This window comes from Gigantopelta aegis, chromosome 10 (genome assembly GCF_016097555.1).
Source record: "Gigantopelta aegis isolate Gae_Host chromosome 10, Gae_host_genome, whole genome shotgun sequence".
Classification (NCBI taxonomy): domain Eukaryota; kingdom Metazoa; phylum Mollusca; class Gastropoda; order Neomphalida; family Peltospiridae; genus Gigantopelta; species Gigantopelta aegis.
The window spans coordinates 2,999,809-3,288,166 of NC_054708.1; the positions used below are offsets into that span (position 1 = coordinate 2,999,809).

General features: G+C 37.2%; 7 protein-coding genes across 14 annotated transcripts in view; 3 read left to right on the top strand and 4 right to left on the bottom strand.

The window, feature by feature from the left end:
- LOC121384422 (roquin-1-like) overlaps positions 1-1,766 on the top strand; it is a 46,284-nt gene extending 44,518 nt beyond the window's left edge. Inside the window, exon 19 of the mRNA XM_041514814.1 lies at positions 1-1,766. This exon is cut by the window's left edge and continues 1,981 nt beyond it. The gene's annotated coding sequence lies outside the window, so the exon portion shown is untranslated.
- A 2,448-nt stretch (positions 1,767-4,214) lies between these two features.
- LOC121383146 (probable RNA-binding protein 18) lies at positions 4,215-33,141 on the bottom strand. Of its 5 annotated transcripts, none has more exons than XM_041512973.1 (7): positions 32,877-33,137; positions 27,688-27,738; positions 10,450-10,552; positions 9,737-9,863; positions 9,001-9,087; positions 8,455-8,510; positions 4,215-5,622 (listed from the first exon to the last, which is right to left on the bottom strand). In XM_041512973.1, exons 2-7 carry the CDS (start codon positions 27,692-27,694, stop codon positions 5,379-5,381), a joined length of 624 nt encoding a protein of 207 aa, XP_041368907.1. In that variant the 5' UTR covers positions 27,695-27,738; positions 32,877-33,137; the 3' UTR covers positions 4,215-5,378. The 5 variants fall into 5 exon arrangements, with proteins under 5 accessions (XP_041368907.1, XP_041368906.1, XP_041368908.1 ...); XM_041512972.1 differs by having other exon boundaries at positions 4,215-5,625; positions 32,877-33,127; XM_041512974.1 differs by lacking the exon at positions 27,688-27,738 and having other exon boundaries at positions 4,215-5,625; positions 32,877-33,127.
- Positions 33,142-37,397: 4,256 nt separating this feature from the next.
- LOC121383355 (formin-binding protein 1-like) lies at positions 37,398-120,097 on the top strand. Of its 3 annotated transcripts, none has more exons than XM_041513334.1 (15): positions 37,398-37,531; positions 48,062-48,177; positions 75,552-75,602; positions 78,027-78,174; positions 80,033-80,095; positions 81,357-81,461; positions 82,148-82,180; positions 86,887-87,015; positions 87,549-87,695; positions 89,253-89,465; positions 102,243-102,358; positions 103,919-104,051; positions 110,529-110,668; positions 111,388-111,473; positions 112,300-120,097. In XM_041513334.1, exons 1-15 carry the CDS (start codon positions 37,508-37,510, stop codon positions 112,461-112,463), a joined length of 1,668 nt encoding a protein of 555 aa, XP_041369268.1. In that variant the 5' UTR covers positions 37,398-37,507; the 3' UTR covers positions 112,464-120,097. The 3 variants fall into 3 exon arrangements, with proteins under 3 accessions (XP_041369268.1, XP_041369269.1, XP_041369270.1); XM_041513335.1 differs by having other exon boundaries at positions 102,246-102,358; XM_041513336.1 differs by lacking the exon at positions 82,148-82,180.
- On the bottom strand, positions 57,894-59,476 carry LOC121383356. The gene has a single exon (XM_041513337.1). It carries the CDS (start codon positions 59,317-59,319, stop codon positions 58,408-58,410), a length of 912 nt encoding a protein of 303 aa, XP_041369271.1. The 5' UTR covers positions 59,320-59,476; the 3' UTR covers positions 57,894-58,407.
- Positions 120,098-130,561: 10,464 nt separating the features above from the next.
- On the bottom strand, positions 130,562-145,215 carry LOC121383295 (calcium-binding mitochondrial carrier protein SCaMC-2-like). Of its 2 annotated transcripts, XM_041513219.1 has the most exons (10): positions 144,868-145,204; positions 141,300-141,426; positions 140,519-140,606; positions 139,300-139,411; positions 137,372-137,530; positions 136,695-136,847; positions 134,939-135,049; positions 133,502-133,669; positions 132,837-132,981; positions 130,562-131,313 (listed from the first exon to the last, which is right to left on the bottom strand). In XM_041513219.1, the coding sequence occupies exons 1-10, from the start codon at positions 145,036-145,038 to the stop codon at positions 131,132-131,134; spliced, it is 1,416 nt and encodes a 471-aa protein (XP_041369153.1). In that variant the 5' UTR covers positions 145,039-145,204; the 3' UTR covers positions 130,562-131,131. The 2 variants fall into 2 exon arrangements, with proteins under 2 accessions (XP_041369153.1, XP_041369154.1); XM_041513220.1 differs by lacking the exon at positions 133,502-133,669 and having other exon boundaries at positions 144,868-145,215.
- A 10,740-nt stretch (positions 145,216-155,955) lies between these two features.
- On the top strand, positions 155,956-237,133 carry LOC121383456 (multiple epidermal growth factor-like domains protein 8). Its single transcript, XM_041513510.1, has 35 exons — positions 155,956-156,475; positions 157,708-157,871; positions 159,464-160,613; positions 179,362-179,513; positions 181,254-181,406; positions 182,804-182,996; positions 185,614-185,786; positions 187,437-187,658; positions 188,566-188,784; positions 190,017-190,259; positions 191,261-191,364; positions 191,889-192,157; positions 195,508-195,730; positions 198,567-198,796; positions 200,119-200,260; positions 201,760-201,985; positions 204,533-204,707; positions 205,535-205,719; positions 206,838-207,136; positions 208,086-208,233; positions 208,531-208,720; positions 210,255-210,418; positions 214,368-214,518; positions 215,451-215,715; positions 217,593-217,710; positions 218,025-218,226; positions 220,973-221,199; positions 222,242-222,512; positions 223,090-223,270; positions 224,211-224,400; positions 228,463-228,612; positions 229,498-229,625; positions 230,086-230,209; positions 231,387-231,606; positions 234,447-237,133. Exons 1-35 carry the CDS (start codon positions 156,292-156,294, stop codon positions 235,427-235,429), a joined length of 8,418 nt encoding a protein of 2,805 aa, XP_041369444.1. The 5' UTR covers positions 155,956-156,291; the 3' UTR covers positions 235,430-237,133.
- Positions 237,134-255,677: 18,544 nt separating this feature from the next.
- LOC121383053 (heparan sulfate 2-O-sulfotransferase 1-like) overlaps positions 255,678-288,358 on the bottom strand; it is a 128,775-nt gene continuing 96,094 nt past the window's right edge. The window contains exons 4-8 of the mRNA XM_041512813.1: positions 286,543-286,628; positions 266,817-266,955; positions 265,603-265,700; positions 261,239-261,396; positions 255,678-256,375 (exon numbers count right to left, since the gene is read on the bottom strand). Of these exons, the coding sequence (XP_041368747.1) occupies positions 256,155-256,375; positions 261,239-261,396; positions 265,603-265,700; positions 266,817-266,955; positions 286,543-286,628 (702 nt within the window). The 3' untranslated portion in view covers positions 255,678-256,154. The remainder of the gene's footprint in view (positions 256,376-261,238; positions 261,397-265,602; positions 265,701-266,816; positions 266,956-286,542; positions 286,629-288,358) is intronic.

Consider the following 288,358-nt stretch of genomic DNA (forward strand, 5'->3'; position numbering starts at 1 on the left):
AATAATCATAGAAGTGTAATGACATAATTTTGGGAAGCGATGTCATAACATGATGTTGCTTAGACTGCATTTGAAATATGACGTCATTTCATAGTCTCCTTCTTCTAGTTGTAGCTGAAACATTTTGATTTGGGTCTTGTTATTCATAAAGAAAACAACAATAATAATATGGATAATCAAGAAATTATTACACTAGCATGTAGGTCGTACTGAGTTTACAAAACTCGTGTCAGGATTCTCGCTCAGGCAAGACAAAAGTCTTGACACTCATTTCCTAAAATCAGTACGACACACAAGCTCGTATAATAATCTGTATTTATTATAAAGTTAACTTTTAATTGGCTTTCATTGGTAAGGATGGTGTTAACGTGCGAAGTGATTAAAACCATGGACCACTTACTGTTGGTGTAATTCTGCAGGGTATGTATTTGATTTAATTACATGTGTTCTCGTTCACTGGGTCTCTTGGTAACTGTCGGTGTGCCCATCACACTGGTGTGTAACAACTACAGCTTTATGATGTATTTGACTCGTTACACAGGGTCTTTAATATTGGTTAACTGGCATGCAGTTTTGTGTATGTTCTAGATGCCGATAGCCTGTCCACTGTATAATGTGACGAGAATTGAGGAGCCGATTTTAATTTGCACTGGTTCACATAATTAATATCTGCTGTGAGTCATGACATTCTGTTTTTTTAATATCGCGGTAGGTAAACATCACAGACAGTTCCATGCATTTGGGTTCACAACGGTCCTTATTGACAGTTGCAGGTTAAACCACCTGAGACTGGCAGAATGTTTTAGTTCTGTGGCTTGTACTATGGAATAGTTGTAGCAGTTGATGTACTACCATGTTGTACTCAAGTCTGTTATGTATGTAGTCCATCAAATAGGCACCGTCTTTTGAGTGGGAATTTTTAGTTTATTCATTTCATTTTCTTTAATGTGTATTTATAATTTTCAATTAACGTTACAAATTTGTACTGAACCATTCTCATTTTTTGTAATATTTACAAATGTGAACAAATTTAATTTGGACCTACAACTATCAATTATTATTAAAAAGTGGTATTTTTAATTCTTTAAAAACATTAGTCGGAGATTAAACAAATGCATACATAATGCAATAATAGCTTGCATATAATTTTACTGAATGTAGAAGAAACTGCATAATACATTGGACTGTCATTAAACATTTAAGAATTTTACATAATTTTGTCACAAGATTTGCATCTTTGATTTCATATTTTACTGCGAGTACTCCATGTACATACCAAATGGTGATGCATTCTAGTCTGCACACACAACGCTTGCTTTTACCATGTTATCACTGAAGCACATATTCCACCCGTTCACATGTTTGTTTAAACTTTCAGTTACTAGTTTTGTTTATGAGCTGCACAAATCCAATATATAGTTGTTTTCTTTCTAAAAAGAAATATGCCCAACTTTCTATTTGTAAACTGTTATTGATAACTTGGTTGAATTTGTTTTTGGTCTCGCAGAAGTAGCAGTATCGGAGTGGTTAGATGTGTGTAGTATTAAAAACAGGCTCTGGTAGTAATAAACAACATGTCGAGTGCTTTAGAAATGTGTTTGTGTTTTCTTGTTGACTGGGATGCATTTACTTGAAGACAAGTTCTGTCCATTGTGGTACAGGCAGTAACGTTGAGACTTGTTTGTTTGAAAAGTATAAACTATGTTTATGTACATGTATGTATTCAAGACATTAATTTCTTGCTATTAAATTAATAGTAATTAAAATATTAGTTGCGTTTTTTGTTGTATCTAATCAAATTGGTTTAATTTCAGTTTGTATTGTTTAAGGATATCACTAGAGCACATGATTTATTAATCATTGGCTACTGGATGTCAAATTGGTTTAATTTCAGTTTGTATTGTTTAAGGATATCACTAGAGCACATGGTTTATTAATCATTGGCTACTGGATGTCAAACATTTGGTAATTTTAACATTGTCTAAAGAGGAAATCTACATTTTTCAATCGGTGGTAAAAGATTTTTTATATTTGCACTGTCTTAGACAGGATGACGCATACCACGGCCTTTGATATACTGTCGGTCATGGCACACTGTCTGGAACAAGAAATGCGTCCACTGACAGGGATCCATCCTAAACTTCTCAACACGTGTATTATGACCATAATGTTTGTTTATACAGTGAAACCTCGCTAAACCAGACACCCATGGTACCGAATAAAATGTCCAGTATTCAGAGGTGTCTGGTTTGCAGGGTTTTCTTGATGATATCTCTAACAGGTGATTTTCCTACACACAAGTTTTCACTTGGTGACCTTAATGTTGGCTTAAATAAACATTCAAAAGTTTTAATGATTTTGAGTCAATCATCCGTGCGATAGTTCAACACGACAATGTTTCACTGGACATTCCCACATCTTGAAAATAAATGTTTTTAAAATGAAAACAAATGTAAGCAATTTGAAGACTGTGAATTAAATTCATTGTTCTGTCGATCTCGGGAGCAAATTATGAGATATGTTTGTCGAGGAACTTTTGTGACGGGCTTTCGGTCACATTCGTAATTTAAAAACATCTAACCCAAATCTTAACTCTGCCTATTTACAATAAAGCTTCAAATAAACACAACTCCTATGTGTGTACTATATTCTTCAAAGAAATTGCCAAAATTGTAAGGTATATTAGCTGTGGGGAATGGTTGTATGATAATCATAAAAGAAAAAGAAATGTTTTATTTAATGACTCATTCAACACATTTTATTTACAGTTTTATGGTTAAGGACCACAGATATTGAGAGGAAACCCGCTTTTGCCATTTCATGGGCTATTTTCGATGAGCAGCAAGGGATCTTTTCTATGCACCATCCCATAGACAGGATAGCACATGCCACAGCCTTTGATATACCACTCGTCGTGCACTGGCTGGAATGGGAATCGATCCTAGACAGACTGCACATACAGCAAGTGCTACGATATAATGATGAATTAATTGGGCAAACATTACAACCGGTAGTTCAGTATTACAGTAGGTTTTATGAACACCAAAGATCTTGAAGGATGATTGGGGTCAGAAGTGAAATCTGAATGATAAAAATGACTCGAAACAAAACAGTATCAACTGTATGGTGAACAGAATGAAAAAGATTGACAGAAATAATGTTCCAGTGATTAATGGACCTTTCTGGAAATTGTCAAAATCGAAAATGACGCCCCACACGTGTACTGGGCAACAGTGATGCATGTACAAACTATGGAATGTGTTGATAAACCGACCTGAACGTTCTTTACTAGGATGTCTGGTCTTTATAGTTGATATTCATTTTTCATGTTCCCCTACTCTTTTTTTTTTTGCAGAGTATAGTTACTTAAATATCAAAGCTGTCAACTGATCTTTAATTGCTTAATTGTTATTTGCCAGCTGTGCCCTGCTACATGTAACGGCGATGACCGTCTGTCAGCAAACCCGAGTATATGCATATTGCGCTAGCAGAGTTTGCCGTCTGGTAAGCTGGCCAAAGTGATATTCCGAGCAAGTAGTGGCGCTATAATCATTGATAACGGTTTGAATGTCCGCTTTTTTACAGTTTACACTAAAGGAACACTTTGGGACTGACTGGGTTTTTTCTCATTCCAACCAGTACACCACAAGTGGTTAAAGACCATGGTATGTGCTTTCCTGTCTGTGGGGAAAGTGCAAATAAAAGATTATTTGCTGCTAATGAAAAAATGTAGCGGGTTTCCTTTGATGACTGTCATAATTACCAAATGTTTTTTATCCAATAGCCGATGATTAATTAATGTGATCTAGTGGTGTCGTTAAACAAAACAAACTTTTAACATACTCCAGATACCCAACAGAGAAAAGATGAAAACAATACATGAATGATTTCACAAAAAGAATTATGCTGGTAGAAAAATTCACTCATTGATGAGCTTGGGCATTCCTGAATACAAACCGGCCTCCGTGGCGTCATGGTAGGCCATCGGTCTACAGGCTGTTAGGTACTGGGTTCGGATCCCAGTCGAGGTATGGGATTTTAATCCAGATACCGACTCCAAACCCCGAGTGCTCCGCAAGGCTCATTGGGTAGGTGTAAACCACTTGCACCGACCAGTGATCCATAACTGGTTCAACAATGGCCATGGTTTGTGCTATCCTGTGTACAGCAAAAAGTAGCATTCAGCTTGAACATCAAAAACCAAACCAATATAATAAAATTAAAAACAATTTATTAACATGGAATAAACCAGCTATGCTTGAAATGCATAAAGTTGACATGTATTACTCCTGTACTTTGTTCACGTGTCTGCCAACCAGAAAACTGCCATGGGATTATAATGCCATCTGAAACCTTCCTGTCTCTATTTGATGTAACATTACTCTTCAAAGCACATCAAAGTTTTCTGGATTTGTTTATCCCATTGTCATATTTTTTTTTATCTCTGGTTAACTCGCTTTTAATTTGTTTTTGAAAACAAAACAACTAAATGCTCAAGTTGCCCAATTAAGGACTGGTTGATTTCAATAACACAATTATTACTTAAATGCTAACAATTTTTAGGTGATTTTATGCCAGTTTAAAAAAAAAAAATTGTGCACAAAACTTGCATGGTCACTGGAGAACCCAGATCCTAGCTTTGAGTTACCAGTTAAAGTTAAATTAAATTTATGTCCCGAGTGAAATATGAAAATTATATCGACAAGGCCATTGGTTTGTAAGTGTCAAATGATCCAATAGTATCGTTTGTTACACCAATACAGAATATTTCTCACAGAAAATATGAAAAATATTTTCCCCATTATGAGTGTCTGCTGGGGGTAATAATTGGAGTTATCAATGGTAAGACCAGGTACCTGCAATCCAGTTTGCAATAATTCACTCAAATTATATTTGGGCATAACGTGAACTTTTAAAAAGCACGTTCTGGTCCTACATTCTGACACTGGATGTCAGGACAGCTCCAACGACGCACTCATCCACGACACGCTCATCCACGTACACTTGAAAGGCATCCAGAGCCAAGTAATTTATAGACCTGTAATGTAATTCATACACATGTACTCAAGGCACCATCGTATCGGACATAAAGCCTATGAAGATGTGATTTCTTCACATCCAGAGATGTCGGCTCCTTCCTACATTTACTGTAAAAAGTCATCTTTGAAACAGTAATACTTTAAACAAAACGATGCTTCAAACACAACATCTGCACAGATTTAACCAGCAATTATGAGAACTTAAAAACTGACCCAAATTTTGGGACAACCTGCTTCTAATAAATTGTAATAAGTTTTGGATATACAAAGATTTACTGAAATCTTGGATTTTCTGTAATTTGGGTTTTTTCTTCTCACAGATCTTTTGTTTGTTTTAAGTCATTTCCTCCTCTTGTTTCTGTACGGCTCACTGTTCTGTGGTCTTCTACCCAGATGACTGTTTCTCAGAGTTGACTGACTGTTTTTCAGAGTTAACGTTCTTTGCTTTCTTACAACTTCCACATTTGCCATGCTCAGTTTGCTGCTTCCCGGCGGTGCTGTTGGCTTGGTGGAAATCTCAAATTCTTCTTTTTTATTTTCCATCATTTTCAGTCTTGCCTCAATGATTTTGATTTTAGCTTCACTGCTGTAAAAAAAAAAAAAACCAGGAACAATATTTAACATTGATACATGAATAAATAAAATTCTAATGGATATTTCAGTAGAGTGATGACTGGCTTGAAAATTGTTATATGGATGGGGGGGGGGGGGGGGGGTATTATATTACACTACTAAAATAGCTGTTTGTGATGATTATACAAAAAAATCCTAAAAAAACAATGATTGACAATATCACTAATATTTTTATGAAGATCAAATACATTTTTGACATCAATTGTTAGTGGTATAAAATTAATGTTCCTCATATCTGTAAACAACATACTTTCAATGTTTAAGCATAAAAAAGCTGAGTAAACACACCCATTCATGCTGACTAATTTTGATTTGATTTAACTGACCACACTTTAAAAGAATCACTCACAGTCCTGCCTCATAGATGAACTCTACATATTCATTTATTTATTCATTTACTTTTACTATACTTGACCGATATATAAAATTATTACATAACGAAAATATATCTCAATTCTTATTGGTCAAAAGCCAGTCAGATGACCTTCCATAAATAGTGTTATTAATCACTTACCAGTAATAGGTAGCAAACGGCCTACGTCATATGCATCTTAGCGGGCCTATACCACCAGAAGAGGGCCGCAAATGGAGAATTACATATAAGCGCATGGGCTATACAAGGCTTTTACTTCCGGTATAATTTTTCTAGCACACGTTACCTCAGGAAGATTATACCGCTTTGTTGTGAGATTTTCTAATAAAGGTAAGTTTACTTGTTATGATATAAACTGTTTTTGTAAATAATATATTTTAATTTATTTCCGAAGCGAATGTATTGTAAATTACGAATTCTGATGAAGTACATTTAACAATTATAACCGAATTGGACGTATTATCGTATACAACTGTTGTCATAAAATGAAAGTTGCCTCCCTTACGTAAAGAAATGGCAGACGACAACACCAAGTTTATTCAACATACTGAGTGAAATTTGTTACGCAAAAGCAGAACGAAAGTAGAATCCCTTCCCGTATATATCGTCAAAAACAGTGAGATCAGGAGAACAAATGTTAGATGTTTTGGCTAACAATATACTACGATGCGAAATGTTATCGGAATTTGGGGATAACCCAGACGACGGAATTGAAATTTCTGGGAATGGCCATCAACAATTCAGAAAATGATACCGAAGATAGCGGCTTGTGTCAAGCAGGCGTATCGCGATTTCATGACGTTACAGACAAGTTTTTAGAAGATACTGCAAACAAAAACACGATCTACAAGACTAAGTCTGATGTGAAAAGTTTCACTGACTGGTTGAAAAGCAAGTAGTTGAGAAACACGGAAAACTTCCCACCAACTGATGAGCTTGATACTCTGCTAGCCAGATTTTACTTACGTACGTTTAACTAACACATGTTTATAGTTAATTTATTCAATATGAATATATTTTCATATCTTAAAAAAAAATATATATAAAAAATATATATATATATATTTTTTTTTTTTTTAAATATTATTATTATGTTTTGTTTGTTTATTGATTTAGTTTTAGCTTTTTTTGTGGCACACATCTTTCAGTAAATTCCAGTGAACAGATGATAGAAGAAACTTTTTAGGGTACCAAAGATGTGGTAAACATCCTATAAATGATCTCTGTTCCAAAGTTTGTTTTGTTTCATTTCTTACATCTATACTACTTCAAGCATTGTTAACCAGTGAAAAATGTCATTTTTATCATTCCAGTAAAAGGTGATTAATAAATATGTCATTAAATGGGTGTTTTCACATTGTCCTTGTTATAGGTCCTCGGACAGTTGCCTCAGGCCAATACAGCCTGCCTCGGGCCAATACAGCTGTCCTTGGACATATAACAAGGCCAATATGAAAAGACCCATTTAATAACATAATAATATTGCCCTGAGATGATCCCACTAGTCCGATCAAAAGTGATATTGCCCTGGAAGATTTAACCAATGAAAAAAAGATGAGACAAAATTCTATCCAATTAATGAATAGGTAACGTAATGCAACGTCAACTGCTAATTCTATTGTAATATAAACAACCACAAACTTGTGACAAAAGGCTTTGCTGTGCTTCAATAAAATATAACATCTTTATTCATACTGATTTAATTCCGCAAATATGACAAAGACAAGGCCAGTAATCGTCAAATTGTGTAAGGAATATCTCGCAGATTTAGAAATGTACATGATACATTAAAATGCATTTGGAGGTAATCGGTAACTGTTCAGTTTAAATGTATGTTCAGATTTATTGTATTTTGTTTTTTATTTTGTTATTAATATGATTTTGACACTCTTGCTTGTCATATTATCTCTAACTTAATTTTTTTCTTTTTAATATTTCAACTGTTTATTTTCACATTCCTCTGCTTGTCATACGACGACATAGGATTATGTGACGTTATTAAATCTCATCAGTTTGAACTCAGTGCTGGAAATTATAAGAATTAGCATATTTCGATTCTGATAAATAACGCAGTAATGTAGGAGTTTATGGATTTTATTATGTAATAAAATAATTACTGACCTTATTTCGGGCAATATCAGGTTTTATGGACTGAAAAAAACTGATATTGACCAAGGCCAATGGCTGAGATCAATATCAATTTCTTCAGTCCGTAAAACCTGATACTGCACTCAATGATGGTCAATAATTGATAAGTATATACTGTGAATGTTTAAAACATACATTCACAGAAGACTATTTGGTTGTCACTGATTTGATGTTGATGATGCTGACAAATCTAAATATTACTGATGTTACTCAACTTAATGCCAGTATATCTAGTTTGTAAATCCGGTATAACAAACTTACCTTAAGTTACTACATGCCTCATTTGTTACAGATGTACTCTTGCAAAAAGCTAGTTCCTATACAAATAGAATTCAAACATTTTAAATATAAATCTTTAGGGGGAGGGGTGTAAATAAAAATTAATATGCTATTATACATATTTTTTTTACTACTCTTTTTAAAACAAAAATTGAAATTTATGTTTTTATTATTTTTTATGGTCATACAGCTTAAGTGAATCATTTGATGAATTCAACTGACAATGTAATGTACATGGTAAAAAACCTGGACATTAATCAGAAACTTTAAAAATGGTAAAAAAATAAAAAAATTTTTTATTGTAATCTTATGAAATTTTCCAATATTTGAAATGGGATATCATTCCCTCTATTTTTGTTAAATTGGTCAATCTAGCAATGCTGAATGAACTCAGCACATTACTTCTTCTAGGCTCCTAACTTACAAGTCATCTGACCACAAGATTTCCATTAATGTATCTGCACATCTCATTCAACAATCATTTAAATCTGGATACATGATGACAACAATAAATTTATGATCACATACCGGTTTCTGTGCGCGAGCCCAGCGGACAACCAGTCTCTGGGACAGTGCTAACTTTCCATCCAGTCCTTTGATGGCTCTCTCTGCAACCTAGATGTGCAATAAACACATACTGATTAATCAACAACAAAAACTTAACACGAAAAGAAAGGAATATTTGTTTAGCAAAACGTTGGCACATTTTATTAATTTTTAAACTATGGCTGTTTAACATGAGTTATTTCAATATTTGGTCGAGAGAGAGGAAACCTACTGCTGCCACATGGGCTACTTCTACCAATTAAGCAGCCAGTTATTCTCAATTAAGAAAATCTTGAGCCTATAGGAACTTTCTGTTCTTTATCCTTAACATATAGAAACTGTCTGTTCTTTATCCTTAACACATAGGCACTCTCTGTTCTTTATCCTTAACATATAGGAACTCTCTGTTCTTTATTCTTAACATATACACTCTCTGTTCTTTATCCTTAAAATATAGGAACTCTCTGTTTTTTATCTTTAACCTTTTTGTTCTTTATGTTTAACATATAGAAACGTTTCTGTTCTTTATCTTTAACCTATAGGAACCTTTTTGTTCTTTATGTTTAACATATAGAAACGTTTCTGTTCTTTATCTTTAACCTATAGGAACCTTTTTGTTCTTTATGTTTAACATATAGAAACGTTTCTGTTCTTTATCTTTAACCTATAGGAACCTTTTTGTTCTTTACACGTTACCTGTCAGTGTCACTGGATTTACCTGTTTTTTGTTGAAACTGACAAAACAATAACCCCTCGGTTTGCCAACATCAGGTCCTTCCTTGTGGTAGAGAAAGTCAAACTTCTTCAAGTCACCAAACTTCTGAACTAACTTCAAGAGAGTGAACCTGTTATTTAAATATTAGTTCATTAATTAAATACATTAGCTAAAGACGTTCACAAATAAACCCACTCATCCCCCAACCACTGCAGAACCACCTTTAATAAAAGAATGAATTATATAATGTAAACATACTCATGGGCATACATGCTCCCATTTTGGGTGGGGATGTGGACAAGCTTATTTTTGCTTGCATTAAATGAAAATACCCAAATCTGGAATTATTTATTGAAATATTCATATCTGTATTACTACCAAACACCTACAGAGGGTTCAACATTAATCACTACATATCTGTATGGATTACAATTATAAGTGTGAAAAGTTGCTCCAACCCTGAGGGAGGCGCAGCTGACTAAACCCTCCCCCCAACCCCATCCCCCACCCACCTCGTACGTTTAGGAACAACACTGATTTCCTACATCAAAATGGACAACTAACACATAAACGTGTACACTACTTTATTTATTTTTCAGTCTACTTGTTCATCTTATTTTGAAGTAAACCGTTTAGAAATCTTTCTGAACTGACAGAAATACTGTGTATGGACGAGCCTGTAAGAATGTTGTTAGGACGTATATTGAGCGACTCACTCTGTGATCCGTGAGTCAAGGTTACCAATCCACAAGCGATAGTCCGACTCGTCACCCAGTTCCTGTGACACAGGCACGGGAATGGAGCAGCCAGGCTCCTGCACTGTGAAAACAAAACATGGCCGTCACAGTAAAACACACTATAGCTATGTCAAAACAATGTGCAGGTATCAGCGTATGCCAGTGCAATAAAACGTACATTACACTCAACAACAATATAATATTCATATAGCAATGAAAACTGGGCACTGACCTGTAAGCTGAGCACCATACAGTGGCCATATATGCAATGGATCTCGGCCCCTTTCCACGAAGCGATCTTAGGGCTAAGATCACCTTAGGTGCATAGCTACCTTATGCACTTAAGGTGATCTTAGGGCTAAGATCACTTTGTGGAACGAGGCCCTGATCATATAGGCCTACCCATCAACTGACCCATGGCATTTGCTAACAACTGCCGGTAGTAGGGGAGTATAGTAGGTGGAAGGAAGGAAATGTTTTATTTAACAATGCACTCGATGAATTTTATTTACGGTTATATGGCGTCAGACATATGGTTAAGGACCACACAGATATTGACAGAGGAAACCTGCTGTCCCACTTCATGAGCTACTCTTTTTTCGATTAGCAGCAATGGATCTTTTATATGCACCATCCCACAGACAGGATATTACATACCACAGCCTTTGAATGAAGAAAATCTAAATGGAATCATATTTCTTGATTTTAAAAAAGCTTTTGATGTTGTGGACCATTCAATTCTGATGCAAAAGTTAAACATTTATGGCTGCAAAGGGAATTCTCTTAACTTGTTCCAATCTTATTTAAATAACAGAACACAGCAAGTCACTATAGGAATGGCAACATCAAAACGTAAGTCCATTATTTATGGTGTTCCACAGGGTTCAATACTAGGACCTCTTCTCTTTATACTGTACATAAATGATCTTCCACTATACATTGAACATTGTAACACCAGTATGTATGCAGATGTTTCAACAATGTTGATGTCTGGGAAACTGTTACTCAAATTCAAGATAAACTACAGCAAGATCTGAATAGTGTAGAAAAATGGTGTTCCTATAATAAAATGTTCATAAACACAAAAAAGACCAAATATATGACTATAGGAACAAGACAAAAAGTTACAATCCAAAATAATATTTATCTTATATTCAGAACGTCTGCAACACACTGATTGTAAAAACCTTTTAGGAATCAAAGTTGATAATAATTTAAAATGGACAAATCAGGCTAAACGCGTGTTCCTTGATCTCTAAACAACTGTATTTTTTATTGAAAATTATTACGTATTAAAATTTAGATGCAAGAAAACTTTTCTACAATGGGTATATTTTACCATTCATTGATTACTGCTGTGTAATTTGGGGAAACTGTAATGAGGATGGATTAGAACGTTTATTAAAACTGCAAATGAGAGCTGCAAGGATGATATTAGATGTAGATCCTATTACTCCATCTGCCCCACTATTTAAATAGTTAAAATGGATGACAATGGAAATAAGAATCCACTATCACAAATGTTTACAAATTTATAAATGCCTATGCAATGAAGGCCCAAACTATCTGTCATACTTATTAATATATGTTGGAGAAAACAATCCCTACAACCTTCGAAATGTAGAGCATAGAAATCTATTAATTCCAAAACCTAAAATGTCTTTATTTAAACATGCTTTCAGTTACTCTGGACCAGTACTTTGGAATTCCAATTACCTAAAGCTATCTGATCATCGCCAAATACTGCTGTTTTTAAATACAGACACAAGAAATATTTTCAAAAATAATACCATTTGTACATATATCTGTTTATTGTCATATATGTATTTTCTATTTGTTTATAAATGTATGTATTGTAATTCTGTATCGTTTGTACCTGGGGGCCTCAAGGAAGATTAGCTTTTGCTCACTGTGTTACCCTCACTAAATAAAGAATTTATTATTATTATTATTATTATCATACTATTATTTGTTACACCAGTTGTGGAGTACTGGCTGGAATGAGAAATAACCCAAAGGGTCCACTAACGGGGATCGATCCTAGATCGACCGCGCATCAATCGAACGCTTTAACACTGGGCTACGTCCCACCCCGTATAGTAGGTGGTTACAAGTGCCTCTTAACAATGCCAGAAGTAACTACTGAACACTCTGAAGTGGTCAGACTAAGCCCACAGCTAAAGCAGGTGTGTGTAAGGATAGCCACAAGAGACAAGCACATGTTGCTGTTGGAGAGACAAGGATTGGGCTGTGGAGTTGGACAGCGAAAGAAGTTGAAAGATAGGATCAGCTGTTAAAATGGCAAGAAAGAGGATGGAATTCACAGGAGAGAAAAGAAAGGGGGCAGTGGGATAACAACCCCCAAAACCTACATGTAGTTTTACTGGCAATCACAACAGTGTTATCAAAACGAGTTCCCAGGGCTTATGCTGTTGGTAGCCAAATTAGCCACTGGCTAATTTTTACACAAAATGGCTAATAAAATTTGCAAGTGGCTAAAATTTTGGTTAACAAACGGTTACATAATCTGTCCGACATCTCAAACATAATAATACTACCAAATATTCAATTAGCGTAATAGCCATCTCGCAACCGGTAACAAGAAACGGTGTCATGCAGAATACAGCGTAGGCCTTATAATGTTTGCTTATTTTAATAATCACGGTTATTAATTTTAACGGCATGCATTCAACATGTATGACAGCAATGTCTGGAAGATCTGTAACTTGATATTTTTACTTTGTAAAATCTTTGAACCAAAGTAATAAAAACAGACCGACAATGCGTGTCAATTTGAATACACATGCCAGTTCAGGGCCGAACGAAAGACATGTAGGCCGTCTCAAGGGCTGAGTTCAGCCAGACCGAACGAAAACAAAACATTCGCTAGAATGGTTTGTGCGCTTCACGTTAAACCCAGTTAAATGTACACTGAATAAAATTAGTTTACAATAATCATATTTGTTAGATAATTTTAGATATAAATTTGTAAGACTGTGAGGTGACATTTAATAAGTTAGCTGGATTTTAAAAAGATCGTAAATTTTAATTTGATTAAAGGTTGGGTTTTTTTTAGCCAAGGTATTTTGTAAGCATAAATCGCAACAAGCATTTAACACGACGCTGAAATCAACAGCAACAAAATGGCACAAATTATGTCACTTTAAAAAAAAAAGAAAAAAAAAAGAAATTCAAACTAACATAAAGATTGCTATTTAAAGAAATAATGAGCTCTATAAAAAAAAGAAAAAGAAAAAAAAAGCTCACAAAATTTTATTTGGGAAAAAAGGAAGAAAGAAAAAACAACACCCTCCATAAACATCCACCAACCCCCATATTTCTGTATGTTTGTTAATTTAATGTCATAGGCCTTAGAAGTGGGGGTGGGTGTATGGGTACTAGCTTTAAACTCTGAAGATATTGCATAACCCCATTCCAACCCCACCCCCGCTGAAAAATCTAAGTAATATATTAACTGCCCCTACCCCCATTGAGGTTTTGTTATTCCTATTTATTCCAGTTTGTACACAATTAGCTGAAAAAGATACATTTTCATATTCATATATAAATACTCTATACAGTACTGCGTAAAACAAATTTGGCTAAAACATTTTCAATATGGCTAATAAAAATTCCATTTGGCTAATATTTTGGCTACAGGTATTTTTGATCCAGGGTGAGCCCTAAGTTCCCATCACTGCATCACAGGTCAGATCTTACAGAGATTGCCAAAACAAAATACTGCTTCTAATTTTCAAGGGAATAGTTTTAACTCTGAAATATACTGGTATATAACTTTGTTTTAATATTATTGTTAATTTTTTATTCATATTTAAACATGTGTTTATTCATATGTGTTAGTCAATACACCAAGGACAAGCCATTTAATAAAACATTTTTATCCTATAACTGACCCATGATATCCATGTCATAAACCCATGTGATAATGTAGTGTATCCTACAACTGACCCATGATATCCATGTCATAAACCCATGTGATAATGTAGTGTATTAACTCAGTTAATAATGGTATGCAAATTTAAACGTATATGTACATTTTTAAGGTCTAGGTAATAATGTGTTGCTGTGAATGGGTCATTTGTTTACAAGCCAACAAGACCTGTATACCCAAGTGTAAAGTTTTCATAAGATTTAGTTAAAATTTGTGACGTCAAACTAATTTGTGTTGATTGTGATGACGTCATATTACCAATGGAGGCAACTTTAGTACTGTAATTTACAAAATATCAAATAAAAGTGTTATTTTAGAAGTGTAATAGGATAAATAGAATTCGCTACTCGTGTTTTTTTAATACGTAAAATATCAACCTCGTCTAGTTAATCACTATTTGTCTCGGAAGAGCCTCAACAAATACTGATTAACATAGACTTGGATGATACTTTCCATATTAAAAAACACTTGCGACGAATCCTCTTTATATAAATCGATGACAAAAACATTGAACTATTTGAGCAAGCCAGTATGTGCAGTAGTATTCTTCCAGCACACCTGTTAACCTTACAGACACAGAGTGAGGCTAACACTGACAAGGTGTTGACAAAACAATAAAGCTGACACTAAAACAATAAAACTATCATCTCACGAGACCAGACACTGCAAATTCCTGACAGAAACAAAAAAGGTAACAATGAAACTATAATATCACGAGACGAGAGACTGTACATACCTGACAGGAACTAGAATGTTACCTTGCTGCAGTACGTCAGGTCATACAAACCCCAAGGAGAGGAATATACACTGTTTAATGAGCCGTACGTCAAACAATTGTCACACGTCACAAAGTCATGTTAGAATTAAGATTCAAGCATGCTATCATGGGCACACCAACCTACTGCTCGTACATATTAGACCAACAAGTTCTATATGACCTGACATATGACAACAAAATTGGGTCAAACAAAAAGTTAAAGTTTGTTTTGTTTAACAACACTACTAGAGCACACTGATTTATGAATCATCGGATATTGGATGTCAAACATTTGGTAATTTTGACATGGTGTCTTAGAGGAAACCCGCTATATTTTTCCATTAGCAGCAAGGTATATTTTATAAGCACATACCACAGCCTTTGATATACCAGTTGTGCATTGGCTGGAATGAAAAATGGGCCCACCAATGGGGGTCGATCCTAGACTGACTGTGCATTAAGTGAGCGCTTTACTACTGGGATATATCCTGCCCCGATTTCAGAAGAGTTACAAACTTTACTGTCTGAATGTTTTAGATGAATTAACAGAAATAGTTTTGCTTCCGTTTGTTTTCATGTACATGTACCAGTCATACAGAACTGGTTGATGTATACTAAAAGGCAAAAGTTATTGTGACATGGGTTGTTTGGAGTAATAAATTTGTGAATGGATTTATGGATGTAAACCAGAGAAAATGTGCATGAAACAGCTCAAAGAAATGCAACCAACCAGTTGTTGCAGCGATTGCATGCTTTGTGTAAGAAACATGGAATATTCGGAAAAATCCTGTCCAGTGTTCACCATAAAAGGCCAGACATTCAGTCACAAATCATTGCCACTCTGTGCAGCCTTCAGTAGTCCAGAAGTCAGAAAAACACCATAAGTGAACTGTTTGGTGCAATTTCATCATGCCACACCTCAGTGAAAATGACAGATGGCGAATCATAGGGATGCTTGAATCTGGGACCTCGAAGCATGACATCGCACGTCAATTCAATGTCCAGAGAAACACCATATAGCACTTATGGCAATGATATTAACAAAACAACCAGGTCAGGGAACGTCTCCGTAGTGGCCAACCACCCGTGACAAGCCCTCACCAAGACACATGGATCCGAACCACGCATCTGTGAAACAGGTTCCAGCCAGCAACCCTCACAGTCTTTAGTGGCCTCAATCAGACAATGGTACCAGGCCTGTATCAATACTCAAGGTGAACACACTCGCTACTGACTGTGTGAACTTCGCTCTGGACCCCCTCTAGTGATGTGGCTCATCTGCATATGGCAGGTGCGCCCTTTTCATGGACTATTGCTTGTTTCCATACCTTCGGACATTTCTCTTTCCATGTTATAATGTTTCATACACGGCAGTAAAAACTTATCATCAAATATTCTTTGTCTTTTGTGTCACAATAACTTTTGCCTTTGAGTATAATATTGTAAAGCCGTACACTAACTCTGACATGGTTGGATCCAGTACTGGAACATGAACCTAGTACCCACAGGGCTTAAATCTGCTCCATCACTGAGACACATTCACACATGTATCATAAACATGCATCTCAAAGTTTATACTACTTATGTCATAACAGAGCATTGTTTTAAATATGACATCTTGTTTTCAAGGTCAGCCAGTTTGTGGCTGAATCAAAATCAGTCATAAGACACACCAATGTAGATTTTGATACCAAATACTAATTCATGTTTAAAACATTACCCATCATCCTAACAACAAATTCATGTATGAAACATCACCCACTATCCTGACCACCAATTCATGTTTAAAACATTACCCACTATCCTGATGACCAATTCATGTCTAAAACATTACCCACTATCCTGACGACCCAATTCATGTCTGACACACTACCCACTATCCTGACGACCAATTCATGTCTAAAACATTACCCACTATTCTGACGACCCAATTCATGTCTGACACACTACCCACTATCCTGACGACCAATTCATGTCTAAAACATTACCCACTATCCTGACGACCAATTCATGTCTAAAACATTACCCACTATCCTGACGACCCAATTCATGTCTGACGACCAATTCATGTCTAAAACATTACCCACTATCCTGACGACCCAATTCATGTCTGACACACTACCCGCTATCCTGACAACCAATTCATGTCTAAAACATTACCCACTATCCTGACGACCAATTCATGTCTGAAATATTACCCACTGTCCTGACGACCAATTCGTGTCTAAAATATTACCCACTATCCTGACAACCAATTCATGTCTAAAACATTACCCACTATCCTGACAACCAATTCATGTCTAAAATACTACTCACTATCCTGACGACCAATACACGTCTAAAACATTACCCACTATCCTGACGACCAACCAATAAAGGTTGTCCTGACCCAAAATAATCACACCCAAATTAAGTACAAACAAGCTGACCTCAAAATATTTCACCACAAAACCACTGAAATGTTAATTTGATTAAAATAACTTGAAATGCATTTCTGAATATTGACAACTCTAAAGCAGTTGTCAATGACAGTACTGAACTAAAACGACCTGCCTGCACTCAGTGAGATCTAAAGCCCTGTCTGGTGTAGTGAGATCTAAAGCCCTGTCTGGTGTAGTGAGATCTAAAGCCCTGTCTGGTGTAGTGAGATCTACAGCCCTGTCTGGTATAGTGAGATCTAAAGCCCTGTCTGGTATAGTGAGATCTAAAGCCCTTCTGGTGTAGTGAGATCTAAAGCCCTTCTGGTGTAGTGAGATCTAAAGCCCTGTCTGGTGTAGTGAGATCTAAAGCCCTGTCTGGTGTAGTGAGATCTAAAGCCCTGTCTGGTGTAGTGAGATCTAAAGCCCTGTCTGGTGTAGTGAGATCTACAGCCCTGTCTGGTATAGTGAGATCTAAAGCCCTGTCTGGTATAGTGAGATCTAAAGCCCTTCTGGTATAGTGAGATCTAAAGCCCTTCTGGTGTAGTGAGATCTAAAGCCCTGTCTGGTGTAGTGAGATCTAAAGCCCTGTCTGGTGTAGTGAGATCTAAAGCCCTGTCTGGTATAGTGAGATCTAAAGCCCTGTCTGGTATAGTGAGATCTAAATCCCCATCTGGTGTAGTGAGATCTAAAGCCATGTCTGGTGTAGTGAGATCTAAAGCCCTTCTGGTAGAGTGAGATCAAAAGCCCTGTCTGGTGTAGTGAGGTCTACAGCCCTGTCTGATGTAGTGAGATCAAAAGCCCTTCTGGTATAGTGAGATCTAAAGCCGTCTGGTATAGTGAAATCTAAAGCCGTCTGGTGTAGTGAGATCTACAGCCCTGTCTGGTGTAGTGATATCTACAGCCCTGTCTGGTGTAGTGAGATCTAAAGCCCTGTCTGGTGTAGTGAGATCTACAGCCCTGTCTGGTATAGTGAGATCTAAAGCCCTTCTGGTATAGTGAGATCTAAAGTCCTGTCTGGTATACAGGGGTTTCCCTAGAGCGATAAGCCGACACGGCCCATGCTCCCTTAGCCAGCCAAGTAAGCGCCTTCATGTTTGGTAAGCGCCTTAACTGCAGGACCGTGTCAGCTTAATTTGTAACATGTATACAAAACAATGGAGCTGTGATCCGTAACATCATTCACCACACATTATCACACTTCCATTTGGTATCTCTGCAATTCTTTAGATGTTCACTTTGAGGTCCATTGATCGCACCGTTTTAGTTGTCGGCGGGCTTGTGCTGGTCACGTGGTACAGGTGATCGGCTACTACTAATCCGCCAGATAACTGCTTGTTGTAATAATGTTTGTGTGCTTTGGAATTATGCATCAAGACAAATCAAAGAAAATACCTATTAATTGAATAAACATCTTTGAAGGTGAAATTCTTGAGTAAAACATGTCACCATTAATCCTGGTATATATTTACCATATCGAAACCGTAACTACGTTGTTATTTGCTCAAATGAACGGTCACGGATCGACCAAAACAAATGGCTAATAAAATTTGCAAGTGGCTAAAATTTTGGCTGAGCCATTTTCTATTTTCTGATGTGAACAAAGGGTTACATAATCTATTCGACACCTCAAACATAATAATACCAAATATTCAATTAGCATAATAGCGATCTCGCGACCGGTAACGAGAAACGGTGTTATCCAGAATACAGCGTACATGTATGCCTTATGATGTTTGCTAATTTTAATAATCAAGGTTATTAATTTTAACGGCATGCATTCGACATGTATGACAGCAATGTGATGTGATTCAATGTCTGGAAGATATGTAACTTGCTATTTTAATTTTGTAGTCTTTGAACCAAAGTAATAAAAACAAACCGATAATGCATGTCAATTTGAATACACATGCCAGGGCCGAACGACATGTCGGCTATCCCAAGGGCTGAGTTCAGCCAGACCGAGCGGAAACAAAACATTCGCTACACTGTTTTGTGCGCTTCACGTTAAACCAAATGGACACGACGGACACCAATCAAGTAGTTCGCGAATGTTAGGAAGAACGTTCGTTGGCTGAACTGAGGAAAGCTCTCAGCATAATATACGTCACGCTTCAGAGTCAGCAGACACCCACGTGTCAAGAGATATCGTTGCGGACATGAACAATACGATTACACAGGAGTAAATCTTGATGTAAATGTGTAGAAAAACAATAGTTGTTTGCATCAATGAATACCTAACTGCAGTTTCGTTATTTCCTTCGTCTTTGTTAATTTTGTACCTATGGTCGAGAGCACGCACTGAGATCGCGATCGCGGGAAATGTACATGCAGTATTTATACAAATTGCAGTTAAACGTACACTGAATTAGTTTACAATAATCATATTTGTTAGATAATGCTAGATATATATTTGTTAAACTGTGAGATGACATTTAATAAGTTAACTGGATTTTGTTTTTTAAAGTAAAATTTTATTTTATTAACGTTTTGGTTTTTTTTTTATAAATGGAATATACTGTGAAGTCAGCATTCTTAGCTTAGGTATTTTACAAGCAGAAATCACAACAAGCATTTAACACGACACTGAAATCAACAACAACAACATGACGCAAATTATGAAGTTGTTGGGGGTGGGGAATTGATGGGGTTTTTAGAAAAAAAAGTCCCCCCCCCCCCCCCCAAAACAACCCTAACATGATTTGATGGATTGAAGACAAACACTTAACTGTTTTCAACTCACTACCCCACTTCTTTTGGCTTAATTTTTGTGTTATAATGATGCTAAATATGTAAGCGCCTTAAAAAAATCCTGGGGAAAGGCCTGGTATAGTGAGATTTAAAGCCCTGTCTGGTATAGTGAGATTTAAAGCCCTGTCTGGTATAGTGAGATTTAAAGCCCTGTCTGGTATAGTGAGATCTAAAGCCCTGTCTGGTATAGTGAGATCTAAAGTCCTTCCTGGTAGTTGTTTTACCCGGACTATGCCACTCAAGCTCCTAAAAGATCTCACAATGTTTAGGTAGACATTTAAAGGGTATTTCATATGATACATCCATTCCTCCCTCCCGCTTTCCATTCTTCCCCTCTTGGTCTGACAGTCCATTCTGTTTGTCCACTGGATCACATACATGTATGTCCAATATGTTAGTCCACTGGATTACGCAATATGTCCATTACGATAGTCCAGTGGATCATATAATCGACCTGATAGCCCAATATATATTATAAGTCCAATGGATCAAGTAATCAGCTCGACAGTCCATCCAGTATGCTAGTCCATATGATCCACAAACTGGCTCTATAATCCAACAGATCAAGTATTAACAGCGTAGTGTGGTAGTACTCTTGATCAAGTAATTAGCTGAACAGTGCTTACATTAGTTTGCAACATAACTCGATGTTGTTATTCATTTTAGAGCATTCCTTTAATTTTAAGTGCATATATTCCATCTTCCATATCATAATGTTCAATTCTTGTACTTACTAGTAGGGCCTCAACAAGTCCAAAATATTGGACTCGAGTACTCGGGGGTCAAACTCGAAACGTGAGTACTCAAACTTACACGAGATGATAACGAGACTAAGGAATAAACTCGAAACGTGAGTACTCAAACTTACACGAGATGATAACGAGACTAAGGAATAAACTCGAAACGCGAGTACTCAAAACTTACACGAGATGATAACGAGACTAAGGAATAAACTGGAAACTTGAGTACTCAAACTTACACGAGATGATAACGAGACTAAGGAATAAACTCTAAACGCGAGTACTCAAACTTACACGAGATGATAACGAGACTAAGGAATAAACTCTAAACGCGAGTACTCAAACTTACACGAGATGATAATGAGACTAAGGAATAAAGTAAAATAGCATTATGCACCTTAATTCCAGCTGAGCGCTGAACATGGATGCCAAATTATGCCATTGTATTGCGTTCCACACTTTAGATCATAGACCAATAATGTAACTGGTTGCAAGCATATGGCAAAATAACAAACAAAAATATAATTCAATGAGTGCTTTTCCTTTGACTGGTACTCTAAGTCCTATGAACGGACTCAAGTCTAGCTAGACTCTGCCCATGCCTATGAACGGACTCAAGTCTAGCTAGACTCTGCCCATGCCTATGAACGGACTCAAGTCTAGCTAGACTCTGCCCATGCCTATGAACGGACTCAAGTCTAGCTAGACTCTGCCCATGCCTATGAACGGACTCAAGTCTAGCTAGACTCTGCCCATGCCTATGAACGGACTCAAGTCTAGCTAGACTCTGCCCATGCCTATGAACGGACTCAAGTCTAGCTAGACTCTGCCCATGCCTATGAACGGACTCAAGTCTAGCTAGACTCTGCCCATGCCTATGAACGGACTCAAGTCTAGCTAGACTCTGCCCATGCCTATGAACGGACTCAAGTCTAGCTAGACTCTGCCCATGCCTATGAACGGACTCAAGTCTAGCTAGACTCTGCCCATGCCTATGAACGGACTCAAGTCTAGCTAGACTCTGCCCATGCCTATGAACGGACTCAAGTCTAGCTAGACTCGGCCCATGCCCATGTTCAAACATTTGGTAATTCTGACACGAAGCTATCAGAGGAAACTTGCTACATTTTTCCCTAATGCAGCAAGGGATTTTTTATGTGCATTTTCCCACAGACAGGAAAGCCTTGGACTAGTTGTGGTGCACTGGTTGCAATGAGAAAAACCCCAATCAGTTGAATGGATCCACTGAGGCTGCGACGCAAGGAACTCAAGTGAGTACTCAATCAACTGAGCTAACTCCTGTCCTCTCATATTACTGGTAATACTTCAAATGATTAAGTACATAGGAATGAATTAAAACAATGTTTTATAGAAAGCACGTAAAACATGATTACATGTTTACTTGTCAGGCAATATAAAACATACACCCAAAAAATAACACATATGCTGCCATTTCTAGATATTATTTTATTAAATATTAAATTTGAAGCTAAATTTCAGTAAAAGCCATGTCTGCCTTCTCTTTAAACATTTTGGATACAGTGAATATGCTAGAATGCTTTCAGCATATAGTGGTAGAACAATTAAATCAAGAATATGCGTATAAAATGCAAACATCTTACCACAAATCATTACCATAAAATTATGTAACCAACAGGTATTAGAAACATGAATGAGTCACATGTTAAACACACAAGTGTTACTTAATCAACCATAATGTTTGTTTAACTGGAAACAGAAAACATCTAAATGCATTTTACTTGCTTGTGGTATCTAATATTAATCAATATTAACATACAAGTACTTTAACAGATATACCCAGTGGCAAATACAAGATTGTCTACAGGGTGGTAACAAACAAACAAATAACAAAATAAAAACCAACTGCATAGCTGTCTAATGAAGTGGATAGAGTAGGGTGGAAATACGTTCCTAGGACCACACCCATATTTACCACTGTTACCTATACACAAAGAAGAAACCTTTTGGTATCAGTTTTAAAAGAACAAAAGATTTAATTAATTGTTCATCTCATAAAGTAATATTTTTTTACTTCCATTTTATTCTTAAAATTATATAATGGAAAGAACGAATGCATAACGACAATCCAGCATTAAAATGTATGACCTATTAGGTGTCAAACATTCTGCAAACATAGAAATTATGCTTAGAGTTTTACTAATGAAAAACTAAATCACCTCCACTACAAGTTATACCACTGATATTAATGTTCGAATAACAAGAACAGTCGGAATTTGAATAGCTGTGACTACATGAACTATGCTGGTCCAGCAGTGAAACGCCATGCTATGATGCTAGGTCCCGTGTGTTGTTCCGTCTTCCTAAGAATGCTGGATGGGAATGGCTTTTTCCATTTTTCCCTCAAGGGCTGGAAGAGGAGCATCGATGGACAGCAGGCCGTCGTGACTCAGTTTCGACACGAGTGACTCTGGATTCACCTGGTCCGGGAGAAGATACTGCCGATGGTATTCACGGAAACTCGACTTGTTATCTCCCTTTTCTTCGTGCTTCGCGTGAACGGAAAGCAGTTTGCCATCGGTCTTGACGAGAATCTCTTCCGGTTTGAACTGTCGCACATCAAACTGAAGACGGAACTTTCTGCCATTTCCGTCCTGGACGATGGGGTTGTCTAGAAGATAGTTCTCGCGCAGTCTCCACGAGTCGGGGTTCGAGTCGGACGGCATGATGTGCTGCATGTGGGAGAACATCCGGTTCATCTCCTCCGACATCCGCTTCATCTCTCTGTCCATCACACGCAGAGAATTGTGGGGGTCGTAGGAAATGTTCGACAGATTGTTGGAATCGCGCGACCACCAGTCGAGATCGCGGCTTCCAGAGTTAAGGTTCATGTCTCGCATCTCTCTGTCCATCATGCGCAGCTGGCGTTCCGGGTTAAACGTATCCATGTCCCAGCCTTGTCTCGACCACGACAACGGCGTATTCCACGAAATGGGCACGTGACGAACTAGAGACATGCTTCAAACAGCTTGTTAAAAGAATTTTTTTTTTTAATTCTGAAGGTCTCCTTTGAAAACAAATTATAAGTCTTTTCTCTTCTTTTTTTTACTGTTCAGCACAATTTACAACAATTTTAATCCTGATTAAATATATTGTTCAAATAAAAATATTTTAAAAGAAAAACAAATTGTTAACTTGATAACTACTGCAGAAGCACACTAAGCTACTAGATACTAATATTATAATATTCTCAACACATAGAAACCGTGTCTACTTGTATTTCTACTGGTCTACTTGTATTTATACTCGCTGTAACCAGGTTTGGCTTGTTTGCCTCTAAACATCTTCCACTGAGTCATCCCATAAAATGAAATCTTCATCTATCAAGAATTAGCTGCTGTATCTCACTAGAGGCCCTCATTAGTAAATGGCAATTCTCTTGGCTATGAAGAACTTGTCTAAAACTATAGATCTTTCCCACTGTCCTGGACACACAGCCCAGATAGCTGGTGTGGGTGCCCAGAACAGCATGCTTGAACCTTAATTGAATATAAGCACGAAAATAGGTTGAAATGAAATACAGATCTTGGAAATGTTAATATTAAATAATAAATGCTATATTAAAGCTGTATCTCCAGTTTCCATAACTAAACTTCTTCAGAGGTTTTTTTTTCTTAAAATTATTCTAAATTAAAATACACGAATATTTATTTGCTTTCCATATACATAAATCATATGTATGAATATATGAAGCAGTCACTAACCTACTTAAACAGTGGGTACCATTGACGTCTCAAACTGTATTCACCTAACAACAAAAACACGAATACGATATTTACGGAAATACTATTCTAAATTTTTCAGCTATGATACGTGAAACAAATTAGATTGCAATCAGTAAAAAATCAACAATGTGGAGGTAAAACAAATCTATTCAAGTAAACAAAGGTGAAGCAACCTCCAGTAAACAGGAAAGATTGCAACGTTTCTAACTGCGTTTAGGCGCATGTGTTTGCAAAAAGTACCGTACTGCACATGTACGGGTCGTCATTTTCCATTTTCTAAGGCCACTACATGAACGGAAATATGTTTCTTAACTATGCACAGTTGACAAACACTTTCTTTGTTTGTCAATATGGATAGGCATTACATTCTTACCAGTAAATAGTTTGTAAAATATCTCTCTTTTTCAAAGAATTGATTCTTAATTCACATAATTTATACACTCAAAATTATTTACAATTGTTATGAATGGATTGTGAATACTATTCACTACAGTAGAGACACACAAATGTAGCATACTTTTTGTAGATCGAATATAATAACTGAAAACAAATTCTAATAATTATAATAACAGGGGGCTTAAAAATTGTAAAAATTAAATGATTTGGCCATGTTGATCTGGCACATGTGAGGTCAAGTGACACGCACCAAATGTTAATTTATCTTCCTCCAATTTAAGTCAATTTCTATGAGTCAAATGAACCCGACATCGGTAATTTTAAGGAATAAACAAAAACGACTTATTAAAATTAATGGTTTTAGGGGTTTGTAAAGTTTTGTACATAATACTTATTTGTTTCAACTTTATTGTTATAGAAATGTTCTAGAACTGTGAAGAAAAACCTCACAAATGAAAAACAAACAGACGACAACAAATCGGATGTTGATTGTGCAAACTGTGCATGAGAAAACAAACTGAACGGAGTTGGAAGCATAACACAGTTAGAGACATTGACGATATATTAAGTTGAAGCTGGAAATTACTGTATGATGAATATGACAAGAACATGTATTTTACAGCAGAGTTAAAGTTAAAAAGTTCACTTTGTTTAACGACACCACTAGAGCATACTGATTTATTAATCATCAGCTATATTTAGATATCAAACATTTGGTAATGTTGACATATATAGTCTTAGAGAAGAAACCTGCTATCATTAGCAATAAGGGATATTTTATATGCACCATCCCACGGACAGAATAGCACATATCACACAGTGTTCGAAGTAAGCACTTGTCCATTTTTCCTGATAAGTAAAAATCTACTCTGACAAGCAAAATGTACCGTAATGGTTGTCGAGTGGACAAGTAAAATGTTCAGTCCAGTTTCATTATGAGCAAGAATACAGCCCTTGTACAATAAAACAAAACATTTGACAAGTGAAAATATTACTGGACAAGTAAAATGTTCAGTCCAGTTTCATTATGAGCAAGAATACAGCCCTTGTACAATAAAACAAAACATTTGACAAGTGAAAATATTACTGGACAAGTAAAATGTTCAGTCCAGTTTCATTATGAGCAAGAATACAGCCCTTGTACAATAAAACAAAACATTTGACATGTGAAAATATTACTGGACAAGTAGATTTTGCAATGTACTTGTCCGGTGGACAAATGAAAAATTCAGCTTATTTCTATCACTGCCACGTTCTTTGATATACCAGTCATGGTGCACTGGCTAGAATGAGAAATAGCCCATTGGGCCCACCAACTGGGATTGATCCTAGACTGACCATACATCAGGCGACTGCTTTACTACTGGGCTATGCCATGCCCCTTTACAGAAGAGAGTTGGAAATGTGTTGTATTTTCAGTTGGAAATCCCATTGAAGGCCTCCGTGTATTGTGGTGAAAGTAACATGAAAGTACATCCCTGATCACCTACAAAGTACTAGTACATCTACATGCATGTTAGTTTACTGGCCAGGCAGAAAAACTTGTCAGACCTGCTCACAAGGCATGGTCAAAATGCTTTCTTCTTAACAACAGGCAGTAAACAAATAATTTTGTTATTAGACATCAAAGTATTAAAACAGGACGGAGCATGCAGTTATTTCTAGCATGGTCATTTAAATCTCAAAAGACAGTGTGTGTGTGTGTATGCGCGCATGTGTGTGTGTGTGTGTGTGTGTACGTGTTTGTACGTCTCTCTCTCTCTCCATATATCTCTTGCTCTCTGTGTGTGTGTCTCTCTCCCTCTCCCTCTGTTATGTACACCAGTTTGTGTGAGAGATAAAACAAAAAGAGATTGAGGAGACAGAGGAGGAGGGAAATGTTTTATTTAACAAAGCACTCAACACATTTTATTTACGGTTATATGGTGTCAGACATATGTCCAAGGACCACAAAGATATTGAGAGAGGAAACCTGCTGTCATCACTTCATCATGGGCTACTCTTTTCAAGTTTTAGCCAAAAAAAATTTTTTAAGTTAACCTTTTGACAAAATTAAATATTCTTATCATTACAGTATGCATTTTTCAACCATAACCCTAAACATAACCCATTTTCTTTCTCAGAGAGCTCCCCCACCCACCCCATTCCCCTGTTGACTGGTTGCATTCAATTCCATAACGCCATATCCCAAAATGTCTTTCTGACAGAAACACTACAAAGGAATAGTTTTAACTCGGAGATATACTAGATCGATTGCGCATCAGGCGAGCACTGTACCACTGACCTATGTCCCGTCCCTGAGAGAGGGAGAAAGAGAGGAGAGAGACAGAGATCAAACAAAGAGTAAGTGAGGAGAGACAGACAGACAAAGACAGAGAAAGATAGAGAGACAGAGAGAGAAGTGCAGGGTTCATAGCCAAACAAATTCAAAGACTTTTACCTGCCATTTTCAAAGACTTTTACAAGCATCATGACAGATCAAACCTTGTAACTGGAAAATATCAAGTGCATGCAGCTGTAAAAGATATCATCCTTGCTTTGGCTATGATTTGTGAGAATGTAAAGACTTTTATTACAATTCAAAGACTTTCAAATATCTAAAAATATGGGTTTTTTCAAATTAAGACTTTCAAGGAATTTAAAGACTGCTACAAACCCTGGGAGTGACAAAAAGAGAGAGGATAAAGACACAGACAGACAGACAGACAGACAGAGAGAGACAGAGACAGAGAGAGAGAGAGAGAGAGAGACAGAGAGAGAGAGAGAGACAGAGAGAGAGAGAGAGAGAGAGTGAGTGAGAGAGACCAAGAGGCCCACCAATGAGGATCAATCCAAGACTCACAACATGTAAATATCTGCTCTGAAACTGAGATTTATTTTCATTGAAATAAAGGTATAAAAATACTAACATAAACCCCATATCTTACATAACTATTTTTTAATTCAAATGACCTTACTATTTGAATTACATCACTTTGCAAGAAATCACTGTGTTACCAATTACTACGGTAATAACAACAGTTGAGTGTTTTAAGAAATCTCTTATTGTTATTGTTAACAATCATGCTACTTAACAACCCTACTGTATTCCATAAACAATATCTATGATGATCATTTCATTTTTACTGAATAAAAATTTAAAATAAATGAGTTTACTGGAACCACCTAAGTTAGAAGTATATAAAAATAACAGACGTTTCATCAGTAAAAAGAGAACATCTTCAGGAGAAGAAATAAAACAAAATGGTTGGCAAGTAAGCTAGTAAGGCATAAAATAGATAAACAAAGCTCAGAAATTAAACTGAATAAAAGAATGAATGTTTAATGACACCCAAACACAAAAATACATCGGCTATTGGGTATTAAACAATGGTCCATAATTTTAACTGAAGCAGATGTTCTTTTTAAATGGGATATAAATATAAGGGGATATCCATAAAGAATGTATGCACAAAATATAAATATAAGGGGATATCCATAAAGAATGTAACATGCACAAAACATAAATAATATAAGTGTATATCCATAAAGAATGTATGCACAAAATATAAATATAAGTGGATATCCATCAAGAATGTATGCACAAAATATAAATATTATAAGTATATAATCATAAAGCATGTATGCACAAAATATAAATATACGTGGATATCCATAGAGAATGTATGCACAAAATATAAATATAAGTGTATATTCATAAAGAATGTATGCACAAAATATAAATATAAGTGTATATTCATAAAGAATGTATGCACAAAATATAAATATAAGTGTATATTCATAAAGAATGTATAAACAAAATATGTGATTTTCTACTCAGCCCCCACCCTTAGCTCGAAATTCCTCCCACTCTCCTCCGCTCCCTGTCTTAGTCAGAACTCTGGCTTGAAGTTTTCTGATGAAAGCATGCCAAAAATTACTCACCCCCACACGTGTGTGTGTGTGTGCGTGTGCTCATGTGTGTGCATGTTAAATCTGTTCAGAATTTTCTTATTAATAGTAAGCGTTTCGAGATCAATTAACCATTCTGTTTGCTATTTATTCTTTGTTTCTTCTACACCTTCCTCACTTCTATCCCCCCCACCCCAACTATCCGTGTTATCTTTATTGTAATATTGTTCTAGCCATCTTGATGTATAACATGTATATTTGTTAAATGTACGGAGAGGCCTTAATATAGGCACTTGCCTGTTGCCAAATTCCAAATTTGATCTGCGAATAAATATTGTTTAAACCAACTCCAAGCTATAATTTGTGAGTCCAAATCCATGTATGGTTCAGACATGTCCACCCTGGGCACAACCTCTGACATTGTTAGTCATTGAGTCCAGGGCAGAAGGTGATGGGGCGGTGTACACATTTGTATCATTCATGAATTAATTTGTCTCCTGGGACATCATTCTCAGGCATCTGCAAATTGAAAATCTGTGTGACTCATTAATCAGTTACACAGAAATAAATCCACGTAACCCTTATGCGTAACCCGGCGTTATAGCCAAGTAAATGGTGCTCTAAATTTTGTGAGAACATAGGTTAGGCAAATTAGATTTGTGCGAGCAACATGCGAAGGAAACAATCGTTCTCGCAAAATTTTCAATAGGCCTGATTCTCTGTGATTTCACAATTACCACAAGCCAGTGCACATATGTCCCACAACTAAACTTATCCACTCAAATGGGACATACTGTCACAATTACCACAAGCCATTGCGCATATGTCCCACAACTAAACTTATCCACTCAAATGGGACATACTGTCATAATTACCACAAGCCATTGCGCATACCGAGTATGTCCCACAACTAAACTTATTCACTCGAATGGGACATACTGTCACAATTACCACAAGCCACTGTGCATATGTCCCACAACTAAACTTATCCACTCGAATGGCACATACTGTCTGTTAAAGGGATATTCCTGAGTTTGCTGCATTGTAAGATGTTTCCCGAAAAATAAAATATTTCTACGATTCAATGTGTTTCTGGTCATCTTAATATTTGTAAGCACCCAAACCAGGCATTGAAATAAGTCGATAACGGTCGTTCAGGTTACCAGGAGGTTACCACATGTAAGAAAAGTCTAGAACGGTGTTTCGTTCTCGACAAAAATGTCAACAACGGTAACTTCGTTTCCGAAACCAGGCAATGCATTCTGGGCTTCCGCGTTTCATTTTCTGGTAAGGAATTGCATCGATGTGCAATTGCAAACAATAATAGTCATTCCGCATTTAAGCAGCGTCCATTAGATGAATTTACGTCCACGTTTTGTTTTCTTGTACAAATTTGTACCGATGTTTGTGCGCACTTGTGCAATTGCAAAGCAATTTTGGCAATCCCTGTTTAAGCAGTGCCCACTAGATAAATTTACTTTCAGATTTCGTTAGTCGTACCGATAACAGTAATTCAGTTCTAACTATAGGTTACCAGGCAAAATTTTGTGGTAACCTGTAAATGGTTTACCAGACACAATGCTTATTTTGATGCCTGCAAACTGGATTTTGTCTTCCAATAATTACAAAAAGTACAAAAAAAATTATTTTAGGAAATAAAATGAAATTTTACACTACAAATAGTAGCATGATCAGAAACACGTTTAATATACATCCACTAATATTTTATGCAGAAAAATATATTTGATATGTAAGTACAATCATTAAAAAGTATGTTAGTCAATAACATCTTAAAAATTGCAGCAAACTCAGGAATGTCCCTTTAAAGCTGGATTAATTTTCTGTAAGAGTGAGCACATCCAAACATCATTTTGAGATCTATATCTTTGTGCTCTGTCTCTTTCAGTCGATGGATCCATTCAACTGATAGGTTTTTTCTCGTTCCAACCAATACACCACAACTGGTCACTCAAAGGCTGTGGTATGTGCTGTCCTGTGTGTGAAAGTGCATATAATATATTATATATATATATATATATATATATATATATATATATATATATATGTTATTACCAGAGTGTTTTTCAGTATCGTCAATATCATATATTAGGAATAAAAATTGTATTATGCGAGCCTCTGGCGAGCATAATACATTATTTTTATTCTTTCCTAATATATGATATTGACGATACCGAAATACACGAGGGTAATAATCTCTTTATCATATAAGCTCAAGCTTAATACGTGTTTTTGTAAACTGTACATGCAACTTTAATTTCAGTCCGCCATTACTAGATATTCAAATGACGTAAGAATATGTGGTGCGGTGTATTTTTGAATGGAAATGGAAGTCAAACTCGAATGACGTCATTCTGGATGTCCTTACATCAAAATAAAGTTATGCCTAACGTTTTTTGTTTTCTGAACGCTAGGCAGCTTTCAGTGTCAAATTGCCATTGAAATGTTTTTATTTGATGACTATGAATGCATACGTCAATTATGGAGTGTCACCCAAGAACGTTTGCTTAAAGGTCAATAAACCTAGTGCCAAGACCTCGACTAATTTACATCTAACTTGCTATGATATATATATATATATATATATAGGTATCAGGTCGTTTCGCCCTTATTCCCGATCGCCCTGTGTCGTTTCGCCCTCTTTACAGGGTCGTTGCAAATCAGATATAGGTTATCCATTTGTAACCCTTTATCAACCATAAACACCATTTATATGTATATGTTATTATGTGCAATATTTTAAAGAACCCCTCCCCTCACACCATCCCAGTTCCTACGGGCCTGAAGTATTTTGTGCTTTTTTAAAACGATTTTGTAAGAATATACTCGTTTTGGGTACAAACTAAGAGTTCCACTTAGAAAATCACATACAGATCTATGTAATCCTTATTACGTTCAACGGTTGTTAGATTAAGTCATATCCTTTCACCCCTCTTGTAGAATATTCCATAAAAAGTCAAAATGGCAGCCGGCACAAAATTACATGCTTTTTGCCCTATGCGATCTCAGCGAAGTCGATACAGGTGACATGGTTATCATCTAGTATGTGGAATCCGTGTCATTGTAATTGTTTTTTCAAGATTTCTGTCTGGACAAAATATGGGTAAAATCTAACGAAAAATAAAGGTAGGAGCAATTTATTGTAGTTGTCAACATTTTGTTTCGGACTTTACGTTTAAGTCTACAACCTTGTTGCCTGTTAGGTGACTATTACGACAAAATTATGGGTAAAATTATTTTTTATATACCTAATTTTGCATACTAATACCACCACCAATACAATAGGGGCGAAACGACTTGTAATGGAGGACGAAACGACTCGGGGCGAACGGGAATAAGGGCGAAATGACTCGGGGTCGAATAGGAATAAAGGCGAAATGACCCGGATTCATATATATATATATATATATATATATATATATATATATATATATATATATATATATATATAAAAAGATCCCTTGACGCTAGTGGGAAAAATGTAGCGTTACCTCTGATGACTATGTTTCAGAATTACCAAATGTTTGACATCCAATAGCCGATGATTAATAAATCAAGGTGCTCTAGTCACTAGTGGTGTGGTAATTGCTACTTTCTCCAATTTGTTTATCTTCTATTTTTTATTTTCCTATAGGCCTACAAGTTAAATATATGTACAAATGCAAACTTGACCATTAATTTTAATTACCATTAATTTTAATTATCATTAAATAAACTTACTTGCAACGACATCCGACTAGTATTTGTTCGAACAAACTTCCAAATTCAGTCCAAAAAATTAAAATAATAATTTACAAAATACAAGTTGAACATTTTCTTCACACCAAAGGGAGATAACGCACATAACAAGCAGGATTGAGTTCAGCCAGACAGTGCAAAAAACAATGTTCGCTCACTGTTCTGGTTTATTCGCTTCACGTAATTCAACTATGGTTCGCGAACGTTAGCATTGCTTGCGGTCGCTGAACACAGAGCAGGTTGTATCACCAATCGGGGAGTTTCAAATAATATTGGAGAATCCGTAATTGGCCGAGTTGTTCCGAAAGTCTCACTCGAAACACCACGAATCAAACTGTGAATGCGAGTCGAGTGCGAATAATGTTTACATCCTCATATACCATTGGCGTTTCGAGCATGTCCGTCCCGGGGCCTGTCTCTGGATAGCTAGACCCCGCTTCCTATTTCTTCTTAGAGTGGGGCGGTCAATCTTCCAGTGCTGCTAGGAAGTGCTGTAGAGACTAAACGCGAACAACCGTGGCGTTCTGCAGAATGGCCGTCATACGAGTCACGAAAAATACAAGTCAACATAGTCAGACGGAGAAATGACGTGGATGCAAGGAATCTCGCTAAAAAAGAATCCAACCTGGTGGTGCAGACTGTCGAAACGAGAAGCGTTCCAGCGTTCAATCAGTTCCAATGGCCGCATACATCCCAGTAAAACACTTCACTTCGTTGATAAAAACAACAAAAGTGAAGGATCCCCAAGTCGAGCCGCGAAAGCACCTGCAGTGTGCACAAACATGTCTTACCGTGACGAGCTGCAGACTGGGAATGATACCAATCAGTCATTTCTTTCCATATATGAATTGTACAGACATGAACAATAATATAAATAGCAAGAAAAGAAAAACAAGACATGTTACAATGGTTACAATATCCTAGCACAATTATAAAACATTTCCTTCCTTCCTTATACTAGTAACAATATTTAACAAGTGACAATGTCATTAGATAGGAGGTCCAGCAAACTGATAGGGTCTCCATGAGTACTAAGTACTCGGGTACGGGTTGGGTCTAACAAGATTCGAGTCCGTTCACAGGACACGAGTACCCGTGTAAGGAAGAGCACTCTCATTTAATTAAAAAAAAAAAAAAATCACGTTATTTTAACATGTGCTTGCAGCCGGTTACATTATAGGGCTATAAGGCATGGAGGGAAAACAAAAGTCGAATGTACGTCATTTTGCCATATACTTGCTGCCGATTACATTATAGGGATATGAAGGAAGGAAATGTTTTATTAAACGACGCACTCAACACATTTTATTTACGGTTATATGGCGTCAGACATATGGTTAAGGACCACAAAGATATTGAGAGAGGAAACACGCTTTCGCCACCACATGGGCTACTCTTTTCGATTAGCAGCAAGGGATCTTTTATATGCACCACCCCACAGACAGGATAGTACACATCACGGCCTTTGTTACATCAGTTGTAGAGCACTGGCTGGAACAAAAAATAGCCCAATGGGTCCACCGACGGGGATCGATCCTAGACCGACCGCGCATCAAGCGAACGCTTTACCACTGGGTTACGTCTCGCCCCCCATAGGGATATAAGACATGGCGGGAAAACAAGTCGAATATGTGAAATGCAATACAATGGCATGATTTGGCATCCATATTCTACCCTGGAATTTTACTTTATGCCTTAGTCTCATTATATTCTAGTGTAAGTGTCGGGTACTCGAATTCCGGGTCGAGTTTGATCTTCGAGTACTCGAGTCCAACATTTTGGACTCGTGAAGACCCTAGCAACTGAAAGTAGAAGATGTCTTTGTTCAAACATCTCATAGCTAATTGACTGGGGCAATATGTGCTGGGAAGCGTTGGGATCTAGGCTAGCTCAGTCGGAATGGCATCTATAGTGGGATCTAGGCTAGCTCAGTCGGCATGGCATCTATCTCAGTGGAATTAGTCTCTGCTTGGGTGTTCTCCCGTTCCAACTAGTGCCCAACGACTGGCATATCAAATTAGGTCGTGGTGTGTAGGTCTATATATTCTTATTTTCTGTCTGTTAAAATATATAGCCCTGGGCCTATAAAAGATGCCTTGCTGCAGGTCAATAATTACAAAATGTATGACATCCAATAGCCGATTATTACCAAATAAATGTGCTCTGGTGGTGTCTTTAAAACTTTCTAGGGGCGTACGGTAGCCCAGTGCTAAAAAGCTCGCTTGATGCGCGGTTGGTTTGGGATCGATTCTCGTTTGTGGGCCTATTGGTCTAATTCTCGTTCCAGCCAGTCCACGGAGACTGATATATCAAAGGCAGTGGAATGTGTTATCCTGTATGTGGAATGGCACATATAAAATATCCTTGCTGCTAATGGAAAAAAAATGTAGTGGGTCAAAATTACCATTCCCAGTCTGAAGCTCCACGCGGTAAGACGTGTTTGTTTCGTTTGTGCACACTGCACGTGCTTTCGAATGCTCGACTTGGGGGTCCTTCATTTCGTTGTTTTTGTCAGCGAAAAGAAGTTTTCTACTGGGATGTATGCGGCCATTGGAACTGATTGAACGCTGGAACGCTTCTCGTTTCGACAGCCTGCACCACCAGGTTGGATTCTTTTTTAGCGAGATTCCTTGCTTCCACGTCATTTCTCCGTCTGGCTGTCGACTGTTTTTTTTTTTTCGTGTCTCGTATGACGACCATTCTGCAGAACGCCACGGTTGTTCGCGTTTAGTTTCTACATGTCCGAGCCTGTCCTAGCAGCATTGGAAGATTGACCGCCCCACTCTAAGAAGAAATAGGAAGCGGCCCCTACTACTCTTTTTCTAAACTTTACCTTGCTTTATAGTGATACCATCTCGTACCCTCCGGAGTCGGGCCCGTCCGCACCACTATACCAAACCATGACGACTGGACTATACCCTAGTCTGATACTCTCTCTCGTTCAGACGGATCCGGCTTCTCGAGATCTGTATTTCAGCACAGCACTACACCTTCAACGTCTATCGACTGTTAATCTAGGGGTTTTCTTGACGGGATGCAACCCATCTCGTCCCTTTAAACTGTGCACCCAAACGGCCTTAACGAGGCCACTCGCGTGGACATATCGATCGGACTTTAAACTTTTAGATCTGCGTTCAAAATTTTATGTCGAAATTACTTCTTTTTTAAAAATATTATTAAATAGTCCGATCCTCTCTTCTTTCTCTTATTTAATTTTGGACTGTCCTTCTAAAATGCTCCAAATTATATAAATATTCGACCGAGCAGTCTATTCTTTTTCTTTTTGGCTTGTAACCTTTTTATTTTTTTTATTTATTCTATTAACGTTTTTACTAATTGCTATTTTCAAAATTCTGCCCATTTTCACCTCCCCCCCCCCCCCCCCCCCCACTCCATCCCGAGTCAGGCCACCGATCTTATCGGAGGTCGGACTCGGGATGGGCGTGTTCGAAACCCTAGTGGTATATGGGCACGTTAAACTAGTTATCATCATCATCATCATCAAAATTACCAAATGTTTGACATCCAATAGCCGGTGATTGATAAATCAATGTGCTTTAGTGGTGTCGTTAAACAAAAACAAAAACAAACTTTAAAACTTTTACTGACTGAGCTTGATCCCGCCTCCCCAGCCATGTTGGCATCAGAGGTAATGAAAAGGCAGATTCAGCTTCCAAGTCTGCTTTGGATTTTAAATTTAATATCAACAAATGTATCTTTTCGACTTGGCAATGTGATTGGGACGGTGCAGTTGCGAACAAGCTTCATGTTATCAAGCCAGTCTTGGGGAGTGGCAGTCCTCCTATAGACAGTGCAGGAAGGATGAAATTGTCTTGTGTCGTGCTCGCATCGGTCATACTTACTTGACCCATTAATTTTTCTTAAAGAAAGATCCTCCACCTCAGTGTGAGCACTGTCAGTGTCTTCTGACTGTGCGACACATTTTGGTGGAGTGTCAGCATTTGTCAGCAACTCGAAAATATTTATTTGGACAAAGAAATGTGATGGAATCATTTCGATTCCATCCAGAAATTATTTTAGAATTTTTACGTGATACTGAATTTTATTCTAAATTTCAATTATATGTATCTGTGATATTTGTATTTTAACACAGTCCTTTACACTGTGTTTTTATTTACCTGTTGAATTTTTATATTGATGTTGATCATCGCTTTGTTTTTCCATTACCATAGTTTGACACCCAATAGCCGATGTATTTTTCGTGCTGGGGTGTCGTTAAACATTCATTCATTTGATCCCGCCTCATGATCCGTAATCACCCGAGATGTTCCGAAGTTTAATGTCGGTCGGGTTTTTTTTTCACCGAGACATATCGATCGACAAATCGGATCCTAGTTTATATTATTAAGAATCTAAAATACTTGATTGAATTAAAATTATATTTATTTCTAAATACATGAATAAATATTTAATGGAAACTCATAAAATTATATTCATTATCTTTCTGCATGCAAATCTCGTAATCCCGGAAGTCCGCGTGATTCAGCGTCGGCCATTATTGATCAACGAGAGAAGGAAATAAGAGATATTTAAGTATCAAAGAGTAATTTTATTTATCGGCTTGTGTCTTGTTGAATTGCACCTATGCAGTCATGAGCTGGGGATTAGAGTTGTGGGTAAGGCAAATCACCATGATGTAAAAATTACGCGTTTGCACACGATCATTGATAGAAGATTATTTTGTTATGACAGGTCGGATTTCTAGTTCTAATTCTACTGTCTGCAACTGAAATATAAATGAAATTGATAAAATTCGCAGCACAGCTAACTTAATACAGCCACTTTTAGGGAGTAGAGTATGCACGAGAATAAAACACAGGTTTCTTCCTGTTCTAAGTAGGTTAAATTTGATGATAATAGTTTGGTAGGAATTTATGGACTTTAAAAAACTTACTTTTGAAAGAAACAAAACAGGAATGATTATTTATGAACTATGTTCTTTTAGTAGTGGCCCTTATGCTATTATACTGTGGTTAGTAAATATTAGTTTCCAATGTTCTTGTAGCCTGAGTACTCTGGTTTTTGATAGCTAAATGGACATTTTGGTGGTCATGAACACTTTGCCTTCAGACACGTCTCTATAGTGAAAAAGTAGGATATCTGTCTACCAAAGAGTAGGCAAAGCGTGGCTAGCGCTGACACTCGCCACATTCTTCAATTGCAAAATTTATTTTAATTTGGTGAAAACAATTGGTGAAATAATTCATATTTTGCTCGTTTTGAATTTTTTAAAGATAATTTTGCAACAAATATTCATCACCCAGAGCTAGCCCTTAAAAGATTCCCACTGTCTTACAACAATAATCCTATGTTGATATTTAAATACTGTTACATTGATCATTCTCAAGAACTTTCACTGATAATCAATATTTCACATACTTACTAATACACACACTATGATAATGTACAGGAAGAAGCCTCACAACATCTATATATATATAGAAATAGATCATATGCAAAACCAGACTTGCACGAACCACACGTGCACAAAATCATAATTTTTACAATTTTCAGAGGCCTGCAGTTTATTGCTCACCATAGATTTTCAAACAATAAGCATTGAATGTAACTCATTCATAGTGCGCTCGCGAACAGTTTATAGAATAGATCTTCCCATGACCTATCGAAATAGCATAGTCCCTAGTTATATAAATTAGGGGCATGGTAACACATAGGTTACAACACATTTATGAAGTTGACTATTATCATTCGTTAAGTTTTGCATTCATCTCACTGTTCTTGTACTGATACTACTATGTGTAATTTATATTTACACAGCACACCATTGATCAAACTAGCTGGTGGTAACATGTAGTAACCTCCTCGACTTATTTCATGAACATGCTACAAGGACAATACCTTACAAAACACCATAACTCAAAACTCAAGTTGTCAGTCTAATTTCTGGCCTCAATTTTGGCAAATAAGAGGACAAGGCCAATTGGCTTAGACCGATTCAGACATCGACTAGGGCTAGCTCTGGCACTTGCCAGATTCGAGAATTTTGAAAGCAGTTGGCAAATTTTAATTTAGTTTGGTGAAAAAATTTCATGTAATAATTGACATTTTAAAGAAAATAACTGACAATTTCTGCAATTTTTGAGGTTTTACTAGGCAAGCTGGCGAAATGTTTTGCTCACCGAGAGCTAGCCCTGATCGACATAAGCATTGTGTCTGGTAACTCATTAACAGGTTACCACAAAATATAGCCTGGTTACCACAACTATATGAAAGTTAGAGTTGAATTCCTGTTACTACTACTTTTAACGCAGACATTCTGAAATTGTATCGATGCACGCAAACATCGGAACAAGAAACGAAATCCGGAAGTAAATTTATCTAGTGGGCTTTAATTGCTTAAACGCAGATTGCCGAAATTGCTTGCAATTGCACAAGTACGCACGAACATCGGTGCAATTTCGTATGAGAAGACGAAACGCGGAAGTAAATTCATCTAGTGGATGCTGCTTAAACGCAAAATGACTATAATTGCTTGCAGTTGCACAAGTGCACACGAACATCGATGCAATTCCTTACAAGAAAATGAAGTGTGGTAGTCCGGAATGCATTGCCTGATTTACATTCGGAAACGAAACTACGTTGAAATTTTTGTCAAGAACGAAACACCGTTCTCGACTTTTCTTACATGTGGTAACCTGAACTACCGTTCTCGACTTATTTCAATGCCTGCCGATGAAGATTTTTGGAGTAATTGTGACCTGAATGAAGTGCAACAAATGTTCATTCCAAATAAATAAGTGTCAACGGTTTCATGTTTTTTAATGAAACAACTTTCCAGAGTTGTATTCTAGTACAAATGCAACATAATGTGTGGGGAGTTTGGCCGCAGGCCTGTAATGTGGCCGATTGTTTTTGTAAATCGTTCTAGTACAAATGCAACATAAGGTATGGGGAGTTTTATCGCAGGCCTGTAATTTGGCCAATTGTTTCTGTAAATTGTTCCAGTACAAATGCAACATACGGTATGGGAAGTTTGACCGCAGGCCTGTAATGTGGCTGATTGTTTCTGTAAATTGTTCCTACATAGGCAGATAGTGTTTTCCCAGGGAGAGGGTGCAGTATTTTAAAAGGGCATGTCCGCTATTCAAAAGTACATTAACTTGTATTATATAATTTTCGCCTGAAATACAAAGTCAACTAAGTTATTACATACATGTTATGTTTATCAGACCTTCGGATTTCATGGTAACAATCTGTTTCCAATACCACATTTGTAGCATGTCAGAAAAATCACGGAACCAAAATTTAGGGGTGAAGAAATAGTATTTAAATTCAAATACAATTTTGTAGAAACTACTTTCACTAAGTCTGAAGGTGACAATCAAATAGGTCCCATTATTTCCTGTGGTTTCATTATGGGAGGAAATGATGTAGGCGTAAACCATTATTTTTATTCAGCTGTCAAAATCACCATAGCATGCTTATAATGGAGAGACCGTGTCAAAAATTAACTTTATATTCAGTTTGAAAATGTGTCTCTTTGCACAGATTTTTGTGATAATTTAAATCAATGGTATTAAAAATGACTTGTTTTCACGGAACCTAAAACCAGTTTCCGATGGGTTCCCATGATCACAAGGCACAGAACCGAAAAAGCGTTTCCCGTGAAATGTGTAATCCTATGGCCTGCCTAATCTAGCCAGCGAAAATGTATGTTTTCTTTGCCGAACGTTTGCTCAAGTCACCAAGTTATTAGCAGTAGTGAGAAGTCAAAAACAAAATCACCTGGACATAAGCTCGCTTGGCACCTTGTTGGACTATGTTTTTACTTTGGCGCCAAACTTTACATCTATGCATGTTTCACTGTTTGCAGTGACCAGTGAAGTGTTGTTAATTCTCAGCCATATTCATTTCAATAATGCCAGAAAATACTAATTGTTACTTTCATTTGAACATAATGACACATTATCAACTACTTAATTAAATCACATTTTTAATTAAACATACAATTGTTTTGTTTATATTTTATTACTGGAAGTAGTAGTATTTTATATCCAAATATTACGATTAGTGTGTAATTCAGAATTTTTTCAAATCAACTGATAAATATTCACTTTGCCTACTTATTATTAAACTTCTCCCCTTTCTTCTGGGAAGAGAGAAGTCACTTCTACTTTTTCTATTCTAGATTATAAATAGTTAGATTGTACTAGTCAGTCACTGAACCTAGGTCAGTTTTTGCTTTCATTTTTTTTTTGCTTTTTTTTTTAACCATTCAAATCGTAATTTTTTTGTAATTTACATATTTTAGGATTCCATCTTTTACTAAACTTCTGACCCAAAATCTGGAATTCACCAAAGAAAAACAAAAATTGATTCCTTGTACATGCCAGAAAAAATTAGGATACAGTGTATCTTTGCCTATTAGTTGATATAGAGGGGATGATTTTCCATTTCAGATTTTGCCACATTCCGTTTCAGATTTTTGTAAATTCTGGGTTTTTTCCGTTTTTGTGTTCAATTAGTGTCATGTTTTATTGTTATAAACCATATACATTTGTTTTATTGTTCCAGCTCTGAGCTGGTTTGCTATTGCTATTTTTTAAAATACCTGTTAAAAATTTTTTTGAAACAAACTTAAAAAAAAAAAAGAAGTGTATAAACTGCACCACTTGGTTCCCACCTTCATCCGTAAATAAACAGCGGTTAAAACAAAGCCACAAACTTAATTACGGTTAATTATTGTTTGTATTTAATAATAATAAAGAGACCCATTCTCCCATAAATTCAAACAATAAATAATTGTTGATTGTGTGGCTTTCAGTTTCATTTCATCTGATGGATTATAGGTAAGTTTCATTTATAAACAAAACACACCATTGACAAACCCCGATATTTTCATGAAAATATGAACTAAAAATTTGGTAATGCATTGTTCATAATCTTACATTAGTTGCCAAAAAATATGTATAAATAAATAAATACATGATAACATTTTATTAGTTCCAGAATGATTAAAAAACGTGAACAAAAACAAAAAAGAACAAAAAAGGGCACATGTCACTCGATTACACATGTATGCTTCTCTGTAACCTAACTAGCGTGCTGTGTGCACAAATTACATATTCAAACGAGGTCGGGTCAATCTTGATATAGGCCAGTGGTAGTGAACCGAAACTAAGCACTGTTCTGTCAATCGTTTTAAAGTTTCGACATTATTTTATAACTTAAAAAAAATCTATATATTTGCCTAGAATTATATATTCAGAGCCGGTTTAAGGATCAGCGGAGCCTGTAGCACAAATAATAGCTGGGGCCCAATTCCCAAGATATATATTTTGCAACCACCTCGGGGAGAGGTGAAAAATTACCTGGGGAAAATGTACACAATGCCTCACCGTGGGACCCACTGAACTGCACGGTCTGTAGCACGTGCTACATGTGTTACAATAATAAACCGGTGAGAAGAAAAGTAAAATGCTATTTTTGTGTGCATTTTAGAAAACAATCAGTTCAGAAATAAATAACGTGTAGTAAATTCCGTAACATGAAAAAAGGCGTTCCCCGTGGGATGGACTATCAATGTGAAATGTTTCCATACAGATTAACGAATATGCCCGAAGTTTTACGAAATTAGTTTTTCCAACGAAAGCATTGTGTAAATTGGCTATGCTCACGAATCGTAATTATTAGTAAAGTATTATTGAAAAATGTCGAAATTGAACGTACTAGAAATCTTATATATTCAACATTCTAAAATTGTATTAGTACATGCTTATTTTTATGTTTCAAGTTAAATTTCACTGTGTAAAGTGACACGGGTAAACAGTCACATGTTTTGTTGCAAGCTTATGGCAATTAAAAGTAACTTCCGAGAATTAACGGTTCTGAAAATATTTAGGCATACAGTGAAAGTTTGCATACCAAAACACTGTGTATATTATCAATATTGAATCTTAAAACTACCAAAAATATTTATTATGGTGCTTGAACCAGAAATATCGTTTGAAGGTTATTTTTTAAAAATCGCAAATTCCGTTTCAGTTACTAAATTCTGCGATTCCGTCCGTTTTTCAGTGATCACGGAAAATCATCCCCTCTATATCTTTATTTTCAATAAATGAGAATCATGAATAGCTAATATATGCAATATTTGAACAGAAGAGAATTTTTTAAAGAACTTTAGCTTTGCACGTTAGTATCCCATTTCCAATAAAATCTTGTTGCTTCAAAAGAGAATATGTCCTCGGTGAACAGTGAAAATTATTTCACTGTTACTAGTGAACAGTGAAAACATTTTGACTGTTACCTTTTAGCAGTGTAAAGGAGGGTAAATCAGTTGTGGAAAGTAAAGTGAACTTGGCAATACCAAGGCTCAAACTTAGATTACGGGAACCCATTTAAGATATTACCATATTGATACCATATAAAGTTTTGTTTTGTTTAAAGATAACACTAGAGCACATTGATTTATTAATCATGAGCCATTTGATGTCAGACATTTAGTCATTTTGACTTATAGTCTAAGAAAGGAAACCCACTACATTTTTCCATTAGTAGCAAGGGATCTTTTATATGCACCATCCCATAAACAGGATAGCACATACCACAGCCTTTGATATACCAGTCGTGGTGCACTGGCTGGAGTGAGAAATAGCTGAATGGATCCCAGACTGACCACACATTAAGCGAACACTTTACCACTGGGCTACGTCCCACCCTTGATACCATATAAATTCATATGCTAAGGGGAGCTAAAATTATACTGTCTTTGACAGATTGTATTGTGGTATGGCAACTGTCAGTCTGTCTGTCTGTACGTCCATCTTTCTTAGCATATCTTTCTTATCAATTCATGTAGGATTATCAAACCTTGCATGCAGTACAATATGGAATGGTGGTTTGTTGCATACCATAACTACAGTCCTCAAAGTAACTGTTTTTTTACTGTGGTATTTCTGATCCGATTGTTTTCTAAATTGCACACAAAAATAGTGTTTGTTTATGTTTTTTACAACACTTTTACCTTTTTTTCTTACATCAAATCAGTCTGAAGTTATTTACAAAAAACAACATTCATGGAGGCTGGGAAGGACTATAGGACACCATGACCTACTTTTCACGAATTACTGCACATTAAATGTAAAGGAAATCCGTGTCCGGGCCATACCTTCCTTATCAATTCATAGAAGAATATAAAACCTTGCATGCAGGTACAATTTCAGATGGCAATGTGTTGCATACTATAACTAGGTCACCTCGACATTATATTTACAAAATTTAAATAATTTTAATGGTCTTATTATTATTTTTTGTTCTAAGTATTATTATTATTATTTTCTGTTTAAGGTCTCACTACACAGATGTCATCTGCCGTTGAAACCCATGTTAAATTGCCCAACTTCAAACAAAGATTGCCAATAGAGTGGGTTCTCGTTGGCACTAACAACATACACCATTGTGAACATACATTATATAAGCATTTATTTTCACTCCAAAATTGAGAACATTTCCTTCTCAGTTTTTTGCTATATGACCGCATCTGGCTGTAGTACATGTCTGAACAGGTGGTTCATTAACCGATTCACTCCGGTTGTCTCTTGCGCTATATACCCATGTCCCAAAAGGTCGATGCACAATATTACAAAATAACATGGGCAAAATACAGCCAGAAGGCTTATTATTAAACATACATATTGTTTTAATTCTTCACCATTTCCTGGAAGTGAATATGTGAACCATAACGTGTCACAATTAGGAACTATAGTGGATTGTGATCAATGAACTCTCACCTGGAAGTGATCTGTGTAGTGAGACCTAAACCGTCGGAGGCAGATCCATGACATGGGGCGACCAGGGGACCTGTTGTTCCCCCTGAATATATTTGAGTGCCTTTTAATTTTATCCCCGTCCTTGTGTCTGTCTGTCCATCTGTCTGTGTGTGCCTTGAGATACTAATGGAAATTTTGTATATAACTTTATCATATATTATTACAGATCAAATTTGACTTTCATGATGATTTATCCTCTTTTTTTTACAGTTATGGCCCTTGAACTTAAGGGATATGAAAATTTGTTGGGCCCAGTAAGGGACATATATTGTTGTTTTGTTTTGTTTAGGGTTTTTTTGTGTTTATTTTTTGGGGGGTATTCTTATTTTCATTGGGTTGCCCTTTTCATGAGTTGAGATCCATGTGCCGTTTTCCCCAAAGCCTCCCCCCATATACATTTCATGGATCTGTCTCTGGCCATTGTACAGATTAATTTATTATCACTGTAAGTATATAATTACTAATATATATACAAGTGGCAGTGTGTCAAACAAAATTTTGTCATAAATCAAAATCGTCAAAACTGTCAGTTACATAGCATGCATTGTTATATGAATTAAACTGTAATAAAAACAAAATTATTAATCAAAACTAAAAACCGTGTTAATGTTTTAAAATCCAGAGGCCACGATGGCAAGTGAATTAAAAACAGTCTAGAATCCCTGATTACATTCCACAATATCAAAGTTTGTTTTTAAACAATTTATAGTAATGTAATAATAATAAAGCTGTTTTAACAGTTTCCCATCATTCTGACCACTTATCCTTTTGATTTGTACTGCTGACTGCCGCCTTTGTACTCTTACTAATGCCGCATTTGGTAAGGGTCTCTTTACGCCCCAGGCCAGCTGACTACCATACACACATCATGATAAATATTGTGTACAAAAATGAATTCCATAAATACAAGTTTAATGGAGGTTGCGCAATATGTTACATTACAAAAGTAGCTATATGTACTATGTCCATGTGTATATAGCCTCTGCTAACAACTCCTGCTATTAGGAAAATTTCCATAGCAAAAAAATAAACATGCTGAGGAATAAAATTTTTTTAATATAGTCCACAGCAAAAAAAGTGCTGGTGAGAAGTAAAACCCCTACAGCATTGCTGATTGCTGATTGCCATGGGCAATTGCAGGGGTTGCACCGTTGGCTAAAGAGTCCTGGCTAACTACATGGTTGTCATATATTTGGAGGAAACCTCAACACCCTATCTAAACTTGCCCATCCATAGCACTGCTTACATCTAGTAATAATAATAATAATAATACCTACCTACCTACCTACCTACCTACTCACTCACAGTTTTTTTTACCATAAAATCTTAAACCTTTTTCTTTCTTTTTTGGTAATCTACCATGAGTCATTGAGAATTTTGTAAATGTAACACAGGAAATATTCTAATGTAAAAAGCTCTTGTTTGTATTCGTTAGAAATATAACTAAAACTTCAGCAAGTTGAGTCCATATCCCATGGTCTCCTATGAATTTTAAGTGACCTGTGTTGCTCTTTGCGAGTTGCCCTGATTCCAGATGAATAACACTTTAGGTCATAAACTGCAAAAAATGTAAACATGGATTGCATTTAAATTTTTAATCCATATTAAAAGTACCATGTTGTTGGAGTTATGTCCTTGTCCCATCATGATTTCTCGCTCCAGCCAGTGCACCACGACTGGTATATCAAAGGCTGTGGTATGTGTTGTCCTATCTGAGGGATGGTGCATATAAAAGATCCCTTGCTGCTAATTGAAAAGAGTAGCCCCTGAAGTAGTGACAGTGGGTTTCCTCTGAATATCTGTGTGGTCCTTAACCATATGTCCGATGCCATATAACCGTAAATAAAATGTGTTGAGTGCGTCGTTAAATAAAACCTTTCCTTCCTTCCTTGTTCCATCACAAGGCGAGACGCAGCCCAGTGGTAAAGCACTCGCTTGATGTGCGGTCAGTGTGGAATTGATCACCCTCAGTTGGTCCATTGGGTTATTTCTCATTCCAGCCAATGCACCATGACTGGTATATCAAAGGAAGTGGTATGTGCAATCCTGTTTGGGATGATGCATATAAAAGATTTCTTGCTGCTAATGAACATTTTTAGCAGGTTTCCTCTCTAAGACTATATGTCAAAGTTACCAAATGCTTGACATCCAATAGCCCATGATTAATAAATCAATGTGCTCTAGTGGTGTCATTAAACAAAATAAACTTTTCATCCCATCAACCCCAAGCTCTTAACTTTTGTGTATATATGTATGACTTGATAAATGTGACATTCATATATCGGACTTTGCCGTGAAAATAATTGAAGGAAGTAATCAGTTGATTCCCAAACTTTTATTATGGGAACCCATTTAAGATATTAACATATTGATGCCATATAAATTCACATGCAAAGGAGAGCCAAAAGTTACGCACCTTGAACTAGTTATGATGCGTGAGAGTGATGGCTGCCCTTAGATGGCAAGGTCTGCATATATATGTATTTGTGGGTATGGGGTTTTTGTTTTTATTTTTTTGCGGGGGGGGGGGGGGGGGGGTCATTTTTGGGAGTGGATGGGAAATAGTGTAATTAAAAATATGTTTTATCAAATGAAGTGTATTAAACCCCAAAGTGTAAACGACAGTCAAATAAGTGTTGTACATACCTGTCCATGTTAATCTCTAGATACCATACATACATGTTCAAGAAATTTCAACCTTTATTCCTTGTGATACATTTAGCTACATGTCCGTAGGTCCAGTAGGCTTATTGGCCAGTTTCATTAGGACCTGTGCCAAGTGTTACCTGTAATTACGCTACGGATATTGAATGACAGCACACCTGAGGCACGGTGGCGTGGTCCGGTGTGGTTCGCTTCTCGAGACCGGCCTGCAGGCTCTTGTGATTACCTAGATGTGGATCTTGTAAGCAGCCAGCCAGCAAACATTGGCTGTGCTCGGCTAATTACACAGGCCATGTGCCCACATCCCAGGTAGTGGGACGGTCGTGGACACTTTGTTCCAGTAGCTATGCAGCAGTTACAGGAAGCTGTAAGAGCCGGAATAATGAAGGATCAACAGAATTTTACTCTGTCCGAGCTCAAAGCCAATTTGACTGGAACTCCAGTATCCAAATGGGTATCTCTTTTCATATGATTTGATTTTGTTTGGGGGTGGGGGTACTGGGGAGGGGCACAGGACACATCTTTATACTGTATGTATTTTTATATCTCTTGGGGTTTTTTTTCCAGGACCATTTAAATTAACTTTTTTTTCTTCTTTTTTTGTGGGGTGGGGCTAAGAGGTCCATGGGTCAGGAAACTTTAATTTGTATTGCCCATTTATTTCAATTTATTATTTATTTATTTTTCCAGGACCAGTATGACAATGTTGGTCAACACACAGAAAAAGGAATATATTTTTGTGAGAAATTCACTCACTTTCTGAAGGAACGCTGCACTATAGAACAGGAGTACGCTCGCAGTCTCAAGTGAGTCAGTTGATGTTGTTTTATGTCCATCCCTGAAACTACTGCGTTATGGTATTGGGTAGCCATCAGTATGTCAATATAGTTTGTCTGGAGAATTTTTTCAGTGCTGTATAAAACAAAATAATTACATATATAATAATTATATATATATAATTGTCACTGCGACCTACTTTACATGCATCATTTTAAATGCAAATTTCATGAAATATTTTTTTTAATAAGGTCGTTACAAGTTACTTTTAAAAGTGGTTTAGTTTTCACACATCACTGATCACGAAGTGTTTTCTTGGGGGTTTTGTCCAGAAACCGACCATCACATTGTGCGAGGTACATAGTGTTATAATTAGGTCACTTACACTCATTTCACTTTTTCTTGAAACTTTGATTATTTTTGTAAGTTGCCATGTCATGTGCATTAAAGGCATACTGTCACAGATTTAAGGACCTTATTTCTCTAAAAATGGATAATAAATAAAAATTACATTAATTGTTGGAAATCAAATCTAGCTATCGCATCACCTTAACTGAACCATGATCGAGTGAAATCCATGTCATCCCTCTCGACAAGTTTAGTTTATGAATTATGGACCATTGCCAAAATTCAATTATTTTTACAAAATGTCATTAATAAATGGAGTATGGTGGTTATGAAGATGGTTGAATAAAGTACATATAGGGAGAAATCAAATTATTTTTGTTCAGGTAATACTTTGTTAGACCATTAAATAGGTCAGTGGTCTGTGACAATATGCCTTTAAAGTGATCAAGTAAAGTACTTTTCAGGTTATTTATAGGCATACTTTGTTGGTCAACATCTCTTCTAGTATACCTTTTAAGATAATGTTTTTCAAAAGCAGGCCATATGCTGCTAGGCAACACTTGGTGTGTGTGTGTATTTTAGGTGTGTGTCGCAGTCTGTCAGAGACCTGTTTATTGCATGTGTTGCCATGGATGGTGGGGGTGGTATACAATTTGCCCGTCTGTTGAGTTTCCAAAACAAACAGATTGGCTGCATGATGAGGTTTTTTTTTCAAACATCATGTGTTTAACTATTTTACCCATTTTGTTATAGATATGGATTCTTTTTCATGTAATATAGTGTGTGGCGATTATAAAAAAAATATGTAATATATTGTGTGGCAATTTGTTCCCTGCCAACTTGAAGGGTATATAGTGATCAATAGCGCACAATGGCCCACTTGTTCCCTGGTTATTGATCGCCACACACAGTCAAGTACTTCCTCAGTGGCCGTTCATTGTCTTTAGAAACCAATACTGGTACAGCATAATTTATGATGTCACATCTAAATGACTAATGTTCACTAATTTTACTCATTAAACAGCTTCCTAGTTAGTGTATGGTGTGTGTTATTTTATATATATATATATATATATATATATATATATATATATATATATATATATATTCAGGCCTTTCCCCAGGATTTTTTTAAGGCGCTTACATATATAGCATCATTATAAAAAAAAAATCAAGCCAAAAGAAGTGGGGTAGTAGGTTGAAAACAGTTAAGTGTTTGCCTTCAATCCATCAAATCATGTTGGGGTTGTTTTTGTGGGTTTTTTTTTTTTTGGGGGGGGGGGGGGGGGTTAAATCTTTTTAAAAAAAAACCCCATCAATTCCCCACCCCCAACAATTTCATAATTTGCGCCATGTTGTTGCTGTTGATTTCAGCGTCGTGTTAAATGCTTGTCACCTCACAGTTTAACAAATACATATCTAGCATTATCTAACAAACATGATTATTGTAAACTAATTCAGTGTACGTTTAACTGCAATTTGTATAAATACTGCATGTTCATTTCCTGCGATCGCGATCTCAGTGCGTGCTCTCGACCATAGCTACAAAATTAACAAAGACAAAGGAAATAACGAAACTGCAGTTAGGTATTCATTGATGCAAACAACTATTGTTTTTCTACACATTTACATCAAGATTTACTTCCATGTAATCGTATTGTTCATGTCCGCAACGATGTCTCTTGACACGTGGGTGTCAGCTGACTCTGAAGCGTGACGTATATTACGCCGAGCTTTCCTCAGTTCAGCCAACGAACGTTCTTCCTAACGTTCGCGAACTATTTGATTGGTGTCCGTAGTGTCCATTTGGTTTAACGTGAAGCGCACACACCAGTGTAGCGAACGTTTTGTTTTCGCTCGGTCTGGCTGAACTCGGCCCTTGGGATAGCCGACATGTCTTTCGGCCCTAAACTGGCATGCGTATTCAAATTGACAAGCAGTGTCGGTTTGGTTCAAAGACTTTACAAAATTAAAATAATGGTGACATCTTTTACTCAAGAATTTCACCTTCAGAGATGTTTATTCAATTAATAGGTATTTTCTTTGATTTGTCTTGATGCGTAATTCCCAAGCATACATACACTATTACAACAAGCAGTTATCTGTACCACGTGACCAGCACAGGCCCGCCGACAGTTAAAACGGTGCGATCAATGGACCTCAAAGTGAACATCTAAAGAATTGCAGAGATACCAAATGGAAGTGTGATAATGTGTGGTGAATGACGTTACGGATCACAGCTCCATTGTTTTGTATACATGTTACAAATTAAGCCGACACGGTCCTGCAGTTAAGGCGCTTACCAGACATGAAGGCGCTTACTTGGCTGGCTAAGGGAGCACGGGCCGTGTCGGCTTATCGCTCTAGGGAAACCCCTGATATATATATATATATATATATATATATATATATATATATATATATATATATATATATATATATATATATATATATATATATATATATATAATGAAGGTAAACCATTTTCGTTTTTGCAGTTAATTTATTTATCTACATCACTCAGCTGGTGTGCATTTTAAATTCCAATTTTGTCATTCTTGCGTCTGTTGTTACTTTGTAAAACAATAAATACACTGTGTCATTGTTTGGACCTGCTCAAAGAACAATAAAGTGTACAATGGTCAACATTGCAATCAAGGAAATAAACCCCTGACTGACTCAACCAGCACATTGAATAACCATTCACAATCAGTTTTATTGTGTATACTCACGAGTATATACAGAGGTTGCAGATGTAACAGGATTGTGTGTACCTCACGAGTATATACAGAGGTTGCAGATGTAAATGGATTGTGTGTACTCACGAGTATATACAGATGTTGCAGATGTAACAGGATTGTGTGTACTCACGAGTATATACAGAGGTTGCAGATGTAAATGGATTGTGTGTACTCACGAGTATATACAGAGGTTGCAGATGTAACAGGATTGTGTGTACTCACGAGTATATACAGATGTTGCAGATGTAACAGGATTGTGTGTACTCACGAGTATATACAGAGGTTGCAGATGTAAATGGATTGTGTGTACTCACGAGTATATACAGAGGTTGCAGATGTAACAGGATTGTGTGTACTCACGAGTATATACAGATGTTGCAGATGTAACAGGATTGTGTGTACTCACGAGTATATACAGCGGTTGCAGATGTAAATGGATTGTGTGTACTCACGAGTATATACAGAGGTTGCAGATGTAACAGGATTGTGTGTACTCACGAGTATATACAGAGGTTGCAGATGTAACAGGATTGTGTGTACTCACAGTATATACAGCGGTTGCAGATGTAACAGGATTGTGTGTACTCACGAGTATATACAGAGGTTGCAGATGTAACAGGATTGTGTGTACTCACGAGTATATACAGCGGTTGCAGATGTAACAGGATTGTGTGTACTCACGAGTATATACAGAGGTTGCAGATGTAACATGATTGTGTCTACTCACGAGTATATACAGAGGTTGCAGATGTAACAGGATTGTGTGTACTCACGAGTATATACAGAGGTTGCAGATGTAAATGGATTGTGTGTACCTCACGAGTATATACAGAGGTTGCAGATGTAAATGGATTGTGTGTACTCACGAGTATATACAGCGGTTGCAGATGTAAATGGATTGTGTGTACTCACGAGTATATACAGAGGTTGCAGATATAACAGGATTGTGTGTACTCACGAGTATATACAGCGGTTGCAGATGTAAATGGATTGTGTGTACTCACGAGTATATACAGAGGTTGAAAATGTAACAGGATTGTTTGCATCCACAAACCACAGTCTTTGGGTTGGAAACATACGATTATGAGATGGAATTCCAAAGTTGAATTTTTATTAAATTTTAAAATTAAAATTTGTATTTAACATTGAACATTTGAAGATTTATCTTCTGGAGTTTTGCTGGATTATTATGAAACTTGGTACAATGATCCTTTAGGCAGTCTTCACAGATAGAAAGATATCTGTGTAGTGTAAATTTTGCTCGAACACATATTAAAAGATCATTTAAACCACCTCGGGAAGATTTTTACCTGAATCATTGATTATCATAATCATAACACCATACCATCTTTTATCAATTTGTCACACCATAAATGTGTCAATCAGCCAGTCTGTACCGATTATATAATAAAGGTAAAATTAAAATTGTTCCAATTAACTCACCCTAGTTACTTACATTATTAAGCCTTTGACACAATAATAAATTTGTCCAGCAATGAATAAATACATATCAATACAGAGCTTTAATAATTTTGTTTAGCTAATTGAAATTTGAATTTTATTAACAATTATTGGACCAAATTCGCCAAATTAAATTGCTAATATTTAATTTTTGGGATCCATCCTAAAACTTGTATTTATGTTTTAATTATTTGACAAATAAAGTAAAAATCTTTTCTTTTTTTTAATTCTCAGTTCTAGTGACATTAAATGTTTTATGTATGATATGTTAAACTATTATGACTTGATCATTGCTTGTAATGTTTTAAGAAAATTGAGCCCATAAATATTGTAAATGAACAGTATATAAACAATTTAGTAATGAGTGATGTGCTTGACTGCAGCCTCACCCCCACCACCACCACCATCATCACCACCATCATCACCACCACCACCACCACCACCACCAGTGGACTGAACCAGTGCTTCGTGACTGATAGATCAGAGGCTGTGGAATGCCATGGTGTCTGGGATAAACATAATATACAATTGCTTGTTTGGCCAAATGGTATTTAGAGTAACCTGGCTGTGCAATGAAAGTGGGTTTTTTCTTTGATTCTCCAGATTAAGTGTGGCAGTTATATTGTTATGCGATCGGTATTCACTGACATTGGGTTGTCATCAGACATTCATTTCCTGTCAATAGTAAAATAATGGTCTGTTGTGACCAGGCCATGGGTATTAACACCTGTCGTTTGCTGACAAGGTGCAGCTACACATCTTTGCACACCTGAGCACAGGAGAATGTATTAACATTGGTGTCGCACCGGGTGAAGCTTACGTTTGAGATGAGAGTGTTGATTCAGCCATCTCGACAGGTGGGCTTTGTTTGGAAGACACACAGGGCTTGTGCCAGGTCACTCATAATGAGACACAGGCCTTGTGCCCAGGCAGTAGTAATATGATACTGTTTGTAATGTAGACATGACTTGTATGAGGTCAATGTAATGAGATATAGGACTTGTGCCAGATCATTCTAATGAGATAACGGTCTTGTGCTTGGCCAATAGTAATGTGATGCTGTTTGTAATATAGACAAGGCATGTGCCAGGTCACTGCTGATGTGATACTGTTTGTAATGTAGTCACGACTTGTGCCAGGTCACTGGTGATGTGATGCTGTTAGTAATATAGACACGAAATGTGCCAGGTCACTGGTGATGTGATACTGTTTGTCATGTAGTCACGACTTGTGCCAGGTCACTGGTGATGTGATACTGTTTGTAATATAGACACGACATGTGTCAGGTCACTAGTGATGTGATACTGTTTGTAATATAGACACAACATGTGTCAGGTCACTAGTGATGTGATACTGTTTGTAATATACACGACATGTGTCAGGTCACTAGTGATGTGATATTGTTTGTAATATACACATGTGCCAGGTCACTAGTGATGTGATACTGTTTGTAATATACATAACATGTGCCAGATCACTAGTGATGTGATACTGTTTGTAATATACACAACTTGTTCCAGGTCACTGCTGATGTGATACTGCTTGTAATGTAGTCACGACTTGTGCCAGGTCACTGGTGATGTGATGCTGTTAGTAATATAGACACGAAATGTGTCAGGTCACTAGTGATGTGATACTGTTTGTAATATACACAACTTGTTCCAGGTCACTGCTGATGTGATACTGTTTGTAATGTAGTCACGACTTGTGCCAGGTCACTGGTGATGTGATACTGTTTGTCATGTAGTCACGACTTGTGTCAGGTCACTGGTGATGTGATACTGTTTGTAATATAGACACAACATGTGTCAGGTCACTAGTGATGTGATACTGTTTGTAATATACACGACATGTGTCAGGTCACTAGTGATGTGATACTGTTTGTAATATACATGACGTGTCAGGTCACTAGTGATGTGATACTGTTTGTAATATACACAACTTGTTCCAGGTCACTGCTGATGTGATACTGTTTGTAATGTAGTCACGACTTGTGCCAGGTCACTGCTGATGTGATACTGTTTGTAATGTAGTCACGCCCTGTGCCAGGTCACTGGTGATGTGATACTGTTTGTAATAAGCATGGGTTTTCTGCTGGGTCACTGGTGACCTGATACTTGCCTGCTGCATACATGAAAGTTGACACTAATTAATAATTAATTTGACAGATGTTTTGATGGTGAATCATGTACACACTGGAGACAGTTACATGTTTTACTGTTACATTTAACCACCATACATTAAACAATGTTTTTATAAAACTGTAAAAATTAATTTTTAAAAATTGTTAGTAACCAGAATTTATTACAGATACTTAAATTGTAAATAATTAAATATGATTAACTTTAACAGTTTTAAAAATGTGTAGGTTTTTGTCACTTTTTCTGCTAAGGTGAGGGTGTTTTGGCTTGGTTTATATTCTAATTTTAAAAAAGTTCAACATAGCAGACACGATGGAGCAGTGTGCTGGGAGGGCTTTAGCACCCTAAGTAATTCTGAATCAAAAATATTAGAAACTTTGCTTTGCACCCTCGATCTCAGTCAGCCCCCCAATGTCATCTTGCTTCCGCCGTGCCTGCATAGGTTTTGTCCAAGTGAAGTTTTAGGTAGGAGACTGACCGTAAAACCAGTAAATAGTTGCTAGCTTTACTAATAGTAATACTGATTTGTCCGTCCATCAACTTTTCCTTTGACGTCTGTCTTCTCATAGAGTTTTGAGTTGGTTGTTCTGAAATTTGGTGCAACGATGTTCTGAAATACTTTCTACTAACTAATAGATCTGGTGGAATTTTTTTTTTTTTTTAATTGATCTGGTGGAAAAATTTTTTTTTTAATTTTTAAATTGAAAATTTAAGTCTTAAGTTTAACACATGGATGTTCTAAGATTGTCTGTACAAATTAATAAATTAGTGTCTACTAGCGATAAAATTTATCTTTCTGGTCTGATAGGCCTCTTGTTTAATTGTGTGGGGGGGGGGGGGGGGGGTTGGTGCAGAATTGTGCATATATGTTTTTTAAATACATGTATTGGTATATATATTACACATGAATGTCACTTCACAAGTTACTCCACAGCTTCAGTACTGGATTTACATGCTCTTTGTAAGATCTGTTTTTACACTTAGTTATTTCAGTGAAATGTCTGGGATATTTTCAGCATTTTATGTTTTTCACCTCAAGGTGTGTACATATTTTGTATTCAGCCACTTGACTTCCTTCTTATTGTTGGCCGATAGCCATCTATTGTGTAAGTCACACTGCAGTGGGAATGCCAGCTGTGTGCTGTGTGATATCTGTGGGATGTACACAACTGTGTATACACCAACACACTGGACACAACTGACCTGGAGACTATTCATATATATACTACAACTTATCATACACAAGCACATTTACAGTGTACAACTTATCATACACAAGCACACTAACAGTGCAGCCCTACAGATTATACATGTATACATGTACAACTTATCATACACAAGCACACTGTATAACTTATCACACACAAGCACACTTACACTGTACAACTTATCACACACAAGCACACTTACACTGTACAACTTATCACACACAAGCACACTTACACTGTACAACTTATCACACACAAGCACACTTACACTGTACAGCTGATCACACACAAGCACACTTACACTCCAACTTATCACACACAAGCACACTTACAGTGTACAACTTATCACACACAAGCACACTTAAGTGCAGCCCTACAGATTATACATGTACAACTTATCACACACAAGCACACTAACACTGTACAACTTATCACACACAAGCACACTAACACTGTACAACTTATCATACACAAGCACACTAACACTGTACAACTTATCATACACAAGCACACTAACACTGTACAACTTATCACACACAAGCACACTAACACTGTACAACTTATCACACACAAGCACACTAACACTGTACAACTTATCATACACAAGCACACTAACACTGTACAACTTATCATATACAAGCACACTTACACTGTACAACTTATCACACACAAGCACACTTACACTGTACAACTTATCACACACAAGCACACTAACACTGTACAACTTATCATACACAAGCACACTTACACTGTACAACTTATCACACACAAGCACACTTACACTGTACAACTTATCATACACAAGCACACTAACACTGTACAACTTATCATACACAAGCACACTTACACTGTACAACTTATCACACACAAGCACACTTACACTGTACAACTTATCACACACAAGCACACTTACAGTGTACAACTTATCACACACAAGCAGTTACACTGTACAACTTATCACACACAAGCACACTTACACTACAACTTATCACACACAAGCACACTTAGAGTGTACAACTTATCACACACGAGCACACTTACAGTGTACAACTTGTCACACACGAGCACACTTACAGTGTACAACAACTTATCACACACAAACACACTTACAGTGCCGCCATGCTGATAATGGAGCACTGTACCACTGAATTGTATCCTGATCGGTCCTGTTCAGTGATATGTCAGTGAGCCTGTTATCAGTCTACACGCTGACCTTAGCACTGGGTTCACGTCCAGGCACTGGGTTCACGTCCCGGCACTGGGTTCACGTCCCGGCACTGGGTTCACGTCCAGGCACTGGGTTCACGTCCAGGCACTGGGTTCACGTCCCGGCACTGGGTTCCACCCATAATCGGTGTTGATGGTTCAATGGGGACCTGAAGGCCAGTGATGATCCAATGATCAATGATAATCGAAAACTGATCCATTTGGCAATTACGATGGTCCATTGTAAAAAATCCATATATTATATATAATCGATTGTGTCAGGAAAATGTTAACTGTAATAGTTCCTCTATTTTAGATACGGTCTAGAATTCATGAAAATGTGCTGGGGTTTGGGCATGTTTTCACATGGACATAAAGGAAAAAGATACAAAATAGTTAATAAGTTGAAGCGTAATATTGCTTTACTTAGGTCAGGTCATAGGGCTTAACGTGCACTTTCAGAGCAAGCTGTTGTAGTGCACACCTGTCGTGGGCACAGGTGTTGGCTTATGCTCTTCCATCCAGGACAGGGATGTTTTACTTTTAAATATGGATTTCAGAACAGGTACGAGTAGTTATAATACTAGTATTAATATTATTAGCTATTTATTTGTGGTAAAAACACTAAGTCAACACAAAATAATTTTAATTGCTGTATTTTTCCAAAAATAATATTTTAATATAACATGATCAGTGCTCTCCAACAAATTTCCGAGAAAAACAGTTGGTCTATTGTTGGAGATTTGTCGTTGAGAGAACTCAGTACATTCCTGGTAAATTTCAAAGTAAAACAGTTTGGTCTACTTAGCATTGTTGGAGTTTTGTTGTCGAGAAAACTGTGTACATTCCTGGTCTAACAATAGCATAAACATTTCATTGATTATATAACCAAAACAATACATTTTGTAAAGTATACTGTGAAAAGACTTACAGATCTTGCTTCTCTCTCTCACTAAAATGTAAACACAAATAGTGCATTTATTCTGTAACAAAACCGATATTCACAAAACTGCACTGCACACAAACATTGGTCTTGTTTTCTTCAAATGAGGAGTATCTCCGTCTTTGCTATAGCTTTTTGTATTCCTTTTTATTTAATCTGTCTTGATGTACAAGTTTATCCCTCTATTTCTTTTTAATGCGTCTTGATATACTTATCCCTCTGTGTGCCCCTGTACAGGGATCGCATATGGCTGCATGGTACACGGGATGGAGTTGTTACTGTTGGAGTGTGACTCTACGTAGGACGGGAACCGGTGGCAGTGGAACTTGCCGGGCCAGGGCATGCCGTTGCGCTGCTGCGTGTAGGTGCTGATGCAGGCGCGGTACACCTCCTGACAGAGCTCGCGGCACGGCACCACGAAGGGAACCTCCTGCCTGGTCTGACGCGTGCAGTACGGCATGTATGTGCCGCACAGGAAGAAGCTGAGGTGGTCGGAGCAGCCAGACGCGATGAGCGGCTTGTACTGCCGCAGCTCCTTCTCCATCTCCCGCACCGACGACTGCAGGAACATGTTGGGCACCGAGCCGAATGTGTACGGAGCCTTGTTGTTGGCACATATCGACAGGGTGTTCTTCTGGCAGATCACGTACTGCAGGCGACGCTTCTTCTTCCGCTCCTTGGCCGGAGGTATGCAACGGCGGGATCTCTCCGAGAGCAGGTTGGGGCATCGGAAACCGTAGTTGACCCACGGGCGACCTTGGCGTCTGAGGTCGACTGCACACGCGTTCTTGGCCCTTCGACATGTCTCCTTGCATGGGATCTGCACGTCCGACGAGCCTGGGGTACACTTGGGTAGGTACATCCCACACAAGAGGAGCCTCAGGTTGGGAGAACAGCCAATGTCCATGTATGGCCACCAGGGCTGCAAGGCCCAGTAGACTTCATTCTGGTTCTGGTGGCCGTATTGGTTGGGCATCCGCGTCATGTTGTACCCAACCAGACCCTTACACATCGGAACTTCAACCGGTTCACATTGGTGGGTGTCTTCGGCTGCAATGACACGTCTTACGTTTAACAGTCCTCCACAGATGATCAACGTCACCGAAAACACTACACCGTTCATGGTGCCATGCAATAAGCTGTCCCTTTCTTATATGTATCCACACCAGTTTGTTGCTGGTTATGTCTGAAAATTAACGTCTTGTGTTTATTTGTTACCAGACCAGTGTCTTGGCTGACTGTGTGTCCTAAACTGACTGGCTGTGTTTTATTATTCAGACTGGTGAAAATTGAACCCATGTGTCTGGCCTAGTGCTTTGGTAATCAAAGCTGACTTGCTGTTTTAGTTGCTTCCATTCGTCACAGTGGGGTAAAAGGAGCTGAGGCGTGCAGTGTGGTCACTTACTGCATATTGCATGCTGCCGGCTGAGGCGGCCTTCTCAGCAGATGGTGTGCTCGGGTCACTGCTGTGTACCTGACAGGATATCAGTGGTGCTAATTGACCAGCTAATACAGGACATGTGTTTTAAGTTGTACACCCCATCATCACATGCCCCAAGTAGCAGGCAGACCTGAAAAAAACATAGACTTGTGTCGGTTCTTTTCACTAGTAAGACAGTGTTGGTACAGTGAAACCCGCTTAACTGCATACCCTAATTGCCCAATAAAAAAAATGTTAATATCCGGGCTATGCTAAAAGCCGGGCCGTAATAAATTCAAGGGAAGTAACTCTTGTAAACAAACCCGACAATTTTATTACGAAGTTACAAGTACATATGCATGTATAAAGAAAAACAAAACATCAATAAAACGTTTGTACATGTAATAAACAATGTATTTTACAACTACATGGGGTTAATATATTGCTTGCACGTTTACTACTTGCTAAAAAAGTCATTTATTTTCTTCTGGCTGACTGAATTTCTAACAGTTTCCTGAATGTGTTTCAAATGCATAAAAAATGTCACAGTTCAGCGCACCATGACACTCCAAATATCGTCTCAGTGCCTTTACTCCCATCAGTGCACCGGATGCAGTAAGCACAGGTTCGTCATCGTCATCGTCATCATCATCATCATTGCTATCTTCTGGCACTTCAAGCTCACACGGTTTAGCCTGCAAAACATCGGCACAAATCTCCTCGTCGGCTCGCATTCCAAAACATTGAAGGTTATTGTCAACGGTCACATACGTGTCAAACTCTAATTGGTCGATTCCGTCTGGCGGTGTAATGTCACTCGACGTTGTTTCTTCATTTCCACTGTTAAAATAAGCTGACTGGAATCCGGCTTTCCGATAACAGTTCACTAATGTTGCTTTTTTCACTTGACCCCATGATTTGTTCAGCATATGTATTGCATCTAAAACCGTGATTTTCTTTACAAACGTATTGGTCTTTTTGTCTTGACCACTGTCAACTTCCGTCACAATGCGATTCACGATCTGTTGTCTGTAGAAATACTTCAGGTTGCGAATGATCCCTTGGTCACACGGCTGGATGCATGATGTAGTGTTGGGAGGCAGAAAAATAAGTTTCAATTTTTTTAGCTTTGCATCAGCATCTTCTGGGTGCGCAGAACAGTTGTCGACAATTAAGACAATTTTTCTCTTTTCTTTTCGCATGTCTTTGTCCAAATCACAACACCACTGTCTAAATAAGACCCCCGTCATCCATGCATTTGCGTTGCTTTGATAATTAACAGGAATGTCTGTTACTCCACGAAAACAGCGTGGGTTTTTACTTTTCCCTATCGCCATTAAGCGTCTTTTATCTGTCCCAGACATGTTACAGGCGACGAGCTGTAATTCTTTCTTTCTGTTTTTTCCCACCACTTAATTTTTCACTTTTGTAAGTTAAGGTGCCCTCTGGAATTTCTCGGAAATATATTCCAGTCTCATCGGCATTGTACACATCGTCTGGACTGTACCCTTCAAGCAATTTTGGAAGTTGTTCTTTCACCCAATTGTCTGCGGCTGGCAAATCTGCATCTTTTTTCTCTCCATGAGCTTTTTTGTAAACTATGCAGTTTCTTTCCTTCTATCTGCATAGCCACCCATTTGTTGGTTTGAAATCAGCTTTATTCAGCGTTTCAGCCAGTTTCTTTGCTTTTTCTTCCAAAATTGGTCCTGAAAGTGGAACATCGTGACTGCGAGCTTCTGTAAACCATGTTTTTAAAGCTGTTTCTACATCGGCATCTTTTCCGGTACGACGTCTTTTTCTGTCCGGATTTTCATTCCGTTCCCACTGCAAACAGATTTTGGATTTCTTTGCCGCTATGCGTGAAACCTGGGACTGAAATTCCCAAACGTCTAGCAATGTCAGATTGAGAAACATTTTTATCAAGCTCTTCGATAACACCTATTTTTTGGGAGAGAGACAAATCAGTTCGTTTTCGTTTCACACTCATTTTCGTAATGAATGCATTGCGTGCGTTGGGTCTAACACGTTCATTACACAGACTGCGCAACCGATATGATAGGTCTACTCATTATGTAAGTGTTGTTTGTTAAGTAATAAATATCTAATTTAAACAAGACACTTGAGCAGATAGGGAGATAACGATATCTATCGCATATGTTAGTTTCCCTCCTCACAATAAAGGTTTTAATTAATCGAGAGTGATCGCTTCCGCTACAGGTGTAAACAGTCATGCCTGCTATTATACTTGCGGCAATGTATTCAGCATGATCACGGTGCGGTCTTGGCTTAAAACAATACAACTTGTTATTCAAGGCCAGTTGGCAGATAAGCCACCAGTTAATCAATTAACTGTGTTTGGCACGTGGAATTCAGTGTTTTTGCTATGACAATAAGCGGGATATGTTAATAACAGGTAGTCGATTATCCAGGTGTTTTTGTACAAGCGGCTATGTAAACGGAACGGTGCAGGGACTTCCTATGTTTATAGCAGGTCTATTCTATTAAGCGGTATGCAAATAAGTGGGTTGCACTGTATCAAGTGTATGGCTTATCCGACAGCAGCTATATTTACTTATATGCAATGCTCGAAATTAATTTTTTTGATTGGGAGGCAATCTTTGCTTTTCAAATTTTAATTGGGAGGTAAATGTTTGAATTTGAGAAGCAGTTCTAGAGCACAGGTATTGCTGTTATTTTACACTTATTTTATTAAATCTATACAAAATAAAGAGTCCAAACAAATTATGTACCTGGTTTATAGGTTTATTACCCTGAGACAGTGACAGATTATTGAATGTCAGTATCACTCTCAGACTCACTCTCTCCTTCAGCTTTCTTTCTCTTCAACTTTTGAGCCCCTTCATCATCCACATTTCTTTTAGTTTGGTAACTGCCTCTTCTGTTTTTCTTTTCCATCCATTTTGTGAGTGCTGGTTCAACATCAAACTGGTTCAAGTCTGGACTATCTGCACTTATTCTGACAAGAGCAGAGATCCTCGAATTTCCCAAACTACTCCTATCAACAGTGACAACTCTGTTCATAGTGGAAAACATTCTTTCCACAACAGCATTTGATATTGGCAAGACTGAAAGGAGCTTAATAAGATGGATAATGACAGGGTACATTTTGGCTAATTCTTGACTAGTAAGAATTTGCTGCCACACTTCAGTGACAGAGCAGGTAGACACAACCTGGTGTTTGAATTGTTTAGTAATGGCCATTTTCAAGTTTTGAAATTGATCCAGTGCATCAATTTCAGTTTCAGGTTCATCAAAATTTGGAAGCAAAAGCAGCTGGAAATGATTGAATAGTGATAAAACACTGTTGTTGCCAAACATTGCCAAAGCTGTTGAGCATGATGGCCATGCCTGTATATTCAAGATTTCTGAAGCATTTCTAATAACAGTACCTTGCATATCTCCACTGAAAAATCTTTCTTTGACACATTTCTTAGCAAGACTAATAATTTCCAAAACATTTACAGGTTCGTGTTTTGCTCCGCTTAATTCTACACCTTTCTCGATGAAATTGGTCTTGAACTCCAGCAGATAGGGTGTAGACACCTGCCTTTTCATTCGGTTTTCCTCATCGGGTGATTTCATAGTAGTACCACCTTGATCATCATTAACACTGCCTTCTGTATTTTGACTGTCTTTAATCTCACCTGTCATTCTGTCTAATCTGTCATACAGATTATCTATAGCTATTACTGTCTGTGATAAATTCAGTTCTTGTTTCTGCAAAATTAGAGACAGTGTGTTGAAGGGTGAAAGTAAGTCAAGAAATAAGTGCATGTAATACACAAAGTGGTGGGATTTCATTAACCTGATGTAACTTTTGTATTTTGCTTTGTCAGCTAGTTTGGATTTTGATACTGGATCCTCTATCAGTTGTTCTAAATGAGTGACATAAACTGAGTAACACTGTTGGACTTTTTTTAATGCACTTAACTTGTGCCCAACCCAGCGGGTACCATAACATTTTGAAGGTTTGGCTGCATTAGAATCCATCATTAAACTGAGTTCCCTCAGCTCCCTCAGCTTTTTTGGAGAGTTTTGGTACATCTTATACAAAAAATCTAGAATTTCCTGGATCTGTTGGAGAGAGAATAAAAACATAATTAATCATAAAACAAAATAAATCAAGTATGTAAATGTCATATACTGTGTTACACGATACTGTATAAATCAGTATAAATTTATATATATATAATGGGTAACAATTGGTGTAATTTTGGTAAATTGTTAAATTATTTATTATGCAGTATTTGAATTTCATGGAGACAATGTTGGACAAACTTTCTTATTCTTTAAAAATAATTCCTGATATTTAAAGAAAAAGAATGTTTAACAATACCTCAGCACATTTTTTAACTAGAAACTATTTTCTGTTTTATAAACTAACAGTCTAGATTTTAAGAGAAAACCCAATTTTGCCATATAGCCTACTGCTAACATGTGATCCTTTATATCCAGACAAGACAGCACACACCAAAGCCTTTGATTTACCAGTTGTGTGGGAGTGGCTAGAATTGGAAAAAACTCAAGAACTTGGGCATACACTCTACCACTGAGAAAGATCCCACCCCTTTTCATATTTCAGTGACACGGAATGAAGGAAACATTTTTCAATCACCTTATCAAAGTATGTGCCTTTCAGTGAATCTTTAAGTGCCAGTTCAAGCCTATGTTTGTAACAGTGAATCCCTACAAGCCAGGGAATTCCAGCTTCTCTCAGTTTTGCAACGACAACATTCCTTACGCCAAGGTTTACTGAGGCACCATCGCATCCAAGACCAACACATTTTGATTTCCAGTTGGTGAGACCAGTTCGCTGTAAAGCCGACTCCAATGCCGTAATCACTCCAGCGGCATCACTGGATGGAGCACTTTCAAGACTGAAATGATAATTATATGTGGCACCATGAGGCTTTATGCATATAAAATAATTTGAGGGTACTTAAAAAAAACCCACACAAAAAACAGATCACAAATGCCCTAATTACCAGGTAGTTTGGATTTGAATTGCTAACTGCATTTTATACATTTCGAAACACTAATTCCAAGTAAAAATTATAAAAATATATCTTAATTTCTAAAGTTTTAGTCTACATAAATTTACCTTCCATACCCTGTGACAAAAACCCTGACAAAGTAAACTATTATACATATCATGCGATTTAATATTTGATGTCGGCATAAACAGTAAACTAGTATTTTCTTTTCATCATATATACTACTCAAAAGAATTTAAGGGTCAGACGATATTTTCGACATTATTTTCTGAATGTCAATTATATTAGCTAGACCATAATGTCACGCATGGTATTGTTCCATTTTGACGAAAGTGGGTCTAAGCAACCCATAAATGAATTAAAATCCACTGTCATTGACACTGTCAACTAGTTCTAATGGCAAAAACATGCTTACATTTGCACGTAAATTAGGGCGAAAGCGAAAGGTCTGCTAAGTGCCCATAACTTGCTTTTTCACAAAGCGCTTCATTTGCACGCTTTGCACGTGTATTCCGTGTTCCCAATGCTGAATTTCCGTATAATTGGAGCTTGCGTTCGTGTACGGTGCACACTCCAAATTCGACAATGGTACGACTTCAACTGACTATCGAAGATCGAGGAAGGGCTATTGCTTGGCTTCAGGATGGCAATACGCAAAGAAATGTTGCTCTGAGACTTGGTGTCAGTCAGAGTGTCGTTGGCCGACTGGCAACGGTACCAAGCAACGAATTCTGTTCGAAATCATCCACGTTCGGGAAGACCCCGAAGCACTACAAATAGAGAGGACCGCTACATCACCAATATGGCTCTACGTCAACGCACAACCACTGCACGCCGATTACGTGACAATCTGCTGACTGCGACTGGAACTCGAGTGTCTGATCAAACCATACGCAATCGTCTGAGAGCCAATAATCTACGCTGCCGTCGCCAGGCTGTTCGACCACCACTCCTACCACGTCACAGAACGGCCAGACGTCACTGGTGCACGCTTCATCTGCGGTGGCAACGTGTTCAGTGGGGTCGAGTGATGTTCACTGATGAGTCCAGGTTTAGTCTCCAGTTCAACGACGGTCGGGTTCGTGTCTACAGACGTCCTGGGGAGCGCTTCGCTGACGTTAACGTTAGACAACGTCACCGGTTCGGTGGTGTCAGCGTCATGGTGTGGGGCGGCATCTCTATCCACCACAGGACCCCCCTCTATGTGGTGGATGGCAATCTGAATGGAATCCGCTATCTGAATGAGATTATCCGGCCGTTGGTTTTCCCAGGCCTTCAGCAGATTGGCGGCGGGGCAGTTCTGCAGGATGACAATGCCAGACCCCACCGCGCCAGGATGGTAATGGACTTTCTCAGACAACAAGGTATCGCCAGGATGGATTGGCCAGCATATTCGCCTGACTTGGCCCCAATAGAGAACGCCTGGGACGAATTACGCAGGAGAGTTCGGAATAACCATGCCCCTCCGGCCAACCTTCATGATCTGGGTCAACTTCTTATGGCAGAGTGGCAGGCCATTCCCCAAGAGTTCTTCAGACGTCTGATCAACAGCATGAGGCAACGATGTGTCGAGTGTATTCGCGCCAGGGGTGGATTCACACACTATTAAACGAATGTTCTAATGTGTAAAATCCATGTTTGACAACCTTCAACTTTGACAGCATGTCATGTGACTTTCTTGTATACAGTGATGTTTATTTGTGGGGTTTTGTAAATATGGAACCATAAATTAAATTTTTGGTGTAGTTTACATCATCAATCTAATACACTCTGAAACTTATTTGGTTATAAATTTTTGACCCTTAAATTCTTTTGAGTAGTATATTATATTTACACATTCATACCAAGTATTATTTAATATGTTAACTAAATGATCTATTTTCTTCACATTTACTGATAGAAATATTATATTAAACATGAAATAAAATTTTATTATAAACTAACGATGCAAGCAAAACACATACTGTTTTGTCCTAACTATATACAAACAAAGCCAAGTAAACAAATTATATTAGATTGGTCTGAGCATGTTAAAATTCCCCTCCAGCCCTCAATTTGTGTAAGGCTGTGTATAACACCCGTACTATTAATCAATACATAGCCCAGAACAATTTGTGTAAGGCTGTGTATAACACCCGTACTATTAATCAATACATAGCCCAGAACAATTTGTGTAAGGCTGTGTATAACACCCGTACTATTAATCCATACATAGCCCAGAACAATTTGTGTAAGGCTGTGTATAACACCCATACTATTAATCAATACATAGCCCAGAACAATTTGTGTAAGGCTGTGTATAACACCCGTACTATTAATCAATACATAGCCCAGAACAATTTGTGTAAGGCTGTGTATAACACCCGTACTATTAATCAATACATAGCCCAGAACAATTTGTGTAAGGCTGTGTATAACGCCCTTACTATTAATCAATACATAGCCCAGAACAATTTGTGTAAGGCTGTGTATAACGCCCGTACTATTAATCAATACATAGCCCAGAACAATTTGTGTAAGGCTGTGTATAACGCCCGTACTATTAATCAATACATAGCCCAGAACAATTTGTGTAAGGCTGTGTATAACGCCCGTACTATTAATCAATACATAGCCCAGAACAATTTGTGTAAGGCTGTGTATAACACCCGTACTATTAATCAATACATAGCCCAGAACAATTTGTGTAAGGCTGTGTATAACACCCGTACTATTAATCAATACATAGCCCAGATCAATTTGTGTAAGGCTGTGTATAACGCCCTTACTATTAATCAATACATAGCCCAGAACAATTTGTGTAAGGCTGTGTATAACACCCGTACTATTAATCAATACATAGCCCAGATCAATTTGTGTAAGGCTGTGTATAACACCCGTACTATTAATCAATACATAGCCCAGAACAATTTGTGTAAGGCTGTGTATAACACCCGTACTATTAATCAATACATAGCCCAGAACAATTTGTGTAAGGCTGTGTATAACACCCGTACTATTAATCAATACATAGCCCAGAACAATTTGTGTAAGGCTGTGTATAACGCCCGCCCAGAACAATTTGTGTAAGGCTGTGTATAACACCCGTACTATTAATCAATACATAGCCCAGAACAATTTGTGTAAGGCTGTGTATAACACCCTTACTATTAATCAATACATATCCCAGAACAATTTGTGTAAGGCTGTGTATAACACCCGTACTATTAATCAATACATAGCCCAGAACAATTTGTGTAAGGCTGTGTATAACACCCTTACTATTAATCAATACATAGCCCAGAACATTTTTTTTTCATTTTTTTTTTTTTTTTAATGGAGGTAAAAATGGACTTAGCTAATATTATTTTACTTGGCCTAATGTCCTCAGTTGGTTTCATTGAACAACCTACCTTAAGAATTTTATTTTCGTGATTCCATTCTCCATGAATAATATGAAAACACTTTCTCTCTCTGTGGTACTGCTGTCTGTGGATCCATCAATTAAAACGCTGAAGTAATCAGAATTGGCCAAACATTTATTAAGGTCATTCATTGCCACTTCCTCTATGCAGTCCACAAAATCACCGCAAGCTTTGTCGTAAGAATACCCCTGACCAAGTTGAACTCCATGTATTTTTTGCAGCTCCAAAATATTAGGAAATAAAGAAAAGGGTAACTCTTCCTTGGCAATGAAAAATGCTGTTCTCAACAATTTCCGGACTTGGTCCAAGTTAGTTTTGTCTTGAATTTTAAAAGCAGACTTTATGTTATATGACGAAGAAGATGCAGCTTCAACCTGTGAACTGGTGTGTAACTTTACGGCAAGCAAATGTTGATCAGATGCGCCATATTTTTTTAACCATGTCCAATTTAATATTGTTAGTACCGTCAACGTATTTAGCACTATAGTTTCGCAACCCACAAATTCTTCTTTTCATCAATTTACAAATTTTGCATGAAATAATCGTCACAGAACCTTTTTCGTCGCATTCAAATTCTAACCAGTTTGCGTGTGTACTTGCCCATTTCTCGACGGTAGCTTTTTTGGCCACCGCGGCCATGATTGTAATAAGTTCTAAAGTAGCTTGGTCGATGGTAGTCTCTAAAATTGTAGTCGTTTTTGAAAGTCGCGACACTCGGAACTTCTCGGCTGATTCCATCGATAAATAAGCGTAAGTTCAACCAGTAGTTGTTTCCTAATGTTGGCTAGACTAGTTTTTACGCTACATGTTAAACCGAATGACCAGTCCGAGAACCAGTCCACATAGCTCAGGACGTTTGCATTACTCGCTGTCGCTGAACTTGGATTTGAAAAACCGTAATCGGCCGATGTGATCCGAATGAGTTTCGAGAATGTTGTTGGTAGATAATTCTCCCATTATTGGTGTGCGCACCAATGTAACATGGCCGCGTCTACGATGTCGATACAAATATAGCAATGTTTTAAATATTTTAAGTTCTTCATTTGAAATGCGGAAAACGCGCGACAAACGCGAATTCTGGGATATACCGGAAACAAATTTTAGAAACCAGATGGAAAGCAAAACCTGCTTGTGAAACGTTTTTTTGGAAAGCATTTTGTGCGCTTTGAGCGGCAATTGCCGCCTGCCAAATTCGAGCCTTGTTATATGTGTGTTTTAATAAATCATCACCAGCAGAGATTTTAATGATACCTGACTTTTTCTCAAATTGGTTTTAGTTATAACAAATGATGATTTTTAAAATATAAATAATGCTGTTAAATGTTTTCAAAAAGCTCCATGCTCATATTTTCAACCTTACCCAGATTTGCACTAAACATCAGTGATATCACAGATTTACCGTACTTTATGTTTTTGAAGCTATCTTAGAACTAAGATATCATAAATTGTCATAGTTTATGGCATGTGTCGTAGTGACATTAGAGCCCACAATGGTATTATGATATCTAGTGCTAAGATAGCTTCGAAAATCTGTATCCTGAATATGATTTAGCAAAAGAAGATATGTTACATGTGTTGTTACCAATTGTATTCCCTACACCTTGAGGTGACCCAAGTTTATGTGTGGTAACCTCACAACAATTGTCATACTCTGACCTCCAGCCTTCAGCCACCCAGAGAGTAGGTCACAGTGATGTGGGACAAACATGTGTTTTCACACCACTTCCAGTTTTAAAGTTGATGTACACCCATTATGTATTATTTGTTATAACAACAAAACTTACCACATAACTATTGTATTTTTCATACTACTTACTGGTTGTTGTTTTTATCATGTTAGAGAGAAACAAGGATTATTATTGACAGATGACTAGCTATTGGTCAACTTGTTTTTATGTCGTAACTGTACTTCTCATAAAGACTCTTTTTTTTACATTCATTGAATAAATTTAGTTTTATTTTTATTTTTATGTACAACACTCAATAACTGATGTTTTCTTTGTGCTGTGGTGTCATTCATTCACCATAAATAGATAAACTAAATGTTTCACTTAAAAATATGCACTTTTGTTTGTTGTTAATACATAGAGAATAACTGGATACTGCCTTACGGTATTGGCTTTATCCTGCACCGGTTACAATGGCAAATGCCATGAATCTGACAGGTGGCATAGGCCATTCAACCTGAGCAGTTCTTTAATTTATGCCTTTTCGCCTACACCAGAACAAAACAGTCAAAAATGGTCTTCAAACAGGTTTTTTAAAATGAAAACAATGAATAACAAAAGAGTAAGTAACTTTGAACAATACGACAGTCTTTTGTTGATCATAACTAGTGTAAAAAATAATTCCATCCCACAAAGCTATATTTTTGGGCGGTGATCAAACAAATATAAATGTATTCAGTCATCATATCTTGATAATACATACAGTGATTACAGGATAAATATACATGTATAGTTTTACTAAAGCAAAATTATAATTGCATAAAATATATAGAAGTGGTGGTTTAAATGAATATACAGCATTCTACTATTTCTGCAGGGGTAGCCCAGAGGTAAAGAGCTCGCCTAATATGCAGTCCGTTTAGGAATGATCCCTATTGGGCTATTTCTCACTCTAGCCAGTGCACCACGACTGTTACACCAAAGACTGGTATGTGCTATCCTGCATATAAAAGATCCCTTACTACTAATGGAAAAATGTAGCGGGTTTCCTTTCTAAGACTGTCAAAAAATTATCAAATAAATCAATGTGCTCAAGTGGTGGTGTTAAACAAAACAAACTTTAAAATAGAACAAGCTAAAATTGTCCAGCAAATAGCATATGGTAAATTGTTTAATGAAGATTTGAAGTGATCGAAGACATGCTTGAAACTAGTTTACTAGTCACGTGAGCTAGACAGATACACATATTTTGTTGTTGTAGATTAGTCATAGGTGTCTGATGACAGATTGGCAGTCGCTGACAAGATTGTTTTTTATGCACTAGGCAGATCTATAAGCAGAAATACCTGTGGTTTATATGTATATATACTGAACAAAGTAAGAAACTTCCGCTAACTTTGCTTGAACATAACTTGATGAAAACAAACCGGGGGAATAATTGTTATATATGCGTTTAAAGAGTGTTCCATGATTCATCGTTTGGTGCAAAAATCATGGCCATAGGTTAACAGAAACTGGGAGAAATTTTGACCAAGTGTGGTAGGGGTTAAAAAAAAACCCACCCACTTAATAACGGGTATGACCACCTCTTGAATTGACCACTGCAGTGCATCGCAGGTGCATAGAATTAACTAAAGTGTTAATTTCTGCCTGTGGAATATTGTTCCATTCCTGAATGAGCGCTTGACGAAGTTCGTTGACGTTAGCGGGTGGGTTGGGACGACGCCTCAATCGTCTGTCCAGACTATCCCAGACATGCTCGATGGGGTTGAGATCAGGACTTTTAGCGGGCCAGTCATCAATGAAATCAATGTTATTTGTCCTAAGAAAATTTACAGTGTCTCTAGCTGTATGAGAGGTGGCATTATCATGCTGAAAAATCGAGATGTTGGCGTTGTTATGGAACAGAGGAATGATGTGATGAGCGAGAATGTCATCGCGGTAACGTTGAGCATTTAAATTGCCATCAATGACGATTAGTGGTGAACGAAAACCATGGGCAATGGCTGCCCAGACCATGACACAACCCCCACCCCGAAATGATATCGTTCAAGAACACAACAGTCAGCATAGCGTTCATTTCTTCTACGGTAGATGCGCACCCTGCCATCTCCACGTTGTAAAGAAAATCTGGATTCATCCGAAAAAAGAACGGTATTCCAGCGTCGCTGTATCCAACGTGCCCAATTAAGACGATTTAGACGATGATGTTGCGTTAAAACGCATCCGACGTAAGGACGTCGTGCATGTAAACCGTTCTCCCGCAGACGATTACGAACAGTTTGCCCACTGATTCGGTTATTATGAAGACCAGGTGTGTTAGCAGCAGTGGCAGTTTGGAATCGATTGCGCAAATGCGTGTTCATGATATAGTGGTCTTGACCATGCGTTGTAACACGCGGACGTCCACGACGTGGCAAGTCGTTGGTGCTTCCTGTCGTCCGAAATCTTATGCCAAGATTTCGTATCGCTCGACAAGAACTCCCAACATGCCTTGCAGCGTCTTCTGTCGATATACTAGCATCAAGCATGCTAATCGAATGTTCGCGTAAATTATTGGGTATTCTTGGCATACTAAAAATGCTACAATGTAAAAAACATTATTTTTTTTTACAAATTTTGAAGTGTTTTCGTTCACTTGACAACAATGTCAGTAAGACAAGTAAAACAAATTGACCGAATACTACACGGGACATGTCGAACCATGCATGCACGTTCAAATTGAATTTCACGTCGACGATTAACAGTGCAAAAATAATCGATAAAATTCATGAATCCTGATAATATAGCTCAAGGCTAATACCTATATAATTTCATTACACAATGAATTCTTTAACACAACAAATACTATATGTACAAATCGGAAGTTTCTTTTTTTGTTCAGTATATATAAAACAGGAACGTGATTTATCCATTGGAATAGTGTGGGAATTTGCTGTAGTGTACAGTAAACTGTCTATGTGTAGTGTATAGTAGCTATAGTATGCAAAGAATAGAATGAATGAATGAATGAATGTTTAACAACACCCCAGCACGAAAAATACATCGGTTATTGTGTGTCAAACTCTGCAAGGAATAGAGTATTCAGTGTTAATTAAATTACCACTGAGGACAACCTTTATATATAATATAAATTCTTTAGTTGTAATACAAATCATAAAAATGGCACCCAGTGATTTAGTTCTTTAAGGCATTATTTATTTATTATTATTGGGGGTTTTTTAAATAAAAAATTGGGGGTACTGTAGGGGGTGGAGAGGAAGGGGAGAATGGGTGACAGGTTTTATTTGTTTTTGTTGTTTTTTGGGAGGAGGGTGTTGGAGGCTTTGTCTCTTTTTTCTATTTTTTTCTATTGTTGCATTTTTTTGGTGGATTTTTTGTTGTTTTTTTAGAAGGGGGGATGGGGGTGTAGGAGGGTGTGTGTTTCCAATTTAACAAACCTGTAGATATTTCTAATATCATACCTAGTGTTAAAGCAGTGAGTGTCTGATGACAGCAGATGTTTTCTGACTGCATGGCCTGGAGGCAGATTTACCACATTTGATCTAAATCATCAGTCACACTTGACCTACTTTGTGTATGTGAAAATATCTGTTGACACGATTGTTGGTGAGGTGTACACAATGTGTATTTACTGCTATCTATTTTAATAAAACATGGGACCAGAATTTTGTTGTAATCACATGGTAATGAAAGTTAAAGTTTGTTTTGTTTAATGACACCACTAGAGCACATTGATTTATCAATCATCAACTATTGGATGTCAGATATTTGGTAAATCTGACATATATAGTTTTAGAGAGAAAACCTGCTACAGTTTTCCATTAATAGCAAGGGATCTTTTATATGCATCATCCCATACAGGACAGCACATACCATGGCCCTTGATATACTAGTTACAGTGTTCTGGTTGTGACGGTAAAAACCCAGTCGGAGAATGGACAACTTATTTGAAGAAGGATCTGAACAATAAAATTCTCTGAGCAGTTATGTTTGACATGAATGGTGTGTAGTGAAACCCATCACGTTACTGCATATACCTAGTATTGATCTAGCTGCAAGTTAGTCACAGTGCCGATGAAAACACTAATGGTTTTCACCACACATTTTAAAGGAGTAACCTCAGCTGACACTGTTTTAATACATTTCCTGCAGAGATACAGTGAAACCTGTAATAAACGGCCACCTATATTAGCAACAGTAGGTGGATTGTTAGGACAAGTGATTGCTTTACACAGGTTAATTTGCACTACATGAACTGATGGGAAGGTTAGTAAGAGAATGTCCTAAGCCAGGTTGCTGCTTTATTGTGGTCGCTGTTTAGTTGGTTTGACTATAGTGTTCAGAAAAACACAAGTATCAGTAAACTAGAGACTGTACTCAGCTGTTGTATGACCTTCAGAACACATGGTATTACCTTCAGTACACATGGAACAAGTAGAAAACCGGTTAAACTGAGTATGACAGACACATTTATAGCAAACAATTGGTTTATTAAAAAGTCAAATACTAGTTTGATATTGTCTGAATTTTAACACTTATCATTGGTACACAAAACTAATATGTATAACAAGACTTTCAGGATATAACTTGTAACAATAACACGCAATTAGCCATTCATAATAAAACATGTATAACATTAACACGCAATTAGCCATTCATAATATAACATGTATAACAGTAACACGCAATTAGCCATTCATAATATAACATGTATAACATTAACACGCAATTAGCCATTCATAATAAAACATGTATAACATTAACACGCAATTAGCCATTCATAATAAAACATGTATAACAATAACACGCAATTAGCCATTCATAATAAAACATGTATAACATTAACACGCAATTAGCCATTCATAATAAAACATGTATAACATTAACACGCAATTAGCCATTCATAATAAAACATGTATAACAATAACACGCAATTAGCCATTCATAATAAAACATGTATAACATTAACACGCAATTAGCCATTCATAATAAAACATGTATAACAGTAACACACAATTAGCCATTCATAATAAAACATGTATAACATTAACACGCAATTAGCCATTCATAATAAAACATGTATAACATTAACACGCAATTAACACACAATAACAGCCATTCATAATGTATAACATTACACGCAATTAGCCATTCATAATAAAACATGTATAACAATAACACGCATTAATTCACATGTATAACAAACACGCAATTAGCCATTCATAATAAAACATGTATAACATGCAATTATTCATAATAAAACATGTATAACAATAACACGCAATTAGCCATTCATAATAAAACATGTATAACATTAACACGCAATTAGCCATTCATAATAAAACATGTATAACAGTAACACGCAATTAGCCATTCATAATAAAACATGTATAACAGTAACACGCAATTAGCCATTCATAATAAAACATGTATAACAGTAACACGCAATTAGCCATTCATAATAAAACATGTATAACAGTAACACGCAATTAGCCATTCATAATAAAACATGTATAACATTAACACACAATCAGCCATTCTGATTATAATGCATATAATGTTCAGAATTTGTTTTTCAGGATTTCCAACTTTTAGCAGTTTTAGAAAATGTTTCTGTCTTTTTAGACTTTATGAAAACGTCATAATTTACTGTGTATATTTTAACAATCCTGTCAAGTTTTCTACATTTTCTTCTTTGGACATATTTTGTTGCCATGATATTTGAAGTGGGCTTGTGACAAACTATAAATTAGCTATTGTCTATTGAGAATTTAGTGTATTTGGTTGTCGAGGAATACTGTGTTGATATACTTTTAAAACTCCTTTCTTTCTTTTTTTCCTTGTAGGAGATTAGTGAAAAATTTTCAACCAAAAAAGAAAGAAGAAAATGAGTACCAGTAAGTTAAACAAATGCAGTAATTTTTACTGTTTTTTGTTTGTTTTTGTTTTGTTTTGTTTTTTGTTTCTTTTTAAAGTCAAGGGCACGAAGAAACATGTATTATATTGACACAACGTGTTATTTGTCATAGCCCCATTACAACGTGTGTTTAGAGAGTTACTGTCATACAGTTCACAAAACAAACACTGGATGTTACCAGGGTTAAGCATCGTGCTCCTACTCCACTACTTGATTTATGTACTTCGTTCCCTGGGCGAGAGATTCCACTGTTACGGTATGTCCGTCATTCATCATCAGCTGCTTTCAAGTAATCGCTTTATGGATGGCTACTCCTGGGCTGTGATATACTAATTGAATGAAAAGCAAGCTGTGACAACTAATTGATTGCATTTCACTTCCTTCCTAGCCCCAGGTTACCTGTAAACATTATTGGCTATCAATTTGGGGGGATACTTTATTCTGTAAGATTTTTTTATAGAACCTTAACTGGCATCGATGGTTTAGTGGTAAGGTACAGGGTTCACATCCCAGTAGCGGCTACTACCCAGAATGAGTTCTAATGGCCCAATGAGGAAGTGCATGGTCTACTTGGATTTCTCTTACATAAATCACTAATTGTCAATGTAACGCCTGCAGTAAAAAAAATATCTGTGGCAAAAAACATGCTGAGGAAAAAAAATTGAATATAGTCCACACCGAAAAAATTTGCCATAGACAGTTACAGGAGTTGTTGATGGAGCTGGAGCGGAATTGGGTGGGGTCCAAGGATGAAAATCATATCATATCTTAATTAGGATGGGGGTTTGTGTGGGTGTGGCAACCCTCCCAGTATAAAATACTCACTATGCCAGTGCTGTTACAACTAACGATTAACCCACTGACCTGGACAGACAGCCTATATATCTGAGGTGTGTATCCAAGACCAACAACTAGCCATTAACTGACTGTCCTTAATTGGATATAAGCACGAAAATGTGTGTAGAAGATGACTGAATTTTTTTAAGCATGAATATCCAGTTAAAAATAAATGAAAATCTGCAACCAAAGTTTTTCATGCAGTGGGTTAACTAAGGTATTGGAAATATGTTTTTTGCAAATTTCAGGCCTCGGGTGTTATTGGCAAGTTTAAGTGAAATAACAGATAACACATATTTTGTCGTGGTTTTACAAATAATACATAGATCTGGGGTTTTTTAGAAGCCAGTAATTTTAAGTGAATTATGCTTTACATTGAGGATTGTTACAACGCAGCTGTCTTAACACTGACAGAAATATATGATTAACAGTTGTGAAACAACCAGTTTATTTGGCCTCAACATTTGTCCACACAGTTAATGGTTTACTCTGTGCGACCACGGAGTGTAGCAGGGTGAAAAGACATTTTTCAGCATAGTTATGTTGATAAAGTAGGTGTGTACAAAACTAATTGGCTCCAACTCAAAGGCCAACCTTAAACAAGCTTTGTTTGCTGTAATCCATATGACACACTTAATTATTTATACTCTTTCTTTCTTTCTTTCTGTTTTTTTAACATTCTTAAAGTTGAAATTGTGGATTAACTTACAAGACATTTTTAGAATGATTATTAAACTTTTTTGGGGTGAGTAATCTGGGGTCAAGTATTTATATATAGGTAGTTGTAAATGATTTCACTAATAATGCTAGGGATATTTTGTTCAGCATCACATTTTTATTAGCTTGTCTAGTTTCAGAGACCTCTACACAATTGTTTAACATTAAATAGTAGTTGCTAATCAGTATTCAAACTGGATAGTCCCTAGGTTTAATAGTAACTATTTATGTGGGACTGTTTTGAACTTATAAGATATTAAATGGGCTTCCATTTTGCCTTATGTTTATGTCCTGAGTGAAATAAAAATTTAAGTTGTCATGAGCTTTTGTGAGTGAAAATGAAAATTATTTCTCAAACTGATAGTGAGTTTAATATCCTACATGTATCACCCATAATCAGTTTTAATTTATATCACTGAATTCATTTGTTTGACGTTCCAGTAGGGTTATAGTGCACCAGTTGATGATGTCATCGTGTGACATCAAAGTATTGCATTCCACTTGACGGTCTAATGGGATATAACACTTTGATATGAACCAAGATATATTTAGCCATATCAGGGTTTCTGCCAGAGGATACAAAGAGTAAAATTACGTTCCCCAAAAATCGTGGAAATTAATGGATACATTTTAATAATTTTTTTAAAGATTATATTAGGAGAACCGCTGTTTTAAGTTTTTCGAAGTACATGAAAACCAGTGTCCAATTTCAAAAGATTTCAAACTGATAATTACTTAGTAGAGTCACTTATGATCTGTTTTGTTTCTATTCTGTACCCTCAAATTAATTTCTGACAGGAACCCTGCATATATAGGTAATAAGTGTATTTATTGAGCGATTAACTTGCAGGTTTTCGTGGGCGAAGGCGTTTGTGGACATGATAAAAGAGCTGCATGACTTGGCGGGCCAGCATGAAGTGATAGCCGAGAATCTCCAGGGGACGGTCTCCAAGGAGCTGCATGTCCTCATCTCAGAGTTGAAGCAGGAGAGAAGAAAGGTTTCACACAAAGTCTTACGTACAACCCTGGGCCCATATTTTCAAAGCTATCTAGGTGCTACAAAATCGTAAATCGATCGTAGGCTATGATGTCACTAAAGTACATGCCATAGTGACGTCATGGGTTTCGATAGTTTTATGATTTCATAGTGCTAAGATAGCTTTAAATAATCGACAATGCCGTGGAGATAGACACCGTGTTTTCAATTTATTTACACCATTTATTTTGTCATGGAACTTTATTAATGTAATACTGACAAATTAAACTCCTCTCTTACACATTTACCATCAAACTGCTGTATGGAATCAGTGATAGAAATAAGATAATTTTTCACTAGTTCACCGGACAAGTACATCTAGAAATCTACTTGTCCGACAATATTTTCACTTGTCCAATTTAATCATGTTTTATTTAAGTACAAGGATGATGTTTTTGATTGATCAAAATGAAACTGCATTGTACATTTTGACTTGGTCTATTGGACACCCACTGAGGTACATTTTGTTTGTACGAGCAGATTTTTACTTGTCAAGACAAACAGACAAGTGCTTATTTCGAATGATGGGGAATGCCATTTTATGTGGCCATTTTCTTAATTGCTATTGTTGTATGTAGAATAAACGTGTATATGTGTGATTACAACTTCACAAACATTCACACAACAAAACAAGTTACGTCCTATCAATTGATACTGAATATTTCGAGGGGCTGGACGTTACCCATTGGTAAAGCAATCACCTGATGCATGGTCGATCTAGGATCGATCCCTGTCGGTGGACCCATTGGGCTGTTTCTCATTCCAGCCAGTGCTCTACAACTGGTATATCTAAGGCCGTGGTATGGCCTATCGTGTCTGTGGGATGGTGTATATAAAAGATTCCTTGCTAGAAATGAAAACAAATGTAGCAGTTTTCTTCACTAAGCCTATATATTAAAATTACCAAATGGTTGACATCCAATACCCGATGATTAATAAAGCAATGTGCTCTAGTGGTGTTAAACAAAACAAACTTTAACTTTTTAACTTTACTCTGTATTTTGGGTACAACTGTGCACACATTTTAAGTGGATGGTAGGGCTGGGGAGGCTGAATTCATTAGGATGGTTTATTCCAGTATATTGGGTTACTGTGTTAGTCAGCAAGTGGAAGTTATCAAGTATTCAGAATTTGATACCACCCACAACTGATACACACGTGTGTACTTCATACTTCAGTGAAATGTAAATATAACACTCGGTCGGTTCACAGGTACGATCTACTGATACATGTGTGTACTTGGGTTAGGGTTAGAGTTTGCTGTTATGTGGTCCCTTATAGTAACACTTTATGCAGGTTACTGGATAGCTTTGTTATACACTAAAGTACTAATCAAAATTATACCCAACCTGAGCTTTAGATTGCACCAAACTCAAGACGATAAACGTACCTAAAATATGTGTCCAAAGTAATCACACACCAATTAAATTCAAAATGCTGGTCTCAGAACAGTTTACCTCAAAACCACTGAAATATTGATCTTTAATTTGTTTTATAATAACATGAAATGCATTTCTGAATACTCACAACTCTAGAATTTAGACATTTTCAAATTATTTGTAATAAACTGGGTGTTCCGGACAGGCCAAAAAGGAGACCTGTATATGAAATGTCCCTTAATATACAATTTTAAAACACTTTTAAACAGCTTTCAAATCCCAACAATTGATTGTCATTTGTTTACAATCATTATTATGTACTGTATGTTAGTCATAAGTATATTGTCAGCGAAAGTTTTCTCCCTCGTTTTATTGGCCACGTGTGGCACATAGTGATAATAAACCCACTAATTGGTAATCAGCATTTCATCTATTTTACAGCACCTAGCCGAAGGTTCCAAACTGCAAGAGCAGTTACAGAGGTCTACTAATTTATTAGAGAGGGTAAGTTAGCAGTAATTAACAATATATTTGACAGTTTATTTTATAATGTCACCTATGTTTTAGTTTCTTAGTTTGTTATTTTCTCAGACAAACTCAAACTTGAATGTAACAATACTATTTTCTGAAAACAGAAACAATATTCAGAATACCAACCTAAGTGTAGGTGTTTATGCCATTTCATTAAAGACATTTGTTCTGATCAAAGAGTGGAAGATGTATCTTTGTCAGTGGTGCTGTGATTCACAGGATTGATCAATCACCATGGACTTGTGTGACCCCAATCTGTGCTCCATCACTAGTACACCAAAGGCCGTAATATGTACTGTCCTTTCTCTTGGGAAGTTCAGTTCAAAGGTTCCTTGCTGCTCGTTGGAAGGAGTAGCCTGTGGGGGCGCAGCAGAAGCAGAACTCTATTAACATGTTCATATACCACTAGAGTAATGGGCAAGTCTGTCCCAAGTCCAGTCTCTGGCAGGGCAAATGGCCTGACTTCGGACAGAACAGGGTTTCTGCCAGAGGGTAAAACGGGTATGACGCCATACCAAAATATTTTGGCAGATTGTTTTGTTTAAATTAACCTTTTGACAAAATTAATTACTCTTTATCATTACTCCATGATATTCTTAACCCTAGCCCAAAACGTAACCCATTTTCTTTCTGGGGAAGGACCCCCCCCATACCCCCCATACTGTCATTGAATTAAATTCCATAGCACCATCCCCAAAAATTTCTTTCTGGCAGAAACACTGCAGAAGGGTATTTATTTGAATGGCACAATTTGATATTACTCAAAATCACGGCTAGCTCTGGGTGATCACACTTTCCAACAAAATAACAATTATTACACAAATTGTTTTCGCCAAGTTAAAATAAAATTCGCCAATTGTTCCTAAAATCCGCAGTTGGTGAATTTGGCGAGTGACAGAGCTAGCCCTAAAAATGAGGTGGTTGGACCTTTTAGATTATGGATTATTATTTACATAAATATTTTTATGGTGCATAATTTAACTCTCACATTTCAAAAACTTGGCTGTCAAAAATAGCATATATTACACACCAAATAACCTTAGTTTTAAATTGTGCTGAAGTGTCATCATTTAGCAAATCTTTCTTTCTTTCTCTTTTTATCATAACGACAAGTTATACATCTAATTTGTTTTGTCAGTGGGTGGGGGGTGGGGGGGTTCTGTAAAGAAAGAAAGCTGGATTAAGATATTGTTATGTGACATTTAGACATACAAGGTTATGTTTGTTATTGCAGTCAAAGCGACAGTATGAAAGAGCCTTCAAAGAGTCAGAAAAAGCCTTGGATAACTACCGTAAAGCAGATGCTGATATTAATCTATCACGGGCCGAAGTGGAAAAAGTAATGTTGTTTTTATTAAAGATTATCTTTTGTGGCTTGAATATTTTATAAAGTTTGAGCTCTTCACAAATCACTTGCCACATACAATTAAAATACATTTTGTTTCCAGGGGACAATATTTCAAAATCTTAGGTAACCGGAAGTTTTCCGGTTAGTTCATGTGAGTTTTACTTAGGTAACTGATTATTCGGTTACTTAAATGTAGTTCTAGTTCATTACTGATATATGGTACTTTTAATTTTAGAATGTAATTGTTCCCCATGTTCTTGTGATTTAAAAGTTGCGTAACCGACATGCGAACAGAAGAACGGTTCTCGTGAACTATTGTGCCCTGGTTTCTGATTATTTTTCTCATGTGATTCACGGCCACAGGGGGAGACGTTCAGTTCAAGTTCTCAAGTAGTTGAACCAGTTTAAATTAAAGTTTCTTTTTACATTTCTTCTATGGTGCTTGTTTGTGAATTGTTACGGTTAACTCTGGCAACTGTTGATAATACTGTTTCAGGGCTTTTTACTGAATATTCCATGAGAATCGCAATGAAAATTATTCATGGTTTCAGACACTTCATATGATACATTTTACTTGTTAATTAGTATTTTGCCTTTACTATTAGAGTGCTGAGTGTTTTTATGTGGAAGGGTATATGTTAATTTTGTGATAATGATTGTCAATTGATTCTCTTCAGGATCTTTGCATGTTAAAACAGAAAGCTGAAAAAGTAAGGACTTGTATGTCAACAACACACATTTAAAATTCAAAGACTTCACCCCAGCGTTGAATTTCACTTTCCCAATAATCATATTCTCCAGTCTAATAATACACACGCTTTATGTTCATTTTTAATTTGCTAAGAAATATGTAAAGGAAAGAAAATCATGTGATTTGTACTCTGGCTTAAGTATAAAAATGCTGCTTTTTTGTTTAAACAGTATTTATTACCATCACGTATGCAGTTTTGGGATCGGCCGATAGGTGTAAGCCGATACTATGGAATCTCCCTACATTTTGCAAATGCAAATGTTTTGTGAACAGTCTAGGTGACAAAATTAATAAAATGTATATTTATAAACAAAGACAAAATGAAGTGAACAAAAGAAGAGAGATAGATAAAGTGAGCGACTGAGTGTGGGTGTAAGATAGTTACATTATTTAGAAATAGAAGAAAGTAAAAACTGCAAATAGTTGAAAATCGTTTTGAAATGTTTATTATTTATGATGAGGTCCTGGACAGAATTGAACATGCTGGTATTTTCTTAGTTATTAAAATTCTGTTCTCCAAATAATAGTGTTACAGTTGAGATTCAAATGATTAGACAAGTGTGTATTACGAACCACACCATGTAGAGGACAGTAAGTGTGTATTACGAACCACACCATGTAGAGGACAGTAAGTGTGTATTACGAACCACACCATGTAGAGGACAGTAAGTGTGTATTACGAACCACACCATGTAGAGGACAGTAAGTGTGTATTACGAACCACACCATGTAGAGGACAGTAAGTGTGTATTACGAACCACACCATGTAGAGGACAGTAAGTGTGTATTACGAACCACACCATGTAGAGGACAGTAAGCGGTTATTACGAACCACACCATGTAGAGGACAGTAAGCATGTATTACGAACCACACCATGTAGAGGACAGTAAGTGTGTATTACACCATGTAGAGGACAGTAAGTGTGTATTACACCATGTAGAGGACAGTAAGTGTGTATTACGAACCACACCATGTAGAGGACAGTAAGCGTGTATTACGAACCACACCATGTAGAGGACAGTAAGCGTGTATTACGAACCACACTGTGTAGAGGACAGTAAGCATGTATTACGAACCACACCATGTAGAGGACAGTAAGCACGTATTACGAACCACACCATGTAGAGGGCAGTAAGTGTGTATTACGAACCACACCATGTAGAGGACAGTAAGCGTGTATTACGAACCATACCATGTAGAGGACAGTAAGCGTGTATTACGAACCACACCATGTAGAGGACAGTAAGCGTGTATTACGAACCACACCATGTAGAGGACAGTAAGCATGTATGACACCATGTAGAGGACAGTAGGCGTGTATGACACCATGTAGAGGACAGTAGGCGTGTATGACACCATGTAGAGGACAGTAGGCGTGTATGACACCATGTAGAGGACAGTAAGCGTGTATTACACTATGTAGAGGACAGTAAGTGTGTATGACAGTAAGCGTGTATTACACCATGTAGAGGACAGTAAGTGTATGACAGTAAGCGTGTATTACACCATGTAGAGCACAGTAAGTGTGTATGACAGTAAGTGTGTATTACACCATGTAGAGGACAGTAAGTGTGTATGACAGTAAGTGTATTACACCATGTAGAGGACAGTAAGTGTGTAGAACAGTAAGCATGTATGACAGTAAGCGTGTATGACAGTAAGTGTCATGAAATAGGAAAAACAATAGTAAGAAAAAAGTGGTCTCATGTATTTAAGTGATAATAATTAATTACTCTTGGATTTAAAAAAAATTAATATTGGAAGCTTCTTGATCAGTAATTTTATTTATTTATTTATTATTTTGTAGGATATCATACATCAGGAATTTTTCTGTCTGAAAAAAAGAAAAATTACATATACCGTATATCTTCACCTATAAGTCGAATTTTTTTCACCCAAAAATTATTTTATAACTTGGGGGTCGACTTATAAGAGGGTAAAAAAATTTCATCAAAAAATATTACTGTTTTGGGGATTATTTTACAAGTTTTATTGTTGAAGTATGCCATGTATTTATACTCAAATATGTTAATTTGACACATTTATTTTTTATAACCTAATTTTGGGGGCATTAGAACGGTTTTGGTTATGCGAAAAGGCGTGCGATCTTACTCACATGCCAAGACAACAGTCCACTTAGTTAAATTAAGTCATCACTAATAGCAAAAATGTAAACAATACTAACTACCTGTTGCCTGAGTTTATTTTGAAATCTGGTCATTTGCATTAATGGTTGTTCAAACAATGTTTTGTCGGTGATTAACTTCATGAATATTACTGAGCTTTCCCTTGTTCTCATATGCTGAAAATAAGAAATATTTCAATATTTATATACTAGGCGGCAATAAAAACGCAATCTCGGAAATGATCATGGTTTATTTTATTATGCGAGATCCCACAAAAATGAAATTGATACCACCAGTGAGACCAACCACTGGCCCATCTGACTGGCACTGTCAGCCGCCAACAGTGAATCGCGCATAACGTCTCTGGCAATGTCAACGTCATGGGGGTCAGTATTTCGTGTGACCTCCATGTGCTGCGATGCACGCCTGCAGCCTCCTAGGCATGGACATGCACAGGCGCCTCACCACACGTCGTGGGATGGCTGCCCAGTGATGCTGCAATGCCTGCTGCAGCTCAGCGAAGTTCTGTGGTGGATTCGGTTGGTTTTGAACACGACGTCCCAGCTCGTCCCACATGTGCTCTATTGGGTTCATGTCCGGGGAAACTGCTGGCCAGTCCAACACAGTGACATGGTGGGCACGAAGAAACGCCTGTGTACGCCTGGCAGTGTGCGGCCGAGCGTTGTCTTGCTGGAAGACCAGCCTGTTTCCGCCATGCCGTCTCATCAATGGGAGGAGGACCGGCCGCAGGATGTTGTCGACGTAGTGTTGCGCATTAAGGTTTCCCTGTACCACCACGAGTTCGGACCGGAAGTCAGCATTGATGGCGCCCCAAACCATGACTCCGCCGCCCCCGTAGCGGTCCCTCTCCAGAACACAGGCCTGCGCGACACGTTCTCCACGACGGCGGTAAATGCAACGACGTCTGTCCGTGACACTCGGGTTAAATCTCGATTCATCCGAGAAGATGACATCTCGCCATCTCCTGGGTCGCAAATGCCCACCATTCCTGGCCCATAAGAGTCTTGCTTGACGATGTCTGTGCACGAGGATAAGGCCACGGTAGGGTCGGTGGCAATGCAGTCGTGCTGCGGCAAGACGTCTCCGGACAGTTCGGGCGCTGATGAGTCGTCCCCTGGTTCCCACTTCAGTCCTGGCAGTGCTTGCGGCTGTCAAAAACCGATTGCGCAGGTGCCGCAACCGTATGTTCCGGTCCTGTCTATTGGTCGTTACGCGTGGTGTGCCCGAACGACGGCGGTCATTGACGGTCCCTGTTGTCTGATATCGGTTGAGGAGCCGATTAATGGTTGACGGGTGCACGTGGAACCATTGTGCTACCCGCAATTGCGAGTTTCCGGCATTCAACAAGCCAATGGCTTGATTCCGATCGGCGTTGTTCAACCGAGGCATCGTGTAGGAGTGAGATACTCATTGCCACCTGCGTGTTCTGAGTGTGCCCGGGTATCAGGAAATGCACGTGCAAAGTGTTATTTCGCCAAGTGGTTGCGTGTGCGCGTTGTTCCCCTTATGTTGGGAACAGGCCGGAAGTCGACCTTTACATGCTGCTGAAATAATGTGTACCACTGTACCATGTACATTGACGAATAGCGTCAACGAAGTCCAACCGGAACATATATTATTTTGACAAAAGGAAATTGCGTTATTAATGACGGCTAGTATAAGTTGTTTTTCATGGGTCGACTTATAAACGTGTCAATAAAAAAAAATGGTTTTCAGGGCTTGAAATTAGGGACTCGACTTATAGCCGAGATCGAGTTACAGGCGAAGATATACGGTAATACTAATATAAAAAAGAAGTTCCTTATTATCCGTACCACCCTGATGCCAACATCTGCATTACTTAGCTTTATGACCCTATTTCCTCAATACTTCCAGTTGTACTGTGTATGCTTTTTGCTATGATGAGCAGTCATCATTACTTTATTGTAGGCAGCTAAAAATGTTAAGCACCTTCGTAAACAAGTAATGCAGTCAGAACTAATGTTGATGTTAACATAGGTTGTGGAATTTGTAAAGTTTCACAATACCTTGGAAAGTCCTTCAATTTTATGTTTTATGTGGAAGTTTTTTTTAATTTTACAGTAATGTCTTTGAATTTAAAAAAGAAGGTGAAAAAAAAAGAAGACATACTGTTTTCTTGATTTTTCATAAAATTTGAAAATTGACTTAACATTTAATCAAGTAGGGATGGCACAATCACAAGGCGTTTATGATGTTTTAATTAATTTTTAATTTTATTTTGCATTATTTACTTTGTTTGACACAACTATTAAAAATAGAAGTCGTGTTTAATGTTTTTTTGTCTTGATTCATTCACTACAGTACCAAGTCATCATGATGTTAGCAACAGTGTATACATCATGTTCTTTTGTTTAGTTGTTAATTTTATTTTTTGTTTCATGTACTTTGTGTTTGACATCACTGTTTTAAACTGGTATTTTTTCCCTTGTGTCTGATAGCACTGTTTAAAATCAAGGCCTTGTTGATGATTGCATTGTGTTGCTTCGTTCGTTGCAGTACCGGGTTATCATGAACAGCAAGGCGACACAGTGTGAGGAATGTAAAAACGATTATGCATCCCAGCTACAGAACACGAACCTGTTCCAGCGCGAGTATTACACCAGCCTTATGCCAAAAGTGTTTCAGGTGACTCTCTCTCTCTCACACAATTCATACAAGAATTGTTTGTAAATTTTCTTCTCCTAGATAGTTGTCTTTCTTGACTTATGTCCTCTGCCTGTCCGGTCCATATTAGTTTAGTCTCTACCCTTTGACCAGTCCAGCTTAGGTGACCCTACCAGGAGCTGATGCTCCAGCTGGCATAGCTCTCCAAGTCATTGAAACATGTAAGCTACCTCACCACGTCAAGGAATGGACCATGTGAAGCCCAGCCCAACAAAAACGATCTCACTTTTACATGAGAATGTAGTACAAGATACTGTAGGCAGCTTTTAATAGATGTTCATTTGTGTTGGTTTTACATAAGAATATAGTACAAAATACTGTAGGCAGCTTTTAATAGATGTTCATTTGTGTTGGTTTTACATGAGAATATAGTACAAAATACTGTAGGCAGCTTTTAATAGATGTTCATTTGTGTTGGTTTTACATGAGAATATAGTACAAAATACTGTAGGCAGCTTTTAATAGATGTTCATTTGTGTTGGTTTTTCTTTCAGGATTTGCAAGACATAGATGAAAAACGAATTAACAAGATCCAAGAGTTTATAGGACAATGTGCCAATACTGAGCATAATGTGATACCCATTATCAACACGTGTATAGAGGGCATGAATAAAGCTGCTAATTCTATCAATGCCAAAGAGGTAAAAGGGTGGTTCGCAACTCCGGGTGTGGGTGGGATTTGGTAAGGGGAATATCTTCAGAGACTTGGATAGCATTTGTATTTACACTGACGGTTCACTCTGAAAATAGTTTTGCTTTTAACCAATTCAGTTTAGTTCTGAGTGTTTCTTGGCTTTTTAAGTGCGCATATAATAAAAGTTAATAACACCCCAGGTCATTGTTTGATGGTCCACTGCAGGACACTTTGAAGTAAATATGACAGGTCTATAGCCAACACATATTTTAGTCCTTTTTTAAATTAATATCCATGTTTTTAAAAACAAGGAACATTGCTTATTGCATTTAAAGAAAAAGTGTGAATAACGCCTCGGGTCATTGTTTGATGGTCTGCTATAGGACATTTTGAAGTAGTTATGACATGTCTACAGCCAGCACATATTTAAGACTTTAATTAACAACCATTTTTTTAAAATAAGGAACATTGCTAAGTGCATTTAAAGAAAAAGTGTGAATAATGCCTCAGGTCATTGTTTGATGGTCTGCTATAGGACATTTTGAAGTAGTTATGACATGTCTACAGCCAGCACATATTTAAGACTTTAATTAACATCCATTTTTTAAAATAAGGAACATTGCTAAGTGCATTTAAAGAAAAAGTGTGAATAACGCCTCGGGTCATTGTTTGATGGTCTGCTATAGGACATTTTGAAGTAGTTATGACATGTCTACAGCCAGCACATATTTAAGACTTTAATTAACATCCATTTTTTAAAATAAGGAACATTGCTAAGTGCATTTAAAGAAAAAGTGTGAATAACGCCTCGGGTCATTGTTTGATCATCTACTGCAGGGCATTTTGAAGTAATCATAAATAGAAATAATTATAAATACACTCGTCGGAAATATATTATGTCAAAATACTTGTTTAGGCCAAATATTCTAAAGGTTCACAAATTATTTAACAGTAAAAGTTTGCCAGTATTAAGAAATCTATGTCAATTGTAAGAATTATCTTTAAAACTATCTCTTAAATTTTACAATGTGTTGCAGAAAACTACTATATCCTTCAAGTGTTATATCGTTTTTTGGGGTCTGACAAATATTCTCTTGATCATGTCATGTAACATGGCCAATGAAGTAATAAAGTGTCTGTTGTTGTTGTTACAGCCACCACATATTTTATACTTTTTTCAGTTACATTTGTTTTTTGCACAGAATGTGCTAAAGCACAAAAATGTGAAGTCTCATTGACCAACTTCGATACAATCGTTAATACTTACGTAACAGCAGGTTTTAATAACACAATAATTACACCTATAGTCCTTCCCACAGAGAACGCCTTTCTTCATTGTATAGAATTTACTACAAGTTATTTATTTCTGAGCCGATTGTTTTCTAAATTGCAATAAAAAATAGTTGGGTTATTTTATTTCCAAAACAGTTTTAAGTCTTAAGTCGGACTAAACTGAAATTATTTACAAAAAAACATTTTTGTAAGAGGATGGGACAGACTACAGGTGAACATTAATCATTCCTGTCTTCTTTAAAACTTAACAGTGCTTGTTTTTGTCTTCCAGGATTCAAAATTAGTAATAGCGAGGTATAAGTCTGGCTACTCGATACCCGAGGACATTCCATTTGAAGACCTAAGTGTTGCTCAGACTAACGAGAACAATCACACGGCTCCCAAACAGAAAACACCGGCAGATAAAAACACAATCAAGTCAGCCACCCTATCCGGCAGACAGAAAACGAGAAAAGGCATATTCGGAATTTTTAGCGGATCCAAAGTAAGTATTAATAGACATTATTACCCCACTAGGCACTCGTAACCGGGGAAATAAAAAACATAATTTGTCAGTGAGAAAATAATTATGTATTGGTGTAATGTAGAATATCATTGGGCAGTTTGGCGCTTACAAACCAGTGATTTTGTTGGTAGTAAATATGATGTCATCACAAGTTGGTAAACATAAACAAATGATGTCACATAATTTTAAAGAGCTTGCATTTACGCCTCTCAGTTTTCATTGTTAAAGTTGTAATAAAATCTTATTTTAATACAGTTCATTACATACATTCTGAACAGAATTAATAGAACTGTTTTCTTCTCTTTTGTTAATTATCTGTGAATATGAATAAAATACCAAGTTACAGCAATACTCGGAACAGTATGTAAAGTGGTTTACGCCATTTCTATATACATCCATGTATGGATATTGACCAGAAAGTCGAGAGAAAAAATAGCTCAGGTGATAAATAAAATAATATCGGTACCAGTTATTATTAAATTTATGTCCCTCGTGAAATAACAAACTCGGTACCAGTTATTATTAAATTTATGTCCCTCGTGAAATTATTTTTATTTGGCACTTGCCCAAGCTCATGACAAGTTAAAAAAGTTTCACACGGAACATAAATTTGATAATAACCGGTAACTTGTTTATTATCCTCTATATAAATTTATTATGTAGCATTTTTAATTGATAATTATATAAAGAATAGTGTGGATTTTGTTGTGCCTGCAAAGTATGGTATTTCCTTAGTGGGTTACCTGTTCTTGACTGAGAAATATTTTGTTTCTGTGCAGTAATTTACATACTGGGCTGTGCACCAAGAAATGACTCTATTTATTTCAAGTCCTTGGGGAACAAGGATTGGGTGAAGAATGCACTAGTCCATTCATCAAATGCGAGTGAAAATTCTGACAGACCAGTTGAACAATATGACCACCATTCTTTTTTTTTCCCGACCAAATGCATATAAACCATTTACTTTCCACTGAATCCACAATTTCACACATAATTTTAACTGCTCTGAATGTTGACTAGTGTGGGTTTTTTGTGGGGTTTTTGGTTACTTATTAGTGTTTATCCATTTTTAAATTGGTATCGCTATAAAGCAAACAAAAGTTGCAAATAAAGAAAACAGATATTTTGGTTTTACTGGATGATTACTTGAAATGAAGTTTGTAATATATATATATATATATATATATATATATATATATATAATATGTTGAATGCCATCAGCCGAGTAGAAATATGGGTGGACACGGTCATACCAGTGTTCTATTGGGTTTCATCCGCTTGGTTTGTGATTTGTCTTCAAACAAGAACAAGTTATTTGTTCCAGAAATTCAAACGTGAAATGTTTTGAAACGGTGAACGTTTGTATCAAACTGCAGTATTGTATGAATGTAATTTATAAACACATTATTTATGATTTCCATATTCTGCATACTGTGCAGTGTTTAATACACTGGTGTACCAGAAGTACAGCTTATATAAGTTTCAAAACAAACCACTACTAGGCAGGCTGGAAATTAAACAGCGACATGTGAATACCACAAACTGTTGATGGAAAACAAATAGGACAGTTGTCGTGTTGTGTTTGATTACATGTTTACACATTGTTTAGTTCACTTCTACACAACAAATATGAAGATGTTTTTTATTTGTCTGGTTAATAATAAGCAACCAGGTATGTTAATCATTCAGAAATATTATCATCATTCATATAAATTTAAATTTTGTCATTAAAATTGTTTGTTACTTTTCATTTGTCTGTCTGTCCATGTCTGTCCGTGTATGTCTGTCTGTCCATGTCTGTCTTCTTGTCTGTCCATGTCTGTCTGTCTGCCTGTCTGCTTGTCTGTCTGTTTTACTGTGCTCTTTGTTACATTCTGTGTTACGATTGTCGCACAATATGTTCAATAAGATCACTACACCCACAGTAACCCCAGCTCTCAAACCTTGCATAATTCTATTTCATTGAGACACTTTCTACCACCCAAGCAGGCATGTTTCCAAAATGTTAACAAGTGTCCTGACCTGGATAAGACAACAACTGTTCTAGTGAGCTGAAATGGTCACTCGCGCCACTTGGTTTTCTCACTGACGAGATATTTCATTTCAAACACAACTGACAACTCACAGGTCACGCGCGCCACTTGGTTTTCTCACTGACAAGTTATATTTCATTTCAAACACAACTGACAACTCACGGGTCACTTGCGCCACTTGGTTTTCTCACTGACGAGATATATTTCATTTCAAACACAACTGACAACTCACAGTGCTCAGAAAAAACCCTGGCTAGGGACTTTTGAAGCTATCTTAGTGCTACGAAATGGTAAAACATAGATTATGACATCGTTGTAGCACACACCATGGTGACGTCAAAGCCTACGATGGTTTTATGATTTCATAGCACTGAGAAAGCTTCGAAAGCATGGGCCCAGGCTAGTAGAAATATCAAATCCAAGTGAAAAAGACACCAAAAGAAACACTGCAGAGACACCTTAGCTGCAATTGAAGGACATGTAGCTTCGCATATTTGTTGTATAAAAATATACTGTAATGGTGTCGGTTTTAAAAATATACTGTAATGGTGTCGGTTTTAAAAATATTCTGTAATGGTGTCGGTTTTAAAAATATACTGTAATGGAGTCGGTTTTAAAAATATACTGTAATGGTGTCGCTTTTAAAAATATTCTGTAATGGTGTCAGTTTTAAAAATATTCTGTAATAGTGTCGGTTTAGTCATTTTCTTCTTGGATGTTTACTGTGTTAAGTTCATACAGTGCAGTGGATTTGCAGTACTTGTACAGTGTTCGACAAATGTTTGAGAAAATCACCAGCCCTATGTAATACAGTTGATAATTTCCACTAGCCCAGACCAAACATTCACTAGCCGGGACCGAGGGCTGGTGTCCTATGTATTATAGTAAGACAGTTGATAATTTCCACTAGCCCAGACCAAACATTCACTAGCTGGGACCGAGGGCTGGTGTCCTATGTATTATAGTAAGACAGTTGATAATTTCCACTAGCCCAGACCAAACATTCACCAGCCGGGACCAAGGGCTGGTGTCTATGTATTATAGTAAGACAGTTGATAATTTCCACTAGCCCAGACCAAACATTCACCAGCCGGGACCGAGGGCTGGTGTCTATGTATTATAGTAAGACAGTTGATAATTTCCACTAGCCCAGACCAAACATTCACCAGCCGGGACCGAGGGCTGGTGTCTATGTATTATAGTAATACAGTTGATAATTTCCACTAGCGCAGACCAAACATTCACTAGCCGGGACCGAGGGCTGGTGTCTATGTATTATAGTAAGACAGTTGATAATTTCCACTAGCGCAGACCAAACATTCACTAGCCGGGACCGAGGGCTGGTGTCCTATGTATTATAGTAATACAGTTGATAATTTCCTCTAGCCCAGACCAAACATTCACTAGCCGGGACCGAGGGCTGGTGTCCTATGTATTATAGTAATACAGTTGATAATTTCCACTAGTGCAGACCAAACATTCACTAGTCGGGACCGAGGGCTGGTGTCCTATGTATTATAGTAATACAGTTGATAATTTCCACTAGCCCAGACCACACATTCACTAGCCGGGACCGAGGGCTGGTGTCCTATGTATTATAGTAATACAGTTGATAATTTCCACTAGCCCAGACCAAACATTCACTAGCCGGGACCGAGGGCTGGTGTCCTATGTATTATAGTAATACAGTTGATAATCTCCACTAGCCCAGTCCAAACATTCACTAGCTGGGACCGAGGGCTGGTGTCTATGTATTATAGTAATACAGTTGATAATCTCCACTAGCCCAGACCAAACATTCACTAGCTGGGACCGAGGGCTGGTGCATTTGTTGAACCCTGACTTGTATCAGAATGGGCCTCTTAGCTCAGAACAGGGGAGATAATAAAACAGGTGGCACGTCACTCGTCAGGGTCCAAGAAACTCGGACAATAGCTGTATTTTTTCATTGCTTTTTCATGCTTTGTTATACCATGATCATAACGGACATAAACCTTATCGGCTCTGTACATGACGTTCCTATACAGCACGGTTCTGCACAGGATGATTTATAGTATACGCTGCAGTGAACGGTTATCAGTCGTTACCAGTTGACGTTTGTCTACGCGTGTACTGAGATATGGGGAGGGGGAGGGGGAGGGAGTCAGTAAAGTCAGTAATAATAAAGAAAATATATGTATATTGTGGATAATAGTATTAAAAAATATATATAGTGATGACGGCTCTGTACAGGACGTTCCTACACAAGGCTGTCTAGTATTTTATATACTAAGATATGGTGGAAAACACATTAACAGTAAAGGGAATAGATATATATTTTGTATCGTTCCTACACAGGGCGGTCTAGTATTTTATATACTTAGATATGGTGGAAAACACATTAACAGTAAAGGGAATAAATATATATTTTGTATATAAAGAAAATATATGTATATTTTGGATAATACTCGGAAAAAAAAAAGAAGATATATTTAACGTGTGCGTGTGCGTATTAAAAAAAGATATATAATGATGACGGCTCTGTACAGGACGTTCCTACACAGCACGGTTCTGCACAGGACGGTCTATAGTATACACTGCAGTGAATGGTTACCAGTTGTTGTTTGTCTACACGTGTACTGAGATATGAGGGTGGAAGTCGGTAATAATAAAGAAAATATATGTATATTGTGGATAAGAATCAATAAATTGTATATATGCGTTATGCTTCAAATTCCGTTCACTTTGTTTTCTCGTGCACGGTTCGCGCAATCAACATCCGATTTGTTGTCATCGGCATGTCGTTCATTTATGAGGTTTTTCTTCACAGTTCAGGAACATTTTTATAAACAATAAAGTTGAGAAAAGTAAGTATCTAAATACAAAACTTTACAAACCCCTAAAACCATTAATTTTACTAAGTCGTTTTTGTTTATTCCTTAAAATTACCGATATCGGATCCACATGACTCGTAGAAATTGACTTAAAATGGAGAAAGACGAATTAACTTTTGATGCGTGTCACATGACCTCGCACGTGCCAGATCAACAAGGCCAAAGAATTTAATTTTTATGATTTTTAGGACCCCTGTTGTTAGAATTTGTTTTCAATTATTATATTCGATCTGCAAAAGGTATGCTACATTTTTGTGCCTCTATTGTAGTGAATTGTATTCATAATACATTCATAACAGTTGTAAATAATTTTGAGTATATAAATTTTGTTAATTTAGAAACAATTCATTAAAAAATGACATCAAGTTTGAGTGATGTGTGTTGATAAAATGCAGACCGGACCAGAACGCTTGACAAATTGAATTTTTCCTTTTAAAAAAATTGAATAAATTAAGTGTTTGGCAACTGTGCATAATTAAGAAACATATATTTGTTCATGTAGTTGTCTTAAAATTGGAAAATGATGAACTGCACATGCGCATTACGATACTTTTTGCAAACGCATGCACCTGAACACAGTTAGAAACGTCACACTTTTTCCTGTTTACTGTAGGGTGTTTCACTTTTGTTTACTAGAATGGATTTGTTTTACATCTAAATTGTTAATTTTGTACGTTAAATGATTAAAATCTATTTTGTTTCACGTATCGTAGCTGAAAAATGTAGAATAATATTTCCATAAATATCATATTCGTGTTTTTGTTGTTAGGTGAACGCAGTTTGGAACATCGATGGTATAATGTGTGCGTGTGTAGTATTAAAATATATATATATATATAGTGATGACGGCTCTATACAGGACGTTCCTACACAGGGCAGTCTAGTATTTTATATACTTAGATATGGTGGAAAAGACATTAACAGTAAAAGTAATAAATATATATTTTGTATAATAATCGATGCGTTCGTGTTGACACTCTATAAAAACGTGTGCATGGGTACACTTTGCTGCATAAAAACTCAACTTTGCCACCCAAATTTTTTTTTATGTACTTTTCCCAATTAGACATTAAGAAAAATGCAACAAAACACATTCTGATATTTAAAATATTACTTTACTGTTAAAACAAACTGATACGTAATTTCAAGTCACTCAGTTGGTCACTTATAACCTGAAGCCAGACAGAGATAAACCAGGTTTCTGGGACCCTGTCGATCGTCGCGCCATCTGGAATAGAGTTATCTTCACCTGTTTCAGCTAAGACGCTTATTACTCTCCTTCAATTCTGTTTTGATGTGGATGTCCTGTTTAAATTTTTTAAATTCATTTATGTGCTTTGTTATTTGTGTTGTAATGTGTTTTATGGTTTTGTGTGTTTTATTCATGTTATTTGTGATGTAATGTCTTCTATGTATGTGTTTATTTTTCCCTATTTGTTTCTGTATTATGTTTTGCAAATTAAGTGGATCTCTCTCCACCCGCCCGCCCCCGCCCGCCCCCCATCCACTTATTGTGTGTTGTTAAATTCCATGTTTTGTTGTGTGTTAAGTGTTGTGTTTCATTGTGTATTAGGCCAGGTTACATTGTTTAATTTAAGGTTTAATACGTTCTGTTGTTACATTACTTGTTTAGTGGTGTCGAATTTCATATTCTGTTTCATGTAGTTTTATTGTGTTGACGTTGATATTGTTAGGGTTTCATGTTTTATTTTGGGATTGCAAGGTTTTATGTCTTTTTAGTGTTTTACTTTTCATAATCATTGTGTTATGATTCATGTTTATCTGATATAGTTAATATTCATAATCATTGTGTTAAGATTCATGTTTATCTGACTTATTGTCCGAACCAAATTGTTAACAACTACAAAAAATTACTCTCCTGCCTTTAATTGCCATTAGATTTCCTCCAGAGTTTGTCCAGAAACAAATCGCAAAAAAACCATTACAAATATACAGATTCTACACACGAGACTGCAACAATGTTGCCGATATTGTCTTTCCTGAGATTGCATAGGGAAAAATACATGCAGTTTTCTGCCATCTGCCATGTTGCTTGTTTATGGAATACTCTTCAAGAGGGGTGAAAGCCTCCAAAGTATGTGACACAATTAATATGAAATCAATGATCTCTAGTGGTATCGTTAAAATAATAATAATAATAATAAAAAATAATAATAAATAATATGACGTCATCACATTTGTTTTTATATCATAACATATTATGACGTTGTTAGATTAAGTCCTATCCTTTCACCCCTCTTGAAGAATATTCCATAAAAAGTCAAAATGGCAGCTGACACAAAATTACATGCTTTTTGCCCTATGCGCTCTCAGCGAAGTCGATATAGGTGACATAGTTATCATCGGGTATGTGGAATCTGTGTCATTGTAATGGGTTTTTTCAAGATTTCTGTCTGGACAAACTTTTGAGGAAATCTAACTGCAATTAAAGGTAGGAGAGTAATTTTTCGTAGTTGTTAACAATTTGGTTCGGACAATAGTTAATATTCATAATCATTGTGTTAGGATTCATGTTTATCTGACATAGTTAATATTCATAATCATTGTGTTAAGGTTCATGTTTATCTGACTTAGTTAATATTCATCAATTGTTCATTTATCTTTCATCTTTCTTTCTCTCGCAATCATCGGGCATCAGAAACATTCGCAGGTCTGTGGAATATCACGATGTAATCATATATATATATATGTGTGTGTGTTTTAACTTTGTAAGTCTTCCTTAACAAAAACAATTTCCTTTGAAAAATTCTTCTAACTCCAACTGACTGGTGACTTCTTCTGTAGTTTGTAGTGTGATGGGAACTAGTAATCGTCCACTACCTTGTAACACTGGAGAACACTGTACGCACTAAACGGTCGTTACGTTGCATGAAGAGGGAAAAACACTCGCCCATGTTCGCACTCACTGTATAGAAGTGAAATGCACTTTCCATCGAGACTTAACAATAACAAGAATTGAGATGGTTTATACAGAATACGTTTATTTAGTTAATGTTGTCATTGGCTGAGTATCAGTGATAAACGTGATATTACCTGACAGGTCACCAATAACTGATTGCAAAAACAAGGGCATAATGATCCATAGTACAGATGTTTCATTTTGTACTAACATTTTGCTTTGTCTGTTGAGTTTGAGACGTAGCTCACTGACCAGTCTCTGTCTCAAGTACCATGGGTCGTAGGATAAAATCCCCGAAATAACACTGTTTGATGTTTTTCCTGTTTGAAGCCGAGCTCCATGACGTGTGCTGTTCTGTCTGTGTGTATAAACATTCCCTGCTTCCATCTCTAGGGGCTGGACGTAGCCCAGTGGTAAAGTGCTCGCTTGATGCGCCGTCGGTTTGAGATCGATCCCCATGGGTGGGCCCATTGGGCTATTTCTCGTTCCAGCCAGTGTACCACGACTGGTATATCAAAGACTGTGGTATGTGCTATCCTGTCTGTGGGACGGTGCATATAAAAGATCCCTTGCTACTAATGGACATATTGTAGTGGGTTTCCTCTCTATGACGGTGTCATAATGACCATATATTTGACATCCAATAGCCAATGATTAATAAATCAATGTGCTCTAGTGGTGTTGTTAAACAAAAACAAACTTTTGCTTCCATCTCCGATACAGTGAACGATGAAGTCAGAGTTTTTACCTGTGATAGATGTATCTAAACCTTGATTTGATAGGACTGTTATAGTAGTGTAATCACCCATTACTGTGGTGAACAACCTGCCTGTTGATATCAGGCACCATCATTTCGGCTTCGTATACAATAAATATAGCATATCCATATGGCATATTTTTTTATATGTTGTACTTGACTAATTGTACTCTTTCATGTTTTAAAAATTAAACGTAATATTTTGCCTGCAATTGTAAAACATGAAAACATACCAACATTTCTAAACGACATTGTCTGCTTAATATGGAACCCAGAACTATTTTAATAGGGGTGGAGGTAAGCAGACCTCTTTTTTTAAGTTTTCAAAACAGTAATAATGGCTGTTTTTTAAATTGAATGACATCAGTATTAGAATGACATCACTTTGCATCTCCCTACAAGTTTCACATTCACAACACTGGAAAACTTTCAATGCAAAATTGCTAATGAAATATTTTGTTTGCTAATTACTAACATAAACATGGTTGAATTATTGTGATTTAAAAATAGTACTATTTACAAATCATTGAGTGAAATTATTGTAAAATAAGTTATATTTATTTTGTATCAAGCTAAAAAAACTAATACATTTTTTTTTTTTTCACATTAAACACCACATAGCTTGTGAATAATAAGAAAAATCTCCAAAAAGGAAAAAGAAAGAAAAAGTTCTTTAATAACATCTCTGCACATTTTTAAGCTTTGGCTACTGTATTTGGAGTCTTAACAAGAAAACTCATAACAAAACACCAGCAAGGATCTGGTATTTAGACTTTCCCATACTATAGACAAGACAGTACATACCAGAGCACTGGTTGGATTTTGATTTTGAGATATTTTATTGACCAGAAAAAAAATCAAAAGGATTGCACAACAGGCAGAACCTATATAAGTGCTCTCCTAAACAAGATGGACATCAGATAATAATCAATATTCATAATCATATAAAAAACATAATAACATAATGTCCAATGGCATAAAGTATTTAACATAATTAATATATAGTAATAAAAGGTAGAGAGTAGATAGAATAGAAATGGGATAGTCAAGAACAATTATGATAGTGATGATCCTATTGTTGGAGCTAAACCTTATATGGGGCAGTAAAAATCAGAATAATAAGTTGGTTCAACTCGAATCTCTTACTTTCAGCTATATATTTATCGACTGCTTTAAAAATGAAATCGTTTTCTTCAATTGGTAGGTTTATTGAGTCGGATAATAGTAGATCAATGTGTAAGATATCAAGGTAATTCCTTAAGTATGCAAATAAATCACTGGTTGTGAAAGGGAAAAACCACAGTTCAACACACTTTTACTGAGCTAGATTCCATCTGATTCTAGCCGTAAATGAACTCGAGATGGCCATGTGGTTATGTGTAAACAGTAGCCTGCTCTGCAGTTAAACCATACCTTGACCAATAACCCCCACTGTCACCTTCGTGAAGTGTTGAGGAAGACTTATAAAGAGTTTCAGTTCATCACCGTTGTTTGTACATTGTTGTTCTGGCATTTAGTATTTAAATGTTTTTATTGTTTTACTTTTCTCCAAGATCATTGGACTCTTGGTACGTAGATTGTTTTTTGAGAATTCTTCAGTTGATTGGAAGCTTGCAGTGGTGCATTACATCCCGCTAGCTCCAGGAGCTCGGGGCCTTTTAGTTCAGTGCCCGTTTTAGTTCCGCTTTGTGCATTTTGTTTCACGTGTCTGTAGTAGGTTTTTGTTTAACCCTTTTTTCCCGGAGTGTGCAGTATGAGAAGTCAAATCGTTTGTGAGGCGTTATTTGTTGTGATAAAAGATCTATTGTTTTGAGTGTTTCATATTCTCCTCATTGAGGACAAATAGAGCATCAGTCAAAGTTATGTCCTGCTTGGATCATATTCACGATTAATTTGAAGGTTATGATTGATTATAGTGCAGTCAGCAGGGTTGAAAGTGGTTGAACCTCCTGCCGGACATTTGATCCAGCAATCTATAAATTCTGCTGGGGCTAAATCATATCCTGCCAGACCAAACATGATCATACAGTATAAACGCAAAATAATTGACAAAACGGCAGGCAAAAAAATCTCCCGGCCACTGGTGATGTTAACCAACAAAAACTAGTTCGGGTGGCAGTAGTTTGACCACTGGTCAGTGTTGACCCACATCTGCTTTACAACCTTTTCACTGAGTAACCATACCTCTTTAACAATAAAAAATGTCCAAGTGCATCAGGCATCTCGTAAATATCTATCTTAACGTGAGATCTAAATATACTGTCCGACTTGTGTCTGGGTTTAAACATAGCTTTATAGTATTTAAACTTCACTTTCTTCATATGGAATGCACCGTGTAGTGTGGTTAAAGAGTTGTGTCCCTCATTTCATGCATGTTTGTTGAATTTTACTTTCCTCTTCACATAGTACAACCAGCGTATAGATTACTGCACCTCGGTCATGGTTCGAATGTGTTCAACATTCTGTCGTAGTTTTGTAGTCCATTTTCTTCTAGACTCTTAGTGGTTAAGCCAACCTACAGGTTCTTCTCAACTAGGTTTGTAAATGGTACTTTATAATCGTGGATAACTTTGCATGGCATGATGTTGATTTAAAAGAATTAAAAGTATGATGTTTTGTAGTGATGTATAGTTGAACTGTTTTAATGTTGATGTCGTTTGAACACTGTATAGTATCATAAGGGTAATGCTAGACTCAGACTACCAACTGCCAGCACAAAGTTGGCCAACTTTCTGCTGTCACGACTTTTACGACTGTCCAGTTGCTAGTCTGAGCGCTTTTACAACTCAATATCCAGCATATATCCCATTAGTTGTTAATCTTAGTGCATCCGTCATATGTCGGGAGTTGGGGAAATTACAAGGCAACCATTGACTTGGTCAATTTTGTTTTAACAGTGACAGTCTGAGCCTGGCAATTCATGCTTTTCAGGAAATTGTGTATGTGTCTTATTACTTCCTCTCTCTTAAGATGCAGCCTGAAAACAAGTTGTAGACTTACTGACATAATTGTACTTCACAAAATTCTTACACACTTCATATTTGGTGTAAAACAGAACTTTTACCAAGATAGACGATGAATATTTTTTCATATTCCGTCATCTTATTTCCAAATATAAAATTCTTGAATCTCATTAATGTTGGCAGCACACAAAAAGTATCAGTCATAGGAAGGATTGTTTGAAAGCGAAATGTGTTTAACGTACATTAGTTGGCCTGTCCTACAGTAAATAAACACCATTTCTTATTGATTGTCTCACTTGATTATCAGTACTTAATAATACATAAATGTGTTTAATGTACATTAGTTGGCATGTCCTACAGTAAATAAACACCATTTCTTATTGATTGTCTCACTTGATAAACATTACTTAATAATACATAAATGTGTTTAATGTACATTAGTTGGCCTGTCCTACAGTAAATAAACACCATTTCTTATTGATTGTCTCACTTGATAATCTTTACTTAATAATACATAAATGTGTTTAATGTACATTAGTTGGCCTGTCCTACACACCATTTCTTATTGATTGTCTCGCTTGATAATCAGCTACAAAAGTAATTATTACTTAATAATACATAAATGTGTTTAACGTACATTAGTTGGCCTGTCCTACAGTAAATACACACCATTTCTTATTGATTGTCTCACTTGATAATCATTACTTAATAATACATAAATGTGTTTAATGTACATTAGTTGGCCTGTCCTACAGTAAATAAACACCATTTCTTATTGATTGTCTCACTTGATAATCATTACTTAATAATACATAAATGTGTTTAACATACATTAGTTGGCCTGTCCTACAGTAAATAAACACCATTTCTTATTGGTTGTCTCACTTGATAATCAGCTACAAAAGTAATTATTACTTAATAATACATAAATGTGAAATCTTTCTCAATCACAATATCAGTATTCTTTCAATTCTTAGGCCTTGATATTTTCTTTTATCACTGGTCAATTTTGATTACTACCTTATTCAAATTACTTAATTTTGATTGCCTGTGATTATTTGACTTGATTTTAATTGGATGTGATTATTTGATTTGATTTTGATTGGCTATGATTACTTGACTTGATTTTGATTGGCTGTGATTACATGACTTGATTTTGATTGGCTGTGATTATTTGACTTGATTTTGATTTTGTTGTTATTCGTTTCAGCAGACTGATAATCAGAATGAAGATTTTAGTGATCTCCCTCCGAATCAGCGGCGGCGAAAGTTACAGTCGAAGATTGATAATATAAAGAGAGATATGGCAAAGGAACAGGCAGAAAGGTTGGTACTAGCACAATATGGGTTTGTTTGTGAAAGAAGTTACAGTCGAAGATTGATAATATAAAGAAAGATATGGCTAGGGAACATGCACAGTATGGGTTTGTTTAGAAGTTGCAGTCTTAATTGTCCTAAAAGTAAGCAAAGTTTTCTTTGAAATCTTTACATGATATGAATGTAAGCATGTTTTTTTATTATTATTATAACAGGCCTATGAAAATGTATATAATGGTTGTTTCATTTGTACATTACTCAGGCAAATGTAATAATCTATTTTTCATTCCTGTTGTAAATTTAGGACATCATTTACCTGTACATAATGGGTTATGTGAAAAGGAAACAGGATACTTGAATTTAGTTTTGCATAACCCAAAAATGGTTTTTGCAAATATTCATTTGTCAGAAGCCTGATATTATGGAACTGTCTGTAACAAGACGTGACGGGTTACAATTAGAACTGCTGAGTTAGTTTTCTTTGTCTGTATGACAAGTGCTGACTTGCTGTTTTCTCTGTCTGTATGACAAGTGCTGACTTGCTGTTTTCTCTGTGTATGACAAGTGCCGACTTGCTGTTTTCTCTGTGTGTATGAGATGGGCCGACTTGCTGTTTTCTTTGTCTGTATGAGAAGTGCTGACTTGCTGTTTTCTCTGTGTGTATGAGAAGTGCAGACTTGCTGTTTACTCTGTGTGTATGAGAAGGGCTGACTTGCTGTTTTCTCTGTCTGTATGAGAAGTGCCGACTTGCTGTTTTCTCTGTGTCTATGAGAAGTGCCGACTTGCTGTTTTCTCTTTGTGTATGAGAAGTGCCGACTTGCTGTTTTCTCTGTGTGTATGACAAGTGCCGACTTGCTGTTTTCTCTGTGTGTATGAGATGGGCTGACTTGCTGTTTTCTTTGTCTGTATGAGAAGTGCTGACTTGCTGTTTTCTCTGTCTGTATGAGAAGTGCAGACTTGCTGTTTTCTCTGTGTGTATGAGAAGGGCCGACTTGCTGTTTTCTCTGTGTGTATGAGAAGGGCCGACTTGCTGTTTTCTCTGTGTGTATGAGAAGGGCTGACTTGCTGTTTTCTTTGTCTGTATGAGAAGTGCCGACTTGCTGTTTTCTCTGTGTGTATGACAAGTGCCGACTTGCTGTTTTCTCTGTGTGTATGAGATGGGCTGACTTGCTGTTTTCTTTGTCTGTATGAGAAGTGCTGACTTGCTGTTTTCTCTGTCTGTATGAGAAGTGCAGACTTGCTGTTTTCTCTGTGTGTATGAGAAGGGCCGACTTGCTGTTTTCTCTGTGTGTATGAGAAGGGCCGACTTGCTGTTTTCTCTGTGTGTATGAGAAGGGCCGACTTGCTGTTTTCTCTGTCTGTATGAGAAGGGCCGACTTGCTGTTTTCTCTGTCTGTATGAGAAGGGCCGACTTGCTGTTTTCTCTGTGTATGAGAAGGGCCGACTTGCTGTTTTCTCTGTGTGTATGAGAAGGGCCGACTTGCTGTTTTCTCTGTGTGTATTAGAAGTGCCGACTTGCTGTTTTCTCTGTTTGTATGAGAAGTGCTGACTTAGTGTTTTCTTTTTCAGAGAGGGCATGCTGAAGATGCGAGATGTTTACGCCAGTAACACGGCCTTAGGCGATCCCAGTTCACTAGATAAAAAGATTGAAGAAAATGCTCAAAAAATTGATACCTTGCGTCACGAACTACAAAAATTTGAGGTAGTTTTACAGTGGTTTTGATTTTTGTCTTTTTAAAATTGTAAAAGCAGCTTCAGATTTACTGTTGATGTGTAGACTTGCTGATGTAGTGGTCTCCTACATACATACATACATACATACATACATACATACATGCAAACATACCTGTACATGCACACAATCTTATTTATACAGTACAAAAACGTAACTTATTCCAGTAGACCGGAGAAATAAGAGTCTGCTGTTGTGTTTAATGTATGCATTACAAACACTTCAGTGGACTGCTGTAGACCGGAGAAATAAGAGTCTGCTGTTGTGTTTAATGTACGCATTACAAACACTTCAGTGGACTGCTGTAGACCGGAGAAATAAGAGTCTGCTGTTGTGTTTAATGTACGCATTACAAACACTTCAGTGGACTGCTGTAGACTTGAGAAATAAGAGTCTGCTGTTGTGTTTTATGTACGCATTACAAACACTTCAGTGGACTGCTGTAGACCGGAGAAATAAGAGTCTGCTGTTGTGTTTTATGTACGCATTACAAACACTTCAGTGGACTGCTGTAGACCGGAGAAATAAGAGTCTGCTGTTGTGTTTAATGTACGCATTATAAACACTTCAGTGGACTGGTGTAGACCGGAGAAATAAGAGTCTGCTGTTGTGTTTTATGTACGCATTACAAACACTTCAGTGGACTGCTGTAGACTGGAGAAACTGGAGAAATAAGAGTCTGCTGTTGTGTTTTATGTACGCATTACAAACACTTCAGTGGACTGCTGTAGACCGGAGAAATGAGTCTGCTGTTGTGTTTAATGTACGCATTACAAACACTCCAGTGGACTGCTGTAGACCAGAGAAATGAGTCTGCTGTTGTGTTTAATGTACGCATTACAAACACTCCAGTGGACTGCTGTAGACCGGAGAAATAAGAGTCTGCTGTGTTTAATGTACGCATTACAAACACTCCAGTGGACTGCTGTAGACCGGAGAAATAAGAGTCTGCTGTTGTGTTTAATGTACGCATTACAAACACTCCAGTGGACTGCTGTAGACCGGAGAAATAAGAGTCTGCTGTTGTGTTTAATGTACGCATTACAAACACTTAAATGGACTGCTGTAGACCGGAGAAATAAGAGTCTGCTGTTGTGTTTAATGTACGCATTACAAACACTCCAATGGACTGCTGTAGACCGGAGAAATAAGAGTAGACCGGAGAAATAAGAGTCTGCTGTTGTGTTTTATGTATGCATTACAAACACTCCAATGAACTGCTGTAGACCGGAGAAATAAGAGTCTGCTGTTGTGTTTAATGTACGCATTACAAACACTTCAGTGGACTGCTGTAGACCGGAGAAATAAGAGTCTGCTGTTGTGTTTAATGTACGCATTACAAACACTTCAGTGGACTGCTGTAGACCGGAGAAATAAGAGTCTGCTGTTGTGTTTAATGTACACATTACAAACACTTCAGTGGACTGCTGTAGACCGGAGAAATAAGAGTCTGCTGTTGTGTTTAATGTACGCATTACAAACACTCCAATGGACTGCTGTAGACCGGAGAAATAAGAGTCTGCTGTTGTGTTTTATGTATGCATTACAAACACTCCAATGGACTGCTGTAGACCGGAGAAATAAGAGTAGACCGGAGAAATAAGAGTCTGCTGTTGTGTTTAATGCACGCATTACAAACACTTCAGTGGACTGCTGTAGACCAGAGAAATAAGAGTCCGCTGTTGTGTTTAATGTACGCATTACAAACACTTCAGTGGACTGCTGTAGACCGGAGAAATAAGAGTAGACTGGAGAAATAAGAGTCTGCTGTTGTGTTTAATGTACGCATTACAAACACTTCAGTGGACTGCTGTAGACCGGAGAAATAAGAGTCCGCTGTTGTGTTTTATGTACGCATTACAAACACTCCAGTGGACTGCTGTAGACCGGAGAAATAAGAGTAGACCGGAGAAATAAGAGTCTGCTGTTGTGTTTTATGTACGCATTACAAACACTCCAGTGGACTGCTGTAGACCGGAAATAAGAGTAGACCGGAGAAATAAGAGTCTGCTGTTGTGTTTAATGTACGCATTACAAACACTTCAGTGGACTGCTGTAGACCGGAGAAATAAGAGTCTAAGAGTCTGCTGTTGTGTTTAATGTACGCATTACAAACACTCCAGTGGACTGCTGTAGACCGGAGAAATAAGAGTCTGCTGTTGTGTTTAATGTACGCATTACAAACACTTCAGTGGACTGCTGTAGACCGGAGAAATAAGAGTCTGCTGTTGTGTTTAATGTACGCATTACAAACACTCCAGTGGACTGCTGTAGACCGGAGAAATAAGAGTCTGCTGTTGTGTTTAATGTACACATTACAAACACTTCAGTGGACTGCTGTAGACCGGAGAAATAAGAGTAGACCGGAGAAATAAGAGTCTGCTGTTGTGTTTAATGCACGCATTACAAACACTTCAGTGGACTGCTGTAGACCAGAGAAATAAGAGTCCGCTGTTGTGTTTAATGTATGCATTACAAACACTTCAGTGGACTGCTGTAGACCGGAGAAATAAGAGTCTGCTGTTGTGTTTAATGTACGCATTACAAACACTTCAGTGGACTGCTGTAGACCGGAGAAATAAGAGTCTGCTGTTGTGTTTAATGTACGCATTACAAACACTTCAGTGGACTGCTGTAGACCGGAGAAATAAGAGTAGACCGGAGAAATAAGAGTCTGCTGTTGTGTTTAATGTACGCATTACAAACACTTCAGTGGACTGCTGTAGACCGGAGAAATAAGAGTCCGCTGTTGTGTTTAATGTACGCATTACAAACACTCCAGTGGACTGCTGTAGACCGGAGAAATAAGAGTAGACCGGAGAAATAAGAGTCTGCTGTTGTGTTTTATGTATGCATTACAAACACTCCAATGGACTGCTGTAGACCGGAGAAATAAGAGTAGACCGGAGAAATAAGAGTCTGCTGTTGTGTTTTATGTATGCATTACAAACACTCCAGTGGACTGCTGTAGACCGGAGAAATAAGAGTCTGCTGTTGTGTTTAATGTACGCATTACAAACACTCCAGTGGACTGCTGTAGACCGGAGAAATAAGAGTCTGCTGTTGTGTTTAATGTACGCATTACAAACACTCCAATGGACTGCTGTAGACCGGAGAAATAAGAGTCTGCTGTTGTGTTTTATGTATGCATTACAAACACTCCAATGGACTGCTGTAGACCGGAGAAATAAGAGTCTAAGAGTCTGTGTGTGTTTAATGTACGCATTACAAACACTTCAGTGGACTGCTGTAGACCAGAGAAATAAGAGTCTGCTGTTGTGTTTAATGTACGCATTACAAACACTTCAGTGGACTGCTGTAGACCGGAGAAATAAGAGTCTGCTGTTGTGTTTAATGTACGCATTACAAACACTTCAGTGGACTGCTGTAGACCGGAGAAATAAGAGTCCGCTGTTGTGTTTTATGTACGCATTACAAACACTCCAGTGGACTGCTGTAGACCGGAGAAATAAGAGTAGACCGGAGAAATAAGAGTCTGCTGTTGTGTTTAATGTACGCATTACAAACACTTCAGTGGACTGCTGTAGACCGGAGAAATAAGAGTCCGCTGTTGTGTTTAATGTACGCATTACAAACACTTCAGTGGACTGCTGTAGACCGGAGAAATAAGAGTAGACCGGAGAAATAAGAGTATGCTGTTGTGTTTAATGCACGCATTACAAACACTTCAGTGGACTGCTGTAGACCGGAGAAATAAGAGTCTGCTGCTGTGTTTAATGTACGCATTACAAACACTCCAATGAACTGCTGTAGACCGGAGAAATAAGAGTCCGCTGTTGTGTTTTATGTACGCATTACAAACACTCCAGTGGACTGCTGTAGACCGGAGAAATAAGAGTAGACCGGAGAAATAAGAGTCTGCTGTTGTGTTTAATGTACGCATTACAAACACTTCAGTGGACTGCTGTAGACCGGAGAAATAAGAGTCCGCTGTTGTGTTTAATGTACGCATTACAAACACTTCAGTGGACTGCTGTAGACCGGAGAAATAAGAGTAGACCGGAGAAATAAGAGTCTGCTGTTGTGTTTTATGTATGCATTACAAACACTCCAATGGACTGCAGTAGACCAGAGAAATAAGAGTAGACCGGAGAAATAAGAGTCTGCTGTTGTGTTTTATGTACGCATTACAAACACTCCAGTGGACTGCTGTAGACCGGAGAAATAAGAGTCTGCTGTTGTGTTTAATGTACGCATTACAAACACTCCAGTGGACTGCTGTAGACCGGAGAAATAAGAGTCTGCTGTTGTGTTTAATGTACGCATTACAAACACTTAAGTGGACTGCTGTAGACCGGAGAAATAAGAGTCTGCTGTTGTGTTTAATGTACGCATTACAAACACTCCAGTGGACTGCTGTAGACCGGAGAAATAAGAGTCTGTTGTTGTGTTTTATGTATGCATTACAAACACTCCAATGGACTGCTGTAGACCGGAGAAATAAGAGTAGACCGGAGAAATAAGAGTCTGCTGTTGTGTTTTATGTATGCATTACAAACACTCCAATGAACTGCTGTAGACCGGAGAAATAAGAGTCTGCTGTTGTGTTTAATGTACGCATTACAAACACTTCAGTGGACTGCTGTAGACCGGAGAAATAAGAGTCTGCTGTTGTGTTTAATGTACGCATTACAAACACTTCAGTGGACTGCTGTAGTCCGGAGAAATAAGAGTCTGCTGTTGTGTTTAATGTACACATTACAAACACTTCAGTGGACTGCTGTAGACCGGAGAAATAAGAGTCTGCTGTTGTGTTTAATGTACGCATTACAAACACTCCAATGGACTGCTGTAGACCGGAGAAATAAGAGTAGACCGGAGAAATAAGAGTCTGCTGTTGTGTTTTATGTATGCATTACAAACACTCCAATGGACTGCTGTAGACCGGAGAAATAAGAGTAGATCGGAGAAATAAGAGTCTGCTGTTGTGTTTTATGTATGCATTACAAACACTCCAATGAACTGCTGTAGACCGGAGAAATAAGAGTCTGCTGTTGTGTTTAATGTACGCATTACAAACACTTCAGTGGACTGCTGTAGACCGGAGAAATAAGAGTCTGCTGTTGTGTTTAATGTACGCATTACAAACACTCCAATGGACTGCTGTAGACCGGAGAAATAAGAGTAGACCGGAGAAATAAGAGTCTGCTGTTGTGTTTAATGCACGCATTACAAACACTTCAGTGGACTGCTGTAGTCCAGAGAAATAAGAGTAGACCGGAGAAATAAGAGTCTGCTGTTGTGTTTAATGTACGCATTACAAACACTTCAGTGGACTGCTGTAGACCGGAGAAATAAGAGTCTGCTGTTGTGTTTAATGTCCGCATTGCAAACACTTCAGTGGACTGCTGTAGACCGGAGAAATAAGAGTCTGCTGTTGTGTTTAATGTACGCATTACAAACACTTCAGTGGACTGCTGTAGACCGGAGAAATAAGAGTCTGCTGTTGTGTTTAATGTACGCATTACAAACACTTCATTGGACTGCTGTAGACCGGAGAAATAAGCCTGTTGTGTTGTTGTGTTGCAGTCATACACACACAATCACATACAAACACAGTGTGCTACTTTGCAAATCTGTAGAGCCCACCACCAACCCAGCAAGCCCTGCCCTACGCCTCCAGTAGAACAGAAGATACACTAAATGTTTTGCATGAAACCATGGAAAAGATCGCTATTCAAAACTGTGGTTTCCCAGGATTTTGAGATATATGTTGACTGTCATTTTGAAGAATCAATGTAATTTGTACAAATAATTTTTACAAGCCATACAGGCTCGTATGCTAGCCAAGCTAGAGAGTCCTACATGATTTTTGCAAGCCTCTGGCTCCCGGAATCTCATCAAAATCACACATTGAAACACTTCAACGCACTCCTGTATACCGGAGAAATAAGACTTGTATGTTGTTGTGTTTGAATCATACAGTTGGTGGTCTCATTGGGCTATTTCTCGTTCCAGCCAATGCATCACGACTGGTTTATCAAAGGCTGTAGTATGTACTACCCTGTCTGTGGGATGGTGCATATAAAAGATCCTTTGCTGCTAATCGGAAAGAGAAGCCCATGAAGTGGCGACAGCAGGTTTCCTCTCTCATTATCTGTGTGGTCCTTAACCATATGTCTGACGCCATATAACCTTAAATAAAAATGTGTTGAGTGTGTTGTTAAATAAAACATTTCTTTCTTTGAATCATACACACAATCACATACAAACACTTCAATGTACTCCAAAGTACCGGAGAAATAAGACTTGTATGTTGTTTTGTTTCAGTCACACACAATCACATTCAACACTTCAATGTACTCTTGCATAAGCTTATTGTGTTGTTGTGTTGCGGTCATACACAATCACATATACACAGTACAAACAATTTCAACTTACTCCTGTACAGCAGATAAATAAGCCTATTATGTTGTTGTGTTGCAGTCGTTCCTGGTGGAGTGTGACGGCAAACACCGGCGACACAGTGCGTCAGACGACTCGCTGTCACAGAGCGTCTCCGAGGGCAGTGTCCACCAGCAGGACCCCGAGCAGAAGCCGCCGATCAACACATCCAACATGTATCAGTGAGTTTGACACATCTACACTCGTCGGGGCTAGCTCCGCCACTCGACAAAGTCATCAGTGGCAAATTTTAAACACAACTGGCAATTTTTTATTTTAATTTGGCGAAAGAATTTCATGGAATGATTGATATTTTGTTGAAAATATTTGTCTTTGTGCAATACTCGGCATTTAATAGATAATTTGGTAAAACATTTTACATAGCCAGAGCTAATCCTGCTTGTTACCACTCGCATAGAACAGAATTGGTGCAAAATTACCTTACCCTGTCTACAAAATTAACTTACCCTGTCTACAAAATTACCTTACCCTGTCTACAAAATTAACTTACCCTCTACAAAATTACCCTAGACATGTGTTTTACTGTTTCTCATAAAGCTATATAATATATATGCTTTTTATTTATTTAATGGGTTTTTGTTGTCTGTTCTAATTGAGTAAAAATTAAATAGTAGGTTAATTGTGAATAGTAAGGTATCAATGCAAAATTTAAAAAAAACAGGATTTAAAAAAATATTATTATTACTTAATTATACTGGCTTATCTTAGTGTCCTGTTTCTCTTCACTGGTATTGGTATCTGTTTTAGATTTAAATGTTAGGTTGCAACCACCCTCTGTGACAAAGAGCAAACCACACTGAGAATCCTCAAAGCCATAAAAAGCGAGTATTTTACAGTAGATCACCTGTATTTAACAGGTTTGTTTTAACATTGCTTTCAGAGCTGTCGAAGGAGATTTTACGGACGGAGATGAATTTGACAACTATTCTGTGATCGGAACGTGTCGAGCTTTGTATCCATTTGACGGTGAGTTTGTTGTTACATTCCAGTATCTTAGAGATTACTATTATAATCAAGCGTTGTATCCATTTGACAGTGAGTTCGTTGTTACATGCCAGTATCTTAGAGATTACTATCATAATAAGCTTTGTATCCATTTGACCGTCAGTTTGTTGTTACATTCCAGTATCTTAGTGATTACTATTATAATCAAGCTTTGTATCCATTTGACGGTCAGTTTGTTGTTACATTCCAGTATCTTAGAGATTACTATTATAATCAAGCTTTGTATCCATTTGACAGTGAGTTCGTTGTTATGATCCAGTATCTTAGAGATTACTATTATAATCAAGCTTTGTATCCATTTGACGGTCAGTTTGTTGTTACATTCCAGTATCTTAGAGATTACTATTATAATCAAGCTTTGTATCCATTTGACGGTGATTTCGTTGTTATGATCCAGTATCTTAGAGATTACTATTATAATCAAGCTTTGTATCCATTTGACGGTGAGTTCGTTGTTACAGTCCAGTATCTTAGTGATTACTATTATAATCAAGCTTTGTATCCATTTGACGGTGAGTTTGTTGTTACTTTCCAGTATCTTAGAGATTACTATTACAATCGAGCTTTGTATCCATTTGACGGTTAGTTCGTTGTTACTTTCCAGTATCTTAGAGATTACTATAATCAAGCTTTATATGGATTGGTGTTTGGTTAAACATCCCACATTTTCTTTTACCTAAATAATGCACTCACATGCACCTATTTAAAAAGGATATATTTTTGTTGCACTTATGAATAATCTGTGTTGCTGCTAATCAGTTTGGAGTTGTTTCGCGTTTTGTTGCAGGGAGCAGCGAGGGTTCGATCCTGATGAATGAGAACGAGGAGATGTACGTGTTGGAGCAGGACCAGGGGGACGGGTGGACTCGCGTGCGGCGGGACGACGGCTCCGAGGGATTTGTTCCCACCTCATACGTTTCCGTGCACCTGTACGAGTCGGACCAGGTGTGATCGGGAGGACGACTCTGCCCGACGCTCAGCTCGACACTCACCGCTTCATGGCCAGCTCCCGCTAACACAGGCAACAAACAGCTGCGGTGCTTGTCACGGCAAACAGTTAGTCAAAACTTTGATGTCTTTGCAAGAAAAAACAACATAGATCCAAGACAACCCAGGACCAGTTCTGGGGTTTTTTTTGTTTTTTTTGTTTACAATTGTTTTTACAGTTGTGTTTTTTAAGTTTTTGGGGGGGTTTTTGCTCATAGCAAAATATTTTGTTGTCGGACACAAGTTCTGTTGAGGAGTAGACTTGCTTCCAGTAGGGACTTTGCGGTATTGCAATGTAAATAATCATGCCTTTTCGTGTTTGCTTCCCGTGTCGTCGAATGTGGGAAGTAAATGGAGTGATTAATGACTAACTGTGTGTGGTGGTTACAATTAATGGAAACAATCAGGTGGCTTTTTACCAGAACTGGGGAAAAGGAAATTCTCTTTCGATTATTGCGTGTCTGGCAAAGCAGTTCCCGCAGTTACGGGGCCAACGTGTGCTTATATTCTCCATAACACTGCAGTGGACTGGAGCTGGAATTGTGCTGCCACTGGACAGTAGATGAGAGGTTGGAGCTTACGGAACTGGTGTTTGACGTGCTGCTGTGTTTGCGGAACCAGGTTCATGGTGGCATTAACATAGCATAAATCATAATTACTGCAATTTTAACTTGAATATCAACAACACACGATGAGCTGATTTATGGAAATTGAACCCCCACAATGGTCAAATGTATAATAGTTTTTAATGAGCAAAATTTGTATAGATGCAGTTTGCCCCTGAATTGTGCAAGATGATTGAAATACACACAGGTGTGTCGGTGATTCGTTTGTGGAACTTGTACTCTCATTTAATCCTTCAGTAAAATCTACTTAAGCACGATTAAGAGGAAAACCGAACCAACCGCAGAGGTTGTTGGCTGTGTGAGAGAGTGTGTATTCAGAATGATCTTCGTGCAGATGTTTTAATGTATTCATTTTAATTTCACACGTTTTAAGGCATAAACTGCAAATGTTGCTGATGAAGAAATTTTAATGTGGTATCTCTGCATCACATTTAAGCATGTAAAAAAAAAATGTTTTTATACCTGCTTTTACTCCTCACAATGTGCTGTTTACTGCAGGTGAATTTGTCTTTGTGACGCTATTAGATGGTACGTTTTTAGCAAATCGATGCTTTGGCTTTTTAAATGTTCGTCGTTTGAAATATTTGAATATTAGTCATCTCCAAGAGACTTTGTGTTGAGCATGTGCACAGCCTTCTTGCCTACAGCTTTGTGTGTCAGGTCACCTGACTGATACTCTTGCATTACTGGATCACTGCAACCAGCCCCAAACACCGGTCTACGCAATACATGTATAAATTCATTCATTCATTATAAAATTGTTAAACATCATTGTAGGATGTAAGTTTGTTTACTTTTAGATCTATGAGTATTTAAAATTTGGGTAAACTGTTTGTGGGTTTTACAGAAAACAAATTACAGGTAACACCGGTTCATCTTGCTAACCGGTTTCTGCCAGAGGATACGAAGGGTAAAATTATATATCCTAGAGTCTTGGAAAATAAATGTATATTGGGGTTTTTTTAGGTTTAGAAATATTATAGTAAGAGAACTTCTGTTTAAAATCTGTCAAAGTACATGAAACACGGTGTCCAATTAAAAAACAAAACCCAGAACCATCTAGTAGGGCTGCTATAGACCAGTTTGGTTTTTATTACGTACCCTCAAATTATTTATATATAAAAACTAACTCTTTGACAAATAATCCCATTTCATCTTGCTAACATGTTAAAACCATGTACCGGTATATGATGTGTGAATATTTTTGTGCAAATAAAACATGAGTTCCACAAAACTCAATTGTATGAGAGCCAAGCATCTGAAACTCATTCTCGTCATTGTCAGAGGAGTAGCTTTGAGTTCCATTGGTGTAAAGAAGGGAAAATTGAGAAACGATTTTGATAATGAAAATGATTAATCACTTGTACGTATGAGAAGAATGTAGAGCATGGACCGAGATAAACGTGTTGAAATGAGAGTAAACAAACAGCAGTGTATTGCATTCATTATGCCGGGTGTTGGGGGAACACGTTTTCACGGAGGTAGGGCTCATCCTGAGTTCACATGTAATCAAAGATCAAGGTACTCGCTGCATGGCCAAGTTTGTAACCAGTTTTAATATCTATTCATTAATCTAACATGTAAAATATCTATGGTATAGGAAAGTCATACAACCAGTTATTTTATATAAAAAAAAAAAAAATTAAATTCTAAATACGGGTAGTATTATGAATTTTATTTTTTTAATTTTCAAAACAGTATTTAGTAGCAACTAGATGGAATTTTTAAAATGTATTTTCAGTGCCAAGAATAAAGATAATTAAGGGCCAGTAAACTTTGTGGTAATTCTGTTATTGTATCATATTGATTTAGCAAATTTTTATCACAGGTTACTTATAAGCATTGTTTCAGTAAAATTTGACTGGTTTATTTATGAAAATTATGCATGGTGTCTGTGGGATGGTGCATATAAAAGTTCCCTTGCTGCTAATGGAAAATGTAGGGGGTTTCCTCTCTAAGACTATGTCACAATGACCAAATGTTTGACACCCAATAGCTGATAATTAATAAATTAACGTGCTCTAGTGGTGGCGTTAAACAAAACAGACTAACATTTATGAAAATTACCAAACCACATTCAGCCAGTAATAAAATTGTCATTTGTTCATTCTTACATTGCCGTGTTCTGATGTAATTTTAAAAACATTGACACCTTGAATTAATATGTTCGTTTACCGTAGTTACAAGACAACAACCTGAAAACCATTACTGGCCCTTAATTACTTTTGTTGAGTATAAAATCCTAAATAGCACTTTATAGTTTTATCCTCCCACTCCCTTCCCCAGTCCTAACGAAGAAATTCTGTCTGTACTAATACCAACATTCATAGGAACTCAAATATACCACATATAGTTTTTATCTTGTGTGCATAGTTGTTGCCCTTTGTGTAATTCCTTTGTAAATTTGTACATGATTGATTTTTACGAGCCGTGATCATTCCCTGTTTTATGTTTCGTTGCTATTTAAGGTGTTACCCGTTTTAGTGTTACCATAGAGAGTGTTACTTTACGTTGACACAGCTGTACAACCAGTTGAAAATTATTTAAATTTATCCATACTTTTTGATGATTGGTTATCCATTTTGATTGACATCTTGCCGATGACGTGATTATGCCTGTTTTGTTAAACGTTCTCATCCTGTGTTCCCATACGTATGCAATTTATGTTTGGAGTGTCAGCTCACCAGATGATATTTTTGAGTTTATTCATATTTTAAAATTACAGACCAACCTATTTTATTGTTGTTGTTACTATGTTAAGAACTAATTATTAAAATGAAATATTTAATTGCTCTCAGAATATTGGGGAAATACTGCCCAACTTTATAGTGTAAATTTGCATTTCCTATGACGGTTGTATTCTCTCTATTCAATGATGTTACTGCTGTCCAGTTGTTGGTGAAGATTACCGGGGTACATTCTGTATAGGATCTTCATCAACTGACGCTGTTTTATTGGTGACCAACAACCCTTTTATCATTCAGTTCAAAATCACTAATGTCAAGAGAGAAAAGAACAGCTGTTGTATAACACTATTGATTCATGATTATCATGTTTGATATTTTACTTTATTATATACATAGGCATGAAATATATACCAGTATTCAATTATCTGCAGAACTAGTGAAAATCATATCCAAAATAACAATTAAAAATCATATGTTCTTTGTCCTGATCTAAAATAGTTTTGTTAGTTTAGTCTGATCATGAAGATCCAATTATATATACGAGACACAAACTGTTAAGTGTTAAAAGTTTAGTATGCAGTAGGACATGGCCAGTCATTTAATGTTTTATTTCATATATATAAAAAAGACTTTACAAAGAGTGCAATGTACATTTTCTGCACTTAATCTTGTGAAGGTTGGCAGAGAGGTAGGAGTAACATATCACAAACGGCCTCGGTTAGTCGCTTGTCAGGAGCTTGTATGTCTGTCCATCATTTACCATGTGTGTGCAAGGCTGATCTAGTTGTGTATCATTTTTGTTACTTGTTATATTTTACTTTGTGACAAAAAGTTTGTCGAATGAACCAGAGATATACATAGTTTGATTATTTTCAACTTTTAATGATATTAACCATAGAGGAACAGTCCTATTGGGACTGTGGTAGTTCGGTTTGGTTTATTTTCTTTAATTCTCAAACGTCACAAAGTATATTACTGATCAGTATGTATGTACCGGTATATGACACAAATTGCAGTTACGCTGATAGTGTATAAAGTTTGATGATCTTACCCACCTGGCAAGACAAAATCTGTTTAACTGATAAACAAATATATCGGTAGATACGGCAGCGTAAAGGATGAATCAAAATGACTGTGTATATTTTGAACCTAATTTATTTACTAACCATTGTGATTACATGTTTGTTTGATCATTTTGTTAAAGTGCACATGCCTGTGCTTAAAATTGCATGGTTGTAAAACGTAACATGTCAACTGTTGTAAAGTCATAAAATCAGGAATTAATCAAAACTGCTTCATTTTTAATTGTACCTTCCATACAACATATCCTACCTAAAGGATTTTTGAACATAGTTTTGAAGAATTTATTTTTATTTTGTATTTACTCTTAAATATTCTCCACATTTTGGCAGTCAGAAAATCATTTCTTATGTATAGACAACACTCAATGTTATAGATCTCTTTAAAGAAGAAAAGGATAAATATGTCTTTGAAATGGTTTGAAAACCGTAGCATGGTAGAGCATTATTATCATGTCAGAATGCAATTCACTGAAAGTTGGATCTGTAGTCAAACAAACATTTAACATAAATTTAATATTTAGCTGCAGTTGTTTGATTAAGGTTAGATCAAGCATATGTTTGGGGTTTTAAAAATCTTTTTGAATAACTATAAATATAGCTGATTTTTATAGATATGTAAAATAGTGTTACCCTGATAGATGATGTATTTTGGTGTCTCTGAACCATGTAGTTGAAGATGATATGTTTCAATATTTCTGGTCATAGTAACCAGGGTTTAAGGCATCCGTCACCAAAACAGACCTGTCGTCATTTAAGCTAGCCTGCTGCTTATTTTATCTTAAGCATTTGCTTGCATACATTCACATTTCACCCGGATCACCTCGGAAGATTTTCATAACTAATGTCACTTTTAACATGTAAAACACATCTCCCTTTTTCATCAGTAGAATAAATACATCGGTCAGGTGAAATATACCAATTACAATTTTCTAAGGAATTTTAACTTGTTTTATAATTTGTTTAACTAGCTCATAAACACTAAAATTTGACAAAAGATTTCGTGACCAAAATCACCAACTAGATTTTGTTGTGTAGTTTAAATCATGAGTAAGATAGATTTTATCATTAGCAACAGTTAGAGAAACTTCACTCTAGCTGTGATTGTAAACAAAAATGTGTTCCCTGTAAATGTAGATGAAATTTGAGAAATCACTGAGTGTTACCCACTTGCTAAGTGTTTTTCTTTATTCCCAGTCAAGAAGTGCATAGAGCATGTAATAATTGCTTGTAGTCAGCACAAGTCTTCCTTGGACATGTACTTTTAAAAACTGATGTGCTAGTCTTACTGTGTATCATTTCAGTGTGTTATCTCCATATATCGTGTACTTAGTTTTAACTCATTGTTTGTTGACCTCAACGTCAGTCATCGTTTACTGGACATTGATGCTGTTACTGGTGCAGTCACACTGTTATGTGATAAACGTGGCAATAATAGACGTATTACATAGGTATACCCATATTCACAAAACATCGTAAGTCTAGTTTTACACGTAAACATAAATCTACGACTGAAGAGCTATTCATGAAACAATGTAAATGTAAGTTACGTGTAAAGTTGGGCGTAAATATAAGAGTGCCTCCGGTTACAACTAACGCTGCACGTAAGTCATATACATACAATAAATCAAGCACGATCGCCGTTATTTACTATTATTTGCAGAAAATGGCAGCATTTCCAATAATTGAAGTAGTTTGCCATCGCAAACGCCCATGGATTAACACATTTTTGGGGTGATTGAATGGATGTTAATTATTTTTTTTTAAGAATGTCCTAAAGTTCATACCAAAACGCAGATCCTCACCAATATCAAAATGCCATGGTTCACCGTCCGCGATGTTATTGTCAGCAGACAACAAACGAAATTTAGTTTGTACATTTGTTAGTTACCCGGTAGCCATCATTTCTAACGTTTTTCTTTTAATCTCTCCGGTGAGAGTTACAATCGTAGATTTACGTCCAACTAAGTTACATTTACGTTTTACAACCGTCTTTGAGAATAAGGTACTTCTTGCATATAAACGTAAATCTACGGTAGATGCAAGTGGTAGTTGTAGATGTAACTTTACACCTTTTTGTGAATATGGGTCCAGGTTTACGCACTTCCGCAGTCTTTAACCCTTTCTTTTATTGCTAACGCAGACATTCATTTTGTCTTGATGCATGATAGTATTAATGATTTCAAAATGCTAATTTAATCTAACGTAATGTACTATAATATAATGACATTTGTACCAGTTGAATATAAACATAAAATTACTTGTTCTTGACTTAATTTGACTTAAATGTACAATTACACTCAATAAAGTGAGTTTTTTTTGTTTTTTAATGTGTTTTTTCATCCTAGGTAAAACCTGTAGTAAACATACAAGATATAATAAATAACATCTTCATTAGAAAGTGAACTATAGAAATGTCCATGTTAAACTTTAAAAAAAGTTAAATTGAGAGTGAGGCTTGTTTGAATTTATTGTTTTTATGCAAGGTTTATAGTAGTTACAAACCATGAATTTAAAATGCGAGGTACATTTTTTACAGGTTTTATTTTAAACATACCGGTCGTACTGTTGTAAAGAAGTTTGCAATGGGATGAGCTTTATTGGTCCGGCCCTTTTACTGCTTATATCTTTTAACTCACATTTTTAGAACGGTTGTTTACCTTTTATATCAAACTTCAAACTGCCGGGTATGTTGTTATTGACAACGTTCAGATTATTATTCAAATTTTACTATTTATTATGTATTAAACATTAACTTACTAACTTGGACACTGTAATGTAAAGTTTTGTTAATTTAAAAAAGAAAGAGGAAGAACAAAACGTTTATATGTAAATATTGCAGGTTTTGTATCGTGTTTTTAGATAAACTTGTCAGCTATATATATGTGGTAAGACGTTTTATTTATGACAAAATGCCTCCCAACGGGTAGGGTCGATGTTACGTGTTTACTATGTGCTGCTAGTTACTGTCTGTATGTTAATGTAACTACTACTGTCCGTGTGTTATATAACTACCACATTGTACAACTCTACGGCAGTCGATGGAATGAGTCGGCCAATGTTTTAAACAGTATTTCATGTGGAATGAGTGGATTTGAGGTGACCGTTCATCAAATGATCATGTACAAAGCTAATGTAATTAAAGCTTGTATGTATACAGTATCATCTTACACATGTATTATTAAAAGTTTTTTTTTAAATCATTATGTGTGGGTTTTTCCTTATTGATGACCAACATTGTAAGAAAGAAATGAATGAATGTTTAACGACACCACAGCACAAAAATATACATCGGCTATTCACCCCAGCAAAACAATACACATCGGCTGTTCACCCCAGCACAAAAATACACATCGGCTGTTCACCCCAGCATAAAAATACACATTGGCTGTTCACCCAGCAAAACGATACACATCGGCTATTTACCCCAGCCAGCACAAAAATACACCGGCTATTCACCCCAGCCAGCACAAAAATACACCGGCTATTCACCCCAGCCAGCATAAAAATAAACGTCGGCTATTTACCCCAGCCAGCACAAAAATACACGTCGGTTATTCACCACAGCATAAAATATACATCGGCTATTCACCCTAGCACAAAAATACACATCAGCTATTCCCCTAGCAAAACGATACACATCGGCTATTCACACCAGCACAAAAATGCACATCGGCTATTCATACCAGCACAAAATACACATTGGCTATTGGGCGTCAGAAAAGGTAGGTAAGAATGGCAGGGTTTTAATTGGTTATTTGGCACAACTTAAGAAATATATATGCTCTTGCTGTATTCCAATTGACTGTCAACATGTACACACCACCACCTATAATTGGTTATGGTTTTTGTTTTGCACATTAAAGATCCTTGTTCAGGCCACATCGTTCATATACAGACTCATCAAACGTTGCACAGAAGTAAGAGTTGGGAGGACCATGTTGTGTATCACAACTAGCTTATTACAAACTACTTTTTATGGGTTACAGCACATTGAAGGAAATCCTTGTCCGAATTGTATCATCCTTATCAATTCATATATGATCATGAAACCTTGCATGCAAGGAAACTTGGATTAGTTGTGGATTAGTTGTGGCACCTCGGAGAGCACTCGACTGAGCTAGACCCCCCCTCCCTTTCTGATCAAAGCACCTCAGACGAGCACTCTACTAACCGACCTAGATCCTGCCCCTTTCTGTTCTTGCAATGCACAAGACTAACAAATGAATGGTGAAGGAGTGAGAGTCGACACCTACTCCTCTCCACCCAAACAGTAGTGCAGAACAAACATTCACATCTCCCCAGGTAACCACAGTATTGTTCAACTTGGTAATTGGCAAAGTTTGATCAATAAAAATTGACACAGGTGCCTCTGAAAGTTCACAACCAATTGCAATTTTAAAAATATGAATACATGGCTCTTAAAAAAAAAAGGAAAAGAGATATGGTTCCAAATTATGCCTCATAAAATCTTTTTTCAGATCACCTCACAACTTTAGACATAATTTGTAAAAATGTGCAAGTTTTTCATTGTAAAGAAAACCAGGAGACAACAATAGTAGTAAGTTTATTATTGGGAATGGAATAGAAATATACCAATATGCTTATATGAACAATACACATATGTATATGATGTACAGGGCTGACAGTGAAGATACTAGGACCGAGTACATTGAGCAAAATGACAAAACATAAGCTGGCTGTGAACAAATTGTACATACATCTGTGCGTCTGGGACTTAACCCTTTCTCCCCTTTCTCTCCAACAAACAATCCAAGTGGGATAATACAGTTCAGTGTTGAAATATGTGAGGCAAACTGGAAAATACTCTGGGTAAATGAAGGAGGGACGATGTCTGGTTTAATACCATTGCATCATGATCAATATCCTGAGACCCCAAGGTTTTCTAAATTTGTTTTTTGCTGGAGTTTTTTTTCTCTCAATGGTAAATTAAACACTACAGTACAATTTCTAATTGATGGTTAAACTGCAATTCTAGGTTCAATTTTGGTTTGTGAGACCATCAACTTAACTCTTGAATAGCTTGTTAATGATTCAGTTTTGATCTCCTACTGAAAATCTGTTTTGAAGTGAATCATTGTGCACATGAAATGGTTTCTCGAGTTATCAACAGTGCATTGTAAAGCAAGTTTATTGGAGCATACTTCAAAGTGTAAGCTGCTTTTAAGCTAAGTACTAAGGAGAAAGTGAAGCTAAATGTACATCGTGTCCAAGCTTCCAGTTCGTTGGTACATATGCAAGTAAAACATCTGCTAGTAAACGTGAATAGGTTTCCTATTCAATAACATTTGTAATATCACAAGAACTTACAATATAATGTGTCAAAAACACAAGAATCTCTTTCCCTCATGTTTTGGGGTTTTCATTTCAACTTTTTTATTATGAAAAAGACAAAAAAGGCAAAGTCATGATATTTGGTAACGATAGCACATGGATTCAAATTGAATAATTATGTAATAGTATTATTATACAGTGGACCACCGGCCTGTTTTGTTTGATGGACATGCTGCATTTGGGTCTTTACGTTTCCATATAATTGCTAAATAATTATGACCAACAAATTCAAATACAATAACATTAAAATAATAATAATAATAATTACAAAATGCATAAACAGGCAAAGGTTTCTAATAAGGTGAGTACAATGAATTAAAAGAAGAAGTTTTTATAATAATAAAAAGCAAATTGATATAGCAAAACAAGTCGTCTAGTTTCAAATATATACATACAAGAGAATTAGGCCATTACTAGACCTCACTTGGTCAACACAACCAATGGAAGGAATATCAGAAACAAGAAATTAATTTATGAACATAATCATAAAAGTATTTGATGACAATTTGCGTAATGTTGTTAGTAAGGGAAATACAAAGAACTTTTGTAAATTATGTTCCAAAGACATGCAATTAATAGAGTAACAATTTGTGAATATTCAAAAGAAGTTAAATTTCCCTTTAGAAAAACAAAAATCAGGGATAGAAGAAAAAAATATTATGCTAGTGTATACAGTTGCTAGTTTGCCTAACATTTAACAACTGATGTGCATAAAATTTAATATTTAACAATTTCAAAGTACATGAATTCAACAAAGACAGATCAAGAAATTTTGTTCCCCATGAAACTGAGAGCAAAAACAAAAATTGAAATTAAATTTAAAAAACAAGCATAAAGAAAAAAAAAAAATTAATATGAAACCAGCATGAAAAAACAAAAGGTACGGAATTAAAAAAGTAAACATTTAAAGCACTAATTGGTAACTAATGACAAAAAACATGTCCATACAGACTTCATGTGTTGATGAACTCTGGCATCATGTGTTAATACAAACATATGTTGATTAACTTAAACATCTTGTGTCGATACAGACATCATGTGCTGATACATCATGTGCCAATACAGACATCATGTGTCGGTGAACTTAAACATCTTGTGCTGATACAGACATCATGTGTCTGTGTACGTAAATAGTACTTAAACATCTTGTGCTGATACAGACATCATGTCTCTGTGTACGTAAACATCTTGATGGTCATCTAAGGCCATTCATTAGCTCCTAATCACGCAACTAAAATAAAATGCTGATCACTTCTTGTTATAAAAAAAAGTCCTTACTGCCAATCAGTGGGAGTAACCCATGTGCAGCTGTAGGTTTCTTTTCTAACATGTATTAACTATGATTGTACAGACTAGAAATATCGCTAACTAATATGGTATCGTATTAATAGACATGATAGTTAATAAACAACACTATCCAATATATACACTGAGTGTGCGTGGAGGTCCCAGCAAGATTGCTGCTTGACTGGCGTGCGACTTATGTATAATAAGCCTCATTCTCAAGTCACCGACTGTTCCCTGTATGAACAGCATATTATTACTGAAACTGCCTGAAAGCTGAACTGCATGTCTAGAACAGTGTTAGAACTGTAAGTGGATACCGTATATCTTCGCCTGCAAGTCGATCTCGGCTATAAGTCGAGTCCCTAATTTCAAGCCCTGAAAACGTATTTTTTTATTGACCCGTTTATAAGTCGACCCATGAAAAACTACTTATAAATATTGAAATATTTCTTATTTTCAGCACATGAGAACAATAATATTTGAACAAAAGAAAATTATTTTACAAACTTCGGTTTTCACGTTTTGTACATCGCAATATGATCAGACTATTCCAATCAAACTATCATTATTACATAGCATCAAAACGAAATATTCCCTTAGTAGAGAGTGAAAGCTGTTTGACTGTTACTGTATAGTACTGTACAGATGGTTTTGTGCACAGACAACAACTTTATTTATAAACACTGACAACAGATCACTACGATAAAACTGAAAGTATCACGTTTTGCCGCCATATTAATTACATGTAAGGAGGATAACTCTGGAAAGTACACTGGTTTTTGTACCAAATGATGTGTGTCCCTATTGCTCTAGATAAGTGAACTGCAGAGATCAGTCTATTTTAAGGGAAAGCTCAGTAATATTCATGAAGTTAATCACCGCCAAAACATTGTTTGAACAACCATTAATGCCAGTGACCAGATTTCAAAATAAACTCAGGCAACAGGTAGTTTTTAACTAAGTGGACTGTTATCTTGGCATGTGAGTGAGATCGTACGCCTTTTCGCATAACCAAAACCGTTCTAATGCCAAAAAAAATAGGTTATAAAAAATAAATGTGTCAAATTAACATATTTGAGTATAAATACATGGCATACTTCAACAATAAAACTTGTAAAATAATCCCCAAAACAGTAATATTTTTTGGTGAATTTTTTTTACCCTCTTATAAGTCGACCCCCCAAGTTATAAAATAATTTTTGGGTGAACAAAATTCGACTTATAGGCGAAGATATACGGTATATGGATGAAAATTAATCAACATTACTTCCCTATCTGCTTGTGATAGGTAAATGGGTTTTTTAAAACCACAAGAATGGATGCAACACTGGAGATTATATTACGATAGTAACCTGATCACACGTATTAAAAAAAGAAAGACAAGAAAAAGATGGAATATGTTAAGAATGCATAGCTTGAGAACTGACAACACCTTTATATACACGAGATATTCACACAAATATTATAACTAAAATCAAAATTATAGCACAGTCAATTTAAAACATCCTTAAATTTTCAACAATTAATCGAATAAATATTACAGAATCACATCAGTTAGTTATACATATTCACCTAATTTTACTGGATACAAACACTTGGACCATTTTCCAGAAATGTCCAATATGACCCATATTAGCATGATGTGACATTTTGTACAGAGACGTTCAATTTGACATTCACTTGGTGCTTTACACAATAAATCATTGAACAGCGACCTGAATAGCTCTAGAGTGAAGATATCTCGTACTCCATTTATACAATGTGTATGTATCTACACACAAACAAGTTGGCTGAAAATCTGTCTCGTTTGTGGACACTGATGGTCGTATGTTACATGACATTGTTAGGTTTAAACCAGATTTAACCTGTGGGTAGTTCTCTATTCTTATGTACAATTTAACTGGAGGCATATTACCTGTATGGGGATTTTAAAAATAAAATTTAAAGGACAAAGCAATGTTTGAAAAAATAATGTTTAAAAATTAAATTAATGCCAACTCTCGTCACAGTATTTAAGTATTCCCATTCTTATACACAGAAAACAAGACCATAATTATAATAATAATAATAATAATAATAAAATAAACAAAATAAAATTGTGTAAATTCCTTATAAAACAAATCCCAATAATATTGTACATGTACATGATGAGATTTATCGAAGCACAAAAAAGATAAAAACTGTCCAGCTGAAAAGATTCAGTGCATCCAAGATGTTACAAGCACAAAACAGAAAGCGATCCAAAGGAATTCTCTGGCAATAGTGTTCTTCTTGTACACGACAATAACACTGAAGGATTTAAGGTTGGGTAGGTTGTGGAGAGCACCATTATCAAGTTTGACAGTGAGTAAAACCCGAGACTCGCCGTCTGTCTAGCTGTGAACTGAAGGTTAGGCGATATGACTAACAACATAGCCATCACTGACGACATTCAATCACTGTGCAACACACACCCAGATCGAATTTCTTTACCTCACTCTGAGTCATAACATTTAAAAAACAAAACATCACACATCCCAGTAATTCAGTAATGACAATTATTTTTTTAGTAGCATTTTAGCATTTTTATCAACAATATTAAACTAGTTAGAGCAATTCACGTTCAAAATGTACATTTTTTTTAAAGTACAAAGTAAGAAAATATCAACTGATAACATCCATTACATTGAGATCAGACTGTCGGCTGTAACAATAAACAATATGGAGGAAATAAACATGACACAAACAGCAGCCATGAAACATAGAGTAGCCATGAAGCAAGCACAGCAAGAAAGACACCGTGGCCATGTTTTATATTGTAACATCTGAATTTAGCAATGCAGGATTCAGTTAAGAACAGGTACTGTAGTCGCAGTATAAGAATATTTGTCATATCGATGTATAAGTCACAAATTGTACAAAATCGTGCAGCGAAAATATTTTACACTAAATTTGTGATTGTTATACATCGATAAATTCACCAAAAAACTGCAAACAATTCTTATGAATACAAACAACACAACTTATTTTGTTAAAAATACACACAAAAGTTTCTAAAGTCCTTTCCATGATAAGTTGTATGTAATAACGTCATTTTCCAAGGTTTCTCGAAGGATAACGTTTGTTTTTTAAGCAATGTCGTCCAATAAGAACAGAGTAAATTGTGTAACGGCGGGAAATTTGTAATCATACTAAATATAAAACATGTGCTACTTAACTTAGCTATAATAAATTACTAACTTAAAATATCACTGAATGTTCTTTCCTTCCAAAACCATGCAACTCAATTTAAAACATAATGATTAATAACATTTTACTAACTATAAATGACTACACATCCAAGAACTTTTGCATACTGGAATATCTATGGTGGCAGTTGTTTTTGTTTTTTTTATCTCATGTGGTTGGTAATGGCACATTCAATGTGAGTTACGCAATGTTAACAATTTCAACACTTCTGGCCATTCATAAACTGTCTTGACAATAATGATTTAGCAGTGATTACTGAAGTTCAGCTTCTTTGAAAAACGTCAATCAGTATAAAAAGTTGTCCATTAAACTGCAGATGGCTAATTTAGCTACATACATGGTCAAATTGGTCGGTTAAAGAGAGAAGACCCCCAAAAAGGTGATATTGTAAATTGTAAGTCATAATCCTTGTACAATACTGACACAAATTTGTTTGATTACTGAAAAAAAAAAAAAATTGGCAGTTGTTAATGCTCTAAAAATATCAAATATGTTGTACAAATAATACAATTATATTAAGTAGAAATTCATAATAGAATAATGCCTGTAGGAAATTCAGAAAAGGTTTATGTCAAATACAAGAGAAAACTTTGTAGCAGCAGTGATGGTTTATATATATATATATGCGTGTGTGCCCCCCCCCCCCCCCCCCCCCCCCCACACACACCCACTTTCTGGCACCTTCCTACACCCGTGTATTACATGTCATATGTCATGCTTTGAGATTACGGACATCTTCCAACAGACAAAATCAAAGCTATGTAAATTTTACTAGCTATAAATTAAGCCTAGATGATGCACTTACAGTAAACTTGAATCTAGCCTGTTCTAACTCACTGCATGTCTTTTCTGCATAGTTGTTGGTTTTCCCCGTGTCATAGCTGAAGTACGTCCAGTCAAGAAAAACATGATGCGACAAACATGCATTTAAAGAAGAAAAAAACACACGGCTTGAAGCAATAACCCTTCAACCATACCCATAAAAGGATATATTCTCGATCAATAAGAGTCGTGTGTACAGATTGAAGGGTCAGATAGTTGAGACACAAACACTTATTTACAAATACTGCTGTTATAAGTAGGTATTTCCAGTACCACATTTACTGTGCACCAGTAAGACACCCAGCTGGTGACCTCGATTCACAATTAAACCCCCGTGTTTCATTCCCACGTTTTGTACTGATCCCGACACAATCCTACTAACAGAATATCTAGCTGATATGCAAATTAGCTTGTAATTATTCAACATTATTCCTTCCTCAATGTTTTTGTGCAAATTATGTACAAAAGTTACATTGCACTAAGATGAGTCTTGTAATAAATGGCACTTTAGGCAGTCCGTAAAGCTGTAATATGTTAACCTATTGGTTTGTGCGTGTTTACTTGTTCACTGACATAGAGATTAACGTAGGATAAACTAGTCGCATAAGTAATAAGCAGGGCTAGCTCTGGCACTCACCAAATTCGCCAATTGCAAATTTTAAAAACAATTGCTGAATTTTATTTTAATTTATGAAAATAATTTTATGCAATAATTGCTATTTTGATAGGAAATATCTGGGCTTTTACAACTTTAAAGTCTCATAATAAATAATTTGGCGAAACATGCTCACCTAAAGCTAGCCCTGAATAAGCTGGTGAACACCAACACCAATCAATGTAGCAGAGGTGGGAACTGGTGAATTGTAAAAATGAGGAAATCTAGAGGGGTCCCGGAAATTCTTGAAATACTATGTTAAAATCTGTGCCATCGGACACATTTTGGAGGAAAGGATGATTAAAATATGAGGAAACACAATGTTTCATGAGAGGAAAACAGCTGATCGGAGGAGAATTCCCAGCCCTGATGTAGGTCTGACCACTAGGGCTGCTTCGACTCTTAGTCTGCAGGCCTCTTATTAGGCAGGGGTGCAGGAATGAGTTTTGGAGGTCGAAAAACACCCGCTGATCAAACAAATTTTCTTTTTTTGTAATGACTCAACCATTTAGAAACTTCGCTCGCCATAATCTACAGCCCTCCCTGCGTAAATGTCTGCACAAATGCCTCGTTAATCGCTTTAAACATATCACCATTAACTAGTGTGTAGTTATTTCTAGTCCATTTTGTTTTAAACAGAATTCTCAGTTATTATTAAAGGTATTACCTAATAATTTGAGAAACATGTTTCAAATTACTCTTTTCTGAAAAGCCTTCTTGCCACAAAAAACCACTAATTTACAGTTGTAAATGTCAACAAATAATATAAAACAATATCACTTTAACCTTTTAGTGCTAATAAGTTGATTTAATTAATTTATTTATTATACATCCAATAATTAGAAGCCCCTATGTTCCTCAATGAAAAAAACCAAACCCATTCATTTGCAATACAAAAGTAAAACATTAATGTTGCCTAAATGATATATGATTCTTAATTTAGTCTTATTTAAAAGTATACCAAATTGGCTTAATTATGATCATTAAATAATGGTGAATGTTTACTGAACATTCTGTCAAGGAGTGTCACACAATTAATGTACTTAAGGCGGTTATCTAGATAAGTAACCAGAAATTATATTGATCTAGTAACATAAAATATGAAACTTTTGTGTCTAAACCAGTAGTAAAGTCCAAATTTTTGCGTTACTAAGTGAATAAATGTGTTAGATACACAGATCTGCTGTTGATGTACCACAGCTCGAAAGAGACCAGCACCCCAATGATCTTCTCCACACGATGTACCCACTTAATCTGTCATGTTGCTCTACTTCACGCTGCAGGCTGTCGTTTGCCAAACTGTCAAATGCCAATTAAATATGAAAATTTAGTAAATACATTTCAAAATTAGTTTGCCATTTTTAGACGAAACACCAGGGCTCCCCTGACCACTGTCAAATTAGCCAACTGCTATGTTGTATACAAAGTAGCTACTACATCTAGTCTTTGGCTAATCAAATTTTCTTTAAATAAACCACTTTTTAATAATTTTCAAAGAATAACGTAACTGAGAATTGGCTGGCTGACTAACTGAAATTTCAATTTGGCAAATGATTTTTTGAATCAAAATCGTTATATTTATTTCAGTCTAGCTTAAACCCTGGAGCTGTCAAGGACCATCATATCGTGCTTGAACCATGGAGCTGTCAAGGACCATCACATCGCACTTGAACCCTGGAGCTGTCAAGGACCATCACATCGCGCTTGAACCCTGGAGCTGTCAAGGACCATCACATCGCACTTGAACCCTGGAGCTGTCAAGGACCATCACATCGCGCTTGAACCCTAGAGCTGTCAAGGACTATCACATCGCGCTTGCACCTTCAGTGGATGCAAGTCAAATGGTTGACCGACTGACTGAGACCATCATACTGATATTTCACAACTCCAAGCTGGATGGACTCCAGGATACCCACTACATCTACCGTCAAACTCGGGTACCAATGCAGATCAACAAACACCAAGTATCACAGCCTATAGAACTGTAAGCATCAGATCAACAAGCACTGCGTATCACAGCCTATAGAACTGTAAGCATCAGTTCAACAAACACTGCGTATCACAGCCTATAGAACTGTAAGCATCAGTTCAACAAACACTGCATATCACAGCCTATAGAACTGTAAGCATCAGCTGAACAAGCATTCTGAGAGTACTGCTAAAGCCATACATGTCCCCTGTAACAGTACATCAGAAAGCAAAAGACAAAATTTCATCTCAATATCTTCAGGCATTACAAAATAAAAGTCTGGAAAACTAATTTTCAAATTCAAGTTCAAGGGCTATAACTCTGTCAAAAAAATGGGTAAATTGTCATGAAAGTCAAACTTGATCTGTAACAGTACATCATAAAGCTATACAAAAACTTTCAGCTCAATATCTTGAGGTATTGGGAAAAAACCCATCTGGAAAACTATATGTTGGACAGTCAGACGGACAGACAGACACAAGAACGGATATGAAATCTAGAGTCCCCTCCGGTCAGACTGGTAGTGGACTAAAACACTATGTATCACAGCCTATAGAACTGTCAGCATCAGTCATTAAGGCAACTGCCACATCATGATTAAAAGTCGTAAATAAAAAAAATAGTGATAGTACTAATAATAATACACCTAATCTTGTAACAAATAAACTGCACTATTTGACTATACCTAGGCTAAACTAACAATTTAAATAATAAATCTGCTTATTTGCTTCAAATAACTGCTCGAGTGCAACAACTACGATACTATCCTGAAGCCGTGCTGCGACAATAACAGGCTGCCGTCAGTAATGTTAATTTCAGCTGCGTGCAAGTCGTCACGGTAACAGATCTTCAAATGCTCCAGGCAGTGAAATGAGAGTAGTAGTTGAAAATGTAACAAATATGTCTAGTTGAAAGTGTGTGTGGCTAGGACGGGTGTACACCTAGAGTCTTGCGCGCCCGTTCGTACACGACGTAGCTGATGCTGACGGCCGGCGCCACCTTGAGGAAGTTTGGCGCGAGACCGCGGTACAGGCCGCGCGGCCCCTCCGTCTTCAGTATGTGTCGGAACAGGCTCGTCATGCTGTCTGATGGACCCGTGGTCGTCGCTGAAACAAACAACAGGCAAACACTTCAAACATTTTATTTATATGTTTGTAAACCACTGCTACAGATGGCACCAAAGCTGAGGCGATAAAGGGCGTGTCCAAAATAATCAAGCCCAAATTAAGTACAAACTTGCTGACCTCAAAAAATTTCACCTCTAAATCAATGGAAGGTTAAGCTGTAATTAGATTAAAATAAGATGAAATGTGTTTCTGAACATGTACAACTCTTTACAAGCTATTATTGTGATTAATGCACTACAAAAAGACCTTGCAGTGGTCATATAGACAGAAAACCCTACTGTTCCCAACTTAGTGTGATCTAAAGCCCTGTAAACAGTACAGTGACCAAACAACAACTGACTGCTACCTTCTGTGATGGTTTTTACTGTTGCTCAAATAATATTTGATTTATTTTTTTAAATAAACATTTTCTGCATGTCTGGGTCTACTTCAAGCATATTCTGGTATAAACATTGAATGGCAATGTCGTGTCACATCACTGCATTTGCTTTGCCACTCACTAATATTGCTATAAATAGGACACTGTCAGGGATGTAAACAGAAATAAAGTTTAAAAGTTGGAAGTCAAGCACAGCAAGAAAAACTAAATCCATATATATCCAAATTCCATGTTCTTTCTATCCATGTCCAATTGAACTTGTTTTTCACTATGCTGTCAATCACTTTCACCCAATTTTCACCCTCCCAGTTCACTAACTTGGCTATTTTTATAGTTTGTAACACATGGAAAGTATAAAAGCCATTGCGCAATGAAAACTTTCTTTGAAACAGTAACTCTTGCAAAAATTAAAAACCACTTAAATGACTTCTGTTCCAATTTTCTCCCATTTGGACATAAAATAAATAGTGGTGAGAATTACAACCCGATGATGAAGGTGGCAGGAAGCCGTCAAAAAGTTTGGAGAAAAATGTCACAAAAGTGATTTATGTTTAAACTTTTCTCTTTTTGGGATTTCTATAGTTTTTTAAAAACAACGTCAGCTATTTCTGCAACAGCTAATTTCTAGTATGATAATAGTAAAACAATTACGATTATTGGCAAACAAAATTATGGCTAAAGGCTGAAGTTTGTGTTTTACACCATTAAAAAAAATAATACTAAAAAATTTAAAAAAAAAAAATCTTTGCAATCATGCCAATTATACAACAGTATCGATGGAAGACAGAGGGTTCTGCATCCTCATCCCACCAAATCTTTTAACTGGATCTTTTCTGATCTCAATCATGGTCCAATTGATCACACAAAATTTTTTAAACTGCAAATTTGCAGAAAATTTACACCCCTGTAGTCCCCATTATCTTGATTATATTTGAATATCTTCTACTTATTTTGAGCAGCATAGTTTGATTAAATCTCATTTTGTCTCAGATTATTAAAAAAAACAATCACCTTGACAACTTTTGTTTTCAAATTCCTCATTTTGTGAAGAGATTGTTTAAAATACATTATAAACGACCAAACTGGTTTTGTTACGTTATTGTTCTGATCACTGGCAATGTACCTTGAGCCTGTAGCTTGGTTCTGACGAGGGCGAGAGGGTACGTCGTCAGCTGACCGCACGTACTGCTGATCGTTCCGCACGCCAGCAGGACAAACACGCCGGGGTCCTGGTTTTTGTATTTAGCCGAGTACGATTTCTTCAGAGTCTGTAACACAAAACCATTATTTACACAAACATGTCTCAACAGCCAGACCCAGATTCTAGAATAAGAATCACAGTGACAAAACATTAAATTATTATTCAAACACAATAAGCAATTCAACCCTTCTATAAAAAAATTAATAATTATTAAAGTTCTTATAATTATATGGGAATTTCTTTATCAGTCAATTTCTAAAGAAAGAAATATTTAAAAAACACCTCAACCCATTTTAAACAATGACTATTTTTTAAGTATAACATGATATTTCAGATTCAAATACATAACTTCGAATTTGGATCAACTTGACTTAATCTATTCAACTGAATCAAAACTCATTTTAAAATATTACATAGCATTCCCAGTGCATATTGTATGTGAATTAAACTGACTGCCTCTGCCGATTGATTGAGGACATAATTGACTTGGGTATGCTCTTCTTTTTGAGGAATGTGTGTATAGTTCCAAGCCAACTACAATATTTTTATTTCATAATAAGGAAAACATGTTGTTTCATGTGAATCACCTCATAAACTGCCAGATCAATTCCGGCATACGGAATGATTCCAATGAGGTTTGGTATGTAACCCTTGTAGAATGCCTTCATGCCTTCTTGTTGAAAGATCTTTGCGGAACAGTCGAAAATTCCATTGTACTGGCCAGTCTTTCGCAGTGCTAGCCTCGTTTTAAGTACCTGTTAGAATCCAAATAAATTAAAGTTACCTATTAACTGAAATGTATTTACGCGTGGAACATGCTGTGAAATGATCGGCAATCCAAATAAACATATTCGTATTCATCACAAAGCTTTTCTCATTCGTACACACCTTCAACACAGCCATTTAATTAATACTTCGTCTTTTTTTCAATTAGTAAGAAACTGAAAATACAGAACAACTAAAATTTGACTATCAAATTTATTAGTCGACTAGTCAAAATAATGAGTTAAGCAACAATCAATTAAAGCTGACCTCTGACCTGCATGATCAAAATAATACCTCACATTTAACATGAGCTAACTGTTAACAGACTTTGTTAAAGGAAATTACAGTGTATGGCTACAATAAACAAATGACATGCTCAACAAGTGGTAAATACCTACATCGGCAAAGGAAAGGAATATTTCGGTAATAACACCTCAGACATTTTAACCTAGTTATTGAGTGTCTAATATAGGGTTATTTCTACACTTGGTCCATAAAGAGAGGGAAACTGCTGTTGCATTGTAGACTATTAGTACTGGGAAGCAGCAATGGATCTTTAACTGAATTTTCCCATAAAAAGGACAGTACATACTACAGCCTTTGTTGTACCAGTGATGGAGCACAGGCTGGGACCAGACGATCAATACTAGCTTACATCCTGACCTCATTTAAAAGACAAAGTTAAAACATTTGGAGTTTTAAGATTTGTGGTTGTTACTGTCTATTTGAATCCCACAAATGTCTTCTTTTTTCACCAAAGGCGTTAGCATGTGAATTTTCAGACAAATGATGAACCTCACAATATTTTTAACACCAGTCTCTACTACATGACGCAAACATTCAACTCCATCAGATAGACTGATTAACAAAAGTAACAGTGTGTTGTAGAACCTCACAACATTTTTAACACCAGTCTCTACTACATGACGCAAACATTCAACTCCATCAGATAGACTGATTAACAAAAGTAACAGTGTGTTGTAGAGCCTCACAACATTTTTAACACCAGTCTCTACTACACGACGCAAACACTGAAACATTCACCTCCATCAGATAGGACTGGTTAACAAAAGTAACAGTGTGTTGTAGAACCTCACAACATTTTTAACACCAGTCTCTACTACACCACGCAAACAATGAAACATTCACCTCCATCACATAGGATTGATTAACAAAAGTAACAGTGTGCTGTAGAACTCCACAACATTTTTGTTTTTAGTCTCTACTACACAATGCAAAATTAATGTTGAAACATTCACCTCCATTGGGTAGATGGTTGTCTGTGCGATGGCCCCAGCCGCTGACCCTGATATCAACCTCTCCCACACCTTCACCTCCCGGTCCTCACCCTGCCTGATCAGACCCTTGATCTGAGAACAGAAACACAATAATGTATGAAACATTGCTAAAACAAACAAGTATAGTATGTGAATAAACAACCACAATATGGTTCTATGGGTGGTCATTTGAAGAGAATTAAATTGAGCTTTTCTTTCCAATATTGATATATACATACAGTAAAACCACTCAAAATTAGACGCTGTGTAAATCCAAATTTCTTCAATACTTTTTAAGTATCATTACAGAACATCTGACACCCAATAGCCGATATGTTTTTTTGTGCTGGGGTGTCGTTAAACATTCATTCATTCATTCATTCATTCATTCATTCATTCATTTATTCATTCCAGAACATAACCTCTTTAAACTGGATATCCATTAAAACTGGACTTTCTTGTTTGTCCAGTGTGTGTTTTGTTTTAGATCTAGATTTCGCTGTATAACAGAGTATGACAAATATTTTTAAAAGTCACTAGCCACAGGGCTAGTGGGCTTGTGAAAACCACTAGCCCACCAAGATAAAGCACTAGCCCAAATTCCTGATCAATTATAGTTGGATTTTTATATAATTTTTGTAACATACCACATTTTTGAGTATAACAGTAAAATAAAACAAACACTTAAATCATGTTGTAACTTTCAGTTTTTTGTTGTGTTGTACGTTTGGTTTTTTGTCAAGTGTGATCGATTGTCATTGTTCCATTTTCGCTTTTGCCCTCCCTCCGGGGAAAAATAATTGAGCAAATTCATGGTTGATATCTAAAACCACTATCAAAATAATTAAATTTAAATGAGGGTACAACAGTGTGACACACGGTAATAGATGGTTCAGTGTATTCGGTAGTGGGTTATACATTTAGGGCCCTACTATTTATGTCGCCAGGAACGGTGATGCCAATTGCTCAAATACAGGGCATTATCCTGTGTCAGACTGTTATCAAAAGAATATAACGGCGACATCTAATCCGTACCATCTTGTATCGGCAGCTGTGACGCATTATCCAGACCGCTACAGAGTCATTGCATGTGTGGTTACCATTAAAGTAAATTGTTTTCCTGATTGCCGATAACCACAAGTCAGCGAAGTGTTAAATTAGAAAACATTAGGTAAATAAAACAAACTGAAATTCAAAGCAGGACTGGGGTTTACTCGATTGAGATTAACCTGTCGTCACGATTGGTGATTTCCAAGTTCTTGGCCTAAAGCATATGTGTGAGATTAACTACCATGTGACGTGTCTAACCAATCAAAACATGCATGTCATTAGACTTATTTCCTGTGCCAGAAACTTGAAAGGGAAAAATAAACAATGCATGCTGTAACTGTGGCGATGAAGAGATAGCATGTTACTGCAGTTTGCAGACCTAGTTCAAGTGGATTATTATTATATACTGATTGCGTTGTTGATATTATTCGATGACAAATATCACAATCAAATTTATTAAACGAAATTTCAGCCGAGAGAAAAAACCAAAAAAACCCAAACAAACACGATCGAGCGATAAGGAGGGAGGTGGAAACCACTAGTCCACAGGGCTAGTGGTTTTTCGTTTCTTAATAGCCCGAACTTAAAAACCACTAGCCACGGGCGTCGGGCTAGCGGATTTGTCGAACTGTGTATTAGATGAATATTAACAACTTGGTATCTCTGTGATAAGGTCAGCAGCAATTACCTGTTCGTAAGCCATGAACTTGAGGGCCGATTCGGGAGCAATCTTGATGACATTGATGAAGTTTCCACGCCATAGAGATTTCACCCCACCCTCTCTCAACATGTTCCTGAAGCCAGATACTATTGTCAGGTTCTTTCTTGAGGTACTGTGAACCTAAAGAAGAAAAATCAGGAATTACACCACTATTATTGGCTTCAACGAACATGTCACCATAAGTCATTGTAATAACATTTTACAAACATTAGCTAAAATGAATATAATTATAGCTACATATTAATAAAAACTAATTTATATAGCAAATTATAGGAAACAATAAAACCGGACTAATTGGTTGAATAAAGTCTGTTTTGTGACAGATTAAATGTATGTAGTGTCAGGACGATCCCACTGAATCTCCAGGAGAAAAACATCACGAGAAAAGTTGACCTACAACGGACAGGCTGAACAGTTCCACTGATGAACAATATAAAAAGCTAAATTTTTCAGACATCTTCATCCCTTCACGTACATTAGTTCATTACCTTAGAAATGAGTGAAAAATAATTAATCACATGTAGTCATATAACAATGAAAAAGATACACCCTCAACGGTTAAAAATTGAAAGTCCCACCATTGTTGGTTTACTTTTTCTACCCTATAAGACAGCACCACTGTTTCTTGTAATCCACCTTTATACCTGGAAGAGGATTTTCAGTCGATCCAGAGGAGCAGTTGCAGTTCTTGATACAGCCCCGGCTGCTCCACCGGCCACAAGGTGGCGCCACCACATCCCTGTTTTGAGTTCTGTCTCAGTAAAGTCATCGGGAATGAGGCTGTTTTCACCAATATCAATTATCTGTACACAAAAACATAAAATAACAGTAAATGGTACGTATTGAGGTAACTTCCAAAGTATTGCAAAAATAACGTTACGGCATGAATGAAGATTGTTATCCAAATTGACTTTGAATATTATTTTTACATTTTTATTTGTAGAATTACTAACAAGGACAAATAAAACAAACAACAGACAATTATATACATGTAAATATTATTTTTAAATCCAAAATGAACTTTCCTTTGCCATTATAATGGGCATGACTGATGTAATCATAGACATTGATGAGTATGACCTGTATATGTAATGTATATATAACCCAGCCCACAATAAAATGTAAACAATTTAACACCAGATAAGATGATTAGTCCAACTTGCTAGGCAGCAAAAGACATATAAATATTTTATTTATTATTTTTTAATGATACAACTAATTCAGTGAGCACAGGGCTCGACCTTAGCGTTAGCCCGTGATGTTTTGGCTACAAATTTCTCACCACCTTTTATGTGCGTTCTCTCTGCTGCTAGGAGTTGCTGTAACTGTTAATTGCTCCTCGTCTGACCCACAAGTGGTGATTGTGTAATGTTATTTAGTGAAATAAAGGAGTATATTTGCCAGTGGTAGGATATGTTTAACATACCGAACTAATACAAATAATTTGATGTACCGTATATCTTCGCCTGTAAGTCGATCTCGGCTATAAGTCGAGTCCCTAATTTCAAGCCCTGAAAACGTATTTTTTTATTGACCCGTTTATAAGTCGACCCATGAAAAACTACTTATAAATATTGAAATATTTCTTATTTTCAGCACATGAGAACAATAATATTTGAACAAAAGAAAATTATTTTACAAACTTCGGTTTTCACGTTTTGTACATCGCTATATGATCAGACTATTCCAATCAAACTATCATTATTACATAGCATCAAAACGAAATATTCCCTTAGTAGAGAGTGAAAGCTGTTTGACTGTTACTGTATAGTACTGTACAGATGGTTTTGTGCACAGACAACAACTTTATTTATAAACACTGACAACAGATCACTACGATAAAACTGAAAGTATCACGTTTTGCCGCCATATTAATACATGTAAGGAGGATAACTCTGGAAAGTACACTGGTTTTTGTACCAAATGATGTGTGTCCCTATTGCTCTAGATAAGTGAACTGCAGAGATCAGTCTATTTTAAGGGAAAGCTCAGTAATATTCATGAAGTTAATCATCGCCAAAACATTGTTTGAACAACCATTAATGCCAGTGACCAGATTTCAAAATAAACTCAGGCAACAGGTAGTTTTTAACTAAGTGGACTGTTATCTTGGCATGCGAGTGAGATCGTACGCCTTTTCGCATAACCAAAACCGTTCTAATGCCAAAAAAAATAGGTTATAAAAAATAAATGTGTCAAATTAACATATTTGAGTATAAATACATGGCATACTTCAACAATAAAACTTGTAAAATAATCCCCAAAACAGTAATATTTTTTGGTGAAATTTTTTTACCCTCTTATAAGTCGACCCCCCAAGTTATAAAATAATTTTTGGGTGAAAAAAATTCGACTTATAGGCGAAGATATATGGTAATTCAGTGGTCAGATATACAAGATTCGAACGGGTCATGGAAGTCCTGGAATTTTCATTTGGGTCATGAGTTATCTATTCGTAGTAATTTATGACAGGCAACAAGTTAAAAGTGAAGTGACTGGGGTATTTCATTCGTAAAACAGGACGACAATCAGTGTTTGTATGAAGCATACGACAAGTTAAATGAGAACTAACCGAGGAGTGGCGCCAGTAGTGGAGGATGTCCCTCAGACTCTGACCCGGGGTCAGCAAAAGAAACTCACGCCATTCGTTCCAGTCAATCTTCAGTGTCCCATCTTTGTCCATTCTGAAAGTGACACAAACCATCCAAACAGACATCCAACAGCCAATGATTAATAGATCAATGTGCTCTAGTGGTGTCGTTAAACTACACAAACTTTAACTTTCATTAAAACAGTCTACAGATTAGACCTTTGGATTTAGCTAAAACACATTAATTAATCATCGGCTATTAGATGTCAAACAACTGGTAATTCTGACACGTAGTCATCAGAAGAAACCCGCTATATTTTTCCTAATGCAGCAAGGGATCTTTACATGCACTTTCCCACAGACAGAAAGTACATACCATGGCCTTTGACCAGTGCACTGGTTGAATAAAAAAAATCCCCAAAAGTTGAATGGATCCACCGAAGTGGTTTGATCCTGCGATGTAAGCACCTCAAATGAGTACTCAACCGACTGAGCTAAATCCCGCCCCATTTGAATTGAGTTACTGGTATATTAGCTAATATGAGGCTATGTGCTTATAAAACTTTTAGAAATAGGAGTCTAGACTCAGACTTTAACAAAGTCTCAGACTTACACATCATGGCAATGGCACACATATTACACAGGTGGTATCATTAGAGATTTGAGTCTACACTCTGTTTTATAAGCTGTCCATCTGAAATTCTTTACATTTTTAAAACAGACTTTTCTTCGATTATATATGAACTACATAACAGTACAAATTAAAATGACATATACATACAGCAGATGAATTATCAACAATCATTAATTATAAAAATGCTAAATAAAACAAAACTTGTATTATTTAGGCATTATTCACAATTACTAAGTGTACAAAGAGTATTCACTTTTGCAACATATTCCCTGCCCAAAACAAGGGTACATCAAATTTGATTTGATAAAAACCATAACTGATCAAAAGTTAAGGGGTGTTGTTCTTGTTTAATTATAAAAATGTGTTGAGTGCGTCGTTAAATAAAACCCTTCTTTCTTTTTTTTTTTTAATTAAGCTTTTGTGGAAAACAAAGTACCATTCTCGACACTTAACATGTGCTATCATTTAAATCCTTTGCCCTCCAACAAATGGGTGGTGTGGAGTTACGTATTTAGCTATGTCAATACAACCTGTGGACACATTCCCCAGACCGTGCGGTGACCTCACCGATTGAGCAGTCGTTCTGCTTCCTTCCGGTCTATGTGAACTCCTAGTTTTCTAAACGATTCCTGGATTTCAGACGCATCAATTGTTCCTGTAACAACAAACAACTTAGTAAATACAGAGCAGATTTTTTTTTCACTCTATATTTCCATTTCGACACTTTGTTGGTTAAGCCCTATCAAAGGATAGCACAGATTTAGGTCTCACTAATTTAGGTCTCACTAATTTAGGTCTCACTAATTTGGGCACAAGTTTCTTGTCCACTTTGAGGAAGTCGTGCAGCAAAATCTTTTGAACACAGTGATGTTAATATTAACAGTTGCAGATATATTCAGAAATACATTTCAAGTTATTTTAATCTTAAAATGCCAGTGTTTTTTTAGGTGTAATTACTTTGAGGTACTTAATTTGGGCATGATTTTTGACGAGCATGACAAGTATTTTCTTCAGTTTATAACAAAAATGAGGGTGCCAAGGTAAAACTGGTTGCAAACATATTTGGCTACTAAAAATCAAGATACAAAACATTTTCAAATTGTTTCATCAAACTGCCTATTCTGTTACAAATAGGTTTTTTCCCAATTAAGGATACATATACAACGTAAGATGTATGGGATGGGCTTGGTGGCAAACAACGTAGGGCACAGATGTATTTTTCTTGTTGCAGACATGTCCCATTTCCGGGGCACAACATCAAGAAAGGACGGCAAGCATGGCATTTGCCGTCTGTGCTGTGGTAAAATATAAACACTGTAAACCTCTGGATCGGGATCGTAACACTCACCATCTTGGTTGGTGTCAATCTTCTTAAAGTAAAGTCTTAGCTCCTGTTCGTGGTCCGTGACGTATTTCACAAACTCGGAGAAGTCGATCTGCCCATCCTTGTCCTTGTCATACTGGCTGAAAAACTTCTGTAAAACAAGACAGCCTATCTGTAATCAGAACACCCGTTTAGCATTAGAACCCAATGTCTTCTGTAAAACAAGACAGCCTATCTGTAATCAGAACACCCGTTTAGCATTAGAACCCAATGTCTTCTGTAAAACAAGACAGCCTATCTGTAATCAGAACACCCGTTTAGCATTAGAACCCAATGTCTACTGTAAAACAAGACAGCCTATCTGTAATCAGAACACCCGTTTAGCATTAGAACCCAATGTCTACTGTAAAACAAGACAGCCTATCTGTAATCAGAACACCCGTTTAGCATTAGAACCCAATGTCTACTGTAAAACAAGACAGCCTATCTGTAATCAGAACACCCGTTTAGCATTAGAACCCAATGTCTTCTGTAAAACAAGACAGCCTATCTGTAGTCAGAACACCCGTTTAGCAATAGAACCCTATGTCTTCTGTAAAACAAGACAGCCTATCTGTAATCAGAACACCCGTTTAGCATTAGAACCCAATGTCTTCTGTAAAACAAGACAGCCTATCTGTAGTCAGAACACCCGTTTAGCAATAGAACCCAATGTCTACTGTAAAACAAGACAGCCTATCTGTAGTCAGAACACCCGTTTAGCATTAGAACCCTGTCTTCTGTAAAACAAGACAGCCTATCTGTAGTCAGAAGACCCGTTTAGCAATAGAACCCTATGTCTTCTGTAAAACAAGACAGCCTATCTGTAGTCAGAACACCCGTTTAGCAATAGAACCCAATGTCTTCTGTAAAACAAGACAGCCTATCTGTAGTCAGAAGACCCGTTTAGCAATAGAACCCTATGTCTTCTGTAAAACAAGACAGCCTATCTGTAATCAGAACACCCGTTTAGCAATAGAACCCAATGTCTTCTGTAAAACAAGACAGCCTATCTGTAATCAGAACACCCGTTTAGCAATAGAACCCAATGTCTACTGTAAAACAAGACAGCCTATCTGTAGTCAGAACACCCGTTTAGCAATAGAACCCTATGTCTTCTGTAAAACAAGACAGCCTATCTGTAATCAGAACACCCGTTTAGCAATAGAACCCAATGTCTTCTGTAAAACAAGACAGCCTATCTGTAGTCAGAACACCCGTTTAGCATTAGAACCCAATGTCTTCTGTAAAACAAGACAGCCTATCTGTAGTCAGAACACCCGTTTAGCAATAGAACCCTATGTCTTCTGTAAAACAAGACAGCCTATCTGTAATCAGAACACCCGTTTAGCAATAGAACCCAATGTCTACTGTAAAACAAGACAGCCTATCTGTAGTCAGAACACCCGTTTAGCAATAGAACCCTATGTCTTCTGTAAAACAAGACAGCCTATCTGTAATCAGAACACCCGTTTAGCAATAGAACCCAATGTCTTCTGTAAAACAAGACAGCCTATCTGTAGTCAGAACACCCGTTTAGCATTAGAACCCAATGTCTTCTGTAAAACAAGACAGCCTATCTGTAGTCAGAACACCCGTTTAGCATTAGAACCCAATGTCTTCTGTAAAACAAGACAGCCTAATCAGAACACCCGTTTAGCAATAGAACCCTATGTCTTCTGTAAAACAAGACAGCCTATCTGTAATCAGAACACCCGTTTAGCAATAGAAACCTGATAAAAAGCAAATAATATACAATCAAGTAAAGAAATGCACAATTTACAAACTGAAATAGATTTTTGAGTTTCTAAACTTGAACATAATGAAATAAATTTAGATTATATAACAAATAGCTATTGTAATGTGCAGAATGGCCAGTCATGGGAAGCATAGAAGATTTTAAAAAATTATTGTGGGGTGTGTGTGGGATAAGAACCTAATTTCTTAACACCGTGAAAATGGAGATGCTTTGCTTTTATTAGTCACATTACCTTGTATTTTCGGTCAAACACAGTACCAACAAGAAATGTTTTATTTAACGATGCACCACTCAACACATTTTATTTATGGTTATATGGTGTCGGACATATGGTTAAGGACCACTCAGATATTGACAGAGGAAACCCGCTGTTGCCACTTCATGGGCAGTGTTCGAGATTAACGGTATCCCGATATCCTGGGGATACCAGAATTTAAGTTTGGATACCAGACTTCAAGAACCCAGTATCCCACCGGAATACCATATAAAACTAAATTCTCTGGTGGGATACCAGATTTTGAAATGTTAGTATCCAACTGGGATACTGCCCAAAATTTTTAATCTCGAACACTGATGGGCTACTCTTTCCGATTAGCAGCAAGGGATCTTTTATATGCACCATCCCACAGACAGGGTAGTACATACCACAGCCTTTGATATGTCAGTCCTGGCGCACTGGTTGGAATGAGAAATAGCCCAATGGGCCCATCGACAGGGATCGATCCCAGACCAACCATGCATCGAGCGAGCACTTTACCACTGGGCTACACCCCACCCCTCAGTACGAACAGAATCATGACATAATAAATAAAAAGTAATAATACAAAAAAAATAATAATAATAAAAAGAAAACAAAAAAAAAATATAAAATAAATAATATAATAAAATAATAGTAAAAATACAAAAAAAAAATATCCTTATTTGCTCATTCTAAGGCAAACATGCAGCTAAGTGTGCAGACCGTATACACAAACATTGCTCTATGCCTCCACAAGAAGATATAGTTTGGCTTTGATGTGCATAGGGACATCAGGTTTCTTTTTATAGTGTAGTTTCATGTCATGATTTGACTTGAGAATAATCAAACTAAAGGTCTGTGGAATCAATTTTTTTTAGACATGTACAGTAGCTGGCGATCTGATTGTTCTTCTACCCTCCACCCCCCCCCCCCCCCACCCCTCCACCTCCTCAACAGGATATAAACTAGCAATGCAAACATTAGCACAGGTGGTTCTGTAAACAGGTCCTGTTAACCAGTCAGGTTTTTTCTGGACTATGTATGCCTCATTACACATGTGCATACTAGAGCTTATTATGACATTAACATTTATTAATTTATTTTTGTTTGCCGTGAAATATAAACAGGACAGGGCTAGGTGACACTCAAACTAACAAGGTGCCCTTGTTTTGTGATAAAGTTTAGAATGTTTAGTGTAGGCATTTTGGAAGATGTTTTGCAGGCTCACCTAAAATCAAAAGTAGGAATACATTTTTTACTTGTTATTGATAATACAAATGTAAATGTAAGCATTGAAGGATGTAAGCACGAGTCAAATGGTTGACTTGACTGACGAGTGACAGTAAAAGAGATTTAAAGAATACAGACCATTTCATTATTTTATTATAAAGTTAACCCGTTAAAGTTATTATAAAGCAGTAGGTTAATGCATGGTTCATTTAATAAGTTTGGGACATAGATAGCTAAGGACGAATTGAAATAACTCAGGAGATATATGTGTCTAGCCTCAGCCAGTGGTCCGAAACGTCAGGCTGTGTTTTATTATTAAGCCGAACCTTCGCATGATCGGGGATTTGCGGTATATTCTTGTCACCAAGAGCCCGCGTAAGGTCGTCAATGTCGATTCTCCCATCCTGGTTCAAGTCTAGCGTCTTGAACAGTTCGTGCAGCTTCTTGCTTTCTTCCGCAGACATCGCATGTCCTTCAGTAACCTTAGCTGCAGACATAGTTCAGTCAATGGTGTCAACTATGTTGATGTTTCATAAACTAGCAGCCATTACTTTCCAGGAGAGAATCACAGCTTTCGTTTCTATTGGTTGAAAATCGCTGTGAACGTTGATGACCGACATAGTGCGTTTGCGGTTATAATGCTATTGGGGGAGGGTGCATGGGTGTATATAGGTGGGTTCGATGGGTTCGACCGAACACACCCCCCCCCCCCGAAATCGCTTTTTTTTTAAATTTAATATATCTGACATTGATATCTGACATTATTATATTTACTCAACATAGAAATATATGCCCAATATCTCTGCAATCTATTTTGGAACCCCCCTTTTAAAAATCCTATGTATTGGAACCCCCCTTTTCAAAATCCTATGTACGCCCATGGGGTGTACCCGCTATCTAACCTTAATGGCCGTGTAGGAAGCTAATACGACAGTGCAACGATACCCTGTCGCGAACACTGATAATGTCTCAAGTTCTCTTTTTATGAGTCGCAAGTGCTCTTATAAATGTTGCCATTACTACCCATTAAAAAACAAAACAAAAACCTGGTTCGGCCCTTGGAGTCGTATTTCTCCTCAATGACAGTCTTCTATAAATTCACAATACAGTTAGTTTTACTGTAAACTCTTTTTTAATGAAATAAGGAACCGACACTGACACTTATTTCGATAGGGGTGAAACTAATAACTATTAATTATTATACATGTCCCACTTTGAATACAAATGAATTCGTCCATGATGGTTCTGTTTTTAATTAACACTGAAACATTTTCAATGTAATTATCTAGTTATTTGATTCTCAAAAATAGTAAAATATGTTTTAATCACTCAGTCTAGTTATTGAAAAATTCTTTAGGCGCGTGTGCTGTAATTTTTAGCAGGAGACCGGCCTCGGTGGCGTAGTGGTTAGGCCATCGGTCTACAGGCTGATAGGTATTGGGTTCGGATCCCAGTCGAGGCATGGGATTTTTAATCCAGATACCGACTTCAAACCCCATGTAGTGGCGACAGCGGGTTTCCTCTCAAAGTCTGTGTGGTCCTTAACCATATGTCTGACGCCATATAACCGTAAATAAAATGTGTTGAGTGTGTCGTTAAATAAAACATTTCTTTCTTCTTTTTTTTTTAGCAGAAGAGGGTCTAGAATGTGGCGCGCGAAGTTTATAAGGGTGAGGAGCGGAGGGTCGAGTCATGCTCTCCCGGAAAATATACAACAAAAAACCACCAGGAAAACTAGTTCCATTTGATTCATAATCGTTAATATTGTGTTTATACGTCTAGCTATAACTACCTACGTTAAACACTGAAGAAAAACACCATTAGTAATTTAAAAAATAAAATAAAAATGAGTTACAGTAACGCTGTTCAGTACACCCACCCACCCCCTGTAAGTTAAAGTTACCACATGCATAGTTATTTGGGCACTCGGGACTATAGGTCGTCAACCAAAACATCGAATGCGTGCAAATAGGGGCCTAACAATTCATACCACGAGTAAGTTTATGAGGTAATTGACTTTTTGTAGCACGCCCCTAAACAACGTTGAATGATGCGATAAAGAGAAGTCTTGGGCCATTGACTGGTTTTAAACGTCCTAGAAGCATGTACAACGCTACATACGGTACCTACATACCTACCCACCCCATCGAGCGTTATGTAATATTTGAATGGCTCGTTATAAACCTTTCTTAAATTGTTAGGGGCATGTACCATTGATAACTAAGTAGGTCACTGCGACCTACTGTTCCGTGATGAATAAATATTGAAGAAAATCTTTGTCCAAGCCATATCTTCCTTAACAATATATGGTCATCAAATTTTGCATGCAAGTACGTTACTTGGGATGGCAGTCGGTGTATCACGTAGATTTACTAAGGTCGACGAATCACTTTTCGGACCCTTGTTTTGGCTTTGTACACACTAAATATCACAGACACTTGACAGGATAATTTAATTATTCTCAATATACAATATACCTCCAAAAGAACCCCTCGAGGCACGCACTAGCCTAGGCCTACATACAAACTCATAAAAGTATTGCTATGGTCAGAGAGAGAGAGAGAGAGAGAGAGAGAGAGAGAGAGAGAGAGAGAGAGAGAGAGAGAGAGAGAGAGAGAGAGAGAGAGAGAATAATAATAATACAAGTAGTATAATTGTATCATGAATTTTAAAATATGATGAATATTTATAATAATTATTTGAAAGCATGTGTTATTTCCATAAATTAGCGTCCCAACCACTAAGACGTAGCCTAATAGAATAATTTATGTTGTTACAAGCGTTTTCCCAACACTGAACGCAATTTTTATAAATATGAAAACAGACAGACTTGAAATAATGGAAAAATAATTAATGAAACTTTATAAATCTTCAAACTGATTTATAAAGATGCAATAAAATGTCAAATGTACATATTATACAAAGTAATTTAAAAAACGTACTTGGTCAAAGTCCTTTTTATGCGGTAGACTTTAGAATCGTGTCATTTGATGATTGGTGGCATTGCACTGTTCAAAACTTGGTTTTTAATTTGTTAAACACAATAAACTGTAATTTAAATATGAAATACTCAAATATTATTTTATTATTAAGTGGTTATATGATAACAAAAATGGAAGCTGAAAATTGTACAACTGCACAAATAATACATTTTAAAAGTTGACTATTTTGTGAAGATAAGCTTACCAGTATCTCTTTCTTCTGCAGACTAGCAAGTAAGCAAGCACGTGATGAATGACGTCATATTATCTTTGCGCAAGTCGCAGTATTAAATTTTGGCTTGAATAGCAGCTGGGAGTGGGTTGTCATGCCACGACCAGAAGAGGTCCTATGGGCAACCTAGGGAGACACCACAGCATCGTAGAGGTCTAATTAACGAGCTACTCTCGATTCACTAATGTCAAAACCTATATTAGCTCTGCCATTTACTTTTTGACTGACCGTTCAAAATTGCGCCATATTTCCTCAATTAAAATTGCGCACCTTTTCTCTTTTGGCATATGCTCCATTCAAAATTCCATAGCACCCCCCCCCCCCCCCCGCCTGCTCCCTTGCACCTGCCAGTGCAGGCGGTCCCTCCCCCCCCCCCCACCTTTCCTGTTATGGACGGAGGAGCCGGCCAAGGTCGGCTCTTGTGCCCATGACAGGCGTGCGCTACAACAACTTGTTCTTAATGTGCACGTAATACCCTATTACCTATTATTGTATGGCCTGACCTGATCTGCAGCTGGGAGACATGTCCTCTCTCCACTGGCGTAGCCAGAATTTTATATTGGGGGGAAACCCACACAATATATTTATGTATGATTTTATAAAATTTAATACAGTAAAAACAAAAAACAAAAAACAAAAAAAAAGTTGATTGGGGGAGGGGGTGTCCATTGACCCCCGTGCCCCTTCCTTCCCCACCACGCCACTGGTCCTCTCCTCTTCTGTGTTTGATTCCTACATGTCACAAGCAAAATTAACAAACATATTTCCTCAATTAAAATTGCGCACCTTTTCTCTTTTGGCATATGCTCCATTCAAAATTCCATAGCACCCCCCCCCCCCCCCCCCGCCTGCTCCCTTGCACCTGCCAGTGCAGGCGGTCCCTCCTCCCCCCCCCCCCACCTTTCCTGTTATGGACGGAGGAGCCGGCCAAGGTCGGCTCTTGTGCCCATGACAGGCGTGCGCTACAACAACTTGTTCTTAATGTGCACGTAATACCCTATTACCTATTATTGTATGGCCTGACCTGATCTGCAGCTGGGAGACATGTCCTCTCTCCACTGGCGTAGCCAGAATTTTATATTGGGGGGCAACCCACACAATATATTTATGTATGATTTTATAAAATTTAATACAGTAAAAACAAAAAACAAAAAACAAAAAAAAAGTTGATTGGGGGAGGGGGTGTCCATGGACCCCCGTGCACCTTCCTTCCCCACCACGCCACTGGTCCTCTCCTCTTCTGTGTTTGATTCCTACATGTCACAAGCAAAATTAACAAACACACTACCAAATCTGAGAGTCCAAAAATTCTAGAGCCAGGTATCAATATTTATTTCAACATTTCTACACGTTGAAATTAAAAACAAAAAACATGCTGGCATCTTAGAGGTCCTAACTTTTCACACACCAACATTCTTATTTCTAGCAGGCCATATTTTATTCTTTTTCCCTGCTATTTAAAAAAAAGAGGTCATATTTTTCTTCCGTATTTCAAGCCCTGCCTTTGTCAGATTTGATATTGAACTCTTTTTGGGGGGTTTTCAATGAACAAATTATAATGTTTTTAGTGTCATCATGTAGTTAAAGGGACATTCCTGAGTTTGTTGCAATTTTTAAGATGTAATAAACTAACGGAGACTATTTAACGATGGTAATTACGAAACTATTTGAAGACAAAATCCAGTTTGGGCTTCTTACAAATATTAAGACGACCAGAAACACATTGAATATACAGACACTGATATTCAAAACAAGAAAATATATTTAATATGCAAGTTTAATCGTAGAAATATTTTATTAGTCGGAAACATCTTACAATGCAGGAATGTCCCTTTAATAATATTACAGTATAGTATTAGACTTGGGGGTATTTAAATTAAAGACTGGTGGTCGAACAAAATTTTGACTTTTTATTCTAAAAAATTATTAATCATTCTGCTTAGAGTATGCACTGTAACACAAAGAAACAACTTTTAAAATAATAATCTGTCGTATTGGCTCGAAAATGGGGGAACAAGATTTTTAATAATAAAAAGTACTTTTTGGGGGGCGGGAGAGTGGAGGAGTTGTTTCAGGAATCACACTTTTTTATTTTTTACTTGGCCTTTCTAGTTGTGTTATGACCATCTATATTATTATTATTATTATTATTATTATTAGGCCTATTATTATTATTATTATTATTGTTATTATTACTACTACTACTATTATTATTATTGTTATTATTACTACTACTACTACTATTATTATTATTAGCATTAGCATTTTTCTTAGCATACTACTAAATGTACAAGTCATGCACTTTTAGTATATAACTTATATTCTAATTAATATGTTGTATAGCGATTAATCAGGGGGATAATAATAATTAAAAAAAAAAAACGCAACCAAATACAACATTTCTTTCACGGTCAAGGCAGGTGGGGTGGGCAAATGCCCCCTAGTGCGGGAGTAAATCCTCAAATTCGGGCAAAAACGATAGAAACATTCGGTCAAAATGTGCTAACCTGAGACTTTTTTAAAATGTATTTTCATCATTCTGCCAGCAAAAATATTTGTAATCCATGTAAAAATGTGTAGTGATTAGTTTGCACCCCTATGCCTGACTTTATCTCAAATAGGTTTTTCAAGGTACGAGTGGGATCTACATTATCTGATTCTCACTTCCAAGAGATGGGTGTGCCTTAAGGTAGCATCCTGTCAGACCGACCGCGTATCGAGCGAGCGCTTTACCACTGGGCTACGAGCCACCCCTGGAACAGATAAAGAATGCATGTGCATCCAAATACATTATTTTTACTGACTCACTTTCGTGTCTCCAAGCTCTACAGTACTGAATTGGAGCATCCCTTAGTTGAGATGGTGATACGACAGTGTGTCTTTTTATCAATTGCCAATAAAGATGTTATATTTTGCTGGGTACCCAGCCATGTTGGCATTACGGGCAAAGAAAAGGCAGATTTTGCTGCCAAATCTGCTTTGAATTTGCCCCATGTCTGCATTGGTGTCCCCTACATATTAACCTATATATATCTTTTCGACTTGGCAAGATGATTGGGACGGTACGGTCGCGAACAAGCTTCATTCTGTCAAGCTAGTCCTGGGAGAGTGGTAGTCATCCTACAGGCGGTGCAGGAAGGATGAAGTAGTCTTGTGTCGTGCCCGCATCGGCCATACATATTTGACGCATGAATTTGTTTTAAAGAAGGACCCTCCTCCACATTGTGAACACTGTCAGTATACACTGACTGTGTACCACATTTTGACGGAGTGTGATCATTTCAAGCCGACGAGAAATGATATATTTGGCAACAGAAATGTTTTGGAATCTTTTAAATTCCACCCAGAATTAATTTTAATTTTTTTAAAACACTTTGATTTCTATACAAAGTTTTAACATTTACCTTGATTTTATCTCACGAGTTGTTTTAAAATGTATCTAACAAGCGAAAGCGAGTTTGATACGTTTTTAAACAATTCGTTGTGAGATAAGTGGTATCTAACGGACATGAATTGCATATCCTCAAAAACCAGGTTTTAAGCAAATTTTAACATCTTTTTCGACTAAAATTTATTTACAGCCGACTTACTAACTTGTAGCTGACTTACGCGTCACAGACACATGAATGTCAGGTTACCTATACATCACAGTCTAATCGATTTGCATCGTGTAGTTTTTCATTGGCTGTGTGGCATTGGTGACCTAAGCATCACCTAGGAGCAGCCAGTCGTATGTCTTGAAATTGTTAACACATGTACATGCGTTAACAACCATGTGTAACCAAAACTAACCCATGGTGTTCTCACCAACGAGTGTGTAAGAATGCACTTTTCCCCACAGCTCCTTTGTGGTTTTACATAATTATATAAATAATAGTTTCATATACTTTCCATTTGTGACACCCAATAGCCGATGTGTAATTTTGTGCTGGGGTGTTGTTAAGGGCAGTTTCACGGGAAAGGTTGCACTGCTCGTTGATTGGAATAAAATTTTCATAACTTTAAAATTTAAAGCTCTGTTCTGCTGAAATTTTATAGGTACCTGTGTGAATGGTATAGCAACCTACAAACCAAATTTTATTAAAATAACTTGATTTTCCATCAAGTAGTGATTATTTATATATCAAAATAACACATTTACGAGTCTCATTTGCATTTTTGCATTATTCCATCATTATTTTAATAATAATGTGGTGTGAAATAGATACTTTTATTTTTATTTATTTGAATACCAGACTACTGGTAAACATTTGTTTACCAACCATATTAAAACTGGATGTTGTGTTATAAATTTACAGTATTTTAAAGAACTAATCCCATTTTCCGTTAAAAAAAAATTGAAGATGTCCTGTCATGAACATTGACATATAAATAATTCAAATAACATTTTACAACAATTATTTTTGTATTACTATAATCACAATAGACACCTACAGTTGTGCCAAGAACAAAAATCGATGTAATTTTGTTATTTACTTTGAGATATTTATTGTAACATAGAGCCTAAAAATTTCCGTTAAAAAATGTCCCCTCCTAAACATGGGTCAAATAAATATATACAGGCAGGTTACAAAACTTTAATCATGTAGCACATGTATAATAGCCTGCAAAAACTAATTTGTATAATTATATTTGTGTGAATTGTATTTCTGTAAATACACAAGATTTTGCATGTTAAACAAAATGTCCCCTCCTAAACACAATTTTAATATGTATATGTACATCTTTTTGCAAAGTGCTTTTATTACATTATCAATATATCTACTCGAATGGATACAAAATACCATTCTATACCAATTTCATAATATATATGAAGTTTGTTTGATAGATTTTTCGTAAAGGGGTTGTGAGATATGATGCATTATTGAGAATTACTGTATGTCTAAAATAAAAAATAAAACATGTTTATATGTATGATTTAAATTCATTTAAAATTAACTATCCATTCACTGATGCAGTGGCAATTTTATGTCACAATGTTCAAGTTCCGGAAAGGACATTTTACAACAAGATTTGATATTGACATGTCTGGGTGTTGCTATGTACATGTGACTTGTATGGAAGTCGGAGACATTTGTTGACAATCTGCAGGTGTTAGTGGGGTTTGACTGAGAGATGTCAGCTTTGTTTATTATTCTGTCACACTTGGATAGTTGTGCAGTGATCAATTTTGATTCTTTATTCTGCCATGTGTATATACAGTCAAACTGTTAAACATTCACCATAAGGAGGACGTATCAAATTGGCCTTTTAACACAGGTGGTTGTTTTATACAGGTCAGTTCATATTACTACCGAATCTGATGTTTTTTAAGAATACTGTTTACTATGACGAGGGTTATTACATTGGACCAATACACATTGCAAGTGTAAAGTGCTTGAAGGTGATCATATTTGTATGAAATTCCATGAATGTAAATTGACATCAACATTTAAATGTCCACGGACAAGGTCCACCCAGACTGTCGGAGTGGAGTGCTTAGAAAGTCGTTTCATCTTTCTTGGGCCTTTAACGGTTCAAGGACATGAGCTTTTATTCTGCCACAGTTGAAGGACATAAAATCCAAGTATTACCAAATACAGCTGACAAATAAGGACACTGCAGGCTAAGTAGATTGTATGTCTTGTATGCAGCAGTATACATATGAATGACCGGTAATCTTTCAAAGTTAATTATCTAATTACACCATTACATGCAGATTCATATCAAATATTATTTCCAAATACAATTATGAATTAAAATTAAAAAAAAAAGATTAAGAGCAATCTCAGTTTATTTAACTGAAATTTACATGTTAAAAAAACATGTCCCCTCCTAAACGGAATTGCCATTTTCACACTGCATTGTTTGAAAGCTTATATCACTGCTAATACTAATAGAATCAACATTATTTTTAACTAGTATTCAAAAAAACATATTGAAATTTCATTTCTAATTCAGTTATAGACATTCTGTTTGTAAGATTAGTATTTAATTTAAATAGAAGAATATTGCTAAAATATTAACAAAAATCATCAGAAGACTTAAAATCCTTGGCCTTATTAATGAAAAAATAGTTACTCCTATTAAAAAAAACCCCTCAGTTTATCCTTAGAAATGTATCACATAAAAGCTTATGATTATGCTGTACCTATGTGTCCTCATATTTTTATGCTGTGCATGTAATCATATCACTGATTATTTTATAAACCGTAACAGCTGTAGGTCCAAAAAAATTTATAAAACATTTCTCTAGTCGTATTGCTTTTTAAAAATATAGGTTTTTTTTATAGAATGCTGCATAGTTCATTTTTGGGTCCCATTGAGACTCTTTATGCAACCTTTCCCGTGAAATTGCCCTTAAACAATCATTCATCCATTCTATATAGTTGTTTGGCAGTTATGCTAATATGAATAAATGTTGTTATCCAGATTCGGGAATTTTCGTTTATTTCGGGCAAACCCCCCCCCCCCCCCCATCTAAAAATGGGAGCCCGTACGCCTTTGAGGACACCAAGACCACGTTCTGTCAAATATTCAAACCTGTAGGCCTATCTCCACTTTTTTTCCTTTGTTAAGACGAGACAAAAACGAAAGCATTTCATTATAAGACTGCAGTCTATGACAGTCGTTTGTTTCGAAACCGGTGGTAACCGATCAACTTGCAATACTTCCCGTTTCCATGCAGTTTACATATCATAAAGAAAATGCTTATTTTCAATAATTTAGTAAATAACTATTTATACCTCAGGCGCATGAGTACTGCCACCACAGCATTCAAGTCCGTCATGCCATCGAAAATGATAGGGGGAAAAAGTGTGCAAAAGTTTCACCAAAGATATGAAAAAACACGCATAAGTTCAAAATATGGAATATCAGTCATCATGTTGGTCAGTTTTGCATAGAATATAGTAGATATAGCCTCCAAATGTCTACTATAAACCTTTTTGAAGGAAGGAAATGTTTTATTTAAACGTCAGTTTCAGCTTTGCTTGAATAAACTTCAACAATGGGCAACTGACAATGGATTTCGATTCTCGAACTAAAAAACCATCTGTAGGCCAATGCATATCTGCCAGAAAAGGAAGGAAGGAAATGTTTTATTTAACGACGCACTGAACACATTTTATTGACGGTTATATGGCGTCAGACATATGGTTCAGGACCACAGAGAGGGGAAAACCGCTGTCGCCACTTCATGGGCTACTCTTTTCGTTAAGCAGCAAGGGATCTGTTATATACACCATCCCACAGACAGGATAGCACATACCACGGCTTTTGTTACACCATTTGTAGAGCACTGGCTGGAACAAAAAATAGCCCAATGGGCCCACCGACGGGAATTGATCCTAGATCGACCGCGCATCAGGCGAGCGCTGTACCACTAAGCTACGCCCTGCCCCTTGAAACGTTTTGAATGCCCTCACCACGGGCAGGGATCCACGTGTTTGTCATGCCCGTTAGCTCATGTCGTTACCACCAATAGCACTGACTATGACTATCGTACGAAGTGACTATGATTCGTCCTTGGTTAGGCTGGCAGTCCTCTTATACCCGACACACCGGACTTATTTACGGGAGCAGGCATATACATGTAACATCATTGTGTCTTCCTGCGTTAGGGGGGTGGAGGGGGTGGGAATGCGAACGTTTTAGTGGTCATGATCGCCATAACATTTGTCTGGACAGGGGTTCGATCCTCAGTCTCGACCCCCCCCCCCCCCCCCCACCTCCGTAGCCCGAGTATTCTGACGGTTATGAAAGCTAGACGATCATTTAGACATTTATCAAACCTCTCTGGATATTTGGACTGTCCGTCAGTGTACTCGGGCTACAGCCCCCCCCCCCCCCCCCCCCCCCCCCCCCCCCACCCCCCCCCCCCCCCCCCCCACCCCCCCCCCCCCCCCCCCCCATTGCTAGCATTCTTCTGCAAATAATATACTAATCGTCCCAGAACCCTCTCACCGTAACTTTTAAAATGTTTATTTAGTTATATATTACGTATTTATATTTATAACATAATAAAAGCACGAAAAAATACATGGTAAAATCCCAAACAAATAACTACATGTAATAGTAATAATTACTACAAAGTTCGGTACGTCGCTGTGATGTCTGTACAACAATGTTTTACAACGATGTTGCATAATCGATATTGGTCTACAGGAATGTTGTATTATGAAAATCAGCCAATCCACGGACGACAATTCCGTCAGCTGCAGAACAGCTATTTTGGGAACAAAGCAATGGACACCTTGCGTTTTAATCTGTCAAAGTGAACACTTTGCTATCAGGTGATCCGCAGTGTTGTTGACGATGCTGGAGTAATGCTTGTTCCGTCCCACACACCTCGATGACGGCGACCACGGCACCAGCGTGACGCCTCAAATCTTGGAGGCGTCCCAATGGTCACATTAAAAATGGGATGATTTCCAAACATCACTTCGGCCAAAATCACTACTTGGTCGAAGGGGAAAAAAAACACAAATTGTTGGAGAAAAGCAAACGAAAACAGTGGTGACTGTTTTAGTGTAGAAGTAGCGAGTGGATAAAAAGACATGCAGCGTGCACGATTCGTTGTTGCTGTTGTCGTAGTCTGCGTTTCCCTGCTGGCAGCGGCGGGGCTGCGGTCGACGTCATTTGCATGCAGTGGTCGCAAGGTGCTCCGAGGCCAAAAAGGAATGATTTCTGACGGTCCTGATAAATACCTGGCTAACGCCCATTGCGAGTGGCTCATTGACGGTAAGACAATGTAGTACATGGTTAACCACACTAAGACACATCCTGGCAGGTTCCTAGCACTGTAGTGTAGGCTAATTAGGTCACTTAAAAAAAAAAAAAAAATCATCAACATTGTTTGACATTTCAACACAGTTTAATAATTGTGGGTATGTACTTTTAAAAAAGAATAAAATGTCATTAAAAGTAGCCCATACAAAACATTAATTTGTGATTTCCTATCTTGACTAAACCAGCCTTGAACTTGTACCAGGCAACTGCAGGCCTCTGATAATGTAACTGATATAAAGCAAGAACCATTGTTTAATTTGTGCATCACTCAAGGAAATCTAATTTTGTGTAACCTGTTTTAGTTTTGAGAGTAAATTTAGTGGATAATGGATTGTGCACAAAAGAAATGGGTTACCCTGGGCTAACATATTTTTAATTCTCGGATGCCTGCATTGCCATTAAGAGTTACTTACACGTGATATAAGTTCTGTTTTTTAAATTATCATTCACTCAGAGCTTACACTGGAAAGAATTTTAGTTTAGCCAATTTTCACATGTAGAGTATTTCCTTGAAAATCATTCAATTGAAGTGGCTACTTTATGGACAATTTTATTGGCCACATGCTAAGTATTGTTCTTGTGGCCACTTTATATAAATATTATCAAGTGGTTAATTTAGAAATGGACAGGGTGAGCCCTGCTCATTGAATAACCACCGAACTATACTGACATCCAAAAGAAACTTTACATACATAAAATTAGAATAATTTGATAAATATTTGTTGCTAATTGAAAAGAACCAATTTAGAACCTTACAAACACTTTGCATGTATCATGAAATGCATTGTGACGTTTAGATGTTGAACTTGCATCATGATACACTTTCATATCCCACTGTGTACTGTTTGTAAAGTTTCTTTTGGACGTCGCTATACATTGTGACGTTTAGATGTTGAACTTGAATCATGATACACTTCCATATCCCACTGTGTACCGTTTGTAAAGTTTCTTTTGGATGTCGCTATACATTGTGACGTTTAGATGTTGAACTTGCATCATGATACACTTTCATATCCCACTGTGTACCGTTTGTAAAGTTTCTTTTGGACGTCGCTATGCATTCTGCTGTCCAATCCAGATTTTAATCTGTCATTACAAATGGACGGATGGACAAGTGGATATGGAAAGATGTGTCTCATTATTAGTGCATATTAAAATATTCTTGAAACGTTTACTATTTCCAGCTGGCAGTCCCAACAAGACGATCCATCTAGAATTCAAGAACATGGCCACGGAGTGCTCGTTTGACTTCCTGTTTATCTACGACGGGAACTCGTACGCCAGCCCACTGATTGCCAGCCTCAGTGGAGACAGCCCACCCAACCCAGTACTGGCCACGTCAGGATTTGTAAGTAAAATGGCCCACCATTACCCCCTGTGGTTACGGTTAGAATTAGATTTGAGGTTAGGGTTAGTTTTGGTGTTAGGTTAGTTTTGGTGTTAGGTTAGTTTTGGGGTTAGGGTTAGTTTTGGGGTTATGGTGCGGGAACCTCTTTGTACATACATGTATCAATATAGTGGGGAGTAACAGGCATTTTACCTTCTAACCTGATCAACTCATGTTAACATAGATATCAGTATAAAAGGTATTCCAGATACAGAGGCGGATTCATGATATATTTTGTAGGTAAGTGGGACTAGTGATCAGGAAGAGAGCACATGGACTAATTCATCAAAAGGACATCCCAATGTGAAACAAATTAAAAGATTCAAAAAGGGGCACTGGAATATTTTTAGGGAGTAGGGCGGGTCTCCCGGTCCGGTCTACCTTGAATCGGTCTCTCAGATAAATATAGGTATAAGACACAGACCCCACAGTGATGAATACCAGAGTGGTGGATCCAGAAAATCCATTTGACAAATGGCCGAAAGCCACAAATGTTCACGAAGGGATTCCTCAGATTCTCCAAAATAAAAAAATAAATATATGTAACTGTCACACAATTTAAGGGGCCCGGGCCTCTGTGTCCCCTGCTTAGATCTGCCACTGAATACTATATTTATCTGGCAACAATTTATAGAGGTGTGAGCTTTTTCAATCCTTGTCTATTGTACAAATTTCATAAAAATATAACTATTCAGTATCACTATTTCCAGTTGCAACATTTGATGTCATGAATTTCCATTGCTGTATAAGACATGTTTTTGCACATAAAACACCCTTTTAATTGTAGTTGCATTCAAAAAATATATTCCACAATCCAAACAAGAGTGTTAAAACACGTTGTCAATTATATAGATGTCAGTATTAAAATGCTTTAAATCTGTTGTACTTACTAGTAATAACAATGGCTGCTATTTAAATAAAGATGACTGTTAAATAAACAGACTTTTGAAAATAATTGCAAGAACAATAATTTCATTCGCATGTTACTTAGATACATATATCATTTTGCATAATCTAATTTTCGTTAGTACATTAAATTTATATGGTCATGATGAGCTATGCAAAAATGAAATGGGTTACGTGAATTTGTTTTGCGTATCTCATAAATAGTTTACGTCAATTTTCAGTTCTCGTGTATGGTGAACTACAGGTTACTCATAAATGGGTTACGTCAATTTTCAGTTCTCGTGTATAGTGAACTACAGGTTACTCGTAAATGGGTTACGTCAATTTTCAGTTCTCGTGTATAGTGAACTACAGGTTACTCGTAAATGGGTTACGTCAATTTTCAGTTCTCATGTATAGTGAACTACAGGTTCCTCATAAATAAAATAGGCTACCTAAATTTATTTTTGCACTTCTAAACCAGTGGAATAACATCTGGAGTGGTTGGAGTTGAGGGTGGGGGACAGTCACCAGTGTTCAGGGGCCACAGTCTCTAGTTCATGACATCTCAGGCTTTAAAGCATATTTTCAGTTGTGTGAGGAGGCATGATAATGATGACTACTAGCTTGAAGCAAGGGTGTATCGTGTATTGTGTTCTGTGTTCCAGATGCTGTTGTACCTGTTCAGCGACCGGAACTACATGAAGGAGGGGTTTGAGGCCACCTACCTGATCCTCGACTGCCCCTGGAACTGTAGTGGCCATGGCCAGTGTGTGGACTACCGGTGTCGCTGTACCCAGGACTACACCGGCGCCGCCTGCGACCGCCTTGCCTGCCCCGACAACTGCAGCAAACACGGGGTCTGCAGACCGGGCGGTGGCGGGCAGCACAGTAAGTGTGTGTGTGACAAGGGATACGTCGGCTCCAACTGTGGTCTTTCCATTCATGATGAGGTAGGTGCGGGAGAATGGTTTTCTCTCGAAGAGACCAGCACGAAGTTTAAACCTCGAACATTTCACACGGGAGCATTTTTGGAATCGACTGACTGTTTATGGATATTCGGTGGATATGATTTAAATTCCGTGTTGAATGACTTGGTTAAGTTCTGCATGACTACGAATGAATGGGAGAGTGTGGTGCAGACCGAACCCTGGCCCAGTGCGAGGAAGGGCCACGCGATGGCGGCTGTTTCCGACGGCTTGTTTATATTCGGAGGAATTCTTCAGAATGGTTCTCACAGCAACGATCTGTGGTTCTTCAACGCGACGACGAACCGTTTCTCTCAGCGTGCCGTGAACAGCACCATCATCCCTCTTCCCGTCACAGGCCACACCTTGACTACTGTGCAATCGTGGATTTATTTATTTGGCGGGAAGGGAGAGGACCGTGTTTTAATCGACTACATGTACAGAATCGATGCCGAGAAATCGGAACAGTGGGAGCGAGTCTACTTCAAGGGAGGTAACTTCCCGCGAAAGCGTCTGGTTGGCCACTCGACGGTGTACCACAAAGAGTCGAAGTCTCTGGTCGTGTTCGGGGGCTACCTTCAGCGGAGCGCGCTGATCAGCGAGCGCACGAGCCATGTGCACATGTTCCACGTCGACGACAACTACTGGTCGGATCTCGACAACCGCGATGCCAATAAGTCGAGCGACCCGATCCGCGGCGCCTTCCACTCAGTGGTCGTCATGGGCAACTACCTGGTGGTGTACGGCGGCAACACACACATCCACCACCGCCTCGAGGTCTGCTACAACGAGGGCTTCTACTTCTACCACCTCGGCTGCCACGTCTGGGTCAACAGCACACACTTCTCAGGTAACAGAGGCATCTCAGTTCAGGTGGGCTGTTGCCCATGCACACTGTAGCCCATGTAAAGTGGAAACCAGGAGGGCTACAGACCACCTGCCTAGTCCAAAATAATGTGCAAAAATCTATTATAAAGATTATTTTGGGCTAGGCAGATATTTTGTAGCCCGCCTTGGCCCCGTTTCCTAAAGCAATCTTAGTGCTAAGATCACATTAAAGTGACAGACCCTAGTTTTTAAACACTAAGGCATATTTTTCACTATTGGAGCTGTTTATGATCACTGAAATTAAACTTTACTTATAATTTATTCTTTAGATTATCCATTTCCTTACATCCGAAGCGTTTCTGGTCATCCTGATGTTTCTAATATCACAAAATGCATTTTTCATATTTTTAAAAACTCACCTGTGTCTAAGAAGTAACATTTATGGAGTAGAGTTTTAAAGTCTATTTTTAAAGGTATTTCAACATCACAGACTCTTGTTTCACTCTCTTGTTACATTATTGATATGTGTTCCAGCTTTGTAACCTAATCAAACTTGGTGTCCATTTGTACGGGTTGAAACTAGGGTCTGCACCTTTAAGGGCATTATTAATTGACTACCTTATGCACCTAGGATGATTGTTTCATGGAACAGGCCTTGGTCAGTACTTTACTGAGGCAGCTGCATACAAATAATGAAAGATTAAGTCCATGTAGAATGAAATATTTAGCCTAACTGTTCTTGTGACAAATATCTACTCAGCATTCGAAATAAGCACTTGTCTGTTTGTCCTGACAAGTAAAAACCTGTTCAGACAAGCAAAATGTACATCAGTGGTTGTCCAGTGGACAAGTAAAAATGTCAATGCAATTTTATTTTGAGCAATCAAAAATATGGTCTTTGTGCTTGAATAAAACTAAAAATTAGTTTGAACAAGTGAAAACATTGGTGGACAAGTAGATTTCTAGATGTACTTGTCCGGTGGACTAGTGAAAACATTGGTGGACAAGTAGATTTCTAGATGTACTTGTCCGGTGGACTAGTGAAAACATTGGTGGACAAGTAGATTTCTAGATGTACTTGTCCGGTGGACTAGTGAAAACATTGGTGGACAAGTAGATTTCTAGATGTACTTATCTGGTGGACTAGTGAAAACATTGGTGGACAAGTAGATTTCTAGATATACTTGTCCGGTTATAAATACATGGATGAGAAGGTTGTTAACACCACTTGGAAGAATAGCTATAATAAAATCTCTGTTAATATATAAGGTTAGTTATCTACTTCTAACATTACCAAATCCATCAGAAACATTTCAGAAAGAATTGCACACGATATTATTTAAATTTGTATGGAATCAAAAGCCAGACAGGATAAAAAGAATAACTTTGTGTAAACCTGTTAATGAGGGAGGTCTCGGAATGATAGATATATTTAACTATACTAAAGCTTTGAAAATTACACGACTACGAAAATTGGAAACCAAAGATCCAAATTGGAAACCTATTCTTTTTGCATGTTTTCCAAACTCTCTGTTTGGTAATGATTTCCCCCAATTGTGCTTAAAACATGTAAAAAAAAAATATTTTGAAAAGACTGTATCGTTGCATTCCCTGACTTCTCATCATTAATTAATGTTTCATCTTTTGAAGACTTTTTATCAGAGCAGGTGGGTGGGGGTTGGGGTGGGGTGGAGTGGGGTGGGGTTTGGAAGCCAGTACCCTAAAGTATTATATTATGTTGTTTTATTATTTTTATACATGTACACAACCTATGTTTTACCCTTGGCATGTGTTCTAATTGTAAACAAGGGGCTGGTAATAATAAAATAAATTTAAAAAAAATATATTATGTAGACTGACAATATATACTTTCTCTTCTTAAAACGTAAAGCTGACAATAACAGAATATATAAACTAAAGGAACTGTTCTAAGTTTACCACCTAATGTAAGATGTTTCTGATTAACAGTCTTTTGGGAGGACTAAAATTACATCAATGTATGTAATCAGTACATTTTCTTGTAATCAGTACATTTTCTTGTAATCAGTACATTTTCTTGTAATCAGTACATTTTCTTGTAATCAGTACATTTTCTTGACTCAGGGCTAACTCTGGCACTCGCCAATTCGCGGACCGGCCTCGGTGGCGTCGTGGTTAGGCCATCGGTCTACAGGCTGGTAGGTACTGGGTTCGGATCCCAGTCGAGGCATGGGATTTTTAATCCAGATACCGACTCCAAACCCTGAGTGAGTGCTCCGCAAGGCTCAATGGGTAGGTGTAAACCACTTACACCGACCAGTGATCCATAACTGGTTCAACAAAGGCCATAGTTTGTGCTATCCTGTCTGTGGGAAGCGCAAATAAAAGATCCCTTGCTGCTAATCGGAAGAGTAGCCGATGTAGTGGCGACAGCGGGTTTTCTCTCAAAATCTGTGTGGTCCTTAACCATATGTCTGACGCCATATAACCGTAAATAAAATGTGTTGAGTGCGTCGTTAAATAAAACATTTCTTTCTTTCTTTCGCCAAATTCGCCAACTGCGAATTTCAAAAACAATTGGTGAATTTTATTTTTATTTGGCAAAATAATTTTATGAAATACATGATATTTTGTTAGAAAATATCAGTGTATTTTGCTATTTTTTAAGTTTAGTAGATAATTTGTCGAAATTGTCGGCTAACCCAGAGCTTGCCTTGCAGTGTCTGAATGTCCAGCGTGTTTGTGGTCGTGTGCTAATGTCATTGAACATTCACTTTTTTCGTAATATCAGTTTTTTCATACATTCAGAATTATCAGAAAGTAAAATTTAGTTTGCGCTACTACAAGCATTAGGATGACAACAAACATCTTGTTAATTAATACAGACACTGATATTCTAGTTTGGGCTACTACACGCACTAGGATGACAACTAACATCTTGTTAATACAGACACTGATATTGTAGTTTGGGCTACTACAAGCATTAGGATGACAACAAACATCTTGTTAATACAGACACTGATATTCTAGTTTGGGCTACTACAAGCATTAGGATGACAACTAACATCTTGTTAATACAGACACTGATATTCTAGTTTGGGCTACTACAAGCATTAGGATGACAACTAACATCTTGTTAATACAGACACTGATATTGTAGTTTGGGCTACTACAAGCATTAGGATGACAACTAACATCTTGTTAATACAGACACTGATATTGTAGTTTGGGCTACTACAAGCATTAGGATGACAACTAACATCTTGTTAATACAGACACTGATATTGTAGTTTGGGCTACTACAAGCATTAGGATGACAACTAACATCTTGTTAATACAGACACTGATATTCTAGTTTGGGCTACTACAAGCATTAGGATGACAACTAACATCTTGTTAATACAGACACTGATATTCTAGTTTTACAAGCATTAGGATGACAACTAACATCTTGTTAATACAGACACTGATATTCTAGTTTGGGCTACTACAAGCATTAGGATGACAACTAACATCTTGTTAATACAGACACTGATATTCTAGTTTGGGCTACTACAAGCATTAGGATGACAATGACATCTAACATCTTGTTAATACAGACACTGATATTGTAGTTTGGGCTACTACAAGCATTAGGATGACAACTAACATCTTGTTAATACAGACACTGATATTCTAGTTTGGGCTACTACAAGCATTAGGATGACAACTAACATCTTGTTAATACAGACACTGATATTCTAGTTTTACAAGCATTAGGATGACAACTAACATCTTGTTAATACAGACACTGATATTCTAGTTTTACAAGCATTAGGATGACAACTAACATCTTGTTAATACAGACACTGATATTCTAGTTTGGGCTACTACAAGCATTAGGATGACAACTAACATCTTGTTAATACAGACACTGATATTCTAGTTTTACAAGCATTAGGATGACAACTAACATCTTGTTAATACAGACACTGATATTCTAGTTTGGGCTCCTACAAGCATTATGATGACAACACACATCTTGTTAATACAGACACTGATATTCTAGTTTGGGCTACTACAAGCATTAGGATGACAACTAACATCTTGTTAATACAGACACTGATATTCTAGTTTGGGCTACTACAAGCATTAGGATGACAACAAACATCTTGTTAATACAGACACTGATATTCTAGTTTGGGCTCCTACAAGCATTAGGATGACCCCAAACATCTTGTTAATACAGACACTGATATTCTAGTTTGGGCTGCTACAAGCATTAGGATGACACCAAACATCTTGTTAATACAGACACTGATATTCTAGTTTGGGCTGCTACAAGCATTAGGATGACAACAAACATCTTGTTAATACAGACACTGATATTCTAGTTTGGACTACTACAAGCATTAGGATGACACCAAACATCTTGTTAATACAGACACTGATATTCTAGTTTTACAAGCATTAGTATGTTGGGCTCCTACACACATTAGGATAACAACAAACATCTGGTTAATACAGACACTGATATTCTAGTTTGGGCTCCTACAAGCATTAGGATGACAACAAACATCTTGTTAATACAGACACTGATATTCTAGTTTGGGCTACTACAAGCATTAGGATGACAACAAACATCTTGTTAATACAGACACTGATATTCTAGTTTTACAAGCATTAGGATGATCCCACACATCTTGTTAATACAGACACTGATATTCTAGTTTGGGCTACTACAAGCATTAGGATGACACCACACATCTTGTTAATTAATACAGACACTGATATTCTAGTTTGGGCTCCTACAAGCATTAGGATGACAACAAACATCTTGTTAATACAGACACTGATATTCTAGTTTGGGCTACTACAAGCATTAGGATGACAACAAACATCTTGTTAATACAGACACTGATATTCTAGTTTTACAAGCATTAGGATGATCCCACACATCTTGTTAATACAGACACTGATATTCTAGTTTGGGCTCCTACAAGCATTAGGATGACCCCAAACATCTTGTTAATACAGACACTGATATTCTAGTTTGGGCTCCTACAAGCATTAGGATGACAACAAACATCTTGTTAATACAGACACTGATATTCTAGTTTGGGCTACTACAAGCATTAGGATGACACCAAACATCTTGTTAATACAGACACTGATATTCTAGTTTTACAAGCATTAGGATGTTGGGCTCCTACACACATTAGGATAACAACAAACATCTGGTTAATACAGACACTGATATTCTAGTTTGGGCTCCTACAAGCATTAGGATGACAACACACATCTTGTTAATACAGACACTGATATTCTAGTTTTACAAGCATTAGGATGATCCCACACATCTTGTTAATACAGACACTGATATTCTAGTTTGGGCTACTACAAGCATTAGGATGACACCACGCATCTTGTTAATTAATACAGACACTGATATTCTAGTTTGGGCTACTACAAACATTAGGATGACAACACACATCTTGTTAATACAGACACTGATATTCTAGTTTTACAAGCATTAGGATGATCCCACACATCTTGTTAATACAGACACTGATATTCTAATTTGGGCTCCTACAAGCATTAGGATGACAACAAACATCTTGTTAATACAGACACTGATATTCTAGTTTGGGCTCCTACAAGCATTAGGATGACAACAAACATCTTGTTAATACAGACACTGATATTCTAGTTTGGGCTACTACAAGCATTAGGATGACCCCACACATCTTGTTAATACAGACACTGATATTCTAGTTTGGGCTACTACAAGCATTAGGATGACACCAAACATCTTGTTAATACAGACACTGATATTCTAGTGTTACAAGCATTAGGATGTTGGGTTCCTACACACATTAGGATAACAACAAACATCTTATTAATACAGACACTGATATTCTAGTTTGGGCTCCTACAAGCATTAGGATGACAACAAACATCTTGTTAATACAGACACTGATATTCTAGTTTGGGCTACTACAAGCATTAGGATGACAACAAACACCTTGTTAATACAGACACTGATATTCTAGTTTGGCTCCTACAAGCATTAGGATGACAACACACATCTTGTTAATACAGACACTGATATTCTAGTTTTACAAGCATTAGGATGATCCCACACATCTTGTTAATACAGACACTGATATTCTAGTTTGGGCTACTACAAGCATTAGGATGACACCACGCATCTTGTTAATTAATACAGACACTGATATTCTAGTTTGGGCTACTACAAACATTAGGATGACAACACACATCTTGTTAATACAGACACTGATATTCTAGTTTTACAAGCATTAGGATGATCCCACACATCTTGTTAATACAGACACTGATATTCTAATTTGGGCTCCTACAAGCATTAGGATGACAACAAACATCTTGTTAATACAGACACTGATATTCTAGTTTGGGCTCCTACAAGCATTAGGATGACAACAAACATCTTGTTAATACAGACACTGATATTCTAGTTTGGGCTACTACAAGCATTAGGATGACCCCACACATCTTGTTAATACAGACACTGATATTCTAGTTTGGGCTACTACAAGCATTAGGATGACACCAAACATCTTGTTAATACAGACACTGATATTCTAGTGTTACAAGCATTAGGATGTTGGGTTCCTACACACATTAGGATAACAACAAACATCTTATTAATACAGACACTGATATTCTAGTTTGGGCTACTACAAGCATTAGGATGACAACAAACACCTTGTTAATACAGACACTGATATTCTAGTTTGGCTCCTACAAGCATTAGGATGACAACAAACATCTTGTTAATACAGACACTGATATTCTAGTTTGGGCTACTACAAGCATTAGGATGACCCCACACATCTTGTTAATACAGACACTGATATTCTAGTTTGGGCTACTACAAGCATTAGGATGACACCAAACATCTTGTTAATACAGACACTGATATTCTAGTGTTACAAGCATTAGGATGTTGGGTTCCTACACACATTAGGATAACAACAAACATCTTATTAATACAGACACTGATATTCTAGTTTGGGCTACTACAAGCATTAGGATGACAACAAACACCTTGTTAATACAGACACTGATATTCTAGTTTGGCTCCTACAAGCATTAGGATGACAACACACATCTTGTTAATACAGACACTGATATTCTAGTTTTACAAGCATTAGGATGATCCCACACATCTTGTTAATACAGACACTGATATTCTAGTTTGGGCTACTACAAGCATTAGGATGACACCACACATCTTGTTAATTAATACAGACACTGATATTCTAGTTTGGGCTACTACAAGCATTAGGATGACAACACACATCTTGTTAATACAGACACTGATATTCTAATTTTACAAGCATTAGGATGATCCCACACATCTTGTTAATACAGACACTGATATTCTAATTTGGGCTACTGCAAGCATTAGGATGACAACAAACATCTTGTTAATACAGACACTGATATTCTAGTTTGGGCTCCTACAAGCATTAGGATGACAACAAACACCTTGTTAATACAGACACTGATATTCTAGTTTGGGCTACTATTAGCATTAGGATGACAACAAACATCTTGTTAATAATAATACAGACACTGATATTCTAAACAGGAAAATATGTTTAATATCAGGGCTTCTAAATTATGGTAGCCCCACTCCCATGGCTAGTGATATTTAATGTTGGGCTAGTAAATAACTACCATTACCATGCCCGATGGCATGCCTGAGTCAAATGTTGCAGTTAAGTCTATTTTGTAAATATGAATCTCCAGCTCTCACCCTACCCCCCAATGTTAATATTTTTAAGCTCTATCTCCCTCTTTAGGTGACATCCAATGAACGGACGTAAACATGTTATGATGGCAGTGAACTGAGGACAATCTCTATAAAGTGTCCTATGATAAATCAATGTTGTACTCTTAATAGTGTCTGTTCATGCTTATGATGTTAAGAACTGCGGGAAAATGACAGTGCTTCAATCACTGAATAATTGATTTCCATAAATGACCTACCTACGTAGTACCTACCTACCTACCGAGTACCTACCTACCTACCTACCTACCTACCTACATTTGAAACTAATTGTCGGAAATGGACAAAACTAAATATTTTTAAGGATGGCTTCAGTGTAGGAGTAAATATGGTATGCATTATGGTGTCATTTTGAAGAATCTTAACAAAACTTGCCTTTATTCCACAACAATAATGTTTTTTATTGATGACAATAGACTTGTAAATGCCGTAAGCCAATTATCCCAGCCAGGGGATCGCTATGTGTGTTTGTGTTATCATGTGACATGATCAGATGTCATTTTGAGCAAGGTTATAGCAGAAAACTATATAGTAAATGATGAGAGAGATTTAATTAAAAATAGTTTGTAAGAAAGATTAATATTTTTAACATTGAATATATTTGTCAATTTATAATTTTTTTAACATAATAATAGATATTAATTTTGTAAACAGTAATCTGACAGTTTGCATAGGTAGCCTAGAAGGAAATAAACAATGATTGAGTTATATTTAGTTTAGACTTCAGTTGGCGGCAAATAGTCTTGATCGTACCAAGCGTTAGTTATAAGTAGGTGTCAAAACTTTCCAGAATTTCCATGAACTGTATGAACCCTGATAATATCTGGCCATTGAATTACATCTAATTATTTGTATTAGTCCGCTATGTTAAAAAAATCCTACCACTGGCAAATATGCTCCTTTATTTCACTAAATCATATTGCATAATCACCACATGTGGGTCAGACAAGGTGAGCAATTAACAGTTACCATGACTCCTGGCATCTTGTTTATTGTGGAGTGACTGGATATTCCATAAAAATAACAGAGAACATTTTGTTTAATATCACATCACGATTCACTATGCTAGTTTCAGCAATCGCTACACAAGTTTAAAACATTAAACAGCAGAAACTAATACATTTTCAATTGACTAGAAATTTATCGCTAATCAAGATTTTGAAAACTAAATGATTCCTGGAGAACCATTCCTGATATTTGTTACTGTGTATGTGTTAAAAAGAGTTTTACGGTAAAAGAAATACAGTGGATTTTGTGTATTTAAACTAGAACAAGGTGACATTATGAAATGTTAATGTGTACAAGTTGTAGCAGGTTTCTCCTCTCATTATTTGTGTCGTCCATAACCATGTGTCTGACATCCTATAACCGTAATTAACATGTGTTGAGTGTTGAGTTAAATAAAACATTCATTAATTCATTAATTCTTTATAAATACTGAACACTTAAAGGTGCTCAGTCACGGATTGTTGACCTAATTAATGACCCAACAAAGTATTATCTGAAAATATATACATTTGATTTGTACCTAAAAGTACTTTATTGAACCATCTATGTAACCACTATATCCCACTTATTGATATTTTATAAAAATAATAGAATTATGTCGACGGTCCATAATTCAGAGAAAAGTAACAGCTATTTGGAGAGCAGAGGTGTGATGTATTATATTTGAGTCATGTGACAGGCATCCCCCGAATAACCGCAGTATCAAAACTATTTACCAAGCTCGTGTAACGATAAAACTTGACCATCCTCTGCAACGTAGGGTAAATAGAAATGAAAATAAGTCAATAAAAACAATCATTAGCTTATAGTAGTTATACATTAATTTATTTTAGTAACAGAAGCATGTTAAATGTCAGTAATCCCGACTAGTTAGGCCTTTGCATCAATTGGTAAATTTATTGTTAGTCGTACACAAAACAAATCTAAACATCTGGATCACAAACACCTTCAATTTCCACCGTATCAAAGTAATTATCATGCAAAATATGCCATAACAGCTGGCTTATGATAGGAATTGTTACATTTTTAAAGAATACTGTGAACTAGATGGTGTTTATATACTATGTGGCTATATATATGACGGCCGTGTGTTTAGCCTCAGCTAACGAGGGCCGACTATATACACAGCAATATTATATAGGCGGTAAATAAGTATTTGACTGATCCATAGTACCGAACCATCTGGAACAGGAGGAATATATATACTAAGTACTGTACGAACAGTGTGTTTTCTGAACAGGGGAGACGGGGTGGGGTGGAGTATATAAATCTAGTGGACCATTTTGGGTACATTTTTCATAGTGAATAGCGTAATATTGCCCCTGTAGTACTAAAAAATGTTTAAAATAAAATAAAATTAATAATAATAATGAAATAAAATAAAATAATAATAATAATAATAAAAATTACACCTGATCAGCTGCTGAGGTAGATTAACTGAAAGAGAAACTACATGTAACTATGGACAATACACAAACTATCAACACGGCTTTAACTTAATAATTTTTCACCGATTGCAATTTTGAGGCTGCTTACGTAAATGTTTTTAAAAGTGAATTTTACCGTAAATAATATGTGAGTGAAAGGTTATTTTGCTGCATGTAGTCATATTTCAAATGCGCAAAATTGCAAGGGGCAATAAAACTCGAAATATATGTATATATTTTTTTATACCAGTAACGCTCCCAGGTCCCCCTCGAAATTTATGTAATGTTTCTGTAACAACCGCCCCAGCTCCCACCCACCCCACCGCAATGTGATTTTACCAATATTATCATAATAATAATAATAATAATACAAAATTATGATTATTCTATTATTTCTATTATTATTATTATTATTATTAGCCTACTTCAACCTTTTTGGAGTGGATGGGATGGTGTTTTATCTGTGTCTTTTGGATATAAAAATGTAAGATTAGCGTGCATGCACAAACACAAACAGTAGGCTCAACTTGCCCCTGCACGTAGAACTGGATTCAACTGGGTTAAGTTATAATTACGCCAACCTTTGGATGGCAAAACATGTACACTGGTTGTTGTTTTTTACGCTATACATTAAACCAAATGACCACTTTGCAAACGTTTAGTGAAAAACGACTGGCTGGTCGTAGGCCACATTGGAGATGCTGGAAAACATGTTATCAATTTTCGAACTGAGCACTATAGCATTGTAACCGTCTAGACTCCTGCCCCTGCTAAATTCCATGCACATGCGCCTGAAGAGGTACTGTGTATGGTAGCTCCCAAAACACCCCACCTCCAAAAGACAATTTTTAAAAATAATAATAATAATAAAATGTGTGAGTTCATGTTCCGACTGTTTATTATTTTATTTCAGCGTATTCACCGCTATTTTGTAATGAAATAATATATTTTTAATTATTTGCCATGTATATATAGCCGGCCCTCATTTGCCAAGTCTCTATACATGGCAGTTGTATATATATGCTCATTGGTACAGAATGACTATTTTGCTTAAATCGCCGCCTAATGTGATCCCAGGACTGATCTGTGCAGTACTAACTTTGGTTTTGTTACCATAAGAAATGTTTTAGTTGCCAAACGAAACAAAATTGTCACATATCCAACCAAATTGGTCACAAATTAAAGGGCTGGGTGTAGATGTTGACGGATGTAGTAACTGAATCAGTGAATCACTGACATGGTGTAGATGTTGTTGTAGTAGTAACTCAATCAGTGTAAACACTTATGTGGTGTAGTTGATGTTGATGATGTTGTAACTGAATCATTGTAATTACTGACGTGGTGTAGATGTTGACGGATGTAGTACCTGAATCAGTAAATCACTGACATGGTGTAGATGTTGACAATGTAGTAACTGAATCATTGCAATCACTGACATGGTGTAGATGTTGATAATGTAGTAACTGAATCAGTGTAATCACTGACATGGTGTAGATGTTGACGGATGTAGTAACTGAATCAGTGAATCACTGACATGGGTAGATGTTGACGATGTAGTAACTGAATCAGTGAATCACTGACGTGGTGTAGATGTTGACGATGTAGGAACTGAATCAGTGTATTCACTGACATGGTGTAGATGTTGATGATGTAGTAACTGAATCAGTGTAATCACTGACATGGTGTAGATGTTGACGGATGTAGTAACTGAATCAGTGAATCACTGACATGGGTAGATGTTGACGATGTAGTAACTGAATCAGTGAATCACTAACGTGGTGTAGATGTTGACGATGTAGTAACTGAATCAGTGTAATCACTGACATGGTGTAGATGTTGACGGATGTAGTAACTGAATCAGTAAATCACTGACATGATGTAGATGTTGACAATGTAGTAACTGAATCATTACAATCACTGACATGGTGTAGATGTTAATGATGTAGTAACTGAATCAGTGTATTCACTGACATGGGTAGATGTTGACGGATGTAGTAACTGAATCAGTGAATCACTGACATGGTGTAGATGTTGTTGTAGTAGTAACTCAATCAGTGTAAACACTGATGTGGTGTAGTTGATGTAGATGATGTTGTAACTGAATCATTGTAATTACTGACGTGGTGTAGATGTTGACGGATGTAGTACCTGAATCAGTAAATCACTGACATGGTGTAGATGTTGACAATGTAGTAACTGAATCATTGCAATCACTGACATGGTGTAGATGTTGATAATGTAGTAACTGAATCAGTGTAATCACTGACATGGTGTAGATGTTGACGGATGTAGTAACTGAATCAGTGTATCACTGACATGGGTAGATGTTGACGATGTAGTAACTGAATCAGTGAATCACTGACATGGGTAGATGTTGACGATGTAGGAACTGAATTAGTGTATTCACTGACATGGTGTAGATGTTGATGATGTAGTAACTGAATCAATGAATCACTGACGTGGTGTAGATGTTGATGATGTAGTAACTGAATCAGTGTAATCACTGACATTGTGTAGATGTTGAAGATGTAACTGAATCAGTGAATCATTGACGTGGTGTAGATGTTGATGATGTAGTAACTGAATCAGTGAATCACTGACGTGGTGTAGATGTTGACGATGTAGTAACTGAATCAGTGAATCACTGACGTGATGTAGATGTTGACGATGTGACTGAATCTGTGTATCACTGACATGGTGTAGATGTTGTTGATGATGTAGTAACTGAATCAGTGTAATCGTTGACGTGTAGATGTTGTTGATGTAGTAACTGAATCAGTGTATTCACTGACATAGTGTAGATGTTGTTGATCATGTAGTAACTGAATCCGTGTAATCACTAACGTGGTGTAGATGTTGTTGTAGTAGTAATCGAATCAGTTAATCACTGACGTGGTGTAGATATTGCCGATTTCATACACTGACGACTCTCTGTAATATCCAACTTAGTGTATATGTTAATGACCTCGTAATTGAATCGATGTGAATCACAGACACGTGTACGTCTACGTCAAATGTTCGTCATCTGTTTAACATCAAGATGATCAATATAACAAATTGCATATTAAGATTTCTGATATTATTTCCTGTAGCAAATAAATGCTTCCGAGATGTAACCATGGTAACTGTTATAATGACGGTATGTATTGTGTGCTGTAATGACAAAACTAAATACACACTAACTGTATGTCTGTGTTATAGATTTTACTAAGTGTGTAGAAGATAGCTAATTCAGTTTCATATTCTTACATTTAACATTTCATATATATGTATATAAACAATAATTAATAATAGTAAAAATCCTGCCTCAGTGAAGTAGTGGTTAAGCCGTCGGACTTGTATATATATGTAGCTTGTATATACATGTACCAATGCCAGTGTTCGGGATTAGAATTTTTGGGCAGTATCCCAGTTGGATACTAACATTTCAAACTCTGGTATCCCACCTGAGAATTTAGTATCCCACTTAAATGAAAGTCTTAAATAACATCGTAGCAAACTTGGACGACATGGTTACTTAACTTCACCAGTAAATGACGACTTTCATTGTTTCAGCGAAAAATAAAAATGCAGGATTAAAAAAAATCAACACCACTATATGGTATCCCGGTGGGATACTGGGTTATTGAAGTTTGGTATCCAAAATTAAATTCTGGTATCTCTGGGATATCGGGATACCGTTAATCTTGAACACTGAATGCTAATACCAACCGGTACATACAGTGTTCGACAAATGTTTGAGACAGTCACTAGCCCTCACAGAAGCTTTGGCTTATTGTAGTAATACAGATGATAATTTCCACGAGCTCGAACCAAGAATTCACTACATGTCCATGGAAGACTATTTTACTGTGAATCCATCCAACGAGATACAAATTTCAAAACAAATCACCTTAATTTATAGACAGGGTATGGCGAAATTGTTAACGTAGTCAAGACAGTAATAATATGGTTTATAAAATGGTTACATATTGTTATGTCCTTTATATATGTCTGTTGTATGAGCACGGTAGGGGGATTCAGTAATTGCATGTATGTAGTGTACAATGACTGGTCATTGGTAATGGTAAGACCACTCGTCTAAAATTACATAAAGTTTGTCATTGTGCCCATCCTTCAACTGTCGTCATGACGTATATTGATCAACATTCATTGATTTCTGCTTGTATTTTGTTATATTTTTGGTATTAATACATTAATATGCAGAGTCATACAGTGTGTACATTAGTTTTTTAGTTCATACTTGTAACTTGTATGAACCAAAAACTAATTGCTGTCAATTCTTAAATTAATGAAAATAATATTTACCAAATCTAAAAATACTGACATAAGGGTCAGCCTTGAAAATCCTAAAGGTCATGAAAAAAAGTTATGGAAAGTCATTTAAGAATTGACTGCAATTATCTTTTGGTTCATGGAAGTGTGTACCGAAAAATCGATGTGCTCACTGTATGACTCCATGTATAAGGAGATAAAAAAGTTTTTTCGGTTCATACTTGCATGAACCAAAAAATAATTGCTGTCAAATCTTATAATTAAATTTATATGCATACTTTAATAATACATAACTGAATTTATTTTGTTTAGCTTTAAATACGCCTGTAGTATTGTTTGTGTAAACGTCATTGATACTTATGTCGCATAAGAATGCAAATGTTCATTCACTATTATTTGAATCAGGTGATTTTTTTAAATGACATAATTTTGATAAGCCACGCCATGTTCTCTAGCTGCTCTATGCATTATTACAGATCATTTAGTTATATTCGAAGGAATTGTCCCATTTGTGTTTAGTTTATATTTTATGAAAGTGAATGAAGGGAACATGTCTAGCATTTATGCTGTTGTCGGAACCGGTTAATGTTTGCCAATACTTGTAGAACAGCACTTACATGTAACTTATAGGAGCGAAGTTTTCTACATTTCTTTGGCCAACGACCGAATCTCCTGTCATGATTAGTGAAGAGGTTTTTTTGTAATCAATGTCTAGTTAGCTATAGCATTTTCCATTAATTTATTGTATTTTTTTTTTTTATTGATTTTGTTTCTTTCATGTTTGTTTTCTTCAAAATATCTAAATATGGTTGCCTGAATAATCTGGCTCATTGCACAAAAGTAGTGCGAGTCAGTGGGGGGTGGGGGGGTGGGGGGGGTGGGGGTGTTAGTAGACATGGCTTAAATTTGTTCAGTTCATTGAGATATGAATGGAAAAAAGTAAGCACCTCTGGACCAAACAGATTTGTCGTAAAGTGTATACATGCAGAGAAAATTTAATTATTGAAATTTGTTTGATAAGAAAGTGGGTGAACCATGTACTTAGTTACAGAGGAGCAAATCTCAGGTAATAAACTAATATTCAGCTAATCAAATCTCAGGTAATAAACTAATATTCAGCTAATCAAATCTCTGGTAATAAACTTATATTCAGCTAATCGAATCTCAGGTAATAAACTATTATTCAGCTAATCGAATCTCAGGTAATATTCAGCTAATCGAATCACAGATAATAAACTAATATTCAGCTAATCAAATCTCAGGTAATATTCAGCTAATCGAATCTCAGGTAATAAACTAATATTCAGCTAATCAAATCTCAGGTAATAAACTAATATTCAGCTAATCAAATCTCTGGTAATATTCAGCTAATCGAATCTCAGGTAATAAACTAATATTCAGCTAATCAAATCTCTGGTAATAAACTAATATTCAGCTAATCAAATCTCAGGTAATATTCAGCTAATCGAATCTCAGGTAATAAACTAATATTCAGCTAATCAAATCTCTGGTAATAAACTAATATTCAGCTAATCGAATCTCAGGTAATAAACTAATATTCAGCTAATCGAATCTCTGGTAATAAACTAATATTCAGCTAATCAAATCTCAGGTAATAAACTAATATTCAGCTAATCGAATCTCAGGTAATAAACTAATATTCAGCTAATCGAATCTCAGGTAATAAACTAATATTCAGCTAATCGAATCTCAGGTAATAAACTAATATTCAGCTAATCGAATCTCTGGTAATAAACTAATATTCAGCTAATCGAATCACAGGTAATAAACTAATATTCAGCTAATCGAATCTCTGGTAATAAACTAATATTCAGCTAATCAAATCACAGGTAATAAACTAATATTCAGCTAATCAAATCACAGGTAATAAACTAATATTCAGCTAATCAAATCTCTGGTAATAAACTAATATTCAGCTAATCGAATCTCAGGTAATAAACTAATATTCAGCTAATCGAATCACAGGTAATAAACTAATATTCAGCTAATCAAATCACAGGTAATAAACTAATATTCAGCTAATCAAATCACAGGTAATAAACTAATATTCAGCTAATCGAATCACAGGTAATAAACTAATATTCAGCTAATCAAATCTCTGGTAATAAACTAATATTCAGCTAATCGAATCTCAGGTAATAAACTAATATTCAGCTAATCGAATCTCAGGTAATAAACTAATATTCAGCTAATCGAATCTCAGGTAATAAACTAATATTCAGCTAATCGAATCTCTGGTAATAAACTAATATTCAGCTAATCGAATCACAGGTAATAAACTAATATTCAGCTAATCGAATCTCTGGTAATAAACTAATATTCAGCTAATCAAATCACAGGTAATAAACTAATATTCAGCTAATCAAATCACAGGTAATAAACTAATATTCAGCTAATCAAATCTCTGGTAATAAACTAATATTCAGCTAATCGAATCTCAGGTAATAAACTAATATTCAGCTAATCGAATCACAGGTAATAAACTAATATTCAGCTAATCAAATCACAGGTAATAAACTAATATTCAGCTAATCAAATCACAGGTAATAAACTAATATTCAGCTAATCGAATCACAGGTAATAAACTAATATTCAGCTAATCAAATCTCTGGTAATAAACTAATATTCAGCTAATTGAATCTCAGGTAATAAACTAATATTCAGCTAATCGAATCACAGGTAATAAACTAATATTCAGCTAATCGAATCTCAGGTAATAAACTAATATTCAGCTAATCGAATCTCTGGTAATAAACTAATATTCAGCTAATCAAATCTCAGGTAATATTCAGCTAATCGAATCTCAAGTAATATTCAGTTAATAGAATCTCAGGTAATAAACTAATATTCAGCTAATCGAATCTCGGGTAATATTCAGCTAATCGAATCTCAAGTAATATTCAGCTAATCAAATCTCAGGTAATAAACTAATATTCAGCTAATCAAATCTCAGGTAATATTCAGCTAATCGAATCTCAGGTAATAAACTAATATTCAGCTAATCAAATCTCAGGTAATAAACTAATATTCAGCTAATCAAATCTCACATAATAAACTAATATTCAGCTAATCGAATCTCTGGTAATAAACTAATATTCAGCTAATCGAATCTCAGGTAATAAACTAATATTCAGGTAATCGAATCTCAGGTAATAAACTAATATTCAGCTAATCGAATCTCAGGTAATATTCAGCTAATCGAATCTCAGGTAATAAACTAATATTCAGCTAATCAAATCTCTGGTAATAAACTAATATTCAGCTAATTGAATCTCAGGTAATAAACTAATATTCAGCTAATCAAATCTCACATAATAAACTAATATTCAGCTAATCGAATCTCTGGTAATAAACTAATATTCAGCTAATCGAATCTCTGGTAATAAACTAATATTCAGCTAATCGAATCTCAGGTAATAAACTAATATTCAGCATGTTAAATCTCAGATAATATTCAGCTAATCGAATCTCAGGTAATATTCAGCTAATCGAATCTCAGGTAATAAACTAATATTCAACTAATCAAATCTCAGGTAATATTCAGCTAATCGAATCTCAGGTAATATTCAGCTAATCAAATCTCAGGTAATATTCAGCTAATCAAATCTCAGGTAATAAACTAATATTCAGCTAATCGAATCTCAGGTAATATTCAGCTAATCGAATCTCAGGTAATATTCAGCTAATCGAATCTCAGGTAATATTCAGCTAATCGAATCTCAGGTAATAAACTAATATTCAGCTAATCGAATCTCAGGTAATATTCAGCTAATCGAATCTCAGGTAATATTCAGCTAATCGAATCTCAGGTAATATTCAGCATATCGAATCTCAGGTAATATTCAGCTAATCCAATCTCAGGTAATATTCAGCTAATCCAATCTCAGGTAATATTCAGCTAATCGAATCTCAGGTACTATTCAGCTAATCGAATCTCAGGTAATATTCAGCTAATCGAATCTCAGGTAATATTCAGCGAATCGAATTTCAGGTAATATTCAGCCAATCAAGACTCAGGTAATATTCAGCTAATCAAGCCTCAAGTAATATTCAGCTAATCAAATCAAAGATAATATTCAGCTAATCGAATCTCAGGTAATATTCAGCTAATCGAATTTCAGGTAATATTCAGCCAATCAATTCTCAGGTAATATTCAGCTAATTAAGCCTCAAGTAATATTCAGCTAATCAAAACTTCAGTAATAATGAGTTGGCCAAGTTTACAGTATCTATTTCTGTTTCAGGACTTTCATCTGTGATGCCAAAGAAGGGTCGGTTTGGACACATAGCGGGTGTGGCGTACGGCAACATTGTGCTGATCGCGGGTGGCTACTCGGGACAGGTTCGAGGAGACCTGATTGCATTCAAGGTTCCCGCCGCTGTCTCTCCACACCAGGTAACAACCATCTTAAAACTGAAACAACACGGGCACATGGAAAGGAAGTTTGCAGTGATGGCCCAAACATACAATGTGTTTGAAGTGGGGTGGGGATAAAAAAAAGGTTTTATCTGTTTGGTCTCAACATGAATTTCTAGCATCTGGAAAACAAAGTAGCACTGTGTACACAGAGTACATGCTATATAAATATATAATTAAACCTGTGTTGTTTCAATGTGCAATGAACCAAACCAGCAAGCTACAGAAATAATGGTGGTTTTATATAGATTAATAATTGTTGATCAAAATTATGCAATAAGATCCATATTTCTTGAGGGTTTGCAGTAAGATCCACAGTTTTTGAGGGTTTGCAGTAAGATCCACATTTCTTATATGGACCTACAACATTAAAAAATAACATAATCAGTAGATGTAATTGTAGTAGTGGCAATGTTAACTGTCATAAAGCGCTCGCTTGATGCGCAGTCGGTCTGAGATCGATCCCCGTCGGTGGGCCCATTGGGCTATTTTTTGTTCCAGCCAGTGCACCACAACTGGTATATCAAAGGCCGTGGTATGTACTACCCTGTCTGTGGGATGGTGCATATAAAAGATCCCTTGCTGCTAATCGAAAAGAGTAGCCCATGAAGTGGCGACAGCGGGTTTCCTCTCTCAATATCTGTATGGTCCTTAACCATATGTCTGATGCCATATAACCATAAATACAATGTGTTGAGTATGTCATTAAATAAAACATTTCTTTCTTTCTTTTTATGTTAACTGTCTTATATTAATAACTTTAAAAGGTATTCTTAAAAATATCAGAATGGCCTGTACCAGAATTCAGCTGTGGTGTTAAGGGTGGGGAATCACAATGAGTCAGGGTAGTTCCTAATTAATTTTATGATATGAGACTATAGTAAAATTCTTTATTTTTGTGTGCTTAAATCTGCGTTATTTTGCTTTAAAATTTACATAGTAGACCTATCATAAATTTGTATGTATATTTTCATTGTGATCTTAAATTCATTGAATGCACTAATCCACAAATTACACCACCACGAACAAAAGTGATTTTACAGTGTGCAATATTAATTAAGGTTTGTTCTCACATAAGTTTAGCAGATTTATTTTTTTATCATACCCAGATTAACGTAAAAGAAATAACAGACAATCCTTATAATTAAATTTGAAACAATAATAACACTAAAAGTTTATATTTATTTTGAAATATTTTTTGCTTCTTTGATGCACAGTAAGACAAAATACCAATATAAAGTGATGTCATCAGATATGGAGTTCCCTGACAATGTTATTTTTGAGAGATGAATGAACTCGCATCGCTATGATTGCAGGGGACAATATTTCAAAATCTTAGGTAACCGGAAGTCAGTTCATGTGAGTTTTACTTAGGTAACTGATTATTCGCTTATGTGAATATAGTTCTCATAACCGATGAGTTAGGCCTACCTAATCCTAAAACACTTGAACTACAGTTCTGTGCTACATTGGTGGTTCGAATGTATTTAAAAACAAACTGATTTTCTCTTTCATTACTGATATATGGTACTTTTAATTTTAGAATGTAATTGTTCACCACGTTAAACTGATTAGCGGTCCTCATGATTTTAAAGTTGCATAACCAATACATGAAGAGAACAACGGTTCTCGTGAAATATTGTGCCTTGGATTGGACAAATGCAATGACGTTAAATTGTAATGAACAAAACAGAAATTTAACCCACTGTTTGTTTGCAGTCATCGATCGACCAGGATCTGGACCACTGTCTGAGTTACTCGACGAAGGACGACTGTCTCAAAGACCCAGAGTGCGTCTTCTGTACGCTGAAATCGGACAACGAATCGGAGGTCGCGTCACGCCACTCCTGTGTGCACAGAACTCGCACCCATGTAAGCGGACTGCTCGGGTCACCACATCTATGTTTTCAGAAAACTAGTTACATGTATTTATATTTTTAAAGCAGTTCAGAAATGTAAATTATATTAATCTGGTGGTTTTAATGCCTGTGCGTACATCAGTATCAATTGTCTTTTTCCCCTATTTTGCACATATTTATTTAAGGCACAACACAGTGATATCTTTGTATTATGTGTGGATGTAGCCTTATTGAATGTGAGTTTGTGTATTCATGTATATATATATATAAAGACAGACCTATGATAGGCACAACACAGTGATATCTTTGTATTATGTGTGGATGTAGCCTTATTGAATGTGAGTTTGTGTATTCATGTATATAAAGACAGACCTATGATAGGCACAACACAGTGATATATTTGTATTATGTGTGGATGTAGCCGTATTGAATGTGAGTTTGTGTATTCATGTATATAAAGACAGACCTATGATAGGCACAACACAGTGATATATTTCTATTATGTGTGGATGTAGCCTTATTGAATGTGAGTTTGTGTATTCATGTATATATATATATAAAGACAGACCTATGATAGGCACAACACAGTGATATATTTGTATTATGTGTGGATGTAGCCTTATTGAATGTGAGTTTGTGTATTCATGTATATAAAGACAGACCTATGATAGGCACAACACAGTGATATATTTGTATTATGTGTGGATGTAGCCTTATTGAATGTGAGTTTGTGTATTCATGTATATAAAGACAGACCTATGAATATATATAAAGACAGACCTATGATAGGCACAACACAGTGATATATTTGTATTATGTGTGGATGTAGCCTTATTGAATGTGAGTTTGTGTATTCATGTATATAAAGACAGACCTATGATAGGCACAACACAGTGATATATTTGTATTATGTGTGGATGTAGCCTTATTGAATGTGAGTTTGTGTATTCATGTATATATATATATAAAGACAGACCTATGATAGGCACAACACAGTGATATATTTGTATTATGTGTGGATGTAGCCTTATTGAATGTGAGTGTGTATTCATGTAGCTCCTTTAAACAGGTTAATCATTCAAAAGAGCAACAGTTGCATATTTACCATGTACTCTCATTTTAACTGCATGTATGTTTACAACTTCATTTGGAAAACATAGATGTAAATGTCAAACATTAATAAAGGTATTTGTATTTGTACAGTTTTGATCTTGGGTGTAATCAAATATACTGATGATGAAAAGAAAGTATGTTGATCAAAATAGTACAAGCTATATACAAAACACAAGTTGATGCAGGTGTTGTATTTTAAAAGTATCATCTTTTATTAACATATAATCACAGGTTAAAAGATTATCAGTATACTTTATTTTGATTGTCGACATATATATTTTATTTCTTCTTTTTTAGCAATGCAATTCTTCCACTGTTATCCATGACGACCAGAATCGTTGCCCGGGGATATGTCCTGCTCTGCATACATGTTCCACGTGTGTTAGCCAGGGGAAGGGGACTCTCCTGTCCCCCTCCTCTCCACGGAGACGAGTCTACAATGAACAGTGCAGCTGGTGTGTCAAAGAGGCTAGCTGTCAAAGCAGAGCAGGTAATAGATAGATTCAAACATGTCTGTACTAATAGCCAAACATAGAATTTTAACTGTCAAAGCAGAGCCGGTAATAGTGAGAGAGATTCAGACATGTCTGTACTAATAGCCAAACATAGAATTTTAACTGTCAAAGCAGAGCCGGTAATAGTGAGAGAGATTCAGACATGTCTGTACTAATAGCCAAACAGAGAATTTTAACTGTCAAAGCAGAGCCGGTAATAGTGAGAGAGATTCAGACATGTCTGTACTAATAGCCAAACAGAATTTTAACTGTCAAAGCAGAGCCGGTAATAGTGAGAGAGATTCAAACATGTCTGTACTAATAGCCAAATAAAGAATTTTAGCTGTGAAAGTAGAGCAGGTAATAGTTAGACAGATTCAGACATGTCTGTACTAATATCCAAACATAGAATTTTAACTGTCAAAGCAGAGCTGGTAATAGTAAGAGAGATTCAGACATGTCTGTACTAATAGCCAAATAAAGAATTTTAGCTGTGAAAGCAGAGCCGGTAATAGTGAGAGAGATTCAGACATGTCTGTACTAATAGCCAAACAAAGAATTTTAGCTGTCAAAGCAGAGCAGGTAATATATTACTCAAAACAAGTTAAGGGTCAGTACATATCTTACATGTGCAACTGTATTTTACAATAATACCATCGTAATGAAAGCGACAGTATTTCCAGTGTTAAATTATCATACACTACATGTATGTCTGTGACTAATAAACCAATGCCGCAAACACTGTTCGATGCCAATATTTTTGGCACCAATGGTCTTGCAAAAATGAAGAAAATAGCGAAAAATTACCGTACATTGTATCGATTACATGAAGCTATTATCTTTGTATAGAAGGTTAATTTTACTGAACATGAAACACACGTGCAAATGTTGTTGCACATGCATAGTTTTCAGTCGACATACTGTTAACACGTTAGCTTGGTACAAGTTTAAAAATCGGTATCCCTTGCAGGAATATGACATTAGAAGATAGGGGTAGGGCTCTCGCCTGGCTTCAAGATGAACATTCACAAAGAAATGTTGCACAAAGATGTAATGTTAGCCAAAGTGTCATTGGGCGGTTATGGCAGCGGTTTCAAGCCACAAATTCTCAACAAACACGTCCCCGTTCTGGTCGGCCAAGATTAACAACAAATCGACAAGATCGGTACATTGTCAATATTGCCTTATGACAACGTATTGCCACGGCAAAAAGTGCTACTGCTACTGGTACCGAAGTGTCAGATCAAACCATTCGTAACCGTCTAAGAGAACAAAACTTGCGTAGTCGACGACAAGCAGTTCACCCACTCCTTCTGCCATGCCATCGAGCCTTACGTTGCTAGTGATGTACACGTCTTCGTCGCTGGACACGTCAACAGTGGAATAGGGTTCTTTTTACTGATGAGTCACGATTTACATTACAGTTCATTGATGCCAGGATAAGAGTCTATCGCCGACCAGGTGAAAGGTTTGCTGACGTCAACCTTCGACAACGTCACAGATATGGGGGTGGTAGCGTAATGATCTGGGGAGGGATTTCGTTTCACCATATGACTTCCCTTTACGTTGTGATGGGAAATCTGACTGATGTTCGATACAGAGATGAAATTCTTCGCCCTTTGGTAATCCCTGCACTTGAAACCATAGGCCCAAACTGCGTCCTACAGGATGACAATGCGCGGCCGCATACAGCCAGGGTGGCAATGGAGTCCTTAAAGCAACAAGAGGTCATACGTATGGATTGGCCGGCATATTCCCCTGACTTGGCACCAATAGAGAATGCTTGGGACGAGTTGGGAAGAAAACTGCGTGACAATATCCAAGAATTGGCACAGAACCTCAAAGCAGAATGGCAAGCAATCCCACAGGCCTTCTTCTTCCAGAGGTTGGTCAGCAGCATGCGACGTCGTTGTACTGAATGTCGTCGAGCAAGAGGTGATTTTACTCATTACTCAAATTGACCTCACTTCTGTGACCTTTGTTTTTCAACCTGTTCATTGTTAACGAGTTCTATCAAATACTGCACCATCTCTTAAACAATGTTTTTCTTGATTCATGCATACAATACATTGTGTTACAGAAATACACTTTACACAACATTTGTATTCTGTAACAGTAAATGTACAGTACAATAAACTACTGACTGACCCTTGTTACCAGTTCCCCAAGGCATGTGCTTGTTTTGAGTAGTATAGATAGATTCAGACATGTCTGTAAGGGACTAATAGCCAAGGAGAGAAATTTTAAACTGTCAAGTTCCCCAGCAGATATAAATGAGTCGGGGATACAAAGCAGATAGAAATGTTTATATAACCTCTCATTGTTTCTTGTTACCAGTTCCCCAAGGCATGTGCAAGGCAGCTGATAACACCGAGTCGGGGATACAAATAGAAATGTTTATATAACCTCTCATTGTTTCTTGTTACCAGTTCCCCAAGGGACGTGCAAGGCAGCTGATAACACCGAGTCAGGGATACAAATAGAAATGTTTATATAACCTCTCATTGTTTCTTGTTACCAGTTCCCCAAGGGACGTGCAAGGCAGCTGATAACACCGAGTCGGGGATACAAATAGAAATGTTTATATAACCTATCATTGTTTCTTGTTACCAGTTCCCCAAGGGACGTGCAAGGCAGCTGATAACACCGAGTCGGGGATACAGGGCTGGTGGAATGGACTCAGTGCCAACCTCACCCAGCTACAGCAGTGTGTGGCCGAAGACTTCCCCGCCGGGCTGCACTGGATCAGATACAGACATCCCAAAAACATGTCCTTCCCAGACGAGGTATGTACTGCCCTGCTGAGAGTTTGGAGTAACAAGAGTTGTCCATAGGTTGTACTATACCAAATAAAATCCCATAGGTGACCATGTATACGTTTGTGTTTAAAAACACTATGTGCAATATATCAACCAAACTGTGATCATAAATATCAGAACTACAACCCCTACAACAAAGTATTAACTGAAGAAGATGGTACTTTTCATGGCTCATTTTTAATATAACCGAATGTTTTTATAACACCCCTAGTTTCTCACAAAATTTGATGACTTTTTTTTTTACAGGTACCCCATACATGTTTGAAGCACAAGGCTACTTGACACTGTGGTACTAATGAAATGAAATTGCATACATTTTTTTTGCCGAGATTAAACTAAAGTTTTTTTTTACAACAGTCATATTTATCACCAATGGCAGAACTTCTGGTATTAACTGCTCTATCAAAAGTTTTTGAACTTTGACCCAGTTGGGTGTTATTTGGTTTAATACTACCTTTTGTGTGAAATCATCATTAGTATAAAATACCATCTTTGGAGATGCATTTGTCCCCTGATAACTGCCTGTTAGCCTAGACACTTTATTTATTGAATAAATATTGTTTTAAAAAATCTTCTGTCTCACTTCGTCAAAGGTGTTACATTTCTGATTCAACTTTTTCGTTTTGTTCCAACATTAAGTTTTTGTGTTTAGCTTCATTTCTCACAAACTATATATAGTTAGTCACAGACCAATGAAACTTGGCTTAAGCACCACACCACCATTTGTCCTGTTGTTACTTGTAGTATCTTAAAGTGACGAACCCTAGTTTTTAAATAATATCACGTTATTCACTATTAAAGATAATTTAAATCGGATGTTACATACATTTTATTGTTTAGATTATTCATTTCCGTACAAACGAAGTGTTTCTGGCTATCCTGTGGTTTATAATTCATTGAAATGCATTTCTCATAATTTTAAAAACTCATGTACATCGGAGAAGTAAGGTTATAGAGATGAGCTGAAGTCAGTTTTAAAGGGACATTCCTGAGTTTGCTGCAGTATTTAAGATGTTATCGACTAACAGAGACTTTTTAACAATTGTAATTACATATCAAATATATTTTTCTGCATAATATCTTAGTGGCTGTATATTAAACATGTTTCCGATCGTTCTAATATTTGTACTAGGTTAAATTTCATTATATTTCCTAAATTTCATTATTTTTTCGTACATACGAAATTATTTGAAGACAAAATCCAGTTTGGGCTTCTTACAAATATTAAGACGATCCGAAACACATTGAATATACAGACATTGATATTCTAAACAAGAAAATATATTTAATATGTAAGTTTAATCGTAGAAATATTTTATTAGTCGGAAACAGCTTACAATGGTGCAAACTCGGGAATGTCCCTTTAAGAGGGTATTTGCCCCATTTCAATGTCACATACTCTTTGTTTCACTCTATTATAACTTTATCTCAGTGTATTACAGGTTTGTAAATTAACCAAACGTAACCAGTTTTATTGGTTGAAACTAGGGTCTGTGACTTTAATATAATGTGGTTTGGAAAATTTTAAGACAAACGGTGATGGAGGTGATTTTTACACCTTCCGGTACTTTCCGAATACAGATTCATACATATAAACAAGTTTATTTTCTGCTGTAGGTCAGCATCATTCGTAGATCGAAACAGGTGCTCCAGTTTCACGACGTGTTTGGCAAAGAGCTGGAATCAGTGGAGTTTGTATACAGTGCGCAGCTGATCGGGTTCATCCACCCGCTGAATGCACCCCCCCGCCCCCAGGGTCGAGCTCTCCAGCTGTTTCTCGGCACCCAGGAGGCCAAGGCCGTTCTCTACCTCAGCACTGACGATGTCGAAAGGAACAAGGTTAGTGGGAGGTCTTCTGTTGTTTTCCCCCTCCATCTCTTTCTTTCTCTCCCATCCATTCAGGCGAGATAAGCAGTCCAACCAGAGGGGACTATAGGTTTCGTGGAGTGGGACGTAGCCCAGTGGTAAAGTGCACACCTGTCAGTCTAATATTGATTCCAGTCGGTGGGCGCATTGGGCTATTTCTCATTTAAGACAGTGCACTACGACTGGTATATTAAAGGCATTAGTATGTGCTATCCTCTTTGTGGAATGATGCATATAAAAGATCCTTTGCTACTAATTGAAAATTTTTGCGGGTTTCTTCTCACATAACAAATGTCTGACACACAATAGCTGATAATTAATAAATCATTGTGTTCTAGTGGTGTCATTAAAGAAAACAAACTATAGGTTTCGTCTCCATCTGTCTGTCTGTCTGTCTGTCTCACATACAGACTTTGTTTTCATAATACTTCAGGATATTGAGCTTGTATAGCTTTATCATACAAAGTTACAGATCAAGTTTGACTTTCACGAAGATTGGCCCGTTTTTGAAGTTACGAGCTACAAAAAGTACTCTCAGAAATTGACAGAATGCTTGTTTTAACTAATTTACAAGAGATAGTCCACACAACTGACTACATGCCAGACCATTGCTCATTCATCATGATCTAACATTTGCCATAAATACTAGTTTGTAGTTATGCCATTTACTATGAAAACAAAAGAACACAACTCTGCTAATTCAACAAGGGAAATAACTCTGCTAGTCACATAATTTTACTGAACAAGAATTGTCACATTTCTTTAAAATATTTTAATTTAAATTATTAATGTATATATATATATATATATATATATATTTGAATTGGTTATGTTCTTGTTTTATTTTATTTATACACTGTTTGTTTATTTTTTATCTCAGGAACTTGTAGTGAATATTGCTGCCCAGTCCATGTTCAACATCACCCCGGCGAAGCGTTTCAACAACAACTCGCTGATATTCCCGAATGTGGCGCGGGGCTACCGGTACTACATGGAGCAGGAGACGCGCCAAGAGGTCAAGGACAAGAAGACCAACTACCCGAAGAGCAACATCAAACTGGAGTGGAACGGAGCCATGGATAGCAGAAACCCACTGCAGGTCTCACACTACACTTTGCATTTCGCATTCAGTCAAAACATTTATCTTACTCATTATATAGTTTACCAGCCTCGGTGGCGTCATGGTTAGGCCATCGGTCTACAGGTTGGTAGGTACTGGGTTCAAATCACAGTCGAGGCATGGGATTTTTAATTCTGATACCGATTCCAAACTCTGAGTGAGTGCTCTGCAAGGCTCAATGGGTAGGTGTAAACCACTTGCACCGACCAGTGATCCGTAACTGGTTCAACAAAGGCCATGGTTTGTGCTATCCTGCCTGTGGGAAGCACAAATAAAAGATCCCTTGCTGCCTGTCGTAAAAGAGTAGCCTATGTGGCGACAGCTAGTTTCCTCTAAAAAATAGTGTCAGAATGACCATATGTTTGACGTCCAATAGCCGATGATAAAATAACAAATCAATGTGCTCTAGAGGCGTCGTTAAATAAAAACAAAACTTTTAAACATTATCTAGTTTAAAGTGTGTTCTGTTTAATGACACCACTAGATTTATTAAATCATTGGCCATTCGATGTCAAACATTTGGTAATTTTTACTTATAATCTTAAGATTACACATCTTCCGCCACATTTTCCCATGAGTAGCAAGAGATCTTTTACATGCACCATTCCACAGACAGAATAGCACATACCACGGCCTTTGATATGCTGGAAGGGGGCGGGACATAGCCCAGTGGGTAAAGTGCTCGCTTGATGCATGATCGGTTTGGGATCGATCTCTGTTAGTGGGCCCATTGGGCTATTTCTCGTTCAAGCCAGTGCACCATGACAGGTATATCAAAGGCCGTGGTATGTACTATTCTGTCTGTTGGATGGTGCATATAAAAGATCCCTTGCTGCATAAATGTGGGTTTTCTCTGATGACTACATGTCAGCATCACCAAATGTTTGACATCCAATAGCCGATGATTAATTAATCAATGTGCTCCAGTGGTGTCATTAAACAAAACAAACTTTATTATTTTTTGATATGCTGGAATGAGAAATAGCCCAGTGGGCCCACCGACTGGGATTGATCCTAGACCGAATGCACATAAAGCCAGATCTATGTTAATTTGTTTTTCAATATTAAAACATCAATTTGTTATTGTATTATTTCCAGCACCACCCGATCACCGCAGAGTTCCTGGAGCCGTACAACAACGGATCACGCAAGAAGTACAGCAACTGTCGGGTGTGCATGAAGAACTCTAACCTGTTTTTCTCCATTTCCAGCACCACCCAATCACCGCAGAGTTCCTGGAGCCATACAACAATGGATCGTGCGGGAAGTACAGCAACTGTCTGGCATGTATGAAGGACACGCTGTGCGGCTGGTGTGAGGCGATGCGCATCTGTATCCAGAGAAACAACATCACGGTCGGGTGCTCGGCCGCAGGGGACGAAGCGTATCTGATCACCGTGCCCACTGAATGTCCACAGTGTGACGACCATGTCTACTGTCACACATGTGTAGCTGTGAGTAATTCTTCTGGGATATTTCGTCTCGTATAAAGTTATGTAAACAGCTATATGTCAGGCCTGTAGCTAGTAGGGGTGCAGTTGTCCCCCTCTCCAAAAAAAATAAAATATTATTGGTTATTGATATGGCTGCAAAATGGTATTTCAGAGCCTGTAGATTTCAAAAGTTTCTGGGGGACATGCCCTCAGACACCCTGGTGTCTTGCACCTTCCATGCTCGTTCGTTCCAAGAATTCATCTGCCACAAAAACTTCTAGTTATGGCCCTGTGTGTTTTCTATGATATTTCTTCTCTCGTAAAGCCATGTGTATAACTGAGTATTTGATATTTCTACTTTCATAAAGCCATGTATGCTCACATACTGTCATGTGTAACAGCCATATTTGTTCCGTGACATTTCTACTCGCATAAAGTCATGTATACTCACATAATGTTTGATGAAACAACTGAGTATTTGTTCTGTGATATTTCTTGTCAAATTCAAGAATAGGTGTAATAGTTGTGAGTTTTCATGATATTTATACTCACATAAAGTCATATGTAATATGTGTAAGTATATATATTTATACTTTTATAAAGTTGAGTTCTAGCAGTGTATATTTGTTTATATTTATACTCACTAAGACATATTTAATACTCACATAAAGTCATATGTAATATGTGTGAGTATATATATTTATACTTTTATAAAGTTGAGTTCTAGCTGTGTATATTTGTTTATATTTATACACACTAAGACATATTTAATACTCTCATAAAGTCATGTAGTAGATGTGAATATTCATAATATTTCTACTCATAGTCATGTTTAATAGGTGTGAGTCTTCATATATATACTCCTATGAGTCGTGTATATCAGCAGTGAATATAGTCTCTATATTTATACGCCCAATAAGAGAGGCCCATGTTAATACAAATTGTGCTGTAGACAAGATTAACTTTGTTTGAACACTAATCCTGTGACGTTGAGTGTAGCATGTGTGGTGCTGTGTTTACAGGATGCTCTGTGTGAGTGGGTCACGACTGACGGTCAGTGCACGCGGCGCGGTCGGGTAAACAAGGCCATCAGAAACATCACCAGGTGCAAGCCTCCCTGTCACCAGTGAGTTGTCTTCTCTTGTCAGGACATAGTTCCAATAACAGTAATGGTTTTCATGTTAAAAACAGTCTTGACTTAGATTTCTAGACTGTTTCAATTTGAAATAAAGACAGGTCCCAGCTTTTTATAATTAAAATCAGTAAATACTCTGTCACTGCGGATGTGTTTGTGTGTATTTTTGTTCTGAAATCAAATATTTGTTGTATTTCATTAAATACTAAGATCAGTTTCAAATAATGAAAATATATTTTTGTAAAGTTTTTTCTTGGTCAGTAAGTTTAATATCAATACTATATTTTTTAATTCTACATTCATTCATGCATAAAATGTTTATTCATTCACTCAGTCAATCCATTCATTCATTTATTGAATTATTTATTCATTCATGTCCCTTCAGTTTAATTGATCATTCATTCATTCATTTATTCATGCATTCGTTCGTTCGTTTGTTCGTTCGTTCGCTCATTCGCTCATTCATTCATTCATTCATTCATTCATACATATCTCATGTTGTTTCTATTTATCAGACGTGTGTCATGTTCTGACTGTATCGCCAGTAAGGACGAGTGTGCGTGGTGTGAGAACACAGAGACGTGTCTGCCGTTCTCGGACTACGTGACGCGCTACTTGCTAGGCCAGTGCACCGGCTGGGTGGACAGCGAGAACTCGCAGAACATGTGTCACAACTGCTCCGCCTTTGACAACTGCAAGAGTTGTCTGAGGAACTTCCGCTGTGGCTGGTGCTACAACGCCGAAAACCCAACCATCGGCTACTGTGTTGACGGGGATTTCACTGGTGGGTTTAACTCCATATTATCATTTACTGTGTCGATGGTGACTTCACTGGTGGGTTTAACTCTTTATCATCGGCTAATGTGTCGATGGGGACTTAACTTTTGAGTTGAACTCATATCATCGGTTACAGTGTTGATGGTGGTTTTAACTATCAATAATTTGATGGTGACTTCACTGGTGGGTTAACTTTACCATCAGTTACTGTGTTGATGGTGACTTAACTGGTGGGTTAACTTTACCATCAATTACTGTGTTGATGGTGACTTCACAGGTGGGTTAACTTTACCATCAGTTACTGTGTTGATGGTGACATCACAGGTGGGTTAACTTTACCATCGGTTACTGTGTTGATGGTGAATTCACAGGTGGGTTAACTTTACCATTGGTTATTGTGTTGATGGTGATATCACTGGTGGGTTAACTTTACCATTGGTTACTGTGTTGATGGTCATATCACTGGTGGGTTAACTTTACCATTGGTTATTGTGTTGATGGTCATATCACTGGTGGGTTAACTTTACCATCAATTACTGTGTTGATGGTGACTTCACAGGTGGGTTAACTTTACCATCAGTTACTGTGTTGATGGTGACTTAACTGGTGGGTTAACTTTACCATTGGTTACTGTGTTGATGGTGACTTAACTGGTGGGTTAACTTTACCATCAGTTACTGTGTTGATGGTGACTTAACTGGTGGGTTAACTTTACCATTGGTTATTGTGTTGATGGTGATATCACTGGTGGGTTAACTTTACCATTGGTTATTGTGTTGATGGTGACTTAACTGGTGGGTTAACTTTACCATTGGTTACTGTGTTGATGGTGATATCACTGGTGGGTTAACTTTACCATTGGTTATTGTGTTGATGGTGACTTACCTGGTGGGTTAACTTTACCATTGGTTATTGTGTTGATGGTGATATCACTGGTGGGTTAACTTTACCATTGGTTGTTGTGTTGATGGTGACTTCTCTGGCTGGTTTGAACATTGTTTAAAATATGACAGGTGATCATGATGATAAAACATTAAAAAAAAAAAAAGTTTATTATACCAGAAACAAATATGTTTTCATATAAAACAGTTTTATAATAATATATCCCACTGTTTATTACTAAGTCCGCTGGTATCACAACATCTTGGATATAAAGTTGAATGATAATAACAATATAACCCACTGTTTACTATGGACCACATACTAGATATAAAGTTGAATGATAATAATATAACCCCTGTTTACTATGGACCATATCTTAGATATAAACTTGAATGATGATAATAATATAACCCACTGTTTACTATGGACCATATCTTAGATATAAACTTGAATGATAATAACAATGTAACCCACTGTTTACTATGGACCATATCTTAGATATAAACTTGAATGATAATAACAATGTAACCCACTGTTTACTATGGACCACACCTTAGATATAAAGTTGAATGATAATAATAATATAACCCACTGTTTACTATGGACCACATCTTAGATATAAAGTTGAATGATAATAATAATATAACCACTGTTTACTATGGACCACATCTTTGATATAAAGTTGAATGATAATAACAATATAACCCACTGTTTACTATGGACCACATACTAGATATAAAGTTGAATGATAATAATATAACCCCTGTTTACTATGGACCATATCTTAGATATAAACTTGAATGATGATAATAATAATATAACCCACTGTTTACTATGGACCACATCTTAGATATAAAGTTGAATGATAATAATAATATAACCACTGTTTACTATGGACCACATCTTTGATATAAAGTTGAATGATAATAACAATATAACCCACTGTTTACTATGGACCACATACTAGATATAAAGTTGAATGATAATAATATAACCCCTGTTTACTATGGACCATATCTTAGATATAAACTTGAATGATGATAATAATAATATAACCCACTGTTTACTATGGACCACATCTTAGATATAAAGTTGAATGATAATAATAATATAACCACTGTTTACTATGGACCACATCTTTGATATAAAGTTGAATGATAATAACAATATAACCCACTGTTTACTATGGACCACATACTAGATATAAAGTTGAATGATAATAATATAACCCCTGTTTACTATGGACCATATCTTAGATATAAACTTGAATGATGATAATAATAATATAACCCACTGTTTACTATGGACCATATCTTAGATATAAACTTGAATGATGATAATAATAATATAACCCACTGTTTACTATGGACCATATCTTAGATATAAAGTTGAATGATAATAATAATATAACCCACTGTTTACTATGGACCATATCTTAGATATAAACTTGAATGATGATAATAATAATATAACCCACTGTTTACTATGGACCATATCTTAGATATAAACTTGAATGATGATAATAATAATATAACCCACTGTTTACTATGGACCATATCTTTGATATAAACTTGAATGATAATAATAATAATATAACCACTGTTTACTATGGACCATATCTTAGATATAAAGTTGAATGATAATAATAATATAACCCACTGTTTACTATGGACCATATCTTAGATATAAACTTGAATGATGATAATAATAATATAACCCACTGTTTACTATGGACCATATCTTAGATATAAACTTGAATGATGATAATAATAATATAACCCACTGTTTACTATGGACCATATCTTAGATATAAACTTGAATGATGATAATAATAATATAACCCACTGTTTACTATGGACCATATCTTAGATATAAAGTTGAATGATAATAATAATATAACCCACTGTTTACTATGGACCATATCTTAGATATAAACTTGAATGATGATAATAATAATATAACCCACTGTTTACTATGGACCATATCTTAGATATAAACTTGAATGATGATAATAATAATATAACCCACTGTTTACTATGGACCATATCTTTGATATAAACTTGAATGATAATAATAATAATATAACCACTGTTTACTATGGACCATATCTTAGATATAAAGTTGAATGATAATAATAATATAACCCACTGTTTACTATGGACCATATCTTAGATATAAACTTGAATGATGATAATAATAATATAACCCACTGTTTACTATGGACCATATCTTAGATATAAACTTGAATGATGATAATAATAATATAACCCACTGTTTACTATGGACCATATCTTAGATATAAACTTGAATGATGATAATAATAATATAACCCACTGTTTACTATGGACCATATCTTAGATATAAACTTGAATGATAATAATAATAATATAACCCACTGTTTACTATGGACCACATCTTTGATATAAAGTTGAATGATGATAATAATAATATAACTCACTGTTTACTACTGATCAGGTCCGCTGAGTGATGTGAACTGCTCGGCCGTGATCAGTGGTCACCACAACGTCTCGACGGAGGAATCGACCGACTGGTCGTACGACGTGTGTCCTGACGTCGAGGAGTGCTCGCTCGGGTTACACGACTGCCACGCCAACGCCACCTGCATCAACACACCAGAGTCATTCCAGTGCGAGTGTAACCAGGGATTCATCAAGAACGGAGATATCTGTGAAAAAACGTAAGTCAAGAAACGTTATAGTTAATCTTGTCTAGTCTTGGTAATGCTTTAGTGACAAACATGTGCCCTTTCAATTATAGTAGAGTGCCTACCTGACGAGCTTGGACTGAATTTCCTAGATTGATCCATTTGGTGTTTTACCATCCCATCCAGTTCTCTATGACTGATACGTCAAATGCCATGGTATGTTCTGTCCTGTCTGTGGGAAAGTGCACATAAACGATACCTTTCTGTAATTATAAAATGTTTCGGGTTACTTCTAAAGACAGTTGTGTCAGAATTATCAAATGTTTGACATCGCGTAGTCAGTGATTCAGGAATGTACTCTTGTGATGTCTTTAAATAAAACACATTTACAATAAAACAAACAAAGCTAGAGCTGGCCGGTATTGAAATTTGAGGTTCGGTATCGATATCGGTATTTTTGGGGTGATTTACCTCGGTATCGGTACGGTATTCGGTATTGACACGATACCGATATCGAGCTTTATTTTCGGTATACTCGGCTTAAAATGCACGCCTGTGTTAAGGCTCACCCGCTAATTTCATCTAAATACAATTAAATTCTATACACAAGGCTCTCGTCTGATTTATACCAACCCATTTTGCGTTCGTCAGATATATTATTAGTGGTTTCCGGGAAATATTTTTCAATACCGAAATTTCGGTATTTTGAATTTTGCTCGGTACGGTAAATCGGTATTGACATAATACCGATACCGAACGGTATATACGGTATACCGCCCAGCTCTAAACAAAGCCATACTTGGTCCAATCAAAGAGGACTATAAGTTTTATCTCTGTCTGTCTGTCCATGAATTGGTCTGTCTCTCCCACGTATGCCTCAAGATATTAAGCTGAACATTTTTGTATAGCTTTATCGTGTATGTTACTGATCAAGGTTGACTTTCATGAAGATTTACCCACTTTTTACAAAGTTATGCCCATAGAACTTAGTAGATAAGAAAATTTATTGGGTCCGGTACTCTCAAAATGCTTGTTTATTTTAATAATAACAATATCTGATTTGTGTACTGCAGGTGTTACTACCAGTGTTCTATCCATGGTATAACAATATGTGATTTGTGTACTGCAGATATTACTACCAGTGTTCTATCCATGGTATAACAATATGTGATTTGTGTACTGCAGGTGTTACTACCATTGTTCCCCCCATGTTATAACAATATGTGATTTGTGTACTGCAGGTGCTACTACCAGTGTTACCCCCCACGGTATAACAATACGTGATTTGTGTACTGCAGGTGTTACTACCAGTGTTCCCCCCATGTTATAACAATACGTGATTTGTGTACTGCAGGTGTTACTACCAGTGTTCCCCTCATGGTATAACAATACGTGATTTGTGTACTGCAGGTGTTACTACCATTGTTCTATCCATGGTATAACAATACGTGATTTGTGTACTGCAGGTGTTACTACCAGTGTTCTATCCATGGTAAAACAATATGTGATTTGTGTACTGCAGGTGTTACTGCCAGTGTTCCCCCCACGGTATAACAATACGTGATTTGTGTACTGCAGGTGTTACTACCAGTGTTCCCCCCACGGTATAACAATACGTGATTTGTGTACTGCAGGTGTTACTACCAGTGTTCTCCCCACGGTATAACAATACGTGATTTGTGTACTGCAGGTGCTACTACCATTGTTACCCCCACGGTATAACAATACGTGATTTGTGTACTGCAGGTGTTACTACCAGTGTTCTCCCCACGGTATAACAATACGTGATTTGTGTACTGCAGGTGCTACTACCATTGTTACCCCCACGGTATAACAATACGTGATTTGTGTACTGCAGGTGCTACTACCAGTGTTCTCCCCACGGTATAACAATACGTGATTTGTGTACTGCAGGTGTTACTGCCAGTGTTCCCCCCACGGTATAACAATATGTGATTTGTGTACTGCAGGTGTTACTGCCAGTGTTCCCCCCACGGTATAACAATATGTGATTTGTGTACTGCAGGTGTTACTACCAGTGTTCTATCCATGGTATAACAATATGTGATTTGTGTACTGCAGGTGTTACTACCAGTGTTCTCTCCATGGTATAACAATATGTGATTTGTGTACTGCAGGTGTTACTACCAGTGTTCTCTCCATGGTATAACAATATGTGATTTGTGTACTGCAGGTGTTACTGCCAGTGTTCCCCCCACGGTATAACAATACGTGATTTGTGTACTGCAGGTGTTACTACCAGTATTCTATCCATAGTATAACAATATGTGATTTGTGTACTGCAGGTGTTACTACCAGTGTTCTATCCATGGTATAACAATATGTGATTTGTGTACTGCAGGTGCTACTACCAGTGTTCTCTCCATGGTATAACAATACGTGATTTGTGTACTGCAGGTGCTACTACCAGTGTTCTCCCCACGGTATAACAATACGTGATTTGTGTACTGCAGGTGTTACTGCCAGTGTTCCCCCCACGGTATAACAATACGTGATTTGTGTACTGCAGGTGTTACTACCAGTGTTCCCCCCACGGTATAACAATACGTGATTTGTGTACTGCAGGTGTTACTACCAGTGTTCTCCCCACGGTATAACAATATGTGATTTGTGTACTGCAGGTGCTACTACCATTGTTACCCCCACGGTATAACAATACGTGATTTGTGTACTGTAGGTGCTACTACCAGTGTTCCCCCCCATGGTATAACAATACGTGATTTGTGTACTGCAGGTGCTACTACCAGTGTTCCCCCCCATGGTATAACAATATGTGATTTGTGTACTGCAGGTGTTACTACCAGTGTTCACCCCCATGGTATAACAATACGTGATTTGTGTACTGCAGGTGTTACTACCAGTGTTCTCCCCATGGTAACTGTTCTGGACCACCTGACTTTGAGTGTAAGTGTGAGATCGGGTGGACGGGCGAGGACTGCAGCGAGAACTGTGGCTGTCACCTGCACAGCACGTGCGCGACGGGCGTGGGGACCTGTGACTGGTGTCAGCACCACACCACCGGGGCCGACTGCAGTCTGTGCAGTGCAGGCAGCTTCGGGGACCCGCTTGACGCGGAAGGTGAGAAACATTAAAGCAAAGCAATTTTATTTTACCTTTTTTTTTTATAACTTTTTTTCTTCTTTTTTTTCTTTTTTAAATATATTTTTGTTAAAAAAAAACAATTTGTTAATTTTTTTTTTTTATTGTTCCAGATCACAAACATAGCAATGTCAGGAATGGAAGCCCTGAATCACTTCTTCAAATATAATATAATAAATTTTGTTTAGTCTCACCTAGGTTTTCACCTTGGTGAATTCAAAAAGCAGGATATAGGTATTACCTTTCTGATGATGACAGCAGCAGCAGCGATGGCAACAACTTTTGAATTTAACTCCAAAATTCAGGGACAAATTTACAGAGCCTGTTTTAGACTTATACACGTAACTATGTACATTTACAATACTTAAACACCTGCGTTTAAGAAAAAAGTGTTAAATGTTTAGTGTGTAGATTAATTTCTCACACACAATAAGTCCTAGATTAATGAACTTGGTTTATAGTTGCATTTATGAATGTTCATGTCAATACATGTTTAAAATCTTTTTTAAATTCATTGAATAATATTTTTTCTTTAAATAAAACGAAACCTTTACTTTATTCCCATTCAAACCAGAAATGCCTGTATTGGCATATTAGAAATGATCTCAGGGAAACTACCAATAAAAGAACCCTTTACTTTATTCCCATTCCAATCAGAAATGCCTGTATTGGCATATTAGAAATGATCTCCGGGAAACTACCAATAAAAGAACCCTTTCTGTAAACTGTTGCTAGATGTCTTTTGGTAAAGACATGGGGCGGGATGTAGCCCAGTGGTAAAGTGCTCGCTTGAATACGTGGTCAGTCTGAGATCGATCCCCATCGGTTGGGGCATTGGGCTATTTCTCGTTCCAACCAGTGCACCATGACTACTATATATTTTTGTCCTGATTCTTTGCAACGTTCTAATGCTGTTTTGTGCTATCAATACCCTACCTGCAATAAATATATTTATGAATATGATAGGATTTCCCCAAGTTAATTTCCAATTAATAGCAAAACTAGACTATAAGAATGTACAGGTTTGCTAACCAGAATCCAACCAGTGCACTACGACTGGTATATTAAAGGTCGTGGTATGTGCTTTCCTGTCTGTGGGATGGTGGATATAAAAAATCCCTTGCTACTAATGGAAAAATGTAGTGGGTTTCCTTTGAGAGACTATATGTCAAAATTACCAAATGTTTGACATCAATAGCTGATGATTAATAAATCAGTGCGCTCTATTGGTGTCGTTAAACAAAACAAACTTTTTTACTTTTAGAGAGAATGTTTTGACTAATCTGTCTGTATATGTTCAGGTTGTAAACCGTGTAACTGTAACGGACACGGAGACACACTGGTGGGGGAGTGTAACAACATCACCGGAGAATGCTACTGCATGGATAACACAGACGGATGGCACTGTGACACCTGTCAGGAAGGTTACTATGGAAACCCACGGTAAGAATGTAGAGAAGAAAATCGGAAAAAACCTGGTAAATGTATTTAGTCAGACCATGAAATGAAGAATAGGTTACACAAAATTAAATTTGTATAATTGATGCACAAACAAAATGATAATTGTCAGAATTTTCAGAGACCTGTTTGGCATATAGGTGTGCTGTTTGTCGCAGACTACTTGTGAAGTGTTGTCTTATGTTAACATCTTTACACTTTATGCAAGTTTAAATCCAGATTTTAATAAACCTGGGACCTAATTCACAAAGCTCTCTTAGGCTCTGCTAGACAACAAAGCATCCTCTTTGTAAGTCTTTTAGCATTGCACTGCGAGATCGCAAAGTTGCAAAAGCTTAGTGAATTAGATCCCAGACTGACATGTCAGTTTGAACTTTCAAACAAGTATGTTAAAACATCAATGTAATTGTGTTTGTCCGACATCAAATAGCTGATAATTTATAAATCAGTGTGCTCGAGTGTTTAAGTTGTTAAACAAAGTAAATGTTTTCTGTGTTTATTTCAGTATCCATGGTGAGTGTTACCTGCAGTATGATAGGCGGATATTAACATGAGTAACTCAAACACTACTATAATGTGATGGTTTTATTTCAGTAGCCATGGTGAGTGTTACCTGCAGTGTGATAGGCGGATATTAACATGAGTAACTCAAACACTACTATAATGTGATGGTTTTATTTCAGTAGCCATGTTGAGTGTTACCTGCAGTGTGATAGGCGGATATTAACATGAGTAACTCAAACACTACTATAATGTGATGGTTTTATTTCAGTAGCCATGTTGAGTGTTACCTGCAGTGTGATAGGCGGATATTAACATGAGTAACTCAAACACTACTATAATGTGATGGTTTTATTTCAGTAGCCATGTTGAGTGTTACCTGCAGTGTGATAGGCGGATATTAACATGAGTAACTCAAACACTACTATAATGTGATGGTTTTATTTCAGTAGTCATGTTGAGTGTTACCTGCAGTGTGATAGGCGGATATTAACATGAGTAACTCAAACACTACTATAATGTGATGGTTTTATATCAGGGTCCGTGGTAAGTGTTACCTGCAGTGTGATAGGCAGATATTAACATGAGTAACTCAAACACTACTATAATGTGATGGTTTTATTTCAGTAGTCATGTTGAGTGTTACCTGCAGTGTGATAGGCGGATATTAACATGAGTAACTCAAACACTACTATAATGTGATGGTTTTATTTCAGTAGTCATGGTGAGTGTTACCTGCAGTGTGATAGGCGGATATTAACATGAGTAACTCAAACACTACTATAATGTGATGGTTTTATTTCAGTAGCCATGTTGAGTGTTACCTGCAGTGTGATAGGCGGATATTAACATGAGTAACTCAAACACTACTATAATGTGATGGTTTTATTTCAGTAGCCATGTTGAGTGTTACCTGCAGTGTGATAGGCGGATATTAACATGAGTAACTCAAACACTACTATAATGTGATTGTTTTATTTCAGTATCCGTGGTAAGTGTTACCTGCAGTGTGATGGGCGGATGATACTCACGGAGATAAGCCGTGGGGCTCTGGGCACTCACCGAGGTCGCGGGGTCGAAGGTCGGTCGAGCGCGTACTGCCTGTGGATCCTGACGCTGGGCTTGTCCCTGACGGAGCCGCGTGTCGCGGAGAAGATGCCAGTGATAACTCTCCGTGTGGAGGGAGATCTTGAGGTCGAGTGCAGCCGGGTCAGTCTTTAACATAACGATCTTTTATGTGTCCACTGTGATAAACATATGTGAACAGTCTTCATTGTAATGATAGTTATTCTTAAAAAATATATATAAAAACACACATTTATACTGACAGGATTAAAATGTATTTTTCTTTTCAACATTACCTGTCCTCAAACAAGTGCATTCACCCCACCCTCCACGGCTAGTAGTCTGGTCCAAACATCCCAAAAGCCAATGGGATGGCCTAAATTCTTCTGCTGTATGCTCTCTGTCGGTCACGTGACTGTAACTTCCTTCTGCTGTATGCTCTCTGTCGGTCACGTGACTGTAACTTCCTTCTGCTGTATGCTCTCTGTCGGTCACGTGACTGTAACTTCCTTCTGCTGTATGCTCTCTGTCGGTCACGTGACTGTAACTTCCTTCTGCTGTATGCTCTCTGTCGGTCACGTGACTGTAACTTCCTTCTGCTGTATGCTCTCTGTCGGTCACGTGACTGTAACTTCCTTCTGCTGTATGCTCTCTGTCGGTCACGTGACTGTAACTTCCTTCTGCTGTATGCTCTCTGTCGGTCACGTGACTGTAACTTCCTTCTGCTGTATGCTCTCTGTCGGTCACGTGACTGTAACTTCCTTCTGCTGTATGCTCTCTGTCGGTCACGTGACTGTAACTTCCTTCTGCTGTATGCTCTCTGTCGGTCACGTGACTGTAACTTCCTTCTGCTGTATGCTCTCTGTCGGTCACGTGACTGTAACTTCCTTCTGCTGTATGCTCTCTGTCGGTCACGTGACTGTAACTTCCTTCTGCTGTATGCTCTCTGTCGGTCACGTGACTGTAACTTCCTTCTGCTGTATGCTCTCTGTCGGTCACGTGACTGTAACTTCCTTCTGCTGTATGCTCTCTGTCGGTCACGTGACTGTAACTTCCTTCTGCTGTATGCTCTCTGTCGGTCACGTGACTGTAACTTCCTTCTGCTGTATGCTCTCTGTCGGTCACGTGACTGTAACTTCCTTCTGCTGTATGCTCTCTGTCGGTCACGTGACTGTAAATTCCTTCTGCTGTATGCTCTCTGTCGGTCACGTGACTGTAACTTCCTTCTGCTGTATGCTCTCTGTCGGTCACGTGACTGTAACTTCCTTCTGCTGTATGCTCTCTGTCGGTCACGTGACTGTAACTTCCTTCTGCTGTATGCTCTCTGTCGGTCACGTGACTGTAACTTCCTTCTGCTGTATGCTCTCTGTCGGTCACGTGACTGTAACTTCCTTCTGCTGTATGCTCTCTGTCGGTCACGTGACTGTAACTTCCTTCTGCTGTATGCTCTCTGTCGGTCACGTGACTGTAACTTCCTTCTGCTGTATGCTCTCTGTCGGTCACGTGACTGTAAATTCCTTCTGCTGTATGCTCTCTGTCGGTCACGTGACTGTAAATTCCTTCTGCTGTATGCTCTCTGTCGGTCACGTGACTGTAACTTCCTTCTGCTGTATGCTCTCTGTCGGTCACGTGACTGTAACTTCCTTCTGCTGTATGCTCTCTGTCGGTCACGTGACTGTAACTTCCTTCTGCTGTATGCCCTCTGTCGGTCACGTGACTGTAACTTCCTTCTGCTGTATGCCCTCTGTCGGTCACGTGACTGTAACTTCCTTCTGCTGTATGCTCTCTGTCGGTCACGTGACTGTAACTTCCTTCTGCTGTATGCTCTCTGTCGGTCACGTGACTGTAACTTCCTTCTTTTTTCCTTCCCTCTTTGGTTCGGACATCTTTTTATGTACTTTATCGTTTTTTTCTTATCTTTATTTTTTGATGGAAAACCTAATGTTTGTAATGGCAGGATTTAGCCTTTTGTACTAGATCACATATGACAGAATAACAGGGCTGGAAAAGGACAACCCAATGAAAATTTTACCCTGGAACAGTAGACTGGTTTGAACATCCCAATAGCCATAAGATGGCCTAAAATCTACTTGTTCCGGTCACGTGATAGCAGCTTCCTTCTTCCTCCACTCTTACTAATGTTTGGCAGCATACAGATCCGTTCATCAGAGGAATGTAATTCTCAGATAATCTTTGTGACATCCATCTTAAGTTAAGAATACCTGTTTATGCTGCAGAAATGATGGGAAGAAATTATTGAAATATTTTACTCATACATTCTACATTATATCTACAGCATAAAGAATTATGTTTCTTTAAGACATTAATGTTGTCCCTAGAAATTTGGCAAGGCATGGTAGACAAAACACTTTGGGGACACATTTTCAGGGCACTTGTTTTGCATTGAAGACAAAAACAATAATTGAAATAAACATAAATTTAATTAATGTTCTTGCTTTAATAAATGAATGGCAAAAAAGAGATATTTTTATTATTTAATAATACATTTTTTTAGTGTTTTATCAAGGCAATTTTAGAATTAATTATTGAAAAAGGCTTTTTTAATCTCAGTGCAGCAGCATGGCACTGATTAAGGCAAGATGGTGCTAGACTAGTGAGGCACCATGCTAAAACAAGCTAGGAAAAACACTAGACATGTATTTTACCTGTAAAACGTGTTGTGTATTTCAGGACTTTATCTACGTGTATGACGGGGTCCCCGCCTTTGTGAATGGTTCTACAGAGGAGAACGGGGAGGGGGAGGCTCCCCTGTTGGGTGCGTTCTGTGGCCACAACCCTGGATCTGACCTGGTTGTGCAGGCTCAGTCGGGTATCATCACTGTGTACTTTGAAGCTACTTTACAAGGTGAGATTGAAGACATGAATATCATTGGTATTTGTATGTTCTATAAATATCTTTCACGTGTTCCAGTAGCCTTTGATAGCACTGGTGACACAGGCTTCACTTGTTTGTCCTTGTGAATCATCAGTGTCAACTCAAGGATTCAATGTGGATTAATCATACACAGTTTTAGATTTGCAGCTGTTACTGTCTTTTTGTTATAATTTTTTACTGAAGGCATTAGCCTGAGGTCAGTAATGAAATATTTGCTAGCATCAGACAGACATTGACAGCTGCAAATCTTAACAACTTCATATGGTTATGTCCATTGTAAAAGGAAGTGTTTTTCCACAGAACCTATTTACTGTCTTTGATTAAAAACAAAATCTGGCTACCATCCAGTGTTCAAGATTAACGGTATCCCGATATCCCAGGAATACCAGACTTCAATAACCCAGTATCCCACCAGGATACCATATAATGTTGCTTGTTTTTTTTAATCCTGCATTTTTATTTTTCGCTGAAACAATGAAAGTCGTCATTTACTGGTGAAGTTAAGTAACAATGTCGTCCCAAGTTTGTTACGATGTTATTTATGAATTTCATTCAAGTGGGATACTAAATTCTCAGGTGGGATACCAGATTTTGAAATGTCAGTATCCAACTGGGATACTGCCAAATTTTTTAAAACCCAAACACTGTCATCTAACTGTAGACTTGTTTAAAAGTTAACTTGTCCTGTGCCAATTTCCTAATGATGTCACTTTCTAATGACGTCATTCACTTTGGGTGTGTTATTTTGTATTTGATACCTGGGAAACAACATGGATAACTGTTAACATGTTGTTCAGTTTCAGGAACCCGCGGATTCAATGCCAGCTATGAAGTGCGGAGCTGTCCGGACGTTTGCCATGGTAACCAGTACTGTAAAGATGGTCACTGTGTGTGTGAGCCGGGGTTCGGAGGCTATGACTGTGACGTGGAACTCTGTCCTGCCAACTGTTCGTACAAGCTGGGACAGGGGGAATGCAGCCAGGTAAGATCCTACTGGTCCAACCAGAGTTTTAACCTTTAGACTACTGGATTAATTTTTAACAAAAACCACGTTGAGTGGGTACAAGTTATAATTTTTACTCACATATATTCAGTTAAATGTTTCATAAATACATGAAATAAAGTTCATATATGAATCGGTAAGTATTATTTTCGTGTCTTTTTTTGTAATTTTTATTATTTTAGATCGGCTAATGGTGATTAAAATTAGGCAAAAAAAATCGAAAAAGTTGCGTTTACTTACAGGCATTTGTGGCCAGCTGTCCAGTATTTATGTCCATTATTCCTGATAACAGTGGTTTTCTGACCAGAATTTTTTTTAAAACCCGAACTACGATTCATATTGCAATATTTGGTAATTTTCGTTGTTGGTAAAACAATCAAATTTATTATCAAATTAGCTGTCACAATCAGCTATCGATCCCTGAAAATTACCACGACGTGCCGCCATTGTTTTCAAGCAAAAATACTTGTTGCCGAAAACCACTTTTTGAACTCAAAATTTCAAGGTATTTTCAATTTAAAAAATCAAACAAAAACCACCATTTTGAAAAAAAATCTTTTTTCTTTAATTATATTTCCGTTTCCGGTGAGTGTCGTGTGCAAAACGGCAGGAAATATGAATTGGGGAATGCACTGTATACAGTGTACAGTATATCGACTGACGTGATGTCGGGCGAGATATCTCGCCTGCAGTAGTCAGAAGGTTAATCTCCGTCCTGTCTGTCTGTGCGTCTGACTCTTCCACATAGTTTTCCGGATGTTTTTTGTTTTTGACAATGACTCGAGATATTGAGCTGAAATTTTGTATATAGCTTTATTGTGTTCTGTTACAGATCAAGTTGAACTGTCATGTCGATTTACCAATTTTTTTACAGAGTTATGACCCTTTAACGTAGGACATACAAAACTAGGTCACTGCAACTTAATTTTCATGCATTACTACACATTAAAAGAAATCTTTGGGCCTTATCTTCATTATCAATTCATATAACACATTCAGTATATTTGTGTGCTTCGCCATCAAACTCCTGACATGCATATTATGTCGCTGGCTGTTAACTCTTTGTTACCTGTGTAACTGTTTTTGTTTCATTTCAGTCTTACCAGATGTGTAGGTGCACGCGTCATTTTGGTGGTTTTGCGTGTGACACGGTCGTGGACTCCACCCAGCCACACCTCCAGGTGATCTCGGACCCCCTGCGACTGCCCGACGAGCAGGACATGACTCCGCTGGGTCGGGTGGGTCACGTGATGACCACATGCGGGGATGGACTCGTCTACGTGTTTGGAGGATACTCCACACAGAAGAAACTACTCAACGACATGTGGCAGTTCGACAACTCCACCGCCAAGTGGACGCTGCTCATACCAGCGTCAGAACAAGAACCGGTTGGGAGGTAAGATTATTAATATGACATAAATACGAATATCATGATGTTTGTATTGCCTGAGTCAGAGTGAGGGTAATACATGAATCCTGACACGAGTTCCATAAAATCATTACGATTCACATGCAAGTGTTATAATTTATTTTTATTACACACCAGTTTAAGATATTGCTCATGTCATAACAATCAATCAACTAGAGTAATATTGGCGTGATGTGAGTGCATCATAGATCATTTGCTGACCCAATTCCTGGAAAAATAACGTTTAGTAGGTCTTGACATCTGCTTACTTCTGTATTGCAGCTTGTTTGCAGTTGGTTTGTAATAAATAAAATACTAAACTAGCTTGCCTTTCATAAAAATGGTATAACAGGCAAGCTCTTTTAATATTCTATATATTATTAATAATATATATATTTTTTTATGAATATCAAGGACCATGTCAAAATGTTTCAAATGTACCTAGAAGGAGAAGAAAAAATAACATCATTTTGGTAAGGAATTCACATTATGTTATGATGTTGTTTCCCCAAATTACTTCATTCGTTGTGCACATGAAATCATTATGACACACGTGTATCATACTGGTTGTATTTTCCTGTATACCTTGAACTATGTGGATAATAAGTGTGTGTAATATGCATAACATATTTTTGTCTCGTCTGAATGAAGTTGAAAGGTGAGATATGGATGCTACTGATGACAGCATTTACTGTTACATTCAGCTCAATGTTACGTTTTTTGTGTTGAATGCCATTTCTTATAAACTTATTTCTTAATTGCACAATTCTATGGTTTTTATTATAACTTTTACATCACAATTTTTATTAATAAATTTAATGTATTGTAAGTGATATATTTCATTCTGCAGAATTCTTGTGTATGATCTGTCTTTTTTTAAGCCAATACATGAATTTGAGAAAATATTTTATACATTTTTTAAAACTTATTTCTCCAGGTACCACCATGCCATGGCATGTATTCCAGCTCTGAAGATGTTGTATGTTTTTGGCGGGTTTATAGATTCAGGGTCGTCCAATAATTATCAGCCGTGTCGAGAATTGTGGAAATTTAACATCGAGTCACAAGTTTGGACTAATGAATCGGTTAGTGGTGTTTTAGTGTGAAATAAAGTGAATCTTGATTATAAATACTGAATCAGTTTGTAGGTTTTAGTACAAGATTTTATTCTAGATTATAATCAGGCAAACAACAAATCTGTTAGTGAGTGTTATAATAGTGAATATGAAATCATATATGTATATGTGTAATATAAATTTTGTTATCTAATTGCTAATTCATTTGAATAAAATTGTATTTGTTACATGTATTTTTTGTTTTTTAAAGGTGTATAAATATATTGATAATGCACTATTTACTAATAATTTTACTCTGTGTTTCAGGTACCTAACTGGTTACCGAAGCTGGCGGGTCACACTCTGGTACAGATAGATGACACTAAACTGGTTGTGATTGGAGGGTTTTCAACACAGTCGTACTTCTCTGATAAAGTCCTGGAGTACGATGCGGGCAGCGGGATGATAGCCTGGCAAGAGTACGACCGCTTGCTCCTGTCAGGCAGTATACCGCTTGGTAAGACACACATTTAAACAGTTTAAGGCAGTATACCGCTTGGTAAGACACACACTTAAGCAGTTTAAGGCAGTATACCACTTGGTAAGACACACATTTAAACAGTTTAAGGCAGTATACCGCTTGGTAAGACACTTAAGCAGTTTAAAGCAGTATACCGCTTGGTAAGACACACACTTAAACTGTTTAAGACAGTATACCGCTTGGTAAGACACACACTTAAACAGTTCAAGGCAGTATACCGCTTGGTAAGACACACACAGTATACCGCTTGGTAAGACACACACTTAAACAGTTCAAGGCAGTATACTGCTTGGTAAAACACACACTTAAACAGTTCAAGGTAGTATACCGCTTGGTAAGACACACACTTTAACAGTTCAAGGCAGTATACCGCTTGGTAAGACCTACACTTGAACAGTTCAAGGCAGTATACCGCGTGGTAAGACACACACTTGAACAGTTTACGGTAGTATACTGCTTGGTAAGACGCACACTTAAACAGTTTAAAGCATTAAACAGTTTAAGGCAGTATACCACTTGGTAAGACACACATTTAAACAGTTTATCTCGGTTTGTACACACACACACACAATAATATACAGAAATACAAAGAAAGATCAATCGGATGTGTAAGCTATTTGCTTTTTGTTCACCACATTTTAAACTACAACTAGGGCAGCCTGTACTGGTGGTTTTTATATTTAAAAAATATATTTTGTACATCGGAAATTTTAAGGTATGTTTGGACCATTGTTAATATGTTTTATGGTGGAAATTGTTTGACAAATATCATCAGATTGTTTGACCATCTTCGGTAGTCTAGTGAACAAGCCATCAGTAAGCTGGCAGGTACTGGGTTCACATCCCGGTGTCGGCATTCGTCTAGAGTGAGTTTAAATGACTCAGTGGGTAGGTGTAAGGCCATTACAATGACTTCTCTTAACCACTAACAACTGGACAGACAACCCACATAGCTGAGGTTTTGAGCCCACATAGCTGAGGTTTTGAGCCCACATAGCTGAGGTTTTGTGCCCAGTACATAATGCTTGAATCTTAATTGGATATAAGTGTGAAACTACAGTAGAATCTTGTTGAGTCGAATTCAGAAGGATTGAATACACTGCAACGCTTGAACCAAAAACGAAGTCTGGAGTTACACTTACACATTGTTGACCGAATGGTTAGGTCGAATACCTGATGGGTCGAACACTTTCTCGAACACCGACAGGGTTCAAGCCAACGGGATTCAACTGTATATTAGATAGAAAGACTGTGTGGAAACTGAAATATTATAGATATTCTAGTCTGCATCGATATATTTATACAGTGAAACCCCAAGACAAATGTCCAGTATTAAGAGGGATCCAGTTTAGAGAGGTTAAGTTCTGTCCTGGTTTTTAGAAAGGGAATTCCGGTTTACATAGGGTCCGGTCTTGAGAGGTTTTTCTGTATTAAAGAACGATTGTGTGGAAACTGAAGTATTCTAGTCTTGTCTGTGTATATTATTTCAACATGTCTTTGTGTGTTTCAGGAATGTACGGTCACACTGCGGTGTTCCACAAGGCGTCGTCCACCATCTATGTGTACGGTGGCTACGTCTACAAGGGTGACCAGTGGTCCATCTCTCACGACCTCTTCGCCTACGACATTGTTGCTCGGGAGTGGAACCTGCTTGCCCCGGAGGTTCTCAGTGAGGTACGGGTTGGCTTCAGTAATATTGTATTCATTACTTCTAGTAGAACGGTGGCAGAAGGATATGCTAGAAAAAACATCTACCATTACTTCTAGTTCAATCAACCGGTAGAACGGTGCTAGAAAGCCATGCTAGAAAAATCATCTGGCACACATCGCTAGATGGTAATGCACCCTTTTTATTGGTTAATCAGTTTTGTCATTTAGGACGTAGACGGCCATTGCTACCTGTTCACTACATCATTCCATAGTCAAAGGTAGCATGTGACGTCATGTAATATATAATACTGTTAGTCACGTAATATATAATACTGTTAGTCACGTAATATATAATAGTTAGTGATGTAATATATAATACTGTTAGTCACGTAATATATAATACTGTTAGTCATGTAATATATAATACTGTTAGTGATGTAATATATAATACTGTTAGTCACGTAATATATAATACTGTTTGTCACGTAATATATAATACTGTTAGTCACGTAATATATAATACTGTTAGTCACGTAATATATAATACTGTTAGTCACGTAATATATAATACTGTTAGTGATGTAATATATAATACTGTTAGTCACGTAATATATAATACTGTTACGTAATATATAATACTGTTAGTGATGTAATATATAATACTGTTAGTCACGTAATATATAATACTGTTAGTGATGTAATATATAATACTGTTAGTCACGTAATATATAATACTGTTACGTAATATATAATACTGTTAGTGATGTAATATATAATACTGTTAGTCACGTAATATATAATACTGTTAGTGATGTAATATATAATACTGTTAGTCACGTAATATACAATGCTGTTAGTGACGTAATATACAATACTGTTAGTCAAATAATATACAATTCTGTTAGTCACGTAATATACAATACTGTTAGTGACGTAATATGTAATACTGTTAGTCACATAATATGTAATACTGTTAGTCACGTAATATATAATACTGTTACTGTTAGTCACGTAATATATAATACTGTTAGTCACGTAATATATAATACTGTTAGTGATGTAATATATAATACTGTTAGTCACGTAATATATAATACTGTTAGTCACGTAATATATAATACTGTTAGTCACGTAATATATAATACTGTTAGTCACGTAATATATAATACTGTTAGTGACGTAATATATAATACTGTTAGTCACGTAATATATAATACTGTTAGTCACGTAATATATAATACTGTTAGTGACGTAATATATAATACTGTTAGTGATGTAATATATAATACTGTTAGTGATGTAATATATAATACTGTTAGTCACTGTTAGTCACGTAATATATAATACTGTTAGTGATGTAATATATAATACTGTTAGTGATGTAATATATAATACTGTTAGTGATGTAATATATAATACTGTTAGTCACGTAATATATAATACTGTTAGTGACGTAATATATAATACTGTTAGTCACGTAATATATAATACTGTTAGTGACGTAATATATAATACTGTTAGTCACGTAATATATAATACTGTTAGTGACGTAATATATAATACTGTTAGTCACGTAATATATAATACTGTTAGTGACGTAATATATAATACTGTTAGTCACGTAATATATAATACTGTTAGTGACGTAATATATAATACTGTTAGTCACGTAATATATAATACTGTTAGTGACGTAATATATAATACTGTTAGTGACGTAATATATAATACTGTTAGTGACGTAATATATAATACTGTTAGTGACGTAATATATAATACTGTTAGTGACGTAATATATAATACTGTTAGTGACGTAATATATAATACTGTTAGTGACGTAATATATAATACTGTTAGTCATGTAATATATAATACTGTTAGTGATGTAATATATAATACTGTTAGTCACGTAATATATAATACTGTTAGTGATGTAATATATAATACTGTTAGTCACGTAATATATAATACTGTTAGTGATGTAATATATAATACTGTTAGTCACGTAATATATAATACTGTTAGTGATGTAATATATAATACTGTTAGTCACGTAATATATAATACTGTTAGTGATGTAATATATAATACTGTTAGTCACGTAATATATAATACTGTTAGTGATGTAATATATAATACTGTTAGTGACGTAATATATAATACTGTTAGTCACGTAATATATAATACTGTTAGTGACGTAATATATAATACTGTTAGTGACGTAATATATAATACTGTTAGTGATGTAATATATAATACTGTTAGTGACGTAATATATAATACTGTTAGTGATGTAATATATAATACTGTTAGTGACGTAATATATAATACTGTTAGTGATGTAATATATAATACTGTTAGTCATGTAATATATAATACTGTTAGTGATGTAATATATAATACTGTTAGTCATGTAATATATAATACTGTTAGTGATGTAATATATAATACTGTTAGTGACGTAATATATAATACTGTTAGTGATGTAATATATAATACTGTTAGTCACTTAATATATAATACTGTTAGTGATGTAATATATAATACTGTTAGTCACGTAATATATAATACTGTTAGTCACGTAATATATAATACTGTTAGTGATGTAATATATAATACTGTTAGTCACGTAATATATAATACTGTTAGTGACGTAATATATAATACTGTTAGTGATGTAATATATAATTCTGTTAGTGATGTAATATATAATACTGTTAGTGATGTAATATATATCAGCTGTAAGCAGGGTCATGACGCCATGGTACAACGGTGAATCTTATAATAATTATACTAAAATTATAAGCTTGATTTTCTTGAGACTTTTGTCACAAAAAACATCTACAAAAGGACTTGTGCCAGAAACTATTAATCTAGGATGGCAAGATGCGAGGATGGTCTAGGATCGATCCCTGTCAGTGGGCCCATTGGGCTATATCTATCTCCAGCCAGTGCACAATGTCTTGTATATCAAAGGTCGTAGTAATATGCTATCCTGTCTATGGGATGATGCATATAAAAGATTCCTTGCTATTAATGGAAACATGTAGTGGGCTTTCTCTCTAAGACAATGTGTTAAAATTACAAAATGTTTTGACTTGTGATAGCTGATAATTAATAAATCAATATGCTCTAGTGGCGTTATTAAACAAAACAGACTTTAAACTCATTATATCTAGGAAGGATGTAGATTTTGTAACTGCACTTTTTCTGGCACAGTGTCGTATGTGATAACAGTTTTGTTCTTTTTCTGATTTTATTCTAGTAATTTATGTTGAGTGTGTCATTAAATTAAACATGTCTTCCTTCCGTACATTCTGAATGGAGTCCCTCATTGTGCAAATCTAAATCTAGGACAAGTCTCGGTATTAATATCAAACACTATACAAATTAAACCCTGAGATATGTATGCTATTTTCTGGAGTAAAAGAAAGAGAAAAAAAGTGAGATTATAAGGGGGGCAACTGCCCCCCGGAGGGTACGGCCCTGATGTCACAGGTTTCTTAAGATGTGAAAGCAGTTCGGTAATTTTAAAATTAAATTCTGATACTTCATAAGACAATATCATTGACATATTATTAGCATTATGATATGATGTGTATTAGCAGTGATATTTTAATGACATATTGCACATTTATTAACATTTGACTGTAAGTTTGTCATTTCCTAGCTGTATTTATTGATACTAATTTATACCAATTTATCATCACCATAAGACATTGTGAAATGATGTGAGTTAGATGTAATATGTTAAAAGGCAATACACTGATGGTATTGCAGTAGGAGGGTCAGCTCTTCTATATGGCAGTTAATATATTATCATTTCAACAGTGTTATTATCATTTTACAATCGTGTTATACTACTGTATAATACCTCTGTATTGCAGTGTGTTATTGTGACGTTATTTCAGTGGGAGGGTCGTGTTTTTTGTGTAAAATGCTGTAGAACTGTGTTATTGTGACGTTATTTCAGTGGGAGGGTCGTGTTTTCCACGCGGCGGTCAACATGGACGATAAGATGGTCATCATGGGCGGCTGGACAGTGGGCAGTCAGTCTCTACCTCATCTCCTCGTCTACCGCTACCGCTGTAATACCTGGCACAAACTGCACCTCAAGTTTGCCGGTAAAACTGGATTTATCTCTTAAACAAAAAACTCAAGCACCTCAAGTTTGCCGGTAAAACTGGATTTATCTTTTGCATTAAACATGGTAAAACTGGGTTTATCTTTTGTATTAAACATGGAAAAACTGGGTTTATCTTTTGCATTAAACATGGAAAAACGGGTTTATCTTTTGCATTAAACATGGAAAAACTGGGTTTATCTTTTGCATTAAACATGGTAAAACTGGGTTTATCTTTTGTATTAAACATGGAAAAACTGGGTTTATCTTTTGTATTAAACATGGAAAAACTGGGTTTATCTTTTGTATTAAACATGGAAAAACTTGGTTTATCTTCTATATTAACGATGTGGTAAAACTTGGTTTATCTCTATATTAAAGTAGTAAAACTTGGTTTATCTTTTATATTAAAGATGTTGTAAAACTTTGTTTATCTTTTATCTTAAAAATGTGGTAAAATTTGCTTTATCTTTTGTATTAAAAGTGGTAAAACGTGGTTCATCTTTTATATTAAAATTGTGATAAAACATGGTTTATCTTTATGTTAAAGATGTGGTAAAACTTGATTTATTTTTTATATTAAATGTGGTAAAATTTGGTTCATCTTTTGTATTAAAATTGCAATAAAACATGGTAAACTTAATTTTGTTAAAGATATGGTAAAACTTGGTGTATTTTTTATATTAAAGATGTTTAAAGGCAGGTCTGTTTTCAGTAAATCTCCTGAAAACATGCCTTAAAGTATGTAACTATTAGAGACATGAGCACAACGAAGTCTAGGACTGCTGTAGTGTTGCTTGCAATTTATATTCATTTTGCTTTTTATATTATATCGTTCATCGTTTGTGAAAAAATAACTACAGTATAAGAAAACAAACCTGTGTTATTGTAAATGGCTAAAACTGTATGTTGAGAGTTACATTAACATTTCAGATCTGAGCATCAAGCAGCAAGCAGTGTCTGTAGTGGGAGTGAAGGCGGTGAGTTTCGGTGGGACCATCTACGCGATGGGGGGCTTCACGGGGACAGCGGTGGGCACGATGTCGCAGCTGACAGTGCCCGGCGACATCTGCAGCCTGATCGACGTAGACAGCGTGTGTGATGACACCTCGGGCTGTTCACTGTGTGTGCTCTCCATCCCCGAGACCGGCAAGAACAAGACGCTGTGCTACTCCAGTGATAAGCAGAGACCCGCAGGGTGCGTGCAGTTGATAATATCTAGTTCACAAGCTTTTTGTATATATATATATATATATATCTGTGCTACTCCAGCGACAAGCAGAGACCCGCAGAGTGCATGCAGTCAATAATATCTAGTTCACAGGCTTTTTGTATATATATATCTGTGCTACTCCAGCGAAGCAGAGACCCGCAGGGTGCGTGCAGTCAATAATATCTAGTTCACAGGCTTTTTGTATATATATATATCTGTGCTACTCCAGTGACAAGCAGAGGCCGGCAGGGTGTGTGCGGCCGATACTCTCTAGTTACATTCACAGTCTTTTTATACATATATATCTGTGTTACTCCAGCAGAGACCGGCAGGGTGTGTGCGGCCGATACTCTCTAGTTACATTCACAGTCTTTTTATACATATATATCTGTGTTACTCCAGCAGAGACCGGCAGGGTGTGTGCAGTCAATAATATCTAGTTCACAGGCTTTTTGTATATATATATATCTGTGCTACTCCAGTGACAAGCAGAGGCCGGCAGGGTGTGTGCGGCCGATACTCTCTAGTTACATTCACAGTCTTTTTATACATATATATCTGTGTTACTCCAGCAGAGACCGGCAGGGTGTGTGCGGCCGATACTCTCTAGTTACATTCACAGTCTTTTTATACATATATATCTGTGTTACTCCAGCAGAGACCGGCAGGGTGTGTGCGGCCGATACTCTCTAGTTACATTCACAGTCTTTTTATACATATATATCTGTGTTACTCCAGCAGAGACCGGCAGGGTGTGTGCGGCCGATACTCTCTAGTTACATTCACAGTCTTTTTATACATATATATATGTGTTACTCCAGCAGAGACCGGCAGGGTGTGTGCGGCCGATACTCTCTAGTTACATTCACAGTCTTTTTATACATATATATCTGTGTTACTCCAGCTGAGGCCGGCAGGGTGTGTGCGGCCGATACTCTCTAGTTACATTCACAGTCTTTTTATACATATATATCTGTGTTACTCCAGCAGAGGCCGGCAGGGTGCATGCGGTCGATACTCTCTAGTTACATTCACAGTCTTTTTATACATATATATCTGTGTTACTCCAGCAGAGACCGGCAGGGTGTGTGCGGTCAATACTCTCTAGTTACATTCACAGTCTTTTTGTACATATATATCTGTGTTACTCCAGCAGAGACCGGCAGGGTGTGTGCGGTCGATACTCTCTAGTTACATTCACAGTCTTTTTATACATATATATCTGTGTTACTCCAGCAGAGACCGGCAGGGTGTGTGCGGTCGATACTCTCTAGTTACATTCACAATCTTTTTATACATATATATCTGTGTTACTCCAGCAGAGGCCGGAAGGGTGTGTGCGGCCGATACTCTCTAGTTTTTTTCACAGTCTTTTTATACATATATATCTGTGTTACTCCAGCAGAGACCGGCAGGGTGTGTGCGGTCGATACTCTCTAGTTACATTCACAGTCTTTTTATACATATATATCTGTGTTGATTTTAAGGTCCATAGGAATGATATCTGAAGTTGGGGTTGGGTTGATTCTCTAGTGAGGTATGGGGGAACACAAGATAGTTTTATCTTTATAAAGAGTAAGATTTGAAAAATTTACATTTTCGTGCATGTACATTATAAGACCATGATTGAAGGTGCCCAAGCATTCACATTGCCAGTCATCTGTGATAATAATAAATAAATTTAAGCACCCTGTGGGGAAGTGCTTGTGCAAGATGCAGGGGGTCTCACTAGTGGATCAGGTGTTGAAAATAAAATTTCAGTGTGCTGGGATCTTGTTAAACAAATCATTCCTTTGTGTTGCACCTTAAGCACAATATACAGTTATTTTCTGGTACATTTTTAGTGTGTTGATGTTTTTCAGATGTTCACGTTCGAACAACTCCTGCAACATGAACTGGCACTTCAGCCGCAGCTGCTACCGCTACACCACGTGCAGTCAGTGTCTGGCAGTTTACCCACAATTCAAAGCGGCTCCCATTGTAAGAAAACAGTCATAGACACTTAAGATTTTATTCTCTATTATTGCACAGGGCCAAAGCCCAAGTGAGTCTCAGTTGACTAAAATTATACCAATTGTTTTGTTAGATGTCAGATTTACTTGTGTGCGTTTATTGTGCTCAGTGTTCATTACCATTTATTTTTAATTACTGTTAAATTGAGGCAGACTAAAATTGCTTTTACCAGGTGTTAATTGTCTTTAGAAACTAGGATAAAAGTAGGTGGCTGTATCTACTGAATACTGAGAGTTTTATAACTGATTAGCTCAATTTAGACTACATATTGTGTGTTTCAGGCCTGTCAGTGGTGTACGAACTGCCCAGAAGGCAAGTGTGTGCCACGTGGGGTCGACTGTAAGGCGGAGAGCGGGTGTGGGGTCAGTCAGAACGTGATCACGAAGGCGGAGAAGTGTGTGGAGTATCTGTGTTCTGCGTCGGACTGTGACATGTGCTCATCCATCGGACAGTGCATCTGGACTCGACACTTCAAGAGATCTAGTGAGTCGTTGTTTACTTAAGGGACCACAGAGGGCATTTGAAAGTTGGGGAACACTATGAATTAGTTGGTCTGGTGGATGAAAATGCATGTCTTTGGACAGTTGTTAAATTCATTGTATAGAATAGCTAATTTTCCATCACCATGACATTGCCCATCATGTTTTTCTCATTTCTAGATGCTATGATATGTTCTTTCATAAAATACATATCGCACAAAATATATATTGATAAATTGGAACATCTGAATAACAAAATATTAACATGTAAATAACACAACTATTGCTCAACAATTTGGAAACTGTTATTATTATAACATTATTTATATTATATATTTTGTTATTAACAGCTGAAATCCGGCGTTACTTCGACCTGAGTCATTATTATAATGGAGACAGGTGTGGTTCAGTGACGAGTCCCGATTTATCATGATATATATTTGAACGTTATGCGGCAAACTGCGTGCAGGAAGTTATGGGTAGTAATGGTGTGGGCAGCTGGCAGAAACCTCCGGGGCAACCTGAATGCACAGGGCTACATTGACCAGATCCTGGCCACACATCGTTCCAGTTATGGCCAACGCCAACGCAGTTATGACAACGCCAGGCCTCACACAGCACGTCTCACAACGGCTTTCCTACAGAACAACAACATTAATGTCCTTCCTTGGCCATCGATATCACCGGATTTGAACCCAATTGAGCATCTATGGGACAGCTGACAGCGATCCCCTGCCCGAGCTGGCAGCAGCGTTACCATCCCCCGGGACGTCATCCGTACTTTGCGAATGGGCAGGCGGTGCCAGGCAGTTGTCAACACACGCGGAGGCCACACCCGGTATTGACTCCAGATTTGACCTTGGTGGTATACTTATCACAATGGACTATTGAATATCCTGCATTTTGGTATTATATTTCAATTAATTAACAGCTGAAATCCGGCGTTACAAAATATTAACATGTAAATAACACAACTATTGCTCAACAATTTGGAAACGTTTATATATTTTGTTATTAACAGCTGAAATCCGGCGTTACTTCGACCTGAGTCATTATTATGAGTTAACAGCTGAAATCCGGCGTTACTTCGACCTGAGTCATTATTATAATGTTATTTATATTATATATTTTGTTATTAACAGCTGAAATCCGGCGTTACTTCGACCTGAGTCATTATTATAATGTTATTTATATTATATATTTTGTTATTAACAGCTGAAATCCGGCGTTACTTCGACCGACCTGAGTCATTATTATAATGTTATTTATATTATATATTTTGTTATTAACAGCTGAAATCCGGCGTTACTTCGACCTGAGTCATTATTATAATGTTATTTATATTATATATTTGGTTGTTAACAGCTGAAATCCGGCGTTACTTCGACCTGAGTCATTATTATAATGTTATTTATATTATATATTTGGTTGTTAACAGCTGAAATCCGGCGTTACTTCGACCTGAGTCATTATTATAATGTTATTTATATTATATATTTGGTTGTTAACAGCTGAAATCCGGCGTTACTTCGACCTGAGTCATTATTATAATGTTATTTATATTATATATTTGGTTGTTAACAGCTGAAATCCGGCGTTACTTCGACCTGAGTCATTATTATAATGTTATTTATATTATATATTTGGTTGTTAACAGCTGAAATCCGGCGTTACTTCGACCTGAGTCATTATTATAATGTTATTTATATTATATACTTGGTTGTTAACAGCTGAAATCCGGCGTTACTTCGACCTGAGTCATTATTATAATGTATATTTATATTATATATTTGGTTGTTAACAGCTGAAATCCGGCGTTACTTCGACGCGAGTCATTATTATAATGTTATTTATATTATATATTTTGTTAATAACAGCTGAAATCCGGCGTTACTTCGACCTGAGTCATTATTATAATGTATATTTATATTATATACTTGGTTGTTAACAGCTGAAATCCGGCGTTACTTCGACGCGAGTCATTATTATAATGTTATTTATATTATATATTTTGTTATTAACAGCTGACCGGCCTCGGTGGCGTCGTGGCAGGCCATCGGTCTACAGGCTGGTAGGTACTGGGTTCGGATCCCAGTCGAGGCATGGGATTTTTAATCGAGATACCGACTCCAAACCCTGAGTGAGTGCTCCGCAAGGCTCAATGGGTAGGTGTAAACCACTTGCACCGACCAGTGATCCATAACTGGTTCAACAAAGGCCATGGTTTGTGCTATCCTGCCTGTGGGAAGCGCAAATAAAAGACCCCTTGCTGCCTGTCGTAAAAAAGAGTAGCCTATGTGGCGACAGCGGGTTTCCTCTAAAAACAGTGTCAGAATGACCATGTGTTTGACGTCCAATAGCTGATGATAAGATAAAAAATCAATGTGCTCTAGCGGCGACGTTAAATAAAACAAACTTTACTTTTTACTTTTAATCCAGATACCGACTCCAAACCCTGAGTGAGTGCTCCGCAAGGCTCAATGGGTAGGTGTAAACCACTTGCACCGACCAGTCATCCATAACTGCTCCAACAAAGGCCATGGTTTGTGCTATCCTGCCTGTGGGAAGCGCAAATAAAAGATCCCTTGCTGCCTGTCGTAAAAAGAGTAGCCTATGTGGCGACAGCGGGTTTCCTCTGAAAATAGTGTCAGAATGACCATATGTTTGACGTCCAATAGCCGATGATAAGATAAAAAATCAATGTGCTCTAGTGATGTCGTTAAATAAAACAAACTTTACTTTATTAACAGCTGAAATCCGGCGTTACTTCGACGCGAGTCCCAAGTATAACTGGAACTGTGTGACAGCGACGCTGCTGACAACGTTGACCCTGCCATCCCCGATGAAGACGTTCATGGTGAAGCTGAACAACTGTACACAGCGTTGTTACACCTTCACAGCATGCACGACGTGTCTGACCTCGGTGGGTGGGGAGGGCGGCTCCAGGGAGTGCATGTGGAGTGAAACACTACAGGAGGTAAATACCATACAGCTACTGTACAACAGCGTTGTTACACCTTCACAGCATGCATGACGTGTCTGACCTCGGTGTGTGGGGAGGGCGGCTCCAGGGAGTGCATGTGGAGTGAAACACTACAGGAGGTAAATACCATACAGCTACTGTACAACAGCATTGTTACACCTTCACAGCATGCACGACGTGTCTGACCTCGGTGGGCGGGGAGGGCGGCTCCAGGGAGTGCATGTGGATAAAAATTTCAGTAACTGAAAGTGTAATCACTCCCGTCGATATTCCAGAGGTGTCCTGTCAATTGCACGAACTATTCATACTTTGTTATCACACGTTGCATTACTAGCATTGTTGGTCATGTGCTCCTGTTTGACGTCATTTTTCTTATCATTGGACTTTAAAACTATTGTATGGATTCTCATCACTCAGAAACATATTTTTGTTGGTATCTGATCATCATCAGTGTGATGCCACACCTCCCAGAAAATGGACTCCTTCGAACGATGGGTATGATTGAGGTTAGAACGGCACAAACGCTGTTGCTAGTAATTTTGGTATTCATTGGTGTTCATCAGAACACTATGCAATATCTGCGGAGATGTTCTCGACAGTTTAGGGGTACTAGGCATCTTCCATGTTTAGGGAGTCGACACGTGACGCCACGTCAGCAAATCGTCAGTATTAAGCAGGTGCACATATGGAATAATTTGGAAATGATACGTTTAACATCCTAATGCATCTCTAAGTTAAGGCCAATCAGTGGAAGAACTGAACGCAACCGATTAGGTGATAACAAAGTACGACCATGACCATATATCAGTACGTTGTTCTGTTACATCATCACCGACGGCGCACCAAGCATTGTGTAGACAGTACTTCAGGTTCAGAAGGCAGGAGAGGATCACCGTACTTTTAACAGATAAATAGTACATCTATGTAAATCACAATATTTTTAAAATATATAAGTCCTACTGAAATTTTAATGATGCACAGGAATTTTTTCCGTGAGTATATATATATATATAAAAAATTTCTATTATTATTTCAGTGCATGCCTCCTGCCTACCTACCTCTGCGGTGTTCATTCGGAGAGTGTGGCTACCTGATTGACCAGCGGGTGACCATCGGGGTGGAGGCGTGTCCACGGCCATGCTACGTGTACACCAAGTGTTCGCAGTGCATCATGAAGCAGGGTTGTGGCTGGTGTGCTCTCGGGGGACAGAACGGCAAGGGGGTGTGCATGGCGGGCAGACCCGCGGGCCCCTCCGCAGGGATGTGTTCTGAGGTGAACATCACCCTGGGAACCGACCCTATGATTGGTGAGTGTACCTGGTCTTCTAATAGAGGTGGCTGCTTCTACGGGATTCACTTCTCATCAACTGCTATTTGTGTTGGCAAGACTTTATTAAAATCTGGAGTGTAGACTTCAAATTTTATAATCACAGCATTAAAATAAGAAAAGACAACTTTTCCTCTCATTGATACGATAATGAATGTATTCCTATTGCTAAAAGGGCCTCGCATACTGGCAGTACATTAGTAACAGTTATAATTAGTGACAGTTATAAACAGGACAACTGTTCAGAGTGTCCAGAAAACTGAGATTAAATTTTGATTAAATAATTATTTTTAATTTTATAATTATTAACTTTAAATCATACAAATGTATGGCCAATAATATTTTATCATAATAATGCTTCCAAAGCTTATTTTACTTGTAAATATCTATTTTTATTCATTCATTGAGAACTGATTAATTGTTTAAATAATTAATTTATTGAAAACTATTTAATAAATTTTCTCTAAATAAATATTTAAGTGTGCCCGTAATGTAAAAAATACACCCCCCCCCCCCCCCCCCCCCCCCCGATTTAAGAAAACTGATCTTGCTTTCAGAATCGTTTTCCGAGCTGGTGTTGGATCGATTCTCTGGTGCTCCGACATGGTCATTCTCGGAATGTCCCCCTGAAAACGAGTGTCAGAATGGACACCACACGTGCAACCCAAAAACTCAGAACTGTATCGACACGCCCTCGTCTTTCAAGTGTGAGTGTAAGAACGGATACATCCAGAAACAGTGAGTAACTCACTTATAACAGTGAGCACACACACGTGCACACGCATACACACACATACATGCTTTGCTCTGCCCCAGATTAAATTGAAAAGAAAATATGATTTAATCTTTCCCAGATATGAATATAATTTTAAAAGCCCAACAGGGGAGCTTAGTTAATTATTTCATATACTTTTAATATGATTGGTAATTAAAAACAGAACTAGACAACTCTTTAATTAATTTTTAAACAATGTTAAACTAATATTAAAAGAATATTTTTCACTTATATGACATTGTAATTACATTACCATCTTCTTCAAATTTGGACTGGCCTCTGTGGCATCATGGTTAGGCCATCGGTCAACAGGCTGGTAGGTACTGGGTTCAGATCCCAGTCGAGGCATGGGATTTTTAATCCAGATACCGACTCCAAACCCTGAGTGAGTGCTCCGCAAGGCTCAATGGGTAAACCACTACCACCGACCAGTGATCCATAACTGGTTCTACAAAGGCCATGGTTTGTGCTATCCTGCCTGAGGGAAGTGCAAATAAAAGATCCCTTGCTGCTAATCGGAAAGAGTATCTCATGAAGTGGCGACAGCAGGTTTCCTCTCAAAATTTGTGTGGTCCTTAACCATATGTCTGACGCCATATAACCGTAAATAAAATGTGTTGAGTGCATCGTTGAATAAAACATTTCTTTCTTTCTTTCTTCAAATTGATTTTCCACCTGACATCAGTAAATCAGTGTTTTCAGGTATCTAAAAAGTATCATATAGTTTCTTTATATCATTGTATTTAGAGAGCATTACTTGTTTAGAAGGACGGTTATGTTCTTAAAATAAATGTCAGCTTGTTGCCAGATCCAAAGCCGTTTATTGTTAAGATAATAAAATATGTTTAAATCATGGTTATGTCCAGGTATTGGCAGTGTCCAGTTCGATCTGTGTATTTTCAGAGGTGACCGGTGTGACCCGGTTTGTCACGAGGGCTGCGTCCATGGTCAGTGTATTCACCCGGACAAGTGTCAGTGCCACTTTGGCTGGGTCGGCGACAACTGCAGTGTCGAGTGTCAGTGCAACAAACACAGCAACTGTCGCAGTGTCAAGGAGTCGGGAATCTGTCTTCAGTGTCACAACAACACCCAGGTGAGTATCGGCTATACTTTGTACTCGGTGGGGTGGAATGTAGCTCAGAGGCACAACAACACCCAGGTAGGTATCGGCTATACTTTGTACTCAGTGGGGTGGAATGTAGCTCAGTGGCACAACAACACCCAGGTGGGTATCGGCTATACTTTGTACTCAGTGGGGTGGAATGTAGCTCAGAGGCACAACACCCAGGTGGGTATCGGCTATACTTTGTACTCAGTGGGGTGGAATGTAGCTCAGAGGCACAACAACACCCAGGTGGGTATCGGCTATACTTTGTACTCCGTGGGGTGGAATGTAGCTCAGAGGCACAACAACACCCAGGTGGGTATCGGCTATACTTTGTACTCCGTGGGGTGGAATGTAGCTCAGAGGCACAACAACACCCAGGTAGGTATCGGCTATACTTTGTACTCAGTGGGGTGGAATGTAGCTCAGAGGCACAACAACACCCAGGTGGGTATCGGCTATACTTTGTACTCAGTGGGGTGGAATGTAGCCCAGAGGCACAACAACACCCAGGTAGATATCGGCTATACTTTGTACTCTGTGGGGTGGAATGTAGCTCAGTGGCACAACAACACCCAGGTGGGTATCGGCTATACTTTGTACTCAGTGGGGTGGAATGTAGCTCAGTGGCACAACAACACCCAGGTGGGTATCGGCTATACTTTGTACTCAGTGGGGTGGAATGTAGCTCAGAGGCACAACAACACCCAGGTAGATATCGGCTATACTTTGTACTCAGTGGGGTGGAATGTAGCTCAGTGGCACAACAACACCCAGGTAGGTATCGGCTATACTTTGTACTCAGTGGGGTGGAATGTAGCTCAGAGGCACAACAACACCCAGGTAGATATCGGCTATACTTTGTACTCAGTGGGGTGGAGTGTAGCTCAGAGGCACAACAACACCCAGGTAGGTATCGGCTATCGGCTATACTTTGTAGCTCAGAGGCACAACAACACCCAGGTGGGTATCGGCTATGGGGTGGAATGTAGCTCAGTGGCACAACAACACCCAGGTGGGTATCGGCTATACTTTGTACTCAGTGGGGTGGAGTGTAGCTCAGAGGCACAACAACACCCAGGTGGGTATCGGCTATACTTTGTACTCAGTGGGGTGGAATGTAGCTCAGAGGCACAACAACACCCAGGTGGGTATCGGCTATACTTTGTACTCCATGGGGTGGAATGTAGCTCAGAGGCACAACAACACCCAGGTAGGTATCGGCTATACTTTGTACTCCATGGGGTGGAATGTAGCTCAGTGGCACAACAACACCCAGGTGGGTATCGGCTATACTTTGTACTCAATGGGGTGGAGTGTAGCTCAGAGGCACAACAACACCCAGGTAGGTATCGGTGGGGTATACTTTGTACTCAGTGGGGTGGAATGTAGCTCAGAGGCACAACAACACCCAGGTAGGTATCGGCTATACTTTGTACTCAGTGGGGTGGAATGTAGCTCAGTGGCACAACAACACCCAGGTGGGTATCGGCTATACTTTGTACTCAGTGGGGTGGAATGTAGCTCAGAGGCACAACAACACCCAGGTAGGTATCGGCTATACTTTGTACTCAGTGGGGTGGAATGTAGCTCAGAGGCACAACAACACCCAGGTAGGTATCGGCTATACTTTGTACTCAGTGGGGTGGAATGTAGCTCAGAGGCACAACAACACCCAGGTGGGTATCGGCTATACTTTGTACTCAGTGGGGTGGAATGTAGCTCAGAGGCACAACAACACCCAGGTAGGTATCGGCTATACTTTGTACTCAGTGGGGTGGAATGTAGCTCAGAGGCACAACAACACCCAGGTAGATATCGGCTATACTTTGTACTCAGTGGGGTGGAATGTAGCTCAGAGGCACAACAACACCCAGGTAGATATCGGCTATACTTTGTACTCCATGGGGTGGAATGTAGCTCAGTGTCACAACAACACCCAGGTAGATATCGGCTATACTTTGTACTCAGTGGGGTGGAATGTAGCTCAGAGGCACAACAACACCCAGGTAGGTATCGGCTATACTTTGTACTCCGTGGGGTGGAATGTAGCTCAGTGGCACAACAACACCCAGGTGGGTATCGGCTATACTTTGTACTCCATGGGGTGGAATGTAGCTCAGAGGCACAACAACACCCAGGTAGGTATCGGCTATACTTTGTACTCAGTGGGGTGGAGTGTAGCTCAGAGGCACAACAACACCCAGGTAGATATCGGCTATACTTTGTACTCCGTGGGGTGGAATGTAGCTCAGAGGCACAACAACACCCAGGTAGATATCGGTTATACTTTGTACTCCATGGGGTGGAATGTAGCTCAGAGGCACAACAACACCCAGGTGGGTATCGGCTATACTTTGTACTCAGTGGGGTGGAATGTAGCTCAGAGGCACAACAACACCCAGGTAGGTATCGGCTATACTTTGTACTCTGTGGGGTGGAATGTAGCTCAGAGGCACAACAACACCCAGGTAGGTATCGGCTATACTTTGTACTCAGTGGGGTGGAATGTAGCTCAGAGGCACAACAACACCCAGGTGGGTATCGGCTATACTTTGTACTCCGTGGGGTGGAATGTAGCTCAGAGGCACAACAACACCCAGGTGGGTATCGGCTATACTTTGTACTCAGTGGGGTGGAATGTAGCCCAGAGGCACAACAACACCCAGGTAGGTATCGGCTATACTTTGTACTCAGTGGGGTGGAATGTAGCCCAGAGGCACAACAACACCCAGGTAGGTATCGGCTATACTTTGTACTCGGTGGGGTGGAATGTAGCCCAGAGGCACAACAACACCCAGGTGGGTATCGGCTATACTTTGTACTCAGTGGGGTGGAATGTAGCCCAGAGGCACAACAACACCCAGGTGGGTATCGGCTATACTTTGTACTCGGTGGGGTGGAATGTAGCTCAGAGGCACAACAACACCCAGGTGGGTATCGGCTATACTTTGTACTCGGTGGGGTGGAATGTAGCCCAGAGGCACAACAACACCCAGGTGGGTATCGGCTATACTTTGTACTCAGTGGGGTGGAATGTAGCTCAGAGGCACAACAACACCCAGGTGGGTATCGGCTATACTTTGTACTCAGTGGGGTGGAATGTAGCTCAGTGGCACAACAACACCCAGGTAGGTATCGGCTATACTTTGTACTCAGTGGGGTGGAATGTAGCTCAGAGGCACAACAACACCCAGGTAGGTATCGGCTATACTTTGTACTCAGTGGGGTGGAATGTAGCTCAGTGGCACAACAACACCCAGGTAGGTATCGGCTATACTTTGTACTCCGTGGGGTGGAATGTAGCTCAGTGGCACAACAACACCCAGGTAGGTATCGGCTATACTTTGTACTCAGTGGGGTGGAATGTAGCTCAGAGGCACAACAACACCCAGGTAGGTATCGGCTATACTTTGTACTCAGTGGGGTGGAATGTAGCTCAGTGGCACAACAACACCCAGGTAGGTATCGGCTATACTTTGTACTCAGTGGGGTGGAATGTAGCTCAGAGGCACAATGCTTACTTGATGCACAGTCGTTCTAGGATTGATCCTCATCAGTGGGCCCATTGGGCTATTTCTCATTTCAGCCAGTGCAGCATGACTGGTATATTGATCAAAGGCCTTAGTAATCGTGTCTGTGGGGAAAATGTAGCAGGTTCCTCTGTAAGACAGTCAGAATTCCCAAATGTTTGACATCCAATAGCTAATGATTAATAAATCCATGTGCTCTATTGGTGTATAATAGATGTATAACTATATTGTGTCCTATAATGTACTCCGTTAATACCAGTCAGTACCTTTCATGCACTGTACTTTGTCATCAAAAACTGTTTACACATCTACATAGGTTCAGTGGGTTTTTTTACACAAATTTGAATGTCTTATAATGAGATTTTCAACTTTTTTCATGTTGAGTTGTTTATGTAATTATGCCTATTCACAAAATGAACGGTTTTCACTGTTTTATGATCCATTCTCAAACCGAGACCAAATATTGTTTATTTTCTGAGACTATTATATTTTCTGTAATATTTGATTTTGATTGCAGGGTCCGCGGTGTCAGGAATGTAAGCCAAAGTTTGTCGGTAACCCTCATAACGGCGGTAGCTGTGTGCCATGCTCCGTGTTCTGTAATAACCACACGAACCTGTGTTTTAGGAAAGATGACGATGAATACGGACACCCCAAATACCTCCACGTAAGTCAGCTCATTAGTTCAAACTCCACGTAAGTCAGCTCATTAGTTCAAACTCCACGTAAGTCAGCTCATTAGTTCAACCTCCACGTGAGTCAGCTCATTATTTCAACCTCCACGTGAGTCAGCTCATTAGTTCAACCTCCACATGAGTCAGCTCATTAGCTCATTCGGTTTAAACATATTTATTTACTGTAATAATAGGTCTCTCCCAGCATTTTACAAAACCAAATATAGGCAACATGATGTAGGGTTTTCCAGAATTTTGACATTCTTGGCTGTGGGAGTTTATTTGTTAGTTCAACCTTCGTGTGTTTGCTCACTAGTTCAACATCCAAGATAGCTGATTAGAAAATAATCACCACTTAAACAGCTTGTTAGAAATATAATAACTTAGTTCATTAAATACATAGCAGCCTACACACAGGTCAGCTCATTAAGTAAAATATGACTTAGCTTATAAGACAAACAACAACCTTCACTTCTTTCTGCTGATTAGAAAAATAACAACTTTATGTAAGGTGGCTTTGTAACAAGCATCCTCCATTTAAATCTGGGGGTTTTCTTTCCTCTTTCATGTCTCTCACTCTTCTCTACTTCTTTGTTTCCTGTTTCTCTTTAATCTGTGTTATAGTTGATTACTTTATATTCAGTTATCTACAGCTGTTGGTATCTGTTCTAAATTTGTGGGGAAGGTTCTAATATATGCCTGTCGACCAATCCCTACCGCCATAAAAAAAGATGGAATAAATATTGTTTTAAAACAAATCAGTTTGTTAGAAATGTCGTCATTTGTAAGGGGAGGTAATTCTTAAGAAATTATTAACTAATGATACTGAAAGTACTGCAATATGGATTATTTTTAACAACATGACTTACGTGTTTTAGCGCGGCCCGAAGGAAACTGAGGCGGTTTGTAAGGGCTGCCAGCACAACACTGACGGGGAGAAGTGTGAGATGTGTGTCGACGGGTACTTCCGACTGCGGGAACAACCACTCACTGACGGGTGTCGACCGTAAGACGTGTTTATACGTTCTCATAACTCAGTGAATACATGTCTGGATCTAGGATAAAGGCTGCTTCTACATTATATTCTTTTCTACTTCACCTGACCTCAAACAATGGCATATTCCCCTAGGGATATTAGTCTGGTCCAAACATCCAAACAGCCAATGGGATGGCTAATATCTTACAATGAGTCATCATATTCCGTTCACGTGATTGAAGTCTAAGTCATTGTGGGTGTTTTGTTAGTTTCAGTAATAGATGGAGTCTAGCTTAAAACTGAACTTTTCCCTCTTTTGTTTTGTAGGTGGTTTAAACATATTTATTTGCTGTTATGATTGGCCAACAGGCTGATGTCTATATTAAGTCCTTTCCCAGCATTTTACAAAATTACAATATTCATAGACAGCATGACATTGTATTTAAGTCTAGCCTAAAAATTAACTTTTCTTCCTCTTGTTTTGTTGTAGGTGTATGTGTAATGGCCACAGCTACACGTGTGACAAGGAGTCCGGGGAGAGCTGTAAATGCAGTAACAACACGGAGAGCAAGTGTGACTCGAAAGATAGCAAGAAGCAGTGCTGGGAAGTACAGGTCAGTTTAGTAGGACTCAACACACGGCGGCCATTTTGAAGTGGTTCACTTTACGATTTATCTTCTAAAAAACTTGTCAACATTTTGTTGTGTTGTTATTAATTCTGTGTGAATCACTTATTTGTGTGAAATTTATCTTCTATTTATTTTATTGTATCTGTTTTATTAATGTTATAATTGAAATTAGAATGAAGATAGATTTATCTTGCAACCACCCTTTCTATTGGTTGATTATGATGACCAATTAAAGCAAAGACAAATGTATATGAGCTGATTATGACTTTTGACGTCACATACACACGATGTCACATAAACACGATGTCACAGACACGTGATGTCACATACACGTGATGTGTCAGACATGTAACGTCACATACACATGATGTCACATACACGTGTTATCACAGACACTTGATGTCACAGACGTGATGTCACAGACACGTGATGTCACAGACATATGAAGTCACAGACACGTGACGTCACATACACGTGATGTCACAGACACGTGACGTCTCATACACGTGACGTCACAGATACATGATGTCACAGACGTGAAGTCACAGACACATGGCGTCACATACACGTGATGTTACATTGCAAAATCATTCATTTGATTTCTAATTCATCATACAATGTAGATTTTTCTCTTAATGTTTGATGGATTGCAGGATAAAAATAACTAGTTAATGATGTAGGATACTAGGATATCGGCTTTATCCTGTTGTTGAATGGAAAATTCAGTTCACAAAATAAATCTGATATCTTAAGTCATTAACTAGTTATTTTCTGTTAATTTTCTATTTAGCAGAAAGTGAAAGTGATACAATAAGTTGAGATCTTAGAATCCATCTGGTGAAAATCAGTGACAGCATGATAATTATTTATGGACCTTCTTGAAATAATAGATGTACTCATTGTCCAAACTATGAACAAAATTGATTTACTAACAGCAATATTTTGCTATTTATCTTGTATTATAACTAAATAATTTTTCATGCTGGGATGTCATTAAACCATTCATTCATTCATTCATTCATTCATTCATTCATTCATTCATTCATTCATTCATTTAAAACTAAATAAGCTATAAAAATAACTAATTTATTTATACTTATTATCCTAACTATGAACAAAATTGATTTACCAGTACTAAACATTTTTTTGGTGTTTATTCCAGTGCTCAACCTGTAAAGAGTATTTCCTCGGCACGCCAGTAGGTGGCCACCAGTGCTATAGACAGATGACCGTTGATCGCGATTACTGCTTTGATCCAGAGACGCAGAAGAACTGCAACCAGTTTGCCCAGCCTCTGAGATATGGCCGCACCGTATTCTTTGCTGTCCAGCCTAAATACCTCAACGTCAACATCCGAATAACCATTGATGTTACAAAGGGAGGTAAGTATGGGGAGTTCTTCACTGATATTTCTATTGGGAGTTCTTGATAACTCGATTGTTTTGTGCATAGATCCGATTAGGTTTGAAACATGCTGTCCTCAGCAGACATCTCGGCTTGGTGGACTGTGTGCCGAACACTGAGATAAATGATTGTTGTAAAAGATCAGTGAGAGGATGGTGTTCTTATTGTATAAGATCAGTGAGAGGACTGTGTTCTTATTGTATAAGATCAGTGAGAGGACTGTGTTCTTATGGTATAAGATCAGTGAGAGGACTGTGTTCTTATGGAATTTTGTTTGAGCTCTGTTTCGAGCCGGTAGTGAGATGCAAGCCCAGTATCTATCAGCTTTAAGGCCAGTGACTTGACACCACACCACTGAGTTGGCCAGTGACTTGACACCACACCACTGAGTTGGCCAGTGACTTGACACCACACCACTGAGTTGGCCATTGACTTGACACCACACCACTGAGTTGGCCAGTGACTTGACACCACACCACACCACTGAGTTGGCCAGTGACTTGACACCACACCACTGAGTTGGCCAGTGACTTGACACCACACCACTGAGTTGGCCAGTGACTTGACACCACACCACTGAGTTGGCCAGTGACTTGACACCACACCACTGAGTTGGCCATTGACTTGACACCACACCACTGAGTTGGCCAGTGACTTGACACCACACCACACCACTGAGTTGGCCAGTGACTTGACACCACACCACTGAGTTGACCAGTGAATTGACACCACACCACTGAGTTGGCCATTGACTTGACACCACACCACACCACTGAGTTGGCCAGTGACTTGACACCACACCACTGAGTTGGCCAGTGAATTGACACCACACCACTGAGTTGGCCAGTGACTTGACACCACACCACACCACTGAGTTGGCCAGTGACTTGACACCACACCACACCACTGAGTTGGCCAGTGACTTGACACCACACCACACCACTGAGTTGGCCAGTGACTTGACACCACACCACTGAGTTGGCCAGTGACTTGACACCACACCACTGAGTTGGCCAGTGACTTGACACCACACCACTGAGTTGGCCAGTGACTTGACACCACACCACTGAGTTGGCCAGTGACTTGACACCACACCACTGAGTTGGCCAGTGACTTGACACCACACCACTGAGTTGGCCAGTGACTAGACACCACTGAGTTGGCCAGTGACTAGACACCAGACCACTGAGTTGGGTCACAAGATAAAAGTCACTACTCCTGTGATTGTACAAACAGTTGGAGTTGGACCTTCTGTTTTTGAAGGAGCTGATGTGTATTATTCCTTCTTCTTTTGTTTTTGAAGAAGCCGATGTGTATTTTTCTGTTTTGTTTTTGAAGGTGCTGATGTGTATTTTTCCCTTTGTTTTGTTTTTGAAGGTGCTGATGTGTATTTTTCCCTTTGTTTTGTTCTTGAAGGAGCCAATGTGTATTTTTCTGTTTTGTTTTTGAAGATGCCGATGTGTATTTTTCCCTTTGTTTTGTTTTTGAAGGTCCTGATGTGTATTTTTCCCTTTGTTTTGTTCTTGAAGGAGCCAATGTGTATTTTTCCCTTTGTTTTGTTTTTGAAGGAGCTTATGTGTATTTTTCCCGTTTGTTTTGTTTTTGAAGGAGCTGATGTGTATTTTTCCGTTGATTTGTTTTTGAAGGTGCAAATGTGGGTGTTTTTTGTGTTTTTTTGAAGGAGCTGATGTGCATTTTTCCGTTGGTTTTGTTTTTGAAGGAGCTGATGTGTATTTTTCCATTGGTTTTGTTTTTGAAGGTGCAAATGTGTATTTTTTTGTTTATTTTTTAAGAAGCTGATGTGCATTTTTCCATTGGTTTTGTTTTCGAAGGAGCAAATGTGTATTTTTTTTTTTTTTTTGAAGGAGCTGATGTGTATTTTTGCATTTGTTTTGTTTTTGAAGGTGCTGATGTGTATTTTCCCCTTTGTTTTGTTTTTGAAGGAGCTGATGTGTATTTTTCTGTTGGTTTTGTTTTTGAAGGTGCAAATGTGTATTTTTTGTTTATTTTTGAAGGAGCTGATGTGCATTTTTCCGTTGGTTTTGTTTTTGAACGAGCTGATGTGTATTTTTCTCTTTGTTTTGTTTTTGAAGGAGCTGATGTGTATTTTTCCCTTTGTTTTGTTTTTGAAGGAGCTGATGTGCATTTTTCCGTTGGTTTTGTTTTTGAACGAGCTGATGTGTATTTTTCCCTTTGTTTTGTTTTTGAAGGAGCTGATGTGTATTTTTTCCTTTGTTTTGCTTTTGAAGGAGCTGATGTGTATTTTTCCGTTGGTTTTGTTTTTGAAGGTCCAAATGTGTATTTTTTTGTTTATTTTTGAAGGAGCTGATGTGCATTTTTCCGTTGGTTTTGTTTTTGAAGGAGCTGATGTGTATTTTTCCCTTTGTTTTGTTTTTGAAGGAGCTGATGTGTATTTTTTCCTTTGTTTTGCTTTTGAAGGAGCTGATGTGTATTTTTCCGTTGGTTTTGTTTTTGAAGGTCCAAATGTGTATTTTTTTGTTTATTTTTGAAGGAGCTGATGTGCATTTTTCCGTTGGTTTTGTTTTTGAAGGAGCTGATGTGTATTTTTCCCATTTGTTTTGTTCTCGAAGGGGTTGATGTGTATTTTTCCATTTGTTTTGTTTTTGAAGGTGCTGATGTGTATTTTCCCCTTTGTTTTGTTTTTGAACAGCCAATGTGTATTTTTCCATTTGTTTTGTTCTGGAAGGAGCCAATGTGTATTTTTCCCTTTGTTTTGTTTTTGAAGGAGCTGATGTGGGGTTTTTTGTTTGTTTTTGAAGGAGCTGATGTGTATTTTTCAATTTTTTTGTTTTTGAAGGAGCCGATGTGTATTTTTCCAACAAGGAGGACACGTTTCAGGTTCTCGTTGACCCTCGGACGGGAATCCATCAGCTGGCCATGGACCCCATCTACCGACAGCCGCAACACACCAACATCGACCCCCACCGGACCAGGCGTCACGTCGATTCTCACATCAATATGGAGCACCTGTTCCAGTCCAACTACCATCAGGATCATTACACGGAGGACGTGAAAACCTCGTCACGCCAAGAGCGGTCTAGTGACCCGGTACCCAAACTGTACGTCATCGACGAAATGGTCGCGAATGATCTCAACACGTTTATCACCATCAGTCGCCCCGATACGATTCTCTTTGTGCGACAGGTTCACTTCCGTCTCGTGTTGACACTGCCACGTGACGTGCATCATTTGCGGACGTCTCGGTTCTACATCGTCCTCAAGAGCATAGGCAGCTACCAGAACGACAGCACATACGGGAACCTGTACTTCCGCCAGGACCAGCCGCACATTGATCTCTTCGTTTTCTTCTCTGTCTTCTTCTCCTGTTTCTTTCTCTTCCTCGCCATGTGCGTCATGCTGTGGAAGATGAAACAGGCGTTCGATACGAGGCGTATTCGACAGGTGCGTGCGCGGGAAATGGAATGCATGGCATCGAGACCGTTTGCTAAAGCTCTTGTTCTCATAGACTTCCCGCTCGTCGCTCCCGTGCTGGTTTCGAAACGAACGAAGTGTGCGACGAAGCTGATGCGAAACTTAAACCAGCTGGAGAGTCCCCACTTTGTGCCTCCCCCCAGTGATGACCATTTAAACATAGTTCCTATAGCGGTAGAGCCTACCGACGATGGGGTGGCCGCAGTAGGCACGGTTGTTATTCAGCTCCCGGGAGGAATATATGCACCATCGAAACTGTGTCTGGGATCCACATTGACCATGCGGTTGAACCCGCCGGTGTCGTCTAAAAGTGCGGTTCGGAGACGGGCCAGCGCATCTTCGTGTTGAAGGTCACTGCTCTTAGATCTTAAATAATGACGACTGTTTTTATATATTGTATGTACCGTTGTATATTTGTGCTGGAACTCGTCATCATTGAGATGGGTTGTTTTGGGGGGGTTTTCTAATGGGATAATATTTCTTCCCATATGATTGTTTATTATTTTTTGTTGTTGAAAGTATCCGGTATACTTTTAAAAAGTTGTCATTAAAACCTGGTTGTTTTCTTTACAATTATACATGTACACGATGTTGTGTATTGGTTAATGTATTTAAATTAAACAAGATATTTCCAAATCAGGAACAAGGGTATGTAACAACATAAATTGGTGTGAGTGTTAAAATACCAATATGAAGTGAACACTTGTAGAATATTGTATTTACGATTGAAAATTGTCGCACAAACAGAAAATAAAAGTTTTCAGCTAGTGCAGGAATCACAGTGAATATGACATTAATGTGCAGCAGTTTTATCATTTGTGCATCTTGCAGTATTTTGATGAATGTGAAAATGGCATGTTATTATTATTATTATGGAAAGTTTGATCAGTTATTGCCTGGTTAGCAATGTAACCGTGGGTTTTCTGTTAAATTTTTTCCTTTGTTATCTCTAAAACTAAAATGTTTGGAGAATGTTTAGACCAGTATACAGATTTAGATTTACTTTTCGTAATGTTTACATAGATTTAATCCACACTCATATTAGAATTGAAGATATTCTGAAGTCTGTGCACCAGTCGGATTAAGACTTGTTTGAGGAAAAAAAAGGAATCATTTTAACTGGTTTAGTGTAACTAGATATACATTCTGGTAGTATATTATATACTTGAATTAGGGTTATTGTGTGTTTAAATGCAATAATAATAACAAATGAAAATTGGGTGGTACGTTTTCAGTGGAGTTGTGTATTTGACAGCTCTGATGAACTCATCTGCAGTTTGTGGTTGTAACTGGTGTTATGATTGGCTGTTAGCTTCATTTACATATGACTCTATTTATATATGTTGAACTATGATTAGCTGATATAGGTAAAGCAATTTAGTTTGATAATTTTAAAAAGTAAAATAGTGTTTATATGTTGAAATATGATTGGTTGATAGAGGGTAAAGCAATTTAGTTTGATAATTTAAAAACATAAAATAATGTTAATAAAACAGTTGAATCATTACCACATTTCATGTTACCAATCTTTTGTAGTATTTTAATATACAAAATGCATGTATTCAACAGGCCTTTTATTAATATTGACTGTTAAGTTAGATTTTGTGTGAATGTTTTCACTTCTCAAAGCAGAAGAATTGTCTCCCAAACCAAAATGGTGTCAGCTGTAGGCTAATGTTTGAAGGCAGGAAGTGACAGTCCGTTATAGAGTGAGTTAATGTATGAATTGTGTTCTTTTAAAATAAACACCAGAATAATACAGCAAGAAAGCAGAGAAATATCTTCCTGGAACCCCAATCTTAAGAAACAAAATCAATCCACTTTTAATAAAGCCTTTACCAAATGGAGAAGTCACAAAAAGTGATTTTCTTAACATAGCTAATTCACTAATTATGCTTTTTGACTTTGCAGGACAGCACTGATAAACCATGGAGTTTTTAGATTTGCGGGTTATTGTCTATTTGATCCCACTAATGTCATTTTTGACTGAAGTTAAAAATGAAACATTTGCGGGATCAAATAGACAATATCATCCGCAAATCAAAAATTCCATATGGTTATGTCCATTGTAAACTGAATAGTTTTTATATGGAAGTAACTGTATATTTGGTATTTCTTGAAAAAATACCTGGCTACAATCTAACTGTAGACCCTTGAACCGTCAACTTGGCCTGTTCCAGTTGCTAATGACGTCACTTTCTAATGACGTCATTAGCTTTCCGGGTGTTATTTTCATTTGATCCTGGAAAAATAATGTAACTAACCAATCACAATACAGAACACACTCCCCATTAGTTTACAATGCATTTTTGATGTCGATATTTCCTTTGTGTAAAGTGTATTCATGTCTGTAACTACATAGCACACATTTAAACTTTCTACATGTAAATAAAATATTTAAAATAGAGGTCAGACATAAAATAATTTTTTTAATTATTGTTAAAAATATTCCAGAGAATGAAGAGTGTCATGAGTAATACAGAATGGAATGACATGTAGGCTATGTCTTGGTTGGCACTATAATAGGTGTGTGGTTCCAACTATAATAGGTGTGTGGTTCCAACTATAATAGGTGTGTGGTTCCAACAGTTGAAATCCTTCAGTTGATAGCATTCTAAACAATGCTGTAATCGAAAGTTGATTGGTTTGTGCAAATTCCTAACTGATGAAATGCCAACCTATTTTGAACACTAGTTTATTATTTTGACATATAATTACACACTTTATGCTCTCATACGATCTACTCTATTCAGATTAGTCGACGTCGCTGAAAAACTGAATGTTCAAAACCTTCAATAATCCTCTAAAACTGATATTTTGTTTAATGTCAAATAAGACATCGTTACAAAAAACAGGTCATGGAAAGGACGTTAGAAAATGATTTATGTGCATCTTTAACTAAATAAGTTGTGTTGTTTGTAATATAAGAATTGTTTGACAGTTTTTGTTAATTGACCTGTGTATAACGGTCACAACTTGAGTATAATATCTCTGCAACAGTACATGGTTTTATACAATTTGAGTCTGTTATATGTTGGTAAATTCACATACACAACACAGAGAAACACTTCTTATTTAACATTACAATGTGCAACAACAGTTTAAAACAGATTTATGTTTACACTTGATGTCAGTTGCGAGTATAAAAAGAAATTATAATTCTATACGGAGGTACGAAAAGAAACTATACCAAGAAAAATTTATTTAAATTGTTTTATAATTTGAATTATAAAAATGAAATGGTGGTTAAATATGTTTCTTGTTTTAAGGAATAACTTTGTTCACAACATGCCAAAACACCAGTCTCATGAATATTTATCTTTTGAACATGCAGCATGTTGTGGTTTTTCTTCAGTAGTCTCTCAGAGTCTTGGTATATTTTCTTTTCCACGTCAGTTTAGATCATTTCTCAGAGTGCCAAACATTTCTTTTATTTTAATTTAGTTTTTGTTATAAAAACTTTATTACAATGAATACTGACAATATGTTCTTAACGACGCTTTAAAAATGAGTCTTTTTGTTGGTCACATTACCAGGATGTATTGTTTCTGCAGTAGGAAACCAGTTAGTTTCTTCAAGGTTCATATTACCATACTTGTTTCTTTTCTTGTTTGGTTGCATATTAAAGAATTTCAAAGATTATAATTATTTAAATATACATACATTTCTATAAGGCCAAGTAATTTGAAATATGTATGTCGAGCAAGATTTGCAATTACATTCAAGTTTTTTTTTAAGAGCAAAAATTAGTATTTTGAAAGCAATAAAAATTAATATATTAACAGTGAAAATGAATAATTTGACAATGATAGAAATGAGTATTTTAGAAACGGTAAAAATGCCTTTTGTGCTTTGGTTGCTTATTTCCTTAACTCTCTTTTATCCATTTTGTCTCCAACTTGTTTATTTTGTTAATTCTTCCGTGTACAGGGAACGATTTGGACATAAGTAAACAAGAGTTTTGATGTGTGAAGAGGGAAACATTAGCAGTATGGTGTGTCTCAATAATACTCAGAATTGTTTATAGTATTGGTTAATTTCAGGTTGCTGCTGTTCGTTAAAGAACAGTTAGCAGAAATATATAATCACCAGTTCTTGTTTTCAAAACCAGTGATTTTACTTTGTTCTTTGCTTCAATTTATGTATGCAAATAACCATATATTAATTGTTTATTGAGTTGCTAATACATTCAAGACTTTATATGATAATGGGAGTATGAAGCACCCAAACAAAACCGCACCTTAGAATGTCCTGTTACGACTATATGACAGACCAGTATATATAACTTAATGGATCAAACGTTAGATGATTTGTTAATGATTAATAACTAGAACTTGTATTTTACATGGTTTTAAACCTAGAGCAAGTGATTTATGTTATCAACAATATGGGACAAATTTACAAAGCCTGTTTATGTATTACACACATGTAACTACATAGTTATAATGCTTAAACACCTGTTTATGTATTACACACATTAACTACATACATTTACAATGCTAAAACACCTGTTTATGTATTACACACATGTAACTACATACATTTACAATGCTAAAACACCAGTTTATGTATTACACACATGTAACTACATACATTTACAATGCTAAAACACCTACATTGCAGAAAAAACATCCTTTGTAAATTAGACCCAATATTTTTATAGGTGATCAGTCATAGTTATTGTGCACAATCGCCAGCTTTGCCTGGTTGATGAAAAAGGTCATATAATTGTGTAATAACCAATGTATGTGTCATAACCAATGTATGTGTAAATGTGCTTTACAAATGTTGTGGTTGAAAAATAATCCACACATCACGTGTCAAAATGTATGTATAGACGTGTGTGTGTGAATGTATGTATGTGTGTGTGCGTGCGCATGCACGTGTGTGTGTGCATGTTTATAAGCATGTCTGTATGTAAAGACGTGTGTGTATGAATGCATGTGTGTGTGTGTGTGTGTGTGTATGTGCATAGGCATCTCTGTATGTATCTGAATTTCAGCAATTTATCATCTTCATTGTATACTACCATTTTAAAACATTTCTTTAAAAAGTCCCCAATGTGTTGTCTTTATTGTATTTGTTTTACCAGTATTTCGTTTTGATTGCACGTGATATGTGAGATATGTTTCATTTTAATTTCTGTCATTCTCAAAGTTTCAGTCATTTTTTTGAAGGAAAAACTGTTGAATTATGCATATGAATGTGATAAATTAATTGTATATAATGGCGCTTGTTTATCTAGTCAATCAAAATGTGTTTATCATCATGTTTCCTGTGAAATGGATCAATGTGATTATTTGTTCTTAAGTTGGTCATATAGAGAGGAATATACTGTGTGCAAGTTGGTCATATAGAGAGGAATATATTGTGTGCAAGTTGGTCATATAGAGAGGAATATACTGTGTGCAAGTTGGTTATATAAAGAAGAATATACTGTACGTAAGTTGGTCATATAAAGAATACTACTACTATAATGTGCTTAAAAAGAACTTGATGTGTAATGTCAGTTGTACATATATACAAGATCTGTTTTTCAGGTTATCGGGTAGCTTACTTTATAATACTTTTTACTTGTAATTAATTCATTGTTAAATAAATTTGGCCCCTACAGAATTCAGTTTCTGTATTGACAGAATAGGTTTTACTTTTTTTTAATAATCATTGTACTCAAATATGGTCACAAGATGATCTTTGTTTTAACTTAACACAAACTGATCATGTAAATCTGTTACTGGTATTTAATTTTGTGATTTTTTTTTTATGCGATGTGTTGAGCAAAATGTTGAAGCTGTGTTCATATTCAGTACGTTACAATAACTCCCAAGTCAATGCAATATTTTTGAAGTAGATTTCACACTGTTTTTATTTTTCACAAAATATACCAATACTGAAATAAAATGTGAATTGTTTGGCATAAATTTAATTGTAACAATTTTCTTTATAAATTCATTTCAGCTGCAACATCTTCAAAATAAAATGTGAATCAATTGGTGAAAATGTACTTGTGATTTCAGCACGTTTTCTTATTATTTGACAACTAAAAAGTAAAAGTAAATTTTAAAAAACCAAAACAGTAAACATTATTTGTGATGGTGGCATTTGCTTTTATGTAATGTCTTTCGAAAGATGTCATCTTTGCTGCTGGCATATTCTGCAAGAAAATGTGTCCTATTTACTAGAAAACCTTTTTATTTTTGTTTCGACAAAATATTGTGTTCTCTGTGTTCTACATGTGAAAGTTTGTTGTACAGTGTGTAGCAGAACGATGTCTCAAAAACCAAGAGTTACAGATCCTGGGAAGTCTGGAATAACAGACTAACAGATGTACCGTATTTGACCGGAAATAAGCCCATGTCTTTGAATAAGCCCACCTCCGTTTTGATAGCATTTAAGAAATTAGGCCCTCATTCGTAAATAAGCCCACCCCCAACTTCGTCACCTTATAAATAACTTGAAATTTCAAGTTTGCTCAAAGTTCATTTAAAAGGTCATACCTCCTGCAGATAATTAAACACAAATGTAACACAATATTTTACCACCAGTGAGATTTAGCAGTCTAACAATAACAGTGTGTAACATTGTTTTCAGTTTCATGCCTGCAGTATTTCTCTGAAGTATCCAAGCCCAAGTATGAACTAAAAACCAATGTCTATTTTTACCACCACACTGGGTCCGCAGTTAATGCTAATTAAGCAAATACCTTATTCTGATTGGCGAAAGAACAATGACCTTAGATTGATAATTCTTTGTAGTGTAAGCTGGCTGCCTGTGTCAGAAACGTGAGTTTGTTGTTAATTGCTGTTGTTTTAAGTCTTCTCAGCATTAAATTTTGGATGTACTGGTAAGTAATTATAACATAGAAGGTGTTTCTGATAATTAGATACTAGTAAAAAAACCACAATTTAATTCATAAACAATTATTATTTATTAATAACAAATGGAACACTAATTAATAGATATGCTAGTGAATGTTTTTTGTTTTCTTCCTAGTTCATTTAAGTATTGTTATTTATTTTAATTATTATTATTAAAAACATTTTCAACAAAACTGGCCCCTTGTCTGGGAATAAGCCCACCCCATGCTAAGCTCACAATGAGTTGTCTTGGCCCCCTGGGCTTATTTCCGGTCAAATAGGGTAATAAGATTTGGATGATGATGATGAGGATGATCTTTTGGTTTGTAAATGGTTTTGTAATTTGTAATTAAAAAAGAAACTGTCCTGAGTTGATGCTGCTATAGTAACATGTTTGTAACTGACACGGGGTGGAGTTGATGCTGCTATAGTAACATGTTTGTAACTGACACGGGGTGGAGTTGATGCTGCTATAGTAACATGTTTGTAACTGACACGGGGTGGAGTTGATGCTGCTATAGTAACATGTTTGTAACTGACACGGGGTGGAGTTCATGCTGCTATAGTAACATGTTTGTAACTGACACGGGGTGGAGTTGATGCTGCTATAGTAACATGTTTGTAACTGACACGGGGTGGAGTTGATGCTGCTATAGTAACATGTTTGTAACTGACACGGGGTGGAGTTGATGCTGCTATAGTAACATGTTTGTAACTGACACGGGGTGGAGTTGATGCTGCTATAGTAACATGTTTGTAACTGACACGGGGTGGAGTTCATGCTGCTATAGTAACATGTTTGTAACTGACACGGGGTGGAGTTGATGCTGCTATAGTAACATGTTTGTAACTGACACGGGGTGGAGTTGATGCTGCTATAGTAACATGTTTGTAACTGACACGGGGTGGAGTTGATGCTGCTATAGTAACATGTTTGTAACTGACACGGGGTGGAGTTGATGCTGCTATAGTAACATGTTTGTAACTGACACGGGGTGGAGTTGATGCTGCTATAGTAACATGTTTGTAACTGACACGGGGTGGAGTTGATGCTGCTATAGTAACATGTTTGTAACTGACACGGGGTGGAGTTCATGCTGCTATAGTAACATGTTTGTAACTGACACGGGGTGGGATTTAGCTCAGTGGGTTGAGTGCTCACCTGAGGTGCTGGGATTGCAGGATTGAACCACCTCAGTGGATCCATTCGACTGATTGGGGTTTTTCTCATTCCATCCAGTGGTGCATGCACCACAACTGGTCAAAGACCGTGCTATGTGCTTTCCTGTCCTAACAAAGTGCATATAAAAGATCCCTTGCTGCTAATGGAAAAACGTTGAGGGTTTCCCCTGATGACTACGTGTCAGAATTACCAAATGTTTGACATCCAACAGCCAATGATTGATTAATCAATGTGCTCTAGTGGTGTCGTTAAACAAAAGAAAGTTTTTTAGCTGACAGCATTTTGAATGGCTAAAATTACACCTAAAATGTATTTTCGTGTTTCGAGTATCAGTATATGCAGTGTTTCTAATTACCTGGTTGTTTCTAAAAGCCGAGACTACATTTTACATCTCAATTTTGTATGGACGAAAAAATCAATTACGAAATAGCTGCTACAAACATTAAGATGATCAGAGACGCGTTGAATACCCTGATATTCTGAACAAGAAAATGTCTGTAACTTGTAATTTTAGTATTTAAAGTAGTGATGGCTATTGATATGAAAGTTTTGTATTGAGATATATTGCAGTACAGGAATATGAATTGCGATACGTACATAGAGGATATTTCATGTTTTTTGGTCAAATATGATTTAAATCTCATCTCGTGAAGTTTGCAATCATATCTCATGATATTGTCAAATATGATTTAAATCTCATCTCGTGAAGTTTGCAATCATATCTCATGATATTGTCAAATATGATTTAAATCTCATCTCGTGAAGTTTGCAATCATATCTCACAAGTCATATTTAACAAAAACATGAGTTTATTATATAACTTTTGGCAATTTGCCTTTATTTTTAAAACGCCAGCAGCAAAATAGTTTCGGCTTTGTTACAATGAAGATAACACTTTCTACAGTGATGATAACACATTTCAGAGTGAAATAGTGAACTTTTCATTCTATTAGATGTGTTATCGTCACTAAGTGACTGATAACACTTATTTCACTGATATTTTAAGATATTTCACTAAATGTTATGTAACACAATGTATTGTGAAGACCAAATCACAGTTATTAGAATTTATAAAGTGCTCTAATTTCGTGTACTGTATATCTTCGCCTGTAAGTCGATCTCGACCCATGAAAAACAACTTATTAATATTGAAGTATTTCTTATTTTCAGCACATGAGAACAATTATGTACACTATTTGAACAAAAAGGAAATTATTTTACAAACTTCGGTTTTCACGTTTTGTACATCGCAATATTCCAATCAAACGACATAGCATCAAAACGAAATATTCCCTTAGTAGATAGTTAAAGCTGTTTGACTGTTACCGTATGGCACTGTACAGCATGGTTTTGTGTACAGACAACAACTTTATTTGTCAACACTGACAACAGATCACTACGATAAAACTGAAAGATTAATAAGTTAATCATATGTTTTGCCGCCATATTAATACATGTAAGGAGGATAACTCTGGAAAGTACACTGTACCAAATGTTGAAATGATGTGTGTCCCTATTGCTCTAGTGAACTGCTGAGATCAGTCTAAGCTATTTTGAGGGAAAGCATAGTAATATTTATGAAGTTAATCATCGACAAAACATTATTTGAACAACCATTAATGCCAGTAACCAGATTTCAAAATAAACTTAGGCAACTGGTAGTTAGTATTGTTTACATTTTTGCTATTAGTGATGACTGTTATTTTAACTAAGTGGACTGTTGTCTTGACATGTGAGTGAGATAGCACGCCTTTTCGCATAACCAAAACCGTTCTTATGCTCCAAAAAATAGGTTATAAAAAATAAATTTGTCAAATTAACATGTTGGAGTATAAATACAGGGCATACTTCAACAAAAACTTTTAAAATAATCCACAAAACGGTAATATTTTTGGGTGAATTTGTTTTACCCTCTTATAAGTCGACCCCCCAAGTTATAAAATAATTTTTGGGTGAAAAAAATTTGACTTATAGGCGAAGATATATGGTACATTCTTTATAACTTAATACAGTGATACACCAGTTTATCAAGATTCGTTCCGAACAAGGGAAGTTATTGTTTCTTTTCTTAAACTGATAAATTTTGTTTGAAAATATAATACATATGACTAACACACATATAAAATATATAAGCTCAGTATACCGGCACGCTAGAAAAATATCACCATACATATTCTTCAAAGTTTATACTGCGGTATACCAGTTATACCACACATCTCTTATTAAAAAGGCTCAGTTAGAAACATTTTACAATGGCAGCAAACTCCGTTTAATCTTTTTAAATATTACTGACATTGCCGAACAGGTTTGTAGAATATTCTGTTTTGTGACATTGATCAGAAATGGCTATTACATGGTTATGAGATTGTACACACTTTAAAAAAAAAAAATTGATATGGTTTCCATACATGTAGAAATACATTTTGTTTTAAAGCTATAATTGGTGCTTCGAGAGGAATTTTGTAAGAAGCAATATTTCTAATATGTACGGTTGATGATAAATACTTATTTACTATGAAACAATGCAATGGATGTTTTTTTGTTCAGTTGGATCGCTAGGGTGTTTCAGAAAACGATTTTACCTGTTTAGTATGCTCAACAGTTATATTGAACACTAGAACACTTGCTAGTCTAAAAGTATTACTTTCCTCTTACACAATTATATTGGAAATTGAAACTGTAAATATTTTGCCTGCAAGGTCTAGTTATGTATAACTATTTTACCGACAGCACTTTGCATGTGCCAAAATGCTTGAGTATGACTATTTAAACTCTATAGTACTTGTTTTTCTCTCTCACTATAGTGTGCTCTGTGGACTCTGTCTAGACTGTATCCATGTAGGAGTGACAAACTCTGCTCATCTATACAAGTTGTGTTCTACATCTTTTACTCTTTTTTTTGTTTTGTTTATGTACAAACCAAGTTTAAAAGACATCTTGCTAAAACATACACCCTGTCATTGTCCTCTATAAAGGTCTGATGAGGTTTATTTTTAGCTTTCTTTAAGATTTTAAAAAATAATCATTGTTACATCAAATACTTTATACTAAGTAGACTGAAATATTAAAGGCTCATATAGACTCGATGTGGCACATGTATGCATTCTGGCTAAAAACAAAATTGAAATATATTAGTTTCATTGAGAGCGCCTAGAATGGATGCATGAGATGAGTGAATCGGCAAAATGCATGCAGCCAGCTGAAACGCAGTTGGTGTATAGGCCCTAATTGCAAGCTGCAGACACCTCTGACGCAACAGTGGACAGACCAGAGAGACGCAATGGCCAGATGGACCACAGACGCAGCAGCCGGACGAATGCATGCACACACCAAATCCAGTCTGTACGAGTCTTTAATGCTGTAAGGTTTTCAGCTCTTAAAGATCATTTCAGCTTTTATGTTTAAATGGGTATCACAACCCTAATACAGGCCACCCTGTTCACAGTGATGGGTATCAGACCCCTAATACAGGCCACCCTGTTCACAGTGATGGGTATCGGACCCCTAATATGGGCCACCCTGTTCACAGTGATGGGTATCAGACCCCTAATACGGGCCACCCTGTTCAGTCATGGGTATCACATCCCTAATAAGGGCCACCCTGTTCAGTCATGGGTATCACATCCCTAATAAGGGCCACCCTGTTCAGTCATGGGTATCACAACCCTAATACAGGCCACCCTGTTCACAGTCATGGGTATCACACCCCTAATAATGGCCACCCTGTTCACAGTCATGGGTATCGCACCCCTAATAAGGGCCACCCTGTTCAGTCATGGGTATCGCACCCCTAATAAGGGCCACCCTGTTCAGTCATGGGTATCGCACCCCTAATAAGGGCCACCCTGTTCAGTCATGGGTATCGCACCCCTAATAAGGGCCACCCTGTTCAGTCATGGGTATCGCACCCCTAATAAGGCCACCCTGTTCAGTCATGGGTATCGCACCCCTAATAAGGGCCACCCTGTTCACAGTCATGGTTATCGCACCCCTAATAAGGACCACCCTGTTCACAGTCATGGGTATCGCACCCCTAATAAGGACCACCCTGTTCACAGTCATGGGTATCGCACCCCTAATAAGGACCACCCTGTTCACAGTCATGGGTATCGCACCCCTAATAAGGCCACCCTGTTCAGTCATGGGTATCGCACCCCTAATAAGGGCCACCCTGTTCACAGTCATGGTTATCGCACCCCTAATAAGGACCACCCTGTTCAGTCATGGGTATCGCACCCCTAATAAGGACCACCCTGTTCACAGTCGTGGGTATCGCACCCCTAATAAGGACCACCCTGTTCACAGTCGTGGGTATCGCACCCCTAATAAGGACCACCCTGTTCACAGTCGTGGGTATCGCACCCCTAATAAGGACCACCCTGTTCACAGTCGTGGGTATCGCACCCCTAATAAGGACCACCCTGTTCACAGTCGTGGGTATCGCACCCCTAATAAGGACCACCCTGTTCACAGTCGTGGGTATCGCACCCCTAATAAGGACCACCCTGTTCACAGTTATGGGTATCGCACCCCTAATAAGGACCACCCTGTTCACAGTCATGGGTATCGCACCCCTAATAAGGACCACCCTGTTCACAGTCATGGGTATCGCACCCCTAATAAGGACCACCCTGTTCACAGTCATGGATCTTTAAAGGCACCTGAGTTATGTTCTGTATACAGATCTTCAGTTTGACGTATATAAAGGTCACTTGTTCATACAAAACACTGACCTTAGTAGACAGGTCGGACCAGACAACATTATTCTGATTCTCATTTTTTAATGGATATTACAGTTTAGACAGTGTCCACCATGTATGATTCACGTGTCCACATGCCAACTGCAGCCACATGCCAAGTGCAGCATTTATGCTGCATCCTAACCGCACGCGTGCAATGTAAGTGACGCGAGCGATTATTTTTAGAAACCATTGATTTCAATTGCTGAATCCTAATCACACGCGTATAGTGCAACAGATTCATGTAGTCGAGCGCGCAACACAATACCGATAGGAATTGTTTCTATTGTTTGTCGCGCGACACACATATATTAACTAATCAAACAACTTTTACTTGGCGGTTTCAACTGTTAATAACAATTTTAAAAAGAAGACTGTCATTATGGTCGCATCAGGTTAGGATATAAACAGTGTCGTGTGTCTCACATTGCACGTTAGGATACAGCTGTTAAAGCTGTTGTGGTGTCTGTTGCTGGATGTGTGCCATCTGATGTTGCTGTAATGTAGATTCCACCCAACTATGAACACCAGGGCAGGGAGAGCCTGTGAAGTCTGTAATAATAAAGTATCAACTTCCTTGTGCTCGTTTCTTGGTCTCTCATTCACAGAAATAGTCATGTACAACTTACAACCTGTTGTTGATGTGAACTCGTAGTCATGGGGCGGTGGTAAAGCTCAGTGGTACAGAACTCGCTTGATGCACAGTTCCTCTAGGATCAATCCCCGTCAGTTGACCCATTGGGCTATTTCTCATTCTGGCCAGTGCACTAGGACCGGTATATCAAACAATGTGGTATGTTCTATCCTGTTTGTCGGATAGTGCACATAAAAGATCCCTTGCTAGTGAAAAAATGTAGCAGGTTTCCTCTGATGACTACGAGTCGAATATTACCAAATGTACAACATCCAATATCTGATGATTAGTCAATCATTGTGCTCCAGTGGTGATGTTAAACAAAACAAAGTTTATGTTTTTATTATTCACAGAAATATTCCTACAAGCTGTTGTTGACGTGAACTGATAGTTGGAAAGGAAGGATAACTCAGAATGGCACCAGAGATGTGTGTAATAGTGTTGGTATAAAGTACTCGTACTGGCAGTAGCTGGTGGGCATTTCCCTATTGGCTCAGTTCGTACAGGTTCATTTATCTGTTAATTTGGGGCGGGACGCAGCCCAGTGGTAAATCTTCACTTGATGTGTGGTCGGTTTGAGATCGATCCCTGTCATTGGGCTATTTCTCGCTCTAGCCAGTGCACCATGACTGGTATATCAAAGGCAGTGGTATGTGTTATCCTGTCTGTGGGATGGTGCATATAAAAGATCCCTTGCTGCTAATCAAAAAGGGTAGCCCATGCAGTGGCAACAGCAGGTTTCCTCTCTCAGTATCTGTGTGGTCCATAACCATTTGGTAATTTTAACAAATAGTCTTGGAGAGAAAACCTGCTACATTTATTCATTAGTAGCAAGGGATCTTTTGTATGCACCATCCTACACACAGGATAACACATACCACAGCCTTTGTTACACCAGTTGTGGAGCACTGGCTGGAATGAGATATAGCCCAATGGGTCCACCAACAGGGATCGATCCTATACCAACCATGCATCAGGTGAGTGAGTGCTTTACCACTGTGCTATGTGACGCTCCACTGCAGCCTAGCTGTGACAATGCACTATATACAAATACTTGTTTAGTGCACCATGTAATATATTGTTTATTGTACTGGTATGTGCAACCTACAGATGTTTTTAACACGGGGCTCCACAAACAATGATGAGTTGACTTATTTTATGTGAAAGTATGCAGTGTAGCTGTATCAACGCACTGACTGACTCGTGCATAATTTTGATGTTTCAGTGAAAATATGAGCCGAAATATTCCATGATTTTACTACCCTGCCATATCTCTGGGTTCATCCAATCCTTTTTACGACCTGTCACATTTACAGAGGGAACTGGCACAACTCTGTGGAGACCAAAACATACCAAGCTCATAAAACATGAACCAAACCAACATGTCACCCTGAACCCAGCTGGGTTCTGCGTGAAGCTGCATCACGTATATCAGGCTCACAATGATTGCATCAATTCTTTCACAAAACTGGTAAGGTGCTCGCTTGATGTGCGGTAGGTTTGGGATCAATCCCTGTTGGTGGACTCGTGAAGGGAAGGGATGTAGCCCAGTGGTAAAGTGCTCACTTGATGTGCGGTAGGTTTGGGATCAATCCCTGTCGGTGGACTCATGAAGGGAAGGGATGTAGCCCAGTGGTAAAGTGCTCACTTGATGTGCGGTAGGTTTGGGATCAATCCCTGTCGGTGGACTCATGAAGGGAAGGGATGTAGCCCAGTGGTAAAGTGCTCGCTTGATGTGCGGTAGGTTTGGGATCGATTCCTGTCGGTGGACTCGTGGAGGGAAGGGATGTAGCCCAGTGGTAAAGTGCTCGCTTGATGTGTGGTCAAACGGGGATTGCTATTTCTCGTTCCAGTCAGTAGACTAGAACTGGTACATCAAAGGATGTGGTATGTGCTATCCTGTCTGGGATGGTGCATATAAAAGATCCCTTACTACTAATGGAACAATGTAGTGGGTGTCCTCTATACGATTATGTCAAAATTACCAAATGTTTGACATCTAATAGTCAATTATAATCATTGTGCTCTAGTGGTGGTGTTAAACAAAACAAACTGTAGCAGAACTGTTCGACTATAGGTGGCGTATCCTTCCTGTGTAGCAGAACTGTTCCACTGTAGGTGGCGTATCCTTCCTGTGTAGCAGAACTGTTCCACTGTAGGTGGCGTATCCTTCCTGTGTAGCAGAACTGTTCCACTGTAGGTGGCGTATCCTTCCTGTGTAGCAGAACTGTTCGACTGTAGGTGGCGTATCCTTCCTGTGTAGCAGAACTGTTCGACTGTAGGTGGCGTATCCTTCCTGTGTAGCAGAACTGTTCCACTGTAGGTGGCGTATCCTTCCTGTGTAGCAGAACTGTTGGACTGTAGGTGGCGTATCCTTCCTGTGTAGCAGAACTGTTCCACTGTAGGTGGCATATCCTTCCTGTGTAGCAGAACTGTTCCACTGTAGGTGGCATATCCTTCCTGTGTAGGACTACCGCCACTACCAGAGGTTGACTTATCCTTCTTACTGTTCCCACCCCCCACCCCCTAAATGGCATGGATTCATCAATAACTATTCAAACGATGACGATACCAACCCCAAGTTCAGCCAGTAGCAAACGTTTCGCTAATGTTCGTAAACTATTTGATTGGTTCCTGAAGTAGTAATTCGGTTTACTGTGTAGCGTTAAATGGTTGACTGAACGTACTCCAGGCGTTCACAAAACGCGAGCGGCACTCGCAATAAGGACGACAAAGGTGACGGAGTACAGGATTTTCATCAAGTAAAATATGATTTTTTTTTTTTTACACAAATCAAAATAGGGCACAGCATCAGACATTATTTTACTCAATGATGTGTCATATTGGGGAAATATCCTCTGAATGTCTTTTAATTAAAGATGAGCAAGAAAATTAGATCAGAGTCGAAGAGAATACTATACTTCACTCGTATCCGTGAGATAACATTCATCTTACTGCGAGTTGTTTCAAAATGCATATAAGATAAATGGTAATGGACAGCGGTGTAGTATTCAGTTTCTTACATACTTGTAAAAAAAAAACACCAGGTTTAAAAGAAATTTAACAACTTATTTATGACACATTTGACTAAAACTATAAGTCATATGTCACAGAACAATCATTTTCATTAGTGTTAATGTCATTGGTCGGTATGGCTTTCCAGGTCATCATTGTGGAGAAGCCAATTGGGCATCTTTAAATTGAACTCCTCCGTGTGATATCATTGTGATACCAATAATGTCACAATGTTCTTTCCTTAGGGTAGGGAAGAAAAAGTAACAACTAGCGATAATGATAATTTGTTTTAATTTCAATGTAAATACAACCAGTTTGATTCAGATACAAACACACATCAGTCAAATAGCAAACAAAAATAACGCTTTGACTTTTAAAACTTAATTGTACAAGAAACGAAATGAACCATGTTCCTGAATTACGACAAGCACTACGACACAGGGCTATATCTAAGCCTTTGGAAACAGAAAATCTTTTATCAAGAACAAAAAGGAACCATATTTTCTCCCATCCCTAGTCATGCAAGACAGACCCATTCCATGATGTCAGCCCATGCAGAATAAATCTGTCTTGCATGGACTATGATGTCATTGAATTTAACATAGGGAGTATTACTGTGTTGGTAATAATATGACATCATATAAATTGAAGTTGGTCAGTTTTAGATAATATTTTGTTATTAAAAACTTCATTGTAAAAGCCGTCTTGTTAATTTGTAATGTTAAATTATATTTAACACATGAAACAGATGCGACAAATAAGACAGTGTAATTTATTTATGATAAAACGGTCAAATAAAGAAGCTACTTTTCAACCATCTTTGTTTCTTTGTGTAAAATAAATGTTTATTTATCAAATAGATGGGAGAAATAGACCACATATTATGTGGTCATGTGGGATAGAAAAAGTACACCCTTGGTGGTGGAAATTTCTACCATGGGACTCTGCAAGCCTCGTCCCGGGTCGAAATTTCCACCACCAAGGGTATACTTTTTCTATCCCACATGACCACATATGATGGAGACTATTAATCTTTGATGCCAAAATGGCTTTTTCTAAACTTAAGATTTGATTACTAGCAATAAAAAATAATGATGGCATGTTTTCTCAATATAATAATTTTTTTAAATACAGCAGTAACCTTAGTTTTAATCCTATGCCTCATGGGAAACATAAATTTCACTTTGATATAGATTCAAGACATCGGATAATAAAACAAATTTGTCCCTGCATTAAAAATAACAGTTTTGATTCAACCTCTTTAGTGTAAATATAACAAACCTGTTAAAAATATAATCCATTGTAGATCTATATTTTTAATAGCAAAAAAATAAAAAAGAGAAGAAAACCTTGAACAACGTAAACAAAATTGGTAATTATACATTGGTGTTGTTATTAAAGGAATCGTTAGAAAGTCAATACTGCGCAGACAGCTTCACATACAGATATGAACTATAATTTTCATTACTGTTACCTGGTATTTTGAAGCATGTCAACAAATTAATAACTGTTATGAAGAAGTGAAGAAACATGAATTTGTTTTAATGTGGCATTGATCTTTAAGAAGAAGAAAAAAACAAAGACCGTGAATAAGAACCACCTACAGACATTTAAAACATCGTGAAGTTAGTAATATCAAATCAGTTATATTGCAAGCTGTATTTTGATCCACCACTGTCCTAAAGTTTATCTCCCAGTGTCCTAAACATCCATCAACTGTTGTTAGTTCATTCTTTTTTTAAGAATATTTTTCACGGGCTGACAGCTGAAATTGGCTTTGTCCATAATCACGGTTTAAATTATTAAAAAAAAAATCCGTTTTTAAAAAATCAGAAAAAGCAATTTGATTTATTTTTTCAAATTATATAGGTTTGCAGCATTTCTATTACATGCATGTCCTCCCACCCCCCAAAAACCTCATATTAAACCCCCCCCCAGAAAGAAGTTAAATTATGGCATTCCCAGTACTTTCATTTTAAGACGGATTTCTATGGAAAATTAAACTAAGATGTTTACCAGACTCTTGACTAGAATATAATGAGTACAGGTATCACTTAGTAACCGGGGCCAAGATTAATTTATACGTCTTCAACCAACGTCTTGATTTTTGATATTAATTTATACATGTTTAACCAAATAAATACAATGGTTACCATCTTGATTTTTGAATCACTTCAAAATAAGACTTGGTTTCTGACAAGTTCAAAATTTCTCTGCACAAATCCCAGTTCAAAGGGTATTTTGGAAAGGATGTGATTGTTTTACAAGTCGCTGTCTGATCAAGGTGGTCATTGTTTAAAATCTGAACTGACCTCGTGTCAAGAAAGTGAGGAGCACATTGACAAGACATTCAAAATGGCTGCTGAACAATTTGTTTCAAGTTCATTCTAACAGCCTACTACTTGTATTCAAGGGTTAGGGTTAATGTGTTTTACAGCAACCTCACACAAGCAACAGCAATAGCAACTGAAAACTGGATGGTGCGTTCAATAGTTTTTGCATAATTACAAAACACAGGTATGGATTTAATTGCATGTGATTACCTTGGGTTTTCTCTATCATGTTTCATGATTATGTTAATTGCAGTTTATTCAAATTCAATATCCGTTTTGAACATTCCTGTTAACAACTGATTAAGCTATCAACTAGCAACTGGATATCATGAATTAATTTTAAAAATCAATCTGAATGATTTCATTGATTTTCTCTATTAAAAAAATCTACCTTTCTTTTGTAAAGTTAATTTTATCACATTATTTTTGTTAAAGGTCTAATAAAATCTGACTGAATGTTTTGAAACGGCACGGAGAGCAATGGTCTCAAATTACTAGTTTAAGATATCACCCAGGAAGTTGAATAAGAGCACAATGGTGTAATAATTCTTAAAGATCTGCAGCATAACACAATAAAAACAAGTTATAAATATGCACGAGTAATCGTACCGACATACACAATCTTTCTCTTATACATACATTCAGCTGTAACACCCAAACCACAAAGACGGTGCAGTATCCAACCACCCAATAACACATAAATCTGTACATACACATTGAAACATTTATCACACACGATTAATAAAATACGTATTTACCACGTCGCCATACACACCAGAAACACATGCATAAATGAATGACATTAATGGCATTTACAAGCTTGTGATAATATATGTACAAGTTTGTTTGCTAAAGTGTTTAACATTAAACTATGACTGGACATAATATATACATCTTTTAAAGCTTTCAAGAGGAATAAATTCCCTGGAATAAACATCCCCACACCAGACACGGGCTCAAAATACTCTGACTGGAAAAATACATCCTCTAATAACAACCTCAGCTGATCACACAGTTACGTTAAACATTTCACATCTCCATGCATCCCCCCCCTTCTTTATCCCCACCGATATTTTAATTTTTCATAATTGTAAAATAATCAGCTCTTTTCCAACATTTTTTTATATAATAGCTGTACTGATAATTTATTTGGCTTTTGTCTATTCATCCCATAGAACTACTTTTGTCTATTCATCCCATAGAACTACTTTTGTCTATTCATCCCATAGAACTACTTTTGTCTATTCATCCCATAGAACTACTTTTGTCTATTCATCCCATAGAACTACTTTTGTCACACAAATATCACTTTTAATGTTTGTTTTGTTTACCACCACTAGAGCACATTGATTTATTAATCATTATCTATTGGATGTCAAATGTTTGGTAATTCTGACAGTCTTAGAGAGGAAACCTGCTACATTTTTTCCATTAGCAGCAAGGGTTCTTTTATGCACCATCCCAGACAGGATAGCACATACCACAGCCTTTGATATACCACTCGTGGTGAACTAGTTGGAATGAGAAATAACGCAATGGACCAACCGACGGGGATCGATGTTAGATGGACCATGCATCAGGCGAGTTATTTACCACTGCCCCCCCCCCAATATCAGTTTTAAAAACTATTTACCACTGCCCCCCCCATATCAGTTTTAAAAACTATTTACCACTGCCCCCCCATATCAGTTTTAAAAACTATTTACCACTGCCCCCCCCATATCAGTTTTAAAAACTATTTACCACTGCCCCCCCATATTTTTAAAAACTATTTACCACTGCCCCCCCCCCCCCCATATCAGTTTTAAAAACTATTTAATTCCACGTTGGTCTAATGTGCTTTCAAAGATCACATTTATTTATAAGTTATGAAGAAATGAAGCCGACATAAATATACACCTACAAAATAAGTGAAACTGAATCCCAAAATATATGTTTGTACAACATTTGTCATACTTCACAGAAACTCGATTACATGACAATCTAAAAGAAATGAATAAAAAATAAATAGATATACATCATAGAATACCCGTTTAACGTTTTACTTTCCAATGGCGTGACTCATTATCACCGTTTCATCATATATATATCAGCCTGTGACACGTCAAGCCATTCTTTCTAGTGACAAAGTGTTTTATAATCCATCTTACCATGTCTTTTCGTAATTAAATCTACATGTCGAAACGTTTCTTACAGCACTGACTAATCAAGTATGAAAACCCATGACATGTTAACTTTCAGTCCGGTGGCAATGTTTTCACATCATGATCTAATGATATATTGCAAGTTGTTTCTATTGCTAATGTTGACGACTATCTCGGCCGCACTTTCTCGTAGCTGAATCGGTTTTCCTTTTCCACATACTCTCCGTCCAGCAAGTCAAATGTCTGATGCTTCACATAATGAAACTGCTGAAGAGCAAATTCATAAAATGTATTTTCCATTTTCCAAATGGTCGATTCCTGAATTTTAGCTATAGTTTCTGGCTTTGGTGTAATCTTTTTGGAGGTTTTCCGCAGATGTGATTTTCTACCTGAAATCAGTAAAAAGAAATTGGTTATTTGTAATGAATAAATTTTCCAGAGCAGTAATACCTCCACCCCCATCTAAAGAAACTTGCTGTACTATTAAATAACGAAGGAAGGAAGGAAATGTTTTATTTAACGACGCACTCAACACATTTTATTTACCGTTATATGGCGTCAGGCATATAGTTACGGACAACACAGATATTGAGAGAGGAAACCCATTGTTGCCACTTCATAGACTACTCTTTTCAATTAGCAGCAAGGGATCTTTTATATGCACCATCCCACAGACAGGATAGTACATACCACAGCCTTTGATACACCAGTCATGGTGCACTGGCTGGAACAAGAAATAGTCCAATGGGTTCACTGACGGGGATTGATCACAGACCGACCGCACATCAAGCGAATGCTTTACCACTGGGCTATATCCCGCCCACAATTAAATAATTACATTAAGTACTGTTTTTGTCCTTGTATCCACTTACGGTTCAATAATTACATCAACTACTGTTTTTGTCCTCGTATCCACTTACGGTTCAATAATTACATCAACTACTGTTTTTGTCCTCGTATCCACTTACGGTTCAATAATTACATCAAGTACTGTTTTTGTCCTCGTATCCACTTACGGTTCAATAATTACATCAAGTATTGTTTTTGTCCTCGTATCCACTTACGGTTCAATAATATTGTTTTTGTCCTCGTATCCACTTACGGTTCAATACTTTCATCAAGTACTGTTTTTGTCCTCGTATCCACTTACGGTTCAATAATTACATCAAGTACTGTTTTTGTCCTCGTATCCACTTACGGTTCAATAATTACTGTTTTTGTCCTCGTATCCACTTACGGTTCAATAATTACATCAACTACTGTTTTTGTCCTCGTATCCACTTACGGTTCAATAATTACATCAAGTACTGTTTTTGTCCTCGTATCCACTTACGGTTCAATAATTACATCAAGTACTGTTTTTGTCCTCGTATCCACTTACGGTTCAATAATTTCATCAAGTACTGTTTTTGTCCTCGTATCCACTTACGGTTCAATAATTTCATCAAGTACTGTTTTTGTCCTCGTATCCACTTACGGTTCAATAATTACATCAAGTACTGTTTTTGTCCTCGTATCCACTTACGGTTCAATAATTACATCAAGTACTGTTTTTGTCCTCGTATCCACTTACGGTTCAATAATTACATCAAGTACTGTTTTTGTCCTCGTATCCACTTACGGTTCAATAATTACATCAAGTACTGTTTTTGTCCTCGTATCCACTTACGGTTCAATAATTACATCAAGTACTGTTTTTGTCCTCGTATCCACTTACGGTTCAATAATTACATCAAGTACTGTTTTTGTCCTCGTATCCACTTACGGTTCAATAATTACATCAAGTACTGTTTTTGTCCTCGTATCCACTTACGGTTCAATAATTACATCAAGTACTGTTTTTGTCCTCGTATCCACTTACGGTTCAATAATTACATCAAGTACTGTTTTTGTCCTCGTATCCACTTACGGTTCAATAATTACATCAAGTACTGTTTTTGTCCTCGTATCCACTTACGGTTCAATAATTACATCAAGTACTGTTTTTGTCCTCGTATCCACTTACGGTTCAATAATTACATCAAGTACTGTTTTTGTCCTCGTATCCACTTACGGTTCAATAATTACATCAAGTATTGTTTTTGTCCTCGTATCCACTTACGGTTCAATAATTACATCAAGTACTGTCCTCGTATCCACTTACGGTTCAATAATTACATCAAGTATTGTTTTTGTCCTCGTATCCACTTACGGTTCAATAATTACATCAAGTACTGTTTTTGTCCTCGTATCCACTTACGGTTCAATAATTACATCAAGTACTGTTTTTGTCCTCGTATCCACTTACGGTTCAATAATTACATCAAGTACTGTTTTTGTCCTCGTATCCACTTACGGTTCAATAATTACATCAACTATTGTTTTTGTCCTCGTATCCACTTACGGTTCAATAATTACATCAAGTACTGTTTTTGTCCTCGTATCCACTTACGGTTCAATAATTACATCAACTATTGTTTTTGTCCTCGTATCCACTTACGGTTCAATAATTACATCAACTACTGTTTTTGTCCTCGTATCCACTTACGGTTCAATAATTACATCAAGTATTGTTTTTGTCCTCGTATCCACTTACGGTTCAATAATTACATTCATACATTCATTCATTTATACCTATAGTCCGTCCCACAGGGAACACCTTTTTTCATACTATGGAATTTACTACAAGTTCTTTATTTTTGAGCCAATTGTTTTCTAAATTGCACACAAACATAGTATGTTTTTGTTATTTCCAAAACACTTTTACTTTTCTTCTTATGTCAAACCAAACTGAAACTATTTACAATTTTTTTTTTTGTAGGATGAGATAGGCTATGGTTTTGTCCTTATATCCAGTTACGGTTCAAGCATGCTGTTCTGGGCACACACCTCAGGTATATGGGCTGTCTGTCCAGAACAGTGTGTTAATGAAAGAAAAGTTGGTGACCATAGAAGAGCACAGAAGCCAATGACAGTGAAAACCAACCTGAGTTATAAAGTTAACACAACCAACCTGAGTTATAAAGTTAACACAACCAACCTGAGTTATAAAGTTAACTGAATGACAGTGAAAACCAACCTGAGTTATAAAGTTAACCCAACCAACCTGACTTATAAAGCTAACCCAATGACAGAGAAAACCAACCTGAGTTATAAAGTTAACTGAATGACAGTGAAAACCAACCTGAGTTATAAAGTTAACCCAACCAACCTGACTTATAAAGCTAACCCAATGACAGAGAAAACCAACCTGAGTTATAAAGTTAACTGAATGACAGTGAAAACCAACCTGAGTTATAAAGCTAACCCAATGACAGTGAAAACCAACCTGAGTTATAAAGTTAACCCAACCAACCTGAGTTATAAAGCTAACCCAATGACAGTGAAAACCAACCTGAGTTATAAAGTTAACCCAACCAACCTGAGTTATAAAGCTAACCCAATGACAGTGAAAACCAACCTGAGTTATAAAGCTAACCCAATGACAGTGAAAACCAACCTGAGTTATAAAGTTAACCCAATGACAGTGAAAACCAACCTGAGTTATAAAGCTAACCCAATGACAGTGAAAACCAACCTGAGTTATAAAGCTAACCCAATGACAGTGAAAACCAACCTGAGTTATAAAGCTAACCCAAGAACCTGAGTTATAAACCTAACCCAATGACAGTGAAAACCAACCTGAGTTATAAAGCTAACCCAAGAACCTGAGTTATAAAGCTAACCCAATGACTGTGAAAACCAACCTGAGTTATAAAGCTAACTGAATGACAGTGAAAACCAACCTGAGTTATAAAGCTAACCCAATGACAGTGAAAACCAACCTCAGTTATAAAGCTAACCCAATGACAGTGAAAACCAACCTGAGTTATAAAGTTAACCCAACCAACCTGACTTATAAAGCTAACCCAATGACAGAGAAAACCAACCTGAGTTATAAAGTTAACTGAATGACAGTGAAAACTAACCTGAGTTATAAAGTTAACCCAACCAACCTGACTTATAAAGCTAACCCAATGACAGAGAAAACCAACCTGAGTTATAAAGTTAACTCAATGACAGTGAAAACCAACCTGAGTTATAAAGTTAACCCAACCAACCTGAGTTATAAAGCTAACCCAATGACAGTGAAAACCAACCTGAGTTATAAAGTTAACTGAATGACAGTGAAAACCAACCTGAGTTATAAAGCTAACCCAAGAACCTGAGTTATAAAGCTAACCCAATGACTGTGAAAACCAACCTGAGTTATAAAGCTAACTGAATGACAGTGAAAACCAACCTCAGTTATAAAGCTAACCCAATGACAGTGAAAACCAACCTCAGTTATAAAGCTAACCCAATGACAGTGAAAACCAACCTGAGTTATAAAGTTAACCCAACCAACCTGACTTATAAAGCTAATCCAATGACAGAGAAAACCAACCTGAGTTATAAAGTTAACTGAATGACAGTGAAAACTAACCTGAGTTATAAAGTTAACCCAACCAACCTGACTTATAAAGCTAACCCAATGACAGAGAAAACCAACCTGAGTTATAAAGTTAACTGAATGACAGTGAAAACCAACCTGAGTTATAAAGTTAACCCAACCAACCTGAGTTATAAAGCTAACCCAATGACAGTGAAAACCAACCTGAGTTATAAAGTTAACTGAATGACAGTGAAAACCAACCTGAGTTATAAAGCTAACCCAATGACAGTGAAAACCAACCTGAGTTATAAAGCTAACCCAATGACTGTGAAAACCAACCTGAGTTATAAAGCTAACCCAATGACAGTGAAAACCAACCTGAGTTATAAAGCTAACCCAATGACAGTGAAAACCAACCTGAGTTATAAAGTTAACCCAATGACAGTGAAAACCAACCTGAGTTATAAAGCTAACCCAATGACAGTGAAAACCAACCTGAGTTATAAAGCTAACCCAAGAACCTGAGTTATAAACCTAACCCAATGACAGTGAAAACCAACCTGAGTTATAAAGTTAACCCAATGACAGTGAAAACTAACCTGAGTTATAAAGCTAACCCAATGACAGTGTAAACCAACCTGAGTTATAAAGCTAACCCAAGAACCTGAGTTATAAAGCTAACCCAATGACTGTGAAAACCAACCTGAGTTATAAAGCTAACTGAATGACAGTGAAAACCAACCTGAGTTATAAAGCTAACCCAATGACAGTGAAAACCAACCTGAGTTATAAAGCTAACCCAATGACAGTGAAAACCAACCTGAGTTATAAAGTTAACCGAATGACAGTGAAAACCAACCTGAGTTATAAAGCTGGACCGCCCCCCTGAAGAAGCGGGGGAAGGTGGCCTCTAAGAGAGCAATGAAGTCTCCCAGCTCCTCTGTTACCCCAACGACCAGGTAGTTGTGGACCAGGTTGTGTTTCGCCTCCTCCAGGGCCCACCTGCTGCCGGGATTCCTGAAAATAAACAAACACATTTAGTAACTAAAAAAAGAGTCACTTTCTATAGAAATAATGCCAGGTGATTATGAGATTTCCACAGAAATACCATTTATAAAACTCTGTAAATATAAGAACTGACCTGATAACAGAATTCAGGGCTCACCCTGTGCATGGCCAAATTAGACAATTGCTAATTTTTATACAAAGTGTCTACAACATATAGTTGTTGGCTAATAAAATATTCCTTCAAATAAACACATTTTAATAATTATTTGGGAAATACTCTATACATCTAAAAATGCATCTATACATCTATAAATATATCTATACATCTATAAATACTCTATACATCCAAAAATACATCTATAAATACCGTATATCTTCGCCTGTAAGTCGATCTCGGCTATAAGTCGAGTCCCTAATTTCAAGCCCTGAAAACGTATTTTTTTATTGACCCGTTTATAAGTCGACCCATGAAAAACTACTTATAAATATTGAAATATTTCTTATTTTCAGCACATGAGAACAATAATATTTGAACAAAAGAAAATTATTTTACAAACTTCGGTTTTCACGTTTTGTACATCGCAATATAATCAGACTATTCCAATCAAACTATCATTATTACATAGCATCAAAACGAAATATTCCCTTAGTAGAGAGTGAAAGCTGTTTGACTGTTACTGTATAGTATTGTACAGATGGTTTTGTGCACAGACAACAACTTTATTTATAAACACTGACAACAGATCACTACGATAAAACTGAAAGTATCACGTTTTGCCGCCATATTAATACATGTAAGGAGGATAACTCTGGAAAGTACACTGGTTTTTGTACCAAATGATGTGTGTCCCTATTGCTCTAGATAGTGAACTGCAGAGATCAGTCTATTTTAAGGGAAAGCTCAGTAATATTCATGAAGTTAATCACCGCCAAAACATTGTTTGAACAACCATTAATGCCAGTGACCAGATTTCAAAATAAACTCAGGCAACAGGTAGTTAGTATTGTTTACATTTTTACTATTAGTGATGACTGTTAATTTAACTAAGTGGACTGTTGTCTTGGCATATGAGTGAGATCGTACGCCTTTTCGCATAACCAAAACCGTTCTAATGCCAAAAAAAATAGGTTATAAAAAATAAATGTGTCAAATTAACATATTTGAGTATAAATACATGGCATACTTCAACAATAAAACTTGTAAAATAATCCCCAAAACAGTAATATTTTTTGGTGAATTTTTTTTACCCTCTTATAAGTCGACCCCCCCAGTTATAAAATAATTTTTGGGTGAAAAAAATTCGACTTATAGGCGAAGATATACGGTACTCTATACATCTAAAAATCCAAATGTTTTCTGGTGTAAGGCCTGCGAATGGTATATAAACTAAATAATAGAAATGAGAATGAAAATAAGAATTACTCTGTCACCACAGAGGTTATTCTTTTTTTATTAACAGCACTGAACTACAGTGTGGACTAAGGACAAATCACCGACCTGTTAACAGAATGATATACAAACTAAATGATACAAATGAAACTATGAATCCATGCATTACAACAGAGGTTATTATTACTTTTTTATATTAACCGCACAGACCCACAGCGTGAAGTAAGGAGAAATCACAGACATCAAACACAGATTAAATCTGGCTTACCACCCACCCAATTAGAAGTGTAAATACACAGCAAGAGACCTTCCATGATAGTTGGGAATCAGTGATTTGCTGGCCCCAGCACTCGGTGAATAGACCACCCTTCTGTAAACACTGTGATTTCCACACACACACAGAGAGTGCCTGCTAAACAACTGGAGCCAAATCTAGGTCTAAATGGATGGCAAATAAATTAATGGCTCCAATATTTGACAAACTGAACCGAACGTGCTTTCACGGCTGCCAGATCAAACCACAGATTTTATTTACTTAATATTAGAGGAAATAATTTTATTCCAATAAAGCTTATCCGAAAGCAATTTGTGGACAATGAATAAATCAACAGGGTAAGCAGTCTGGGAGAGTGAGCAGAGTTAAATCTGGAAATCAATATTAAATAACAACCGACAGACCACAAACTGAACTGGTAGGGATATAATACAGGAAAGGAGAATAGAAATGTTTATAATATAGAAATGGGAAATATTTCCTAGTTTCCCATTGATGAACCTTTCCTTGAGCACATTTTGGTGAATCCCTCCCATACATTCAAGTGTCCATCTCTCATCTGTTGCCTTACCCCAAATATTATTGATGTAACAATGAAATTCAGTTGCACAGTTTTAGGAAAATGGTGATTAATTGGTACTCAAGTGCCCAAAAATAATCACGCCCAAATTAAGTACAAACTTGCTGACCTCAAAACATTTCACCTCTAAACCTCTGATCTTTTAAGTTTAATTAGATTAAAATAACCTGAAATACATTTCTGACAACTCTACAGCAGCTGTTAATGACAGGACTGAACTAACATGACCTCCCTATGCTCACACCATTTTAGGCGCTCATGAAACGTCCATCAAACATACGAAATCTACTGTGAAAACGGGAAATGTGGGCAGATTGTGCTTTCTATCTATCATTCATGATGAACTAACCCCCAAAAATACAACAATCCTATTGGCTGAATTAAAAAAAAAAGTATGCCACATAAAAGACATCAAAATACATTTTCCGCACTCAAGGTATTTCATGCCACAGTCATAGGGCATGTTTATTTAATGCCACATTGTGGTGGAAATCTTTTCATTGTAATTCCATTACCGAGAATGAATTGGTTACCGACTTGATTCTCATGGCATGACAATGCAGCGTAAAATGTTTAAGTGGAGTCAGGCCTTTACAATTACGTTTCATCATCTCCTCAGTACATCTTCCTAAAACATAAACAACTGCCATGTTTCCAATCACCATTCTTTGCTACAAACCTATTAGAAACTACATCTAGCTAGCTTAATTGAATAACCTTTGTGACTCTGACAAGAAGAAGCATCATCAGTTTTTATATTGCCAACTGCCTATTATTTCATTTTCAGCTCACTGTGTAATTATGCGTTCAGCCACTTTGAACATCTCGTACTGGATCATATTGCAAATTGTTTTTGTTTTCCAGCAGCCCAAATTGTGTAACGGCAAAACGGGCTATTACAGGTTATTACAGCATGTGTTTAAAGAGAAGCAGTCAGAAATGTGGTAGTTAATTTACAGACTCTGTTTCACACCTGACATTCCATCAATAAAGACTTTAAGTGCTCTGTGCGGATGATAAGGATATCTTTTATTTTCTCTCTTTTGAAGCATGAAGTGCTGTGTGTGTAATGGTTCAGATTGATGACTTAAAAGTTGACAGTTGTTTTGTTTAATGACACCACTAGAGCACATTGATTAATTAATCATTAGCCATTGGATGTCATATAGTCTTCAGAGGAAACTTGCTACATTTTTCTATGAGAAACAAGAGATGTTTCATGTGCACTTTCCCATACAAAGCACAGCACATGGCAATGTCTCTGAGCAGGTTTGAACCGTGGACCCAAGCATGTCATGCTAGCACACTACTCACTGAACCAGATTTTGTCACATAGATTGATGAGACAAGACAAAGATAAATAAAATTGAAAGTTTGTTTTGTTTAACGACACCATCAGAGCACATTGATTTATTAATTATCGGCTATTGGATGTCAAACATTTGGTAATTCTGACATATAGACTTAAAGAGGAAATCTGCTAAATTTTTTCCATTAGTAGCAAGGATCTTTTATATGCACAATCCCACAGACAGAATAGCAGTTAGCACATACCACAGCTTTTGCTATACCAAATGTGGTGTACTGGCTGAAACGAGAAACAGCCCAATGGACCTCACTGACACTGTTTAGTTCATAAATTAGCCCTCGATTACTAGCAGTAAATTACTATACCACCTTTCACATGTATTTTACAGGTATTCCCTAGCTACAAGCTGATAAACATAAAATAAACTTCACTTTTAAACATTCAATGGATTATAAATGAAATATAATTTTCAATGCCACAGTAACAAACCCCAAAATACAAAAGTATACAAATTAGGAATAAAACTTCTCTTTTTTTTTTTTTACATTAAATTTGTTTTCTTTTTAAACTACTGCATCCCAAGGCAAAATGACTGTGTTATGATGAGAATGTTTGTGATGGTAGATACAATCTAACGGATGGAACGTAGTGTGTCAACTCACCAGCACTCTGCAGAATGACCGCAGAAAAACGGAATCTGCATCCACAGATTTTCAGGACTGCAGTCTTCACCACTTCGCTCTACACACTGGTCAAATGTCTGAAATGTCAAATATATAACATACATTATATCATTCAACTCTCGCTCTGCACACTGGTCAAATGTCTGAAACGTCAAATATAACATACATCACATCATTCATCCCTTCGCTCTACACACTGGTAAAACGTCTGAAACATCAAATATAACATACATTACATCATTCACCTCTCGCTCTACACACTGGTCAAATGTCTGAAACGTCAAATATAACATACATTACATCATTCACCTCTCGCTCTACACACTGGTCAAATGTCTGAAACGTCAAATATATCATACATTATATCATTTATCTCTCGCTCTACACACTGGTCAAATGTCTGAAACGTCAAATATAACATACATTATATCATTGATCTCTCGCTCTACACACTGGTCAAATGTCTGAAACGTCAAATATAACATACATTATATCATTCACCTCTCACTCTACACACTGGTCAAATGTCTGAAACGTCAAATATAACATACATTACATCATTCATCTCTAGCTCTACACACTGGTAAAATGTCTGAAACGTCAAATATAACATACATTACATCATTTATCTCTCGCTCTACACACTGGTCAAATGTCTGAAATGTCAAATATAACATACATTACATAATTCACCTCTCGCTCTACACACTGGTCAAATGTCTGAAACGTCAAATATAACATACATTATATCATTTATCTCTCGCTCTACACACTGGTCAAATGTCTGAAACGTCAAATATAACATACATTATATCATTCACCTCTCACTCTACACACTGGTCAAATGCCTGAAACGTCAAATATAACATACATTACATCATTCATCTCTAGCTCTACACACTGGTCAAATGTCTGAAACGTCAAATATAACATACATTATATCATTCACCTCTCGCTCTACACACTGGTCAAATGTCTGAAACATTAAACATAACATACATTATTTACCCCTTGCTCTACACACTGGTCAAATGTCTGAAATGTCAAATATAACATACATTACACCATTTATCCCGTCATTGAGGTGGAAGCCCTAGTTCTGTGAGTAACACAGTCCGTTTGGTGCTCCACGACTGGCATATCAAAGATTGCAGTACATATATAAGTAGCTTTAACAAATGTTTTTCACTTACCTCTTTGTTACCAGCTTTTCTTCTCTTTAGGAATGGGCGGAAGTCGTCTCCATAGCGGACAAAATAATAATAAGAAACTAGTCGATCCAGCGGATCCCTCACAATGTTAATATAAATAGGCTTCTTCTGTATGCCAAAACTGAAAAACACAAATATACAAGACAAATAGTTCCGGTGATCAAAGAGAAAAACACTGCTTAGTTTCTAGTCAAATAAATATTTGTAATTAAGAAGTAAAGATGAGTCTTCTGCAAATTATAACTGAAAAATTAAAAATATTGGGAGGTGGGGTGGAGACGATAAATTTATGAAGCAGGTGTTTTTAAAAGCATTTTAAATGTATGTTTTTACAAGTGTACAAGTCATACACAGGCTTTGTAAATTTAGCCTGGGATGTTTCATACAGTTAAATATATAAGAATACAACTTTACAAGTTTACATATTGTTGTGAAGTGTTAAAAACAAAACTTCTGACTTCTACACCCTCATTACCCTTTCACGGAAACCCAATCACCATCCCTGGCAATTTTAAAGATGATCCTAGATTGGGTACCGTAACCAAATATAGTTCATGTACAAAATTAATTTAATTTTGTTTTTCTAACCGATCAAATTTCCAATTTAGTCAAACTGCCCAGGTGATGCAATGAATAAATAATGTAATTATCAAATTAATGAATAACAAGAAATTTTCTTATGCAAGAGAATATTTAGACACTGTTAATATTTCATAACTTTGGTTGTTAATATTTCATAACTTTGGTTATAATAATTTTAAAAATCTCTGTATCAATAAAAAATATGTGAGTTGACACCACAACAAGCAAACTGAATTCAGGTATCTACATTTGAAAATAAATGAATATTGGTTTCAAATGATGTAATTTACTCCTTGGACAACGTAAACAGTAAGAGAGAAGACACCCACTAACAGTGTTCTGTGTTGTGAAATGTGAGTGGGCGACATGCAAGCTCTGATATCACTCTAACAAAGATGTGAAATTTGACCACTAATCAGTTAACATTAATGGAAATTAATTATTCATCTACAGACACATTTGTTTCATCATGTTTCATAATACATAGTTTTCATTTCTGTCTGCTAAAACAACAAGGACAGAAAAGACTGAAACTGACTTTGTCTCACAGGACCGGCCTCAGTGGCATCGTGGTTAGGCCATCGGTCTACAGGCTGGTAGGTACTGGGTTCGGATCCCAGTCGAGGCATGGGATTTTTAATCCAGATACCGACTCTAAACCCTGAGTGAGTGCTCCGCAAGGCTCAATGGGTAGGTGTAAACCACTTGCACTGACCAGTGATCCATAACTGGTTCAACAAAGGCCATGGTTTGTGCTATCCTGCTTGTGGGAAGCACAAATAAAAGATCCCTTGCTGCTAATCGGAAAGAGTAGCCCATGTAGTGGCGACAGCGGGTTTCCTCTCAAGATCTGTGTGGTCCTTAACCATATGTCTGACGCCATATAACTGTAAATAAAATGTGTTGAGTGCGTCGTTAAATAAAACATTTCTTTCTTTCTTTGTCTCACAGGATGAGACAACTAAAACTTCTATCTGCTAAAACAACAAGGAAACAAAAGACTGAAACTGACTTTGTCTCACAGGATGAGACAACTAAAACTTCTATCTGCTGTTCTGAAACGACCACATCACCATGTCACTTTCTTACAGCTACAGATCAAAATGTGTAAATCTTAATATTGTTCAAACAACAGATACAAGATAACAGGAGGGCTGCATACTGAATTCTGTGTAAGTTAACCACTGTTTAGTTTAGCATGAGAGTGCTCACTGAAATCTGTGTCCTGGTTTCACAATTTGACATGGTACAAAGGAATCAAGTTCAGGTACAAATTTAACCCAGATAAAATCAAGCATTTGTTTCTTTTTGTTTGTTTTCTAGTGACGTAATGGCAGATGTCCTATGTTATCATGCCAAAAGCCAACTATCTCCATCATTAATGTTCTTTCCGCGTCTCATCTCCACTTCAGTGTTACGCTCCTACTAATGTTACTGATATAAAAATCATCTTACTCGGTAAATACTAAACCCCCAACTCAAGTTAAATGAAGCGATTCATTGACTGCAATTGTGAGTATATCCAATCCACCTGTTGATATATTACAAACGGAATGTGGCTGAATGAAAAGATTTCTGTCTCGTTATCCAATAGCAGGGAGTTGTACATCACAAAGATTGGGTCCATCACGTTAAGACTGAGAGAGAAATCAGTTACAGGTAACGAGATCAGAATCAGCATTAAGTGGAGGTCTACCGCGTGAAGTTATCATACATCACAAAGATTGGGTCCATCACGTTAAGACAGAGAGAGAAATCAGTTACAGGTAACGAGATCAGAATCAGCATTAAGTGGAGGTCTACCGCGTGAAGTTATCATACATCACAAAGATTGGGTCCATCACGTTAAGACAGAGAGAGAAATCAGTTACAGGTAACGAGATCAGAATCAGCATTAAGTGGAGGTCTACCGCGTGAAGTTATCATACATCACAAAGATTGGGTCCATCACGTTAAGACAGAGAGAGAAATCAGTTACAGGTAACGAGATCAGAATCAGCATTAAGTGGAGGTCTACCGCGTGAAGTTATCATACATCACAAAGATTGGGTCCATCACGTTAAGACAGAGAGAGAAATCAGTTACAGGTAACGAGATCAGAATCAGCATTAAGTGGAGGTCTACCGCGTGAAGTTATCATACATCACAAAGATTGGGTCCATCACGTTAAGACAGAGAGAGAAATCAGTTACAGGTAACGAGATCAGAATCAGCATTAAGTGGAGGTCTACCGCGTGAAGTTATCATACATCACAAAGATTGGGTCCATCACGTTAAGACTGAGAGAGAAATCAGTTACAGGTAACGAGATCAGAATCAGCATTAAGTGGAGGTCTACCACGTGAAGTCATCATCTCAACCAGATTACACTCTACAATACTGGACTAGCTGAATGCAGAGAATGAGGCAGGTGCATCAAACACAATCCTCGGTTACCAGCCAGTCAATTACTGAACAGTTTATAGTGAGAGAGCAGGGATCTAACGTAACGTTGGCACCAAAGGCATTTGCCAGAGTTAATCTTTGGGTTTTTTAACAACACTACTAGAGCACATTATTAACCATCAGCTATCGAATGTCAAACATTTGGTACCTTTTATATATAAGAGGAAACCAGCTACATTTTTGCATTAGTACCAAGGGATCTTTTATATGCACCATCCCACAGAGGATATCACATACCACCGCCTTTGATATACCAGTTGTGATGCACTGGCTGGAACAAGAAATAGCCCAGTGGGCCCACCGACGGGGATATACCGTAGACCGACTGTGCATCACGAGAGCACTATACCACAGGCCAGAGGTTCAATATTAATTGCTCCGTAGGTCAAGGGCTTTACTGATGGTAGATTTTTACTGCTGGATACAAATTACTGCCATAAGTACAAATTACTGCCATAAGTACAAATTACTGCCATAAGTTGAAAGGAAAATGTATGGTTTTTAATTTTGTGTTTATTTTTGGCAAAAATTAAAGGTTTAAATTGTTTGAAGTAATAAATTCTTAATTTTGAGGCATGAAGGAAGAGTAAATGCAATCCTCTCCATGACAGTGAGGAAAATGTAACTGTGAGATGCAATTATAGAAAGTTACAAATGACCTGCATACTTAAAAACTGACAACTGGATTTTAAATTAAGGGCCCAATTTCACAAAACATTGTAAGTCTAGTTTTGCACGTAAACGTAAATCTACGACTAAACCACAATTCTTATTACTATTATAGTTCAATAAATATAGTTAGAAATACACTTTTCATTTTCTTTTGTCTTTAAAATGCTCCATTTTCCGTAATGATGCAATTTTCTGCGTGAAATAGACGCCAAACGTGTAAATGCATGACCGGTTTTACTGCTAGTAGCAGACTTAAACTTATGATGTTTAATGAAATGGGCCCCTGAATAGTATTTAAATACCACCTTGTTTTGACCGTATGCTTCGCAAGTAATTTTACCATTTCGTGAATACAAAACACTGAAATTAATGTTCTGTGTACACAATCATAGGAAATTTAATTAATTTTCTGATGTATAGTAATAAAGAGTGTTTCAATGGTTAGAAGCTCTGAAGAAGTAAACGGAGCGATGGTAGACAAGTTCAAAAATGATTGGCTGGCTGGTGCGCTGACTGAATGGAGGAAAATAAGAAACATACCAATCAATATAAGTTAATTTCTGCAGCTGTGATCACTACAAATACTGTTCCGCAGTCCTCAGTGCTATTAATACAACACTGGCATCTCAGTGGTCACCGGGTGACGATCAATCTAATACAATTTGCTGGCAATACAATGGAAATAATAGCCAGAAAGGGCTTCATTGGCCACTCTGCGCAAACAAGCCATCCTGATCGGTTATCTTGTTAAGGTAATATTGGAAAATTGTTATAAATACAGTGGCCCAGTCTTTCCCCGCAATCAAGATGTACGGTGGAATTGCTTGCTCATTGTAGGTTGAGCTAATGGTGAAAGACCAAGAGCCCAGCCAGATGAAATTGCCATTTAGACAAACAACAGGATATATGGACCAATATTGTGCAAGCGTGATGTATAGGCAAAACCATTTTGCCAATATTTGTGTCCCAGGGCCGAATTCAATATATGCTCCCGACTTCAGTGGTTAGTCAAAGACCACGGAAAGCTTATGTCATAAACTGGGACTATCGCGTTACAGTGTTCAATATTTTAACAAGACATCTGCAAACAGTGCATGGCATTTTGGGCTGAATATCATTTATTGTCTTATTGCCGAAACCCGAACCACGTTTCGTGTTTCAAAACTCAACACAAGAGCTTTAGAGGCATAGCAAGTTTTCTCAACAAATTTACACAGTGTACGTTATCCAAGGAAAATCCTTTTAGAAACTTGTATTTGTTCACAGCGGTAAGGAAGCACAACGCAGTGAAAGCCGTAGCTCAGACTGTCAGAACTGTGAGACAAATTTACTGGTCTCATTCTGAAAGAAATGGAAAAGTGCACTCTATTTGCTATTAAGGGCTGTCGTAAATCTGCTAACCAAGAAAACGGTTACGGAACAACTTACTATGTTCATACTTAAAATTAGAATTTGAAGCAATTAAATAAATTTATAAATATATTGTACCTCGCAAAATATATATATATCTTTCTAGCATTATTCTTTAAACTTATTAAAAACACAATTTAATACTTACTGTGTAGTAGTATTACAAAAATGCTAATGTTTTAATCAGTCGTCATATATATATAGTCTTATTTATAGACAAACAAAAATCATTTGTCAGTGCAATGTTTTTATTGCAATATCATTTCATCCGTTGAGATTTATCTCATCTTGGTGAACAATGGAGACTCAGAGACTAGCGCTTATAAATAAATAAAAGTGTATGTTTATTTTGGTCTTTACTACATTAATATGAGTTTCTAAAATCTGTTTATTTTGGACTTTACAACATTAATATGAGTTTGTAAAATCTGTTTATTTTGGACTTTACAACATCAATATGAGTTTGTAAAACCTGTTTATTTTGGACTTTACTACGGTACATTAATATGAGTTTATAAAATCTGTTTATTTTGGACTTTAATATGAGTAACAGGTAGTAGAAATATATAACACTAAAAGTTTAACATAATAAATTCTTTAAAAGCTCAACAGTCGACAACCAACACACTGTAAAAATAAATATTTGCCACTAATATTTTGTGTAGTGGTTAAGCCATCAGACTTAGTTTAAGGCTGGCAGGTACTGGGTTCGCCTCCCGGTGTCTGCTCCCACCAGAGTGAGTTTAATGACTCAGTGGGTAGATGTCAAAGCCACTACACCGACATCTCTCTCACTAACAATTAACCCACTGTCCTGGACAGACAGCCCACATAGCTGAGGTATGTGTGCCCAGGAAGCGTGCTTGAACCTTAATTGGATATAAGTATGAAAATGTTATAAATGAATGAATTTGACTAAAACAAAACCTCTAGCTACTGAGAAAGTGGATAAAGCTACATGTATTCCTAATTTAAAAAATATATATATATAATTAAAAAAAAAAAACCCAACCCAAAACCCCCCCCCAAAAAAATCCCAAACAACCCCACCTAAGATATAAATTGACAGCTTGTTTATGTTAAAGGATGCGACAGGTGAAAGCCACACAAACACAATCATATAGTACAGTCCCACCCAGCCAGGCTGACAGACAGCGGGAGAATGAGGACAAATGTAATCTAACAAACACAGAAGAAAGTCTTTAAAAACCCACACCACAAAGCTGCTTTTATCTAAGCTATGAGCTACACAGATTGCGAAGAATTCAAACAAATGAAGAGATCCGTGTTTTTATAGCTGCTTACCTTCCAGCAGCAGTTTCATGTTACTGCACTTTGTTATAATACAGATTCTTTCATTTAAACAGTTTACTTTTTAAAAAAAACAGTTTTCTACTTTAAGAAACAAAATACTAGCATTGCATTGTTGACAATTGTGTGTTTAAAGGTTGACTATTTTAAAATGTTGGTTAGTGGCACGGTTGAAAATGGTTTGTGCACTGATGGAACTTTGTGTGCTGTGTATTTCTACGAAATGAAGATATCAGTGGCAGAGATCAAGTTGCCGTTTGTTTTCTTTATAAAACTCTCTAAATAAACACACTGTCTGTGATGGTCTATTTTAGCTGTTTGTTTTTGTTTGATTTTTTTCCCTTTCACCAAATAAACATTTTGCTGACAACCAAAATAGAATATGATAAATGTTTGGAATCAGACAGAATGTGCCAACTGTTAGACTTAAGCTGAGATTCCTTTTGTCCGGTTGCACTTGCGGCTCCGTTTATGACTCCGTTTGCGGTTGCGTTTACAATACGTTTTGAGTGAATCCATTTGACGGCAAAGTATGCGTTTATACAGCCTTTTGGTGCTAATCTACACGTGGGGGGAAAATTACACATGGGATTCCCCTAAAATTACCGCACGGCGAAACGGATGAATCACCCCACGGAGCGATTGAAATAAGCGCATGTGGTTTCGGATAAATAAACGCAAACGGACTGCACTAATGGAATCACTCTCACCTGGAACAAGCCGCAAACGCAACCGGACAAAAGGAATCTCAGCTTTACACTTATTTCATTTGGTTTATACCTAATTTTGTGCTTACATCCAATAAAGGTTCAAGCACGCTGTCCTGGGCACACACCTCAGCTATCTGGGCTGTCTGTCAAGAACAGTGGGTTAGTTGTTAGTGAGAGAGATGAGGGTGTAGTGGTCTTACACCTACCCACTGAATCGTTAAAACTTGCTCTGGGTGGGAGTCGGTACCGGGATGTGAACCCAGTACTTACCAGCCTCAAGTCTGATGGCTTAATCACGACACCACCGAGGCCAGTGACATAGTTAAAGTACGTTCTAAATTTTGTAAAATCTCTTCTACAGTCCATTTGAGTAATAAAGGATATACATACATCTTGAAACAACAAGTTGTAAAATAAAAGACACAAATATAGTAATGTTTCCAACATATCTTTAAAACCCCAGGGCTTCTAGATTATGGTAGCCCAACTAGTGATATTTAATGCTGGGCTAGTAAATAATTACCATCACCATGCCCAATGACTAGTGAAAAACAAGTTGTCAAATGCTGTATGCAAGTCTATTTTGTAAATATGAATATCTTGCCTACCCCCTCCCCCAAATCTAAGCTAAACCTCCTTCTTAGGTGACATATCTCATTATTCCTATTAGTAAAATGGTATTTACTTAAAGTAGGGTTAGTGAATTTTTAATCATGACTAGTAAAAAAACAAAATCACTGATCCTATGGCTAGTGAATTTTCATAACAATTCAAGAAACCCTGAAACCCTGACCTTTATTACTAAATTAAATCAATTTAAAGTAACCATAATTAAAAACTTCTCATAGCATTTTAATTGAAGTACACTGAGAACACTATATTAATGTGGAACTACATTCTACTAAATATACCAGCTTCATAATACTGTTCATTACAGTTAAAGAGCTCTGTGAAAGCCATATGGACATCTACTGTCTATTAGCCAGGAAGCCGGGTACATAAATAAACAAGCCTTTCCTACATGTCATTGATAATGCTGTCGAGAGGGAGACAGGTTAAAAGCAGGAAGTTGAGACTACGACTCAAGAAAATTAATCTCGTCTACTACACAGAGTGTGCGGCACACGCTGGAGACAACCAGATACAAAACCAGCAAGTAGAGTGTTTGTGTTCTCCAACCAAAACAACCTCCATTTACACTGGCAGAGCAGCAGACCAGCTGTAAAGCAACAAGTAACAGACATGATATTATTACAGTACTGTGCGTGAATTTTTACAAAGTTTACACAAAACACTGAGCTCCAATTATCAGACTCAAATGCCGATCCAGTTCATTGAGGCAGCACATCTTAGAGTTTAGTGAGCATATGAAAGCAAACGAGAAGAAGAAGACTCAAGTCTAAGCTACAGGGCCCGTGTTTATACAACTAGTCCAGACTCCATCTTTAATGACATGCATACAATTCCTATGGTGTTGGCATGACATGAAGTCTGAGACTATTAGTCTTCAGTTCACATTCTAAAAGTTTTATAAGCACCTGGCCAGGTTCACATAATTTTGAGACACCAAAAACAACTTGATTCTGACAGTGGAATTTTTCAACACAAGCGGACTCCAAATCTAAAACACAATCAACTGTGTAGCTAGAACACCGAAGAAGAAGAAGAAGACTGGCTGATAACAAAACGAAGAAGAAGAAGAAGACTGGCTGATACTTTCACAAATCTAAAACACAATCAACTGTGTAGCTAGAACACCGAAGAAAGAAGAAGACTGGCTATAACACCAAAGAAGAAGAAGAAGACTGGCTGATACTTTCACAAATCTAAAACACAATCAACTGTGTAGCTATAACACCAAAGAAGAAGAAGAAGACTGGCTGATACTTTCACAAATCTAAAACACAATCAACTGTGTAGCTAGAACACCGAAGAAGAAGAAGAAGACTGGCTGATATTTTCACAAATCTAAAACACAATCAACTGTGTAGCTTGAACACCGAAGAAGAAGAAGAAGAAGAAGACTGGCTGATACTTTCACTTATCTTTCTGTTTCCAGTTTCTCACCTAACCAGTAATCTGTCCCTGTTTTAGTTCATGTTTCTCAAACTTCTTTGTATTTTCCAAACTTCTTTTACCAAACTATCTTCACCACAATTATCAAAAATATAAAGGATGTTTTTGATATAACAACTTAAAAAAAAAAAATTATGAATTTTATTGGCTGGATGCAAAATATATTTATTTTAAAAATACATATTACCAATATATGAATTTTAGTGGCTAAATGCAAGATATATTTCTTTTCAACACCTTTGTTACTCAAAAGGTGAGCATTATTACCAGATAAAGTAAAGTCTGTTTTATTAACACCAGCACTATAGCACACTGATTTATTAATCACTGGCTATTGGTTGTCAAACATTTGATAATTTTGACATAGTCTTAGAGAAAAACCTGCTAGTAGTAAGAGATCTTTTATATGCACCATCAGACAGACAAGATAGCACATACCACAACATTTGATATACTATTCGTGGCTGGAACAAAAATAGCCCAATGTGCCCACCTATGGGGATTGATCCTAGACTGACCCCATATCAGGCGAGCGCTTTACCACTGGGCTATGCCTGGCCCCCATTACCAGATAATGACATACTATATTTTAAAACTATCTGAAAATGGTAATCGAGTATCATGTGTCACTGGCATAGGAAATGGGGGGGGGGGGGGGAGGAAGGAGGACATGTGCCCCCCTTTGAGATATTTTGTTTTGCTTTATAATAGTGTAAAAGTGTGTAAATATAAAAGTTCCCCCACCCCCCCCCCCCACCCCCCCCCACCCTTGACACCTTACTACACTCATGTGTGTGGTCAACCTACTTATTTTGGTTTCTGGTTAATGTATCACAGGTCTAAAGGCAAAACTTAGAGCAGAACTAAATACAATATACTGATATCAATGCTTGGTAACCTTTGGACAATGATTTCTTGACATTTGTTACTGGCTAAATGATATGTCACTTTGTGTACATAATTTGATGAATCCTTCACTTTGTTTCTGGCAAATGGTTTGTCACTTTGGGCACCTAATTTGTTAACTCCTTCACTTTTGTTACTTGTAAACCAACTTATCACTCTATGTACATAATTAGTCAGTATGACATGATTCAGACCGCAAATCCACCATTTTGTTTTTTTACTATCAGCAAACTGTCTTTTATAACCAAATGTTTTTCTTTGCCTACTAATCTAATCAATGTTAAAGCAAACACTGAGTAACATTATAATCGACAACACCGACCAATGTTATTAACTTGTGTTCACCGTAACAAAGAATAGATACACATGGTGTAGTAAATTGATTTTCAACTACCCGACTGCATCCAGTCCACAAGTGTACACAGTGCTCCTGTATAGATCGCACCAAGGTATTGGTGTACAAACCAATTGTCTTCACCCAGTCATCATAATTGATAATTGTTGTTGTCATCCCCGGCACCTATTGTTCCTAAATGTCACAATTAATTGGTCAATTAAGATGAAATCGGAAGGAAAAATAATTACCCACACTCTCCTGGCACGGTTTGATGTTTGATAGTTATTGATTGTGCCCGCCTCGAGTCTGGATGGGGTGACAGATGAATAACACATAAATTGTCCAACTGTTAATGTGCAGGCACGTTGAGGACATAAATTCAGGTCATCTGTCTCATGCAGAAAGTTGTTTATTAAATCCAACGGCACAAAGATGTCCAATATCTTTTTTCTTTTTTTCCCCCTACAAGCCTTGTTCTGCCGTTTGGCTACAGCTGAGTCCTGTTAGCGTGGACATCTTACTGCTGGTGATAGTTCAGCCCAGGCAGACAACTCATTCCATTAAACATTTCTAAGAAATCTCAACTCGGAGATTAAAAAAATCCACTCCGATTAATGTAGAGCCTCTCGACAAGTCAAACTGTGGAGACGCTGCATATTGCCGACTTCCGAAACAAACAAGGCTTCTTTCGACTCAAGTGTGATGGCAACACTTTTAAAGGAGGGAGTTAAAAAAAAAGAATAGTTCCATTAAGAGTGGCTGACTTTCGCTGCATAATGCAAACCATTCCATTACAAGCTGTGGTCTGACTCAAACCATTCTCTTTACATCTTAACACATTCAGCAATATTCTAAACACATTCGGCAATATCTGAGAAAAACCTTCCAAGAGGACACATTTTCGTTATTTTGTTACTTTCAAGACTTTCCACAATTTTATTTGTCACAAAAATTCTTCTTCTTTTTTTGAAATCTTATTAAAGACTGTACTTTGAACTTTTTTTGTAAACCTTTATAAAATCCTCAAGTGGGATACAGTTATTATTTTGCTGTTTCAAAACATTTCTTTTCATTTATGTTTAATATAAAGATATTGTAGAATATTTTTCAAGGTTTATGATGAATGTGTATATCACTGACAACTTCTATTTAAAAATTTAATAAAAATTCACAAAATATCTATTAGTTTGATAAATTTTCAAAATATCTTTCTAATAGTTTGTGGACACTTCCCCAGAGAATCATGATACCAAGTTTCAGATCTCTCTAATAGTTTGTAAACACTTCCCCAGAGAATCATAATACCAAGTTTCAGAACAATCTAATAAAAACGTGGAGAAAACAGACTTTCAAATTTTCAAATTCAGGTTAAAAACAATTTAATAAAAATTCATGCATAACAATTTCCAAAATCTCTCTGTTATTTTGTATTGAGTATCTCAGAGGATCATTCTACCAGGTTTCAGAACAATTCAGTCCAAACTAGGAGAAAATACACATCAAAGGGAAAAGAGTTGACAGATGGATGACAGACAAATCAGTATTAGAATAGAATAGAATAGAATAGAATAGAATAGAAGAGAACAGAAGAGAACAGAACAAAGAATATATACTACTCAAAAGAATTTAAGGGTCAGACGATATTTTCGACATTATTTTCTGAATGTCAATTATATTAGCTAGACCATAATGTCACGCATGGTATTGTTCCATTTTGACGAAAGTGGGTCTAAGCAACCCATAAATGAATTAAAATCCACTGTCACTGACACTGTCGACTAGTTCTAATGGCGAAAACATGCTTACATTTGCACGTAAATTAGGGCGAAAGCGAAAGGTCTGCTAAGTGCCCATAACTTGCTTTTTCACAAAGTGCTTCATTTGCACGCTTTGCATGTGTATTCCATGTTCCCAATGCTGAATTTCCGTATAATTGGAGCTTGCTTTCGTGTACGGTGCACACTCCAAATTCGACATTGTACGACATCAACTGACTATCGAATATCGAGGAAGGGCTATTGCTTGGCTTCAGGATGGCAATACGCAAAGAAATGTTGCTCTGAGACTTGGTGTCAGTCAGAGTGTCGTTGGCCGACTGTGGCAATGGTACCAAGCAACGAATTCTGTTCGAAATCGTCCACGTTCGGGAAGACCCCGAAGCACTACAAATAGAGAGGACCGCTACATCACCAATATGGCTCTATGTCAACGCACAACCACTGCACGCCGATTACGTGACAATCTGTGGACTGCGACTGGAACTCGAGTGTCTGATCAAACCATACGCAATCATCTGAGAGCCAATAATCTACGCTGCCATCGCCAGGCTGTTCGACCACCACTCCTACCACGTCACAGAACGGCCAGACGTCACTGGTGCACACTTCATCTGCGGTGGCAACGTGTTCAGTGAGGTCGAGTGATGTTCACTGATGAGTCCAGGTTTAGTCTCCAGTTCAACGACGGTCGGGTTCGTGTCTACAGACATCCTGGGGAGCGCTTCGCTGACGTTAACGTTAGACAACGTCACCGGTTCGGTGGTGGCAGCGTCATGGTGTGGGGCGGCATCTCTATCCACCACAGGACCCCCCTCTATGTGGTGGATGGCAATCTGAATGGAATCCGCTATCTGAATGAGATTATCCGGCCGTTGGTTCTCCCAGGCCTTCAGCAGATTGGCGGTGGGGCAGTTCTGCAGGATGACAATGCCAGACCCCACCGCGCCAGGGTGGTAACGGACTTTCTCAGACAACAAGGTATCGCCAGGATGGATTGGCCAGCATATTCGCCTGACTTGGCCCCAATAGAGCATGCCTGGGACGAATTAGGCAGGAGAGTTCGGGATAACCATGCCCCTCCGGCCAACCTTCATGATCTGGGTCAACTTCTTATGGCAGAGTGGCAGGCCATTCCCCAAGAGTTCTTCAGACGTCTGATCAACAGCATGAGGCAACGATGTGTCGAGTGTATTCGCGCCAGGGGTGGATTCACACACTATTAAACGAATGTTCTAATGTGTAAAATCCATGTTTGACAACCTTCAACTTTGACAGCATGTCATGTGACTTTCTTGTATACAGTGACGTTTATTTGTGGTTTTTTGTAAATATGGAACAATAAATTAAATTTTTGGTGTAGTTTACATCATCAATCTAATACACTCTGAAACTTATTTGGTTATAAATTTTTGACCCTTAAATTCTTTTGAGTAGTATAGAATAGAATAGAATATAGAACAGAATATAGAATAGAATAGAATAGAATAGAATAGAATAGAATATAGAACAGAACATAGAATATAGAATAGAATAGAGAATAGAGAATAGAATAGAACAGAATATAGAATAGAATAGAATAGAACAGAATAGAATATAGAATAGAATAGAATATAGAATAGAATATAGAATATAGAATAGAATAGAACAGAACAGAACAGAACAGAACAGAACAGAACAGAACAGAACAGAACAGAATAGATTTTTAACGACACCCCAGCATGAAAAATACATCGACTATTGGTGTCAAATGGTATTAGAAAAGAATAGAATAGAATAGATATTTAACAACACCCCAGCATGAAAAATACATTGACTATTGGGTGTCAAACGATATTAGAAAAGCTTCACAGACAAACTTCACAGTGGAACTAAAAATATACCAGAGACTGTGTCTATAATGACTGGTGGCATAATACCGACAGTATAACACTGTCATTAACAACATCTATCTTCTTACAGCGAACTCTAATATACCAGGGACTGTGTCTATAATGACTGTTGCATAATACCAACAGTATAACACTGTCATTAACAACATCTATCTTCTTACAGCGAATTCTAATATACCAGAGACTGTGTCTATAATGACTGGTGGCATAATACCGACAGTATAGGTAGTACAATACCAAATAACTTCCGGCTGGGTCAAAGTTCGAGGTGCACCGAACTTTTGATAGAGAAGTGAACAACACAAGTCCTGTGATTGGTTATAAATGTGAGTGTGTTGGTTGTAAAAAATAATAGTTTCATCTGGGTAAAATAAATGTGCAATTTTATTTCATCTAGTACCAATGTGTCAAGTAGCCTTGTGCTTGAAACATGTATGGGGTACCTGTAAAAAAAAGTACTCAAATTTTGTGCGAAACTAGGGTAGTCATAGACGCTACCTGTTATCTCAGAAACGAGCAGCTTGACCCCCATTTTTTTCTGATTCACTTTAAGTGTAAGGGGTGGTAGTATTTATATCCGTGGCGTTTATGTCGGTTGATACGTTGCAGGTAGGAGTTTTAGCCGTATATGTTACTATTGTCGTCTATGGGATTTGATTTGGTAGTGTACACCCTATAACACTGTCATTAACAACATCTATCTTCTTACAGCGAACTCTAATAACACTCAGGGAGAAGGATTTTAGTTAATGTTTCATCAGGTAATTAAAATATCCACTGGTAACAAAAGAGTTCAAGAGAAATGTGAAAAGTCGTGGTAATGTTACAATGTAAGCCTTTTCTATGATAAAAAAAACCCCACACAACATGATTACATTTTAATTACACCTGCACATTATTTGTGCAGTAATCCTGCCTGAACATAAAACCATGTTGTTATTCTCAGATAATCATTAAAAACATCTCCATCAACCCATTCCCCATTTTTCATTTATTACTTCATACAATACAGTCATTTTCAATAATCATTTAGGACTGGAACAAATTTTTATGGAGATTCGACATCAAAAATATTTTAACCCGAGTAGCGTGAATGACTTGCTGCATGTGATATGAAGCCACACTGGGAGCAAATGATTATTGAGACCAAAAGGTAATACACCTGATCATAAAACCTCTATACAGTGTGGTAAATTTACTAGAAAATTAGTTACTGAGCAGAACCAACAGAGAGTGAGAGCACCACAGTGGAATGAGTGTACTCAAAGACACGTAAAACTTGTTGGAACCCGCATCCAGCAAGGCTGCAGAGTAATAGAAATGGCTGATCAAAGACGGTTCATGTGACCAATCAATGGTGCATGGCACTAACCGCGGTGCATGAGTCGGCCAGGGCAAATGTGGCTATTGTTCCACGGCTGACTCTGTTTGTTCAAATGTTTTATTCCATGTATCGGAGGACCGCTCACGATCAGAAAGCAGAAAATGCAATTTGAAAAAATAGCAGCAAGGAAATGCTGAAAGAGGTTTTAGGAGTGGAAAATGTGATAATGCACATTCAATGTCTTCAAGGAAGCTTAGACCGGGATCAGGGGCAGAGGGTTTACAAACTGAATTTCATCCCATTCCATGCTGAATGAAGCTCGATCTACAGTTTATTAAAGGAACAAGATTTGCTGGAAATTCAATTAGTTACAATCAAAGAATTTACAGACCAATTTTATTGAACAATACACTGATAACTTAATAACACTTCTGCATAAGTGATTTTTAACTCAAAATTGTTGCAAACATTTAGCGAATAACTGACTGGACCTCTAGATAAATGAATTTGAATTTATTGATAACTTGATGTTGGTCTTGTATATAATCATGGTTTACGTTTTGAAACCAGTCAAAATCATGCTTTAGGTCTAGTAACCAACTACATTGTAGATACACATTTTAAGTCTGAAAACCAATACACACTTTGAGTCTTGTACCCAATACATGCTTTGAGTCTTGAAACCAATACACACCTTGAGTCTTGTAACCAATACACACTTTGAGTCTTGAAACTAATACACACTTTGAATCTTGAAACCAGTACACACTTTGAGTCTTGTAACCAATACACACTGAGTCTTGAAACCAGTACACACTTTGAGTCTGGAAACCAATACACACTGAGTCTTGAAATCAGTACACACTTGAAACCAATACACACTTTGAGTCTTGAAACCAATGCACACTTTGAGTCTTGAAACCAATGCACACTTTGAGTCTTGAAAGCAATGCACACTTTAAGTCTTAAAACCAATCCACACTTTGAGTCTTGAAACCAGTTAAATGGGGTGTTATCTTATTATCAACAACACCTCACCGTGGTGCAGGGGTGTAACATTCTCTTTGAGAATGGCCAATACAGCACAAATTGAAGTTTAGAGTAAAATTCAGTATCCGTAAAATTCTGTGATATTTGTATTTGTATTTTTGCAGTTCTTTACACTGTTTTTGTTTAAGCCTTGAATTTTTATATTGATGTTGATCATCACTTTATTTATTTGCATTACCATAGTTTGACACCCAATAGCCGATGTATTTTTCGTGCTGGGGTATCGTTAAACATTCATTCATTCATTCATTCATATTATCAACAACCTTCACATGCATGTTTATAATCTGAATTTAAAAAAAGTGTTTTGTATAACGACATCACTAGAGCACACTGATTTATTTATCATCAGCTATTGGATGCCTTTGATATACCACTGGCACTGGCTGGGATGAGAAATAACCCAATGTGTCCACCGACGGGAATCGGTTCTAGACAGACCGTGCATCAGGTGATCATTTTACCACTGACCGTGCATCAGGTGATCATTTTACCACTGACCGTGCATCAGGTGATCATTTTACCACTGACCGTGCATCAGGTGATCATTTTACCACTGACCGTGCATCAGGTGATCATTTTACCACTGACCGTGCATCAGGTGATCATTTTACCACTGACCGTGCATCAGGTGATAATTTTACCACTGACCGTGCATCAGGTGATAATTTTACCACTGACCGTGCATCAGGTGATCATTTTACCACTGACCGTGCATCAGGTGATCATTTTACCACAGACCGTGCATCAGGTGATCATTTTACCACTGACCGTGCATCAGGTGAGTATTTTACCACTGACCGTGCATCAGGTGATCATTTTACCACTGACCGTGCATCAGGTGATCATTTTACCACTGACCGTGCATCAGGTGAGTATTTTACCACGGACCGTGCATCAGGTGAGTATTTTACCACTGACCGTGCATCAGGTGAGTATTTTACCACTGACCGTGCATCAGGTGAGTATTTTACCACTGACAGTGCATCAGGTGAGTATTTTACCACGGACCGTGCATCAGATGATCAATTTACCACAGACCGTGCATCAGGTGAGAATTTTACCACTGACCGTGCATCAGGTGAGAATTTTACCACTGACCGTGCATCAGTTGAATATTTTACCACGGACCGTGCATCAGGTGAGTATTTTACCATGGACCGTGCATCAGGTGAGTATTTCACCACTGACCGTGCATCAGGTGAGTATTTTACCACTGACCGTGCATCAGGTGATCATTTTACCACTGACCGTGCATCAGGTGATCATTTTACCACTGACCGTGCATCGGGTGAGTATTTTACCACAGACCGTGCATCGGGTGAGTATTTTACCACAGACCGTGCATCGGGTGAAAATTTTACCACTGACCGTGCATCAGGTGAGAATTTTACCACTGACCGTGCATCAGATGATTATTTTACCACTGACCGTGCATCAGATGATTATTTTACCACTGACCGTGCATCAGATGATAATTTTACCACTGACTGTGCATCAGGTGAGAATTTTACCACTGACCGTGCATCAAATATCATTTTACCACTGACCGTGCATCAGATGATCATTTTACCACTGACCGTGTATCAGGTGAGCATTTTACCACGTACCGTGCATCAGATGATCATTTTACCACGGATCGTGCATCAGATGATCATTTTACCACGGACCGTGCATCAGATGATCATTTTACCACTGACCGTGCATCAGATGATCATTTTACCACTGACCGTGCATCAGGTATTTTACCACTGACCGTGCATCAGGTATTTTACCACTGACCGTGCATCAGGTGAGTATTTTACCACGGACCGTGCATCAGGTGAGTATTTTACCACTGACCGTGCATCAGGTGATCATTTTACCACTGACCGTGCATCAGGTGAGTATTTTACCACTGGTGAGTATTTTACCACTGACCGTGCATCAGGTGAGTATTTTACCACTGACCGTGCATCAGGTGAGTATTTTACCACTGGGCTATGTCCCGCCCCCTGTAATGTAAATAATGTCAGTATGAAATCCGAAAGCAGCACTTTTCTAAAGAGGTTTATGATCCTAACATTCAATACTGAAAATCTACAAACCATGTAGTCTACTAAAGCCTTATCAAATACACCAGTCATTTGTTCTATTGGTGCATTTTGTCTGACATGTTTTCACTATATTACAACATGCATTCTGAGAGTACTGCTAAAGCAATACATGTCTCCTAATGCACACAACAAATGTTCTTATCTCCTAAGTTCAAGGGCCACAATTCATTAAAAACAAGTAAATCACCATGAATGTTTAACTTGACCTGTAACAGTACATGATAAAGCTACACACAAAATTGTATCTCAATATCTTTAGGCATTGCAAAAGAAAAGTCCAGAAAACAATTTGCTGCATCTCCTAAGTTCAAAGGTCACAACTGTCAAAAATTCAATCACCATAAAAGTCAAACTTGAACTGTACCAGTACATGATAAAGCTGTACACAAAACTTCAGCTTAATATCTCAAGTCATTGTGAAGAAGAAAAAAAACATTCGGAAAACTATATGTAGAACAGATGGACAGACAGACAGACAGACAGAGATGACATGTTTAGTCCCATCCGGTTGGACTGGTAGTGGACTAATAATCCATTGAGTACAGTGAGAGTGTGTAACGGGTGACACCTACCTAGAAAAGTCAATGTAGGCCAGATGACCATGGTAAAGGGTGACACCTACCTAGAAAAGTCAATGTAGGCCAGATGACCATGGTAACAGGTGACACCTACCTAGAAAAGTCAATGTAGGCCAGATGACCATGGTAAAGGGTGACACCTACCTAGAAAAGTCAATGTAGGCCAGATGACCATGGTAACAGGTGACACCTACCTAGAAAAGTCAATGTAGGCCAGATGACCATGGTAACAGGTGACACCTACCTAGAAAAGTCAATGTAGGCCAGATGACCATGGTAAACGGTGACACCTACCTAGAAAAGTCAATGTAGGCCAGATGACCATGGTAACAGGTGACACCTACCTAGAAAAGTCAATGTAGGCCAGATGACCATGGTAACAGGTGACACCTACCTAGAAAAGTCAATGTAGGCCAGATGACCATGGTAAACGGTGACACCTACCTAGAAAAGTCAATGTAGGCCAGATGACCATGGTAACAGGTGACACCTACCTAGAAAAGTCAATGTAGGCCAGATGACCATGGTAACGGGTGACACCTACCTAGAAAAGTCAATGTAGGCCAGATGACCATGGTACAATGCAGGCTTCTTTTCATTCCATGACGTGATGTTTGTCACAAAGCGCATCTGGAAGACAAAAACAACAAAATGTCAAAAACTTCTATCTGATCTAAATAGCTTGTAGAAATGTAAACTTTCATTAAAAAAAAGCCAAATGGCAGCCTGTTGATAATTTTTTTTTTAAATAACATAACAATTAATATAACACAACACAACATGATACATGGTAAATGTGATTTCAACTAGAATTTTTCAAGTGGCTGTAATAGAACAGACATTAAACATACAGCTATGTAACAAAACATTTAACAGATGATATTTTCAACTGTAAAGTTTATAACATATGCTTATACACATATGTACCTGAACTTAACAGGTACTTTTTTGTTATTTAATTATAAAATGAACAGAACAATTATATGGTACTTGTTAGATCTCAACCTTCTTTTCTTTCTTCTTTTGGGGGGGGGGGGGGGGGGGATGAATTTTTTTTATGCTTGTATTTTCAACAAATCATATAAAAACTATTACAGAAATTTACTTAATACATTTATACATATAACAATTATTTAAGCATATAAATAGTAAAAAATGTATTTATTTTAGACCCAATTACAATTTACTTAAACACAGAAAACTGGATGATTTTGATAATGTATTTTTTGAAATTGCTATGTCATGAAAAACTACAAACATTTCTTTCCACAGTTAAAAAATGTCAGAAGACATTTACAATTCATTCCTGACTTAGAAGGCCTATGTTTGGTATCAGGTTACTTTAATTAACAGTTTCTCTTGTGATCATTCACCAGGGTCTATTAAAAGTACGCACATGAGCACACCTACAAAGTAACACAGTCTTCCCTCGGTTTTAGTTTTTTTTACAAGATCGACCTCAATTTCCCCACTATAACATCTAAACAATGTGTTAATTTCTCGCCACTCAGTACTTTACAAACAGGGGATAAAATAACTGCCATCTGTTGACAAGACAAGAACCAAACATACCAAAATAATCCAGGGCCGAGTTCAGCCCCAAGTTCAGCCAGCAAACGTTTCGCTGACATTCATGAACATTTTGACTGGTTCCCAACGTGGTTTACCATGAAAGTTAAAGTTTGTTTTGTTTAACCCATGAAAGTTAAAAGATTGTTTTGTTTAATGACACCACTAGAGCACAATGATTTATTAATCATCGACTTTTGGATGTCAAACATTTGGTAATTTTGACATGTTGTCTTAGAGTGGGTTACCATGAAGTGCATAGACCAGTCTAGCTCGGTCTGGCTGAACTCGGCCCAGGAGTCATTTTATGTGTGTATATATAACACTTCTGACTTGGCGAGTTTAAAACAAAACACTGAGATTGTTTTGAAAAGAAAATCTTGTTTCTTGCACCAAGTCAGCCTGCCAGTCTGGATCTGTATTTGTGGTTTAATGATGGGAGATCCGATCAGCCCTGTTAACAGGTTCAGCGATAGCACCGGGTCTCACCCCACGCTTCAAGATGCCATGTGAAGCGATGACGGCTCTACCCAAATACCACACAGCTCACATCAACACACAGCCGCTGGTTGTACACAAAACAACTCACATATACAACCTTCCTGACAAGCTAGCCATTTGGCAAATTAATAAATCTATGAAAATAGACCATTCATATGATTATGTAGATATAGCTTCTATACATACAGATTTCGGTTATCTATGGGGTGTTTTTTCTTCTATAAATTCCATTTAACAAGGTCACTAAACATAACTTTGACATACAGCAAATATTTTCTTAAGACCCAGAA

Bases quoted from the DNA above. Each gene is read 5' to 3' on its own strand.
- LOC121383146 (XM_041512971.1), bottom strand. From the start codon at position 24,083: ATGTCTCTAGTTCGTCACGTGCCCATTTCGTGGAATACGCCGTTGTCG.
- LOC121383356 (XM_041513337.1), bottom strand. From the start codon at position 59,319: ATGAACGGTGTAGTGTTTTCGGTGACGTTGATCATCTGTGGAGGACTG.
- LOC121383456 (XM_041513510.1), top strand. From the start codon at position 156,292: ATGCAGCGTGCACGATTCGTTGTTGCTGTTGTCGTAGTCTGCGTTTCC. The intron at 192,158-195,507 runs GTGGGTTTAACT...ACTACTGATCAG, and splicing joins TGTTGACGGGGATTTCACTG to GTCCGCTGAGTGATGTGAAC. The intron at 223,271-224,210 runs GTGAGTAACTCA...GTGTATTTTCAG, and splicing joins AACGGATACATCCAGAAACA to AGGTGACCGGTGTGACCCGG.
- LOC121383295 (XM_041513219.1), bottom strand. From the start codon at position 145,038: ATGTCTGCAGCTAAGGTTACTGAAGGACATGCGATGTCTGCGGAAGAA. The intron at 140,607-141,299 runs GTGAGTGTTACG...TTGTTGTTACAG, and splicing joins GATTGACACCAACCAAGATG to GAACAATTGATGCGTCTGAA. The intron at 132,982-133,501 runs GTGATTCACATG...TTTGTGTTACAG, and splicing joins TTGATCTGGCAGTTTATGAG to ACTCTGAAGAAATCGTACTC.
- LOC121383355 (XM_041513334.1), top strand. From the start codon at position 37,508: ATGAGCTGGGGATTAGAGTTGTGG. The intron at 48,178-75,551 runs GTGAGTCAGTTG...TTTTCCTTGTAG, and splicing joins GAGTACGCTCGCAGTCTCAA to GAGATTAGTGAAAAATTTTC. The intron at 82,181-86,886 runs GTAAGGACTTGT...CGTTCGTTGCAG, and splicing joins TAAAACAGAAAGCTGAAAAA to TACCGGGTTATCATGAACAG.